Here is a 249777-nt window from a genome sequence, read left to right on the forward strand (position 1 = left end):
CTTTCCTCGCTGCCCCTCCTATTCACATTCTCGTCCAATCCTGTGCTTGATGGTACGGTAATACTAATAGTTAAGGTATCGGCGGCTCCCATGTAAACTTAACAGCGCGAGCAAAATAGACAAACCAAAAAGAAATATTCTTGGTAAGCCTCCAGATGGCAGCCAAAAATATATTCCCGTCTGAAACTGAGGAGGATGAATGAATTTTCATTGCTAATCAGATGAAGTCAATGGGGCTTGTGAGGGATGCCAATAGCGCCAGGACACGATGGGAGTGGCTCATTAGATGCTTCGACAGTGCTATCCAGAAGCCAAAGGGAGTGGTACTCAATCTCCTTCACACCCACCTTGATACGGCATCCTGTGGTTAGTTGTCCACGTCTAGTTATTTTGTCACTATATACTGTTTGTTAGTACGTCTGGTTAGTCATCCGCCTCCTAAATATAAGAGCTAATTAACTAATTTGAGTAAATTAACAAAATAAGTTAAGTTAGTTACTTGTAATAAATAGTTATTGTCTTTTATAAAATATCCTTACTAATCAAGTGTATTGGTTAAGACTATCATTATTAAAAAGATTATCTTGAAGAAAAAAAAAAGCATAAATATGAGAGACAAAGTGAATTAGGGTCTCATATTTAGAATCAAAATAAAAATTAAACGAGGTCTAAAGACCGAAAGTAGTATTTATTCTTTGATTATGTTAGATACCTCTGCATGTTAGTTTGTTGGTACTTTAATGTAAGCTTCATTTGCTTAGCTTGATTTTGCCAGTATTAAGCGTGACTAGTTTGTTATTTTACGATGCCTTTTGCTTTTTCCTAGTCTATTTTTTCCCAATGTCTTTTTTATTATTTTAAAGAAAAGTAATGTTAACAAACTAAAATATAATATTCCTCCAGCATTTAATATAATATCTATTTAACTAATTTGATTAGATTAAAAAAGTTAGGTAACTTAGCTAATTATAATAAATGTGATTTTTTTTCTAAAACGCCATAATCATCTTTATTAATACATTTTCTCGTTCTTCTACTTGATTATGGTCAGAAGAGTATCCATAAGAATAATTTTAAAAAAATTAATAAATATAAAAAATAGATCTTATATTTAAAACTACAATCAATTTAAAATTAGGTTTTATATTAAGATCCTATATTAACATTCGGCAGTGGAGCTGCCATGTTTGTTTTTCCATGAAAGCACATGCTCCTGCTGTCTCGTGTCTGTTTCTACTTCGCGCTTAGCACAACGTCGTTTTAGCCATTTTGGGTCAAACAAAACAATTGAAGAGTTTTACACTTTGGGCTCAGTTGAACAACTTATTTACTTGGGCTTTGTTTGGGTTCCGATTTGTAATTTGATCGATTTGGAAAGTTAGACTATGGAAGATGGATAACATTTTCGGTAAATATATTAATTAGACCATTAGCCTCTTTGTTAATCTTTTATTGGATAACTATTTTCAAGTGGACAATTTTGGAGAACAAATAGAAACAATCAACAAACTTTCGATTATGATACGCTTATCTTCATAATGATAAAGATACAAGCTCAGATCCTGTATATTTATTGAGAGGATTTTAACGTTAACGCTTCTGACTTGAAAGAGATTAATCTCAAATCTAAAATAACTTAAAAGACACTATGAGTTATGCCAAAAATAAATAAAATAAAGAAAACTTCCTCAAACGGGTCTATAAAGCAAACTCAACACTACAGACCATAAAGAAAAACTTCCCTCAAACGACTTATTACTATTTGGTTATTACAAAATTACAATACTGTGAAATTTTTCCTCTTTCCTGCCTCAGGAAAGACCAAAAAGGTCAAAATGAATAAAATTTGTAAAAACTGTTGGCCGTCTTTTGAACCTGCTGATTGGAAATCCGTGTTTTAGTTGTTGCAGATGTTGTTGGGTTAGTATTTATGTTACTCCTCCGGTTTTAAATATAATTATACTACAAAATATGTCTTATATTTAAAATCAGAGAGAGTAATTTATTGTAATGCGTTTCTACATTGTGCCCCCAATTTAGTATTGACTCAGGATTAATTGATGATTTTCGTTTTTGTGTTTTTTGCTAAATAAATTGACTTTTATTAAAAATTATTTTTTAAATATTGTTATCGATTAATATGATCATTTAGCGTGAGAAGAAAAACCCACTGCGGCTTAAAGGGAAAAGCACGTAGGAAGCTTATATATTACCCAATACGCACTTTAAGATCATTCCATCTTCATCTTTTTCCTTCTTATGGTTTTGTTTTGCTTTGTGGTCAGAAGTGAGAAGATCGTTATGACCTTGAAGGTGCCAAATGTGGATATTTTCAAACACTCCCACCATAGTGTGTTTGAACCGCCAAACAGCATAAGTGGAGATTCGGTCAATATATTTCCAAACCTAACCCCATTTCCGTTCCTCCCATTCACATTCTCGGCCAATCCTATGTGTTTGATGATACAATGATACTACCATAATGATTAAGGTACAGGCGCCTCCCGTGCAACCTTAAAAGCGACTCATTGGGCCAACCATTCCCGAGTTTCAACGCCCACGTAACCTCAAACCTCCCCCACCCCCCCAAAAAAAAAAAGAACCAAACATTTGTTTTTCAAATCAATTTCCTGGCTGTCATGTGTTTTTATTTCGAAAATGTCTTCTTAGTTCTTACTGCTAATGCTATGCTTTGTATTCTGTTGGATGAGGGAATATTCCTTTTCCCTCAAAAAAAAAAAAAAAAAAAACCTTGCACGTCTATAACAACGTCATCATGACCTCACTAGCTATGACTATGGGGGAGAATATTACGCCCCCACCATATATTACGCATTCTCACATGGTCATATCCGGAGCAAGTCTCGTGGGGTCACAGCGAATCACTCTAATATCATTCTCAGCACTATTAATTTAATTATTAATATTGATTTCATAGCTGGTCATTAATCCACGACGGGCTCCTATGTGTGTGTAAATATATATATATATATATATAATATTGACAATGTCTTCTCTAATTTGTCACTCACCGGCGCTACAGACCAATTACTCAGGTGCAGGAGGCACGTCATGGCCCCTCCACAACTTTTTAAAAACAAAAGCAGCCAATGATCGCTTCAACTGCAAGCGCACACTCAGCAGCACACTTCACTGGGATTCGTGTTACGTTATGTATCGTGATATCGTACTGCCTGCTTTTTATGTTCTTTTTTTTTTTTTAAACATAGGCAAATGTTCAACATGGCATCCTTTTTGTGAAAAAAAAAACTAACTTTTTTAAACCCCATGACTTGGTGGTTCTCCATATAAGACAGTTTAAATATATTTTATATAAATAAAAAAAATCTAAACTATGTTGACTTTTTTGTTAAAATATAATAACTTTTTAATTTTACTCCTATTTAATATATACACATTTTAAAAAATCTATTTACACTATAATAAATAATAAAATAATATATTCATCCTAAAAATTTAATAAAATGATTTATAAGTAAAATCAAGAAATTTTTCTTTCTGTCTTTTAAATAAGACTATAGGAGTAATTAATATATCAGAATAACACACGTCACTGAATTGGTTAGAAAAAGGGATCAATGAAGATATCATCCCTGAAAGAGTGAACGATTAGTGGGGGTATTATATGGGACGTGGGTGTGCGTAAGTAAAATAATTAAACAAGAAAACGGGATCTTGTCTCGTTGCCTCACTTGGCGAGGCCGAGGTGTCCTGCTTCCATGCACGCCTTTGATTTTGGTATCCTCATTTTCCCAGGCTTCATACCTCATCATAACCCTCCAATCCATAATCTGTGACTATATATAGATAGATATATATACATTTCAGCCATTCTTTTAAATATTTTCCAATTATATATCTTAATGTCCATTTATCACAAATATTACCACTAATGCATAGTATATGGGTGTTAAGCGTTGCTTCACTTTTACTTGTACACCGAGACTAAAGATGTGTTTGGTATGAGGGATTTGGAAGGAATGGGAGGGAGAAGAAAGGATTTTAATCATTTCCTCTTATTTGGCAATACACAAATTTTAGGAGGAAAGGAAAAATATAATATTTTGTCATGTTGTGACCATTATGCCCATATCTTGAATAAAATAAGGACAAAATTGTCCATGTTAAAATATTTTTTCCTCCCCTCCCCTTATGAACCAAACAAGGTAATATTAAAACTCCTCCCCTCCCTCCTTTTTTTATAAATCCAAACAAGGTAATATTAAAATCCTTCTACTCTCTTCTCATCCTCTCCCCTCCATTAAAATCCCTCATTCTCTATTCTCTCATTGAGCCAAACAGACCCTAAAAGTGAGTAGTTAATATCAACATTATAACAAACATAATTGAACAGCCTGAAACAATTTTTGAAGCATGGAAAAAAAAAAAGTTTGGCTACTTCTAATGTGAACTCAGACACGCTCAAAACGACCTTAATTAAATGCTTGTGGGTTAGCCCTCACGCGGGTCACATAATGTATTCAAAGATTAAGCTCCATATGCATTATAATTAAAAGGATTTGGTTTGGAAATTAAAGCAATGGCCTTACCTAGCCTTTGGAAAAAAAGAGGTACTATTTCTTCCGATGGATTGTGACTCGAATCCTAAGATTTAATTAGCGCTGTGATGTTAAAAAAAACAAATCAGGGAGTCTCACTGCTTCTGTGTGTTGACTTTAATGACCCTTTGGCTCTCCATTTGGGTTATAGCGACCTCCATTTTCAACATCGTCCACCCCCATCCCATTCTATTATTCAAAATTGACCAAATCCCATTTTATTATTCAAAGTTGACCAGAATAAATTTGGTGGGGACCCAAAACATGCACTGCCTCTTGGCTAGTGCTGCCTAAACGCCCACCCCCAAGTCCATATACTATCTCTTATTCTAACATCTCCCGTATTAACAGAGAAGAAATTAGATTTAGTTCTAAATATAACACCAATTTATTTTTTAAAATTAATTTATTTTACTTACAAACTGGTATATAATCTACGATTGTATGGGACACTTTAAAAACATCACATTACTTTTGTTACAATTACTTGATTTACTTAGTTTTCTTAATCTGTTCAAACTGGTGAAATACTAGTTCTGGTTCCTAGTATAAGAGATGCTTAACTAATTGGTGTAGATTAATGATATTAATTAAATTAATTATTTGTAAGAAATATGAGCTGATTTTTCTAAAACATCCTTTTCTTCATGACAAGAACTTTCTTTAATATGCATAATTAATAATCAATAGGGACATTTTAGAGCATGAATCATAAATCTGAGAGATAAAATGAATTGAAATCTAAATACTCCTCCGGTCCTTAATATAAGACCCATTTAACTAATTTGATTAGATTAAGGAAGTTAGGTAAGTTAGTTAATTATAAGAAAAGTGACACATTTTCCTAAAATACCATAATCATCTTTTTTTAATACTCTCTCTCCCTCTTCTACTTGATTATGATTAAGGGTATCCATAGGGGTAATTTAGAGAAAATTGATAAATATGATAAATGAGTCTTATATTTAGGATTAAAACTAACTCAAAAATTGGGTCCTATATTAAAAACCAGAGGAGTATACCAAATTTAATTCACAACTAGCTAAGTATGTAAGAATACTTTTTGCTCTCTTGCACACTGTAGTTCATATCCTAATTCCACCATGCTAATGTCTAATTTTTCTCTCTATTTTCTTTTCAAAATTTCCGGGCAGTTCATTAGCTTGATATCAGGTAATAGTAGTAAACACGGACGGAATAATTAGCTAAGAATGTTATTTAAAATATTAAAACATGTAATATCATCCACCGTCCAACATAATTCGTGTTTGCCAGACGAGCCTCCTAGTTTCCGGATGGACGTATTGTGTAAGGGCCTCTTCGGCGTCGTGGTGATCTACTTCTTCTTCTGGAAGCACGTGATCACTTATTTCTTAACAATCAGTACTAAACTACTAATAATAATCAACATATCAATAATCAATAATACTCTTCCGGTCCTTAATATAAGATCAATTCTTGAGTTGATTTTGGTCCTAAATATAAGACCCATTTCTCATATTTATCAATTTTCTCTAAATTACCCCTATGGATACTCCCTTAACCATAATCAAGTAGAAGAGGGAGAGAGGTATTAAGAAAGATGATTATGACGTTTTAGGAAAAACGTGTCACTTTTCTTATAATTAACTAACCTACCTAACTTTCTTAATATAATCAAATTAGTTAAATAGGTCTTATATTAAGGACCGGAGGAGTAGCAAAATAACAATTACCATCAATATTAAAAAAAAAGTGGCGAGGGAATACGGACGATGTCTTCACATTCGTCTCGTCCAGCTCTCTCCTGTGATATTTTAATGCACGCAAGTGGCCTCGCCTTCAACAATCAATGCCTTCTCTTCCTTCCCACCATCCCCCCACGCCACCTGTGCTATTTAATGTTCCCAGTTCCAACCCACACTATCCAAAATTCAAAACCGTCCTTCTTTTTCCCATTTTTATATTCTTATTTTATCATTATATAATAATAATAATAATTCACTCATTCACCCAACCAACACGCATTTATTTTCAATTGCTGTCATTAGTTTCATTTCATCAGTCTTTTCTGCAGCGTATTAAACCTTCCCATATTTTCTCCGTACCAAGTAGCATAGAATATTGCAAAAACAACCTTCGATCAAGTTAATTTTGTGCAGGAAAAAGTAGTTCTTGGATCCGTCAAAACCATCGTCAACCCACAAACCGAAAAATCGTCTCGCGTTTTACAGTTCCCCTATCCTCGAGAAAAAGGCAACCCCCGGATCTCTCATCGTCCATTATCCGTATGACAGAAGCACAAAAAGACTTCAGAGAAAAAGCCAGGGCCATACTCGTGTCCGCAAATCAACTTGTCTCTTTTCTTTCTTCACCCTTTTGTCAAACTTGTATAGGGGTGTGGTCAACCATTATCTATCTGCCCCTTTTTATGCTCTGTATTCTTCCTTCTCCTGCAATTCATTAACTGCTACGATTGGGACAACATTCTCAGTTTCCTTAATTATGCTTCTCTCACTCTCATTTCATTACTAAATGAAGAGTACTCACCTGCCTTATCTGGTCTTGCCTTCTTCAGTTTCAATCCAGTTGAGCACCCTTCGACTTTGGTTATCTGGGTCAATTCTTCGGGTGGCTGTGCTTCAATTTATGTCCACGGTTTTTGACGCTGTTCATTGGCTTTGAAATCTGAACAAAGAAGATTCCGGCGGGAGGTGAAGATTTTTGCGTCTGTAAATTTATCCTTTGCTCGTGTTCATATTTGCCCCTGGCACTTGTCAGCTGTCTCTCTCGCGGTCGGTGACGGACACGATTTCGTTTTCTTCAAGGCAAGCTTCAAGTTCCAATAGGCACTGAAAAGTAAGCGAAATTCGCCGTCAAAAGTTGTTCCCTTTCTTCCATAGTGCTCTGGTCGTAGAATTCACACCCTTAGTTTCAGTTCTTATTGGTTCAATTCCGAAAATCTGACTCGTGAATCATCTGTGGGACAGGTATCTCTTCTTCAAACCTTCGGATCTTCTTTTCTCTGCTCAGAATACGATTTCGACAGTTTTGTTCCCGGTTCGCGACTTTAAATTCCCCTAAATAGTAACAGCTTTTCGGAGACTTGTAATAGGAGCCATGAAAAGAACCTGGTCTTTCATCCATATCATCGGCGTTCTTGGCCTGTCTAGTCTACTCTTGTCTGAAATCTGTCTGGCTGGCATTCAGAGCATCGGCTCTATCACTCCAGGATTTCAAGGCACTCAAATGAATTGGATTGACAAAAACGGCATGTTTCTCGTGTCAAATAATGGAGAATTTATGTTTGGCTTCATCACTACCCCGAACGACAACTCATTATATCTTCTAGTAATCGCCCACGGTGACAACTCCAAAGTTGTTTGGACGGCAAACAGAGGCCTCCCTGTTAGTAATTCTGATAATTTTGTGTTCGACAAAACCGGTAATGTCTTTCTACAGAAAGGAAGCGATGTGGTTTGGTCTACAGATACGAAGGGCAAAGGGGTTTCTTCAATGGCATTACAGGACACAGGAAACTTGGTGTTGCTTGCTGACGATAATAGTACAATTTGGCAGAGTTTCGGCCATCCAACTGACACCTTATTGTCAATGCAGGAATTCAAAGAGGGCATGAAACTTATCAGTGAACCTGACCAATATAACTTAACCCACGTTCTGGAGATCAAATCTGGTGATTTTGTTCTCTCTGCTGGTTTTCAAAACCCACAGCCTTATTGGTCTATGCAGAACGAGGACCGCAGAATCATCGATAAAGATGGTAACGCGGTGGCTTCGGCCTCCATTAGCGCAAATTCGTGGAGGTTCTATGATAAAAATAAATCTTTGTTATGGCAGTTCATTTTGGCTGAAGATTCATCAGGCACAAATTCCACTTGGGCTGCTGTTCTGGGAAGTAATGGTTTCATCACTTTCTCTAATCTCGACAGTGGAAGTTCAAATAATCCCTCGCCAACAAAAATCCCAAAAGATTCTTGCAGCACACCTGAACCTTGTGGTCCTTATACCATATGCACGGATGATAACAAGTGTCGTTGCCCTTCGGCTCTGAGATCTCGCGCCAATTGCAAACCAGGGATTGTCTCTCCTTGCGATGGCTCAAATGGATCCGCGGAGCTTGCGGAAGGTGATGATGGGCTTGGTTACTTCGCTCTTGGATTCCTTTCACCATCCTCCAAAACTGATTTGGATGGCTGCAAATCTTCCTGCCTGGGAAATTGCTCATGCCTTGCTATGTTCTTCCACAACAATTCAGGGAACTGTTTCATGTTGGATAGTATAGGAAGCTTTGAGAGTTCTGACACAGATTCAGGTTTTGTTTCTTACATTAAGGTCTCGAGTAACGGAGGATCTGGCTCTTCAGGAGGTGGAAGCAGCAAGAAGCACACTGTGGTGGTTGTAGTTATTGTCATAACAACTTTGCTTGTCATTTTCGTTTTGTTCTATGTGGGACTTAGATACTACAGAAGAAAGCAAAAATCGCCTGAGTCTCCAAGGGGGAGTTCAGAAGAGGACAATTTCTTGGAGAATCTTACTGGTATGCCTGTCCGTTTCAGCTATAAAGAACTGCAAACAGCTACTAAGAACTTCTCTGAGAAGCTAGGGCATGGAGGTTTTGGCTCAGTTTATAAAGGAGTTCAACCAGATGGGACTCTATTAGCTGTGAAGAAGCTGGAAAGCATAGGCCAAGGGAAGAAAGAGTTCAGGGCTGAAGTTAGCATCATTGGCAGCATTCATCATCTTCATTTAGTTCGGCTTAAAGGATTCTGTGCTGAAGGAACTCATCGCCTTCTTGCTTATGAGTTTATGGCAAATGGCTCATTGGATAAATGGATATTCAAGAAAAACGGAGAATTATTGTTGGATTGGGATACGAGGTTTAATATAGCTTTGGGCACAGCAAAAGGGCTTGCGTACCTGCACGAGGATTGCGATTCAAAGATTGTTCACTGTGACATCAAACCAGAAAATGTTCTTCTTGATGAGCATTTCCTTGCGAAAGTTTCAGACTTTGGGTTGGCTAAACTCATGACTCGCGAACAAAGCCATGTTTTCACAACACTAAGGGGAACCAGGGGATATCTTGCACCAGAATGGATCACAAACTATGCCATATCGGAGAAAAGCGATGTGTATAGCTATGGGATGGTGTTGCTAGAGATAATTGGTGGTAGGAAAAATTATGACCCTAACGAGTCTTCAGAGAAATCCCACTTCCCAACCTTTGCTTACAAGATGATGGAAGAAGGGAAGTTAAAAGATCTTCTTGATTCAAAGTTGAAAATAGATGAGAATGATGAAAGGTTTCATATTGCCATCAAAGTTGCATTGTGGTGCATACAGGAAGATATGTCTCTAAGGCCTTCCATGACCAAAGTGGCTCAGATGCTTGAGGGTCTCTGTACTGTTCCTAAGCCACCATCGTCTTCTCCAATGGGTTCTCGCCTGTACTCGTCTTTCTTCAAATCTATGAGTGAAGGTGGCACCTCCTCAGGACCATCAGATTGCAATAGTGATGCATATCTTTCAGCAGTTAGGCTTTCGGGACCAAGATAAAATTGTACCTTTTTCTGGTTTTGTTGAGCCATTCTTGTATATGGTTCCACAGTATTTTTGTATACTTTGGTAGTTACTCGAATTTTGTAATGTGAATTCCCACTCATCTAACACATTATTGCTTTGTGCGCTGTGTTGAAAGTTGAAATTTGAGATACAAGCATTTACGTGCTGTTAAATGTGGCAATTTTGTGTTCCACAGAATTGCCAAAGATGGAGAAGAAATTAAAAGAGCCGACCCTTATTAAAAACACAGCTAATTAAGTGCTTAGTGCTGACTCAATTGAGGCAGAAGACAAGTCAATCTCAACAACCATTTATCATCCTGCTTGTCTGTTGAACTTATGCCTAATTACATTTTGGACTTTTCTAATCTGTCCCTTGTGTTATGGACACTGTGGAGACTGCACTATCTTTGATCATACTCAATTAAATCCTAATCAATCCTCTCCACTCAAACTTCTAAGGCTTCTGAAACGAGAAAGGAAATATATATATATAATCAAACATAAACATAAATGCCCTGTGAAGCGTCAGTGGGTTTGGACGCTTGCATATTCTCATTAGCTGTTTAAGGATTAGAAGCTTCGATCCTTTATGCGCCAAATGTTTAAAATCCTTGCGGCTAGTCCATTCCTAATGGCTCGTTTGTTTGCTGTCGTTAAATTCTTCATTTTCTAACAGACTATCTGATGCTATGCATTTTAGTTTTTATTTAATAAGCTTAGAATCCATTTTTTCCCCTGCCAACAAGCTTTGAATCCGATTAACCGCATCAACGATTTTGACATGTATCCACAAAAAATATGTACTCTCTTTAATTTTTAATATAAGATGTTGTTTTACTTTTATTTTGATCCTAAATATAAGACTCCAATCTGTTTTGTTTATCATATTTATTCATTTTTTCAAATATAATTCTTCTAATAATTATAGTTCTAATCAATATACTTGATTAGTAAGGTTATTTTAGAAAAGACAATACCTATTTATTACAAATAACTAACTGAACTTATTTCTTTTATCTTTTCAAATTAGTCAACTAGCTCTTATAATTGGACCGGAGGTAATATATAATTTATAAATGAGTTAATATAATTTTTGGTTTCTTAGATTAGTCTTCATTTTGATTTTAATCCCTCAAGTTTTAAATAATATGTTTTGATCCCTCAAGTTTTTCCTATTTTGATTTTGATTTCTCAATGTTCAAATGATCGGTTTTGATTCTTCAAATTTCAAATCATAAGTTTTTCATATAAAATATTAGTCCCTATAAGTTTTTCATATAAAATATTAGTCCCTATAAAAATCCTTTTTGAAAATCATATTCTTTTTGAAAAATCATACTAAATGTTTAATTTTGCACGCATATTTTTTGGATAAAAAGATAATATTCCAAACTTTAAATGACCTGAGCGGGGTTCCCTCGTGCTGGCGCGGATTAAAAACAAAGACATGCCGAGAAGGCGCTAAAGCGGTGCAAGGGGGCAATTCATTCTCTGCCGTCCATTGGTGATATGGATTCAATTTTCTCCATCTCTAGCCATTCTCTCCTTGGCTCTACTGTTACCTCTTCCTTCTCCCAAATCGATTTTCCCGCCAAATCACAACGGTCGTTTTCGGCGACGCCCAAGTTTCGCTCACACAGGGCCGACGAGTGTGCTGCTGGTGAAGTTATCTTTCTGAACCTTGCTTAATTTTTCAGGATTCGAATATCTCCTGTGTGTGTTGCGTTTGCAATTTACGTCCTCGTATCGCAGGTCATATCGCCTTATCTGCTTCAACTAGCGGAAGGAGAGGGCTACTATTTATGGCCACACTTCCATGTCTTCTTCCTTTAACTCAAATCATGGATTGTCATGGAGCAAGTGCGATCGAGTAAGCTGAGCTTTCTGTTTATGGTTTTTCTTTATCGGCTTTAATTTCTTGACTCTGGCTAGAAAATGCCTTCCGACCTTCCTCCCTTTCAACAAATGAATACGATTTGTAGTAAGTTCCATCCAGCTAAGTTTCCCTTTTGCATTATCATGCCGGATGGATGCTCATTGCTGTGCTACTCTTTTATTCTGATTTAAGGTCAGGTACAAAGGAATATCTGCTTATAAAAGAAGAAGTCCGCAAGGTATTGTCGAAGGGAAAGGCAGCAGGTGTGCTTCGTCTGGTTTTCCATGACGCTGGGACCTTTGAAATGGATGATAATGCAGGTTCGCATCTGAGGGACGTTTCTCCCCAAAAAAAAAAAAAAAGTTCTTGTCTCATGCTTATTCGTTTCCTGGTATAAATAATTTATATTTCGTGTCATTGCAGGTGGCATGAATGGTTCTATAGTCTATGAACTTGATAGACCTGAAAATTCTGGACTAAAAAAATCTATAAAGGCATGTTTCATCTGTCTATTGTTCCTTATGGCCCCTATTTTTTCCGTAATAACATGATTGTATCTTTTATAGATGAAGTTAATCGCTTGTGCATGAACAGTGAATGCAGATTAGTCTTCTATTTTATATGCTGGCTAATGCCATGGTGGATATATTGTGTAGGTTCTGCAAAAAGCGAAGACTCAGATAGATGCTATAAAAACAGGTCATTATTGTTTTCTCTGTTAACAGGTGCTAAAACATGTGCAGTAATTATTGATTTGATCCAGGCCAACAAATTTTATTTTTGGTTTTCTCTATCAGTGTCCTGGGCAGACATGATTGCTGTGGCTGGAGCTGAAGCAGTTTCTGTGTGTGGGGGACCAAAGATCCCAGTTTCAGTTGGCAGGCTAGATTCATTGTAAAGTGCCAAGTGCTTAGCTTGTATGCAAGATGTGACTACCAATTTGTTTTTACCGTTGTATCCCACAAATGATCAGTTACATGTGAACTTGATGAAATGGATTCAGATGCTTTCTAAAATTGATGTTCAAGCCTATTATATGGATCATCCTTTTTCAATTAAAAAAATATCGTCCTTCTTCACATGAGAAGAAAATGGTTTGATGGGATTTAATTCATGGATTGTTTACTTACAAATGAGAACCAGATTGTGTGCCTTCTGCTAGTAATATTCCATCTTTTTATGGATAGGGAGCCAGATCCGGAAGGGAAACTTCCTGAAGAATATCTTGATGCTTCTGGTTTGAAGAAATGCTTCCTGAGAAAAGGCTTTTCGTAAGTAGGAAGTCCCATTTATTTTGGCATTTGCCGTGTGTAGTGGTGATTGCCTGTAGTTTTCCATTTGATGTGACCTTGAAGGACAATAAAATGAGTTGATGCTAAGTTCTGATTTTTTTATTAGTTACATACTATGAAAGCAGTGTTTTGATTATCCATCATTTATTATGGATTCTTGGTATGGGTGAATCTGACATCTTGAAGTCTTGATCTTTACCAGAGTAACAAAGGAAATTTATTATTTTACTTTGCTTGTGTATTATTGATTGATGACGGGGCTTTTCTTGCCCAGAACACAGGAACTAGTAGCGTTGTCTGGAGCCCACACGCTTGGTAGTAAAGGTTTTGGAAGCCCAACTTCTTTTGACAACTCATATTACAAGGTTCTTCTGGAGAAGCCATGGACGTCTTCAGGTAAAGTAAGAAATTCATCAAATTAATTTGAAAGCTTGTTTTGGTATTTTGAGAGAAGTTGCTACCAGCTACTATTTTCCAAGTCCTGCAAATGAAGAAAAGCAAAAGGAAAACGAGGTATCAAGTAGACTTACTACAGCATCAATGGTTAGCCTGCTTTGGGTCATAGTGTACCAATCATCCTACAAAATGAAGATCATTCCATGTCATCACACACTCATTTTCTGTGTGGCCGGACATACTCATTACCTAAGTGCTATTGTCAATAATTTTTGTTGTTGTTTTGACGTTCTTCTGCTGTTCTCTTCTGTACAGGCGGTATGTCAGGTATGATTGGCCTTCCTTCAGATCACGCACTTGTTGAGGATGAGGAATGTTTAAGGTTCTCGTCTAAACACTGCCTTCTTTTTCTTTTTTTTTTTATCCCCGGGATTAGAACAGGGCTAAACTAGCCTTGTAAGATATTGAACCCCCAACCTCCCCCAAGCAAGGAGATTGCCCCTAGGGCAATGCGCTCATGTGCGTCTAAATACTGCTCTAAACCACCCATAATATGTGGTACTTACCTCAGATCACTCACTCCTAGTTGTTACAATTACATTATAATATATCAATACCAATATAAAATATAAAATCTATAATAAGTCATGCTATCCATAAGTTATAAATAGTTCAATTTATTTCACATGGTCCATACACTGCGTGGATAAATGTGTTTACATATAGTATAAAATGTTAGGGTTCTTTATGATAGTATTGAAGAATGATTTTATTTTGCTGCTTATATATATATTTTTTTGGCTCCTGGTTGAAGAATGAACTTTGAATGAAGTTTACTTTACACGCCGGTTATAAGTTAAAAATAATGAAAAATAAGAAATATTTCCCACTTTCCTTTCACTCCACTAAATAATCATATATGCAATTTTCCCATCAATCGAGCAAAGTATGAGTACAGGAACTTGAACTTGTTTTTGCCAATTCTTCATCTGTAATACTCTGTTTATATTCCTCCTCATTTATTTTCTAGTTCAAATTTAAAATATCAGTTTGTTGGGCCGCATGTTTCAAGTGCTTATAGAATGGTTGGCTGTTGGGTCAGGACTTTTGGGGCTTTACGCTTTTATTCATTAAAGCAGTATTAAGGTGCGGACAAGAATCTTCTTGTCTTCTTCTAAATGACTGAAAGTCAGTTGCACATGACACTCAGTTGCCCTTATGCACCTCATGCATTTGTCTCTGCTAATTATCCTAGTATTTTAACATGCATATCTCAAGAGACCCGCATTTCTTGCACAGGTGGATTAAAAAATACGCGGACAATGAGAATATGTTCTTTGAAGATTTCAAGAATGCGTATGTGAAGCTGGTGAATACTGGTGCGAGGTGGAAAAGCTTGTAAACTATGGAATTTGATGTTCCATGAAAACTGTTATGAGCCGGTGATTGTGCATGATGGCCATAATGATTTGGGTTATGTACTGATGTGGTTTGAAGTGGCGTGAATCGCTGAAGATCTTATTTGGGTTCAGGGACCACGGTCTTCTTTTCCCCCACACCTAAACTCGACGGCTCCTCAATACGTCCCATAATCTGTTCTCTTCTATGGATTGCAAACAATGAAAGAAACCAAAAAGTCATCTCTAACAAAAGCATTTTCTCATCACATCGCTTTCGTTTACAAAAGGTATGTCAGTTGTGCATCCGCTTTCACATCCACCAGTGAAAGCACTCTCTTCTTGGGGTTGATTCCTTTTTTTCCCAAGGCCATAAAGTTTGATACTTATATTTAGAAGAAGCCCCATTAACTGCAGAACCTAGCCCCTGAGTGCTATACTCATTTGAGGGTAGGCTTAGCGTAGCTTATTACTGATGTTTTTGTTTTGACTGTTACTTTCAAGAGTTGATCTTGCCATTTAAATTTAAAGAAAAAAAATAAGAAGAAGAAGCCCCATTAAGGAAAACCGCCATTTCTGCTGGTATGCGGCATAATTTGTCCGGAAACTTCTATGTTTCAATTTGTGGGATTGATCATTAGGTGGATTCAACAATGTGGACTCCAAAAGCACTGTCAAAAACCAAAATTGTACCACTAATAACGCTTTTTCAGGATATTTTATCACTATGGTCAAGCTCGATCGGGGAAGAAACATAGGCTGATCGACAGGTTAACAAATTGCAATAAATGGCATCACGATTTTGTCACTAGAAGTGGGAAGTTGCCGGCTTGTCTCAATGGAGTGAGTTACGCCGGAAGCGAGATACCCCACCTCTCGGGGGAATAGTGCTTCAAATGGACATTTTATTATATCTATAAGCATCTTCAAAACAGCTGTTTGATTGCTTCTCTCTCTACTTATGACATGACAGTGGTACTGGTAATTATCATGGGACATGAACCTTGTAAATGTGGCTTGGTAGCAATTCCATGTACAATGGTGCATGATTGAGGCCTTCCATTGTGACCCACCGAACGTCTATAATCAATTGCCCCGCTGGTGGGGGATGCCCAGATGTCACTGAGAGGGAGTTTGGAAGAAACAAGAAAAAAAAAAGTAAAAAAAAAAAACAGTTTTAAGAAGTGTTTTCATGCTCATAGGAGCAAAAATTTTCTCATATATTTGTTTCGTATATTGTAAAATTATTTTTAAAATCACTATTTAATTTCTAGTTAAACACCCTTGAAAGGAAAAATAATATGATATCTCAAATAAATTAGGGATGGGAATAGGACAAAATGTTAGTGTCACCAGTTATGAGTTAGTAGCAACCTTGCACTTGGCACGGTCTTCTGTCATTGCACCTTATGAATCTACCTTAGCGCTTGTTGTGAGGCTTATTCGGAAAACTCAACTCCTAAGCTGTTATTTTCGGCTTGGATCCGGCGAAGAGAAAGAATTTGCATGCTATTCGTAACATTCTTGTTCCATTGATAGGATAGGTCTCAGTTCTACAGTTCCATGGCATATAGATGAAACAGCTCAGGAATAATGTTGTCGTGGTAAAAAAAAAAAAAAAAAGGTGGACGAAGTTGATATTATTATCTACTCTCTTAAATATTGACTTTATTAGTTAGTGACTCGAAAACAATTATCATTTCAGCCAGCAAAAGAAGGAAAAAGGCGTACGCTGTGTGAATAAATTAGACTTGGGCGCATTATGGGAAAATCCATCACAATAGATCGTCGAGTGTTCAATAATTCGTACATCACATAGCTTTCATAACTTCGTCGCAGCGACAGCTTCCCAGGGAATGGTTCAAACGAATGAACTCAGAGTTGAAGGGACTGTCTGTCAATAATTAATGAATGATGCATTTGGCATCGATGTAAATATTTCCCCCGATAAAGACAACCAAACGATTGCGTAGGAAACTGATAAATTATTACATACTTATCCCTCCCACGTAAGCCAGTCTTTATCATTCCCCCACACATGCTTTGAAGATCCCAGTGATAAACACTTGAACGTTTGCATATGTGCGTCGATTCTTTTCTTTCCTTCGTTTTTTTCCCCCGCTTTTTTCCAATTTTCCCTTTTCCTTTTTACAGTGTTGGATATATCTCATAGTTGTGCCTTTCGCAGGATGTACAATATGGCGCAGAATATATGAAGCTCTGAGAGAAAAACAAGAGTGAAAATAGCCTTGGAAAGTTGAGAAGGTGGGGCCAAGCAAATGTGGGGCCATAAAATGTAAGACCCCAAGGAAAGAAGCACATCATAATTTAGTATCTAAACTTGGTTTCCTCATGGCTTTTATCATGAGAAAACTCACCAAAATAGTTGTACTTGGAGTTCCATAAATAATCCTAAACTTTTCTTAATTGTCAAATCTTTTCTATGAATTGAATAAATTGAGAATTTTGTATTTTTCACTCTTTTTTAAAAATTGTTTTCTTTTTGTTCAAATTATCTAGTTTTTTTCCTTCTCTCATCGTCTTTATTTACTCATCTTTTATCCTTCCTTTCTTTATTCATTGTACATAAAAAATATGAAACCAAGTTTATTCGCTCGCAGTATTTGTTAACAAATCATCTTTGCTGACAAATTCCCACGTATATTGCTTAATTAAACTGGTTATAGAATTTTAAGTGATATAAAAGTTAAATTAAAATATTTGTTGTTAGGGAGAATTATAAATATATCAAGTGTTATGCAGAAGATCTAAAATCTCTTAGTTTGGAAAGTTCAAGCAAATAAAAATTAATTAGGCGCATTATCTATGAGTATAACTAATATGTGTTGGCAAAAAAAAAAGGTATAACTAATATAATAATTTTTTTTGGCCAAAACTAATATAGTAATATAACTAACTCGGTGAAATGCATGAAAATGAAATCTTCGTCTAATTGATTTCAAATTCAGGTTAATTATTATGTGCAATATTTTAAGTTCATAGTTTTGAAATCTGTGCTTAGCATTTGACTACCCAATTCCCGCCCGTGCTTTTAAACTGAATCCTTTTCATCTTTGTATTTTTTTAAATAACGCGACATGTAAAAATGTGATTATGCATGCGATTTATATTTCTTTCTTTCTTTTTCTGGCGAGATTCATATTTCATTATTATACTTATTCATTTACTATTTTAAATTTTTAATACACTCGCTAATTAGGAAGAGTATTCTTTTTAATGCATCAAACAAAAAAATTTCGGACTAGATTGCCCCGGTAAAAGATGCGAATTTCAAAGTTTTATTTTAATTTCATACTCCAATTCCACGAAACCGTACTATTTCGATACTAGTATTTAAATATGAATATAAATAATTTCCATGCAAATCCCTAGAAATTTGTGCAATGCATGTGATGGTTACGTTAAGATTTTTCAAAAAGCGCTAAGGTGAAACTGGCACCGAAGAGAAAATAATAGAATTAAAGACAAATGCATGGAAAATGGAGAATACATTTTTAAAGGAAGACATTATTAAAAAATTGTTCCAATACAAATAATTAAAAATATTATTTTAAAAATTAAGATGTATTCTTAGTAAGCAACAAATTTATTTTGATTTTTATAAATTATTTACTGAGTCCTATATTAAATATATTCAGCGTTTCTCATTTTTATTTTTTAATTTTCCCGCTATACAGAGGCGAGGCCGTGGCTGTTTTAGAAAGCGCATTTTTCGTGAAAGCGCCGAAGCAGTAAAATTTTACTTAATACAAAATTCTATTTTTTTTAACCTCTCTCTCTCTCTCTCTCTCTCTGTGACTTGCCATTTACAGAGGGCGACTTTTGGAGGAATTGGATTTGAAAACCGCTGGTATATACAAGGCTCCTCTACCTTACACTCTTCCTTCACTCGGTTCAAATATTTTTTATACCAAAAAAACAAAAAAGGATAAATTTATCAGAAACATCTACAGTTCAATCTTTCGGATCTCCTCCCTCGGGCTCGGATCCTCCAATCGTCATTGCCGTCGTCGGTGCCTTCGCCTGTCAGATCTCTTCAGTGCTCCCCAAGTCTCTGCTCTATTCGAAGCTTTGCTCCCTTTTATGGCATTTTGACTGTCGTCAGCTTTGCAAGGTGAGGATGACAGTGTGGAGTCTGTACTTGTTAACTACTGGGCTTATGGTGTGACTGCTCGGAACTGAAAGATGAAATGAGATTTCAATTTCTTTCTTAATCTGGGCTCTGTGTCCTTGTGAGATTGGAGTAATCTATCGATTTACTTGTTCTATTTTTTCCCGCTATCCTTCTTTTATCTTGTGGCATTGTTTTCGTAAGTCGAGATCAATGCTTGTGGAAGAAATTTATCAATTTGGGAATGCAAGTTTGTTGACCGAAGCCTTATTGATACTGAAGTTTGCTGGTCTTGCTTATCTCCCATATTGTTAATCCTGATATGCTCAGCTTGCCTACTTATAGACCTCCTATTTTGAGGATATTAGTAAGTTCATACTAGTGATTAGGTACTTGGTAGCGCGTGCTTCGTTTTGTTGCTGAAAAAATGTGGTCGAAGCGGGCAATTTGGTGCTGTATGTTAGGTATCTGCAGAGCGAATCCTGTTGAAATTCCTGCCCATTCATTAAAATTTTTCCCCTTCCCAATTTGTACACGCGCTTAACAGCCTATTGTCTTATGATCCCAACTTTGTTCTTTGGCTAATAGAAGAAGAATAAGTTTGAGTCTTGTGACAATACAATGGAAATTGGAGAATGGGTCTTGACGCATTATGAAACTATCCTCGGAAAACATGAGAGAAGATTTTTTTATATAAACACCTGATGCATGGTAGGATATGTGTTGTGCGAATATAATTCATACTCCGTGCCTCTTCGTCTGTCTGAAAATTTATTCAAGCAACTAATTCGCTGCTGCAGGTAATTTGTAGTTGTGAATGATGGATCCAAGCAATCATTCACCTGTTGATGGCCTTCTAGTGGTTCATCAAAATGGTGTTCACGAGGAACCTTTTAACTCCGGAAAGGGCGTTCTCTCAAATGATATAGACCTCGATATTGCTGAAATTATAGACACGGATGCTTTAAATGGGAAATTTGAAAATGTGGTCCAGTTGGATAATACTGCTACCAATGACTTGTCTGTGGGAGAAATAAAAGAAGGACCAATTGACAATATGGACAGCAGCGACGAGACTATTTCCAAGGTGACATGCAATTCCCTTTTGGGCTAGACTTGGATGCAGTTTCTTATATCCTTTTCCCCCACCTAAAATGTAATGACTGCATGATTTTCCAATGGACATGTGATTAATATACAATTTCATTGAGAAACCATACACTGGTTTGTTAAAGCAATGCACTTGTGATTTTTTGATTGAAGGATCAATGGCTAAGATATAAACAGTTGCTACGAAAATTTTCCTCTAGCTGGCTTTGTCGAGTTCTCAATTTCATGTTATTTGAATCTCATTTATCTGTTTGGGTTCTAGGAAGAGAAAACCAATGATCAAATAAAACAATCAAGAGCATCAAAAGTTCCTGTTAAGCAAAAGAATGGAAATACCCCAAATCCTAAAGGCATTCATGCTAGTGGGCCAAGAAAAAGCAAAGATGGAAAAGATGAAGAGGCACTATCTGCTGTTTCAAATGGTAACCTAGCCTCAAAAACTCACTCAAGACAACCGATTAAAAGTAAACCATTCAATGAAAAACAGACTCAAGTGTCCAAGGTAAACTCAGTTCTTACTTTTAGGTTCATACCAAATTTATTGAAGCACTCAAAACATTTTGCTTCCCTTTGTTCCTTTTATCTTTATTTTTGGTGTTCTGAAAATTACATATTCACCAACCCTGATAGCTTTTACACTTTGTTTCTCCTAGCATTCTGGAAAGTCTGATGCAGCATCTTCCAAAGCACCCTTGTAAGTAATTCTAATAATTATTTGTGATTGTTTTCATGATTCATCGTTGTAGCTAGAGGAAGAAAATTCTATGATACAGAGAATTGATCATGATAAGTGTTATTTATTGAATTAGGGAGAAGAAAACGCCAAAACTATTGAATAAAGAACCCCTTGATGAAGTTAAAGGAGAAGCAGAATCCTCGTATCCTCTATCTCTTCGTTGATTTATGTGAGATGTGGGGAATTACTTGTAATTTCTGTATGGTTGTTTATTTTAGTTCATGTTTTTTGTGATTCTTTTGTATTATTTCTTCTCCTTAATCCACTTCCTAGGACTACCATTGCAGAAGATACCAAACCCCGTAGGGTGGGAACACTTCCTAATTATGGATTTAGTTTCAGGTGCGGTGAACGAGCTGAGAGAAGAAAAGAGGTGAATGTTTTGATACTTGATTTTCCACATAATCTGTTGCTGTGGAGGTTTCTTTTGCATTCAGTTTATAAGTTTAAAGGAAATGGTTTCTTTTCTGGACAGTTCTACTCTAAACTTGAGGAAAAAATTCAAGCAAAGGAATTGGAGGAAAGTAACTTGCAAGCAAAGACCAAGGTGATGATTTGAATACGTGAGCAAAAATTTAACTTGTAGATTTTGGCCTTTAATTGCATGAATCTTTCAATTATTTTATTTATAGGAGACTCAAGAAGCTGAGATTAAGATGCTTAGGAAGAGTCTAACATTTAAAGCAACCCCAATGCCAAGTTTTTACCAGGAGCCTCCTCCTCCAAAGGTGGAATTAAAGAAGGTCGGTCTCTACAATTTTGTGTACCCATGCCCCTGTTTGTACTTAGCATTAATTGGTTGCTTTTAAGCCATATTTCATATGTGTACCTATGCATTTATGTGTTTTTATACTGTGACATAAACACACGAGTCCTCATGCACGGACGCTGGCTTCAGAGAATCAGAGCATATAACTGGCCAAACTCAGTACTTGTTTTGTTTAATGGAAGTTTCATCTTACTGTTGGCTCTCCATCGATTATCTTCTGACTAATTTAATGCCTCATTTTTTACGGCCCTTGATCTTGAATGACCATGTCTCTTTTAGCTTGTTCTTAATACATTCATATTTGTTATAGTTACTAATCACCTCCCTATTTGTGGTCCTTTTTTCTGTGTGTACTGTGTATTGGTGCAACCAGACGTTAAGTTCTGCTGATTTTACTTGAGAGTTGGATAGCTTTTGGATAATGATGCTCATACCAATACATGTTTAAGTGGGGCTCCTCAATGCTTTTGACCTCATATCTCTTATGATAATGTGTGGGTTCAACATTGCTAATTTCAAAGTGATGCCAAAAGCTCTATTTTATATGGTTTTTTTTTTTGGTCATTGGTGAATGGGAATTATCCCTCTTGCTGTGCTATTTGAAGGCTTTCATTTTGCGCCAGCACTGGTCTTGTTCTGTTTGGATGCTTGTCTGTTATCCCAACCATTTGTCTTTTCATTGATCTTGGATTTTATTGATGTAGATACCAACTACGAGAGCAAAATCTCCCAAGCTTGGTCGAAAGAAGAATTCAGTCAATTCAGAGTCAGAAGGAAGCACTGGCAGCAGTGGTCGACAAGGCCGTTTAAGTCTAGATGAGAGCCACAGTAAAGATACGCCAGTCCAACAAAAGAAGCCACAGAGGAAATCTCTTCCGCCTCGACTGCATGCTGAAAGGACCAGTTCTTCCACCTCAAAAACTGCAAGCACTTCATCCAAGGCAATGCATCACGGCAAGACCTCCTCATCCAGTGTAAAAAACAAAGATAGCACCTCATCCAGTGTCAGCATGGAAGAGATAACTGAAATTGCTGCCGGAAATGAAGAGAACAGTACCTTTTCCAGTGAGATAGGCGAAGCTCCATCCTACATCGAAGAGCCATCTGCAATCCTCTCAGGCAAGCCCGGTGAAGCAGAGTCCCATGTGAACACTGACATAGTGGTTGAAGAGCAGCCTCAGCTATCCTTGGTGCTAGAACCCATTGTGGCAGAACATTAAGACAGGAACAAAACCGCATATCCACTGTCACAGCTCCTGTTTCAGCTCATTAATATTAGAAACGCATGGGTAAAGATTATTTGACATAAAGGGTTGATGATTTGCTTCATAATTATGTCATCTTGTTCATAGCAGCGTTGCTTCTTTGAATTCCTATGCTCAGGGCTGCGGTTTTGTTCTTATGGTTCTCTGGCTTGCTTGCAACAATGTATGTAACTTCTTCCCAGCTCACTCGTTTGTCATTCTAGCATGCACCAGTTGCCTGGTTAGCTAAAAGATTTGGGGGGATTTTTTTGATGAGTTCTGAATCACATTTTGGTAAATTGACATTGTCAAATGAAACAAGCTGTTTGTGTTGTGGAATCCCATTTGCCAGGTCATGTTTCGGTTTCCGTTGTAACCTTCATATTCTCTCTTTACATTTTATAGTACCCGCCTCCCTCCTTCCTCTAAGTTCCAAGGCTCTAAGTTAAACGCCCAAACAAAAAAGGGCGACCAACTAGATATATAATCTTGCTTCATTCTAAGTTCCAACTACTAAAAATAGGAGACTGTCCTGTGATCCTTTGCCTTTTTTCCCCTTCGCCATCACTGAATCAAAGTTTTAGATAAAAAAAAATACATAAATTTAAATGGTTAAATTTTGATCTGAACAGATTACCAACGCAGACTATTACTATAAAAGTTAATGAGTAAATTTACCTAGAAAGTAAATTTATTGAAAAGTTTTTACTTAGAAGTGTTTGACATCTTTTTTTTTTTGTGAACAAATTTGTCTAGAAAATTTAAAATCGTAGCAATATTGTTATTAATATTTTTAATGATAGAAGACAATATTATTATGATTTTAAATTTTCAGAACAAATTTGTCTCCAGAAAAACTTCTGAATATCCAACATTCTTTAGTAAAAACTTCTAGGATAAATTGACACATTAACTATTGTTATAAAATAGATTTTTTTTTTACTACAATTGTGTTTGAATCAAATTTTAACAGTTTAACTTTACATATTTTTTATGTAAAACTACATAACATTTTTGTATAAAATGTCAAATATCAATTATTGGAATTTTGATCCAATAACGACAATAATTACAAAAGGGAAAAGAGAAGGTAGAGAAGAGGAAGGGAGAGAAGATCCGTCACACTTGTTGGAGCGGGTGAATCGACATGCTTCATGCTTAAGAAATGCAATGCATTCATCCAAGTTTAGGATAAGAATAGGTAGCAGCCGCTGACCTGGAGAGACCAATTTCAGTTCGGAGCCATCCCGAGAAACTACCCCACTCCCTCATCATTACTTCATCCAATGTCACATCTCCCCTAAGTTTGCTTTGACGCCAGGATTTCGAGTCCTGATAAGCCTAATCTTGCCCATATCCATATCCAAAAGACATTGAGAGGACCGTAACTCCTACTTTCACTTGAAGAGTGTTTAGTAATTGTCAAAAATACTTCTTAATATTTTTTTGTAAAACAAACTTCATAAACTATAAAATATTTTTTAAACTATAGTTTGATTTCCATCCAAACATCTCTTTGGTTGAAAAATTGTTCTATTTGTAAGTAATATGCCCACGATTTAGTTTAAAAAGAGTGTTTAGTGAAAACAAAACAATAATTTAAAAATAATTTTTCAATATACAAAATTTATGAAAAAAATTTCATCTCAAAGTAAAAACACTTTCTAAAAGTGCTTTTGAAAGGATTTAAACACCCCCAAAATTGCTGCATATCCAAGCCATACAAGACTACATTCTCATGTATGGGTGATCCGTGTGGAAGAGTTATGCAGCAAACACGGAAACAATGGGTTGACGAGAGCCGTAGATTCTTTGAACTAGACAACTCATAACCCCTACAAAATTGTTCCCAAAGACTCGTCAACTCGTATCTGAGGATGATCAATCTCTGAATTACACAGCAGGTATGATAGCAAATATCCACCGAAAATAAATCATAATTGGATATGCTGATCTTGAGAGATTTCCTGGCAAATTACATGATGGATTGTGTCCGCCACTAGACTTACTGGGCAATCCTTTTTTGTGCCCTTGTTCAAAATCAAAGAGAAGCTCCGTGTGTACAGTCATGCGAACAAAAGATTAAGCAAATACTCCTCCAGTCCTAATTATAAGACCCAATTGACTTATTTGAGGAGATTAAGAAAGTAAGTTAAGTTGGTTATTTATAATAAATAAGTGTTGTTATTCCTAAAATATCCTTGCTAATTAAGTATATTGGCTAAAACTATCATTATTAGAAGGATTATCTTAGGAAAAAAATACATAAATATAAGAGAGAAAATGGATTGGGTTTTATAATTAGGACCAAATAAAAAGTCAAATTGAGTCTTATAATAAGGACCGGAGGAGTATTATTTTCTGGGACAACAAATAAAAAGCTCTCAAGTGCAGGCCGGGATTTAAAGAAACTCTAATTTATTCATAACTTCTCAGGGATAATAATACAATACAAAGGGCAGATGCTGGTATCTATAACATGTATGAAGTTGCAACTTGAGAGTTCACCAAAAAATGATGCCGAATTAAAAACAAGGGCTAGGTGAAAAAAACAACCCTTTCCTCTAAGAGGTGATGGTTGTGATGGCAGACTCGTATAACTAGCTGCCATGGCCATAGCCTTGAAGACAACAGCATCATAAACACCGAACTGACAAGCAGCAACCACAAGATCATTAGATAACCTGCCCTTCGAATAAAACTTAGGCCCAAATCATCAAGATTTGGTAAACAACACTGGACAGACCCTGGATACAGAAGCTGTAAAAACTTGCAAGTGGAAATTTGACAAAGACGGGGGCAAAACTGACGTAATGTCGGGCTAAAAACATCAGATGCCAACACCACTAAGAAACTCCTAACTCCAGAACCCCGTAACTATGTTCTCACAGAAATACAGCCACTTAGAAGATGACATCCCGTTAATGGGAGACAAAACTTCGAACAGGTTTCCTATAAAAGGATGGAAACCTGCAAAAAAGATGCCTGTATACCCTGGAAAAAGAGAACAGAGTACCTGGAAGACAAGACCCATACAATGGACCCAAAAACTACTATGAAACAATAACATCAAGACTGTCTAAAAAACCTCCTACTTGGTTCAATCCACAGCACTAGTTCCCTCGTCTGCGAAGAGAGAATCACTTTTTCGCTCAAGCAAGGATGTCACACCTCCAGAGCTGTTCCGAAAGCTTCCCAGTCGTACGGCTGTTAATTGCCTTGCAGTTACGGATATTTAACCCCAGAAGAGTCTCACCCAACTTTCGCAAAGCAGGCAGGCTCTTGTTTGAAACAAGAGAGCAATCAGACAAGGACAGGATCTGCAAATGGAACATACTACCACCTGCCAGGGCTGTGACACCAGCATCAGTAATTGCAGACCCTGACACATCCAGATCCCAGATCAATGGGCAGTTCTCAGCAATTGCCATCAAGCTAACATCACTGATCTTTTTACAGCCATCAAGATTAAAGACCTCAAGAGTCAAGCCATGCTTAGTTGCGATGGAGGAAACTGCTTTATCTGTCAAATTAACACACTGACTGAGATTAACTTTTACCAGACCAGCATCAGAATTCAAAAGCAATGCAAGGAACCCTGAATCAGTCACTCCCTCAAGTCTGCTCAATTCAACATACTGCAGCTGAGGGCAAAGCTTTCCCACTAAAGCCATTGCAGCATCACCAAAACCGGGACAGTTACAAATAGATAGAGACTGCAGTGATTGGCAAGGAGATACAGAAGGCAACACCAAATTCTGAGCCTTAATCCCAAAGCAGCTTATAAGTGCAAGGGCCTTCAATTTGACACAACAATTGAAAAGGACACCGAAAAACCCAACCTGGGTGATTCTATGGCACTCCTCCAATTTTAGGCTCTCAATTGATAAAGCAACTTTGGAAAACGAGGCCAGCCCATAGTCTGATAGGAACGCACTTTTACAGAGATACAGATGCTTCAGATTTGGGCAACCCCTTCCTAAAGCATCAAGCCCAATATCTGTTACTCCTTGACAGGATGCAACTGAGAGTGAATTTAACTTCTGCAACCCATGGCCGTTACCCATGAGCCAGAACCCTTTCTCACTAACATTGGGAAGGCATTTAAGGGCAAGATCTGTAACTGCCTTGCCATAATGTCCAATAACTGCTAAAGAGAGGTCAGAAATTGTCAGCGCCTCAAGCTTCACCTTTGTCAGAAGAAAAGAAGCTGAAGAAAAAAGGCTCGCAATTCCCTGATCACCAACATGAGTGCAATTTTTTACTGATAAGGATCTCAGGTTAGTGCTAAACTGCCCAATAGCTTGTAGACCATCATTACCAATTCTCGGACATGATTCAATTGATAACTCAGTCAGGTTAGGGCAGTTCTTTGCAACTGCAATCAAAGCCTTATCAGATATTGTGGGACAACAGCAAAGATCGAGCTTCTTTAGCTGAGGACATCCACTAGCAATCTCAATCAGGCCTTCATCATCTATCGTAGTGACATTCCAAAGAGAAAGAGCCTTTAAAGAAGGGCATCCATGCGCAACTGCCCTGAGACCAAGATTAGTCACTGCACAACCTGAATCGCCTCCACGGATTGACAGCTTTCCCAATCCGCCACGAGAAGCAGTCCCAACAGCAACAGCCGCAAGTCTGACATCGGTGGCCTTCTTTCCTTCCAAGTCTCGGGAGAGGCATCCGCCACCCCCAAATTCCTCAACATCAGCCTCCTCTCCACTAACATCATTCTCATAACTTGTCTTCTCATGGCTGCAAATTTCATCCTTGCTAATGTTACTTAGGAGCCAAAGCCAGCGCTTGGAAACACAGGCAGCTAAGCTTCTCTCTTGACCTGTGGGCAACCTTCGGAAGATCTCAAAGAGGCACTCATCTGGCAAATTTTCAATGGATGTTTGCTTCTTCTCGGCCTCAAACAATTCTCCACTGAGAGGAAATGGATCATTGATGTGTGATCTCTTCAATGAAGCACTGATACGTGATCTCTTCTGAGGTGGAAAGTATAGATCAACATGACGACCAAGAGACAACAACAGACTGGGCTCCTTGGGGTTGGCATATATTGACCCCCCGGGGAAAAAATCATCAATTCCTGAGAACGCAAGCCGTACACCAAGTCAGAGAAATAATCTAATGAATATAAAGCATAAGAAGAAGCGTAAATTAGGTTAGAGGCAGGGCCAAAGAAAAAAAGTGCCATGGATCACCCAAAAAAACACGATTTCATCAGACTAATCGACAGATGTGCTCAAAATTAGAACACTGAAACGACACACAACTCCAAAGATCAAGTCTTGCAGCTAATAACATTCACATCCCCCGCTGATAGATCTAAAGCAGCTAAAAGCCCTTATGCGAAAACAAACACTGGAAATGAAAGCCTCACCCACATGATCAACTACAGGTTTAGGAAAATTTAGCAGAGCCAGGCAATTGAAGAAAATTTTTACCCATCAGGACAACTAGGTTCAGGGATTATTAATAAATCTTGAGAAGAAAAAAGTCGAAGCAAACTCATCAAAATAACAACTAAACACACTATTCGGAGCTTAATGTGATGAAACCAAGACTCACCAGTAAATCCAAGGACTTTTGACATGGGTACAACCCAGAAAACCCCAGGAGGTCAAATCTGCGTTGCTCTGCACCAAAGAACCCTCGAAAGAGAGCGAAAAAGCTAAAGCAGAAGAAAATTGAGGCGTAGACGGCGATAAACAACTGCGGAGAACAGGAACGCATGAGAGAGCAGAGCTAGAAGGTCATGAGAACCCTAATAATAGGGCAAAAAAGGGAGGCGAGAGGGAAGAGGAGAGGGACACGAACTAATGAAGAAGATATGAATGCTGAAGGGAAGCTTTTATTGGAAGTGGAATTACGTAACGGGAGGCGACAATTCACTGAATGAGTTTTCCCATACATTGCATCTGCGCACTCAAGTGGGGCCGCTTTATTAGTTTATTATTATTTTTTTTTTTGGTTGACTAGTTTTTTAGTATTATTTTCATTACCACAGGTCCTGCTTAATATGAGAATAGCATGTATACAACTGTAATAAAAATTTTTTACATATTTATTTTTATTTTATATATTTCTGTAAGTTATAATTAAAAAATTATTTATAGGATCTATTTTTTTAATTATAATTTATGAAATATAAAATAAGTATATGAGAAAAATTTTATTTTAATCTACCTAAAATATGTTTATAGGTAATTTTCAACGTTATCTCAAATTAACTTATGAGTGTTATATAACTCTAGTTTTTTTTTTTCACCAAAAAGTTAAACTACTTATTATAGTAACCCAATTACAGCAAACGCATGTTAACTCTTATTTTCCCACTACATTTGCCATTTTCCCTGCTTTAATAAAAATATCATTAACGTGTGTTTTTTTTTAAAAAAAATAAGCGTTTAGTTTTTTGATATCTAAAATATGTGTGTAATTTCCTGCACGTAAAAAAAGTACTGCGTCGGATAATTATCAATTGAAAAGTTATGAACGATTATAATTATAATTTTTCATTTTTTAATATTTGAATATCATTAAATGGGTAAAATAAGGCAGCAAGGCAGAATTAGGAAGGCGGCGTTTTCTAGTCTTGCGTGTTGCTTATTACCTCTTTCTTTCTTAACTTTTATAATACAAATACTCATGTTTGGATTGAAGTGCGAAGGAAACCTTAGGGATGAATAATGTGGGAAAAATTTGTTTAAAAAATATTGTGCGTGATTGGATTTGGGATGGTGAATTAATAAAGTGAAGGAAGTCAAGTCATGACCTAGTTGATAAAATAATAATTAAAAAAGGGGGGCGTAATTTTCTTGATGAGGTTCCCAGGTTCATGAACCTTTCCTCGCCAACTTTGTCAGCTTTCGAATGCTTCAACGTCACTTCATAGCTTTCAACCTTTCACTTTTGCTCCGTGTCTTGTATTTTCCAGCATCTCATCTACATCCCTCTTTTTTACAAAAAAATCTAGTCGTATTGATTACAGCTGTTCCTCGTCTAAATTTTTTGACCAGGTCAGAGGAAAAATTACATACAGTCAATATCATTAAACAAGTTCAACATGTTTATTTATAAAATAATAATATGCACCATAGTTTACGGTATCAACTTATTTTATTTTGGTTATAACTCAAAGTATTTTCAAATTATTTTGGGTTTAAGAATAACCTTACGATCTAGCAGTATTAAACAGTTTTTCATATAAACAGAAGGTCGTAATTCCATTATAGTATCTATTGATATTTAAATTCACGGTTTTATATTTAAGAGAGTCTTATAAAGGAGTTGGCTAGCCTTAAGCGGGGTTAACTTTTAATTTTTTTTTCAGTTTTTAAAATTTAAAAAATTTATCAAAAAGAAATCTGCATAAAAGTGATGCTTTAAATTTTCCGCTAAAAAAAGAAAATTACTGCTGAGAACTAACGTCTGGGAAGAAGAAAAATGTTGGGATTCAATGAATGAAAGGGAGGCGTGGGACACGTCAAGTGGGGTTTGATGAAGGGGCAAAGTGTCCCTTCTCTTCCCGGGGAGCCAGCCTACTGGGCTTTCGGCTTGCTTCATCCAGCTTTTTAGCTTCTCGTATGTCTTTTCTTTTCCACTACAACAAAATACGGCTGTGAACAGATGTCCTTTTATGACGCATCATTTTTTTTGGATTCTAGTTTCCAACATTTCTGGCCAACTTTAGTATCCCCTAAGAATTTTCACCACACCATGCCCGTACAAATCCATACCCGTAAGCCCTCAATTAAAGTCATAATCGTGGTTAATTTTCATTGGCTGCAACTCTAGTAATAGTGATATACGTTAGGGCCCCAGTCTCCCGGCCAGCTAAACAGAGTTATTTTCCTCTGTTTTTATTGGATATGAGTAAGATTAAAACTGAGAGATACAAGTAATCTAACTGAACACTCTATTCTATCAATCTGTTTCTTGATGCGCCTCCACCGCTTCGTTCTCTGTCTACACTTTCCATGAACGCGTCTCCTTCATGCGCCCGCCTCTTAACAGGGTGCAGAGGAAGAAGCAGAGACCTGGATGAGTGGATTCACAATAACACGTTTCGCAATTAATTTTAAAATAGGGAAAACAGGGCACCAGAAAATACCGTACGGGACAACAGCCGAGGATGAGCATTGACCGGCGTCACCTTAACACAGTCAACTTTTGTTAATTGTTATCCAAACAAAGGCCAGAAGCATATCCCCTGTTCAACATATTTTGACTCTGAACCTAACGTTAAGCCACTGCTTTTCCTCGCTTTTAGAACCCCTTTCATTCATTGTATCTGATTCCATTTCTCTCCGCTTGTGGGGTCTTCTGTCTGTTTATTCATCAAACTCGTTTCCCTCGTTCCTCAAGCCACATCCCGTGACTTCCGTTTCACTAATCACTACTAGTTTATTCAAACTACTCTGACTATTGAAATTCTAGATGTGTCGCATTAAGAAACAAGCAAAATGTGGAGTTGAGATATTTGTGAGCCACAGGGGTTGGTCAGGCTTAGCCCATAAGAAATTAAAAGCATGTAATGGAACTGGGAATGGGAATGCATCGGTCGAGTGGACGAATCAATGGCAGTCATATGCCCACATCCACTATTCTTTGCCTAACCTTTCATTCACGGAAATAATAATATCATTGTCTGGATATTTTTTTTCAATCGCTTATTTTGGGTGATGATCATGAGGCCACCCCTTCCTTGTCATTTTTATTGGCGTCGGGCCCACCACCCACTTTTCTTCTCTAGGCTGGAAAATGACGCCCTTGTGTTGGATTCAATGGATCCACCCCCGGCCACGTTCACATCACCCAACAACATGCACTTTTTTCTTTTATTTATTTAGCCTTTTTTATCTTTTAAAAATGAAAGTACACATATGCGGTGTTTGGCATTTGGCCTCCTTATTTTGATCACGAGTCATAACAAATGTAAACGTGCACGACGCGCGTAATAGTAAACACAGTGCCTCATGCTTGGTCGTTTTGAATTGGGAACTCCGCGTTTAGGTCCAAGTTGGAGGCCACACATACCTCTCCAGTTGAAAGGGCTTATGTTTGTTTTTCCACCCTCGTTTTCTCTTTCTGTTTTTCATACTTGTCCACTTCCTCAAACTTGAGTTCACGCTTCCTGATGGCAGCGGAGGATTCTAAATTGACGAGAACAAACCAACAAAAATAGTAAAGGATTTAGACCAACCCACTCAATTGAAATTTCCACCCAGGCCCGTTCATATCATTCATAGATGCAAGCCAGTTTGGCGTGGTTTTCTTTCACTTTTCACTCGTGTTTGATTGAATTTGAACCTATAAGTTTTTACGTTTTCAGAATAACTATTGGCGGAGGAAAAACCGCATCTTGTTACATAAATCTTGCTCTTTCTTTTTTTAAAGTCAATCAGAGAGCCATGCTTCGGTTGTTCAGCCATACAGACCCTCTTCATCCCAAACATCGACAAGAAAGTCAACCATTTCCTGCGAATGTAAAATGTTAAAATCAATCAAGGATATTTGCTGCATCATACAACTAGAGCAGTAGAAACTGATAAACGGGAGGCAAGTTGAGAAGGATTTACTCCTAGGGGAATGGGTTGTGGGAAAAGCTCTTTGTTCCCAAGCAGACTCTCGTAGGTTTCATCCTCACTATGTAAGACATAAACTCAGAATTAGAGCTTTAACAAAACCTTAAAATTCGTAGTATGATACTACTTTTGCCTTTATAGCATGTTCATGCTGTAAGCTAACAATTGAAAAACTTTTCAAAGCAATTCGAGTCAGTACAGAAGACTTGTCTGTTAATTACCTTATTCTGGGTTGACTAACTTGTGGCCGACTCTCTGACCTTCTCCTTTGAAGCCATTGCTCCCTTGTCTGGTTCCAAAGAATTAGACCTGCATCCATCACAAACTTCTCTTATGTTTCGAAGAACTGATTATAGACAAGAATGCTATTGTAAAAGTTACCAAATCACAAGCAAATTTTGATTCAATGCAAGATATCGAACAAAAGAACCAACAGATTAGAGGAACAGGCGTATATATCAGCGAACTTGCCATGATTAACAAAGACAGGATGATCACTCTGAGGGTCAGCGCTAGTTTGAGGAGCAGATGGGGGTTGGTTTGGTGTGCCAGTTGATGGGATGGTCCCCAGAGACTGAGCTGCACTCTGATCCATTTCAAAAGCGCAGCTGCTCGACAAATCTTCTGATCGCTTATCTTCTTTCACTTTATGTTCTGGAGGTATTGTGGAGTATCCAATACAGCCTCTGCTCTGTTACAAAGTGGGTTCAATGCGCAAGATCAACAAGACTAGCCGTTAATTCTATATATCCTATGTACCTTGCTTAGGTTACAAACAGGAGGATTATGAAACAGTCTAGCAACGGAATTTCATTCTTTCTATAGTATCCTCTTAAATGATACATGCACCTGAATATAAAAAGCAAACGATCCAAGCAGGGATGTAATATGTTTCATATGGTAAGGACAGAGAATTGAAACAACCCCCCCCCCGGGGGGGTCAAGGACCTCGTCAATAAATTTATTAGAATCAAACTCAGTAAATAACAAAATCTCCCTTACACTGAAAATTCTTTTGAAAATAACCTCTAACGTTTCCATGATGCGAAGCACAAAAGCACGAAAAACATCACCGCTGAACATTAAAATGAACAGCAGAGTTTCTTCCCAAAGCTTCATCTAGTCTAGTCAATTGTATTAACAAGCAAAACCTGGAATGCCCTTCTCTTATATTTGAAATGCTATAGAGGAATGAAAGTTCTACCTATCTTATTGGCTGCTTCCCAACGATCAAAGAAAGAATGCAAAATCGTTGCACCAGATTTATGCTTGCTTAAAAAACAAGAAACAGCAAGAACCAGATTCCCGGCTAAAAATGAAAATGTGCTAAAATTTCGAAGGAATACCTTGACCACTTGGAAAACTAGAAGAAGGCCAAGGGATTAAGATTTTAAATTTCTAGTTTCTTGAGAATCTAGAAATAAAAAAAAGCATATATAAGCAATTTTTTTTTTTTGAGCAAAGCATATATAAGCAAGTTAAATCAATCCAAATCCTACTACGAAAGTTGAAACAAGGCGATTAGCTCTACATGACCTCGTTTAAGCCCTAGTGATTTTGTTTCATGCACTATCCAATATTTACCGGTCGCTTTCTTCCATTACCTGCTATATAAACAAAATCTCAGACCTCACTTCACTTCTCCGCCTCTTGCTTAGGAAGTTGATCAAATTAATTTTACACTGAAACTAGATATCTATAGAATCGATCTTTTTAGACAGATAAGTTACGGGCGATATTCATATTGAAGAATTCAATCTTCTCTTTCAATGGGACTGTTGGGCAAAAAAGAAGAAGAAAGAGCGAAATAAAGAGACCAAATAACTCACCCCACGCATGCCAGAATCTGACAGACCCAAGGTGGAGCGTGTCTACAGAACTGCATTTGTGATTTAACGAAGTCAAATTAGAGAGATCTGTGAAGTAAAATTTGAAGAGCGGCAAGGAGGCTCGTTCGGAACACTATATTCACGGTAGAAAGAAAGGGTAGGGAAACAGCTCAGAATCCAATAAAGAAAAAAAAAAAAAGGTGGCGGTGGGAGTAAAAACGAATAACAATACTCCAGCTGTTTGGTTACCGAGAAAAAAGCATAACAAAATCACAGTAAGCAAGCAATCCGCAGCTGCAAGTGGGCTGAAAAACAGATAAGCAAGAAGCCAACACTGTTATGGCTGCTGCCCGCTGAGAAACTAACCGCGAATATTTTCTGTTCAGGAACAAAAAAAGAAACTAACGTACAAAGATGCGGATAACTAGAATTTTTATATCACTGAACGATTTTTATAGTTTTATACACACACACATATATACGTGAGTGTGCAGCTTATAATTTTTCTATTCCCAACTTTGTCATGAAAAATATTACTTAAAGAAGTGAAGTGAATTGGATAATGGCCATAGGATCAATTACATAATCAAAGATTAATTAAACCAACAAGTCTAATAGAAGAGCTTCCCCGTAACGAAGTGAACCAAGATCCCAATTTTTATTGGGAGAAACACTCAAATTTAATATCCAACAGTATCTTAATACCTATATCTGTAAAAAAAAAAAAAAAAGGTTGATTAAATAAATGTCTTCTTTGAATTTTTTCCAAACATGAATTTATTAATTTAAATCTTATATAAAAAAAATATAACAGGTGCATGCCTTATAATTGGAAGGAAAAAAAAATCCCGTCGATGCCTGGAAAAGAGGGTGGTGCTAGTCAATTGGAGCATTTGGGAGGGCAGAAGTCGTCTTTTGGCCTTTCCATGGGGCAGTTATGGACTGACTTGAACTTCAAGAAGGCGTAGAGAAAGAAATATCCAAGTTGAATTGAAAATTGATAAAAACGGTGGAAATATATAAATTTATACTTTGTTCGGGAAATAAATACGATGGGCTTGGCCAAGCCCAAGGTCATAGTAATCTAGTCTGATTCATTGTAACCAAGAGTGGTCGGCTTTAGGCCCGTTGTTGATTTTTTTTTTTCCAAGGAAGAAGAGCAGAACGATCTGGAAATCAACTTCTTGCAAAACCCGCGAATTATTCATGAAAGGAACAAATTTCTTCCAGTTTCTCAGACAACTTACAGTACAGGCAGCAAAATAAAAACCCTAATACTAGAAGCCCTTAATAAATAATACAAAAATTAAAAAACAGAGCAATTAACTCGTACTAAACAGGAAATTAGCACCTCACGAAACAGATTAAATGGGTAAAAAATTAACAAACGGTGATAACCCAAAAAAACAGGAGCTAACTTAAGCAGCTAAAATCCACACGAGCAACGCGAGAGTAGAAATTCATGTACCATGATGCACAAACCTGACTTGCATTCGTTCATCACATGGACAATGCGTGGGTGTGCGATCCGCTGAGAACGGACATAGCCCACTGATAAATTGACAAACCAAAAGCTCCAGTGCACATGGCTCGCTCGCGATGGTTGATAAGAAGGTGATTTATAACTTAATATTACAAGATTATAAGTTTAAATCATTATTGATATAAGTAAGTAACAAAAATGAATGTCTCCAATTGGCATTCTTTTTATTTTCATCCAATAGATAGTAAGTGGAGGGAAGTGGAGAGGAAGCTTAGCGGAGACATTTCTCTTCCTATCTGTAAGCGCTCTTTAAAAAATTGAGTTAGTTGTTTGAAAAAATATATTGATTTATTTAAAATACCTCCCTGCTTGTCACCATGTCGATGGAAACTCTTTCACATATATACAACTGATATAGACGATTTGAGAAAAACTTGTAAATTTGAGAAATGTATTTAAAATTAAAGTAAATACCTGTGATATAATAACTTTTATTGGGAGGGAATGGATCAAACCATTAATTATATGAATCCCTTACGACATCATAGTATATTTTCACGCCATCTCTTTAAAGAAAAGATAACTAAGAAGGTGTTTGACAATACCAAAAATACTTTTAAAATTTTTTTTTTCATAAAACGAGATAAACTCCTCTATATATTTATTTCTTATAGTGTAAAAGTGCTTTTAAAATCATAGTTTGACTTTCCAAACACCCCAAATCACCGTTCTAAAAGCCGGCTTGTCTATAGCTTCATTAAATTGACCCCCAGGTAAATTTAATAATTTATACGGATCGCCCCCCCTTTTTTTCGTACATATATCACAGTAAACATGCAATTACTAGCACTCAATGGTTAATTACATTGACTTGTATGTATATGCGTATAGAAGCAATTATTTGTTCAGCAAAATGCGAGAAGGTCCCCCAAAGCTGGTTGCTCATTTATTTGAGTTGTTAAGAAAGCAAGGCAGAGAGAGTTTATGAGAGTGTGAAGCAGGTGAAACTTTTATTGCTCATTCATTCACTGTTTCGATCCCTCTCTTTCCAACCCATCCACCGACAATTTATACACACAGGCTCTTCATCTCAGCTCAGCACTCACCCACAGCCTAATCACTTTGCCATATTTGATGACATTGTTGATTGTACCCTCAACCCCCCCACTTATTCCCTTTCTGCTTCTCTGCTCCCTAGCTTCTTTCCCCCTCCTCTCTCTCTCTCTCTCTCTCTCTCTCCACAAAAGGATATGGCAAAAGCAAACAAGTTCAGAGGTGTGAGGCAGCGCCAGTGGGGCTCCTGGGTGTCAGAAATTCGCCATCCATTACTGTAATCACACCTCAACTAACACAAACCTACTTACATATCTTCTCACACACATGCATAAATTCTCTCATTCTTCTTCTTCTTCTTTTCTCTCTCTCTCTCGTATATATGAACCTGTGGTTGTTCTTGGGTGTGTGTTCAGGAAGAGACGTGTATGGCTGGGGACTTTTGAGACGGCGGAGGCGGCGGCTAAGGCATACGATCAGGCCGCCATCTTGATGAATGGCCAAAGTGCAAAGACGAATTTCCCCACTTCAATGTATCAGCCACAAGACAACCCTGCTTCTTTATCTCCCAAGGGTCTTTCAGATCTCCTCAGCACCAAGCTTAAGAAGTGCTGCAAAGCCCCGTCTCCTTCTCTCACTTGTCTGAGGCTTGACGCTGACAATTCTCACATCGGCGTGTGGCAGAGAGGAGCCGGACCACGTTCTGACTCTAACTGGGTCGTCAGGGTGGAGCTCGGCGGCAACAAGGATCAGGCCAAGGACGAGTCCGATCCGTCGGTGATCAGGTCGTCGGTGCCGGAGACCGGTGAACAAGCAGGTAACCCGGTGGTGGATGAAGAAGACAGGGTCGCAATGCAGATGATCGAAGAGCTGCTTAACTGGAACTCTCCTTGAAATTCGACTGCTTCTCATGAATGGCAAGCTAGCAGCCTTCCATATCACCAGAGTTCTTCCATATAGGATTTGTTTGTCCACTTTCTGCAGTGTCTCGTTTAAAATATAGTTCCGTTTAGCTATATTCTTTTATGCCCTAACTGGATTATTTAAGACTAAATTGAAAGGGAAGAAACAAAAATAAAGTACAAGGTACTCAATATAATAATAATTAAGCCGAGATGTTATTTAGTGCTTGGTTATAATGGCTGCAGTTTGACGACTGTATATCTGGAAGCATCTGTGCATATATGTAGAACAACTTAATGAATCTGCCATTGATACTGGTTTGATTTCCATCTTTTAGCTTATAGAAACCGGTAAAATGACAGTGATCGAGACGAGATGATGATCATTTCTTCAATTAAGTGCATGTACAGTGTTTGAATTATGTGAAGGCGCGTGCTGCTTGAACTGTTTTTGTAATTGGCATCCAAATTTCGATCAAATGGAGAAAAAAGTGCAGATTAATCGCTAGGGCTGATGTCCAAAGCATTTACAGCTCTCAAATTGAAGCATCTTATGTTCGAATGATTTAATGTTCAAGCTACTACTACTGCAAATATGGCCTCTTCATCCATAAATAACGCTGGCTACGTGCAAAAGCTGTGCACCGCTCTGTTCTTTTCTTTCTTAATCGAAATCAAATCACCATACGACACGCTTGAATGGGAAGAGATTACTATCCATATGTATTAGGTATACAACAGAAGATGAACCTTTCTATTTAAAGTAAACACGATCTATATCTTTCACGATCTTAGCTTCTCGACCAAGTCACGAGGGTAGCTGCGAAATTTGACATTGTAAAACGTAAGAGTTGGGTAAGTCAGCTTTTGACTTTAATTTGCAAAATTAAAGGAAGTTCAGACCCATTTTACGCATATAAAAAGCCGGATGCAGTATCACATGAGAGATATGGCTGTCCCATAATTTCAGAGAGAGAGAGAGAGAGGCTAAAGGGTAATGGCTGTGGAAGAAGCAAAATGAACGGAGGGCACTGGGGCCTCTGACTACTGCGCAGGGCTCTGTGGTGTACATTGATTAATACTTAGATGATGCGACGATATGGTACCTACCGTAAAGAAGAAGTTGACATAAAGCAGGATCTTACTTAGAGTCGTTGGGTTGATCAATAAATACTCCATTCATGGAGGAGCAGGAGTGGTACAAATTAATTATTGCCATCAAAAGGATAAGAAACGAGCACTATTTATTGTATGGGGCTATTGTTGGCATGTGCACTCCTATGCAAATATATGAAGGCGAAATGGAAATATGGTTTGGTCATTGGCGTTGATATCACTGCCACGGCATCTTTTAACCGATAAAAGGAGGGGAAAATGCATGGTACGGACGTTCCCATTTTGAAGTACTTTGCAGGTCAATTATTGACAAGTCTTCAATTGCCCGGAAAAGATTGAAGTCATTTCTACAGCTTCCTCTTTTTAAGTACACCTGTGGGGAAACCTGCTTACAAGGTGCCGTTATTATTATTATTATTATTATTATTTTCTTATATTCTTTTATTAAAAATAATTTTATTCGAGGTATTATTCTTTTAGTTCTTAATATAAAACTTATTTAATTAATTTAATTATATTAAAAAATTAGATAGGCTAGTTAATTATAAAAAATACGACATGTTTTTCCTAAAACACTATAATCATCTTTCTTAACATCTTTCTACTCTCTTCCACTTGATTATGATTAATGGAGTATCTATAAGAGTAATTTAAGAAACATAAATAAATATAAAAAAATAGATCTTATATTTAGGACCATAATCAACTTAATAATTAGGTTTTATATTAAAGACAGGAGAAGTATTAAATACTACCTCTGGTTCTAAATATAAGAGCCAGTTGACTGGTTTGAGTAAATTAAGAAAAGAAGTTAAGTTAATTATTTGTAATAAATAGGTGTTATTTTTTCTAAAATATCTCTGATAATCAAGTGATTGGCTAAAACTGTTATTATTAGAAGGACTGTCTTGAAAAAAATATATAAATACGAGAGACAAAGTAGATTAAAGTCTTATATTTAGAATTAAAATAATAAAAAAAGTTTTATATTAAAAAACAGAAGTAGTATTAAACGTAAACACAGTTTTCGGTGAGAATTCTAACCTACTTTTCTGCGTCGCAAAGGACCGGCATTTTTAACCAGAGCCACCCCTGATTGGTTACTATTACTAAGGTACAGCATCTGTGGCTTATATGATTATGTTCTGTTTTTGGGCCATGCGTCCTAAGTCTTATGGGCAGGACAATTTGGGCCTTACATTTACACATAAAACATATATCCTCTCGGTCTTTTCCGTTCCGGGGGAGAGACAATTTGGCCCAAAATTTTAATGACAATAAAATTCCGAAAACATTTGTTACCATGATTTACAAATAACGATTTATACAATTTCGAATATAAGTTTTTTTTCATTTGATCAATGCTTTTTTTTTTCGAGATTTAGAATGCAAACAGAGATAAAACTATTTACCACCTCAACCAATAACTTACTAACTTATTAGTGAATATAAAAGGTTTAATTGTAAATTACTCCTCCGGTCCTTAATATAAGACCCATTTAACTAATTTGATTAGATTAAGGAAGTTAGGTAAGTTAGTTAATTATAAGAAAAGTGACATATTTTTCCTAAAATACCATAATCATCTTTTTAATACCCCCTCTCCCTCTTCTATTTGATTATGGTTGAGAGGGTATCTATAGGGGTAATTTAGAGAAAATTGATAAATATGATAAATAGGTCTTATATTTAGGTCCAAAAACAACTCAAAAATTGAGTCTTATATTAAGGATCAGAGGAGTATAACACTTAATTGTTATTAACTCTCATGACTTTTTGTATGTATATATATCTGAATCATTACTTGTAGTTTACCTTTTATCACGTTTTTTTTTATAGACCAACTATCATTAAATAAAAATTACGGGACTTAGCCGTCAGTTTTCCTTATATTTATGTCGCAATGATTTTTTTTTGCCAAAATGTCGCGATGGGTTATGTGAAATGTGAATAGTTTTTCAGTCGTCAATGCTTAAATAACATAATTAAAAAAAATTATTTTGATTTGATGGTTTTATCTTTTATAGTTTAGGGGATTACTAATTTACTATTAGCGCAGAAGAAAGAGTAAAAACGAACGCAAGATCAGGGAAGAGAACCAATACAGATGCTCTGTGAGTCTGTGACTCCGTCAGATCACGGAATGAAGTATATTCCCTATTTCTTTCTTCTCCTCCCAAATATTCTGATTTCGAGATTTGAAAGCAGCACTCTCCGCTTTTTTCAAAGGACACACGATAGCAGTGTATCATCATTTTAATTTGTAACCTTTGTCGTTTCACCGGAATATTTGATCTCCCAGCCGGACGGACCATGAAGTTCTGGAAGATCCTCAGCAGCCTGATCGAGCAGACTTTGCCCGATTGGCAGGATAAGTTCTTGTCCTACAAAGACTTGAAGAAACAGCTGAAGCTTATATGCCCGAAAGATGGCGACGTTCCATCCACCAAACGCCCAAAATTGGACGGCGAGGCGGAGCTCACCAAGGAGGTCAATGATTTCCTCAAGCTTCTGGAGGTCGAGATAGACAAGTTTAACTCCTTTTTTGTTGAGAAGGAGGAAGAATATGTCATCAAATTGAAGGTAACAAATTTTTATTTCCTGTCTTGGATTTTTCGGACAACCCCGGTTCGAATTTGGTTACCAACATGCCGCTGTGATCTGGTTTGGGACTCTGAAGTTGAGGAATTGAATTTTGCATTTGTATTTTTCTGAGAATTTTATAGTTAGAGAGAACTTTGAAGTTGAAATTCTCTTCTGAGTTTGGCAAGGTGACAAAAAATTAGAAGTGAATAATATGGATCAACCTTGCTTCTCTTTCAAGGCGTGGCGCGCTTAGCAGCTAGAGAGAGTTATCGTGTCTCCATGTATAATTTCTTGAAAATTGGACCACAAGCAACATGAACGCACACATGCTCTTTTAAGAACAAGACATTTAAATCCCATCAGCTTGATTTTGTTGTTTAAGTATAAAATATCGTTAGTTTTCGACACCCTGATTTCATCTCTGTCTACGACATCATGCTCTGCTGCGCGTATAATTATTAGACCTAGTTTTCTATGATACATCGCGCATCTTAAGAAGGTACTAACTAATAACCTTTCACGGCTAATGATATTGAAAGTGTATTTAAGTGGCAACTGTAGCTTCAACTCGTATCAATTAACCCTTTATGGTGCCATATATGTGAATAGTTGCTTTGATAAAAAAGCAAACGGGTCTCGTTAGTTGTGTGGTGTCTTGTACATATATGTAGTAAGTATGCATAGTTGTACCTAGGATGTATCAAATTTCCTGTTGTTTTAGAAGCTGAACATTTGACAAACTTGAACGGAAAGCTGATGGTCGATACCTTAATTCCTTTCCCTTGAGGGCTGTTTTTTGTGGCTGTATGCCGCAGTTCTGAAGTGTTAATTTTGACTCACCTGCATTTGGAAGCAATTAAAACCCTGGCAATATTTTGCTTCTTTCAGTAGTCTTTTATTGTTCAGCGCTTCAGCGTACTGTGATTCTTGTAGATCGGGATTATTTTGTTCCTTTGCTATTTAGCATGAGTCTGTACGGGCATAAATTTTTTTTTTGGGGTTAAATCTAAAGGCCTAGATTTCATTGAGTTTATTTTAAGTTTCATGTGGAAACTCATGTATCATTTTGCACATAGGTTGAGTAAAAATTTTCTGAGCTTCTGTCCCCATTTGACCACGGGCTTGTGCTTGCAAATGATGCAGGAGTTGCAAGATAGAGTTTCTAGGGCCAAGCATTCAAATGAAGAATTGGTGACAGTAGGCAGGGAAATAGTAGATTTTCATGGAGAGATGGTTTTGTTAGAGAACTACAGTGCACTGAATTACACAGGTACTTCTAAGGTGCTGCCTATTAGCTTTAAGAGATGGATTCTTTTTTAATTACAGGGTGGCGAAATCTTGTGACAACATAAAATTATTAACAAGGATACCAAGCACAGTCAGGATGTCTAGCCACATGACTGATGAGGGAATATGGATTATACTTCCAAATTTTCATTTCTTAGAATATTCTATTGGAGAGTTGTGTATTACTGTTTTTGTAAGGTTACTGAGCATATCTGAGATTTATAATTTTTTTAAGTAAATGAATGATTTAATCCATATATTATCATGTTTGGATAACTAGGCGGCATCTTTTGTTAATTCTTTTAAGAAGACAGAGCATTGGATTGGGAGCAAGGGGTTGATATTGAATGTTTGGGAAAGATTTGTACATATGCCATCTAATCTCTTTGTTGTTTGAGCAGGTCTGGTGAAGATAATAAAGAAATATGATAAGCGGACTGGTGCATTAGTTCGCTTGCCTTTTATCCAAGAGGTCTTGAACCAGCCCTTCTTCAAAATCGATGTGCTTGACAAGCTTGTAAAGGAGTGTGAGGTGATGCTAAGTAATATTTTCCCCAAAAGTGAGGCTCCCGGCGAATCCTCTTCTTCCAGGGAGGAAGATGGGTGTGGTTCCATGACAGGGATTGGGAACGAAAATAAAGAGGCACTGAAGCAGGTACCTAAGGAACTTGCTGAAATTGAGCACATGGAGAATATGTATACCAAGCTAACTTTACAAGCCCTCCGGACTTTAGATGAGATTCGTGGTGGAAGCTCTACTGTGAGCATCTTCTCCTTGCCTCCACTGCACCAAAAGTTTTTGGAAGAGGATTGGAAGAAAATAATTGCACTAGAACAAGAAGCCAAGTAAATTTAACGAACATGGGATTGTTGTTGGCTCTTCAACTCCTATCTTTTCTGTTAATGCATTGGTCAACGAGTTTTCTATGTCAACAACCTGCTCAAAATGAAATTTGGATAAACAAGCATTGTTGCCGGTTGCCACAATCAAGACGTTAACATATATTCCTGTCGGAGGTTCCGTTTGAAATTGTTAGTTTGTAAGGATGTTAATGTATGCTTGGCACTTTTTGTAATGTTTTGTTTTTTGGGTGATTGACTTCTTGTAATGCTTGCTAATTTTGGGGGTATTGTCCTTAATTGGAGACAGCTGGTAAATATCCTTATTTATTAGAAAGTAAATAAGAATATGGATGCGCTCGTATCTCATTTTCATATTTGGCTGTGAATTTGTCGGAGGCATGGTAGCCTTGGCTGAATTCTTTCAAGGCCATGATTTTTGCAGCGGGTATGTTGTCCTATATGGTATTATTTTGAAGATTCTCCGTGGTGGTGGATACGATAAACATTAGTGTTACTGTTTAATACAATCGGTCTCAGACAGATCTCTATATAATTATTGTTTGGCAGCTCAGTGGACTGGGCATCTGGTTCCAGAGCAAAAAGCTGAAAGTTCCACTCCCTCTTTTGAGAGATTATTATTGCCGTGAAGCTTTATATAATAATAATCACAGCCCAACTTATACAGGTAAGTTTCGTTAAACTGAACTTCTGGTGTTAGCCTCTTCTTTTTGAAGTAAAAACTATTTCATAGGAGCACCACTCTACCTCTCAGTCTAACTTTCATGTATTACTCTATTTATTTTTGTCAAATGCAGAATCATCCAACAAATACTTGTCCTAAGACATTGATGGTTGATAGGGAACTGAGAATCACCTCCTTCGAAATGTATATATTGGTAAAAATATTTGTACCCCCTACGGGTGATGGGTTTAGTATCTGCGCAGTCACCAAACACCGAACTTTCTTATGGCTACAAAATATCTTATTTGTTTTTTTTTAAAATTTTTTTTAAGCAAGTGATATACAGGGTATAAGACATTTACTGAGGCAATCTGTGGATTTCTATTGATCGTAAGTGCTCAAGAAGCCACCAATAAAGCCAGCTCCATTGCAATTTCCACATAGCATCTCCTTTTTGCCCCTGGAATCGTGCGAATCAGATGAGGAAATACCATTAGTTTTGAATTAGAAAAATCATGCTTTGTTACAATCTAATCCAGTTCTCTAAACTTAAAATGCTATCAAAATGACGCAGGTTTTGGTGCGTCAGAGAGAAACGTCGACACAAGAAAAAATAGAATGGTCACCCGCAAAGCCAACACGATTCGCCGGCTTTGAACTTTCCATTGAAAAGATCAGCCGAGTTCACCCCAGTGCCTTTGCATTGAGAACAGAGAACAGCGCCTGTTCATCACCCACCAACTAGGGTCACGTTAGAATAATCACATGGTTTTAGACACAGTTATCTTTCTGTTTGCCATATGAATGGGGGTTTGTCACTTTCCTCTTACCATTTCCATCACAATCTCCACAAATCACACTATTGGGTTTTGTATTTCGGTTATTGTTGGCCGCCTGCATGAACAGAGTCTGATCAGCATCGAAACAGGACAGGTTCCCTTGGGAACTACAAATTCAATTTATTCAAACATCAATGGTTGCAGAAAGAACCTGTTTTTCTGAAACGAAACTGATCGTAAACAAACCTTCGCAATGAGAGAGAAAGTCTTAACAAGAGGGTTGCCTTGAAACACATAATTGGCTTGGATATGCTTTGGAATTGCAGGACTTTGCATGTCAATACCAATGCCTGAGCATCCAAAATTTGGGATTTGAACACACAAATTGTTGAGCATCTAATCAGGAGCAACAACGTAGAAGTAAAGAAGATAGAAATAGAGGGAGCAACCTGGTTGTGTTGTCGTTCGAAGAGGTGTCAGAGAAGTCAAACACAGGGGAGGAGCCATTGAGAAAATGGGTGAGATGATGAACAGCTTCTCAAGCAGCTGCGGATTGGATAGACATTTTAGAGGCGGGGGAAAATGATAGAAACAGGATTATAGATCCTCGGAGTAATAATCCTCCAAGTCACTGCCTCGCGAGGTCCCATTTGAAAGTTGAGTGAGCCCACTTGGCCCCTGAAGTAAATATCTTCTCTTATCCAATAATTTCTCTCCACCCATCAACGCACCTTTTAATGTGTGAGAGTCAACAAACATAGATGTCTCCTCCGTCCACTCGCAGCCTTCCCCTCTGTTTCTGTGATTAGGTTTGGTTTAATTATAACCATGCTTAATCTGCAGTAACTCTTCCCAAGTTTTCTCCTCTCATTTCTTTTTTTCTTTTTCCTTTTGGCATCTACGAAGCTCCATTAAACCAAAGCCAGATATGATAAAGGCCACAACTGATGAACCTTCTCCAATCAAATTTGCTTCTCCTGATGGCGACCACTGGCAAAGCGACAACAATCAACAGTGTAAATCAGCGGCCGGCAATTTTTAATCCTGAATTATACCATCCTTAATATCAGAGTTAATCATAAATATAATACTTCAATTTATTTTATCTTATATATTTATTTATTTATTAAGATAGTCTTTACAATAATTGCACATGTTAAAAGTTTTATCAATTAGTAAGAATATTTTAATAAAAATAATATCTATTTATTATTAATAACTAACTTAACTGATTTTGTTAATCTACTTAAATTAGTTAACTTGATCTTGTATTAAGAACATGAGGTAGTACTTTTTATAATGTGACATTGCAAACTAAGCTGAAACATTTTGAAATTTGCTCACTTTTTCTTATTGAAGTTAAATAAACTCCTTCATTTAAAAGGATGCATGACTTATTCAGTCTATCACGCGAAAATTTTGGATAATGAAATTTTGTTTAGTTTCGAGAGCCCTATAAATAAAGAAGTACTGTCCTAATCTAATATCGAGATTTAGGTTTAAAGGGGGATATAATCAATCGCGTAAGAAAGGCTGGATGTTGGCCTTAGAAGTGAAGATTGAAATTTATGAGAGGCGTTTAGGTTTAAATCCCAGGCCGAATTGCGCTAATGAATAGTTTGAGAGTAAACTTGCATGTTCAAAAAGCAAAACCCTACAATTAGTATTAATAGAAATGAGAGAAAAATATTTTAATATTAATAGAAATGATAGAAAAAAATAGAAATTACTAAAAAAACTGCAATAACAACAGAGCGGACAACTTCTAAGATAATAAATTACAATCATTTACTTGTTATTAAACTTATAAGTAATTATTTTTTTATTAGAATTTCATTATAATTCTCTCATCAAATATTTTAGGGACGCAGTTTTTTTTTTTTGTTGTGATTTTTTTTTTCGGTGTATTTAAAAAAAAAAGAAATGAAAGGGGAAAAAAACACTCTCGCGCTTGTGCTGGTTAAGGTGGGGACTGGGAGTGAGTCATCTGTAGCTGTTTATAAAAGGCGTCGAAAGCCCTTAACCCTATTCTTATTTCCCAGCATCACACACACTCTCTTCCGCTTCACCTGTGGCGGTCGGCGAGGTTTCCCTTTCTGCAGTTTCTTTTACCCCCCGATTGTTTTTCAGCTAACCAATTTCATTTGCAGACTTCACTAACCCTAACTTTACTACCTAATTTCTGTCGGAATCTTCTGTCGCAGGTATTGCCTCTTCCTCTTCTAAAACCCTACCCTCCTCCGGAGTTCTAGGTTTAAACCCTAGAAGTATATGCTTTGATTTATGCACGTATCTAGTTAGTTAGGATTCGAACTGTGCTTTTCTTGACTGTGTCTTCCCTGATTGGTTTTGCAGAACCAATGGGAGAAACTAAGGACGAAGGATACGAGGAAGAGCTTCTTGACTACGAAGAGGAAGAGGACAAAGCGCCCGATTCCGTTGGGGCTAAAGTCAACGGTGAAGCGGGCAAGAAGTAAGGAGCTTATTTATTACTGTTTTGTATTCCGTCCTTAGCTATAATAAGGTGTATTTTTCTTTTGATGTGGTAGTTTGATGACGTGGGGCGGTCGAGGGAGAGTGTGCTAATTTACTGCTTGAAAATGCAGAGAAAAGAAATGAGGTTTTGACTACGTTTGTGGTAACACTTATCGTGCACGGGTGGAAGTATAAAGCATAGTTATAAGTAGCCCGCACAATGCCTTCTTGTTGCAGTTAAGCTGCATGTGAGATGTATAACCTAGCAAATCTGATGCAGCGTGGATATAGGGTAGTCATACCGCTTGTAATTTTTCTATTTCTACTGCTTGGGCTGAATAGGGATGTATCCCCAATTTCGATCATTTTGAGAGGCCGACAGCTGTTAGATTTTTGGATCTATTCATTTAGGTGGGAATATGATAGTCAATCCGAGCCATTTAATCCATCCATTAAAGGTGAAGCAGCCACATCACTGCAAGTGGCATGTTTTTCCCGGATTAAACCAAGCCAAATCTTTTGTCTCTTTGGTTCCGTGAAAATGAAATTCCGCCATCAGCCCCTGACGCCAATGCTGCATTTTGTGAAGGATGCAAATACAGGAAAACCTTCCAGTTCCACCCACTGTAAACATTTTTATCATGAGTACCATTGTATCTGATGTCATGGAATGTAAGATACTTTGGTTTATGAGATGTTAGTGTGCCAAGCACTACCTTAGACTGAAAAGAGAGTCAAACATTGATTTATTTACAATTAAAGAAATCGATCTCGTGACTTATGGATGATTATAATGCTATCCGTTTTGATGTGAATTGTGTGTAAGCGTTCTTCATATTAAATTATTTTACCGAAGTATCCCCACTTTCTGTAACAAACAAAATAATCATAAGGTCATTTCAGTCATTTCATCATAAAGACATCGTTATGTGTCAAGTTGTTTTCTTGCGGCAAAATTGATGCAAAGTAATGAGGAAATCACTACAAGATCTTGGATTTATTTCTTCTTTTACTGAGAAAAGATTTTTCTAATGAATTCATTAGATGTAGAGATTGTACTATGACCCCCCCCCCCAAAAAAAAAAAACCGACTTGTGTGCTGAGAGTTTGCTTTGCCTTATTACTAGCTATGGTATAAATCTTTTACTCATTCTTGCTGGGAGTCTGATGCTGATTGTGAAACAATGCAAACATAATGTGAATGGAATAAACTGAATTATGCCGAGTTGTTTTATGTTCCTGAAATTGATATTACATGGATGAGGTTTGCTTGCAAGTTTCGACTCCTGCATATTTGATTTTTCCCCATTGGTAGCTCAAATGTGTTCCTTCGTTCTTTCTTTTGCAGGGGATATGTTGGTATACACAGTTCCGGATTCAGAGATTTCCTTTTGAAGCCAGAACTCCTCCGGGCTATTGTGGACTCAGGATTTGAGCATCCATCTGAAGGCAACTATCCAATCATTTCCATCCTTATTAAATATAATTTGCTGAGTTATTTTTTATTGGCTGTATTTTAAGGTTTTCTTGTAATTTTGAGCATGTATTGGAAGATTTTTTTTTTTAAAAAAAAATTTAGTATCGATTTAGTTAGATTTGTTTGTTTCATCCTTATTTATCGTCTTGCATCCTTCTTTTCAATTAAAAGGGTATTGGAAGTTCTGTAGAATGGTTGAATAAGCGATACTTTTTAAAGATTTCCTTACTTGTATGTAAAAGCTAAATTTGCTCCTTCAATGATCTCTGCTTGATAGTTTTTTTTTCCCCTTTACATAATGATAGTGCTTATGAATTTGTTCAATTTATGTATTACAGGTAATACTTCTACCATAATCTTGTTTAGGAGAACTAATATGGTTTGGTAAACCTATCGCATTTAAAGGGTCAAAGGTTTATTTACTTACTACCGGTTCCTTCGACCCCATTTTCTTTGGTTCACCATCAGTTCAACATGAGTGCATACCACAAGCAATCCTTGGGATGGATGTATTATGTCAAGCTAAATCCGGAATGGGGAAAACGGCTGTCTTTGTGCTCTCAACTTTGCAACAAATTGATCCTGTCGCAGGCCAAGTTTCTGCTCTTGTTTTGTGTCATACAAGGGAATTGGCTTACCAGGTATTTATGGAGACTCGGTAGATAAAAACTTTTGGGGATTTGATTCTCATTTAGTTTCTGGTTTAAGAGATGTGCATGATTTGGTTTTGTGTAGATATGTCATGAGTTTGAGAGGTTCAGCACCTACTTGCCTGATCTCAAGGTTGCTGTTTTCTATGGTGGTGTCAACATTAAAGTTCACAAGGATCTGTTGAAAAATGAGTGTCCTCATATTGTTGTTGGAACTCCTGGGAGAATACTAGCGTTGACCAGGGATAAGGACCTTTCTTTGAAGAATGTTAGGCATTTCATTTTGGATGAATGCGATAAGATGCTGGAATCACTCGGTATGCCAAATTGATGTTTTTTTTCTTCTTTGCGTTGTTTGATACTTTTAGACTTCCTGTGATTGTGATGTGGTTTTCACGTTTCACCTTTCATTACGCCCATTGTGCTTCTGCAGACATGAGGAGGGACGTGCAAGAAATTTTCAAAATGACTCCTCATGATAAGCAAGTCATGATGTTTTCTGCAACACTCAGCAAGGAAATTCGCCCAGTCTGCAAGAAATTTATGCAGGATGTAATATCTCATGGCCACTGCTACTTGAATTAGAAGTTGCTTTTTTCTAGTGTCGATTCCTGGGGATGCTTAAATGTTTAGAATGCCATGGTCCTTTCAGTATTTTCTTTTGGTAGTATTTCCAATTCCAATGGTATAGTGCTTTGTTTTTGTTACTCATTTTTGTGGAAATATATAGCCTATGGGGTGGAGTATGTGCGGTAGGTGGGGCTACATGATCGTGAGGGGCATGTATGAAGGAAATTTCATCTTTGGCTGCAGTGCCTGTTAGGTCTGCACATCTATCTGCGTTGGGTTTATTTTTTAGGCTTGCATTTCTAGTGGTCTATCCATGACCCAGTGTGTTCTTTCTGCCATCCATTCTGTTTCCTTGTTTGGAGTAATTTTGGTATATTCTGGGGTCTTTGCAATCGAGTGTTGAGTGTCAGTGGTGCTTTCGGGCATGTTGCAAAAATATTATCTGCGCGGAGACAAAGAGAGATGGACCAGTGCTGTGATTCGAGGGATCTGCATCCATCTTTCATTTTGTTCTGGATTTCTTTAGCTTTGAGGAGAGCATCTAATATGATTTACTGTCACGTTTGTTCCTTTCAGCCTATGGAAATTTATGTTGATGACGAGGCCAAGTTGACCCTTCATGGACTAGTTCAGGTTGGCCTTTTTTACAATTGGGGACTTCTCTATCCATCTATCTATTTATCTAGATGTGAATGAAACTATATCCCATACTTAAATGACTAAAATGACAGCACTACATCAAATTGAAAGAGGAGGAGAAGAACCGCAAGTTGAATGATCTTCTTGATGCACTTGACTTCAATCAAGTAGTCATCTTCGTAAAAAGTGTTAGTAGAGCCGCTGAGCTGGACAAACTGCTTGTGGAGTGCAACTTTCCGTCTATATGCATTCATTCTGGCATGTCCCAGGAGGAAAGGTTTGTATTATCTCTTATGAGGATTTCAGCTAGGGTTGCTCTTCATTCTTGTTTTAGCTTTTGATTTGACGATTTTCTATGATTTGTCCATTTACCTGGTTATACGTTGCCCTTGTCAGTTTGGCTTATTTTGTAATCTTGGAATTAGTTTGGTTGTCATGCCATGGCTGATTATGAATGCACTAGTAATGTTTCAATTTCATCTGCTTGCAAACGGTCATGGGCAATGCAAACATGTGATTTGTCTTGATTCTTGATCATATTATTAATAGGTTAAAGCGATATAAAGGATTCAAAGAGGGGCATACTCGGATTCTTGTAGCAACAGATCTGGTTGGAAGGGGCATTGACATTGAACGTGTTAACATAGTCATAAACTATGACATGCCTGATTCTGCAGACACCTACTTGCACAGGGTATGGTTATATGTGTAATGTATATTCATTTCGAATTGGCTTTTATGCTATTAAATTCGAGTTCACAGGCGTCTGATGGTCTGACCTTTTGTGTCTGGAACTCTGTAGGTTGGCAGAGCAGGAAGGTTTGGCACCAAGGGCCTTGCAATTACATTTGTTTCTTGTGCTGCTGATGTTGATGTTCTCAACAATGTATGAAACTCTTGTTGTTATTGATCTGGTAGTGGGATTTTATCAGTTCTAAGCTTCTTTTTGTATATTTCAGGTTCAATCAAGGTTTGAGGTGGATATAAAACAGCTTCCTGAGCAGATTGATACCTCTACATATAGTATGTTCTCATTCATAGAACTTGTGATCATCTGAGAGTATCCTATACCTTATCACCTTCTGTCCACTTGCTATCCTATGTTGTCTTCATGCCATATGTTGCAAAATGTTCTGGTGTTAATGCAGGTTTTTGGGCCTTATAATGCCTCTTATCTTTGCTTCTAGGATTTCTAAGTGAAAGCAGGCTGTTGTTTGTCTTCTATTTTTGAAGTTTACAAGTTGCTCTAATTCCAAAACGTGCGTTTTGGGGCATTTTGCCAAAAAATAAAAAATAAAAAATCAAAAGGAGTTAAAATAATCAGTCTTTTTTTTTTTTCCTTGGAAGATTTCCTTCTCATTTGTCTTTATTTTATGACCTTAAAAATTCTGTTGTTTCCTTAAATAGCGAAGAATGAACTTGCAAAAAAGTTTTTGGCCATCTTCATCCCACAAATATCAGCACCCACTGTATATTGCTCCCTTTTTTTTTTTTTGGGTGGAAGTGGGGGGCTTACAAGGACGGAATGAGATTTATTATCCCTCTTTGCTGATATTCGAGGAGTATTCAAGGAATGAACGTGTCAAGTAGGTTTTTTTTTTTTTTTTGGTTTGGGGTACAAATGTTGACATTGAAAATTGAATTCAACACTTCTGTAGACATTACCAGTAGACAACACCTAGTGGGTTAATTGAGAAATTTTCCAAGAGCATCGGCTGTGTTGAAATATTTTGTCTGCATTATGTTACATTTTGTGCTATAGTTTGTCTAGCTCGTGTTTTTGATGGAGTTGTGCGACTTAGTGTTAATTCCTGGCATTAAACCATTATACAGATTTTTATTTCTTATCTTTTTTTGGGAGTTCCTTTTATGCTAGTTCAAGCTGCTGATAGTGTGTTAACTGTCTGACCTTGTTTTCTTGTATTTTGATGCAGTGCCATCATAATAGAGGCGTATGAAGGTTGTGTGCTTAACCTGCTACCAACTGTAAGCGTAGCTTCGGCAGATTAATTGCTTTTGGATAAGTGACACGAGGCTTCAGATGCGGACTATCCACCATGCTGATGTCTCAAGTCCTTGTAGATCTACAGACTGAAAATGTTGACCTCCATAGGGGTTTATCAATATTAGTTGCTGGGTAGTACGGTAGCTTATAAATTTAAAGGATTTCATTCGCTGTATTATGTATTACGTAGATTTGCTCTTAGGAGCCGCATTTCTTGTTTATGTCGTGTTCGACTCATTTGGATTGGGAATGGGAAGTGGATGCTGGTGCGGAATCAGGTATATGGTCTTGACTAAATGTTTCGACGTGGGGGTTTAGTGTGGATCTGCGCCTCGGTTTAAGGATGCTGGTGACTGGAGCACGGATTTGGGCGTTCTGAGTCGAGATTCCAGATCATTCATTTTCTGTAAGCTATGGAAGCAAATTACCATTTTGGGAGTTGAGACTTATCCCAACATAAATCTTTTGATGCTTAGAAAGTTGTACTGATTTATATTATATTGAGCATATTAGCACTGCTATTTTGTTTGAATAGTTTTATTTTTGTGTAGCATACGAGGAAGATGGCTGTCCTGATTTAATTTTAACCCAAGTGCGTGAATACCCAAAAAATGCGGATTGGCATGAATTGTTTTATGTTGATTGATTATTGGTGTGGACTTTTTGGATAAACTCGATATGGATTGTCTGTACAGGCTCTAGCTGTGATTGCCAAGGAAGGGGTGAAATTTTAAGATGATGTGAGTGATTACCTCGACTTGTGATTTGAAACAAGTTTTGGGTCGCTCAAGGTATGAGATACTTCAAGGTTCAGGCCTAAAAAGAGAAACTCGAGGGATGAGGAGATAGTATGGGATTAGAACATTTGGTTCTGCCGTAAAGTAAGATTAGTTTGTTGATGATATGTGTGGGCCTTAATTTAAGCCCTATTAATCCTGAATGAAGAGTACCTTAATTTTTTATTTATGTTTCACGTCATATGAAATTTTATGTTATACGTGGAGGGGGTATAATTACTCTTTGGTGTTGGTTGCGTTTTAGTAGAAAATGAGCTCCATAACCTAAAACTAAAATATTAATGTTTTTTTAGCTATGATTTATGTCATATAACTGTTTGGATGTGTTTAACTGATACGAAAGTGCACACGGCTTGATTTCAAAATAAGTTAAATCTTGTATTAAAAGAAGAAATAAGTAAAATTCATATCATCACGCTGGTAAATGATTAAACACGCATTGCAAGGTGACGCTAACATCACCACGATCAGTCCAATTAAAATAAACTGTTTGCATTTCATTGGACCAACTTGTATTTATGATGTCCTATTACTTCGTAATCTGCAAAATGGGTTAGGAGTAAAATAGGCAGAGCAATCGTAATTTGGAAATTGTACGATAAACTAATATACAAGACAAGATCGCAATAAAAGTTATCAGAAGGAGCATTTTAGTCATACTTTTTACAGTGAGCGGCTCTTTTTCTTTTTTCTTTTTTTCCCCAGGAAGAGGGTGCCCAACTAGTGGCAATCTTATACTAAATCCAGTCTAAGATATAAAAACTAATTTATAGTGCAATTTACATTATAGATTAATATTTATATTTAGGACCAGAGATAGTAGTAATTAAAGAAAACGTGAATACTTGCTCGACACATTAAATATACCAAGCATACATATCAATACTATTAAATACACGATGAACACATTTATGTCGGCCGAATATTGCCGGAAACATCATTGAGGCTATTTAAGATACTTAATTCAGAAGCAAATGCTTCAGGTTATATACGCATAAAACGGTGGCAGAAGCTGGCATTTCTGATAGTTTTTGGCTTCCGATTCCTTTCAGTACATCGATCATATCACAATGGTTAGTTCTCTTTATTTTAATTTCTTTTTTCCCAGTTTCTGTCCGTGCGAATATATTTGTGTAGTACTCTTCCGATCCTATAAATATAAAACCCATTATGGAATGTAATTTGTACTACAAAATAAGTCTTATATTTAGAAGTGGAGGAGTAATTAATTTTGATAATGTAAAATGCACATTATTTAATGGACGCATCATGCAGGAGGGGTCTGAATTGAGAGTGTTTTTGATAGTTTGGATTGGATGGTGCAACGTATGGCTTGGCCATTCCCAAACAATCTTTAATGTCCTCCAATACGGTGCTATAGGAAATGCTCAAACTGATGATTCCCCTGTAACTCACTTCTCTCTCTTTGATTTCATCATCATCATCTTCTTCTTCATACACATTCAAATCTCTCTCACTCTCTCTCTAGATATATATATATATATCACGGGTATATGCTCTGTGGTTTCCCATTTTTAAGGCATTCGCAAAAGCATGGGAAGCTTTCTGTGGGGCGAAGGAAGAGGAACCGATCTTTGTGGTACCAGGTGGTCATTCATTTTTACTGCGTCCAACATATTTTAAGGGTCCCTGCTCTTCTAACAGACTTCATATTCAGGTATTATTATTACTATTATTATTATTAATTCGATTCATTCTAACTATATAGATTTTGTGGCCTTTGTGTGATTAATAAATTGTGGTGGATAATGATATATGCAGATTTTGGGGGCTGTGATAGCACCTCATAAAGATGCATGGGGAGGCTGTTCAAAAAGGTGGTTAAGTATCTCAGAGGTTAGCGGTTTGACTGTTGATGGCTCCGGCACCGTTGATGGTCATGGTCAAACTTGGTGGGCTGACCCCCATGTAATCATTATTTAAAGTCATCATTCATCAATCATTGCTAATTAATGTTATTTAATTCCTTAATTATGTTTTGGTCAAACATGTTCGCGTCATTAATGAAACCCAAGTCATTTTCAGGTGCTTGACCGTTGCGGCGACCTACCCGCGGTTAGCAGCTCTCCCCATTCATTTCACCTTTCCCTACTCTTCAATATGAATTGTACTGCTCATAAATCTTCATAATGTAACTGCGTGTGTGTATTACTCATTTGGTTTGGTTGCGATGGTTAGGCGGTGGAGTTTTTCCGTTGCGACGGGCTTCAAATAAGCGGGCTGACCCATGTTAATGGGCCCGGGTCACATGTGAAAGTGGATCAAAGCAACGACGTAAGAATTTCTCATCTAACGATAACCTCACCAAGAGACAGTCCCAATACTGATGGAATAGATGTGGCAAATGCAGCACGTGTTCGTATCCACAACTGTATCATCGGCACCGGTAATTAATTCACTCGCACTTGTCTGTATCAACCCATGAAGAGCCTTCATTGCTAGGAAAAAATATATATTTTCGATGCATATATACACACACGTATATATATTATATATAGGTGACGACTGCATCGCCATTAAAGGAGGCTCACATTTCATCAACATTACGGAGATTCACTGTGGACCTGGTCATGGAATTAGGTATTGAACCGACATATGTTATTATCGTTTCTAGTGTGTGATATAAACATATATAATGAAGGCCACAAAGTTGTTTACTTTCTCTCATGTATAATAAATATATATTATCCGTACAGTATTGGGAGTTTAGGGCAAAATGGGGTGGAAGAGCACGTAGAAGATATAAGAGTGTGGGGTTGCCACGTGGAAGGAGCAGAAGGCGGTGCTAGAATCAAGACATGTCCGGGAGGGAAGGGATCTGCCAAGAGAATCTCATTCGAACACATGACAGTAAGCCAAACCAGACAGCCAATTTTGATAGATCAACATTACGACCACAGAGGAGAAGAGGTAATTTGATAAATAATTACTACTTTTTGTTCTAATTATAAGACCTAGTTTATAGTTTATAAACGAGGTCTTATAATTAGGACCGGTAGTAGTATTATACGCTAGTATCTACATAGTACAGTATATGAAGTGGATGGTGTTTGTGTGTGTGTGTGTCTATATATATATATATATATATATATGAAATTAAAATGGATGGATATGCACGGCAGAATGAAGCAGTGATAGTGAGTGAGGTGGGGTTCAGAGACATAAGAGGAACGTGCCTGGACGAGAGGGCAATCGTACTGGACTGTGCAATGGTAGGGTGCAGGAACATACAGGCGGAGCAGATACACATAACTTCCATTGATCCTAACAAGACTGCCTCTGCTTTCTGCAATTACGCTTTTGGTTCTGCTCATGACACTTCCCCTCCTGTCTCTTGCCTCTCTTCCTAATTCCCGTATTCATCAATCACTTTGTCTAAATTATGATGTGTGCGTGTGTGTCTATATATATATATATATATATATCTTCTATATCTATTCCGATCCTTTCTTTCCCGTTATTATGTGCTTTTATATGCCACCGTCATTTTTTATCATTACCTACTGCGCTGCTAATTTGATGCTAACATAATGCACACATTTATTTGCTTAGATATTATATAATGTATATTAATTAAAATGCCTAAGGAAAGGATATATTAGTTAAATTTTTTGAGATTAACTTGAATGATAAGATATCTTTGAATAATAATATATTTGTGACAATCAAGTATTTATCACTTTCTTTTCTTGTTACCATTTGTTGTAACTTTTCCCTCCCCACACGCCGCCAATTAGAGAAAGATTAAGATGGGAAAACTATAATTTAATGAATCTTAAGGATATAACATCAAGAACTTGTTAAAATTTTAGGAAATTCAACCATATACCTAATTTTAACAAGTTGTTTTTAGTCGTGGAGTGCGTAGTCATTAAAAGCTCCTTGTAAGGTCGTATTAATTTCTATTATCCATGGTTGATAACTTTGGTCATCCAAGCAAGAGTAAAACTTAACATTGAAAGATCTTTTGTGTGTGTAGGCTTTTGGAAAGTATTTAAACAATAGATACAATTAAACAATAGAAAGATATTTTGTGTGTGTTGGCAATGGTAAGTTAATTTGAAACTAGCTTTTCTTTGACGGAATCTGAAGTTATCTTTTTAGATAATATCTTAATTAGATACAATTAAACAACAGAAAGGATGCAGGCCCCAAAAAAAAACAATAAAAAGGAAGAGCAAAATTTAAAATTCACAGGAGAAATGAGAAAGAGTGCTTGATTCTAGAAGAAGATGAGGAAGCGGATGCAAATTTTGAAGGGAAAAAAAAAAATTGAAGTTGCTCTTTCCAGTCTCGTATAAAGGGCAAGAGCAGATTGAGATCGCCCAAATTATAAACATTTATACAAATGACTGTGCTCTTAAATTTTCTTCTCTCCATTTGTATGTCTTTTTTCTTAATACACACACACATGCGTGTGTGTGTGAATCTTCTTCCGTAGACCATAGTTTTATGTATGAGAAAAGCTTCATTTCTTTTTGGTTGAAATTTAATGGGGTCGATCAATAATGATATCCATTATGTTTAAAATGATTATACTCCCTCCGGTCTTAAATATAAGTTTCATTTTGTAATATAAATTACATTACAAAATGGTTTTATATCTAGGATAGGAGGAATATGTTAAAACAAGATGCAGGATGAGATTGAGAAAGCAAAGCTATAATGAAATGTTTTAAATTTTCACAATATATAGTGATATTTAAGTGAATTCACCTAACCATTATAAGAAAAAGCTAGAGTTTTCCTTTTATACATATTAAGATATTACTCCTCAGGTCCTAAATATAAGACTAATTTTATATTGTAAATTAAACTGTAAAACAGGTATATTATAAAATGGGTCTTATATTTAGAACAAGAGGAAGTATTATTTTCGTGTTGGTATAGAGAGTCCGCATTTCCTTGTTTTGTTGGAATATTAATGAAGCTAATTAGAACATGTTGACTCGTCAGCTTGGAGAACAACAAACAAGAAACTCCCTTTCGTAAATTGGTCTCATCAGTTGGAGAAGCCAATCCCCTTTTCATTATCATATCTTAACTCTATTTTCGGCTGAAACTGAATTTCCGAGTTTCACACATACCCATTATTTCTTAATGCGGTTTCCTTTTAGACCTTTTAATTATGCTCCATCGCACAAAATTAAAAAGTTTGCAATCAGAACATGAACTAAAATAGCGATTCAAGTTTTGGTAAGCATAGCAGAAAGTAGATTAACGGGGGTATTATTAAAACCTGGGGTTGGTTTGGATATAGCCGAAACGGTTCTGGCAGTGGAAAGCATCCAAAGATTGGTGCAATAACTCAAAAGGAAAATCCGGAGCAATAAATATAATGCCAACACATCCAAAACTTAGATGCAACCTTTTACACGCTGCTTCTTATTATCACATCCTTTAATGTATAACTGCGGTTTTTGAGAATTAAAAAGCCCTTAACTGATAAAATCCATGGCAAAGTGTTAGGAAAAGGAGAGTGAAGTGGGAATCACGCGAAAGAGGAGAGGGTTTGTTTGTGGAACAGAAAGCTGGTCCACATCCGTCCCAGATCTCGTATCTGCTGACACATTTCACATATTAATTCCACGAAGAAACTGATAATTTCTGTGTGCTAATCTTTAATCTCTCTCACTTCATTAATCCCACTGATCTCACTTTCCCAAATCCCACCAGGCAAGTCACGTCTCTCTCTCTCTCTCTATATATATATATATACACACATGCAGATATATACCAGTGATTTCACTCCATTTCTCTCTCTGTCACTTTCAGAACATTCCCTGTGAGAGCAACAGTCAGCAATGGCGGTCATCACTACCCAGGAGCTCCACATGTTCCACACAAAGGAACGAAACCTTCTGGTTTATCTCATCTGCATTCTGGGTCGCGACCCGATCCAGTCCATCCTCGCCATTTCCCTCTGGCTCTGGCTCGAGCACGTTGCTCGCCCCAACCTCGTCCCTGAAATCACCCTTCTCAACCCCTCACTTATCAACGCCTTGTTCAACGAGGCCATTCTCTGTCTTCAGTGTCTGGAATACTCCGACGCCGACGAGCCTCTCTCTTACAGCTCCACCATCCCCCTCACCGCAACCATCACCCACATGAACCTCACTATGCTTGTCTTTAACCGTCGACGATTTACCATCATCGCCGGGATTAAAAGCATTATCAGCAACATCTGTTGCAAGATCTTTAACGATATCTTGTCGCATGTGTATGGCATCGCTGGCACCAGCTCGAGTGGTCCGCCGACCCCCGTGATGGTGCCGGGCTTTCCGCACTCCGTGTACGGACCTTTCATGCCGAAGAGGCCGGAGTGGGATTTTCGGGACGAGAGGTTATGGTGTGACCGGTGGTGGAGACCGTCCAGTGACGTTTGGGAAGAGGACAAGACCATGTTCCTGACGTTTTCTAAAGGCTTCCCGGTGACGCAGGAAGAGGTTTCGCATCTGTTCATGACCGTGTTTGGGGAGAAAAGCGTGATTTACATATTCATGGGAAATATGTCGGAGGAGGAGCGTGCGCCGCAAGAGGAGGCTCTGTACGCCACCATGCTGGTGGATAGCGTGGAGACGGTGGATCGGATTCTGGTGGGAAGGAGGCTGGCCAAGTATAAGATCAATGGGAAGGATATCTGGGCTCGTAAGTACGAGCGGCGTGGGTAGAGCGTCCTCCTCCGTCGACGACTGAAACTGACGCCACCTTCGACCATGGCGGCGCACCTAGAATGTTCTAAAATTAGCTATATGCCAAAAATCTGAGAAAAATCTATAAAGTTATATAAAAAGTGTCTAATTATCCTTTTTGTTTGTTTTCTTTATCGGTCTGATGAAGCACATGTTTTGTTATGCAGCGCGCAGGATACTATACGAGTCTTCATGGGGAGTCCAATTACATGCATATATAGCAACCGTCTCGTGTATGTGCTTGTGAATATATAAAATATAAAAAAAATTTATTTAAAATATCTAATTCTTGTATTTGAAAATGATGTTTCTTTGAGGGCCTTTCTCCATGGACTTGAGATTGCCTTTAAAAAAAAAGATCACTACAGGAAAAAAGGGGGGGGGGAGCTCAAGCGGGCGACAATGTCATGATTCGGGAACAGTTGGTGGGTGTACGTTATTTGCATATGTGTCAAGTACTATTTTCTATTTATTGGCTTATGTCCATTTTTTTAGGAGAGGTACTTGTTTAGTTGTCTCTACTATTTAAGAAAATATGCATATTCAGAGAGCGAACTGCAATATGAATGGTAAAGTCTAAGAAACAAGTCTAGGTTCTTTTGTTTTGTTTTACTTTTAAAAAAGAAGAAGTAATCGACATGTGTCTTTTTTGAAATGTATTACTTCCGATCCTAATTATAAGAGCTAGTTGATTAATTTGAAGAGATTGAAAAAAATTAAATTAGTTATTTGTAATAAATAAGTATTGTCTTTCCTAAAATATCTTTACTAATAAAGTGTATTGGCCATAATTAACATTGTTAGAAGGATTACCTTGGAAAAAAATATATAAATATGGGAAACAAAGTAGATTGAGGTCTTATATTTAGGATCAAAATAAAAGTCAAACAAGTCTTATATTAAAGACTAGAGGTAGTATTAAATTTAACACACTCATGCACTAATCCAAAAACACACCCATACTCATAAGAATACAGGTTAAAACTTGTAACCAAAAAAAAAAAGTATGCAGGTTAAAACTTGTAACCTTCCTTAAATGGAGAAAATGTTGTGCCGCTAAGCTCAAGATTTTTGACATCGATATGTGCTTTTGACATAAAAATTTTTGCAACAAAATTAAATTAATCTCCTTTTTTCCACGAAGGCGCCTGCATATAAATATTTTATTCGTAATTTGTTTAATTATTTAAATTAGAAAAGACAATATAAGAACAAGCTAATATCAATTAACAAAATGTGGATGGAATAAATGTTTCATAAAAACCCTCTTTTAAGTTACAAAATACAGAGAACGATGATTCGTAATTAAATAAATAACTGAGAATATTTAAGGACAGTAATTTAAATAAAAATATTTATAGATACGCTGTCATGATCATATTAATAAACTAATTAAGTACAGAAATATTAAAGATATATAGTGTAAAGAAGTTGTTAAAACTTTAGGCAAATAAATTTAACAGAACACCTAATTTTTTTAGTCCTGAAATTATTAAAAGGTGCTAGCAAGGTTATATTTATCCCCATTGTGAATGTAGTTGATATTTTTGTCTCATAAAAAAAAAGTTAAACTTAACAAAGAAAGATATTATATAACATATATATGCAATAAATAAGCTGAGTCAGTTGATTTTGTGAAAATACTTTAATTAAATTGATATACTCACTGGGCATTTTCCTTCTTAACACTTTCATCAATACTATACGTTTTCGCCCGCGGCGCGTCTTACTATAACTATATATGCCTCTCCTTTATATCAATCTCTTCAAACTTATATGCCTTCCACAGATATACCACCACAAAAGCAAAATGTTATTTATTGTATGATTGGGAATACGCGGTAAAAACTGGGGTGTAAATATATAAAACAAACATTAAGTTGTTTTGTACTTTTCTAGCTTAATCATTTTTTTTTGGCTAGCAACAATAATCTAATCTAAATCCAAAAGTACAGTCATAACATTGTCATCTCTTAGTCTCTCTCTTTCTCTCATGTTCTTTTCGGGTATGTTAAAAACACAAACAACTTTTTTCCTTATGTTTCATCACAGGGTATATTTATCACTTTGCCACACTTTTATACACATTAGAATAGAAATTGAGACAACCCAGTAGGATAGAATATTCTCTCCTAGCTTAATTCATATGAGAAAAATTTATTTCTTTTTAGTTGAAGTATTCGATAATGATATCCCAGTTTGTGTTTTTATGATTATATTATGTTAAAGCAAGAATCAGTATGAGACTAAGAAAAGCATAGCTATAACAAAATGTAAAATTTGCCTAATAAGTATTAGTAATATATACTCCTCCGGTCCTAAATATAAGACTCTTTTTGTAATGTATTTTTTTTGTAATATAATTTACACTACAGAAAGAGTTTTATATTGAAGACCGAAAGAGTATATTTTTAAGCAAATTCACCTGACCTAACCATATAAGAAGAAGAAGAGAGCGTTTTCCTTCTTATATAGACTAGCAATATTATTTGAGTGTTAGAGGCTCGCCGTTTCCTTGTTTTGTTTGAAATGAAGTTAATTAGATGTTGATTGACCAGCATGGGGAACAAACAAAACTACTCCCTTTTGTAAATTGGTACATATCATCAGTTGGGGAAGCCACACACACATACCCTATGTTATCCCCTTTCACTCTTTTTTCTCCTGAAACTGAATTTCTGAGTTCCACATGCACTTCCATCAACATAGCTAGCAAAGCTTCCACATTCATTTCTTCTTTAGTGACTGCGGCTTCCTTGTATACCTTTTAGAATCAGAACATGAACTAAAATAGCGAGTCAATTTTTGGTAAGCAGCAGAAAGTAGATTAACTGAGGCAATTTAAAAGCTGGATTAATTTGTATATATAGCCGAAACGGTTCTGAAAGCGGAAAGCATCCAAAGACTAAATGCAATAACAACTCAAAAGGAAAATCCCGAGCAATAAATGCCAACACAGTATACAAAACTCAGATGCAACCTTTTACACGCTTCTCAGTAGGATGATCACATCTTTTAATTTAAAGTACATATAACTACAGTTTTGAAGAAATAAATAAGGGATTAACCAATAAAATCCATGGAAAAGTAATATAAAAAAGAGGATAAAGTGGGAATCACGAGAGAGAGGAGAGGGTTTGTTTGTCCACATCTGTACCAGATCTCACATATTCCGCGATGCTCACATCAGTTCATTCTATAAGCTCCTAAATTTCTGCGTGCCAATCACTTTCCTAATCCCAACCAGGCAGGTCACGTCTCTGTATATATGCAAAACAGTGGTTTTACTGATCCATTTCTGCATGTCAATTTCACAAGCTTACCTGTTAGAGCATTAATGGCGGTCATCACTGTCCAGGAGCTCCACATGTTCCACTCAAGGGACGCAACCTTCTGGTTTATCTCATCTACAATCTCAGTCGTGAGCCGCTCCAGTCCATCCTCGCCATTGCCCTCTGGCTCTGGCTCGAGCATGTTGCTCGCCCCAACCTCGTCCCGGAAATCACCCTTCTCAACCCCTCACTTATCAACGCCTTGTTCAACGAGGCCATTCTCTGTCTTCAGTGTTTGGAATACTCCGACGCCGAAGACTCTCTCCCTCACCGCCTCGCCATCCCCCTCACCGCAACGCTCACCCACATGAACCTCACTCTCACCGCCTTTAACTGTGGACGCTTTACCATCATCGCCGGGATTAAAAGCACTCTCAACAATGTCTGTTGCAGGATCTTTAACGATATCATGTTGTATGTGTACGGTATCGCTGGCACCAGCTCGATTGGTCCGCCGACCCCCGTGATGGTGCCGGGATTTCCGCACGCCGTGTACGGACCTTTCATGTCGAACAGGCAGGAGTGGGATTTGCAGGACGAGAGGTTATGGTGTGACCGGTGGTGGAGGCCGTCCAGTGATGTTTGGGATGAGGACAAGACCATCTTCCTGACCTTTTCTAAAGGCTTCCCGGCGACGGAGGCAGAGTTGTCGTATCTGTTCATGACCGTGTTTGGAGAGCAAAGCGTGGTTGAGATATTAATGGGAAATCTGTTGGAAGAGGAGCGTGCGCCGCAGGAGGAGTCTCTGTACGCCACCATGCTGGTGGATAGGGTGGCGACGGTGGATCGGATTCTGAACGGAAGAAGGATCGCCAAGTATAAGATCAACGGCAAGGACATCTGGGCTCGCAAGTACGAGCAGCGACGAGCGTAAACCCTCCTTCGTCTACGACGACTGTAACTGAAGCCACCTGAGCTAAGCTTCGACAATGGCCAGCGCACCTAAAATGTCGTAAAATTAGCTTAATGACAAAAGGAGATAAAAAGCTAAAGACAAATATATATATATATATATATATATATATATAAGTCTGATTATGCTTTTTGTCTGTCGTCTTTCTGTGTCCGATGAAGCACATGTTTTCTAAGGCAGCATGCAGGACATTGGATGGATCTTCATGGGTAATCCCTATTACATGCATATGGCAACATTCTTGTGTATGCGCTCGTGAATGTATTAATCTATATCCTTTCTATATGGTAAAACCAGGAGTACAAGTTGCCAGTTCCTCACAATGGATTTTTTGCGTATTCTGACTTTTAAATCCCGTATTTGAAAGTGATTCTTCCATGGCCTTCAGTAACCAAACAACACTCACATGATTCGTGAATGTATAGTTGTGGGGCCGTACGTAAGTTCTTGTACATACATATGCTTTGAGTACCATTTTCTATTTATCGCCTTATGTCCTTTTTCCCTAAAAAGGAAACGTGCTTGTCTAGTCGCCTTTATTATTTAAATGACAGAGTAAAATATTCTGACCTCCCTTCTCTTTTGTCTTAATTACATGAACCTCCTCTCTATTTTGATAACATACATTTTAGTCTAAGGGTGTGTTTGGATGAAACCAAACCGTGGTTTGGAAAAGTGATTCTAGAGAATAGATTCTGGAGAAAATAGATTCTGTGAAGAATAGATTTTGTAAAAAAGTGATTCTGAGAAGTGAGAGTGTTTGGATAGTTGTTATCAGAAGCACTTTTTATATATACAAATTACTAAAAAAAAAGACATAAGTTAATATGATAATTACAGAAAAAATAGATTTTATGATATATTTTAATTTGAAGGAATAAAATTGTTAATAATATGTTTTTTACCAACATAATTAATAATGCATAAGATAATATAATCAATAAATAATTAATGTGTATATATATTTATAAAATATAAGATTAAATATATTTATAAAAAAATATGTTTATAAAAAAAATAACAAGATATATATCATATAGACCCTCACACTCTCCCTTTTTTCTCCAAAAGCAAAAAAATTTTACTTTTTCCAAAACCATGGTTTTGGTTTTTGGAGGGGGTGTTTGGGTAGATTATTCCCCAAACCATGGTTTGGGGTGTCACCCAAACACACCCGAAACCATTAACATTGTTAAGGAATATTCTGAAAAGATTCTTTACATATGTTTTTTAATTAAGAAATATTAGGATAAACCTTGTTTCCTTCTTTTACCTCTCGTTATTTTAAATATGTAGTTTATATTTTAATATTAATATTTATTAATAATCTATTTAATATTCTTCCTAAATTTTAATAAATTAAGACATAACTTTGTAATTTTATTGAAAATACATATATACAATTACAAAACATTTTTTACTAATATATATTTAAAAAATTACATCACAAGTAAGTTTAAATAAATAAACCACATTTATTGTAAAATAAAAATTTGTATTTGTAAAATTTATACTATGGTAATAATTCAATAGTATAACAAAAAATATTAAGATATTTATTAAAATTATTTTTTAATTTCAAATAAAGATGTATGAAATGTTATTAAATGATAACTATTAAGTAATATTTGTATTAAGAAGGGGCAATTTGGTCAAAATAATAGGTCAATCCTTTGATTTAAAGGTCAATTAACGGATGGGTGGATGGAAGTTGAATCTTAAAACTAAAAAGAATGTTTGTGCAATATATATTTTGATTTTAAAGGAAGTTCATATAAATTTCTAAAATAAAAGGGAGGTCTTTGTAATTTAGGTTAGATAGAATGGAGGGTGATGTATTTTACTCTAAAAAAATGCATATCGAGAGATCGAACTGTAATGATCATGAATGGTAAAAACTAAGAAGAAATATAATGCTATCTCCCATGCCTTCTAAGTTCTAATATTACATTTTCTCAGATAAAAAAAATTACTTTATACCTAAGAGTCAAGAAAAGTAGTCATTTATAATACATTGATGGGAAATATGTCGGAGGAGGAGCGTGCGCGGCAGGAGGAGGCTCTGTCCGCCACCATGCTGGTGGATAGGCGTGGAGACGGGGGATCGGATTCTGGTTGGAAGGAGGCTTGCCAGGTACAAGATCGATCGATGGGAAGGATATCTGGACTCGCAATATGAGTCGTGTGGGTAGTGCCCTCCACCGTCGACGACTGAGGCATCCTTTGACCATGGTGGCGCACCTAGATTGTTGTAAAACTAAGCTACTATTTTCAAATATCTCGTTCGTAAATTATAAGTAAAATTTTATAATTAGTACCCAAAGCAGTATATTCTAAAATCTGAGAAAAAGCTATAAACATGAGACATTCTTTGGTACTATGGGAGTACCACCTCACTTGAACACTGTCCAACTGGGCTTGTTTGGGTGCTCTCCAAAACCATGGTTTGATAAGCAAAACCATGGTTTGGGTGGGATGTCACCATAACAGCATTAATTTTGAAAAAGTAATCCAAAACCATGGTTTGGGCTAAAACCATGGTTTTGGAATCCAAAACTATGATTTCAAGAGAAGTGAATCCATTCTTCTTCAGGCTCAAATTGAAAAATATAATTGTACCTATCAAAGTAGATCTCAACAATAATATGACTATAACATCCCTCAATTTTTTTTATAAATATATTTAATCTTATATCTTATAAATACATATACACATATTAATTATATTATCTTATGCATTATTAATTATGTTGGTAAAAAATATATTACTACCTTCGATCCTAATTATAAGAATCAGTTGACTAATTTGAGAAGATTAAGGAAGTAAGTTGAGTTAGTTATTTGTCCTATATAAATAGGTGTTGTCTTTCCTAAAATATCCTTGTTAATCAAGTGTATTGACTAAAACTATCATTGTTAAAATGGCTACTTTGAAAAAAATATATATAAATATGGGAGACAAAGTGGATTGGGGTCTTATATTTATGATCAAAATAAAAGTCAAACAGAGTCTTATATTAAGGACCGGAGGTAATATTAGTAATTTTATTCCTTCAAATTAAAATACATATCATAAAATCTATTTTCATGTAATTATCATATTAACTTATATTTTTTTTAGTAATTTGTATATATAAAAAGTGCTTCTGATAACAATTATCCAAACACTTACACTTCTTAAAATCACCTTTTCACAAAATCTATTCTTTCAAAATCTATTCTCCAAAAGTTATTCTCCTAACCATGATTTGGTTTCATCTAAATACTCCCTAAATCATACCAAATCAGTGGATGGCAGGCCCACATGTCAGTCTACGTGGCACGTTTTCAATAGAAAAAATTTTATTAAAAAAATTCAACAAACTAAGTAGCAACAAAACAAAATGGAGCCAGATGGATTTTAAAAATTTTGAGAAAATGCAAGACGCCAGCACCCATTTTCTTATATTTCAGTAAAAATGTTACTTCTCACTTTACCCCCCATTATACTTCAGGACTTTGGTATGCTGTAATGCAATTCTTCATCTTTGGAAAAAATGGCCAGCGAAAGGACGAAGAGTAGAGAGAGAGAGAGAGAGAGAGAGAGAGGGAAACTGGTAAGGATAATGGGAAAGAAGAGGCAGAAAAAAGAAGAAGAGAAAAGACCGTCATGAAAGATGGGGAAAGGAAGACGCAGAAGAGAGAGAAAATTTGAGAGGGTGAGGAGAGAAAAACCGGCGAAGGATAACGAAAAAGAAGAGGAAAAAGAGAAGTAAAGAGAGTCCGGAAAAATGGGAAAGAGAAGGCGCATAAGAGAGAGAGAATTTAAGAGAGTTGTGTTGAAAAATGGGAGAAAGAAAACAATTTTAACAGAATTTTTTTAATAAAATTTTTTCTATTGAAAATGTGCCACGTAGACTGACATGTGGGCTTGCATCCACTGATTTGATGTGCTTTAATTGGACAGTGTGAAGTGGTACTCCCAGAGTACTTAAAGAATTTCTCCTATAAACATATATATATATATCTAATTATCCTTTTTGTTTGTTTTTTTTCTTGGTCTAATGAAGACCATGTTTTGTTACGCAGCGTTTTGGGATACTTTATGAGTGAAGTCCAATTAGGAAATCAATTTTAGTACTCATCATTTTAATAAGTATTTTAAATTCATCTGGACTATCTATATTTGCTTTGAACGGTTCGTATTTAAAATTTTTAATTAATTATTTTTAAATAAAAAATATTTTTTGAGAGAAAAACAATTAAAAAATTATCTCTATTTTAGATATTATATATATTAAAATAATTATTTTAAATAAAAAAATAAAAAAATCAAATATGGAGCATCCAAATGAAACATGAACGTTTCATGAGTATCAAAACTGGCTCCGTCCAATTACATGCATTTGATCCATGCATATAGCAACGTTCTTGTGTATGTGACTATACATGGAGTTCATCTATATATGAACAGCATCACAACATCATATAATATAATACACTACTATTCAATAAAGTTTATATTTTTTTAGTCATTTTATATCTAAATTTACTTTCTATTAATCATTCAAACAAATTTCAACATTTTTAATTGATTTTTTATAAACATCAATTCAAGCATGAATTACATTATGTTAACTTACTTTTATTTTAACTTAAATTTACAAAAGTCAGTTTTATCACTAATAATTAATTTAAACACACCCTTAATCTCACGAGATTTAGGGAGAAGATAAAGCGCTAAGGCTTGCCTCTTAGGTAATACGTGGCATCAACCAGTTCACTTGGTCTGTTTTATGCAATGAAAATTAAAAAAAAGAAGGATATATCAGGATAATTCGTAGAAAAGCACAGTACAGCGAGCAATATAAGCTGAGCTAGATTGACCCACCAACCTCAAAGGTTAGATGTAATCCTGAGGCCATAGGGTTTAAATATCCTTTAGGTGCTTCCTATTCACAAGTTAGCTTTGGATTCACTACTACAAAATACCTTTTTTGTAGAGCTTTTTTTTTTTTCTGTTTTGTAGTGCTTTGTAAGCGCTACATGTACCAGTGCTACAACATACTTTATGTAGCGCTTCCTAAAGTGCTAAAATTGAGGTACTTTTTATAGCGCTTAGTGGATAAAACGCTATGCAAATACACAAAAAAAATACTTTTTAGAAATTTCATATGTAGCGCTTCTACGTAAAAGCGCTACAAAACAAAATTTCAAGGAAGCGCTATAAAAATAATTCTTACCTATTCTTCATAAGTAACGTTTTTTTTGGAGAAGTACTACACGAATAACTTAATGTAGCGCTTCCTTAAGGAAGCATTACAAAAAGTATTTTTACTGTTGTATTATATGTAGCGTTTCTCCAAAAAAGCACTATATATAATACCTTAATGTAGCGCTTCCTTGAGGAAGCGCTACAAGAAGGTTTTTTTTCCCTATATGACAATCGTTTGAAACTTTTCACAATCCCATTCACAGTAATTTTTTTAATATTATAGTCACTAGTAAATATGTAACAGACAATCAACACCAAAATTGCATTAGAATTAGGTTTTAATAAGCTTTATAGAAAATTAAAAGTTTGCAATAAGCAACAACTAATTAACAAACTTTTGTATAATTTCATCTTAATAATATCAATATATTCCTATTCATTTAATTCTACAATAAACAATAGGTAATAGTCACAATTAAGCTTCTCGATAACCATATTTAACCTAGTAGTCTCTTGCTAACTTTTTTAAGTAAAACCAAAATAGAGAAAAGAGCTAAATAAAACAAACCTACTCCATTAATAGTGGTGTAGATTTGAAATACATATGTACACCATTTTTCAATGACTTCATTAACTTGTTCGTCAGTATACTTTGCGCAATATGCATCGTGATAATACTGCACAATTGTTAACATGTATAACACATTAGAAAATAAATATTAACAACTAGATACTGAATTATATTAAAAAAATATAAAATAATGAATACTTTAAATTGCATACATACATTTTGCATTTGTATGTGACTCCATAAAGTTATTCCCCCGTTCTTGAGTGATGATATCTTTATATATCTCTGGTGGTGTAGCAATGATATTGCCGTTGTCATCTCTTAAGTAATATTTTACTAGATCTGCACGATGTTTCCTGAGAAGAAGGGCAGCTTTCTTTAGCACATATTCCTTTCGTGACTCATCAATGATAAAACATAACTGCAAACAAAAAATGTTTAATTTGTTAGAGTGTGAATGTATGAAACAAATCAATCAAAACATTCAAATTTTACCTCGACTTCTTTCTAAATGAAATCCTTATCTCATGTCTCCAATCATCACATGTACTGAGGACTGTGTCACGAGTTTTTGTTCCAATAAAACTAGCAAATTTTTAAAAACTAGTGTAGCATTTATTCAGCTAAACACTATAAATGGTTACAATTTTTGCAGTTCAAATGTTGCGCTTTCTTCAAAAGCACTACATAAATGTTACCTTGCCATCCCATGTAGCATTTGTCCATATAAGCACTACAAAATGTGTGCCACAGAATAATTTTTTTGCAGTAGTGATTGGACCTAAAGACTTAATGTGGTATCAGAGCCTTAGTTGCAGGGGAAGGTGAAGAGCAGTGGGATGCATAAGTCCCACATCGCCTAAAGTCCTAACACCCATAGGGTTTAAATATCCTTTGGATACTTCCTACTCACAAGTTAGCTTTAAGTTGAACACGAGGACGCAATGTGGTATCAGAGCTTTGGTTGCGGGGTAGGACAAAGAGTGGGGGGATGAACAATTTCTATATTACCTAAGTTAAAATCCTACTAACAACATACTAAATACGTATAGAGACGGAGGACAGACGATTAAAAATAATAGCAAGTTTAAAAAATCAGATCTAAGTTACGCAATGTTTTATATATTAATTTTCAGACTTAACACATAAACATACCTATCAAAGATGTAGATGGCTCTTCCAGATAAGAGCATAGAAGATCCCACACTCTTCCTGATAGTTTCTGCAAGGCACGATTGTAGCGCCTAGCGAGACAGTCCGAGCATGCTTCACAGCTTTTGCCATCCTGATGATGGCCCTCTGAGCTAATCTCCATCACAACATCAGCCCATCATTTTTTGTCTTCTTCGAAGAAAAATTTTATTTATGTAGTTGACTGCATTATACGATTCAAGTTATACATTACTTATTTTCTCTAATCTTTTTCCTCCTTCTTCTGGTTCTTTCCTAATTTTCTCTCGTTTTTTCTCAATTTCTCAGTTTTCCTTCTTATTCCACATCAATTTTGGTATCAGAGCCAGGTCCTGTGCTTTCCAAGTGTCAAAATTTTTCTTTTTTGACTTACCACATATATTGTTAATATCAAACCTTCAAAATTATTCCACATTAATTTTGGTATCAGAGCCGAGTCCTATGCTTTTTAGGTGCCAAAATTCCCTTTTTTCCATCTAACAAACATGCCATTAATACCAGACGTTCAAATTATACAATTGAAGTTGTGAATCACTTATTCTCTCTTAGTTTTCTCCTTTTTCTTTCAATTCTGCCTTGATTTTTTCTCTTTTCTTTTTAATTTCTTGATTTTTCTTCTTGTTCGACATCAATTTTGGTATCAGAGCCAGCTCTTGTGCTTTACAGGTGACAAAAAATTTTTTTTTACCATACTTCTACTATAATCACCTTTGTTATTAAATTCTTGACCAGACCCCTCAAGTTTCATGTCTATTGGCTCTCACATGTATGAAACAATCATTTATGCACACCTCTTGTTACTCCATTTGTACGTATCATGTCTGTTCTTTTTTATAGTGAAACAATCACATGTATAAAACAATCATTTCATGTTCTTTGCTTTGGTATGATTTTTATCACTTACTTCCTATTTAGATGCAAATGACTCATATTAATAAATATTAATTGCAAACAAATTATTACTAACAGTCAATAAGGTGTACTATTATTAGTGTAGCATTTATTCAACTAAGCACTATAAATAGTTACAATTTTTGCAGTTTAAATATTGCGCCTTCTTCAAAAGTACTATATAATGTTACCTTACCATCTCATGTAGCATTTGTCTATATAAGCACTACAAAATTTGCGCTACAAAGTAACTTTTTTGCAATAGGGATATGATTCAGAGACCTAATATAGTATCAGAGCCTTGGTTGTAGGAAAAGGTGAAGAGTAATGAGATGCATAAGTCCCACGTCGCCTAAATTCCTAACACCCATAGGGTTTAAATATCCTTTAGATACTTCCTATTCACAAGTTAGTTTTAAGTTTTTTCTATCTAGTTCTTGCATCGCTGTCACTTTCAAATCCATTTATTGTCATTCAGATGTCCGACCAATGTAAAACTAGTTCCATTACGTGTGCTTTGGAAAACACTGTCTGTCTCTAAAATTTCCCCATCAAATAGCACCAGACGCGTTGCCACGTAGCAGCGAAATCCTCTGTCAGAAAATTCATGTGTTGCACGCAATACTGTGCATAATAATTTTCACAAAAATTGCTTATTTATACCTAGACTTTTGGGGAAAACAATAGTTATATACCTAGTTCTTTTATGATAGTCATATTTTTGACATAGATTGCTATTCTCCAATTTAAACTTTCCAAAAATTAAGGAGAATTAAAATTAAAATAAAAATAAAAAGTGCTAGATATCTGCATCAATTCACGTATTGTTATGAGCAATACTTCTTCTGCCTCTGTCCATAGTGCCCTTGCCTCTGCCTCATGCCAAGCTGCTTCTGCCAGAGCCATAGCTCCTCAACTTCCTCCAGTGCCTTCGCAGCCATGGCTATAGCATCTTCTGCCTTAGCCGCTGCCTTCTGTGCTAAATACTCCCCAGTATTTGCACTTTGAATACTAGTTCAAATGATTATTGCTACATTGACCAATTTGCTGTATATATAAGGAATATAAACATTGATAACATTAGTTTTTAATATTCATATAAGTGGTAGAGCTAGGAACAAAAATATGATCGTGAGTAACAACATCTTTCATGAATCCCATAATGTAATACCCACAATCATTGTGACTCCACAAAGTTATTCCCTCGTTCTTGAGTGATGATATCTTTATATATCTCTGGTGGTGTAGCAATGATATTGCCGTTGTCATCTCTTAAGTAATATTTTACTAGATCTGCACGATGTTTCCTAAGAAGAAGGGCAGCTTTCTTTAGCACATATTCCTTTCGTGACTCATCAATGATAAAACATAACTGCAAACAAAAAATGTTTAATTTGTTAGAGTGTGAATGTATGAAACAAATCAATCAAAACATTCAAATTTTACCTCGACTTCTTTCTAAATGAAATCCTTATCTCATGTCTCCAATCATCACATGTACAGAGGACTGTGTCATGAGTTTTTGTTCCAATGAAACTAGCAAATTTTTAAAAACTAGTGTAGCATTTATTCAGCTAAACACTATAAATGGTTACAATTTTTGCAGTTCAAATGTTGCGCTTTCTTCAAAAGCACTACATAAATGTTACCTTGCCATCCCATGTAGCATTTGTCCATATAAGCACTACAAAATGTGTGCCACAGAATAATTTTTTTGTAGTAGTGATTGGACCTAAAGACTTAATGTGGTATCAGAGCCTTAGTTGCAGGGGAAGGTGAAGAGCAGTGGGATGCATAAATCCCACATCGCCTAAAGTCCTAACACCCATAGGGTTTAAATATCCTTTGGATACTTCCTACTCACAAGTTAGCTTTAAGTTGAACACGAGGACGCAATGTGGTATCAGAGCTTTGGTTGCGGGGTAGGACAAAGAGTGGGGGGATGAACAATTTCTATATTACCTAAGTTAAAATCCTACTAACAACATACTAAATACGTATAGAGACGGAGGACAGACGATTAAAAATAATAGCAAGTTTAAAAAATCAGATCTAAGTTACGCAATGTTTTATATATTAATTTTCAGACTTAACACATAAACATACCTATCAAAGATGTAGATGGCTCTTCCAGATAAGAGCATAGAAGATCCCACACTCTTCCTGATAGTTTCTGCAAGGCACGATTGTAGCGCCTAGCGAGACAGTCCGAGCATGCTTCACAGCTTTTGCCATCCTAATAATGGCCCTCTGAGCTAGTCTCCATCCAAAAATTAAGGAGAATTAAAATTAAAATTAAAATAACAAAAAATGCTAGATATCTGTATTAATTCACGCATTATTATGAGCAATACTTCTTCTGCCTCTGTCTACAGTGCCCTTGCCTCTGCCTCATGCCAAGCTGCTTCTGCCAGAGCCATAGCTCCTCAACTTCCTCCAATGCCTTCGCAGCTATGGCTGTAGCATCTTCTGCCTCAGTCACTGCCTTCTGTGCTAAATACTCCCCGGTATTTGCACTTTGAATACTAGTTCAAATGATTATTGCTACATTGACCAATTTGCTGTATATATAAGGAATATAAACATTGATAACATTAGTTTTTAATATTCATATAAGTGGTAGAGCTAGGAACAAAAATATAATCGTGGGTAACAACATCCTTCATGAATCCCATAATGTAATACCCACAATTATTGTCATTAGGTTGGCAAGAGCACTGCAAAAATATAATCATAGTTATATTAATTTAGGAATGTAAATAATTTATTTGAATAAATTTATATAAATACCTTAATTTTCTTCCACTTGTAGCTATTTACAGGGTCAACAGTTTTAAAATAACTCAAAGATTTAGATTCTCGGTAGCCATTCAATCACTAATTAATGAAATGAAAATAGAAATAGGCTTTTCATTAGTTGTTAAATAACACATATAAATATAAATACACATGCATGTGAGCGCGCGCACGCGCACACACATCTATTAAATAGTCTCAACATGTCTAGAAGGTCTTTTGGTTAACCATGCCTTAGAGGACCCATATAACATATAAAGGGACCCGAAGGTGCCATAGGATTGATGACAATTAGAATGCATATGTGCCCTAAAATGTTTTGCAAAATTTTATTTAAACAAGTCATAAAAATAAAAAAAATCATAACATAAAAGACTACTACTAACTTACCCTGCATTGAATGGCGCTAGAAATAACATATCCGGTGTTGTCTTTACAGAAAAGTACTTTTTAACTTTATTAGATTGAAAATTAATATCCTTTCTCCCATGATGTTGGCCTATTAGATGGAGGTTGATAAATAAGAACCTTACCCTCCCAGTGCTCACAAGAATATTATGGTATAAATACCTTCTTATAAAACAAACAACTAGATCATAAGTAATAACATTAAGTAATAAAAATAATAACAATAATAAAGTATATACCTAATCTATATGTTGATAACTGTAACATCAACCAATCTACGATTAAGTATGTCATTCAATACATCCCACTCAAGATAATCAAAAAAATTATTTTTGTTGTAGATGTCTTTATCAAACTGTATTGTTATGACATCTCCTTCTTGGTATAAACGAGGTGCAATTGATTCCAATTCATGGTGATATGATGTTGGGCTTTTGCTTTTTGATACAGCTATCGACCCTTCAGAATTATTGCTAACAACTTTACTTTGTTTGCCCTTTTAAGTACAACCTATAAAAATTATAAAATTAAGTCAAGTAGTTTTAAACATAGATCAAAATTATAAGGAAGTATCAATTAACTACCTATTCAAATGGCTCAATAAGATCTATAGGCCATGCAGCATAAAGACCCACAACATCTCTAACCATTGTTTCATCATCAGGTGTAGGGTATGGTAACTTGGCGTCCACATTGGTGCAAACTTCAATTCTTTCCCATAGTGTGTTAGCGGGCAATGGGGAATTGTGCAAAATTTCATTAGCATTATTGTAAACAATACCCAATGCAACTGTATTTCTAAGAGATTGATCCAAATATAGCTTGCACTTTGATTCATCCTGTAGTGACAAAATGGAGTTAATAGATTATAATATAATAAATTATAATGTAACTGAAAGCTAACAAGAAAAGAAATTACCAGAGGGAGAGAGAACTTAGGCATAGGAGTATAACTATCCCTCACGTTTGGGTTATCACATGTTTGAGCACCTGATCCTACTCTATGTTGCAAAAGGCTTTCTACTTTTTCTAACAATTGTTTATTTTGTTCTTGATATAGTCGAGATTGTTCAGCCAATTATTCTTGCATATGTTGCTTTAAGCAATTCATCTCTTCTTTCAGCTGTGAAATTTCAATTCTGATATGACGCTTTTAGGGTCAAAAGTAAGATGTCTATGAAACTCCAAAACCTACACTCCGAACACGACAAGGAACCTCGGCATACTTAATGCTCTACTAAGTATATCATCACGACTAATATGTTGAGCTTCATCGAGTGATTGTTGTGTCATGGTTTCCTATTATAAGATGATTATAAAATTACTTATTATAAAATAAAATCATTTAAATAAGTATATCTCAATAGAAGATTTAATGCTTACACAATACTCAGCAATTCTTCTAACTTTTTCATTAACAATTTCACCCTTCTTGTTAGTATAGCCAGCCACTCAAACGACATGTCATGATAGCTGTGTAACATTTAAGTTTGATTTTTTTATCTGCATATGAAATAATTAACTAAAGTTAAAAACAAATAATACAAATTTCATATGTATGAAACAATCATTTATGCACACCTCTTGTTGCTCCATCCGTGCATATCCTATCTGTCCTTTTCTATAGTGATATTTCATGTTCTTTGCTCTGGTACAATTTCTATCACTTATTTCCTATTTAGATGCAAATGATTCATATTAATAAATATTAATTGCAAACAGATTATTACTAGTAGTCAATAAAGTGTACTATTACTTGAAATTTTGCATTTGTATGTGACTCCACAAAGTTATTCTCCCGTTCTTGAGTGATGATATCTTTATATATCTCTGGTGGTGTAGCAATGATATTGCCGTTGTCATCTCTTAAGTAATATTTTACTAGATCTGCACGATGTTTCCTAAGAAGAAGGGCAGCTTTCTTTAGCACATATTCCTTTCGTGACTCATCAATGATAAAACATAACTGCAAACAAAAAATGTTTAATTTGTTAGAGTGTGAATGTATGAAACAAATCAATCAAAACATTCAAATTTTACCTCGACTTCTTTCTAAATGAAATCCTTATCTCATGTCTCCAATCATCACATGTACAGAGGACTGTGTCACGAGTTTTTGTTCCAATGAAACTAGCAAATTTTTAAAAACTAGTGTAGCATTTATTCAGCTAAACACTATAAATGGTTACAATTTTTGCAGTTCAAATGTTGCGCTTTCTTCAAAAGCACTACATAAATGTTACCTTGCCATCCCATGTAGCATTTGTCCATATAAGCACTACAAAATGTGTGCCACAGAATAATTTTTTTGCAGTAGTGATTGGACCTAAAGACTTAATGTGGTATCAGAGCCTTAGTTGCAGGGGAAGGTGAAGAGCAGTGGGATGCATAAGTCCCACATCGCCTAAAGTCCTAACACCCATAGGGTTTAAATATCCTTTGGATACTTCCTACTCACAAGTTAGCTTTAAGTTGAACACGAGGACGCAATGTGGTATCAGAGCTTTGGTTGCGGGGTAGGACAAAGAGTGGGGGGATGAACAATTTCTATATTACCTAAGTTAAAATCCTACTAACAACATACTAAATACGTATAGAGACGGAGGACAGACGATTAAAAATAATAGCAAGTTTAAAAAATCAGATCTAAGTTACGCAATGTTTTATATATTAATTTTCAGACTTAACACATAAACATACCTATCAAAGATGTAGATGGCTCTTCCAGATAAGAGCATAGAAGATCCCACACTCTTCCTGATAGTTTCTGCAAGGCACGATTGTAGCGCCTAGCGAGACAGTCCGAGCATGCTTCATAGCCTTTGCCATCCTAATAATGGCCCTCTGAGCTAATCTCCATCACAACATCAGCCCATCATTTTTTGTCTTCTTCAGAGGAAAATTTTATTTACGCAGTTGACTGCATTATACGATTCAAGTTATAGATCACTTATTTTCTCTCATCTTTTTCCTCCTTCTTCTGGTTCTTCCCTAATTTTCTCTTGTTTTTCCTCAATTTCTCGATTTTTCTTCTTATTCCACATCAATTTTGGTATCAGAGCTAGATCCTGTGCTTTCCAAGTGTCAAAAATTTCCTTTTTTGACTTACCACGTATATTGTTAATATCAAACCTTTAAATTATACGATTGAAATTACGGATCTTGTTCTCTCTTAGTTTTCTCTCCTTTCTTCCTATTCTTCCCTGATTTTCTCTCTTTTCTTCTCAATTTCTCGATTTTCATTCTTGTTCCACATCAATTTTGGTATCAGAGCCAGCTCTTGTGCTTTATAGGTGTCAAATATTTTCATTTTTCACCATTATACTAAAATCACCTTTGTTATTAAATTCTTGATCGGACCCCTTAAGTTTCATGTCTATTGGCTCTCATATGTGCTACCATGCTTTGCTAATGTTTTTTCTATCTAGTTCTTGCATCGCTATCACTTTCAAGATCCATTTATTGTCATTCAGATGTCCGACCAATGTAAAACTAGGTCCATTACGTGTGCTTTGGAAAACACTGTCCGTCTCTAAAATTTCACCATCAAACAGCACCAGACGCGTTGTCACGTAGCAGCGAAAGCCTCTACCAGAAAAATTCATGTGCTGCACGCAATACTGTGCATAATGATTTTCACAAAAATTGCTTATTTATACCTAGACTTTTGGGGAAAACAATAGTTATATACCCAATTCTTTTATGATAGTCATATTTTTGACATAGATTCGTCATTCTCCAATTTAGGCTTTCCAAAAACTGAGGAGAATTAAAATTAAAATTAAAATAACAAAAAATACTAGATATCTGCATCAATTCACGCATTGTTATGAGCAATACTTCTTCTGCCTCTGTCCACAGTGCCCTTGCCTCTACCTCATGCCGAGCTGCTTCTGCCAGAGCCATAGCTACTTAACTTCCTCCAGTGCCTTCGCAGCTATGGCTGTAGCATCTTCTGCCTCAGCCGCTGCCTTCTGTGCTAAATAGTCCCCGGTATTTGCACTTTGAATGCTAGCTCAAATGATTATTGCTACATTGATCAATTTGCTGTATATAAGGAATATAAACATTGATAACATTAGTTTTTAATATTCATATAAGTGGTAGAGCTGGTAATAACTAGCCAGCCTACTAAAAATGACAGGTTACGGATTGCTAAAAGTCAATCCGCCAGTAAACAAAGCTTTCTAACCCGCACTGCCTAACCCATAAGCTGTCGTTGGCAGGCTAACCAGCGTTTTTTTTTTGTATTTTTTAAATTTTATTAATCATTATATGTATATTATTATATTTTATATTCTATCTAAAAAAAATTAAAAATGTGCATACCATTTATTTATTTGGTTTTTTTAATCAAGTATTTGAAGAAAAAAATAAAAAATTTCATCATATTTTTTATATTGTATAAGAAAAAATATTTTAAAAAATTTTAAAAAAATAGTTGGCAGGCCAACCTATCAACCCACCATGGAGGGTTAAGGTTAACTAAAAGTCAACCTGCTCTTATACGAGGTCTTTTTTTTTCTCGCATTGTCTAACCCTAACTCATCACGAGCCAACCTGCAAATCGCGAGTTGGCTCACATTACCCCCCAAATAGGTGGCTGACCCTGGGGTTGAAAAGGTTGAAGGCTTTAAGCTATTATCAAGTGTGTATTCTCTCTCATATATATATATATATATATATCTATTGGTAACTTCAACATTTTAATTCTAATGATGATATAATCAAGTGTGCAACATAAAATTATGCGAGATTTGTCTCTGGCTAGTTCATTCTTTCATAGTCTAATGTTGGGCCATTAGGGTTGGGGGCGAGAGAATAGAATTTTTAATAATAAAAGCATGCAGCATTGGCATTGTGATCGTGCCCATGCGTGGGAGGCTAGGTCTTCCATTTTAAATGCTCTCAATCAGTTCGAGCCCCACCCATGCCCTGTCCGTGCTTTTAATATCTCCTCTTTGTCTGTAAAAACTCTCTCCCCTCCCTCTCCCTCTCATGTCCCTGTCACCCTTTCATCTCTCTTTCAATTTATAATTCCCACCTACTCGTTTCAAGCAACAACAAAAAATCCCACATACTTGTCAATTTAATAATCATTCAAAACGGTTTCAATTAATTTCGCTGCTCTATTCTCTCAATGATGTTTTGGCTTCAGCAAATATACCACAGAACTAAAGTTTTATTTAATGTATAATTAGTATACATTAACCCGTGTTCAGATGATAGCCAGAAGCGAGTCACACGTAGTACTGAAAATACAGGCTGGTTCAGTTCTACAGGGACGGTCCTTCAGGGTCGTGGACTTAATTAATAAATCATATTTAATGAATTATTTTTAGTTGTTAAAGTGAAGTTATAAATGATCTTATAAAATTGAATATTTGCATGTATGTAAACCCATGCCTGCCTTACTGATTCGCATATGAAATCTACTTTTAAGTATATTACATATATATTTTTGCATATCGAATCTACTTCAAGCTCTGTGACAGACCTCACCGCTTTCTCTTTCTCACTGTTTATCCCAAAAAGTTGTAGCAATGGTGAATTGCTGTGTATGGGGTTAGTGACACCATGTTAGGGACATCTGATGCTGTCATGAGCCATGGATGAATTCGAGTACTACGTTATCTTTTACGTATTGTACCCTAAAAGGGTTGAGCGTGGTCAGCCTTAATCACCACTTCATTCACTGTGAGGATTACTCCCATAGATAATCTAAGGGCCTCTAGTGATGGTTTTACTTTTGTTTTTGCCAGTGATCATGACCCTTCACTACCTGCTAGCTACAGCTCATATCTTGGCTTATTTGATGAGTCTACTCAAGGCACATCAATATGCACTCGATTAGTTTCATGCTACGTGTTTGTAACTATGCTATTAACTTGGTGTTAACATAAGATGTTGAATGTTGTCTCATGTATGTAGTATATGCGTCATATATAGAGTAGTTATGCTGCTGATTAATTGGGATTTTGGTTCGGGATATAAATTAAACCTCAAATTTGAGATTTTAGAATTTGCTTAAAGGATTAGATTTCTTATAACACAACCGTCATGGACAAATATTGATTCATATTACCAAGGAGTCCTAGGAAGAATGACAATGTTTTTGTTTCCAACCTTGAACAAAATGGGTCAGAATCCATAAACTGACCCAATAGAGGATACTCCAAATCCAAACAAAAAAAAAAGTGTGTGTGCGTGTGTGCGTGTGTGTGCGTGTCTGTGTGTGTGTTTGTGTTTATACTTTTAGGATTCCTGATTTACAAGAGAAAAATATGCAAGACGAGCTAGCCATTGATGGCCTAATGACACTGGTTATGTTTTTGTATATCAATTAAAATAAGAAGAAGTTGGTTCTATTTAAACTTGTGCAACAAAATGAGATGTTTTCCCTTCCAACTTATGTCCAAGTAAATTTTTACAACAAATGGCTGTTGAGTCTGACATATTCAAGAACGAGTTTGATCAAGATAGAAACCATGTTGGGATAGTCACTGGAAGCATCATAAACCCAGTTACTACACAGAGTCTAAATTCCCTTGAAATTAAACTAAAGAGTGGACAAGCTATTCAGGTTAAAATAGAGCATGATGGCTTGATTAACATGCTTTATGTCTTTCTTGGATACTCTGAAAGCCAGTTGAAGATCGTTCTTAACCTCACAATTGATCTGCCAAATATTGTCCCAAGCACAACTTATGTTGGCTTCACAGATTCAAGGGGCAACAGTTTGCCTAAAAACCATGAAATCTTAGTCTCTGTTATATTGGACTGACACTCGTTTAAAATGTTCGTGCCTGAATGTATTTGATATCAAAAGGCAAGACAACTATATTTGATGATTTATGTTGAAGCCAGGTTATTTCACGTTATTTACCATATTCTCGACCCTTTCAAATTTATGCAACAGGTGAAAGAGAGTATTTTGCTAAAATCCACACCATAGGCAAACTTAGGCACAATAAAATACTGCAGCTGTTGGGTTTTGGCATAAAGGCAGATATCTTCTTGGTCTACAAGTACATGCAAAATGGAGGTTTAGATTGCTTCACAGGCAAGGACATCCTAAATTGGCAAACAGGGCACAAGATATTAGCTGGACTTGTATCCGCATTACTCTATCTTGATAAAAAGTGCAGAAACCCTGTTGTTCATAGATATGTTAAACCAAACAATATAATGCTAGACTCATATTTCAAAGCTCATCTAGGGGATTTCGGCCTGGTAGGATTGCTCTAGAATGAGGAATTAGTAATCACAAACCTTGCAGGATCTCCTGGATATTTGGCTCCAGAAGTAGGTTTCACATGGAAAGCCACCCCAGAATCAAATGTTTATAGTTTTGGAATGGTGGTGCTTGAAGTTATATGTGGAATAAGATCAAAGAGCAAAATAGGAGACAAGAGTTTGGCGGACTATGTTTGGAACATGCATAGTGTAAATGCATTGAACGAGTGTGTGGATGCACTATTAGGACGTGAGTTTGATGAGGAAGAAGCTAGAATGGTATTAATGGTTGGGTTGGTTTGTTTTCATTCGGATTTAGCGTTTAGACCTAAAATGAGGAAAAAGGTGCACATTTTACTAGACCCAAACAAGCCTTTGATGGAATTGCCAGAAGTAAGACCTCTTCGAGTTTATGCGTCAGTTTCTTCATCTACTTCAACTTCTAACTTCGAGTCCAGAGGAGTGTATTCATATTCACAGCTTCAATAGGGAACAATGTCTTCGTTAGGTGAGATTACAGTTGTACACGATAAACAATAATGTATTCACTATTAGGCATTAGTTAGCATAGTCACTAATAATTAGTAAATAGTACTACCTTCGGTCCTTAATATAAGACTTTGTTTGCCTTTTATTTTGATCCTAAATATAAAACTCCAATCAACTTTATTTTTCATATTTATGTATTTTTTCCCGATATAATCCTTATAACAATGGTAATTCTAACCAATATACTTGATTAGTAAAGATATTTTAGGAAAAAAAACATATATTTATTATAAATAATTAACTTAACTTCTTTCTTTAATCCCCTCAAATCAATTAACTAGTTCTTATAATTAGGACCAGAGGCAGTAGTTTATAATATTAATATTAAGCTGAGTTAATTCGCACCCATTATTACCTACTAATATATTAAGAAGACACGTATTCTTTGTACTAACTTTTCGTTGGGATGTTACCATATACCCAAGAACCTATTATTTATAGTAGATGTTTTATAATTATTAAATCTCGAATCAGATTTATTCACACTCATTATTCTACTGCCACAGCTTCGCCATCACACGCATGGGCTAGCAACTTGGCACTGTTTTTTAAAAAAAGAATAGAAAGCAGCAGTAAATAAATCACGACAGCGCATAAAAGTAAACTGCGTTTGCCGGGAGTCGAACCCGGGTCTATTGCTTGGAAGGCAATTATCCTAACCGTTGGACTACAAACGCTTTGCTTACGAAGTTACAATTACAATTTAAGTTATTAATATGAATTGTGCAAATGTATTTTGTCCAGAGTTGAGACGGTGGTCCTGTAAAGAAAGACGAATACATGGGAAAGGCCCATGCAGATTGCAGAGACGGCAATGGAGTCCTGTCCAAGCATGACCCAGACTTTATGTGATGTTAGGATGAGACGTAGGACAGGTGGCGATTTCCTAACAAGTGCGTCCCACACCTGTCTTGCCGTACATTCATGGTCAGGGGGTCGTGGTCACAGGTGGGCCCGCCCCCAGCTTATTAATTAAGAGCGTTGAGCGGCCGCAAACCGCAGTACTGCTATTTTCCACCGACGCCAACAGCCTACTGCTATTTTTGGTTTTGGGATCAAATTATTTTCCCTTTATAGCATTACTCTGCAAATCCCATTTGATTCTACGAGTGTTCCTGGGTAAACTCCATGATCATTGGTTGATTTACCCATCTTAGCATTTAACTAATTTCCTATCCAGCGTCTGCCGACACTTTTGAGCCCTCCGGTGGACACCCTCTAACGTGCAGTACACTCACACTCCCCTGTTGCATCATTGGTCTGAGGTCAAAGTTACTTTGTTGAAATAAAAGATGTGTTGATATTTACTACTCAGTAATATCTTGAACAAGCTTGTCACCTAATTAAAAAAAAGGTTGTTTTGTCTTTTATATTCTTTACTTTAAAAAAAGAAAAGTGGTGGGCACCTAATTTCTCCTGGATTATAAATTTTTTTCATTCTTTGTTATACCTCGCACTTCTATTATATCTTTTTTTTTTAAATGCTTAAATTTGCAGAGTCTTATATTTTTTTAAAAAAAATTAAGAAAGTTGTTCTGTGTCACTGAATGAATTATTAGACTCCCACCCTATTATCTGATTTTAAGTTTTATCGAGTATGTAAATATTAAAATTATGCTCCAATTTACTTTACAATATCTTATTTATGAAATCGGTGCTGAACAAATTTACTCATGAAAAGCTTAAAAATCTGTCACTATGAACGGCCCATGACCATTGGAATCGAGATCAAGTTACGTGTGAGGCAATTATTACTCGTGTTAACTTCGAAGTAATCCCACCCAGCAATCAAATTACTAATATTTACAGAGTCGTTTGCATGTCAATAAGGAGACCGTTGAGACATTAAACATGTACATCAATCAAATATCGGATCACGATGACTCTAGCTCTTCTGGATTGGTGGATTTTACAATTCGATCTGATACAAACATTTGTGGTCCTTGTCGTAAGGGATTATCTGGAAAAAAAATTTTAGTTCTTATTACAAGAGATCAACATGATCATTAGTAAATTTTTCCTGATTTATCCCTAATTACAAATTATTATTACTCATGTAACTAACTTTTCACTAATTTCTCAAAATTTGTTATAAAGATAGATTTGGAAAATTTTATACTTTTAAAACACATTTAATGACAAAAACGTTATAAATGCATTTTTGCCGATCACGCAAAGTTCCTTATGCCTCCGCAGTCCGCACCGCACTTCCAATTGTTATAATTTTAATTTTTAAAATTTGAAATCCACAGCATCAGTTGAATTCACATGCTCATAGAGTTTCTTTTTAACTCAATTTACCGATTCAAATAGAATGAATGAAAGTTGTTCTGTGTCACTGAATGAATTATTAGACTCCCACCCTATTATCTGATTTTAAGTTTTATCGAGTATGTAAATATTAAAATTATGCTCCAATTTACTTTACAATATCTTATTTATGAAATCGGTGCTGAACAAATTTACTCATGAAAAGCTTAAAAATCTGTCACTATGAACGGCCAATGACCATTGGAATCGAGATCAAGTTACGTGTGAGGCAATTATTACTCGTGTTAACTTCGAAGTAATCCCACCCAGCAATCAAATTACTAATATTTACAGAGTCGTTTGCATGTCAATAAGAGACCGTTGAGACATTAAACATGTACATCAATCAAATATCGGATCACGATGACTCTAGCTCTTCTGGATTGGTGGATTTTACAATTCGATCTGATACAAACATTTGTGGTCCTTGTCGTAAGGGATTATCTGGAAAAAAATTTTTAGTTCTTATTACAAGAGATCAACATGATCATTAGTAAATTTTTCCTGATTTATCCCTAATTAGAAATTATTATTACTCATGTAACTAACTTTTCACTAATTTCTCAAAATTTGTTTTATAAGATAGATTTGGAAAATTTATACTTTTAAAACACATTTAATGACAAAAACGTTATAAATGCATTTATTGCCGATGCCACGCAAAGTCAGGGAGATTCCTTATGCCTCCGCAGTCCGCACTCCCCAGGGACATTGAATAATAATGTTATAATTTTAATTTTAAAATTAAGCGTGAAAAGCTCCACAGCATCAGTTGAATTCACATGCTCATAGAGTTTCTTTTTAACTCAATTTACCGATTCAAATAGAATGAAATGAATAAAGGACATGTGACACATATTCACATTTTAAGTACACGACGCTGATCATTGATTGATAATTTAATCACGTAATTGTGAAATCACAGGCGATAACTTGTGTTTGTGGGATGAGGAATTTGGAAATGCAGGAATTAAGGTATTTCGTAGGAGTTTGTGGTGGGGATATAATAAATAATAAGGCATAAAATGATTTTCGTGGAGTATAAAAAACACTTACTTTGGCGTGACGGTATGTTAATATAGAGCAAATGGGTATCTTTTCAGCTGAAGACACATATGGACATTCAGTGACCCATTCTTGGCATCCGATATATGGCTTAGCTACCCACTTGGTTAACCTCACATCAAAGTCCAACTCTGTGCATTGTTAACTATTTATGATTTCATCTATTTTTCTTTAATTTATAATTCAACTAGATATTGGCTCGCATAGTTTATCCAAAAGTATGAAAATGAAAAATGAAAGTAAGTATTGGTCACGCTATTTATTATTTCTAATACTCCTTTTATCTTTAATATAAAATATATTTTATAATAAAAATTACACTATAAAATAGGTTTTATATTAAGAACTGATGTGAGTAGTATTTTTTACTTGATACATGTTATAAGTGGCCTTAATTGGAACATGAACATCATATTCTATATGAAATTTTCGAGATAGGTTTTATCATGCGTGACTTATGAATCATTTGAATTTTTAATGATTCATATGTATAGATATTTAGAGTATTACTTTAATAGGATGATATAGGAAATTTAATGTAAAGTTTTTTGTGCTTTTGAGTAAAAATAAAACTGAAAAAAAAAAAAGATTTTCAGGGCAGGATCCCAAGTCAACCGTATATCTCAGTTATACGGAAGGATTCCCACCCCATATTTGGTTATAGTGCTTGCCATTGAACCTCTCGACGGTAGTTTTTGTTTATATATGAGATTGGAAGAGTATTTATTAGTGAATGAGTCGTGGGTGAAGAAAAGCATTAATAATTTTCAGGGGAAGAAACATTACTCTCAGCGAGTCGTGAGAAAGAACCAATTCAATTGTTTTGAATTGATTGACCAGGCTCTAAGGTAGAAATGTCAAACTAATCTTGTTTGAAGAATGTCAACTTGATTAAACAGTTTTTAAATGAGTTCAATTACCTTTAGCGAACAAATTAAAAGAAAAAACAGAGTCAATAAAAATAAGAACCGATCCAATTATTAAGAAGTCGGTTCATAATTTATAAAGTAGTAAACTCCACTATTATAAACAATTCAAAAGCCCATATTTATTTTGCTATTGCGATTTATATGTCTTCTCACTTATTTTTTTTTTTTAAAAAAAGAAATAATAACAGTGGAAGTAACCATGGAACGATTGTGGATCGGAGTCGGGTTGAGGGTGGATTGGAGTGAGACCGACGACTATTATAAACAATTCAAAAGCCCATGTCTGTCCTGCTATTATGATTTATATCTCTCTCTTTTGTTCTCTATCCTTCTCTCTTTCTCTGTGCAGGCTCAGCACTCTGACTTGCCCTCACAGACACACAGCCGCACAGAGACCCGCTTCACCTTCGCCCTTTCTCCTCCTCCGACAATGGGAAAAGGCGGATCTCTCAGTGATGGCGTCCTCAAGAAGATCGTCCTCTCCTACGCCTACGTCGCCATATGGATCTTCCTCAGCTTCACCGTCATCGTCTACAACAAGTACATTCTCGACCGCAAGATGTACAATTGGCCTTTTCCCATTTCCCTCACCATGATTCACATGTCCTTCTGTGCCTCCCTCGCCTTCCTCCTCGTCCGGGTCTTCAAGGTCGTCGAGCCCGTCTCTATGTCCCGCGAGCTCTACATCTCCTCCGTCGTCCCCATCGGCGCCCTCTATTCCCTCTCCCTCTGGCTATCTAATTCCGCCTACATTTACCTCTCCGTCTCCTTCATCCAAATGCTCAAGGCCCTCATGCCGGTCGCCGTCTATTCCATCGGCGTTCTCTTCAAGAAGGAAAACTTCAAGTCCGATATCATGGCCAACATGATCTCGATCTCCCTCGGAGTCGCCATCGCTGCTTACGGCGAGGCCAAATTTGATACCTGGGGAGTCATCCTTCAGCTCGGTGCCGTCGCTTTCGAGGCCACCAGGTTGGTCATGATCCAAATCTTACTTACCTCTAAGGGGATCTCCTTGAATCCCATCACTTCCCTGTATTACGTTGCTCCTTGTTGTTTCGTCTTCTTGTCCTTGCCATGGATCTTTGTGGAGTACCCGGTGTTGAAGGAGACTTCTAGCTTCCATTTCGATTTTGCGATCTTTGGGACCAATTCTTTGTGTGCTTTCGCCTTGAACCTCGCCGTTTTCCTCCTTGTCGGAAAAACATCTGCTTTGACCATGAATGTGGCCGGTGTGGTGAAGGATTGGTTGTTGATCGCTTTTTCTTGGTCGGTCATCAAGGATACTGTGACCCCCATCAACTTGTTCGGCTATGGACTGGCTTTTTTGGGAGTGGCATACTACAACCATTCGAAATTGCAGGCTCTGAAGGCGAAGGAAGCTCAGAAGAAGGCTGCCCAGGCTGATGAGGAGGCAGGCAGGTTGTTGGAGGACCGGGAAGGAGATGGGACGGGAAAGAAGAACGAGCAGCAGAATTAAATTAGTTCGATACCTCATTTGGAAAAAATGAAAATGCAGAAGAAAGAAAATGACACGAGGAAGATTATTGCTGAATTTGTTTTTAAAGCAAAGGAAACTACGTGCTCTGTTCTTTTGGTATCTTTTTGGACAGATTTCCGATTTGGTATGTTGTTTATTAAAATCTTATTGTTATTATTGGTGACCGTGGCTAGTTCGTTGTTGTATCACAGATTTGAGATTAGTTTATGTTTCCCATAAAGACAAGCCAATGTTGGTGGAGTCTCAATTCCTTCTATTTTTGGTCTCTTGCCCCTTGGGTCGAATTAATGTTCTTGTAGTAACATTTTATATGGGATTTAAATGCTTCTGTATTCATAATTTATTTCCATTGACGAGCTTCTGCCTCAGGTATTATGAATTTGGGATTTAACGGACACATGATGTTCGGTTAGATAACAGTTTAGATCTGGTGTTATTATGTTGAATTGTGGTTATCAGGTTCAGTGAATTCACATTTTGGTTAGTGGAACTGAACTGAGCACACATTCTTTGGGGTCCCATCTGTAAGTACATTTACAGTAGGATTGAAATGTGAAACATTGTATTTGTAATGCATCAGGAAGTTACCAAATATGCATTGTGAAAATTCTATCTTCCCCGTTTAAGTCTACCCTGATGTCAAGATGCATTATCCTTTGAAAGGAAACTCTGGTTTGGTCAATCAAGTCCGTATTTTCTTGTTTGGGACCTTGTGGAGAAAAAGTGATAATGGGATTTCTGAGTCCATATCTTTTATGGTTTTCTCGTAGTTCAGCGGTTGCAGATTCTGTGTGAACTGAATCTGAAACATGGCAAGATGCCCAGGAATATTCTAATGCAATAATTGGTGCTAGGGTATCAAGCATCATTCCCAGCAAGCAAGAGGGCTTGAATTCATCAGCTTTGAATTTAAAGATGTGAGATATGATTAATAGAGAGCAGTAGTAGTACTCTTAAATCGGCAGAAAGTGCAATATATCTTTGTAAAGGTCCATATTTTATCATGTTGGCAGGAAAGCTAATAGTTCTACTTAGTGACTGAAGCGAATGTTGCAATATTGTCTGTTTTGTGCTCCAAGTTCAGAGTAGATTTTCCCAAACAATATCTGCAGAATTTATTTGGGAGATTAGCCGTACGAATCATTTTGACTTGTAGCAGTGATTTGTGGCCGTGTGTAATATGAGGAGGATAATACTTAGATTATCCCGTGAGCAATACATAGTAATATTGGCCTCCATCCACTCATTTTCATATGATGGGGTTGGGTTGGACTATGATGAGGATGTATCGTCACTAATGGCCAGCTGCCCTTCTCGAGTGTTTGCTTGCGGAACGACAGGACAGCAAATTGACATGTATTTTTCAGTTTTTAGTTTTAAAATGTGTTTTTCTTTTTGGATACAAATTAAAAGTATGTGAAACCCCAATCATTAGGGCTTGTCACACCGGGGCTCTCATTAGCTGAAGGGCTGGGCCTAGGAAAATTGTTCCGCCCCTGAGAATGCGTTGAACTCTGTTTTTTTTGTTTTTAATGAAGGGTTGAACGTCCTTAAATGCTGTTGTTTTCACATTGATGTTAATATTAATATATAATGCATAGAAATCCTAACCGAAAATGGATTACGGTTAAAGTATAAAACTTTATTCATATAACCAAAAAAAAAAAAAAAAAGAAAGTAGCATCCTTTATAAAATCAAAAGGGGGAAAAATCAAGAAAGAAGAAGCAAACAAGCGAGTGGACTTTCATTCATGCTCCCAGAAAGAGGGAGAACACAATAGCTAATGAGAAGGGAAGTTGGCAAGCGTCGCAATCGACTGAATTGCCGCACTACGAATATAAGAGCAGTCCTATAGAAGCGTGCGCATGTGGTCATAGTAACATGTATGACTTCGCATTTCGCTGTCATGGGTTCGTATCTTGTAGCCATAATTCGGGAACAGGGGCTCAATTAATTGGGTGCCTCATTTCAACCTCGGAAGGATAAAAAAAAAAAAAAAACTTGCAAGCCGCGGTTAATTACAGTGGAAAATGTGTGTGTGTGTGGAATCCAACATCTGACTCGAATCCACTTTGCACGAAAAAGAAAATTTACGTAGAGCTGCCGTCTCCTTACTCAAGTGCCAATCTGGGACTCTATGACGGCGAAGCTGCGATTTTGAGCTAACAACCCTAATTCCAATTTTGTTGGTGGCTGCTGCTGGGGCTTTCGTATACCTTGAATATTGGTCCTGTTTGGTACGAAACAAAGAAAATGAGAGGTAAGGATTGTGATTGGTATTTAGAAAATACGTTAAAAGAGAGTTGTCTGTGCAAAGCTAAAAACAGCCGCCATGGTGCGGCTTTCTGAAAGCTGAATCCTGCGTGAAGACGATGCGGAAATAAGGAAGAGTTAAGAAGAAAGGTGAGATCTGGGCCTTTCTGCCGGCTTCCTCAGTAATTGTCCATGCAATAATAATGGGCTGAACAAGGAAAAGCAGGTGAAGATGTGGACAACGACACCGTGTTAGGTTGAGGAAGGGACAACAAGAAGGGATAAATGTTGTTTGTTTTATTACGGGAGAAAAGGCCCAAAGACAGGAATCACGTGTTCTGGTTGCCGAATAGATACTTTTTAATAAGATAAGGCAAACTGTGGGGGTCCACCCGTTTCCCGTTTGACTTGAAAAAATTCCTCCTCACCAAACACCACAACACTTTACAATATCTTCCAGCCACCAGAAGAAAATAATAATAATAATACCGGACTTTCAAACGTTCTCCTCTTTTTTTTTTTTTTTTTGAACAAATCAAACTTCTCCTCTGCTCCGATACTAGTTACGGCACAGGCATCCTTGCTGGCCCAATTAAGTGAAAATTAGGAAAGAATACGTCTGACTCTTGCCGATCACACATTTTATTAATAAGATTAGATTAGATGAACTAATCCATCACAACACATGGTAGGTTAACATTTAAATTTTTATTGTTAAAAAAGCGTTAGATCATGTGTTAAATAAGATTATGTCTAATAAGAAGGTATGCAAGGGGGGAAAAAATCAAAGGCAGTAGTATTCCACATGGATGTGATGATTTTTCGTTCTCCGAGCCAAATCAACCGTGTTTTCTCGGGTGACCGCATCTTGGTTATGTTCATATCTTAGATAAGATCTGAAATATTTTACTGTGTTTTGGTTTAAACTCCCAAGTTCTATAAAATAAAAAGCCCCTTCCATGTCTAAGCCCTTCGATGATCATGTCCTACTATGTTTATATGGTTGCTTCTGATTGAACATGTTTCAAAAGGCTAATAATGAAGCATGAGAACAACGTGCGCGAGTCAAGACTCTGAACAAAAGATTTTTTTTTTTTGACCAGCCTCTAAACAAGAGATTGAGAAACACAAGGTATGATGACAATGGTAGGAGTATTGTTAATCTTGACATTTATTTAGAGAATGGCATGTTTTGGATGAGTTGGATAGGAGGTGCTTTTGAATTCAGGAGATGAGATACTCTGCTCACATGTGGTTTATTGATAAGGTAATGAAATCTGAATACACACACTCCTATAAAATGAGTCAAATCCTATATCCTTATTTATGACAAAACACGAGAACAGGTCAAAGAGTTTTTTTTTTTTTTTTTGGGGGTTAAATTTATAAATAATTGTTAAAATATAATGTTGCATACAACCATAATCCGACCTTTTCTCTCGGTAGCCATAATACGGCTCTTGGGATTTCCAGGAGCTGAATCTTGAAAAGCTTCCTGAAACGGGCAATGAATGGCTACAGACAAAAACAAGGGCCCTTTTGGCATCACTTATAAGTAGCTTTTCAATTGTGATTTACAGAATACGAGATAAATATGTTAGAGAAGTTTTGTCTCGGCTTACATAAAACGTATTGTAAGTGATTTCAATCGTAATGACAAATAAGGGCTAAACAGTTCCAAGTACTCTTTTGCAATACTTCAGTTTAGCATCAAATATTAAAGTGAGTGGTAGAGATCGCGATTTTAATTAAAAAATTATTAAAAAAGTATTTATTATAAATAATTACTTATTACATGGGATTAAACAAGTCATTATGACAGATCTTATTCCCTAGTCCTATCTCAATGGGTTTGTCTAATCTTATACAACAAGCAATTTTTCCTGCTAAACACTCCTTTAGTAGATTTTTTTAATTCCAATCCCGATCCCAATTTATATCCCTTATTTTTTAATGTTTCGTCCTAAATGGGATTTTTTTTCCTGATGCCAGGCAACTTGCGGTTTTCGGTCTTTTCCCCCAACTTTATTTTAACAAACAGATGGCACAAGGCATCCTAACGAGTAAGGTGTACTAAATTTATTTTGGATCCATTTAAAATGACTTGTAAATAGTGTTTTAATCGTAATTTATGAAATATGAAATAAATATGTAAAAAAAATTTTATCTCAACTTATATAAAACGTGCTTATAAATAATTTTTAAAATTATGCTAAAAAAGTTCAGATTGCCATTTAGTAACTCATGTATATCTATAAATTATTTCATTTTAAAGTATAGTGCTGGTATTAACATAATAGAAAATCATTGCCGTTAACAACACCTGGACTCAAAAGGAAAAAAAAATTTAGACCTCAAATTTGAACGATTCAACCCTCTTTTTCAAAAGATAATCACAATATGACGAGAGTGACAAGCTCAAACTTAATAATCATGCATTTATGCACAAATTAAAATTAGAGTTTAATTATAAAATATTGACAATGTTATGCCACTTGAAACTTAAAAAAAATAAGGGTTGAAATTAAATTTTCTGAGGAAATTTTTTTAACAAAAAACGGAAATCAAATTTATAATATATTTCTTTCAGCATAATAGAATAAATTTGTTTAGTTGTATTAAAAATTTTCAACAATTTTAAGAACGTGTTTCAAGGACGGAAGGACTATCCACAAAACGACATAGCATCGAAGTGAAAAAGAGCGCGGAGGAGTCAAACGACGTCAAAAGCGCCGTATTGCATGTGTCGCATACGAGGGTTTTGGTGATCCAATTTCGTAGGCGAGCCCGCACCTACCCATCCCCGAGTTCGCCGGGAGGCTGCGAAACAATGAATAGAATAGTGAGGAGGGACGAGGAAGGGGGATAGTGGAGACACCCTCCTGTTTTACCTACCCACTTCTCTCTCTCTTTCTCTCTCTGAGTTTGGTGTCTTCTCTGTAGGCGTCTTTCCCTCGGAGACCCAAGGTACCCCATCCTGATAAGTCTTCACCGCCGCTGCTGACCGCTTCTCCGCTAACGAAGCATTGCTTGGCGTCGCATTTTCGTACGGTTTTATTGATCACTCCCACGTCCAAAGGAATCCAGAATATCTTGTTTTTAACTTTTTCTGATTCGAGGGTAGAGTTATTCTTTTAAATTTTTTCTTGCCTGGAGACGAATCTACGTCTCCTATATATTCTTAACGCGCCTGAATCCACGAGAGCAGTGGATTTTGGCACACAGTCAACCCTAGCGGCAAATTTGTTACGAGGTTCTGATTGATGGGTGGGAAGGGGGTACAGGTATTTGATGATAAAAGAGATGTATTTTTCTCCGTCTGCAATTTGGGGTCTCAGTGGAACCTCCAAGACGGGTATGTGTATCCCGGAGGCTTATTTGCCAGCGTCAGTCAGGTGGGAATGGGATTGGGTATTCAGCCGCAGCCCCAGCCCAACCCTTCTGATTCCCGGGACGGTGGCGGCTTAAAACTCCCCTATGCTGAATTGTTCGTTAAGCATGTGGAATCACCGGGGAAAGTTCGGATTACTGAAGTTTCAGAGGAGGAAGGAATTCAGAAGAAGAAGGGTGGCCTTAAACTGAAAATTAAGATAAAGAATCCCTCTCTTAGGAGGTTGATTAGTGGCGGCATAGCTGGGGCAGTATCCCGCACGACGGTGGCACCCTTAGAGACAATAAGAACTCATTTAATGGTGGGGAGTAGCGGCCATTCTACTGTTGAGGTTTTCAACAATATTATGAAGACTGATGGTTGGAAGGGATTGTTTAGGGGTAATTTCGTGAACGTGATTCGGGTTGCACCTAGTAAGGCCATAGAGGTAATAAAGTTGGTGTATATTTCTAAATCTGTTCTTCTTACTTTCATTGGTTAATTTCAATTGATAGTTATTTTGATCGTTTTTGAGGGATCTTCTGCGTATTCTGCATTTAAAGACTTTTTGGCGATCTCATCAGGATCTTTGATGATATGTGCGGCCTTTTTATTTGATTTAGCCAATGAATACTTGGCTCTTGTAATTATTTTTCTCATGGAATTGGTTTTGGATTTTTGAGGAGCCATTTTAAATTCTTAATGTAAAGGAGGATCTTTTTAGGGATCATTGAGGATATAAAATCATAAAAAAATTGAATTTTCTTTTTCATCTGTCTGACGAGATATTTGAGTATCTTGTAATGCTTGGCAACTATCATTTTTAAGGCATGATAAGGTTCCCGCTTTCTAGCTGCATTTGATGCTAATTTTATGACCAACATGTTCTTGTTTTTGTCTTCCCATTAGGATTGCCAACTCCTGACCTGACCCAATGAAAACCGGCTCCTAATATAACATCATTCTTTAAATTGTCTACCTTCGCCTGTTTATGATTAGTGGTTATCTTCCAATGTAAGTTCCTCCTTCTGAATATTCGATCCATTCAATTTGGTTTGTGCATGGGTTGAGTGAATCCAGTGATCCACATCGAATAGGAATGCCTCTCTCAACCAACTAGCCTGTGTCTTTCTATCGGACCACTGATAGAAGTAGCTTGTCTTCATGTAGTGATTTATAGCTTGTCAATTTCCTTTGGGATGGCGGTGTGACAATTACCTGGATCTATCTATGTGAGAATTATTATTTGTATTAGACTTCAGTAGGAGCTGTTGTCTCCTTGACTTCCTCTGGTTTCACCGCACTTGGTTCAGGGCTTTGGCATTGTCTTTCCATCTATTGATACCTTTCATATGAATACGATAGTGGTTTTCTATTTTTGTGGGGCTTTGGCAGTTTTATAGATGCCAAGAAAATGGCTTTTGTGGTAGATAGTAGTTGTTTTGTCTTTTCAGAAGCTATGTACCCTAAGGCTAATCGTTTCCCCCCAACTCGACCTATTATGATGAGTTTTCTTAATTTGATTTAACAATAGTGCACCGAGTGCATGCTGAAGACAAGTGGGTATCCTTTGTCTGTTTATTCTCAGTACTTGGAGAAGCTTTGTAGCAAATTTGTGCTTGAAATTTCGGAAGCAACTTATTTGCCAGGCTTTGATGAAAGCTATACATGATTGGTTTTTTCGCATCTCAATGTATTTTTTTGTTTCTACAGCTATTTGCTTATGATACAGTGAACAAGAACCTATCCCCAAAACCTGGGGAACAGCCCAAGCTTCCTATTCCTGCATCATTAATCGCTGGTGCATGTGCTGGAGTTAGTTCGACTATTTGCACATATCCTCTTGAATTAGTCAAGACTCGACTAACTATCCAGGTAAGTACTTTAAACATGAAACGGATTATTCTTTCCTGTACTTCTGTAATGTGTCTTAGCATCCTTCCTAAACTTAAAAGTGGCAAAAAGAAATTAAGCTGAGGTAGTAATCTTGCAGAGAGGGGTTTATAAAAGTCTGCTTGATGCATTCTTGAAAATAGTTAAAGAAGAAGGCCCTGCAGAACTCTACAGAGGCCTTGCTCCCAGTCTGATAGGGGTAATTCCATATGCTGCCACCAATTACTTTGCATACGACACATTAAGGAAAGGATACCGAAAAGCATTTAAGAAAGAGAAGATCGGCAACATTGAAACCCTTTTGATTGGATCAGCTGCCGGGGCCATATCAAGTAGTGCCACATTTCCTCTCGAGGTAGCTCGCAAGCACATGCAAGTGGGAGCTCTTAGTGGAAGGCAGGTTTACAAGAATGTGATTCATGCACTTGCAAGCATACTTGAACAAGAAGGGATCCAGGGTTTATATAGGGGTTTGGGACCCAGCTGCATGAAGCTAGTGCCGGCCGCCGGAATATCTTTCATGTGCTATGAAGCTTGCAAGAGGATACTGGTGGAGGAAGAGGACGAGGAATAATTGGGTGAGTCACTCTTCTTTGGGGCTTTATTAATGGAGCTCAGGGTTGGAGGCGTAATTTTTTTCCCTTTGGCATATTCTGTTAATTTATTTACATTACTGGTATTTTTTTTTTTCCGGCAACACTTGAGAGAAGCAATCGAGGGTAGAATAATAATGGTTTTTCGGCAATTTTTCTCTTTGGGTAGTGAGTTTTTGGATCTACTGTGGCTTAGTTCTTTTTCTTGAAGGTCAACAAGTAGTGAAATTTTGCATCGCCTCCATGCCAAGTTATTTCACCTAGTAAAAGATCAGTGTCAATGGAGTTTTTAACACTGCGTATTAGCAAAGGATCATCGGGTGATGTCGGACTGCGGAGTTAAAAAGTGCAGTAGAACTTCACCTCATGGAGTTTCGTATTCTGATGCTACTCAATGAGCGCGACTTGAAGTCCAAGATGCGTGATTTTGCTTCTAGAGAAAATTCATGAAAATGACGGAATCCAAAGTCCAACCATATCAAGGGACGGTTTAAGATGGCCGATTTAACCAAAAAAGATCGAAAAGCAACCTCAACTCAAGCAAACAATCTTAGGAAACTAATATCAGTAATGAATAATATTATCACGTTTTTTACCCCTATGAGCTCGTGAATTTTATCTTATAAACCCGAGAAAAATTGTGAACCAAACCCTTGGCACCGGGTCAAGTTGCCATAGATGTCCACGATCATATTTCAAGCAATATGCAAAATTCCATAAAAGAGATGTCACCAAAAAAAAAAAAAAACCATATGGCGGAACCCATCATCAACCTTTCTTGCTCATCGTAATCACCGACGTCAACTCTCCAAACGTACCTGACTCCAATCCGTAGATTTAAGGTCACAATTCTAGTGCCTCTTGTTCCAATTGAAGGCTCGAATGCATGTTACAAACTAAGTCAACATTATAGTGTATGAAAGAATCTACCTCTGCTTTTGCTGGTCAAATAAAAAGAAAGAATCTACCTCTGCTTTCAAAACAATCATCTTAAATTCGCATTCATGACAAAAGCGGACGTCATGTACGTTGTCACCGGCTTTCGCAGCTCACATAGATTATGATACTTGATTGCGAGTATACAACAACTGCATTACTGGCATAAATAATTCGTGCAATGTGAACAAAAATTGTCACACGGTCGCAAACAATTAGTACAGCCCAACAAGGTCAGCTTTGTCAGACAACAAGTCTTTTTGTGGCCTTCATGCTACAGAATTCGTTTTAAGTTAAAATCCTCCGGGCAACTTCCGACAGACTTGGTTAATTCCTCCTATACATATAACAACTTTTAGTCTCCGCAATAGAATCTTCATCTTCAACATAACTTAGCAGTCGATGCCACATTGACCTTTGGAAGAAGCATTTGTGCTTTGTGAGATGAATGGATCGATCCTCACCCAGAGCAAAGAGAATATGGAAGCAAGAAGAATAGACCAAACAATGACAATTGTAGGGGTGCGATTTTGGCGACCCAAGAGACCCTTTAAGAACGGATACAGATGGGCAATGACCCATATTGCAAAAAACAGTTTTCCAAACAGTGGACCCCATGATTGATAGCCACTGTCAACTGCGTATGAGACGCCAGCCACAATCCCCACCAAGTTCACAATAAGGACGGTGGTGGGAGGGATAAGAAGTGACGTCCATTTGAACACATAAAGCTCTGCGAATTCCCCGTCATCATCCGAGGCCTTTGATGTGACAGTGAAGTTTGTATCAATCCCAGCAAGAACTTTAAGAAGCCCTTGGAATACAGCAAAAAGATGAGCAGATGTACCGCCAATAACCCAGAACTGTTCATTCCTCCACCAGTCTTCTACAGTGACCCCACTCCACCTAAGTTCCAGAATTGAAGTAGCAAAAATGGAGACAAACAGGAGAATGAACCACATGCTCGCAAAGTTGCTTATCTGCATTTAGTTAGCCAGAGTTTAACCAGATTTCCAAGACGATGAAGGTTTGGTATCATGCACAAAAGAAATGTGATGACGAAAAGAATTACTCACCTCGGGAATAATAAACTTATTGGTAAGAAGACAAAATGCAGGAAGAATACAGTAGGCAAGCAGAGGAATTGAGGTAAGGGGGTAGACGATAGTGTTAATATATGCCATCCTCTGAAGAAGTTTTAGTCTCCCATTGTAGCCATACCATAAGGGACAATGCCTGCTGAGAAAGATCTCAATGGATCCCAATGCCCACCGAAGCACCTGATTGAGGCGGTCAGACAGATTGATGGGGGCAGAACCTTTAAATGCTGGACGGAGAGGCATGCAGTAGATTGAAATCCAACCACGAGCATGCATCTTAAACCCAGTCAAGATATCTTCAGTCACAGAACCATAGATCCATCCAATCTAGTGGAGATAGAAGGTTTAGTTAAATGTGTCAAACACTTGATAGTTGCTACCCATTAATCTTACCAAATGCACTAAAGTACAGTGATTAACTGCTGAACTAACCTCTTTGCCCCATTCTGTCTTGTCTTCATAGCCACAGCTGATGACATGGATTGCTTCCTTTAGAAGAGTTGCAGGATTGGTTGAAGGGGGAAGGCCACCCTGCTCCATGAAGGTGGCTGCAATGAAAACTGGGGACTGACCAAATCGCTTCTCTAGGCTCTTTTGAGACATCAGAAGTGAACTCTCTTCATCATACCCTGCAAAAGAAGGAGAACTCATTTATATTTTGTAAAGGATGTAAACATTCTGTCATCTTATTCCTATCTTTATGAAAATTATGCATACAAATCTGGAATGCAGATTACAGCAACGGGAAAACAACGAAATTACAGGTTAGTCAACACAGGGTCGCACATAAAAGCAGTGGTAACTAGTAAGGGAAGAGATTTGCGTTATAGACTTATGGTAGACCTTCAATGCCCTCCTCGACGTCTTCGGTATTAAAGATGGGGATGGTGGATTCAGTTCTTTTTGCAGCCCTCTTCTTGTCAACATATTTCTTATTGCCATCTTTTCCCTTCTTCCGAGAACCCCAGCAACTCCTCACAATAATGTTCGGCTCCAAATCTTCCTCGGCTAAAACTGGATCATAACCATATAGAGCTTGCCTGTTGAAACAACAACCAGTTCCCACATAGACTGGGCCCTGGATACCATCCAGACCTTTCAAGTTGATCTGATAAATGACAAGAAGGGGGGGAAAAAAAAAAGGAAAACATTTAGCCAAAGAAACTGAGAAGAAAGCATGGGAAAAAAAATTTATTTCTTTTTCCAACAACACAAAAAATAAGGTGAGGCCTACATCAAAGAACACAATATTGCGATTGGCATATCGATCATGCAAGTCAATGCCATCAAATCGCTGTGGGAATTGTACGTAACAAGTCTTCTTTCCAAGAACAGGATCCATCATGAAGCACATGGCCTCTTTAAGAGCTTTACTATTATTAAAGTAGTGGTCACAGTCCACGTTCAGAAGATATGCACCATTGGTCAAGACAGCTGAAACTCTAATCTACATCACATGAGATAGTTCAAAGTTAGATATGGAAGCTTTATTTAATTTATCTTGTTAAATCAAGGACAAACAACCAGTCAGTCTTGCCAGACATGAATAAGTTCATTGTTGTAGTGAATAAAATATGACTATCCATGTAGTCAACTAACATGCCTTAAGCAGCTTCAGAAATTGCGACTCAGTCAATCAATGGGCAATGCTGAATTGTAGGTTATTTCCCACTCATGTGATTCTTAAACATATCACTGATTAAAACCCTATGGCTACAAAAGCAGATACACTTACTAAGCGCATCTAAAGTGTTGAAATACAGTTATTCAACAGATGGATGTATCAGGTAAAAGTATAATCCAAATTAACGTAAGAAGGCTTTGCATAACATACCAAAGCATTCATAGCTCCAGCTTTCTTGTGATGCTGGAAGCCAGGTCTCTTCTCACGAGAAACATAAACAAGTCTAGGTAGCTCATTTCCTTCTGCATCAAGCCCTCCACTATGACCTAAGAACACCTACGCAAAAATGAAAGAGCTATGAATTGAAAACATAAGAGAGAGGGCAAAGTCATGCGTGCAATTGATGATTCATAAATATAATAAAACCTGTATCATTCCAGGATGATCCCTAGGATTATTTCCAGGCCAAGGAGTTCCATCCTGCATAGTCCATCCTTCTTCTGGCATCTTCTGAGCTTTGGCTACAAGGGCATTAATACGTACTTTGAATTCTTCATACTTCTTCTCTGTCAACCAAAGTCAATAATTTAATTTTCTGTGCCAATTTATTTGAATTAATCCCCCATGAATGCAGCAAAGGGGTAAAGCACAGAATATTCTATATGCTGATCTATAAAGGACTATCCTTATTATCAGTCAACTATTTAACTTTTTTCTGCGTTAAAAATGTTTGATATTCAAACAATTAATATAGATTGCGACATTGAAGAATTGCATTTTGTATTATTAAGGATAACCTTCATTGCTCGGCGTTCCTTCACAAAAGAAGGCTGAATCTTGTCCTTAAGGTAATCTATCTTCTGGCAAAAATAAAATTCAGGGGCTCTTGGTTCAATGTTGTGCTTTTTGCAAAATGGAACCCACTTCTTTGCAACTCGGCTGTTTCTGATAGAGCCTCAAAGGTCAACATAGCTGAACCATCATCTGATACATAGCAGGAAACCTTGTCTACGGGATAATCCACAGAAAGTATTGACAAAACAGTGTTTGCAGTAATAAGTGGAGGCTCCTTGAGAGGATCCACTGTACTAACAAATATATCAACAGGAGCTAGCTGCGATGGTTCTCCTTCACGATCATATCTAAACAACAAAAGCATAGTAAGACCGTGAATCTCACCTTATAGTAGATCAAAATGCACAAAACACAATAGGCATATAATGATCCATCCTGACCTCAAAGCCAGCCTGTCAATGTAAGTCTCACGATTAATGGGAGACCATTTGGAAACTGATCCACCTTGTCTACGGGATAATCCACAGAAAGTATTGACAAAAAGTGTTTGCAGTAATAAGTGGAGGCTCCTTGAGAGGATCCACTGTACTAACCAATATATCAACAGGAGCTAGCTGCGAGCCAATTTATTTGAATTAATCCCCCATGAATGCAGCAAAGGGGTAAAGCACAGAATATTCTATATGCTGATCTATAAAGGACTATCCTTATTATCAGTCAACTATTTAACTTTTTTCTGCGTTAAAAATGTTTGATATTCAAACAATTAATATAGATTGCGACATTGAAGAATTGCATTTTGTATTATTAAGGATAACCTTCATTGCTCGGCGTTCCTTCACAAAAGAAGGCTGAATCTTGTCCTTAAGGTAATCTATCTTCTGGCAAAAATAAAATTCAGGGGCTCTTGGTTCAATGTTGTGCTTTTTGCAAAATGGAACCCACTTCTTTGCAAACTCGGCTGTTTCTGATAGAGCCTCAAAGGTCAACATAGCTGAACCATCATCTGATACATAGCAGGAAACCTTGTCTACGGGATAATCCACAGAAAGTATTGACAAAACAGTGTTTGCAGTAATAAGTGGAGGCTCCTTGAGAGGATCCACTGTACTAACAAATATATCAACAGGAGCTAGCTGCGATGGTTCTCCTTCACGATCATATCTAAACAACAAAAGCATAGTAAGACCGTGAATCTCACCTTATAGTAGATCAAAATGCACAAAACACAATAGGCATATAATGATCCATCCTGACCTCAAAGCCAGCCTGTCAATGTAAGTCTCACGATTAATGGGAGACCATTTTGGAAACTGATCCAGGAGCCAGGAAAAGGCAAACCAGATCTCACAGATGACTGATGTCAGCCACAGGGGATATGCATTTTTCACAGGGTGAGTTGTACGATATTGTAAGAAGAAGCCTAAAATAATGAGTCGGAGTATGATTACAACTCGATAAGGGGTCACATGAGAAGAAGGAATAGGAACCACCCGACTCAAAGGTTGCTGAGCATCATCAACCCTGTGCCTGTGGTGAAAGTAAGAAACAAAAACAATGTTACCAACTACAAAACATATGAAAGCTTCTTCACTTTTTCCGTGAGTTGTGAATTTGAAATAGAAGTATTTATGCACTTTCAGCAGGTAAGGGGGGTAAAATGATTAATATGACCATGAATAAGCAAAATCTGCAATACTAGGGAGAAGGAAGAATGATGTGTATGCAAATAACGATAACGAATTGGAATGCAATCCATAGAAAATAATTTTATCTATATATAAATAAATATGCAAAGATAGACACGATCTTTGCAAGTTTGATCACCTACTCATTAGACACCAATCCACATCAAACACATGGCTTACATTTGAAGTTCATCTCCATTGGAACCAGTCCCTTCCATGTCTCCCTTTCCTTCAGTGTATCTACCACTCGGTTGCGCCATATTTTTCTCCTGCTTGAGCTTCCATGCCTCAACCCTTTCTTTCCAGTCAACATTTCCCAGGCCATAAGAGTTCAGATCTTTGGATGGGTCTACAATTCTTACCGGAACTGATATAATAAACATCACTGTCAACTGTGAACACACTAAAAAAAAAAAAAAAAAACACTATACAGATGCAGATGCATAACTTCAAGTCAACCTCTTACCTGGCTGCCTTGGATCAATATAGGGTAGTGAGTGTGAAACTTTTCAGATGGCCCAAAGGACCTGATGCTGTTCGAACAGATTCAGTATCAGGTTAGCACATGGAATCTCACTAGACTCTGCCCATATCATGAAAAAGTTAGCGAATAGTATCGCAAGATGAAGAAAACACAGACCAGCAGCAGAACCTTATTGATAAACAGTCTGTAATTCTTCATGATAATAATAGGACGTTATCAATGAAGTTTACAGTGTCCGTTAGAGTTCAATTTTTATGCCCACAGATAAAGAACACATATCATAAAACATGCTTGAGTGAAATGCTTGTTATAGAGAGTAAAGAAGCACATCATGATATCTCTCGACTTTTGTTGCCATAGTCATAATATAAATTTTATGTTCGTCTTCATATCTACATTGCGGCCCAAAATTGAAGTAAGCTAGCAGGGATCCCATGCTCTCCACAAATTCTTAGAAAGGAGCAGCGTTGTTGATGGCTCAAAAATAATGTGACTTGTTAAATTTTTGTATTATACATAGATTGAATAGATTCTATGAGTATTGAGAACATGTGAAAGAGACTAATATTTCAGATAAAAAATTAAGTCTGGAAACCAAATGCACCAAAAGTACTCTTTCCTCCCCTTCATCATAGTCATCATCATCACCTGTCTCTCTCTCACACAGGTACACACACGATGCAGGCGAAATTCTAAAATAAGATCTGTGGATAGCATATACAGTGAGGAGATATGAGTCATTTTGATACACTACCGGCCGAACATGGGAGAGAAGAGGGATTGGTTGCTGGGAATCATGCCTCGAAGATGAAGAGAGTTCGGCATCTTCTTCCCACCGTTGGCCCACCTGGGTATCCCTATGGCTATACTTGAATTCATTCTCAAGATCGTCCACATCATCCTCATCATCATCGCCCTCCACTCGAGGACTCCCTGAAATCCAAATTCATGTTCATTCCAGATATAAGACACATGACTGGAGCAAAAGCATAAAGTAGGTTATATAGAAAAAGCTAACCTTTGTGCCTTTTGTATCTAGTTTTGCACTGGGGACAAGATTGGTTCCCATCTTTTCGCTCGTATTCATAACAAGGACGACAAACTGGGAAAGCACACTCGTTGCAGGCAACAAATGCATCACCTTCGGCTGTTGATCCGACAGTATCTCCACATATTTGACAGATATGACTATCCATAATCTTCAATGGTTTGGACTGCAGGGTAGAGAGACAGTTTACGCGTCAGATTTATTAAATTATGTAAGTAGATATTAATCCAGTTAATATCAATTCCTTACGAAAATGACATGCCACTCCCACAGGAATTTTTTTAATCCAAAAGAACAATCCGTGGCAGGACTAAAACTACTTTCATTCAGTTCTATTCCAAGGGGAGAGAAGTTCAACTGATGTCAAGTTTGCTCAGATAAATGCGGGCTCAGTGAGCGAACAGATCTCAACCCCGTGGAAAAAATCAAAGAAGGAAATGAATAATACAATTATATCCAGAACATCTTTATCTGATCACAACACAGTTCCAGTTACAGGGGAGGCAAAACCAACTCCCGAAACAAACAAGAATATTGGCTCCGACAGCACTGAGATGAGAAGTTTCAAAACAGGCAGTGGGAACACTAACCCCACTATCGGAACCATGCCGAATTCGAACAAGCTCGTTCCTGCTGTAGGAGCCAGCCACGATTCCAGCGGAAGCTTCCATCTTGGTCCGGTTTGTATGGTTGCCGCGGAGAAAGTGGAGATCAGCGGAGGGTAGGATGGAAAAGTGCGTGTGTAATGAAGACAGTGAGGGGATGCAGGGCGTTTTGAAGAGTAGCCCAGTCATTACGCCATCTACCTGTTGGACTCTCACTCGAAAGGCTTGAAGGGGAAGCTGCCAGTGCGTCCTGTGTCTGCTTTGCAATCCATTTGGCTTTATAACATCTCATTACGATGTCAGGTATAGTATATTTACCGGCTGCCCCGGTTCCTAGTTCGTGCATTCTCGGTTGCAACACTGCATGCCTCGGTGTGTCGTTTTATATTGAATAAAATAAGATAAGAATATTATTATTGAAATTCAATTAAAAATGAAAAACTCCATCAAGAAATTTTATCTCTTAGTATCTCCTATCTTTAATATAAAAACTAATTTAATTTTTAATTTGGTTTTAAATACAAGAATCCAATCTATTTTGTTTCTCATTTTTATTCATTTTTTCAAAAATAGATATTGTAATAGTTGCATATGTTAAATGTTCTATTAAATGGTAATTTTAGTTAATACACATAATAGGTAAAGGTATTTTAGAGAATGAAACATTTATTTATTATAAGTAACTAGCTTGACAAGCTTTTTTAATTTACTCAAATTAGTTAATTAGCTCTTATACTACCTCCAGTCCTATTTATAAGATATCGTTTGTAAATTACAAACAAGTTCTTATATTTAAGACTGGAGGTTGTATTAAAGACTAGATGTAGTATTTTGTAATAAGAAAAGCCAACTTAACCATGAATTTGTTTCTTATTAATTAAAAACGACATTTTGATTTTGTCAGGGAAAGAACGTTTTTTAACTTAATCATTTTATGAATAAAATTATTTGCAATAGTACTTGCACATCAATTTATTACATATAAAAACATGAAACAGGACTGAATAATAAAAAATACAATTTTATGAAAACTAAGCTTTGAAGTATTTTATCTCTAGGAAGTTAAATTAATAAAATAATTCATCTTTATTTGGAAGGAAAAAAAAAACACTTATGAGCAACCTGCAGCTGCCGGTGTGCTAGGATCCCAACCTCCATTTGGGCGGGTGTCTTGATCAAACCGTTCAAATGAGGATGTGCCCTCAAATCATCATATCTGCATTTCTGCATTACAAGTTTACCCTAATTTCCCAGCATTTCAAGGTTCGGTTGGTTCTAACTCAATTTATTTACGTTGCCGTTAATTCGTTCTCATTTCGCTCAACTATGATATTATCAAATATCTTAAATCTGTGAAGAAAGAGCTTATATATAATACTACCATCCGGTCCTAATATAAAAGCTAGTACTTTAGTTAAACTAATTCGAGAAAATTAAAGAAATAAGTTAAGTTAGTTATTTGTAATAAATAGGTATTTTTCTAAAATATCCTTACTAATCAAGTGTGTTGGCTAAAACTACAATTATTAGAAGAACTATCTCGGAAAAAATTATATAAATATGAGAGACAAAGTGAATTTAGATCTTATATTTAGTATCAAAATAAAAATCGAAATCTCATATTAAGTAGCGGAAGTAGTATTGGGAAAGGAAATAGAACTATTATATGACTTCACCAACTCACTTAACAGCTTACATCTTTTGATTAGTCCGACACTAAAAAATCTATGTTGTCATCAATGACGCTTGTATCTCACTCAACACTTTCTGAAACAGACACACCGCCAAACGCATCAGAATCATCACGCCAATGTTTATTCAGCTTCCTGTGATACCATGTTATGCACTATCATTATCAGTGCTGAAATTCTCCAATTGTGAACAGACATTGTTCATAGCCATTGAAGCCATTGGAGTGCTGGTTGGTGCATTATCGGCACTTTTGCCACATTTCATTTACGCAAAGCTGGAATACGATTTTAGTCCAACTGACTTCTATCATAATTTCAGTTTGCAACCACTTGGCAGCTCACGGTTTGCATTTTTCATAATTCCTTGCTTAATAGGCCTATATAATCTGAGACTTTTTCCAGAGGGAAACTGCTAATGAGCCTTCATTGATCAGAAGTTGTACATTCCTAAAGTCTATTTCAGAGCACAAAGCAATAACAGTTACTAGATGTTGGTGTGATACCACAGAGGGATTTTGTGCTTGATCTCAATCAAAAGCGAATGAAATAAATTAGACAAAGTTGACATACATGTCTTAGCATCTGATTCTCGTTCTGCAAAGTGGATAGTCTCTCTTCCAGCTCTGTATTCTTCTTCTCCACGTCTTTAACTCTTGTTTCCAAATCATTCAAGTATGCCTTCTTCCTCTCTCTTGCCTGCTGAGCCGAAACTCTGTTCCTCAGTAACCTTCTCCGTTTTCACACCACCGAATCAATGAGATTGCAAATTCAATTGAATTCACGGACAAGGCAGCACAATGAGATTACGTACCTTTTGATGCGCTTGGTTTCTTTGTCAGCAGCGCTTCTGCTGCCTCTTTCTCTGACTCTCTCCTCCCCTGAACCACTCCTCCAGAGGTGTCCCGCCGGGAAGCTGAAGTTCCAGATTCACCGCCCAGCTCCGGCACCCTTCTGATCTCCTCATCGCTCTCCGGTCCTGGGCCACCGGGGGGAACTTAAGTGAATAATCTGTGCCACTCAACACAACCATACTCTATTTGTGTAACAAATTAAGAATGATGTAACGGGAGGCTGGCGCTGGTTTGTGGAATTTATGTGAAAGATAGATTTCCTAGAGAACAGAGAAACCCACGGACAAAAAATGCGAAATAAAGCAAATCCCAGAAATAGAGAAGATTAGGTAGCTTTATCTTCTATGATTAGTTTCAACGGGATTCCGAACACTGCCCACCGCCTCTGTACCGTTACATTACACTTGACTAAAAATCTTGTGAAAAATGTGGAATTGATGAAAACATTATCCGCGATTAGAGTAAAAGACATTGGGAGAAGAATCTGACCTTCTTTCACTTCGAGGTGCAGAGCAGAGCTGGAAGATCTTTCACTGCTCGAAGGCAGAGAGCTTGCGGCGGCCTGGCCCGTCTCCTGCATTTTGGCCAACAAAATAAAACAACGGAAGAACAGAGGAGAGTTTCTACGTGTTTACGATGACCAATGCAGAAAATGAGCGGGATGAAAGGAGGTAGGAGAATAGATGAGAGAAGGGAGCGTGAAGTGTTTGAAGATCTGAGGGTAGGCAAAGGAGAAGCGTGGGTGAATGTGAGCCATGAGGGATAAACATAATCGAGGGCTGGCAATAAGGAATCGTGGGATAATGTGGAGAGTTGGATACATGGGTTCTAGATGGAAAGAATGGAAATTAAGATTGGGATAAGGGAACAATGAATCGGGACCAGCACATTGACAACGATGTCTGGGTAATATGTCTCTTCTCTTCCTCATGTGAAACATCGAGAAACTACCATAGTAGAACGGGGGAGTGGGAATGATGAACAGGCCTAATGCTTCCTCAATCATTCGACTATATAGGAAACTTGGGAAGGATTTGAAGAGCTGAACATGAAAGCTGGGGCTCTCAATTTTGCACTCGTTAGCTCAGCTTCCCTTGTCTGAGTTTAGTAAAGTAACTTCAGCATCTTTTGCTGAGAAATAATTGCAAATCATAATCTGCATGACCTGTTTGATTGCGTCTCTTGGGCCTCTCTGGCAAATGGCTTCCTTCTGTTCCTGATATCTTAAATAGCATGTGGACAACAAATTCTAGTCAAAATAAATTATATTTCCAAATGAAAAAAAAAAAAAAAAGGCACGGACAAACTATCCTAGTATTGTAGTACTTTGTAAACTAAGATATTAGTTGATAATTGAATGTGCAAGGTCCTTTTCTCTCTTCAGTTATGGAAGTCGACTTCTTGCTTTTATATCATACATTATTCAGATGGCAAGGAATCAATAGTATGGCCTAATAATACAGCACGCATGTTTTGTTTGCTTGCTTTATTTATTTTTTATTTTGGGGTGGAGGGTTGTTGTGGTAGGAGGAAATGCTTGACATGAGGGGAGGGGAGGGCCAAGAGGGCCCCTTTCTCATGAATATTCTGAATCGGTTTCTGGACGCAAGCCCAGACGGGGTTCATGCGAAGCAGCGTCTCTTTCTTAAAATTCCCCAAACATCTCTTATCTCCCCCTTCGATCCTTTCGTTTATCGGAGATGGGCCGTGATTTTTCCCTCCCCCACTTTTTCATTTATCTTTAACATATTTATGTTTAAAAGGCCTACCAATAGGATGAACCCCATAGCTTCTCAAAGGCAATTCGGGAGTTTCATGATTGCCACCCACTTTTCTTTTCTTTTTTTTTGTCTACCCAGTTCACCGAACTTTACTCCGATACATCTAGATCTGACCCGCGTCGCATACCTGGCTGTGGTGAGTGAGTCTCCTAACGGAGATTTCTGTATACGTTAAGGTTCGAACTCGATACCTCGCTTAAGGGTGTGTTTGGTTGGAAGGGAGGGGAGGGGAGGGGAAATGAACCCCTCCCCTCATTTGGTTAAAAATTTTGGAGGGGAGGGGAGCTAAAATGTCCCCTCCTCTCCCCTCCATCCCCCCATTTTGGCTCCCCTCCAAATTGGGGGTTTTTGGAGGGGAGCCAAAATTTTGGACCATTATGCCCTTATGGCTTTTTTAATATTCCACTTCTACCCATAAAATATATTATTAAATATTTATTTCAAATAAAAAATATTATCTTAAGTAAAAAAAATAAAAAAATATATACATATTATAATTAAAAATATATTATAAAAAATATTTAAAATAAAAAATATTTAAATAAAAATTATAATATTATAAAATTAATTGTTTTTTTAAATATATTATTTATTGAATATATTTTAAAGCTGGAAAAAAGATAGCCTAAAGAAAAAATTTCATTTTTCTTATAGCATATAAAATTTGTTAATTTGATTATTTTAAATATATTATTATATTAATTAGAATAAAATTACTATACCAATTTTTTAATACACATATTAACATGATTAGACTGAATTTTTATTAAATTATATAATTAATTTATTTAAATATTATTAATAATTTTCCCAACATATCCTTATCTCTTCTCTCTGTATAATGATTTTCCATCCCATCTCTCTAAATGGATTAAGCCAAGCAATTGGAAAGTTGTTAAAACTTTTCAACATTTAATTAATTTTAACTAATTTTTTTTACAAAAGTAGTTAGTAAGATTTTATGAAAGATGGATCCAATAAACTTCAAATCACGTTAGATAGAATATACCCACCTCACCACCTACATTCTAGAGTCGGGAACCTTTCCCCGGCATTAAATTGTACGTTAGGCCCATGCTACCTTCGGCCCAACCCATTCCTTCCGGCCCATATCATAAGCTCCTGAACCAGCCCATACCAGTTGCCATCATTCATGATCACCATGACCACCCCACCAAAACTAAAGAAATAGAAAAGAATAGACTCCCTTCTTGTACCAAAAGAAAAAGGGACTTCATTCCTCATCCATGTATCACCTTTCCACAACCCAATCTTCACTTCAAGAACCATCCATTCCCCTTCTAATTTCTCTTACGATTCTTTCATTACATAAAAACATATATTTCAACAGAACTTGAGCACTGTTCTATAGATTCTAAGGCAAATTAAGCCGTATATAACTAATTTAATAAATGCACCTTTCCAAAAATTTTATGAATTTTATATTAAAGATAAAAATGTAGATAACATAAACAACATGCTTCAGCGAGCTTCCGCACCAGAGCGCCGGTATGGAAAACGATCTTCGGGAACACCATCCTCTGCACGTTTATCTTCAAACCATTTAACAACTCTCCTCCGAGGAAGGTTGGTCACATGCACGATGCTACTGATCATTGCATTCTGCATGGTAATTCAATGCAGTCAGCACGCATGTGTTAGATGTTTCTGCTAATAACGTTCAAAAGAGAATTGATCTAAGAAGTGTCCAATGGAGTTCCAGCACCCCCCCCCCCAAAAGAAAAAAGAAGAAAGAAAAGAAGAGAATAAAGAGAGAGAGAGAGAGAGGGAAATAGAAGAGAAAAATGGAGCAAGTCATTAAGTAATACGTCAGTGGACAATTTAACAGTTATTATGCATGCTGTTTTATCAAGCAACTAGCGTTACAGATGCACGAGAAACTTTACTTACAGTGGGCCGCTTTGTTCTCCTGTAAATTCTTTCCAGAGTGTCAACATGTACCCTTTTCAATCTCTTCTGAGCAGACCATCTACGTTGCATAACATGAACAGGTACATTAGACTTTGCCTCGGGATCTTCATGATCTGTGCGTATTTCTTCAAGAACAGTCTCTGAGGGTTTAGCTTCAGATTCTACTGTTGGTGCTGTCGGCTCATCAGGTAATGACAGACTCATCATTAAAAGATTTGGAGGAGGGTCACGAAGTAACTCAAGAACAATAGCCCTATCAAGACAAAGCTCGGCAGCCAGACTTTTGATCTGTAAAATGAGATTAATTTTGAGAACAGAGCGCAGAAGGTTAAGATTAGTACCACCGTGTCATAAGGCATGCATGTAAAGTAAACATCTCAATAGAGAGGGTTTCCTTCTCGTTTCTGTATCATCTGAAACGATAACTAACACTTTCGAATTCACAACCCTATAAAGCAAAATATGCCTCAATTAATTAGATATCCTACTCAATCATTGTACGTGAATTACCTCTAATCGTGATTCAAGAGCAAGCTGAAGCCAGAAGCCTAACCAAGTGGCTACATTTATCTTTTTTCATCTAATCAATAAAATTTTATCAGTCTGGCCCCGGTTGTAAGAATACCTTTGTTTACAAGTTACAATGGAAAGGAACACTTAAAACGGAGAAAGTCCGGAAGATGATTCATAATATTTACTAATAATAATGTTGTTAATGGATGAATAAATGGCTCCCATATTTCCAGACAAATTTCAGTGTCACAAAATTTCAAAAAACAATGATTATAGGCACTTGAAGCTGAACAGATAACAGGACCACCCGACTATTAGAACAATGAGCGCAAGATGATCCCAGAATTCTTTCAATTATTCAACCAACGCAAGGCAAAATATAATTGGAACATTGAAAAGGACCACACAACTGAGACAATAAAATGTGCTACAGAACTCCAAAAGGCTGTAAAAATCATCAACTGGTTCATGCTAAGAACTCATAAATTAAATAAACAAGACACTTACACTAGTTTTGCGACGACCAGCTTTTAGTGCTTTAGCTAATTTCCTTAGTTGCCAGCTTCGAAGGTTCACTTGCCCCCCATCTCGTTCGAAATCATCATCATCTTCTTCTTCTTTTTCTTCATTAGTAGCATCACCGTCAGTTTCTGTATCGTTTAAGACAGAATTTAACATTTCTCTGCATCATCTGCCCCCAACGCATCCTCTAACTCTCGCGTTCTAACATGACAAGGTCTTCCTCGGTTATTTCATCATCATTATCATTGAAGGACATATCATCATTTTGAGATCTTCTTCCAGCTGCTTGAAAAGAAGCTCAAAAGCGTCCTCTCTTCCTCATCCTCCACTTTAACATGGTTTTGAGACAAATTCTGCTGAAAAACAGGATGCAATATATCAATAATGTAAATAAACTTATTTGTTCTTTTCTTTTCCGGTTCCAACTATCACTGTGAATGATAAATTCAGTTCACTAAGCAGTAGTAATGTTCAATGAACACCTACAGTCCAGCGAGATAGGCATATCATAAACCACTCAAAATATGAAATATTCACTAGGCATTAAGTTGCTCGCGAACTGATTGCCCAATTCCAAGACTACGATTTAATCATTCAACTAAATTCGTCCGTGCAAACAAGAACTATTAGCAGCCTGCAGGCTGCAAAGTTGAAGCTCAAACATTGATAAATCAGAAATTGAAGCATAACAGCGAAAGAGAAAAATAAATAAATCTCCTATTTTTAATTTTTGAACTCGACAGAAATAAAATACTGTTGAGGACTGATCAGAATCTAAAATTTTCAATATCTTAGGAGGAAAACCTAGAGGGAGCAGCTAAATATGTAAAACATAAAACTTTCTTTTAATGCTAGAACGCCCAGTCTCCTGTTCTTGCTTAAGATCTTTCTAGGCAAACAAAACCTATTCACCCATCCCAAAAATTACAGAGGCGAATGGTTTACCTTCTTTTTCTTTTTGCGAGAAGAAGATGCAGCCACAATAGCAGAGCTGAGGTCTCGACCGCGGGGGTACACGAGGACGGGGAAGGATAAAGGCCTATGTAACAAAGACAGACTACCTACAATGAAACGTTCACTTCGAGCGGATGGGAAACAATGAACGGCCATGGACTTTGTGCACACTGGCGAAGAAAACGCAAAAGCCATCGTTTCTTCGGGCTTACCTCCCAGAGAGGACCCCCTTCGAATCGTTTTCCAGTTCCAAGTTTGCCATACAGTTCTCTTCCTTTTAACTCTTTATGATTTATGATTCAGGAAGAACGACAAAAAAAAGAAACCGTAAATTTGTAAATTTCAAATAAAAAATATTAATAAAAATATATTACTCTTCCGGTATTAAATATAAAAAAATCATAAATAAAAACTCCCAAATCATCAAAATTACATAGAAGCCACCTAAATAAGTAAATATTATGAAGGATCCAATCTCATATTACAAATATAAAATCTTAGTAAAATATCTGACATGTCCCTTAGCCAAATGACAAGTTGACTATACTGGAATGATAAGTTCAATTTAACAAATGATAAATTCAGTAAACCAAATCACAACTTGGTTGAAAGTATGGGAAATAACAAATTTATTTTACTGAATAACAACTTCACTAGGCCAAATCACAACTTGGATGAAAGGGCATTTCAGATATTTCGTCAAGATTTCATATTTGTAATATGGGACTGGGTCCTTCATGGTAATTTTACTTATTCAGGTGATCTCTGTGTAATTTTGGTAATTTGGGGGTTTTTATTTATCATTTTCTCAATATAAAATTTATTTTGTAGTACAAATTATATTATAAAATAAAAATTAGAAGAATATCATTATAAATCAAACTTGATTTGAGATTTAGTAATTAAATTTTTTTTTTTGTCATTCTCCCTATGATTTATCCTTAATTTCTCTCCTATTATATATCTTCCCAGTCTTGACAGCTTCCCGTGATTTTATCCGGCCATGTTCCACTGTGATTTCCTCATAGTCATCATAATTCATATATTAACTCTTTTTCCCTTCTTTATCGAACCATTTTAAACATTGACTTCCTTAAAACACGAGGGGTGATACTTACTATTCAGCAGCACATTTTCCATCCTCTTCTAATCTCGTCAATTTAATTAATCATATTTGCAATTGTGATTATTTCTTTTCCCATTTTTAAAAATTCAGACATTTATTGGTTAAAAAAAATTCAGATATTTAGTTCTGATTATTCTGCCATAGATATTTCTCTTCTCCACTCCGACCACTGTTTATAATACAATATCTCCATTCATCGATCTTTTCCCCTCTTTTTTTCTTTCCTTTTTTGGTTCCAGACAACCAGTTCAAACTGTGATATCCTCGTAACATTGACACTATGACGGGATATTTTTGCACATTTTCCTTCTTATCTTGCACGTTTGATTCTGCACAATTTCAAATAGAGATCATGGGTCATGGAGTTAGGAAGTTGCAGATTTTAATAATCATGGCAAAGCGAATGAGACGACGTTGTAACTTGCGAATAGACCTGTATTGGTTATTCCATGTAACGGTCTGCTCTATCTGCTTTTCATCACTGAGTATCAGATTTCATTCTTGACTGTACTTTGGGGGGTTTTTCCCAAAGGCGAAAAAGAAACTGACCATAGGACCATGCGCAGAACTTGTAAAGAAAAATATCTTTCTCCACTTGGTGCAAGACAAGCTGGTCAAGCTAGCGTTTTATCTTGAGGTCCCGGGTCATATCAGTTGACCATCCCTTCAATAATCTTGAGATTCCTCATAACTCAACAGAGGAATCTGGCTACTGACGAGACATGCCACCTCAATAATGCTTACACGGTCACTTCTTGATTGATTGTCATCTAACGGAATAGCCCCAGAGATGTGAAATTACAGGTTCAGAATCAAAATCCTGAAAACAGATCTATCAGATAGCCAGAGGGTGACATACAGCTACAGAATTCTCTGTAAAATTATCTGTTATGCTCATCTTTGGGAGACTTTTCATCATTTTCATACAGTTGTCTCCCATACCAAGTTCAAAATCTGCTTCTAAATTTCGTGGGATCGTGGTTGGACTTGTTCAACATCACCATTCATTATGGATACCTTTGATGAATTACATATATGTTCATCAAGTAAAGTATTGGATGCATACCAGCTGACGTGTTTAGCTATTCATTAGGCCATCGTTTGATCCGTCCTTCGTTAATTCTGGGGCTGCAGGATCAAGATTTGCAAATGACACAAACCAAACGGAGGATCAAAGGACGTGGTAAAATGCATTATATTCATATACAGTTGGTGTTTTGTGATCTTCAAGTCTACCAGTGCAGTGCATGGAAGACTAGGCATCATGATCATTTTCGTTTTTTCTTAATTAATTTATTGTGCATACTCTTCTGATATCCAAGTGTTGCCCAGTATAAATATATAAAGGCCATTTCTTTCTGGATTTCTATCTGGGGCATATAACATATATATGCGCAAAAAGCGAGGGTCTGGCTAACAGCAACCCGAGAGGTCTAAATGACTGAGATTTTGCACAGCGGAGACGGAACTTTGGATTCCCTTTCCAAAATGACTCTGTGAAATCTCTTATCCTTGGCAATTCTGAGCGAAACATCAGGCCGTTACAATATCCGCAGCCATTGAAAAAAGCCTCCGTATAGGAGGATCACAGTGGGACAGATCATATCCTCTTAGGGACTGTGATATCAGAAAAGTTTGAACGGACATCTGTTATTTTATTTTGAACCATTTAGTCTTAATAGCGTGGTTATGTACGACTAAACAAATATTTAATGATGTGGCCCTGTGAGTCCTCATTCAGTGCTCATCAAAGCCAAGTATCATTACCATCTGCTAATTATTGTAATGCAATTTAAATCATCCAAAATCTAATATGAATAATTTAAATTTAAAATTTTTAATATACAATTTTTTCAATGGTAAAATTATTTTTTAACAAAGTGTTGGTTATAAGATTCTATTTATTTTAAATTTTGTATCTATTAAAACAAAAAATTAATTAAAATATATAAAAAAAATTTATATTCAATTTGAACCTTCCAAATCAATTTGGATGATCCAAATTGCAATAAACACTCTATGCTCATTATTTAATGAGCATGAAATGTGCTTTTGTGGCCTTGAGACGTACTGATCATGAATACTTTGCGCCCAAGATGCACCAGGAAGGGACATATATAAATTATATATGTAAAAAAAAAAAGAAGATCTTTTGACATTTGTGTGTGTGTGCTTGTTTGTTTTGCATTGTATTTGATTTTAATGCTATAATATTGTTGGAACCTTTGAGTAATCAGATTTTAATTTAAATCACAAATTAATGCTTATAATAGTCTTAAAGGGACTATATGTAAAATCTATGTATCGGTAAATAGAACATGCATGCATGTTCCCAGAACTAAAATTTCAAGTTATATTAAGTTTTATGTGATTAATTATTTTAATTATTACAGAATGGCCATGTGATAGCAAAATGGACTGTAAAGAGCAAAGGGCGTGGAATTAGACAATTTAGTTGTCAACAAACCAGAAGGAAAGGAAGGCAAGTTCCAGACAAAACAAGAAATGCATCTTTTCATAATGTAACTTTTGTGTGGGAGAGATATATAGTGTGTTTGACCTGTAAACCAAAGGGGGTTAATATCTATAAATGAATTGATTAATTGGTTCCAAGGAGAAAGAAAGGGGGAGGCTTTATAAAAGCTTTAAACATGCAATTGCTTGGGTTGAAAAGAAAAGAAAAAAGGGAAAGTTTTTGAAAGCAGAACTAATTTTTCGTGCATGGAATTGGATAAAAAGCTCTCTTGTTTTTGCTACCCTTGACTGTCACAGTGATAGATTTTCAAACTTCCTCCTTGCTTTTTTTTTTTTTTTTGAAATGCCGTTTGGGACCAAATGACATTTTAAATCCTCATGATTAAAGATGTTGTTGCTCTGCTTTCATCAACATGCCCCTTTCCGTTGGTCTTGTCTTTGTTACGCTCGCATGCAACCAACAAACTCAAAAGGAAAAGTATTTTTTTAAAAAAAATAAAAGTAATTAATCTCATGACAAGACAACACAACCAGTTCACTTACATAGTTTGCCACACACATTTGATCAATTTATCACTCATTGATTTAGCATAATCTTGATCTTGAATCAAGCAACAAAACGTATTAAAACAATGATAATAATAATATGATGCCAATAAACTCATGTAAAGGTGTGAAAAAAGCGGTTCATATATAATTTAAGAGACTTCAAGTATGTAGATACTTTAATTTGAATGGTATATATAGCCAGTTTAGAAATGATTTAAAGGAGGCAAAAAATACAAGCATGATGAGAAAGCAGTACTAATAATGGAGCTGGCTTGGGGGGAATATGAATAAAGCAAACTGGTGAAAGAAGAAGGAGAGGGATCGATATATGTGGATGCATTATAATTGCAAGTGCATGTGTGTGAGTGCAATGAGGAGGGTAGGGGACCCAAATTACGAAGGAGAGGAATCTTATGCAAAGCAGTGATATATAAATATATGTGTGTGTGTGTGTGAGTGATATATATATATATATAACAGAGTTCATAAGGCTAAAAATTAATCCTCTCCTTCACCACCAATAATAGTTACGTGACGTTGGACCCCCAAAACGACATGATTGAAGAGAGGGGGGGAGAGGTACTTGCAAAAGCGCATATACGAAGTAACATAAAGCTTAGACTAAAGTGAAAACAAACAAGGAATGGTGTTAAAAGCCATATCATGGAGTGTAGCAGCACAGCAGAAGAAGCAGTCACTAATAATTAGTAGTAGTGATGAGAGAGCTATATGTTGCGTAGCTACTTTTGACCCCATTATAACTATTATTGCCGTTTAACTCAGCTGGTCATTTTGCACGCAGCCACGAAAAGTGCTTAATTGTTCCATTTTTTCAAAAAAGTTTCAGAATCCTATGTGCCCCCAAATATTGCTCACCCAATTAACTCTCTGCCCTTCGTGGCCTCCTTGATTTGAAATCTCCGGATCTAGCTTGCTTAGGTTTTGCTGATTAACCCCAGTGACTACTTTGTTGTTCCAATATATATATATATATATATATATATATATATTCTGGGTGAAATCCACTTTGCCACGTGTATATGTTCAAGTCCGTTGATTTTCCCCCTTAATTTTTGTGAAGAACGATACTTTTTTTTTTTTGGGTTTGCCAAAGTAATGAATGATGCATATGTTGCTATATATCGAATAATCTTGCGCCTCTTTCAAATATGGTGGTTTTCAAGTATATGAACTATAACCTCTCGCCGGTTACCAGATAGAAGGGGGGGAACTTGTATTGATGCAAAGGAGCTTGAGTAATTATATTAGTTCCATCTTCCATGTTTACTTAACTCCTAAACGATCTAGGAAAGAAAAGGGCAAAAGAAAAAAAGAAAAAGTGATTCGGCATGCAAGCATGCACACACACGCACGCATCTAGTTCTCTCTTGAACTCAAGACCTGAAATTTCTTGAATGATGGAATATGGTAATTCATTCTTTTCTGTATTTTTATGATAATAATCATTATTTTTAGTTTTAAGATTAACTGAAAATTGATACCCATTATTTACATTTGTTTAGATGATTAACTTGGAAGACAGTGATGACCCACAGAGTGGTCCCTGTACAGATGGTTGGGAATATGGGCAAAGCATATTTACACGTAATTTTAGGTCATTACTTGTTATTATATTCGTTGGACCACTCCCGCTGATCAGAGAAATTAAAGAGGCTGAAAACTGAAGTACTCCTTCGGTCTTAATATAAGACCCATTTAACTAATTTGATTAGATTAAGGAAGTTAGGTAAGTTAGTTAATTATAAGAAATGTGACACGTTTTTCCTAAAATACCATAATCATCTTTTTTAATACCTCATTTTCCTCTTCTACTTGATTATGGTTGAAGGAGTATCCATAGGGGTAACTTAGAGAAAATTGATAAATATGAGAAATGGGTCTTATATTTAGGATCAAAATCAACTCACCAATTTAATAACAGGAGGAGTATCACACTTACCAGAAACATTAAAGACAACGACATGTTTGCTATGCGAGAAAGTGTTTTTTCCGAAAAGAAATAGAATATATAAATAAATGAAAGCTCACGCCCCCTTGAACTGACTTAATCACAATAGTGAGGAATATCGGAAAGCTCAGCACTTAACTTCAAAAGCATACATAAACACTGATATATTAGATTGATAACGTACGCTACCAGTACAAGGGCCATAGCTAGCTGCTGAGTCATACCAGAAATTCTCAGCGCCAACAAAACTCAAAATGAGAGATAGTTCTTCATCAAAAGCTTCCTAGCTAGAAAATAGAAATTTCAAAAGAGGGGAAAATTAAATAGATCGAGCCAAGTGACAACATATTGGGGGAGGGACCAAAAAAAAAAGTAACTATCGCTGACAGCAAGATAGCCTCTCTCATCATCATCATCATCAAATTCTCTTCCCCTCGGACAGCCAACCTAAAAATCATATATAAAACCACGTGTTAATTAAAGTACAGTGTACGAAGGAATGTTACTGAATTAATAAATGTCTCATATATATTAAAATTACCATATCAGATATTTCTATGACGAATATGGATTCCTGCTGCTGCTTGAGTCCCTTGGTGCATTGCACCGATAACACTCCATTCTATTGGCGAAGTTGTGCTCGTTGCATCCGGACCTATCCATTTTATCAAACGCTTCTCTAATTAAGAATCTCATAATAAATCCGATCTCTCTCTCTATATATATATTGAGTACTGTTATATTTGGGACTATTTATTTACTTTTCATATACAGTACAATACTTTTGAAAAATATCTGTTGGGATAATTCTTTTATGAGACGACTATTTTGTGTCTACTTGTATCAGCACTGGTGCTGCTATATATCATAACGTTAAGTACTGAATGAGCCTTGCCCGTTGGAAGATTTGCTTGGAATATGATTAAATATTGACAGATTATATAAAGTAAGGGAATCTGTCAATTATAAAGTAAGGACTCAGATTGAATTCATATCTAAGGATTCAAACATTGCTTTAAAGTAACTAATTAAAAACTTTTTGCTAGTGGAACATAACAGCATTATATATAAAGTCTCACCTGGTGCATATCCAGTCACCGGATTTCCAGCCAGGGCGGCTGGAGCTGCTGCCGAAGCCATAGCCTCTCATTCTGGGGATGTCGGCGTCGTAACCGCCGCCGGCGCCGGAGGAATCATCCTTGAGGGCACCGCACTTAAAGCAGCTAGAGCGGCTGGCGAAGTTGTGGGCTCCACAGTTGCCCAGGTTACAGTACCAGTCGCCTGGACGAACGTCTGGTCCAGTGGTGAAGCCTCTGCCACCAAAGCTTCCATATTCGCCTCCAACCCTTCCTTCTCCACATCGCTGGCAAGACTCTCTCCTCTGAAAGTTCAGGTGGTTGCATGACCTGCAGTTCCAATCTCCCGGTCTGCTCATTTTCAATCCCTCTGCTAGCTACCGCTCACTGCAACCCACGTACAGTTATATATCAATATCGTCGATGTAAATATATTTGTATGTGTATGTAATATACATGGATATATCATATATATTTATGAAAAATTATTAGTGCCAGCTAGAAAAAGCACGAATATATAACATGAAACAGATTAAGACTATAAGAACATAACTCACCCAGAACAGACTTTGATCAAGCTGAACAAAATGTATTGTGTTGTGATTGTTGGTGATGGGCTAGGTGCCTTATATACTGGCGTTAAGGCCTCGAAAAATGGGTGGGTATTGAAGTAAAGGCAAGTTTTTTTCCCCCCCTTTTCTTTTGCTTCCTTGAACCATGATATCGTCAAAAACTAAAATTAGAAAAGGGGTTAAAAAAAAAAATGAAATGCGACTTTATACACACACCAAAATATATTTATTAATAAATTAAAAAAAGCTATATTTGGTCACAGTATCTTTTAGGGTTTTTTGGGAGTGCCCTAGTGCAAAGTGCACGTACACATCATAGCCCTCTTTCATGGTTCAGAATAAAGCCATGGGTGAGTGTGTGGATTAACATAGTTGGCTTGTGAAGTTGTGACAAATCCCTCAACTAAGATCTATGGAGTCCAAAGAAAAGCGGCATACTTAAATCTCTCACCACCATGCACGTAAAAAAATTACTGGGAAAAATGGAGTTGAATTGTTCAACTTTGTCAAGCTGCACTTTTGTTTCCCACATATACATAAAGCAGATTATAGCATGCATCGTAATCTCTAAATAAATCTTTGATAGCCAAAAAAATAGGTCTTTGACTGTGCGTGGATGTTGTTTGACGGAGGAAAAAGAAGCACAAAACAAAATGGTCCTTACCATCTCACCGCATGGTCTAAGTGCTTCCTTTTTGGTTTTGATCAGTCCAAGATTGGATAAGGAGGAACACAATTCATTGTTTATCGCCAGACAAAATGAATATTCCTCACACTTCAAGGAAAAACCTCAAGAGAGGATCGACCCCACTGTCCCCCCCTTATATATATTCGCATTCAAATATTCAAATATATTTGTGTTACTGAGGAGGGGCCATGTCTCGCTTTCATTTAATACTTTCAGAACGGCCCGCATCAGTTATAAGGGCAGTCAGCTGAAAACTATAAACGATGAAAATGGGTGCTGCTTTTCAATTTTGAATATTCCTCTTTTGTACTTGGGACTCAATTATAAGTCAAAATCAAAATGGTCTAATTAATAACGCCCCATCGTATTAACTAACAGCGCTATTATCTTCTTCATGATGGAATCCGTTCAACAACAGGAATTAAGAGCTTCCTGCCAGTTCTATAGATGGTTTTCTGACATATAAATTCCAAGGTTTTTAACAAGTATTTGAATTAGCCGTGGAACATCAAGAATTGATAGAACTTATTTATACATTCATACATAGGATTACTCTTTCAAAATGTCCAATACATATGTAAGCAGAGATTTATACATATATATAGCTCATCATAGCAAATGACTGTGGAAGATCACGATTTAGTGAAAGAGATGGCCAAATACTGATTGGTATTGGGATGGTTCAAAACTCAAAGAAAGGAGCAAAAATTGGTAGAGTTTCGATAAAGAAAGTCGAAGTTGATGGTGATGGAAAAGAGAAGTGTTCGAGGTTCAATTTTTGACCATCTTTTCTTTTCTTTTTCTCCTTCATTACTGATATGGCTTTTTCGCTGTCATTTTCTTTTTCTCTCCCTCCTCATTAACGCTTCTTATCTTTCTCTTTCTTTCCCCCCTTTCCCTCCTATATATCCCAGTGTGATAAAGAGGGAAAGATGGAGAAGAAAGCGAGAAAACATATAAAGAAGAAACGCTAAAGAGGGGCAAAAAAAACTTAAAACTGAGAGATATCACTCCCCATTTTTCTCGGGGAATGGTAAAGAAAGGCTGTGGCAAGCTGTGAAAAAGCAAAAAGAAAGAGGAGGAAGAGTACTGATTCGATTCTCTCATTGGGAAATGCTTGCATGCATATGATCAAACCCATGTACGCCTAACGTTTACATATGCTTTCTCGTTTCATCTTTATCTTTTCATTATATTACTATTATATTAACCTAAACAGATAAACGCTTCTCATTTACGCTCTGTCACCCCCATTAAACAAGTTCGCCCAGTACTCCTTAAAATCTTCACCTACACATGTATTCGCTTTCTCTCGTTTCACTTTTACCTTCCCTTACGTCTACACGTGCATGCATGGACAGGTACTCCCAGTTTCATTATATTTAATTATTAATCACTTTAATTTAATAATTCCATATGCACCTAATAACACAACTCCATGTCATTCTTCATTATTATGCCCTTAATCCCAGTGATTTAATTTCACAAGCCTCGCACTGTTCGTCGAGGGAAAAAATATAAGTCGTACAATTATTGTTGTTTGGTTAAGAGTTTTTTGTCCCGTGGTGAATCATATATAACGATTTTTACATCTGCTCTAAAATGCATTTTACGTAATTCGTGTCCAGGTTGCATGCACGTGGGGGGTAAAATTATGGGAGTGACGCCATCACAATGATTAAAGTTTTCTCTTTTCATTTACCCCAAAAAAAAAAACAAAGTTTTTTCTTTTCTTTTACTTTTTAGACCTCCAATATCTTTTATAATATGCTCTGGGAATGTCCATCCATTTTGTTGATTTTACAGTGTTCCTTCCAAATCGTTTAATTATCTTCTGTGCACAAAGCTTGGGAGAGCCTCGCTCCTCAAGAGCCTGGGGCGTTCAATAATAGTAAAGGGGGAAATTAGGAATTTTAAGAGGTAATATTTATTATGAAAAATGCATGATTCGATTGAGATGTCACACTGTTGGCTACGAAAATCATATATTTAACGTGTTCTTGTCAACAAATCGTATACTTATAATATTTTGAGTTTGATTGAAAAACTTAAAAAAAAAAAAATCAGCTGATGTTTTTCCCCTTTTTTTTTTACATTTCACTTGATCATGGGCCATTTCTTACTAGCAATTCAGCCCAACTCCATTAGTGAGAATCTAATGGACACATATGATTATATTCTAAATCTAAATCTGGGCCTAGCCCTCTGAACCTCGCTTTCATATTCTAAATCTAACGGGCCCTTCATCGTACCCATTTGTTACTCCGAAACAATCACAGTAGTCTTTCGGTTGGCACGATGATGGCCCATTAGATTGAGAAAGCAAGAGCGAGGCGGGGAAGGTTCGGCCCAAACCAAAGAAGAAGGCCAGTAACGCTGCTTCCCGCTCGCAATTCAAACCCCGCCCTTAGAACTTTCGGCTCTCACGCTCTTTCCCGTAATGGTAAAACGGAAAAAGAACTGAAAAAAAATATATTGGCATTTTCCAGTCAGTTTCAATCGCTGGAAGGCACAAGAGCCAAAAGATGCAGAAAGCTGAGTCTAGGGTTGACAAGGGATCCTGATGATCATGGATTCTCCTGCTGCTACGAAGAAAACCCCCATTTCCGTCGCCACTGCCGATGCTGCTGCTTCTTCTGAATCTCCTCCTGTTCAAGTAAATTAACCTTCTTATTCTTCACTTGTCATATACCTCTTGCACTTGATTTCTCTGTTTTTGGACTATGTTTGTTTTCGTGCCATAGATCGGTTTTACGACTTTCTTTTTCCCCATTTAGATGTATTTATTTGTATTCTATCTATTAACTGTGTTAAATTGTCGGTTAAGTGGTATAGATTTAAGTGCTGAACACTAGTTTGTCATCCTAGTTAGGACTGAAACTGAATGCCGCACATATGCTTGCTAAACCGCAGACAGCAGACGCTAACATTTGGTAGCTGCACGGGTTAATCTATCTGTCTAGTGACGTCTAAAGCATCACTTAGTTAGCTGATTGCTTGTGAAAACCAGTCTTATTTGCAAATTGAAGGATAGCGGATGTCTCACTTGTTTAGTATTTTATATTCCAGGAGTCCCCTTTTTTCAGCTTTGTAAACAATTTATCTCCAATAAAGTCTGTCAAGGCTTCTCGTGTGGCTCAAGATTTCCTAGGACTAAATTCTCCCCCTGTTGTCTTCACGTCACCACGTATTAATCCCCATCGTGGATCCAAGTTCTTGGAGGAGAGGTATGCTGACTTAATTGTAGTACACTTTCTTTCCCTTTGTTTTTGCACTGGTTGTTAGTTGACAAAATTTGTCAATATCAGGCCTCAATGCTCTCAATCAGCCGCTGTAGAAATTTCTCAAAGTGTCAATGGGGGCAAGAGCCTTGCTGATAATCCTGTTGATTCTGACAAATCCACTTTTTTATCGCTGGGATTTATAACTGATAGCAAGAGAAATTATTCAAATACTCAACACTGCGGCTCTTCACTGTGTGTAGAATCTGTAGATGAATATTTAGCTGATCCTTCAGATATTGATCATACGCCTTCGGGGCATTCAGTCAACCCCGACGTGAAACAATCCAATGAGAATGTTGGATCATCACTAAATGACTTAACTCACTCAAAGAAAGCCCAATCAAAAGTTGATGACAAAAATGGTCCTGGTGACCAGATGAACGAACCTTTGATCTTGTTAGAGGAGTCTGAAGCCTCCTATCAAGAAAAGCCAGGACTAGTTGATGAAGCAAGGAAAGTAGAAGGGGAGAAAGCCGTTGAATGGCCTTCTCAAGAATGCGCAAAGTTAGAATCTATTTTGTCTTCTGACCATGTTTTTGAGAAGCAACGTTCTGATGATTCAATTGTCCAGGTAACGATCCTATGCTGCCATTTATATTGACGTAGTACTTACAGGACAGTCGTTAATATGTACGACTGTTATCCCTTTTTCTTTTTTCTGGCTAAATTTTGAGCTACAGTGAACGGAAATGAAATGCAGGATTGGGTGATTGTACAATCTCAGTCAAGAGCATTCCTTTGCTGGATTTCATCATGTTGTCATCAGTATGCATCTTGCAACGAATTAATTGCAGAATTTTTTTCATGTAAAATTGCAGAAATTAGAAGAAATTATATACAAATAGAAATTTTCAATTCACAGTCAATCATGAGAGGATTTCAAACTTTATTAGAGCAAATTAGGTATCAAACTATGGTTATGGGGATCTCTTCAGTTAAGGAAATTTGGCATTCATTTATGGAATCGTCTTGCATCACCGTTTAATCCATAGTTCTCTTGTTAAAGGTTTGAATTGGGCACGATGAAACAAATGTGGCATTATGCCCCTGTTGAATAACCAATATTTAATCGAATTTTTATGGGAAAATAGATAGCAGCATGGTTTTCAGGCATTTATATTGTTTGTTATTGAATTCATTAAGGTTATTCTTGTGCACTATACTAAACATTAGCTAAACATAACCAACGTAGGCCAGCCAAAAGCACCGAGGCCTGCGTAGACGGTGCCTTCAGTTTGAGGAGGTTGCGTCAAGTGTTTTTGGAAATTCGAACAGCTCCCCGCTTCAAGCCCATGTTCCCGAAGATTTAATACCATCAGCGAACTCCTCAGATTCAAAAGCTCTAGAAGCTTCTGATGTTGCACTAAATGACACTTCTGGTGAAACGAGAATGGCCAAGCAGCCCAAACCTATCACTGCTACCACATTTTCTGCGCGGCGTAGTGGAAGATTGCCTGTGAAAGGTTCCAAGCCATCAGGTATCGGGTTACACTTAAATAGCATTGTAAATGCTATGCCCCATGGCCGCGACGCGTTTACAGGTATGAGACTAGCAGAGGGTTGTACAGGTTTACAAGACGGGAAGTCTGTAAATTTACTTAGCTGTCGCGATGCTGAGGACTTTAAGAGGGGCTTACCTTCATCAAACATGGACGAGCAACCATCAGTTGGCAGTGAATGTGAGAGGTACGAAACGAATGCTTCAATAACTGCGGATTCTCTCCCCTCTGAGTTTCCGAGCTCTACAGAACCTGCAAATTTGTCAGCACACGTTGAGCATCCAGCAAGTGTCCAAGATGAGAGAAAATTAAGCTCTGTTGGTGATGGAAAATTTGAGGATTCCAATCAAACAAGCCCCAAAAAGAAAAAGTTAGTTTTATTTTACCTTTCATCTTTATGATATTTTGTTCTTTGTCTGTTTGGTGGGATCACCAAATGCCACATCATTCTCCAGGAAGAGAACATCAAACCCCACTGATGACGACGGTTGTAAAAGGTGCAACTGTAAGAAGAGTAAATGTTTAAAACTGTAAGTTAATTCATATATTGTCTGCTGTCACTTTCTCATGATATGTAGTATGTATTTTGATCTACTTGTTTGCAGTTACTGTGATTGTTTTGCAGCGGGATTATTTTGTGCTGAGTCTTGTGCTTGTCAAGACTGCTTTAATAGACCAGAACATGGAAGTTTGGTTCTTGAGACAAGGCAGCAAATAGAAACCCGTAACCCACTTGCATTTGCCCCCAAGATTGTGCAGCATGTTACTGATATCCCTTCAAATAATATGGTATAAAAGCCATTCAGTTCTCCCCCGCCCCCCCTTCTAATCTTTTGTTTTCAGAATTAATGATTTTATTTCATGTGTCCCTTACAGGATGATGCCAATATAACGACACCATCATCGGCAAGACATAAACGAGGCTGCAACTGCAAAAAGTCAATGTGTCTGAAAAAATATTGCGAATGTTATCAGGTTGTGTTTATCATGTGTTATTCGCTATTCTTCAAAATTTTCAGTTCCACCAATCTTCTCCTGTGCCCGCTAATCGCACTTTTTTGTTAAACTTGGAAAGGGCTAATATCTGCTATTTGCACCTTTTTTCATTTGAAAAAGGCTAATGTCGGATGCTCCAGTGGATGTCGATGCGAGGGATGTAAGAATGTCTACGGCAGGAAAGAAGGTAGGATTTTATATTACAAGTATTCGTTGTTAATTCATAGTGCTCCACAATATTTTATTCAATTGTCGTCTGATAATTTTATTCTCAGCTGAGCTAAAGCCTAGAATGCCTGCTGATGAATGTATAAATGCGTGGCTCCTTTTTATGGCTGCTATCATCTGCAATGCACCTTAGAAGGTTGTGAATTTATCGTGAAGAAAGTCCGAAATCTAACCGCCAAGTTAAATGAAATGCAAAAAAAAAAGAAAAAAAAGTGTCAATTTGTTTATTGCAAAACATGAGGGAGAAAGATCTTTTAAAAAAATGCAACTTAGAATGCTGGTTAAAATGGGTTTGTCTTTGTAATCTCAGATTACGTTGCCGTTGAACATGCTTTGAGTGAAGAAAGGAGAAACAGAGCAGAAGAAGGATTAAATAGCAATAGCACTGTTCACAGTAAGCTGGAAACGGAGGCAAAGAAGACGGATTTGTTACATGGAGAGTTATATGATCTGCACTGCCTTTCTCCTCTAACACCGTCTTTGCAACACTCAGAGTACGACCCCTTGCACTATTTATCCTTATGGAATGTAAAAATCGTAATCTTCAACACAAGTTTTCGGCATGTGCCCCACTTTTGGCTCACATTCTTGTCATTTTATTTGTATCCAGCCAAGGAAAGCAAGCTGCAAATTTAAGAGCTCCTTCTGGGGAATATCTTCCGGCCACAGAGATGATAAGAAATGCCTCTTATGATCGGCAACAAGATAGCAACAACATGGAAACAACGGATCAGTCATCGCCAAGATGTAATTCAGTTGCCAAAGGAGGCCAGCTCATTATTTCTAATTCTCAGTCAATATCTGGTGCTTCATTCTCAACTAAAACAAGGGATCAGACGCATATTCCCCTTGTTCTATCCGGCGGTTCCCTTCGGTGGCGTAGTTCACCAATCACCCCAATGACTAAATTAGGCGAAACTAAATCTCTGCAATGTCTTGAATCGGATAGCAGACTTTATGATATTCTAGAAGATGAAACTCCTGAGTTGTTGAAGGAAGCTTCTACTCCGATTAAGTCGGTGAAAACAAGTTCCCCTAAGCAGAAACGAGTTTCTCCTCCGCACAGTCATCTACGTGAACTTGGTTCAAGCTCTTCAGGAGGCTTAAGAACTGGCAGGAAATTTATATTGAAAGCTGTACCTTCTTTCCCACCGCTGACCCCATGCATTGCTTCGAAAGCCAATGATCATGAGAAGTCAGAGAACAGCAGGCAAGTGACCGACGATCCCAAAACCTGAAAGGATCTCTCAACATGTGTTGGTTTGGGGTTATCATCCGACCCAAAACAGAAAGGGATATAAAAAAAAAATTGTAAAAATAATGATTGATTCGAGAGTACTTTTCCTGAGAGCGGAAGTGCAGACCCTGGCTTATGTAATGTCGTAGATTGTCTTGCCACCGTCGGGTGGGGGCATGTTAGCAAGTTACTTGTGTAATTAGACAGACCTGTAAGCGTTGCATAAACTGCTATATGCATGTATTATTTGAATTGAAGTCGCTCCAACCAAAATTGAGTCGATGAGGATGAAGGGTCGGTCCAGAGCTTCCGATAAGGGCATGTAGTTAGTAATGAGCGTAAATATCACTTAATTGTCATTTTATTTCTAAATTTTGATGCTGAACAATTTATTGTGTAAATAGAACTTGACCAGATGAATGATTTATCGTCAAAATAGGTTCCTCTAGGTAACTTGTTTGGTGGAACCAGACCCAAATCAATGACCTGTTCTATATTGACAGGCGATAGGTTTCGCTTGGAATTTCTTCTTTTTATTCCTCCTTTTTGCTTACTTAAAACAGATGCTTCAATTCTTTCTTTTTGATTTTCGCTTTTTTGCCGTGAAAGCTCCTGTGTTTCCTCAACTCATTAATCATGGCTGAATCCTAAACCCTTATGGAAGACTCGGTGAGGCACGGGAAATTTGGCTGTTTTATCTAGGTTCAATTTCAGTTTCTGATCGCAATTTAATGTTCTGCCCTACGCATCACACAGCCTGCGATGAAGCACGTTTTTGTGATGAATTAAGATGTCTTACGCAATACACGAAATTCGAAATGAGCTGTAATACAATATCATAAACTAGTGAAAGTATGATTTCCTGCACTTTTTATATTTTATATTAATGTATAATTTGCACATATATACATATATATATTTGGTTATGATTAAGCACGTGGTTACAAGATAAGCCCAGAGACAAGTACTGTTTTAGAGCATCGGCAACATTATGAGCCGGCGCCATCAGCTACCCGTACGCTTAGAAATACGAAGAGATAACATCACCCAAAAATAAAAACGAAGAGGAGTTCATTAAGCAAAACCAAAAACATGGAAAGATGCCATTAGAGATCAATAGCAACTTCTTCGCTGTTTTAAATCTAATTTACTCCTCAAGAAGCCCAACTTAACTGTTTCCATCAGCCTAGGCCTTAACAAAGGAAATTTAATTTAGCCCAACCCAACTAGCTGTTTAACTTTTATTATCTTTTCGCCTAGTACAAATACAACTGATTCTGAACCCCCAAGAAAAAGTACCGCAAACTAATAATGAAATTTAACCAATATTTGACTTTATTTGGACCAAAACACAGAAACCTGCATATCCACTGCCATAGGACATCTTAAGCGAAATAAACAAAATTTGCAGGATGTGAAGGAATCATCCATGTCCTCCCCCTACCAGCAAGAAACCTAGCGATCCATGAAGTTTATTCAGAAAGTAACGTATACCCCACACCACTATCTATTTCTATAGTGCCTTTCCATTGCCTAAAAGGATGCTTCTATGTCAGTTTTCTTATCTAGCTTCTCTAGTTCAGCCGAAACCCCTCAAGCCCCAAATTTGTAGTCAGCCAATTGCAAACCTCATCAGTCTCTTCAGGGACAGTGTAGTGACCCAGTCTGCACAGAAAAAATATTTGAGTCCATTAGACTTCTTCCCTGGACAAGCATTATAAGCTTTGCAGAACATAGTAGGGTACCCATTATAGCTCCTGAATATAAGATTCCTGAATCCAGCTGAGCTCAAGGTTTGCGCAGAGTGCTCTCCCTGCCTAAATGCAACCACATCATCAGCTGCAAAAAGAAATCAACTTTCAAGACGAAACCTTTTCGGATAATATCGAGCAGGCAGGGATCATTATGGTTACAATTGTCAGCTCTTACTTTTGCTTCTCACCACAACATACCTTCATCAACACATTCAGACATTGTCATGCTAAGGGCGATATACCTTTCTATGTATTTTCTAAGGCCAATGTCAAGAATTCAGATATTTTTAGCACTTGTTCCACATAGAAGCTTATCAAAGAAGACAAGGGAACTGAAGCACTCACCAACAATGATTTGCTCATGACAAATCATGACCATGATCTGAGTTCTTGGTGAATGAACATAGCTATGAATTGAAAGGAACAAGTATCTGAAAAACTATGCTAACGTTGTCGACATGGTACTCAAAAAAATTCAATGAATGCAACATGCTGGTGAGATCTCTGCCTATATTAGCCTTAACCAGTTTTTTGAGCTCAAATATAGGAGAGCTCAAATATAGGACACAGCACACATCACATCTGCACACGCGGTCAAAGAAAGCATCAGGAAAGGCTGTCTATTCTTTTTTGGTTACATGAGAAGGATTTAAACCCTTGACGTCTATTTATATCGCACCCTACCCTTACCACCGAAGCTATAGAAAAAATTGAACTTCCCTCAACATGTGGAATTCGGTGAGAAAGACAGATAAGGAAACTATGCTTCCATGCTATTCAAGGAAAAACTCCCAATAAAGTTAAAATTGCCAAGTATAATGAAGATTGACCAAATCTATGAATACCTAAGCCATGGCCGAGAAATAAGGGCAATGCCTCTGCACGCCTTAAGGCTTCATGTGATCCTTCAATTTGATTTTTGAGGGTCCTGCATAAATAGTAGCTTCTGGGTTAATTAACCTTCCCAGACAAAAGGAATGCGTTGGGAGGTGTGCCTTAATGACAGTATTTCATTCATTGGCCTGTGGACATATAACAGAAATCAAACCTTGAACAAGGAAGCCAGCCACTTAAGGCAACAACTGCACTCAAGTTGATGGGATAAGCATTTCCATCTCTGTACCGCCCCAAAGCATGGCATGTGGCTGAATAAAGTGCAGTTGCAGCACCCATACTGAAGCCCCCAACACCAAGTTTAACTGTACGGTCAAAGCAGCAATAGCATTTAGGTTGAATTATATGCAACACGGAATTGTAAACAACAATCTCACGTATATTATCATATTGTGGATATTAGCTCTACATGTTTCCAGAAAGAGCATTTTTCCCCTTTATGATAAGCTAGCCAAAACTCCAAGGGCAGGATAAGAACCTTCAAAAAATTCTTGAATTACAATTTCAGTTACTCAATAAGTGTTCTCGGGTTAAATAAATATGCCTACTACAGAATATCATGAGAAAGTCCCAAGTTGGCACTCCTTTTTTCCCCATTTACTGCTATATACTGGGAGCTGAATGAGGGATAAAATGGAATAGTAAAATTATCTACTAATACTGAAGTGTGCAATAAAACAAGTTCATATAGAGCCAAAGGCTTACGGTCTGACCTGGTACAGTGGCATGGGTCAAAGATAATATAAGATGTCGTGCTAACTCAATAAGAGCTCTCTCTCTCTCTCACACACACATATACATATGCACTGGAGTCTGAAAGAAAACTTAAAGCAGCCTTATTATATGATGATTTTCCTCAATGAGATAACCAATATTAAACTTGTTTTTTTTGAGCAAACAAAGTCAACCAATATTAAACTATTAGAGAGGCAATACATCAAACAGATAGAGGCATAAAGTGGCTGGCTACTTCAATATTTTCAAAGATTTTGATCAATTCCTTTGGGTGATCCCCAAATGATGCCAAACCCATGGCTCTTACTTGCCATCATTAATATATATATATATATATATATTATTCTTTCAAATTCTAGGGAAACTTGTTCCCATAAATCGGTCAGTCCACATGACCAAAAGCAATAGATCCATCGGTCCAGTACCGTCAAAAAGTCTAAGGAATGTCCAGGATGCTTATTGGCATCATCTGTTTCCCTAAGGGGAGCTTTCTATATTGATTGCAATTAATTCAGTATATCACCTAATCTGAGCAAAAGAAATAGCATTAATCATCTTTTACAAAAACACATACAAATAATAGTTTCTCAAGTGATCATGGTAAAGGGAAAACCTACTATTTGGAGGCTCTGTTGACAGAAGATTGGCAACGTGTGCTGCAGAAGCATTTAAGCCCTCTATATCATCCGAAGCATTTTCAGAAATATCTCCTACATCAAACCCTGGGAGAGATCACTCCATCAAATTAGACTTTGGCAATCATGACAAAAGAGTAGACATTAAATTTCTATATTGAATGTCGAGTATGAACCAAAGAATAGGTAAATGGCATTACTAATTAGTAGCAAGTTCTGCAGTCAAAGAAAAGCAGGAAAAGACAGTGGTGCTGAGTCAATGACAATGGACTTTTCAGGGAGCATAACTTACAAGCAGTGCAGGGAAATCCACCAAATGTTGCTACAGGCCTTGTAGGTGCAGTTGGGCAAATCCATTTAATCTGTTGTACAAATTTGCAGAGAATGAATGATAAATGCATTTCAAGAAAACAACTACTTTCCCAGAAGTACAGTAGCAATGGAAAAATGTCAAAAGAACATGATTATTCTTACATTTGGAAGAGGAAGAGTTTCCAAGAGTTGGGACCAACTGCAAAACAAAGCGAATCACTTTCATTCATTGGTGGTTAATTTTGAATACTTCAACTAGGCGTACAAAATTGCAAAAATATGAAAATATTAGGAATATCCAAGAATCAAGGGTTGTGTCAGGAAAGGTGAAGATAGTTGTAACTATTATAAAGATTCTTTAAACAAATACCCATGAAAAGTAGGTCACCTCCTGCCTAGTTTTGGGACCACATATTACCAAATGGCATATATGATATTGCATGAATATAGGCACTAGCCAACCAAAATCACCAAGAATTAACTACTTAGCAATTGGACAATCCATGTCATTGTTTGGTAAATATTACATCCGATCCTTAATATAAGAGCTAATTGACTAATTTGAGTAGATTAAGAAAATTAGTTTCGTTAGTTAGTTGTAATAAATAGGTGTTGTCTTTCCTAAAATACCCCTGCTAATCAAGTGTCATTTGATGAAATATTTCACATGTACAACTACTATAAGGACTATCTTGAAAAAAAATGGATAAATACAAGAGACAAAGTGAATTGGGATCTTATATTTAAGACCAAATTAAAAATCAAACTAGCTATTATATTAAGGACTGGAGGCAATAGTATATTTATGTATAGTAAGTTTTGGTTATAGCACAGGTAGTGAAGTTGTGGTCCCATGTTCCATTATTTGGGATATGTATTAGTAAAAGCTTCAGTTTTCCTGAACTGAAAAAGTAAATTAATTGATAAGAATCTTCTGAAAAGGGGTATGGAACTCCAAAACTTAAACTAAAAACAAACTCCTTGGCCAGAAGCAGACCATATTGACATTCCTACTCCTCCCTTCATTTTACTTGGAGCAAACAAACCCACGATTCTCCCTAAGGCATATTCTCAAGCAAAAGTAGAAGGCATCCGCTCAAACTGAGTTTGCCAATAAAAAAGGAATAACTTGTTGACATAATAATAGTTAAAATGCCAAACATCACTAACTCCTCGCCGTTGAGAGCCATGCACATTGACAAGGACAGTAATTGAGCAAATCAGTGGTGGTTTGTTACTGCAAGTAAAGTGAATTTTCAACATTTGGTCGTTCACACCATGTGCCCACCAGCTCAAAAGGAAGAAAACTATTCCCTAACACACACACACACTCTGACGAGTAAAACCATTAAACGATACTTGCTACTGTTAAAAAAAAAAGATATACTCATGGCAGCCACATACCTTGAGCCGTTGTCACCAAGGCCATGTAGCCAAACTATAGTTGCCTGGTGGTTAGCTCTAGGCCTGACCACATGGGTCCTTCCAAACTCGAAAGTCCTTCTAGCAGTTCCGCTGCCTGAACATTGCAGCACAAAGTTAACATAACAAATGCCAGAAATCCTAGATAATTTAGCAGCTAGAAACCGAGATATTTTCTTCAACAATAAACCTATATATTCAGAGCACTGAAGATGCCATAAGATGGAAACTGACCTGAACTCAAAGAGGAGTTGTTGTAACTCATGCTTTTTCTATCAAAATAGTTTATCCTCTCAGACCACTGTCACAGCGCTTAGTATGAGTGGCTGCAATGAAGAATACGAACATTAGCACTCTCTATTTATACACAAATGGGAGGGTGAAAAGGAATAATAACAATGAATCTGCATCGGCTACCCTGCTTAAACTAGCTAATCCTAGTTGAAACCTCCTTGAAATTTGACAGAAAGCGAAAAGCACTAAAAAAAAGGAGATAGTTGCTAGGGGGGCCAGAAAATAAAAAAAAGTTATAGCCCTTTTTATAAGCAGAATCCCCAAGAAACTAAGCGCAAAATGTAGAAAACGAATGAACGGGAGTGTTTACTTTGTAATGTACGGAGAGTAGAAGAGCAAGGGTTGAAGAATCTAAAGCTTGCGGACATTGGGTAAAGACCAAGCAAAGCACTTCAACCAGGACAAGTAGAATATTGCCCAAATTTAAAAATATAGATTGCCGGTGGACTGCACGTTTTGCAAGATTGATCACTGAAAAACTATCAATGGGTAAAATAAGTTGAAAACGGTCATTCGGTGGCATGAACTTGCAAGTATTTATCTTTATGTGTTTTTGTGTGTAACACGAGAATCTGTAATAAAGAAAATAAGTTTATATTGAATGGTGAGAAAATAAAGTGGGTGGAGCTATCTTTACACCAACCTCATGGGGAAATAAACCCCAAAAAAGCATTTGGTCTTTTTCCTTTTCTTGTTGACGTCCCTTTGCTTGTTCCCACGACTTTCGCTCTTCGCTCAGTGTAGTGTAGTGTCAATTCTTTCTTCACTCAGAAACACCCCAGCAAGCACAGGGCAAAGCTCGTGGATTCCTCACGTCTTTTGGTGACCACAATGCCCCTTTTAACAGCTTTTATTCCTTTCTTCTATCCCAGTTTTTCTATTTCAAGAGTACTATTTACTTAATTCCTTTTCCAATTCTTACTCACCTCCTCAACACATCATATATTCACATTGTTAATTCCATAACTTCAAGAAAAAAGCAATTACAGTGTGTGATAATACTATCAACTCTTTTTATAAATATATAGTTTTTAATTGATGAGGATTCGTTATTTTATAATGGTGGAGGTAAAATACAGCTGGGGCAGAATAATATTAGAAAATAATTTCACCTGAAAGCGAATTCTGTGGAAAGACAACCTAAGATAAAAAAGCTTGATTTAGTTTTGTCTGTTTCTGCAATATAATAACAGCTCAGAATTTCAACCTCGAAAGCAAAGCAGTGTTCACACCTAATGCCCCCCAATTCCATCTTCGTATCAAGCCTTTTCTCTGTCATCTTTTCCAAAATGTCGTCCTCTTTTGCTTCTTTACAACTTATATATCATATGTTTTTGGTTTCTTTATGTCTTTTTGAATAATCTTTACAACTTTGCGTTGATTCTAAACAATCTGTCCTGATTTATTCTTCAGCATCAACCACAATTTAATAAACAGTTGAATGAGAATCCCAGTTGGTAGCATAATAAAGAAACCCTTCACTATTCCCATGGCTCTCAGCCTACAGATTACAGAAACCACAAAAAAGAACACAAAAGAAAAGATATTCGCGCCTTATGAACCGTATAGATGACAGCAGATCCATCTCTTTGACATATGTGTGTGTACACATGCGTAGAGAATGTTGAGAAACAGAGTAAGGCTTGTGTTGATAGACTGCAATGAGGAAATAGTCTAGATGTGGACATTATTTAGAGCAAATGAAATGACGTGCGTCGGGCATCTTCCAAAGAATAGAGATCTTATAGGAAGTAGCCTATACTCAATCTCACGTCTCTCACTTTACATGTATATTCCAATGACACCAAGCTCAGTTTCCGTGATTAATTAAATTATAAGATTGCTTTCAGATGACACAAAGTAATTGTGGTGGGAATGTCAAGTTATGGCTTTTTGTTGGTGGAATATTTGACTTTTGGAGAAAACATAGTAAAAACGGAACGGGCAAAAGAAGCCCTACCTAGAAAGCCAAGAGTGTAGGCTTGCACTTGGGAATGCGTGCAATTATTTGCCTTTTTCTGTGCTCGAGAAAATGACTATTTCTTACTTACTACTAACAAACACTTTTGAAGCACAAGAGTTTGCTAATATCATTGTGAAGAAGGAGGAGAAGGGTATCAATAATTCAGCATATAACCCCACCAATGACAAACGTCCTGTGTGGGGGCGAATCGAAGATCTTGCAGGACGTGCTGCTTTGAAACGTATGGCTATGATGGCACAATGGTGCTTTGCAGAGACCCACTATTACAAGTACTATGGGATGCAGGCGATGAAATTTTTCATATTAATGTGAGTAATTCTAAAGAGAAATGTTTGTTTAGACTTTTCATTTATCTTGATGTGACGAGGTGCCACCTCATGGACAATACAATTAAACAACAAGGGAAATTAGTCAATCAATATTATTCGAGTGGTATGTGGTTAGGTTTTGTCCGGGGTATTAATGGATGGGGAATGTCAACTATAGAAAACCAATGGCAATAAGGCTGAGCTTAGGTCAAGAAAGCGAATTGATTCCAGCAATTTAATTGACAACATTTGGAAGCAAAACAGAGGAGGAGGACCATGCCTACGTTGTACAGTACAAACACCCGCTCCCTACCGTTCATTGTTTCCTCTCAATCCTGATCTTCTCTGCGGTGCCAAGACATAGCCCCAAGATACGGTCCATCCTAACTCGGCCTTCCTTCCTATTTTTTTCCCCTTCATTTTATTATCTTCTGTTCTAAATATATAAGCTAAATAAGGAATTTGATATTATCCACATAATTATAATTAAAAGGATGTTTAAAACTATACTCATTTATTATAAATAATTATCTTAACTTTCTTAATATTCATATATATATAGTTGTTATACTTTAAGCAAGGAGGGAGTATTTTTTGTCCGGGCGTCCGTAGGGACATTGTTTCAGAGGCACACGTGACTCGCTTCAAAATCATCTTTTAATTCACCACCCACGTACACTTACATTTTGATTACTTATCTTTTATCTGTTTTTTTTTTTTTTTTTTGAACTTGCTAAAGTGTTATTGACCCCATCGGCGGAGTGTTTTAGTGTAGAGTTCTTTATACTTACTCTGCCACTATTCACAAGTGGCATCAACCCAGCAAAAAATGCCACGACGTTTAGTTTGGACGTCACATCACGCATGCAAATAATAAGAAAGGCTTGTAGACCAACAAAAAGTGAAAACACAACAAAAAAAAAGAAGATTATAACATAAACCTAACACACGTATGGGACTTTGACTAAAAACAGTTTAAACCAAAGCGTCATCCTGATAACTAGGGAGCTGTTGATTTTCTTATTGCACGTAGCCCCATTTCGTCTACTCCGATATTTATGTAGCAGCTCAATTAGCTCCTTTTAAACATCAATCTTCCTCCTAAACGTTATTCTTCATAAAATGGGTTCAAACAACTATGAAGCAGAATTCAAAGCAAGCACTACTTCTTGCCCTTAAATATACAGGGCGTTCCCTTCCACAGTAGAGGGTAAATTAACGTTGGCAATCTTTCTGAGGATCAAATCAGCTTTATCCCGAACTCTAACTGAACCCCTCACAGAAAGATCAGCCATCACTGCAGAGAACTCAGGCAGCATGAGAGCCTCTTTAACACACTCTTCACTATCATCAAACAGTCGGATAAGGATATCAGCTGCACCTTCCTTACTCAGCAAGGACCTTCCTTTCAGCACACGCAACATCCAAAGGACTATCTGGTCAGTGCTCTTCAAAGCACTAAGCCCTTCATCAAACCTAGCAAGGAGACTAAGAACGGCAAGGGCAGTTCCGGCTAAGTCCTCACTGCCAGTGCTCTGAACCACTTGAAGCAATACGGGGATTGCCCCTGTTCGCACAGCCAGAGTGCAATTCCCATGGAAGTGAACAAGCTCAGCCAGGCAACTTAAAAGGTGATGGGAATCATAATCAAGAGAGGTTGACACGGCCTTAACCAACAATTGAACCGTGCCTGCGACTCCGAATTTGGCCTTGTTCTTGTCAAGCATGGCCAGGCTGCAAATCAATGAGGAGGCTAATTTGGAGGAGTCAGAAGTTGGTGAGCTGATGCGGGAATTGAGGTGGTAAATAATTTCCATGTCAGCAAGAGATTGCTTCAAGTCAGCGTTCAAGGAAAGGTTGAAGAGGATCAATAAGGAGAGGGTTTGGACAATGGAGGAGGAAGCATTTGTTAGAGAAGCCAAAAGAGGAATAGCTCCATCTGTCTGAGCAAGCAAGGTTCTGTTTTGAGGACTGACCCTGGTGATGGAAGCCAGTGTTTGGAGGGCTTTTTCCAGGTCTTTGGGAGAAGAATCTACTGCTTTGGCCAGAAACACGCATTCACGGATAGTTTCAATGACCCGAGCTGAAGACATCTTTTTCTCTAGTGGTTTCAAAAGACCATGTCCGAATTTTTAACAAAGCATGGATACAGGTACGCAGGTGTCGGGAGATTGTTTCAATGTTATGGAAGAGGCATCAGCATTAGCTCCGCTCGATGATCCCAGTGCCCCTTCTTTAATCTTTCTTCTTGGCTGCGGGCGGGGCTGCATCGGTCCGGCTCCAAGGAAAATTATTAAATGCAATATTGAATAATGTCAACCGCTTTCGTCCATCAAACTGTGAAATTTTCCAAGTTTAACTTTGAACAAGTCCTTTTTGTCATTTTTTATGCCTTTTAGCCACCTGCTCACAGGTATTGCTAACTTTTTAGCCGACATGGCGGCAAGTACTTCGGATATTTTATTCACGCCAGCCACAATTTGGTTGTGAATTCCATTTTTAAGCCGAAATTTAAGAAATAGAATACGCACACGAGCAAACAAACAGGCAACGAATCTTACGCATCAGTCGCTAAATGTTGAGCAACTTAAATCAGCAACCCACCGATGTCATCCACATCTAACATCATTTCACTTGACGAGATATATTATATACTTCAAAACTAAGCCCACGACCTCAGCCATATAGGATCATTTACTTTTGCCAAATTCCAACTTAAAGAAATAAATGTGTATTTTATGGTTGGAAACTGCCAACCAGAACTAGTAATATCCAGCCAAAATTTGAAATCCAGTTCAAGCATTCAACTACTACAACATAATAACCTAGGTTCCCAAACTCTAGCTGCCTCCAGCAAATACTTCTAACTCAAACCGCACCCTAAAAGGGACAAGTACCTGGACTTATTCTAGGAGATATCGTTCAAACATGACATCGCATAAAAATCAAGCCAATCAGGCGCAGATTAGAAATTGAACCCCCCAGCTCATGAGGTGACAATTTAACAAGACCCTGACGCCCAGATAATCACCTTTGGTCTGAATATGGAGAGCCATCACCATACGAGACCAAGCCTTTCTTTCCATCTGGGCTTTGGGAAGATGACCTCGACCTGTCTTTACTTGCCTTTCTAGGAGACTCTGATTCACCAGAAGACCTAGATTGTGACAGACTGCGGCTTCGACTTCGAGATGACAACTTGCGCTTCGCCATGCGAGGTGAAGCACGAGATCTATATGGCTCAACAGGGGAACGACTGCGAACTGGGCTTCGGCTTATGCTCCGGCTGTAGCGGCGACCACGGTAGCGAGGACTGCGAGATACTGAGGGAGTCCTACTTCTTCTGCTTCGGTACCTACATATAAGAGCTCATTTAATCACATTTTTCAACCAAAAAAGATTGCTAGCATAACTACCAACAATGGGGAAAGTATTGGTTCCAAAAAGATCTCTGCAGTGAACCAACTCTAATATGATACGAAAATGTTGTGCCTCAGACAAATTTAGTAACAAATATCCCAAGAAATTCAATATATCATAGGAAAGGGATAAAAACCTGGGTGGCGTTCTTCCTCGAGGTGGGGGGCTTCTGTAGCGCCTAGGGGAATACCTTCTGTGACTAGAATATCTGTGAACAGTGCATTGTAAGTTTTTTTTTTTTGGGGGGGGGGGGGAATATTGTAAGATTATTTACATTCAACAATGCTTCCTACAACAACCACAAAAAATGTACTCAGTTTTACCTGTCCCGGTCACTTCTTCCATTGTACCGGTAAGACCTCACAGGAGATCGAGAAGGGGTTCGATACCTTCTTGCATAAGAGTATCTCTCACTAAAACCTCTTCCCCTTCTGATACGCTTTGGGGATATGTCAGGAGACACACTCCTTGACAACCCACGAGATGACCTTGGCCTACGAACAGGAGTAGGACTCCTAGAATAGCTGCGAAGATTTCCTCTACTAGGTGCCCTCACAGGACTTCGGCTGACACCTCTCCTTGATGGAACCCTGCCAGAGCTTCTGCTCAAGCTCCTTGCAGAAGATCTAACTGGACTCCTGCTTATACTCCTCCTTGAAACCCTTACAGGGCTTCTGCTGACAGATCTTCTTGATGACACTCTAGCTGAACTCCTGCTCCGGCGGCTATGAGATGGGGATCTCACTGGACTCTTGCTGATACTTCTACGTGAGCGGGTTCTCACAGGGCTCCTACTGACACTTCTCCCCTTCGCACCCCTCACCGGGCTTCTGCTGATGCTTCTGCTTGGGCTTCTGCTGATGCTTCTGGCAGGGCTTCTGCTGAAACTCCTCCTAGACGGAGATGGAGGGCTTCTACTACCACTAGGACTTCTGCTAATCTTCCTTTCTGGAATAGGACTTGGACTATTGCTCTCACTTCTCCTGGGACTAATACTCATACTCTTACTCATAGTCCTCTTGGGACTCATGCTTCGACTCCTGCTCATCAACTTTCAATATAATACCAGATCTGGAAGAAATGATAAGCATAAAGAATAACTGAGGTGTGACAAGGGTGGAAAGTAGACCTAGATTTGCCAGGATTATCATCCATCACATCAGGCTGCCTCTCCCCACTTCTATCAGATCTAGAGTCAGCTCCAATACCATTGCTATGCCGTTCTCCATTTTCTTTGGGGGATGCTTCCTCATTCTCTGGTGTGTCCACTCCCCTCCTTCTACGATGCATGGAATGTACTTCTCTATCCCCAGCTATAGGAGAGTGAACTTCAGCTGCAATAATATGAGAAAGTTGAGGTAAGTGATAAAATAAATTAGCCAAAAGAACTGATCAATAGGGCAAAGAGAAATAGAATACAAAGCAATTGAATGGTCCGCTCACATATGCTTCCAGTTTGTTGGAGCTTCATTTTTATGATTACTCGTTTAAAATTGATGGTTAGTATAATGAAAGTGAAAATCAAGGAAACCACAAATATAACGTTACTAGAGAAATAAAGTTAACAAGGAACGCAATACTGCATCAAGTAATCACAAGCTTAAGGAACCTTTTCCATAAATGAACAAGCACATATTTCAGGATTTGGTCCGTTAATATGCAAGAAAGGGTCAAAGACGAAGTGATCTATTTCAATTGTGAGATCTTCAGCCAAATGTACTCAACATATAAATAATACCATTTTTCAGAGAATAACCTCTGCGTCCTTGCTCCTTCCCTTGGGCATCAAGACTTTCACCATCAGAGCTGCTGTCACTTTTGCTTTCACTATCTGAATCAGTGACACTGTCCGAATCCCTAAAACAGCACAACTTTAGAACTTGACAAGCATGAGAAATAATGTTGAAGCAAGGTATAACTTATCACCACAGAAAAACACCAATAACATTGCTAAGTGCAGCAAACTAATTTAGAACTTGAAATCATGAGAAATAATGGTGAAACAAAGTAACAAATGGGAAAAGCCAGTTTCATCTGACCGAACAGCAAGAATGAGATATAAGTGACCCTTTCAAAATAGAGACACAGCACAAGACAAATTGAATCCAATCTTGTGAGGGCGCACAACCTAAACAGCTATTATTTGTTCACCACAGCAAATAAGCATACAATCATAACAAAGGTGTCCCAAATCTGAAATCCATGTGTCTGTTACCAAAGGTTCGTCAATCTTAAGTAGTCAATACCTTCTAGATCTGCGCTTTGATCTTTTATCTCGTCTCCGTCGCCTCTTGTCACGACGCCTGTCCCTTCTTTTTCGGCGTCTATGTTTGTCTTTCCTAGATCTTTTTCTCTTTCTCCGCCTGTCATCACTGGAAGAACTTATTGAAGATGATGATGACAGATCTGAATCAGAATCACTATCAGATTCTGATGATTCCATGTCTGAATCTGAGTAACTCTCTGATTCAGATGAGTAGTATCTTTTTCTCCTTTTCCTTCTGTCTCTTGAAGATTTTTTGTGCTTTCCCTTCCTCCGTGCTTCATGATTGTTGGTTTCAGAAGTCAATTTATTCATTTTCTTTCCATCTACAACCATGAAAAAAAATAAAGAATCAATGCAACACATAAAAGGCCAACCAAGCCAGAACCAAGATTTAAAGGAAGGGACGCATCATATGTTATGCTTTAGCATCTGGTATTGGGGATTGCAAACACATCTCTTGGATGATTGAAGGCTTAATTATTATCCTTTTTAATATGAAATGGCCGACATGAGTCTCACCTTCATTATATTCACCACAATTGATGATTTTAACAGTTACAGTTGGACGCCCATCTTCATCACCCACATCTTCAATTCTCTTCAATACATTAAGTCCTTGAACAAGCTTCCCAAAGACCACATGCTTCCTGCACAAAATTCCACACGACTCATACACTTAACCAAATGCAATGTTTGTACCCCCTCAAAATAAGGAGGAAAAAATGCAGACCATTTGAGGGTAATAAATAGTAAATACCACCGAGAGTTATCCATATAAACAAACCTGTCAAGATGGTGATCAGCTTTCAATGTGATCATAAAATGAGACCCAAGTGCATCACGATTAGCAATTGCCATCGACAAGAGACCCGGCACATCATGCTTAAGCCTAGGTGACTCATCTGAAATGAATTACAAGTAAAACGTGTAAAGACTCTGTTCATCAAAATGAGTAAAAAGGACCGCACACATTTTGAGCTATATCTGTAAGAAGAAATTATTGTGCTCTATGCAACAAGAAAAAAAGTATGACTCCATGATCCAGAATTCTCACCTGGGAATTTTGAGCCATATATGCTTTCTCCACCAGTCCCTGCAATGAGAAAGAAAATGTGATGCAGAAGTGCTACAGTAGAGATTACATCTCGGGATGAGAAAAATGATTGCCAGATTTGGAAATCGGACATGAATAGAAAACTGAGCATAAACTAAATGAAACTCATACTTGATATTCACATTGTGATTAGGAAGAACAACTTGGTTTACAGTGATTACTAAATATGATACAGTATGCAGCTAAATCTTCAAAGAAGAATCAAAATACGCATACAACAGTAATTGATCTAAACTGATGATCTACATTTACAATGATAGAAATGCATATCAATAGTAACAAACAGTTTAACTAATGATTTCCCAACAGATACACTATTTAACCACTCGGGAATCCATCCAGTGTGGTAACATTTTTAGTTTAAAAGAAAAATAATTGACCAGGTCAGAATCATCAATAAGCTGAGCCAATCCTATTATTCATCCACCCATATCATCATATGAAGACCAAAGGGTACAAAATTTATTTAGAATCAATATAACAAATACATAATATAAAATTTATAACAAGGCACACTATTCACAAGACATGAAGAATAGCTCATTCCTCAAACTCTGTATAATGCACAGGAAATCATGTCTAGTTCCAATCAATTGCTTCACGTGATGACAAGAAGAAAAATGATAACAGCCACATATGAAAATTTGAAAAAATAAAACGGGGCTCAAAAAACAGGTGAAAGCACACAAAAAGGCAAAACCCAGAAACCATAAAATATTTAAAAAGGAATTGCTTTCAGACCCTAAATAAAGGCCATTGTGCACTTGCATAGGAACTTAGTTGCTTGTGTTCCTAATCAATTTAGAAAAAGAAATTACCATTGTCACAGGAAACATGCAAATGGAACAAGGCTTGCAACTCGGACAACTGAATAACCAAATGATAAAAAACATAAAAGAAAGTGACTAAATATGTTGTATCAAATTACAAGCTTCAAAAACTAGAGAGATTTCTCAACCTAAGGACAAGCAATGATAGAATAGATACCGTTTCGATGGACAAAATCACCTCCCTGCAAAAGGAAAAAAGCAGCTATCAATACATGCCCACAATAACACAATGCACACTAAACAGGTTTGGACATGGCAAAGCTTATTAGCATTATAAGATGAACAACTTAGTAAGTACAACCTTAAAACTATATCACAAGAAAAGCAGTCGTGACCATCAGCCCTGTATCCTACAGCATAAACAAGGGTAATTGACTAAAGGAGGGGCATTCACTACTAAGCCATGTTCAACCACAACATGACGGGTAGATCTACAAAACTGAAGAACAGCCTTAGATGTCACAGGGGTAGGAGAAAAATAGCATACCTCCACAATGGAGCCTTTCAACACGCGATGAAAGAAGGAGCCCTTGTAGTGCAGTGGCTTCCCAGTACTTGGACTGACTCCCTTTTCTCCTGAACAAATAAGGTATTAAATAAGAAAAGGACAAGCCTCTATAATAAAATCAAACTAAATGAGCTTGACTGAGGGTATGTTCAATTAGTCAGACTGTAATTGTAGAATGGAAGAGTTTTACAAGTGGGGGAAGGCAGGTCAAACTATCACCTGTACATAGTGCGCGGAAATTTTCTGCTGTCTTGGGAGCAATGTCATAGAATAGCTGTGAGGGCAAAAGAATTCATTAGGTTGCATTTCTTCTCCCTCTATATCTCTCACTCTCAGTCAAAGAAGTTGTAAAAAAATTTTGAATGAAAATATTGTATCATGTATCATGAATATTACTATAAATCAAACATATTAAAAAGAAAAACTGTACCTCAAAAACCATCCTTTCAACTGGGTCCCCATCAATGGAGACATCCATAAAAACCAGGGTATTCTTCTTCTTTGCCATTGTCTTTCTTTTACAAATCAGAACTCAATCCAACATAGCCCCTAAATTAAAAAACGTCAGTAAAGAAACATTAATTAACTATTGCTGTTAAGTAATATTGCATCAGAAGCAAAAATTGATACTGGCACATATCATGTTAAAGAAGCAGCACTTCTAAGTTCAACAGACAAAAATTTCCCAATAAAATGTGTCTTCATAAGTTGTTCCTGCTGAGCAATGGTAAGAGGAAATTATGGGTATATATGCTCAAAAGCAGTTGAAGTGACCAAAAATTATGCTCTAGCACTCAATTTTCTTCTCCTGTCAAAAGCAAATCTGCGGCACACTAACAGTTCGATAACGCAAAGCCACGATGAAGTAGGGCTTCGACAAAAAATTTATGTATCTGCAGTGCTAATTATTCAGCACAGTGGCTTCAGTCTCCCGCACTACATCCAGCTCCCAGACCCAGCCCTTCTCAAGCGTTGCCAGCCATTGAAAACGGTGATATCCAAAAAGAATAGCACTAAAGTTCACTTAAAACTTTGATGGGTTAAAAAATCCGACGATCAGATCACCAGTGAATAATCATATTCCACACCAAGCCCACTGCCAATGAAGGCGCTTGCCATAAATCAACTTGGACGAAATTAACACGAAATATATTCCCATCAGATTGAGCTGGAAAACTTAAACCCTATCTACACATTTCGAGAAAAACCCAAAGTACGCAACATGTTGCATGATTAATCCGCCGAGATTGATATGAAGCACTAAGGAATACACTCTTTGATAGGTGCGACCAATATTACCTAAAACCTCATATCACGTATATAACGTTAAAAACTGAAGTGCGCCTGGATGGATGAACAGATAAATCAGTGTGAACTATGGGTTAGTGAGAATTGCTAGACTTTTCCGAGAACCAACGGACTAAGAGAGAGCCGATTGAGCCCGACTGTTCACCTGAGAAACGCAGAGCCACGAATCGCATTGAGCAGATGAGAAGCACGAACAAGGGTGCCGGAAACCTAGGTTTGCATATAAAGGAGTCTAGCTGCTTCCACTGGAGCTTTAAGTTACCGGATTGTCCCTGGGCATATGATGGAGAAAGACAACCATGTCCCCGAAGCCAGCCGCACTGGGGCAAGTCTATCTTCTTGTTTTATGGCCGTCGCATCTAATTTTCTCTAACCTTCTTGTGGGGCGACGTATGAAGTAAGCCATGATAGGGTCAAGTTTTCTAAGAGGTGTCTGGCTAACCCAAAACAAATCCACAAATTCTTTCGCGTATTTATTTCATATATTATAAGTTTAGTTTTGAATTGATTTTGATGTTGTTTTTTTTGGGCTAATGGACGACTTTGAATTTAAATTTCAAAATTTTTTACAATTTTCTAAAAAAGTTGACAACCTTCTCTTGAATGTTTTGACTACTTCTAGTTATCCCTAAAATTCTTTTATTAATTATATATATTAGAATAAAAGAAAATTTTACCTAGGAGCTGAGAAACCTACAAAAACTCACTAAAACAAACACTGACAAACAACCCTATAAGCTAAGGAGGGAAGCAGCAAAAACAAAAGAAACTTTCATCAAACCCCATCTCCCTGTAAATCATAAACTGGAGGCTGATCAAAGACTCTAGAATAAAAAAATTTTAACAAGTGCAACTAGACTACTTTAAATACACACACACAAGTCAGAGTGAATTCATATTTTATATTCAGTATCAAATTAAATCTTTAATTATGCTTTATATTAAGAATTTGATGTAATATTACATAAAAAGTATTGAACATTTAATCGCTGTCTAAATCTTTGGTTAAAAAAAAAAGTAAATCCCTATCTAAATCGCAACCCACCTCCCAAACCTCATCAAAAAAATTTATCAAGTGCATGTTTAATCACTACAAAATTCTATATAATCAATAAAAAAAATTCTTCTATCATCAAAATAATACTACCAGAAGTTTGTTCCGATACTCTAATTCTCACTTGTTGATGCTCGGAAAAATAATAATGAAAAATTTTCTTCTTTTTGATTGAGCTGTGTTTATGGAGATGATGTTGCATTTTTCAAATATGTATATTTTTTGTACATTTTAATTTTGAGAAGAATTCGCTCAAATACTAAGAGTGCATTTGATAATAAAAATGTTATCTAATTACGCAATGGATGGATGGGAACATGGACCAGTAACTTGCATTTTCCCCCTGCCCTTGTGGCGCATGGATCATGGGTGGCATAGACTTCTAAGGGCCTTTTTGGTTTGAGGGAAGGGGAGGGAGGTTTCATCCTCACCTTGTTTGGTTTGATTAAAAAGAAGAGGAAGGGAGGGTATTTAATGATCCCTTGTTTGGTTCAAGGAGGGGAGGGGAGGGATAGTAATAATCAATTTACCATTTTACCCTTACATATTAGTTTATGTTTTTTATTGATATATTATATAAATTAATTTACATCTTAATTTAAATCATATAATTTAATAAAAATTCAGTCTTATCATGTTAATATGTGTATTAAAAAATTGGTACAGTAATTTTTTATTCTAATTAATATAATAATATATTTAAAATAATCAAATTTACAAATTTTATAAGCTCTAAGAAAAATGAAATTTTATTTTCTTTAGGCTATCTTTTTTTCCAGCTTTAAAATATATTTAATAAATAATATATTTATAAAAAAATTAATTTTATAATATTATAATTTTTTATTTAAATAATTTTTATAATATATTTTAAATTATAATAATGTATATATTTTTTATTTTTTTACTTAGGATAATATATTTTTTATTTGAAATAAATATTATAATAATATATTTTATGGGTAGAAGTGGAATATTAAAAAAACTACAAGAGCATAATGGTCCAAAATTTTGACTCCCCTCCAAAAACTCCCAATTTGGAGGGGAGCCAAAATGGGGGAGAGGGGAGGGGAGGGGAGGGGAGGGGACATTTTAGCTCCCCTCCCCTCCAAAATTTTTAACCAAATGAGGGGAGGGGCTCCCCTCCCCTCCCCTCCAACCAAACACACCCTAAGAGAATATTTAAATGAAATCAAACCATAATTTGGAGAATAACTTCTGGAGAATGGATTTTGTGAAGAATAGATTTTGTAAAAAAGTGATTCTGATAAAATGAAAGTGTTTAGATAGTTGTTATCAGAAATACTTTTTATATACGCAAATTACTAAAAAAAATATAAGTTAATATGATAATTACATAAAATATAGATTTTATAATATATTTTAATTTGAAGGAATAAAATTGTTAATAATATATTTTTTACCAACATAATTAATAATACATAAGATAATGTAATTAATAAATAATTAACATGTATATATATATTTAGAAGATATAAGATTAAATATGTTTATAAAAGAATAATTGAGGGGTGTTAAAGTCATATTATTGTTGAGACCTACTTTGACAGGTACAATCATACTCTCCGATTTGAACCAGAAACAGAATGGATTCATTTTTTTTTAAACTATGGTTTTAGGTTCCAAAATCATGATTTTGGTCTAAACCATAGTTTCAGATTATTTTTGACTATTTGGCTCATTCTTTCCCCAAACCAATATTCAAACACCTCCTAAAATAGGATGCTTCAAGCTCGCATCCTCGCCTTATGCTGGTACAAACTCTGCAATTTCCCGTAAATGCCTTCCCAGCTGTGCTCATCATAACAATCAATATGACCGACCTAAGCCATAGCATTACCCCCTCGACGTCTTCCCTTTTAACCCTCATCCGATATGCCATTGCGTTATTATTCATACGGGTTCGTTAGGGCGTATCTGTCTTGTGAAACTGGGACCCTACAAACATTTTACCCCGTCGGACGCTTACAATTCCTGTTTCAAATTTTCATTCCAATTCCCCCCAAAAATCTTTCAAACATTCCAAGTTTCATGATTTCATCTGATTACATCCCATCAATTCATTTTATTTTTATGATTTAAAAAACACTTGGATAGTATCAAAACTATACTTTTAAAAATATTTTTACTGTATACGAAATAAATATATAAAAAAATTTATTTTAATTTGTAGAAAAATACTTTTCAAAAACACTTCTAATACTTCCCAAACACCACCTTAATCCAACTTAATTACAGAACCACGCATTTGACGTTCGTGTTTAGTTCATATGAAAGCATCTTTATATTGGATGTGCAATCCCATAGCTTCGTCCGATAACAGTTAGCTCCAAGCTACATGATTCCAAAAGGCAAATCTCAATTAGAGGGAAAAAGCAATTAACTACCGAGGTCAAGATCCAATTCGTCGGAGTACGAAATCAAATTGAAGAGCCAGAACGAGAAAACTACATCCCCGTCGAGAGATGACGGGCAATCCAAACAGCAATACTGCATAAAAGCTAATAACTCAATTGAAGCGGAAAAAACATCAAAAGATGAAATCTCACATCCTCAAAATCCCATATTTTAATCATACACCCCAAAACATATAATTTGGCATCCACAAATACCAGCCAGCTCAGACAATGGCCCACAGACGCACGCCTGACAATACGCCGTCATCCACCTCTCGAGCAATCAAAACATACAAGTTTACTCAAATGCGTCATCGTCGTCATCGGGGAGGGGCTGGGCAGCAGCTTGTGCAAGTTCCCGCTCATGCCTGCAAAAAAAATAAAATAATAAAGTCAAGAAATTAACGATTGTTTATTCGAATCAAGTAACAATTCGAACTCCAGAGCTACATTGTGACAACGACGGTGCGTGCGGACTACTTATTAATCCAGCACGAGAAAATACTAGGAACTATGGCACCTCCAGTTTCAATGTTCTTCAGGAAACTTCTTGCTTATTTAAAACAAGCGGAACTGCTTTGCCTAGCTCAGTACCATTTGCTCAAGTCTATCAGCACTGAGCATGATAGAACCATGAATATATACATCTGCCGATAAAGGAATTCAATTCTAAATGATGATACAAAACTTACTGTGCTTGTGCAGCCAAATCAATTTGAACTTCTGGTGGAGCCAAGGCAGGAGACTCTACGAAGTGCAAGTTGGGATCACTGCAAAATTGACACGTGAATTACGTAAGCCAAAATGCATCATGATCAATTGCCATGGAAATCAGAAAGGAGCAAAATTATTCACCCGGCAAGTTTCCTGGCGAGATACAGAAAAGGTTTCTCAAAGTTGTAGTTGCTCTTAGCAGATATCTCATAATACTGCAAATTCTTCTTCCTATGGAAAGTAACCTGCTTTGCCTTAACTTGTCTGTTCTTCACGTCAACCTTGTTGCCGCAAAGAACAATGGGAATGTTCTCACACACCCTAGAAATCAAATATCCAAAGAATGCACGTAAGAAACTGCAAACAGAGCAGTGCTAACTAACGAGAAAGAAAAACTAGTTCACTAACCGGCAAAGGTCTCGATGCCAGGTTGGGACATTTTTGTATGTCAGCCGGGCAGTGACATCAAACATTATGATCGCACATTGTCCATGAATACTGCAGTGCAGAAAATCAAAAGCCAATTATGAAAAGAAACACAATAGATAAACAGTGAACACAACCACGAAGGCAAGGTATTTCCTGTGAAATAAAAAACATGGCAAGAAATTTCCAAAGCAGTTGCATCATTTGTCAATGAAACATCGTTACAGTCAATATGATTGGGTTTCTCCAACTCCAAGAATTCGGCAGAAGCAAAATGCCTATCCCTCTCGGACCAACAGGTAACTTTAGCTTAAGAGCAATTACCACAAAAATGACCTAGGGACAATGACCCCACTACGCAGGCAGATAAATTCTCATCAACACATGAGAACAACTTGTAAGGATAAATTTTGCTTCAAAAATTATAACCAAAATAACCTGCCATGGCATTTAGCATTTCAACCATGAAACCCAAAACCTTTAGATGAAATGCAAATAATAAAATTTTTGCAGACACCAGTAACTAAATGCGTAAAAGCATTAATACGCAAACATGATTTCTACACCACAGTCAAGAGTGCTCTGCTGAAATGAAAACTCACTAATATCCATCGCGAAGGCCACCAAATTTCTCCTGACCGGCAGTATCCCAGCAGTAGAATCGAATCTTCCCACAGTTGGTAAAAAAATCCAGCGGGTGGACCTCCACACCGATTGTTGCTGTTCGCAGACATTTACCCAAATCAATTCATATTAGCATAATGTGAAAGATTCAGCCAGATGCTATCATAAATCTTACGTTCATATTTCTTCTCAAACTCTCCAGTAAGATGCCTTTTCACGAAAGTTGTCTTCCCTGCAATGGTTCGAAATAGCTCACTCAATATAACACGAACAGCGGAAAAAATGTGAAAACGACATGAATCGAGCCCCAATCTACATCGTACATACCAAAAACAGTTAAGAAAGCACAGGATTTCGGGAAGATATGAAATTTAATACAGGAGACATTTAGCGACTCAAAAAATCGTACCAATACTCAACGTCGACATCGAATGCCAAATACTCGTCTGGTGATTCCCAGTTCTACTATATTTAATTCAAACATTGGCTGCCTATCTAATCCCCAAAATTAGCAAAAACCAAACAGATCACGAAGTGAAGCAAACAATACGGAAACGAAAAGTACCTGTTCCACCATCCCCAACAATCACGAGCTTAAAGCTCGGGTAATCAACTGTTTGCTGATTCGGCAAGGCCTGCAGAGTGGAGGGAAAAAGAACCAGATGCCGGAAGCATTCCGCATCGGGTTGTAATCAAAATGCAAAATAAGAATCGAAAAAGGCAAAACGATCTTGACAGAAAGAAAGTGAAAGAACTGCATACCATTGTAGCGGAGCGAAGGAGGAGGCAAAGGATGACGGATGGAGAGAATCAAGAGGTGACAAGAAATTGAGATTCTAGGGCTCTGCAAGGGTTTATATGGAAGGGTTCCGAGCCTCGGAGAGCCCTAGTTCTGCGTTAAGCTGACGCAGCCACCTCCACCGTCTGATTATATCGCGCGTTTGTTGTTGTTTTTTTTTTTTTTTTAATGGACGCCCGTTTTTTCGAATTTTGAGTTGTGAATTCAAATTTGAAAGAATGAAAGGGGCCTTGATTTAAAAAAACAAAAACAAAAAGGGTGAACAGGAAGATAAAAGAAGTGGGCTCACCCAAGCAGCAAGCCCATAGCACGATTGAGCAATGGATGCATTCATTAACCATTTTTAACCCAAAACACTTGACAAGTAAAAACGAGACCAAAACACTTATGATTGGGCTAGTTTGTGACTTTTATGGCTTTTGATACAACCATGCTTAAACAATTTATTTAATTCGTTTGGTAGCAAAAAAAACCAACAGGTCTAATAAAAAGAACTATTTTCTTACAATATAATGAACTAAAATTTAAATTCTTACTAGGAGATATATTTATATTTAGTGTCCAACAGTGTCTCAAGTAGGATTGCTTCTAATAAGAAAATACATATACTTTAGTAAAAAAAATTATTTAATTTGTTTTTTAGCAAAAAACACACATAATTTATTGGGAAAATCCCAGAAAAAGCCCCTGGAATATACCAAATCCCAAATTGGGTCTTTAAATTTCAAAAATGACAGAATGGGTCATTGACCCAATCTGTCATTTGTGAAATTTAAGTGAATTGACATTTTTGCCCCTGAGCAAAAGTGAGTAGTTATTCTCTAAACAAATCTAGGTAACGCTTACACTGTTCTAGTGATTACAAGATTCGTTGTAGTTAATAATAAGGTACCTGACAATAATAAGATACCTGATTATGAAAAAATGAGTAGTTATTCTCTACACAAATCTAGGTAATGCTTATATTGTTCTAGTGATTACAGAATTAGTTGTAGTTAATAACAAGACACCTGACTATGAAAAAGTGAGTAGTTATTCGCTACACGAATCTAGGTAACACCTAAACTCTTATAGTGATTCCTTGAATCATTGTAGTGAATGAATAAATGAGGGCAAAATTGTCAATTCGCCTGAATTTTAGAAATGACAGATTGGGTCAATGACCCATTCTGTCATTTTCGAAATTTAAGGACCCAATCTGACATTTCCCATATTCCAATGACCTTTTTTGGGATTTTCCCTAATTTATTTACTTTCTTTTGACCATTCAGCGAAAATAATAATAATAATATCTGCTCCCTTAATTCCCCTCTACGCACTCCGGGTAGTTTTTGCTCCTATATCCAAAATAATTTTCTCATTGAGTTTAATGTCACAATTTAAAATAATCTCTATAAATTTGATCAGTATGTAGCTTGAATTTGGCCAACAAAAAAAACCTAGCTCGAATGAAATTCAATTTCTTTTTTTATTTTATTATATCCATTTTCGTATATTTTCGGCCGAGAATTTGCGAGAGCTGAACCATTAGTTAGAATTAATTAGCATTAGGGCTGAAGATATTAACTAATCGCAATGCCGTGTTGTTTAATTTGACGGCCGAGACCTTGTAATGCTGTTTGCGAGTCTTCACATAGCACATGGCTCGTTCTATAATACCCACTTAATTACAAGAACCAGCTATTGTACCATCCTCCCTTAATAAAAAATCTATTTAACTGATTTTATTATATTGAGAAAGTCAAATAATTTAATTAATTATAAAAAATATGACATATTTTTCATAAAATATTATAATTATTTTTCTTAATATTCTTTATCTCCTTCCCACCTGATTATAGTTGAGAGAGCATTAATATAAGTAATTTAGAAAAAAAACTGATAAATATGAGAATTAAGTAATGTATTAATGAACAATATCAACTCAATAATTAAGTCCTGTATAAGGAGCAGAGGAGTATATCTCAACTAAATATGAGTGAATTAGATCCAAATAGATATTAATCACTTTTGAGTGATTAATGTTACTTTTGATTTGGCTTATTATCATTTGAAATCGAACGTGACTATAATGTTATATGATCATTTTTTTCCGAATTGATTCCTAAAGCTCATCTGATTGATTGGTAATATCGGTCGATATTGATGCCGAGAAACATATTTAGCCGAGCGCGGATATGCATGCCCCTAGAGCCATTGAAATAATTAATTAATAAAATTAAAGTTAGTTAAGCGCAGATTAATAATTAATCACGGAGAGAAAATTTTCAAGACACTCATCAAAATTTGAAAAAAATCAATGTGCCTGCTTTGACTGGTAGCTAAGTAGAGTTATGATAAAACAATTCATTTTGTTTTTCTACGAAAGACTTTAATTTAATTCAAATAAAATGGAAGAAGTTATTGAAAATTGTCATGTTATTGTTTTTTTTAAAAAAAAAAAAAGAAATTAGGATTACCCATGATTTAAAAGTAGGGCAACTAACCCATAACCCCTCGTCTACCTAGTACTCTGACTTTACTGGGACAAAAAGAACTCCACGTGCGGTATCATCACATGTTACAAACTGAAACCTTAGCTTCGAAAATACCTCTCCTGATGTCGCTACATGCTTCATAATGAAACCCACTCCCTTAGTGAGGCTGTCTAACTCCTTTGCCTGTTGAACTCACATACCACGGGTGTCACGGTAGTATTATTTTAACAGAGGCGTACTCTACATCACTGCAGGGAACAAAGATGTCAATTGTAAATGACCTGGTGTTATTGAAACTTGTAAAACGGGGTAATAGATGAAAATTCGTCTTTAACGTTTGCATCCGAGACATGAAGGCAAGCCTGGTTTAGTTTCATCATATGAACACAAACGCAGGGGCATACATAACAATTACCTTACACCTGTACGTGCGTTAATCCTGTTAGAAAGTGTTGAGAGATCTAAGTGACATACACCAGAACCCGTTACATTACATTCTTAGGAATCAAGGGAAACACATAACATGTCATTTTGATACTTTCCTAGCACATATACACGAGACTTGATCAAAACTAAATCATAAATATAGCTGCTTATGGTTTACTTACGCAGACTGAGCAATTCGACATCATCAAGCACCGGTCCACACAAAGACAAGTCATCGCTTCTCATGCTGTAGAATGTGCTCAAGAACACGATTCGTGTTCTGGTGCTACTAGCCACAAACCGAAGAACCCCACGCTTATACCCACCTTTGCCTTTGGATTTGTAAGCAACTTTGATACAGTATTCGCCGGCAAATGCTTCGACGCACAAAGACCCTTCACAAGAATCGCCGGCATCGATCGCCTACCGCAAAAGACAGCACACGTACGTACGTCTTCCCAGTGACCGTCCTCATCACTTGTGCAATAGCACCTTCTTTACCTGCCACGAGTTCCACTGCTCTTCTTCCTCTTGGAACTGAGAAATGGTCTGAGTCTATATATTTCACTGCCATCAAGGACTCCACCATCCATGCCGGAAGTGGAGGATGGTCGTCTTCAATGTTTGGTGGAATAAGCACGTCCCGTGTGGTGTTGGGGAACACATATGGCCCTTCTTCAAAATCACCATTCTTTATGATATATCCTGCAGAACGTGAATTCGACACAGTTAATTAAGTAGGAAGTTAAACGAAAAGCAGAGTGAGACCCAAGCTGAGTTTAAGTGTGGGGACTACTCACTGTTAGCTAATTTTGGAGGGTTGAGAGCTGTGAGAGCAATGGAATCGATGATTGGTCCGCACGCAGGGTGGTCTTCTACTCTTATGGATGACCAAATCCACCTCAGGATACTCAGCTTGGAAAGCCCAAGCATAGGCGTCCCAACGACTGCTGCTATATAATGTTTGCATTGGAAGAACTCTTGAATCTGGAGATACTGACACGTTTAATCGTTCGTCTTGTGCGCATGTGCGTGCTACCACAAATGTGAAGGAACAGTACATTCCTTTCTCTCCTTTTTTTTTCCTCTTTTTTTTTTTGTGGACTGAAGAAACAGTACATTCCTTTCACCAAATTTAATCTTTGCTTGATGCTGACCGCATTACCCAGCATCACCAGCAGCATGTCGGCCGCCGACCACCGCCGTGCCTTTCAAATCTGATGCTCGTGGGCCAAGCTCAAAGTTTCCATTTGCCACCGATCCTGCGCTCGTGAAATCGATTTAGCTAGTTCAATCAAATTATACGTATTCGTCTCAATCACCATTGTAGTGACTCATTAAATCAAGTCCGATGGAGCTGGTAGCTAGGAAGCTAAAGAAATGAACGTGAGGCGAATAAATAACTTGAACAACATATACATGAAGAAAAAACAAAATGAGAGATATATAGTTTATGGTGCGCGTTGATGTAGGAGAAGGCAACATGGAAGGCGGTGCAAAGTAACACGGACAGAAATGCAAGGCCTTGCATGGGCTCAAAGAATCTGGAATTTCAGAAGAGAAATGAAAAGGAGAGCATGAAGGACCGAGCATATATATGCATCCCAAGATATAGAAGGAAGCACTTTGATTCTGAGCTCGATATACAGAAACTAAACATGACATTATTGTTTTTGTGTATACTCCCTCCGTTCCTTATTATAAGATCCTTTTAACTAAATTATATGGTTTAAGAAAACAATTAAACTTAGTTAAAAGTAATTAATATGTAACCAATACAGTTTTTTTTTAAAAATATATCCCTATATATAAATGGATAAATATGAAAGAGTAATAGTAAGATAAAGAGAATATATTAAATGCATTAAATTAAGAATAAAATAGATAATAATATATTAAATGTTCAGATAAACTCAAATAGAATCTTATAAAAAAGAATAGATCCATTTAAAAAATTGAATCTTATAATAAGAGACCGAGGGAGTATAGGATTAGTACGGTTTTCATTCTCTTGCTCATTAATCTTGAGTGTTTTCTGGTGTAGGTGGATGCCAAATGTTCATCCCGAGGTTCGCCCCAAGCTGAAGTTCCGGAAGTCGCCTTGGCATAAATTAAAGGGTGCTATGGTCATTTAGCGGAGCAATATTCATGTATTTTCCTTGGACAATAGGGAGGTGAGCAATTAATTGCATATTAAGAGGGTGGTAATGCTGGATTTTTGAGAAGACGAGAGGCGATATAGACCTTGTTTATGTTGCCTGTGAGAGCCCAGAGCACGTGGCTCATTTAATTATCAGAACAACGGAAGAGGAAGATGATCATGACGAACAGTTGACCGCCACCTGCAAAATCATTTCGTATACATTAAAGATAGGGGGGGAAAAAAGGAAAGCAGTTTCCATGGAATTATCATTTGCATCATTGTAGGAAAGGATTCATCAGGGCCTCGCCATGCACCTTCATGACCGGCCATATTCTAAATTGATGATTCTTAATAATCACAAACATGGTAATTCATGCGAGATGACGATATCCATATAAATTTTCTTGGAGGGTTAGTCTTAATGTTTGACCATAAGTAAGGAGAGCAAGCATGTGGGGGTGGCTAGGTGCTGAAGGGTCAACAAACGATGCACAAGAAATCACAACCCATGCGCACACATTACTTACTTGAGAGGATTGTGGAATTCAAGGAACGAGTTTCAGCTGCCTGGAGTTTCTACTCGCACTGATTCGCTGCATTGAAGCAGTTACCTTGTCTAACGAAGGTTGCCAGGAAAATCATAAGCCGCTGGCTCATACTGTTTAGGAAATCACGCAATGGATCAGATTCGGCTGGCATTGGATTGAGCATTGATTTTAATATGTTCTTTTAGTGAGTCTAAATATAGTGTCGCTGGTTGCTGCTCTCTCCTGTGGCATTCTGTTATGTTCTTATCCAAAATTGGTTCATCATGCCTGGGGGTCGACACTTGGTGTCTCGCATCTTCCTCTCTCCTCAAATAGCGCCCCTGGTTGGCCTGTTATGAAATCCATTGTATTTGTGAGCTTTCATGTGAACCTCTTGGGAATCCAAAACCTCAACAATGAAAGGCCTACACTCACTTTAAAATTTGCGAATGAACTAGGTTCAGCCCAAGACGTTGATCTATTTAATGTCTGTTTGTCGTAACATATAGTTCAAAAGGAGGAGAACGTATAGGGAATGAGCTGATTTCTCACACTACGAGGAATCAAGATTTAAATCTTTAAGAAAAATATTCACATTTAGTGCTCATGGCACTTAAGATGAGACGATGAGTAGAACCTCTTCCTTTTTTTGGCTCTTGGGAATGATCTCTATTTTGTTTTCCATTTATTTGGGCACACCAATTACACAGTCATGAAGCAACGGATTACATTATACATACTGCACACTTCTATTTTCCATAACATTGAAATCACACCAGAACATCTTCTTTTTCTCTTGGAAATTAACAATATGCAATCATTTTCCTAACATGAAGGGGTTTGGGAGATTATGGGGAACTGGCATATAATTTTAACTCATAATCAGCTTACACTGGCTTCACACCCCGGTTGATTCGCTATGGTTTACGAAGACTGAGCAACTTGACATCATCAACCACAGGTCCACACAGCGAAGAGAAGTCATCACTTCTCATGGTGTAGAACGTGCTCAGGAACATAATGCGTGTTCTCGTGCTTACAGCCACAAACTTGAGAACAGCACGCTTATACCCGCCTTTGCCTTTGGATTCATAAGGCACTTTAACAGTGTCTTTGCCTGCGTATGCTTCCACAATCATCGACCCTTCACAGGCATTATTGGCGTCTCCCACCGCAAATGACAGAACGTACGTCTTCCCTGGTATGGTCCTCACCACTTGCGCTATCGCACTCTCTTTCCCCGCCACAAGCTCCACCGCTCTCCTCCCTTGTGGGACTGAGAAATGCTCTAAATCTATGTACTTCACCGCCTTCAATGACTCCACCATCCACCCCGGCAGTGGGGAGTGGTCGTCTTCGATGTTTGGTGGGATCAACACGCCCGATGTTGAGTTCGGGAACACATATGGCCCTTCTTCAAAATCACCGTTCTTCAGTATGTTCTCTGCATAATAATGTCATATCCAAAACATATCACATCAAACACTGCGTATATTAATGCGCATAATGATGAAGAAGCCGTGAAGATGAGCTTACTATTGGTGGGTTTCGGTGGATAGAGAGATTTGAGAGCGACAGAATCAATGAGTGGTCCGCAAGCAGGGTCTTCTTCAACACCAGGGTTATGAATGACCAAGTCTACCTCAGAGTACTCAGCTTGAAAAGCCCAGGCATAGGCGTCAAAAGCATTGCTGCTATAAAGCGTTTGCATTGGTAAAACTCCAGAATCTGGAGACACCGACACGTTTAATCGTTCGTCTTGTGCGCATGTGCGAGCTGCCACAAATGTGATGGAATAGTACATTCCTTTCACCACCTTTATTCTTTGCTTTATGGAGGCTTCGTTGCCCAACCTAACAGCATAAGCTCCTTCTGGTACAACCAGCAACATGTCCCCTTGTTTTTGACCTGATCTTATGTATTCTACGTATCCTGAGATCTCCCACTCCGGTATGGCGTTCCTGCCGCCAATCACCACCGTGCCTTTCATGTCCGATGGCTTTGGGCCCAGCTCAAAATTCCCATTTGCCAATAATCCTGCATCAACAATGAAGTTGATTTAGTTGAACCGATGGAATGCATGTACTCAAAACTTTCAGTCTCTTTTAAGAGAAATCTTGAACATTTTTCTAATTGAGGGAAACCGACTTCCATATTTTTTGTGATGTCAGTTGGACAGGGGCGCCTCAGAGTTTGGCCTGGCTATTTAAAATATCAAATAAGCAATACAGGGCCATGTGGATTTACAGGGCACCCTGCACCACTCTGCATACTGCTAATGTGGTCCCAAGAAAATATTTTATGTCTGGGACATTGAGGTTGCCATCAGATAGGCATTCGAGCTGAGCTCAAATTATGATTGAACGTTTAGCAAGAACGGCTTGCTCAAAAGATGCATATCCCGGGAAGGAAATAACTGGAGTGAGCCTCGGAAATTAGAAAACGACGATAGAGACACATGTTGGTCACCCTATTCACGCTTTGAAAGGAAATCGATTCTATGAAAACTTTCCAGAAATATGGCTAAGTTGTCGAAATGAAAGCTGTCAAAAGAAAAGTCGTGAAGCCAGAAGGCAGGTGCAGAAACGATGAGAAAAAAAATAGTAACAAACAACAGTTGATCTGTGAAGGTAGAAAAGAAAAACGCCATGAGAGATCAAGCGAGAACAAAAGAGAAAACGCTGCCAGAGGTAGTGAAGAAAGATGAAAACTTGAGCCTATAATACAGTGCACTGAAAGAGTGGAGCTTTCTGGTTTAAAAAGAAAAAGAAAAAGAAAGGAGTGGAGCTCACCGTCGGTGATGGAGAAGGCGACATGGAAGGCGGCGAAGAATAGCACCGACAGAAATGCAGCAGCGGGCATGTTAGCTGAGACCAGAGGGAGCCTGCAATTTCAGAGTCAGAGAGGAGAAAGAGCTAGAAGGGACGTAGGAGGAGCAGCGGGCTGAACAGGGGTATATATGGATGGCACCTTAGGAGAAGGCACTGGGGTTTCAAGCGAAATAGCAAAATTGCCACTGCTGTGTTTGGGTGAAGATTTTAGAGCAGAGCAGGTGATGAGAGTAAAATGAGCAACGAGAACTTGCTTAGTTGCTTTTTTCGAGTGTGAGGGTCACCAAAGCACATGGTTCATTTAATTGAATGTTAGATGACTCGTACTTGACTACCCCACTTTACAATATTGTATATATATTCAAAAGAACGAAAAGTAGAATACTTGATGCGAAAAGAGATCCAGCACATTCACCCAGAAACACTAGAGAGAGAGAGTATTTTCACTTCACCTATTTACTCTGGTCTGGTGATAATAATTCTACATTTGATGTATATTTTATAATTTTGAAGCTGGGAACGACCCGACTTCAGCTCAATCACCAAAAGTAATCAAAAGAGATGAGCATGTGGCAGAGGAAAGAAGCCAGGCGGAACATGGCGCCGGTATTGTTTATGGAGTAAAATAGGGTATTCTGGTTATTAACATTGGAGATCCATCGTAATGACCAGAGAATGTGTGTTTCGGTCGCCGTCGTCGTCGTCGTTATTAGGCATTGAATTATTATATTTGTGGAACTAAAGAGGTCGTAAAAACATATCACGAGGAAGCTGGGCTCCAGTGGGACCCACCCCAATGGCTAGGGCGGCCCTTTCCGATTCAGATATGGATACACCACAGATCTGCTTTTATTCCGCACTACAGAGTAAAACTATGTCATTAAAAAAACAAAGTACTTAAATCAAAACGGATTAGAACGTTCCTTATTACATACTACCTCCATCCTAAATATAACAACTATTTAACTAATTTGAGTAAATTAAAAAATAAATTAAGTTAATTATTTATAATAAATAGATATTGTCTTTTTTAAAATATCCTCGCTAATCAAGTGTATTAATTAAAACTATTATTACTAGAAATATTATTTTGAGAAAAAATAAATAAATATAAAAGACAAAGTGGATTTGGGTCTTATATTTCGAACCAAAATAAAAATTAAACAATGTTTTATATTAAGGACCAGAGATAGTATTAAGGCATTGCGTAGTTTTTTTTTTTTTAAATACAGTCATTCAGAATAAGTTCTATACATTAATGTTAAACTAAATTATCATTTTAAGTGGATAAAAGAAATATAATTTGTGAGGTGAATAAGGATTGGCTGCATGGACAATCCACGTGTGGGCTCTTTTTAGGGCCTACACATGAGAGTGGGCCTTCTCTTCTGTTAGGCCTCATCCTCAACAGCCGCACGTCGCCTCGTCGCCCCACTCCCCGGAGTTTTGATTATTGTTTATCACACTTAACATTTAAAATGATACTAGTTAGAGTCCAATAAATCTATCTCGGCGATGTACTAAAAGAAAAGTTCAGTAAATGTAGACTTGGAAGTAGCATAACAGCAAGCGAGAGAGGAGTGGAAGGAGTCAACGGAAGAGAGGCTGGTTGACTGATTTATTGGAAGGTGAAATAAAAGGCACCACATGCGAAGGAGAAAGAATAGACACAGGCGAGTGCAGATTTTGGGAAGAAATTTATTGTAGGAATTGGATGACAGCACTAGGCTTCTCATCAAACCATGCTTATTAACCAAACAATCCGTAAATTTTTAATATAAAAACTAGATAATAAATTTAAAAATATTGAGATTTTTTATTACCAGCCAAGAAATTGAGGTTTACCTATTACTATATATTGTGTTGTTATAGCAGTAGGCGAACCCCAATTTTTAGATGTGTTTGGATAAAAATAAAATCATGGTTTCATATGTGTTTTTACGGTATACGAAGTAAATATGTGAAGGAGTTTGTCTCGATTTGTAAAAAAAGTACTTCTGAAAAATGATTTTGGGATTATCCAAACACCCTCTATATCAGCATATTAATCTATTATACTTTATCAGATAAAAAGCGATATTTAGGATGATCATTTTATACACACACATATATAATACATCTCAGTTTTTAGAGTTTAGTATAAATCGAGTATACAATGATTTGAATAATATTTATAGAAGTGATTCTATGCTACCCACCAGGCAGATTCTCGCATCAAAAATAAAATTTTAAATACTGTCAATTTTGTTAAATGCGAGTGAATTTTTTACCAATTATATCCATATTTATTTCACGACAAGAGACTCATATTCTAGTTAAAGTTCCATGAGAACAGAAGTAGCAGCGGCCATATATTTGGATGTAAATAAAGTGGAAAAGCAGAATCAGGAAATGAAGTGGAGGATGGGGTGCCAGGTTATGACAAAGACACACCAACGGATGCCAATTGCATAATTGGGGCAAAAATCATAATTCAACAGCTCCAAAATTTCCACGTAGGCATGCATTTAAGGAAGCTGTCTCCTCAGTGATGACAAGGATCATGCATCTTAATTCTTAAGTTCAGCTCATTTCCAGAAGGCCAAAAGCAAATAATAATAATAAATAAAAAGTGCTTTTGGAAACCTCTTCTCACTTCCCCATCGCCTCTGACCCAAATAATCAAAGTTCAAGGTAGGCTCTCCATTGTCCACTTGCCAAGCTTCTTCCTGATATGACGTCCAACCAGTTATGCTTATACCCTCTTCTTTGCTTCTTCTTTCATTTGTATTTGTACTTACCTTTCGTCCCTCATGATCTTCTTCAGTAATAATGAGGTTCTCACAAGCCAAGAACAGGCCTCTCGTGGGTTCACATGCAATGTTCAGTGGACAGAATTTCATGGCGATGTTCTCCAAACAAATAGCCAGAGATATCTATTTTATATTTTTACTGATCTAATTGACTCAAATCCACTGCGGTCACAAACATTTGAACAGTATAGTTATTTTGTCTCATTTTAGTTAAGAATTCAGAACTCCACACCCACGGTGGAGGAAAGGACAGCTGAATTATACAGACACCGACACAAAGATTCGGCAATTTTGATGAGGCCGATGAGGATCCTTATCATTATTCACTGAATCTCACGCATCATTGACTGGCCCGTCCATATCAAGCAGGAAAAAGGGTCATGTAATTTCAAGCTACATACACACAAATTGGTGGTTCTATTTATTTCTCCAGCTTAATGACATAGCCAGGTTACCCATCTCATGAATTTATAGCCCACCAGAGAGAAGGAAGGTGAAGGATGAAGGAATTATAAAGAAAAGCTGTCTCTTTCATTCTTCGCTCTAACTAACGACACTCCCACATGATTCCCTGGCTTCTTAAACCAAACATGGTCATAGATTCTTCTGGACCATGGCATTTTGCTAACACTAGCTCACTGAAGCAAACGAATTTGATTTTGGTTACCTATAAAATGATTGATTGGTTGATCCGAGTTTTAGTTTTACTGGTTTAAGACCCAGACAAAGTGAAATAGCTGATCCCCCGGTGTTTGGTCATGACTTGATTTGTGAAAGTAAAATTTGCTCTCACCACGGAGCCAAATCACAGCCTTACTAGCTAGTTTTATCAACCACTGGGCGTACAGACGACAGGTAATGATTTTCCAACAGCTTGAATGTTACCAAATGCACTTAAATTGGAGTTTAAAAGATTGTCCATGTTGGTGTTGGAGTGAGAAAACATGGTGCCTGGTGCTCTGCTCTCTGCAAAAACAGGGGACGCCAAATAAATAATCCATCCAGTCAACTTCAATCATAAATTCATATTGCTGTGCGAGCGGGAGAGACGAATAAACCATAAAAATAAAACTGTGGTAAGTACCTCTTTGAAATTGTTTCCAAGAGTACCTCCTGAGTCGCCTTATAATTAAAATGAGATGAGATGCCATGTCCCAAAAGTCAGCATCAGTAGGGTGGCAAGTATCCAGTCTTGGTCAAAAAAAAAAAAAAAAGGGTGGCAAGTATCCAGGATTTATTAAGAAATGCTCCCTCTGACCTATAACATAAAGACGTTGGTTTAAAAAAAAAAATTGTGGTATGAAATATAGCATGTTTTTAGGATAATTAATATGATTTTTCTACCTTCACCGCTAATAAATACTATATGTGTGTGAGAGAGAGAAAAATATGAGAGATGATAAAAATATAACATAAGAGACAACTTTATCATTTTTTAAAAATAAAATAAATTTTTCTATCTTTTTATGATAAATTTAGGCCCTGTTTGGCAGAACGGTGAAAATCCCCCATAAGTGCATTTTACGCAAGCCGAAACAAAACTTCTTACATTATTTCGTAAATTTATAAATCACTATTGAAAAGCTACTTATAAATTGTTCCAAACAAACCCATAATATCTTTTTTTTTTTGGCACGTGAGAAAAGTTAATCAATTTATATTGGACCGGGGGTAGCATCTTGTTCAGTCAAACGAGCTAATTGGAATTATCTCAATTTAAGCATTTGAAGAACTAGTTTCAAGTGAGTTTTGTCTCTTTTTTATCCTCAATCAAGGTGATTAATTAGTGAAATAATCAGTTAGGTTCCACTCTCTTATTACTATATTTAATCATTGCTCCCATTTATGAAAATTTCTTTGAGCATATGCATTTGGCAATTAATAGGCAAAGCAGTATACTTTATTGTAAATGTTATCATATAGTGTGTGTATTGATGTGCGGGAATCCCTGGATTTTCCCCTGGAACTTCTCTAATTCATGAGTGCTTATTTTCTATGCTGACGTGGAGGAGATGCGTTCGCCTGAAAACGGTACACGTGTGACAGAGTGCTTAGGAAAATCAAGAGATGAATGGAATAGGTAAAATGGAATGCGGAACAAAAACATTCCTAACGCATGTTTGTATTTAAAAGAAAAAGTAACACCTTTTCTCAGTCATTTAATTAAAATTAGAAACTCAATCTCGTGGAGATAGCTGGCCAGCATAAAGTAGCTCTTGAGTTGTTTACATGGAAATCAAACTATAATTTAAAAAGTGATTTTACAATATATAAAATAAGTATGTAAAAAAAAATTTGTGTTAACTTACATAAAAAGTACTTTTAATTGCTTTAGGAGTAACCAATCACCCCTTTATTTTAAACTGAGAAAAACTAAGTTTATAATTTTCAACCAAAATAAACACAGTATCAATTAAAAGATAGACTGTAAGAGTGTTTGGGTAACTAAAAATTACTTTTAAAAAGTATTTTTTTATCAATCAAAATAATTTTTTTTATATATTTAGTTTGTATATCATAAAGTTATTTTTAAAACATATAGAGATAAGATAGAAATATGAAATTAAATTAAAAAAAATATATATATATATATAAAAGAAAGGGCCCTTTTCGATTGGGGAGAAACGACTATGGTTTGGTACTCATCCAAACACCTATTATATTTAACACAGACCTTATATTTGACAAGCTTAGTTGTGCTAATATTATTTCAAAAAAATTAATTTTTTCCCAGCGAGAATAAAGAGAAAATAAAAGGAAAATAGACTACCTTTGAAATTGAGCATCTTGAAAATGGATTAGCCAAATAAGTGGTGGAGGTGGCGGAGGGGGGATTGTAAACCACAGACTAATTAAAAAAGGGTATTTGATGATTAAAAGAAGAACTGATTCTAAAGGGCAATTTCATCGATGTACAATTAGATTGGATTATAAATATAAATCATGTCGTCCTAATTTGCCTTTTCTTCTTCAAAGCGATTCTCCAATACGGATGCTCATCGAATCCATCCACATCCCGCACAGTTTTCACTACCCTATTCCATTTACCAACCCATTAGGGCTCTTACTATTACTAGCTTTCATTCAGTGAATTTAGAAAATGATTAATACATGAATATCAATATATTAGCCCTGACCCGACTAATTTGGAAAGATTAATTAAGTTTTGATTTACTTATAAATTAGTATATTATCTAATAATGCACATAAATATTTAAAGAGATCATGTCATATATATTATAATTGAGTAATTTAGTAATATTTTTAATCTTTTTAAATTAGTCAATTAATCTTATATTAAGTATCACAGTGTTAACTCAGTGTAAAAAATTCATAATGATGTATCTTCTTTTTTTTGGGCTACAAGAGAGCAGGATCGAACCCGCAACGCACACCCTCCACACACACACATACCACTCGGCCAAACGGCCAGTGGTAATGATATGTCCTTTTTATAAGTCATAATAATATGTATAGTATAATGTACTCCAGAAAAGAAACATGAATTCCACCTGCAGTGTATCATGAAGCTTCATATTACCTCCGGTCCTAATTATAAAAACTAGTTGATTAATTTGAGTAGATTAAAAAAAAATTAAGTTAGTTATTTATAGTAAATATGTATTGTCTTTCCTAAAATATTCTTACGAATTAAATATATCAACTAAAACTACCACTGTTAGAATGACTACTTTGGAAAAAAAATACATATATAAATAGGAGAGACAAAATAGATTAGAGTCTTATATTTAGAACTAAAATAGAAGCTAAACAAAATTTTATATTAAGAATCAGAGGTAGTATTTCATAATTTAAATCACCTTTTTTCATAATTTTTTATAGAAGCTAAACAAAATGGAGAATCCTTGCATAGACTAACATAAACATGATTAACCAAAACTTATCAAATTTCACCGAAAGAAAATATATTTCTCATTTCTTCTAAATATAATAGTTTGATGAATAATTCATAAGGATTAAAAAATTGGGTAATTAGTTTAGTAAGATACGTGTGTAAATTTTCTCCAAATATCCTTATAGAAAACTCCTATTTGAGAGATAAATTGTATTTTTTTTCCTAGAAAAAGAAATCTGAAGACTTATGTTTAAAATTAAAAAAATTATTAGACAACTCCTACATTTTTAGTGGTAATATCGACAGACGTATAATAAATTATATTATTTTCATTAGGTTACATAAAATAGCTTATTCTTATAAAGCATGTCTAACCTGGTCTTACTAAATAGAAAGGGCGTGGAGGCAGGGGAAAAAATATAAAATACGATAAAAATTATTTATGCAATTTAATTAAATAAGACCAGCAAATATAATAGATGTTATTAAATATAATATTGACAGGTTATATTATTCTTGATTCTTGACAGGGTTATAGCATCAGTCAAATCGATCATTGTGAAAACTGAAAAGCTAATTAAAGAGTGGATGCCGATGAAAGGGCGGATTATTAATATATAGTACTCCTCCGCTCCTTAATATAAGACCTATTTAACTAATTTGATTAGATTAAGAAAGTTAGGTAAGTTAGTTAATTATAAAAAAAGTGACACATTTTTCCTAAAATACCATAATCATCTTTCTTAATACTCCCTCTCCCTCTTTTACTTGATTATGGTTGAGGGAGTCTTCATAGGAGTAATTTAGAGAAAATTGATAAATATGAGAAAGGGGTCTTATATTTAGGACCAAAACCAACTCAAGAATTAGGTCATATATGAAGGACCGGAGTATTTAATATTGGAAAAATAATAACATGACAATGCTCTTATAAACTATTTCATCACTATTACATAAATTTTAATTTAATTAATTATGTTTATTGGCCAAAAGGATTAGATTAACAATATTTATATTCAATGAATTGAATATAAAAAATAAAAAATAAAAACGTAGACAAATAATATAGTGACGTATAGATTTTGTAGCTAGCCGAAAAAGGAGAAAATTTTGTTGAAGAAGAAAAACCTTCTGGCCGAGAAACGAGGAAATTTGAATTAATTAATATTTTCATCTCACAGAAAAGCTTTTCATTTGATTATAATCTTATTTTAACTCAGTTTCATGGGTCATTTCCAGATTTATTAATTGAAGCGTGCCATTAAAATTAAGGGGATAGCATTATTGTGAGAACTTTTTTATTGCAAACAATAGTTCACCACAGTTTCTTTTTTTGCCAGCAAATAGTTCACCACAGTTTTAATTCATAGACCTAATTACAAGCTCTCGTAATTTCTTTTTCTTTTTTTTTTTCCAAATAACTTCTCGTAATTTCTTTATTGATATATTTGCAATAAAAATAATACACGATTAATTTTCTAATATATAAACAAATAAGCATATTGAATAATAAACTAACTATGTGAAAGGATATTTGAAGACTTAAACTTCGCCATAATTAAGATAAAAGATTCTAGAAAAGGAATTATTTTCAAGGATAACAAACCACTATCATGATCATCAATATATCGATATCAACACTAATATGTCATTAATATAAGGAAAAACAAGTAACATTATTTATTAGTTATCATTAAAATCCAAGAAACCACTAAAAATTTTTGAAATTCAAGTTATTAATTTCGTTATAAGATATTAAAGCATAATAATTTTTTATTTACAGGATAGTTATAAATTCTAAAATTATTTGATATTTAGCACTATATAAGAGCTAACTATTTTACTGTTTGTTATTATTTGGTGAATTATTTTTTATTTTTTATTTTTATACTATCATTCTATATAAATAAATTAAAAAAATGATAACTAGCAGTATTTATTAATGCAAAATACAATTTTCAAGGTTTAAGGTCACACAAAAGGATCGATAATACTTGTAAATTTTAAATAGTGCTATTGTTTGTCCAATTTATTCTATATTTTTTAAACTTAAGTATTTGCTCATATGGAATGCTGGCTGGAAGCAATTTTGGATCATGATAATTATAAATTTTAAAACCCGTTCATTTATGGTTTTGTTATTTGGGTTTTTAGATGTAACTTTTCCCACTTGTACGTTGGGGCCGAATGATAACGGAAAGTTCGTTATTTATTCAAGAGCACGAGAGGGAGAAGAGACGCACGTATAAGTCTCGCAGGGAGCGTCACTCCCATATTGAGTCGCAGACGCAGTGATACCTAAACACAGAGAGAGATAGAGAGAATTTCGTGATTTGTTGTTGAAGTCCAAAACAGAGAGGGCAGGGTGAGTGACGGCGACGGTGGTTCCTTGCCGTTGCTTACAATGCCGGCGGTGAGTCAAAAAATGAAGTTTACCCACTCAATATTTTGCGGCAGAGGAGATGAGCAAGAGATAGAGCTTGAACACATGTCCAGGGACGAGGGCAGCCATTACAGCCTCGTCGGAGCCCCTCTTCCTTCTCTTGGCGCCAGTGCCGCTCGGACCTATCGCCGACCCAAGCTCCGATCCTGCATCATCTCTCCTTTCAACCCCCGTTACAGGTTTAAGCTTTATTCGCTCTCCTTTTCCTCTTACGGAATTTCCCAAAACCAATTCTTTCTGAATTTATTCACCTCGGTCCTGTTATTAAACCCACACACTAGAAGATTTTACAGTCTCAAAGTTTCTCCCCCTGCGTTAGTGCATGTTGCTTTTGCTTTATTTCTTTTGATTCGCACGTTCTAACTTGTTTAGTCAATGATGGAGATATGTTGCAGATGCTGGCAGACATTTCTGGTCCTTTTAGTTTTCTACACTGCATGGGTTTGCCCCTTTGAATTTGGATTCCTTAATGAATCCAAGGGTCCTCTTGCCATAACAGATAATGTTGTCAACGGCTTTTTTGCCATTGACATTGTTCTGACCTTCTTTGTTGCCTACCTCGACAAAAGTTCTTATCTGTTTATCGACAACCCGAAAATGATTGCACTGAGATACGCCAAAACCTGGCTGTTCTTTGATGTCATCTCTACCATCCCTTTTGAACTTGCTCGTAAAGTACTGCCCACACCTCTTCAGACATATGGCCTCTTCAACATGCTGCGTCTTTGGCGTCTCCGTAGAGTCAGTGCTTTGTTTGCAAGGTAATGTGAAAATTTTCCTTTACCAAATTCGATGTAACGTATTTTATTCAGGGACAATTGCTTTGGTTTTGCATATTGAACGAACAAGTTAAACTCAAGCTTGAGACGATACATGAGATTTGTTCTGCTCTGATTTTCATTTTTTTCTTGCCTTCTATAACTTGCATTGCGACTGATAAAGTATCCTTTCCCTTCTTTCTTCAACGTATCAGATTGGAAAAGGACAGGAATTTTAATTACATCTGGGTCCGCTGTTCAAAGCTGATATGTGTGAGTATTTGCTGTGCCATTTAATGTCAAATTCAGTTTCATACTTAAAATGCGAGTTAGTACGTAGACCAATCCATCTTATGATAATTTTGATTCATATGTAGGTTACAATGTTCTCAGTGCATTTTGCCGCCTGCTTTTTTTATTTTCTTGCTGCAAATCATGACATAAAAACCACATGGTTTAGCCTAGTTGCTAATGGCGACCAGATGCACCTGTGGGGACACTATGTAACATCAGTTTACTGGGCCTTGGTTACTTTGTCGACCGTTGGTTATGGTGATCTCCATCCTGTGAATACAAAGGAGATGACGTTTGACATTTTCTATATATTCTACATTCTTGGACTCAACTCATATCTTATAGGAAACATGACCAATATGGTTGTCCATCTCACAAGTCGAACGAGGACATATGTGAGTACATTATGTCATATCGTTTTATTCTTCACATACAACTATTGCTTCTGAATTCCTCAGCGCCGCACTCATTTTAAGAAGTTCGTTAATTATGGTTTTAAATGTATTCCTCTTTTCCTGGGATATCAGAGAGACACCGTTCAAGCTGCCACAGGTTTTGCACAACGGAACCAGTTACCCGTCCGCTTGCAAGAGCAGATGCTTGCTCATTTGTTTATGAAGTACAGAACAGATTTAGAAGGACTGCAGCATCAAGAGGTTATTGATGCTCTTCCAAAAGCGATTCGATCCAGCATATCACACCACCTCTTCTATTCACTTGTCGACAAAGTCTACCTGTTTCATGGCGTGTCCAATGACCTACTTTTTCAACTGGTAATATTTCTTTGCCCTTCAATGCGGCGGTGTTAATATGAAAACTGTTATAAACCTTTATCAGGGTGCAAAAGGATTTTAATCAGCTGCATTTAATACTATGCTTTTGGTGAAAAACCATTATAACCAATGTCGAAGAGCAACATTTGAGGAAGAAATGGACTCGAAGCATGATCATCGCTCCATAAACTCGCATTTCTAAACAAGAAGATATAGGGGTCCTCTCAAAAGACTTCTACACTTTCTTGATTGATAAATTTCTTACGTAAATTACAACTGGAAGCTCCTCGAACAATAATTTACATGTGCTTCTTGTTGTACTGGCTTTTGGATGCTACATAGATCATCTCACAATCACGTCTTGAACTTTTTAAAGGTCACAGAAATGAAAGCTGAGTACTTTCCTCCAAAGGAGGATGTCATTTTACAGAATGAAGCACCAACGGACTTCTATATACTCGTTACGGGTGCAGCTGTAAGATATTATTATATTCCCTTATTTTCCTTAGCAGTTTAATTAGCCTTTTATTATTCTATGTTTTTTTGAGTAGCACGTAGAAGACATTTTTAACATGGGGTTTTGACAAATCTGTACTGGGAGCAGAAAAGTACGTTGAGGGTTTTACATGGGTTTTAAGTATATATTCGTGAGCTAGCTGGCCATGCCAAGTAAATAAGGATACTCCTCGAATTATAATCCTGGATCAAATGATTCCAATTAATTGCTTGAAATGAAACCGATGGACATACACGGGTGTAATAAGAACATTGTTATATTACGATTTTGGGTAGATTTTTTTTCATTGAACTGGGAATATCACTCTGTTCAAGCAGGCGTCCTTCACTGAATAATATCTCTTCACTTTAAATAATATTTTGCCTCACTTCGACTCTTTCTATATGAAAACAAACTAAACTATCTCAATTTTTTTGTTGTGACCTGCAGGAACTTATCATCCAAAAGAATGGTATAGAACAGGCAAGTTTATTTGAAGTACAGTTTCTGTGAATTATTACTGCTTTGGTTTGTCTTACTGTCATACAGGAATGATAACGAGACTTATCACAATAATTGACAAATCATGTTGTCTGCAATTATTGCAGGTTGTTGGTGAGGCAAAGGTAGGAGATGTGGTTGGAGAGATAGGCGTGCTATGTTACAGGCCACAACTAATTACAGTTCGAACCAAACGATTGAGCCAGCTTTTACGTCTGAATCGCACTGCGTTTATAAATCTTGCTCATTCAAATGTTGGAGATGGGACAATAATCATGAGTAATTTTCTTCAGGTATATCATATTTGGACCAACTTATTCCTATATTAAGGCATGTTTTAATTTTGTTCACATGCTCTTCTACTCAACATTTTTTTCCCATTATTTAGTTTCTTTTATGTGACCACTCTTCTAATTACCTGTTATTCAGATTCCATGATTTGGTTTTTGAGTTTTTCCCTGTTCAAAAGTAATAGACTGCATAACATGGGATCTAAATAACAGGTAATTAGAAGAATGATAATGATAATCACTTTCATATTATAAAAATCAAGTCTCGAGGACGAAACAAACTGCTGGCTTCGCCTGGATGATATTTTGGTGTATGTTATAGTGATTTTCGCTATAACCTTTCACAGCATTTGAAGGAATCAAGTGATCCAATAATGGAGGGAGTTTTGGCGGAAACAGAGGCGATGCTTGCTCGGGGAAGAATGGATTTGCCTATCAGTCCTTGCTTTGCTGCAAACAGAGACGATGACCTATTGCTGCATCAGTTGCTGAAGAGAGGCTCAGATCCAAATGAAGTTGATAAAAATGGAAGGACATCACTGGTTAGCTGATTTGCGTCTTTCTTCTCTATGACTGCACAAGCCTCTATGCACCAAGTCTAACCTAGAAACTTACCACTTGCCTTCTTTAACAGCATATTGCCGCATCTAGAGGCAACGAACATTGTGTGGTTCTACTTCTTGAATATGGGGCTGATCCTAACAGAAAAGGTATTCTTAGAATCAGTAGTAATTAATGATTTCTTTTCTTTATCATCTCTTTAACATTGTGGAAGATGATCCGGGTAATGGAGCATTGCAGGCTGCTCACCACCTCCAATTGCTCGTTTATGCAGATTTGAATGGAAATATCCCACTATGGGAAGCAATGTTGGGAGGGCATGAATCAGTCGTAAAACTTCTCATAGACAATGGCGGGGACCTATCCTGTGCGGACGTAGGGCAGATGGCATGCTCTGCTGTGGAGCAAAACAACCTGGAATTGCTCAAAGAAATCATAAGATATGGTGGCGATGTGACGCAGCCCAGAAGCAACGGCACAACAGCACTTCACACGGCTGTATGCGATGGAAACACTGAGATAGTAAAGTTGCTTCTGCAGCAAGGAGCAGATATTGATAAGCCAGATGTTCATGGATGGACCCCCAGGACTTTGGCAGATCATCAAGGGCATGAAGATATCGTAGAGATGTTCCACAACATCCGAGAGGGCAAAAGACCACTTGTTATTCCCACGACAAAGAATGATGCCAAAACCCTCAGGAAGTTCCCAAGTGAACCAGCGACGTGTGCCCGTCAAGAAGTGACTTGGTTGGAGAATCATCCAAGGCCAAGAGCCAACCATTTTCACAATTCTTTCTTTGGCATCATGTCCGCTGCTGCTAACCGTGGTAAGCATTCATCGGCTTAACGACCATCGTTTTGTTCTTCCCATAACGATTTTGTTACTGATATTCAAAATTATGCAGATCAAGCCCATGCATCATCACAAGGCAATAATGATGTTGCAGAGAACCTGAATGGATTCGCAGCCAGGATAGTTCTGAGTTGTCCAGAGAAAGGGGAACACGGTGGGAAGCTCGTGTTTCTGCCCAAGTCCCTTGAAGAACTGATAGACATGGGTGTGAAAAAGTTCGACTTTTTGGCCAACAAGATTTTGACCAGAGAAGGAGCTGAGATTGAGGATATAAGGCTTATTAGAGATGGGGATCATCTCGTTCTTGCACGTGATGGAGCTCTTGAGTCAATGGCAATACCCCATGAAGAAGGCAGGTAGAGATGTACAGAAACCGAAATAGTTGGTAGAATTAGATACTGTTTAAAAAAAATAAACAAAATGTTTTTGGAAAAAAAGGATTCATCTACCTTTTCCATAATTATATTCTATGAGTAATAGCTGTAAGTAGGCTAAACTGGATCCAAACAGAGTGTGATTTGCTGGGCCAGTTTTTGATCGGTCGCTGCTCATGATGCGTGCAATACATTAAACAAGTTCGCCTTCAGTTAGGATGCGATTTTACATGTTTATGCCACATATGCGTTCACTTAACGCCGCCTGTCCAGGTCATCAGAGTTATTAATGGAATAACGGTGTTAAGCTTTTGCCAAGGAGAAATTGCGCATGATGAGTGGCGACGAGTTTTAACTTTCAACGAAAGGGAATCATCTTTTTGTTCAAGCATTCGTATTTCTCAGGTTTGAATAAAAGATGAAACACATAATACTGGAGTAAAAATGAGAGGAGGAAACAAAGAAATAAGGGTTAATTAATCTGTAAGTCTTTATAGTTTCAATCAATTTTGAATTAAGTCCCTATAGTTTTTTTTCTTTTTATAAAATCCTTATACTTTCAGCTGTTTTTAATTAGGTCCTTGTATTTATTTTTCTTTTTATCAAATTCTTATAATTTTACTAAATTTAATTAGGTCCATGTAATTTTAATTTTCATTTATTAATTAAATATAAACTTAATTAAATAGATTAATATTGAAATATAAAATATTGATAATGGAATTAAATTACTAATTATATAATAAAAATAAGTAATATAATTAATTAATTCAGGAAATTTTTTTAGAACAATTAATATTTTCTTGCTGGCAAAAAATAAAATTATTATAATAATTCATTATTTTTAGAATATTATAGTTTATAAACTAATATTAAATAATATATACTATTTTATGGTAATAGAATAGTAATATTAGAATTTATAAAATAAAGAATAAAAAAATTCAGGGACTTAATTAAAAATAAGGTAAACTTATAAGAATTTGATAAAAAGAAAAATAAATATAAGGACTTAATTAAAAACAAGTGAAGGTATAAGGACCTGATAAAAGAAAAAAACTATAGAGACCTAATTCAAAATTAGTTGAAACTATAAGGATTTACAGATTAATTATTCCAAGAAATAATAGAATGAAGGAGGATAAATAACTAATATAATACAATATGCAAAGAATAAAAAAAATTCGATGTTATCAGTCGAACTCAATCGCTGCCATGTTCAATGAACTCATTCAAATGCTTCGGCCTCAACGTGAGGGGACTAAGGCCTAGGCCTAATGCCTAATATCGCAGATAGGCCTAACTCGCCAAAAGCCGAAATCTCTACCGAACCCCCTTTCTCAATTTTGCGGCCAGCTAGCAAAGCAATAACATCTTGATCTCAAAAGTTCATCCGAGACTTCGAATTTTTTCACCCTTTCTGCGTTTCCTCTCTCTTTCGATGTAGCTCCTTTGTTTGCTTTCTCCTTTCATTTTCCAGAGAAGACTCTCTTCAACTTTGGTTGGCTACACAAGAATCTTGAGTATTGCTCTCCCTAGCAGCATCATGCTATTCTTATATCAAAACCCCGACGAACTTCCTGCAGAACTTTATACCTGTTCAAAACCAGACCGTAATTTAAATACACCTTGACATCTTGATTCCTGACATGCTTTTTTTTTTTTTTTAAACTAGAAACTAGAAATATAGAAGTCACAGTAAGCTGCCAATTTCATTACCTAATAATGTCTGTCCTCGTTGAGGCTCTGGCTTCTACCATTGAAGCTGAGGTTTTTACCGGTGAAGCTCTGGTTTCTGCCGTTGAAGCTAAGGTTTCTGTCGTTGAAGCTTTGATTTCTACTGTTGAAGCTGAGGTTTCTATCGTTGAAGCTGTGGTTTCTATCGTTGAAGCTGTGGTTTCTACCATTGAAGCTTACAGTTCTGAGTTTCACCTCTCCCCTGCTGGTTGTCATCTCATCCAACATCTCAGCGTCATAGAAATCTTCGGAATCTTTATCACCATTAGCATCAGCCGAAACCTTGTCCTAAATTATCGTTTTTAACTCAAATGTTAAAAGCATGCATTGAAACGTGTGCGCACACAAAACAGAAGACGTCTAAACATGCAAAAAATACAGAAAAATTACTCTTAAATTCAAAACATAATTAACTTCAATGCGTAGCATATCTTGTAACTCCAGAGGGAGAGTGTTAATGAAAGAAGGACTTACCACAAGTGATAAATTCCGGGAAACAAGTGGATCACCAGCAATTTCTTCGTACTCAGAAGCATCTAGCTCCTGAAGATGGCTGGGATCGAATAACCTGGGAAGCAGATGCTCTCTTATGCATATGAGAAGGAAGAAAGGTAGTGGAAACAATATTCCACCTATAGGGATCCATGTCGCTCCCCAGCACACCACCAAATAAACAAGCTGCAGAACGGTGAATGCAGCTATGCTCTTGAAGGGAACTGACTCCACGAATGAAGCATGAGAACCTGCCAAGATTCTGCTCAACATACAGAAATCACAACATGAGAACAATGACAGAAACTGAATATACAAAAGATCTGCTTTTTAAACTTGTAAATCAACTAACTTGTATCTCCTGCTTGGAGTGATGAAGAGAAGCAGAATCCTTTCCCAGAATTGATTCCCTGGAAGACTATCAATGGCCATGTAAGCAAAATATCCCCAAAGAACAGAGGTCGGAATCCTTTTGATGACGGGGATGCCAAAAATTGATGCTCCCACAAGGAATGACTGCAAGGTATTGCTCATTCTTTGCTCGTTTACTCTAACTGGCAAATAGGCATCTATGTGTACCTCAGGGTCAAATTTGTCTTTTTCATCATCCATGTCCTCATGTTTCGTCACAGCCTCCTTTAAAGTCTCTAACTCCTTATCCTATACCATGTTCAAAAATCAAAACCCTGTTTACATCAATAACAATTCAACTTCGAAGTATCCTTGTAGTTTCTAGGTCTTCGGCACTTACTGTAGGGGCTGTGTCCATTTCTATGAACACTGCCTGCATCTTTCCAACCAACTCAGAGTTGCTCCTTTGGTACTTAATGCATTCTTTGGCGCTCTGTACCACTTTCTTTCGGATCAACTGCACATTGGGTTATTTTTTATGAGAAAAATCATATAATTGATTGCACGTTGAGAAGCTAGAGAAGCATTCATCCAAAAAGGATTCTTGCCTGCCTCTTAAGAACCGCCAGACTTTTTGTATGCATTGGCGACTGAGGAAGGACTCCATTTGATGGAGGAAGCCCAAGAAGACCACACATAAGAGTCTAGACAGCATAAAATAATCATATCACTATCAGTCAAGCTCGTGAATTCACAGAGCAGAAAAGCAAGCATTTTAGGACAAAATAACATACCAAAATTCCAAGCAAGAACATATCGTAGTGGTAGGCTGATGGCTTTTGAAGGTTGAACTCCTTCTGTTGAGACATCTGGGAGGCTACACTATGATCAAAGAAGTATAATCCTGCTATCATCACAGCTGGAACAATTGCAGCAAAAATATAAACCACAGGCACCTTCACCATATCCTGCATTTTGTAGCTAACTGTCAAATCGTTTCTAGGACTTTCGTATTCAAATCACAACTTAATACAAGTTATACAACACACGCGTGCGCGTATACAATAATACCTTCACCACTGTCCAGTGGTATAGAGACATAGAATCCCAAGGAAGGGGACAATACAGCCTTCTAGGAACTCCATCTGGCAATTTGTTTGGTACAAGATAAGATAACAGAGTCCACAGCACAACCATCAATGGAACTCCATAATCTGCGACGAGACCTCGTAGCCATCCTACATTTAACGCAACAATAATGATATAACAGCAATCAAAACTAAATTATGACTAATAAAGAAAAGCCTTTTGTCTGTGGTCTCTATTTGTATATCATTTATGTACCCGTTCCATATCGCCATGACCTTGCCCTTCTACTTTTTATGGCAGTGAAAAGTAACCCAAAAGCAAAAATGATGGCAAGCAATCCATTTGTATACAGCCATTGGAATTGAAATTCCTGCGCAGACGGATCTACATCCTTGGGAACACCAAACTCTCCTATTAGTCCCTGAGGTTAAATTTCAAACGATTAGAGAGGTTGATTTCTGAGATGCCAAAGTCTAAATTCTTGCTGTAAAGAAAAAGCAATACCCTTATAGCTTGTTGAAAGAATAGGACAGTAATTAACATGCCAAATAATTCCCCGGCGATTCTAGTAAACCTAGTGATAACCGCGCAAGCATTGAAAATTGCAAGCAGAATCAACATGAGTCCAGTCCAGACACAGACCCTGAAAGCATAGGAACATATTTAGGAGCAAAATATACGAAGTCAAAGCAAAGTATTTGGGAGGAAGAGGAAGACAGAGGCAAAATTATGTTTTGTATCATACCAACCAGCCCAACCCAGAAACAAATTAGCACCCAGCTCTGGCCTCTTCTTGCAAAACTGGTACAGATAACCATACATTATAATAGTGGGTTCAGCAACCCCCAAGATCAACAAAGGCTGCCCACCAAATATGGAGTGGATAATTCCGCAAATGGCAGTTGATGCTAATGTTTCCACTGTGCTCAAGCTTCCGTCTAGTGGGAAAAAAAAAACACAGGTGATTCAATTTTGAAACTCAATTTTTGGTACTTTTTAACATAGTATCAACCAAGAGATTAGACGCCATAAACTAAAGAGGCTGTTTACCTGTATCCTTATTAAGTTGTTCTCCAAAGGCAATGACAGGGAGAGCAGAAGCGAAGAACATGTAGAAAGTTGGAGCCAATATCCTGGCACAGAGGACCACAGAAAATCAGAACTATTCAGACTCAAAGAGGAAGAAGAGAGATGTGTGACGTCATAAACGAAGATTACTTGACGCCAGAACAGAATGCGCCAGTCCAATCTTGTTTATAGCATGCAGCTCTTCCTTTGACATCATGGACAATGCCGCGGAATGGCCTATTCTTGATTGCCATAACTGATGCGAAAGAAAAAAATAATCAGAGATAAGACAATAAACAGGATTACCTAAATGCAGAGCACAAGATATGAACATCAATCCAAGTGCTCAGTGACCTTATATTTTAGGGCACGGGGTTAAGTTTGAAATTACCGCGAGTTACTCACCAGAAATCTTTCTGGAAGTGCAGAAAGACAGTGATTTCAAGAAAAAGCTTTTTGTGGAACAGAAGGGCTTTGTTCTTCGGAACCCGAGACTTTTATAGTGTTGGAGTTACCATACATGAACTTATATTTTAGGAGAAGAAACCAGACAAAGGAAGCTTCATGGAATGCTGATATATGAAGATTGAGTAGAAGGGCTAACGATGCAGATTGAGCGCAGAGACAGAGGAGAAGAGGCAATAGAAGAGAATGAAGGAAGAAGAAGCCAGGGAGATAGTAGAGAGGCGGCGAAGGGGCCTCCGGCAAGAACACCGAAATGCAGAATGAAAAAGGGAACGGGGATGCGAGACAGTCGGAAGGGAGAGATTATTATATCATGTGATAATAATGTTCATGAGAGTTTCATGAGGGACTTTTGTCGTGTGTAAAATGTAAAGCGCGTGGGGCCCAATTGAATCACAGGGGGATCTCGCTCTGTTCCCATTTGGTTTGGAGTAACTTTTACCGTGGACGTTGGCTTTGTGCGTAGTATCTCCAAAAAATCTGACGATTACAGCTAGCAGATGCGACATTTTATGGGACCCATTTGACTAACACGAGCACACTACTGACCTCGTACGCCCAGCTTGCCGGGAGAAGGCGACAACTTGGTTTGACCAGTTTGACTGGCGTGCCGTGTTTTTGTGTTGTAGTAATACTGAAAAAGAGTTAGACCAAAAAAAACTGAAGGGGTGTTTGGATAAAAACCAAATCATGGTTTCAGAAGTACTTTTACGGATTACGAAATAAATATGTGGAGGAAATTATTTCGTTTTAAGAAAAAGTACTTCTGAAACTATGGTTTTAGGTTTCTCAAACACCCCCTGAGCAAGAGGGCCACAAAACACAAATCCGTTTGTTGGAGCGATGATACATTGAGTGATTGAATGAATAGAGCCTGCTCTGTTCTGCCAACTTTACAGCTATTGGCCAGCCAATTTGAGAACCTTTCCTCTGCCCCCCATTCTCTGCTCAATTGCCCTTTCCTTTCTCCTTCTCCCATGATCATGTTCATGTTTTCACACCATACTTTTTCTGCCTTTGAATAAATTAAAAAAAAAATTTAATTAGTTATGTGTAGAAAATAGTTAAGACTACCATTTGATATAACATTTACTATATACAACTAAGATAAGAATTCTTTGAAAAAAATAAATAAATATTAGAGACAAAATGAATTGAAGTCTTATATTTATTACTAAATTGAATGTTAAACAAACTCTTATATTAAAAGCCAAGAATAATATTCTACAAGTTATTCAGATATATCCTCTAATTTCATACCGTTACCAATATATATACACATAGTATAACGACCATGACTTTGAAAATTTCATGCAACGACAACAACAACAAGCCTTATCTCACTAGATGGGGTTGGTTATATGAATCACACGACGCTATCATGCTTTGTCAACAACCCAGTCCTTAGATGTGTTGTTGACTATGAGGTCTCGTTCAATGACCTCATTAGGCATTCTTCTCGGTCTTCCTCTGTCCCTTTTTATGGGACTCCATCATGTCTGATCCACTCCCCTCATCGGGGCCTCCAATGTCCTTCTCTGCACATGTTCAAACCATCTTAAGTGATTTTCAATCATTTTCTCTTGGATAGGTGCCACACTGACTCTTGCCCTAATATTTTCATTTCGAATCCTATTTTTTCTTGTATGACCACACATCCATCTCAACATCCTCATTTCTGCTACCTCGACTTTATGCTCATGTTTTCCCTTTATTGCCCAACATTCACTACCGTACAACATAGCTAGTCTTATAACAGTCCAATAAAATTTTCCTTTAAGCTTCTCAAGTACCTTCTTATCGCAAATAACTCCGGTAGCTTTCCTCCACTTTAACCAGCCAGCTTGTATTCTATGAGAAACGTCTCCCTCAATTTCCCCATCCTCCTGTATAATGGATCCTGGATATTTAAACTTTGATACTTGAGGAATAATTTGATCCCCCTATCTTCACCTCTAAATCCCCATTGTCTTGCCTCCCCCCAAAATCACAATGCATATATTCTTTTTTGTTCCTGCTCAAGTAGAAACCTTTCGACTCCAAAGTCCTTCTCCATAACTCCAATCTAGTGTTAATCTCTTCTTTTGATTCAGCCATGAGAACTATGTCATCCGCGAAAAGCATGGACTTAGGGATTCTTTCTTGAATAGGTTTAGTTAGAACATCTAGAACGATGTTGAACAAGTACGGACTCAAAGAGGATCCCTGATGTAAGCCAATCTTAATAGGAAAGTCCTTTGTCTCACCTCCAGGCGTCCTTACACTAGTAGTTACCCCCTCATACATATCTTGTATGGCTTTGATATAAGCAACCCATACACTTTTCTTTTCTAAAGCCTTCCACATTACTTCTCTTGGCACACGATCATAAGCCTTTTCCAAGTCAATAAAAACCATATGTAAATCTTTTCTTTTACTCCTATATCTTTCCATTAACCCCCTTAGTAAATATATTGCTTTCGATGTGGATCTCCTTGGTATAAATCCAAATTGGTTTTCCAAAATAGAAGTCTCTAACCTCAACCTATATTCCATCACTTTTTCACATAACTTCATTGTATGACTCATAAGTTTTATCTCTCTGTAGCTTGCACAGTTTTGAATGTCTCCTTTATTCTTATAAATAGAAACTAAAATGCTTCTCCTCCAATCATCTGGCATATTCTTAGAGCGTAAAATTTCATTAAAAAGCTTGGTTAACCACACCTCACCCTTATCGCCCAAATATTTCCAAATTTCAATAGGGATACCATCAAGCCTAACGGCTTTACCATTGTCCATTTTCTTGATAGCTGCCTTAATCTATTCGATACAGATCCTGCAGTAAAAAGCCAAATTCTGATCATCTTCGTTAATTAGCAAGTCTTGTAAGTCCTGAGTTGCATAATTGCTTCTCTCATTAAACAACTTGTAAAAGTAATCCTCCCATCTGTCCTTAATATCACCATCAGTAACTAGTGCTTTACCATCTTCATCCTTTATACACTTTACTTGATCCAGATCTCTCTTTTTCCTCTCCATTTGCTTCACAATCTTGTAAATGTTTCTTTCTCCCGTCTTTGTTCCTAACTCCTGATAAAACTTCTCATAAGCTTTAGTACGTGCTTCGCTCACTACTCTCTTCGTCTCTTTTTTAGCCAACTGATACTTTTCCTGGTTTTCTACACTATTGCACAGATGTATGGCCTTAAAACAATCTCTTTTCTGTTTGACTTTCTCTTACACACTCTTATCCCATTACTAAGTCTCCTTATCTCTCTGACCAGGATCTTTGGATTCTCCCAAAATTGTTTTAACTACCAAACGAACCCTTGTAGCTATCTCTTCCCACATCATGTTTGTATTTTCCTGCGACTCCCAAATCCCTTCTTCCAAAAGGTTCCTTTTGAATAACTCCTGCTTTTCACCCTTTAACTGCCACCACTTAACCCTGGGTTTTACCACTTGATGGTACTTTTGCCTGGTACTCTTAAAACGTACATCAAGGATAAGTACTCTATATTGGGCAGTCACCCCATCTCCCGGAATCACTTTGCAATTAGTACACGGTCTTCTGTCTGAATTCTTAACCAAAAAGAAATCAATATGTGATTTTGAGGCACCACTCTTGTACGTGATTAAATGCTCACCTCGCTTCTTAAAACAAGTGTTGACAATCTTGAGATTGTATGTAAGAGAAAAGTCAAGAATAGATTGTCCTCCACTATTAAGCTCCCCAAAACCAAAACCACCATGGGCCCGCTGAATTGTCCTGCTTTCTCACTGACATGTCTATTAAGATCCCCACCGATAAAATTTTTTTCTTCGAGTGGTCTGCTTTGAACCAACCTCTCCATATCTTCCAAGAACTTATCTTTAAGATGTACCTCTGCCCCAACCTGAGGTGCATAGGCACTAATGATATTGATAGTATCCTTTCTAACAATTACTCTTAAAGATATTATTCTGTCCTCAAACCTTTTAACCTCTACCACGTTTTTTTCCATGTTCCATCAACGATGATACCAACCCCATTCCTTGCACTCACCTTTCCTGTGTATCAAAGTTTATACTCTCCAAGTTCCTTGGCAACTTCTCTAGTCCATTTTGTTTCTTGGAGGCACAAGATATTAATCTTTCTGTCCCTCATAATTCTTGCTACTTCCATAGATTTCTCATTCAGCGTTCCAATATTTCACGTGCCAAATCTAATCTTAGTCTCATGAACTAACTTCTTTAGCCGCTTTCGTCCAAGAGAGTGCGGTAGCCCTCGCTTATTTAACACTACATCCGGGCAACGATGCAGCGGTTCTAGCTCATTTCTCACTGTACTCGAGCCATATAGTGCGTCACTTCTGGGCAACGACCTAGCATTAGCATAATTACTTCATTGATCCATGTTCATGAGATTCGAAGGGTTTTTACATTGGCTGTCGAGGGCCTAACACAACCCTCCTCCTTTATTCGGGCTTGGGATCGGCTATACAATATGAAAATTTCATGCAATGCATAAGATTTGCATTAATGTATATGTATAGATGAATGCGTCGGGAAAAATTAACAACTATACTTAAATTTGATAAGGAAAGAATTAAAAATTGAAATCATGTGGAATCATGTGCATATATTGACAAGTATTCTTTACGTATTATTTCTTGCCTACTTCGTAAGTACCAAGGGTCATATAAAGTTGATTTCGTAAAATTTTCTATGCCCTAAAATTTGTAATACCCTCTTACGTGATGGGAAAAACAGTCTGTATCCACTAATGTTTTCACATATACAGAGTATGGTGTACGTCTGTAACTTTTATACGATTGTTTATGACTTTTCTTGATTCAGAAGCCATGCATGATAAGCCTTATTAGATAAAGTTAAATTCAGAGTGTGCTGTGTTAAAATATCAAGTGATCTTATTTTCCTTTTCACAATGACGAACAAGAATGAATAAGACTCTAGTAAGATAATATTAAAAATTACTTAAATTTTATGTTTAGCGTCACATCTCAAGGACGATTTCTTCTAGAGTTTTCATTTTCGGAATCGTGGGTACGTGGCATGGAATCTGGAATTAGACGTAACTTAAGCATGCATGACGAGATTCTCCAAAACTCGCAACACAACAAACAAAACGGCTTGGCACATGATCTGTACCTAATACGTCCCTATAATACAGACCTCATTGATTTAGAGTGCCTCTCTTGGCTCAATTAATGGACCCCGTCAAAAAGCGCGTCGAGAACCTTTCCTGCTGCTCGCATCGGCTCAACCTAATTGGCTGGCTCATTATAACTATCATGTTCGGTAAGGTTTACTTGAAAAGCTAAACAATGGAATGGAGGGACCATTCATATCAGAACCTACCAGTTCTGCATTTTTTTCTGCTGATCAACATCCATCGTCGGCCACCTAAATGTTTGGCATGCAACGTGTTACAATTGGTATGTGAACTCTATTAATAATCTATACGAACGTACTAGCTTATCGCCATCTTTGAATTCATAATTAATGTGGATCTGAAAATATGCTCCCCTTGTATTGTATGTCAGTAATGCTGAATGTGAGCGAAGGACAGATGATTTGCCTGAAACAACGGTGGCCAGGAATCAAAAAATCAGGTCACGTACGTGAGCTGGTTCCTTTTACAAATTGGATCAACAAGTTGTTCTGCAAAATGGCTTCCACTTTCAAACCAGCGGAAGCAAACGTGATTGACTTCATGTTGCTGAACCATATGTTCACAGATCAAACAGCCTCTCTGAGGGGAAATTTTCCTTATGTGAAATAGATCAGAGCTAAATTACTGGAACCTGAAAAGGGTCGAGATAGGCGACTCGATGACAGCATGAGGCGTGATCAAACTTCATTCACGTGTTGTAAGCGTAGGTACAGTCAGTGGTTCTGAGTTGTCCAGAAAAAGGGAAGAACATGGTGCAGAGCTGGCGTTTCTGAGTTGTCCAGCGTGGTTTTGAGCGGCAGCAGCCTGGGTTTTATACATTTGTGATTTGTCACGAGTATTAAAAAAAAAAAGGGACCAGTTTTAGTGTTCATTATAGGATTAATTAACCACTATGGTGCTCTTGACTGTAATGAAATCTACATTGTCTAAATACAATTTTAACATTTTAAAATTGCAATTTCCAATTTTTATATTAAAAAGGTTATTTTCTTAAATCTACTCACATTTTTTGTTGGCAACTGTAGAAGACCAAACAAACACACTCACAACTTGATACAAGAAATGGCCGATCCTAATACTGACCAGAGTCTAAAGAGAGATTTACAATGAGATTTTAAGAAAAAAATAATTATTAATAAGTAGATATGAAAATAGGTCAAGTCTTAAACCTGTGACAAGAGTTTAAAACTTGAGTTCAAGTCTGAACCTTCGTAAACCAATTGGGCCTAAAGCATTTTTAAAAACCTACTTATAATATAGGCATTTAAAAAGACCTCATGTTTTAAGCTTTGAAGGCCTAAATAGGTTTTGAGCCTGTTAAAACCTATACAAATATAGGCTTTTAAAACACTTAGAAGCTTATATATTTTAATATATATTAATAAAATAAATTTTAAAAAATTAATCAGTATTGACTTTAAATTTAAAAACTTAGCTTGTTTATTTAATTTAAAAGGCCTCTAAATAAGTTTTAAGCATATATTTACTAAACAGGCCATGTCATACCAAGTCCTAACTAGGCTAAGCTGTAGGCTTCTGATAGGAGCCTAATCTATTTTCATCTCTGTTATTGAGTCTTAATAACAAGTTTTTAACATTATTAGAACTTGTTATTGTGAGTTGTTCTATTGTCTTAAGATTTTTTTAGTAATTATTTTTTTTAGCTAACTAACCAAGCGGCGCTAAGAAAAAGCATCTACAAATTTCACAAAAAGCAGTGTGTTAGATCCATCCAGGAGATGGGAATCGCGGGATGCGTAATCTCCTTCTCTGCTTTCACGTGATTTCCTCAACCTTTTCAATGTCTTCCGGTCTTCCTCTGCTTTTTCTGTTTCAATGCGCGAACCCCTACAAAAAATAAATAAATCAAATCCACAGCCCGAGATTATCATTCATGTTAAGGTTCTTAGAACTTCCAATAGATATTTCTTTTTGGCGTACCACTCCTAATTTTTAATATAACAACTAATGAACTAATTTAAATATTAATTAAAAAATTAACTTAAATAGATTAAAAAATTATTTCAGTTAATTATTTATAATAAACAAATTTTATTTTTTAAAATACCTTTGCTGATTATTTGTCTTAACTAGAATAATCATTTCATAAAATATTTAACATATATAACTACTATAAATACTATTTAAAAAAAAGATAAATATAAAAGGTATAGTGAATTGAAATCCTATATTTATAATCAAATTAAATATCAAATTAGTTTTTATATTAAAAACTGAAAGTAGTATATAAAATTAGATATTTGTTAATTAGTAGCTATATAAACACAATGGCGTTGCGTGCCCGTCAGTAAGACTCCGCCAAGCAGTACTCCCTCCCCCATCGCCTAATTGATTAAATCCATGGTTAATGAACATACTTGGATATACTTATTAATTATTTTATTCAACAAAATCACGATGCAATTTAGTGGGGTTATAATTTAGTTTAGTAGTGATCAAAATTTCATATCCATAGCTTTCACTTCATAGAATGTTTTGAGCATAAAATGTTTTATAATAAAGGGGGGAAAGGTGGAGCATGGACCCGGGTCTGTCTTTGGCCCGATAAGAGAAAATACCGACCAATGGATTGGCAGGGAAAGCCGGCAAGGGAAGCATCAACCGGATTTTATCAATAATGCCCATTTAACATTATCATGAATATACTACTTCCGATCTTAATTATAAGATCTTAGTTATAAATTTAAATGAGATTTTATAATTAAAATTGGAGGTAATATAATACAGTGATCAAGAGAATCAAATTAATACAATAACATGAACATAATCCGCTTCCATCCAATATACAAGTCAACTTAGGTAAATTTAAAACTAGGGTTAAGGTGCATCCAGTACCATTAAATATTTTCTGAGGTATATCCAATACCTTGAAGTATTTTGTAGTGTATCAAGTACTCCGAAATATGTTTTAAGTGTGTCCAGCTCTAACACCCTAAAATATATTTTTTTTGCCTTAATGTTGGATGCACTAAAAAATATTTTTGGGTACTGAACACACCTAAAAACAATACTTTAGAGTGCTGGATACACTAAACAATACTTTAGAGTGCTAGATACACGAAACAATACTTGATAGTATTGAATAAACTGAAAAAAAAAAATTTCATACTGCTGGATATACCATAAAATACTTTAAAATGTTAGATGCACATGAAGAAGTACTTTGGGGTGTTGAATGTAGTTTAACCCTTAAAACTAAGTTAAAATTAATTAAAAGTATAATAAATACATAAAAACATATTGATTTTTTCAAATATATGTTATTTATGAAAATGGCCAGCAAAAAAAATATAAGAAAGGATTTGTGAGGGGAAAAAAAAGAGGGTCTTATAATTAAGACCCAAGGTAATATAATTCCTAGTCAATATATGCACGATAACTAATAAAGAGACATTTAATCAATGAGATAAAAATGAAAAAAATAAATAAATCTAACATACATACATAGTGCAACTTATAAAAAGATTAATTGTGTATCAAATATCATAATTTTACATGTAGGAGCCGAGGAGTGCACACAAACACCAGATTTGAAGGTCCACAACAATTATTTTCGAATCCCTTTCTTTAATAATACAATAAACGTGAAAGATCTGATTTGATTAGAAAGGAATATACTCGTATATCAGGTTCATACCAGAATTTATTAACGGAGGAGTTGAATGTTGTTAAAATAATCGGGAACCTAGACGAGGGAAGTAAACGGAGAAAGCATGCATGTGAGGGGCGGAGAGATTCAAAGTTTGAAAATTTTCTGGTGGACGTTAGTTAGCGGAGCCGATCATTTTGACTTTCTGCGAACAGAAATATATCCCTCCCTCCTATTCTCAAATCTCAGCCTTACGTCCCCATCAATATCATCATGTGGAAACCTTCCGTCTCCCTCTTCTTTTACTTCATCCTTCTCTTCACCCACTCCTCCGACGCCGATGTCGGCACAGCCGCCCAGTACGGCCCTCCGTTTCTACGTAAGTCCCTATTCATCATGTGTGCGCGCGTGTTAATTGTCTGCCAAAGCGTATGTGTGATGTTTAGTTCGATATGTATGTTTATGGATATATAACAGCGACGGCGTGCTTCGGAGGAGATGCGTCGGAGTTTCCGTCGAGCAACATGTTCGGATCGGCGGGGGAGGGAATATGGGACAATGGGGCGGCGTGCGGCAGACAGTATCAGGTGAGGTGTATAAGTGCTGCGGCGCCGAGGACCTGCATTGCGGGTCAGACCATTCAGATTAAGATCGTGGACAGAGCGCAGTCCTCTCGCTCTCGTGCTTCCTCCGACGCCACTTCCATGGTCCTCTCCGCCACCGCCTTCCGCGCCATCGCCAACTCCTCCGCTTCCTTCATCAACATCGAATTCCAACAGTACCCTCTCTTTCTCCTTAATTCCCTCGCTATAGCCCTGTTTTAATATGTCTTCATCAGGATTAATCATTCATGTGGCCTTCTTTAATTTGTGCCATTTGCAGGGTTTGAATTGAATTTGATCATAACGGCAATTGAGGAAGAGTCTATGTTTGTATTTTTAGCCCAATCAGGGCCTTATATGCAGGGTATCTCTCTCTCTTCCCAACCATTCGAGGCTTTTTCCAAGTTTTATTTACTTGTACGCAGCCCGTAAGCATAACTGTTAAACTTATTTTATTAATATCATCCTGGCGACTTGTGCGTTTCTTACTTTATTACATAGTATGATATCATTGGCAGAGGGCACGTCAACTCATCATCTCTGGCGGCGAATATTTATCACCATTCACATGTACTATCAGCGAAAAGAATATTACTGTGATACTCAGTTCTGACTGAAAAATTAACGAATTGTTTTATATGCGGATTAATTTTGGTGTCTAGGTTTCTTGTTTTAAGAGCATGGATATGTGCTCCTCTGACGGGAAGAGAATTTTTTGTTATTTATAAATATGAATGTGTTATTTTACTTTTTGTTTAGCAGATAAAAATAAAGTTAAAAAAAATAGAGTTAATCAATTATCAATAAACTAGACGTGGGATGTTTGATATTTATAGATGGGGATTTAGTTGCGTAGCTAAAGTGAGAAGCGTAGAAGCATAATTGTATACATAAAAAAATTGTGGAACATTGCAAAAATGAAAATGGGAGGAGTTAAGGCGGTTGAATAAAGGAGGCGTTGACAATAAGTACAACGAGAGGTCAAACAGCATTATCTTATATCCCACGGGTCAAACTTTGACTGGCATCCTCAAGAAAAAATGAGATCTCAATCCGATACTGATCCAAGCTTTTGGATCTTCACTCTTCGGTATCTTTTCACCCGCTTATTCTCGCCACCTGTGAAAACTATTTTTCTTACCGTGTGGATCTCAACTATTTTACTCGGTCAATTTAGAGTAAAATATAAAATTCCTAAGAATTCACCTTTTTTATTAATAATATTTAAATTAAATAGAGAAATTAATCAAGCCTTATTTTTTATATATATAACTTGTAATTAGAAGCGAATTCCACGCCTGGTCCATAGTTTAAGAAACGGGGTGTAAATTTCATATTGTATGTAATTTAATATATTATTTTCCTGGTTCCAAAAGTGGCAATAATCACGTTCATGCATGAATAGTTGACCAAATTCCCGCTATGACCCAACCGTTTCATGCACTCTCCCTTGGGAACGCGGGTGACGGCCAAACTCAGCCGCAACTCGCTTTCACGCGTGCAGACTTGACGCTTCCAAATGTTTGATATGGGCTTTGGGTTAACAAAATAGATTATGAGTCAAAGGCGAGGCAAGGAGCACGGAAATCAGCACCAGACATTCTGAAGGTTGATTGCTCATTAGCCGAATATAACAATTTAGACCCTGAATATTTAGTATAAAAGCTAATTAATTAATTTGAGTAAATTAAAAAAGTTATTAAGTTAGTTATCTGTAATAATTATATGCTGTCTTTCTTAAAATACCCTTGCTAATCATGTATTAGTAAAAATTATCAGTGTAACTATTATAAGGATTATTTTAAAAACAATAAATAAATATTAGAGACAAAATATATTGAAGTCTTATATTTAATATCAAATTAAAAGTTAAACTAGTTCTTATATTAAGAAGCAGAGACAGTATATTATTGTCAAGATTAGAACCACTTTCCATGCATAATGACTGTTGAGGTCCATCGCTGCCCTATTTCATCAATCAATCAATTATTTTCATAAATAGTATTATTGCACATTGGTTGAATCCGTATCTGTAAAGGAAGGAATCTTTAGTTTGGGGTGAATTTTAATTGATATCTTGATTTGAGGATCGCTGGTCCGTGTCTGGGTTTGATGAAAGTAGATGAAATTATTTGCCCAAGTCGCATTTTGGATTATAATTCAGAATCTCCTCAGCGCTATCCTGTGTGTTGTCTTACTGAAAAACTGAATTCAGCAACCAAGAGTGAAAGATACAAAAGCACGGAGACTACATAAAGAACACAGGATCTAAATCAAAGTAACACACCAACAACTAAAACAGCACAACACTTTTAAAAGCATTAGAAATCTTGTTCTACTCCAAGCTCGTCAAGTAGGCAAAGCTACTGCCTTATCCCTAACATCCTTCTCTCGTGGAAATAGGGTCTAAACTAAAGAGGCGTGGCCCAAATCTCCAATACAGAGCTGCAAAACATGCTGCTGCACAGAGTCTAGATGGCTGCGAACCTAGGAACATCAACTGGGAACTGATGAACCTCATCCATCCAAGGGTTCTTCTCCTTCGCTGGTTTTACTTTCCTCAAAGCCTTCCAAACTGCACTGTTGCACTTGAATCCAGATCCAAATGCAATCTGCCATATTCTATGCCCTCTCTTAATCCTTCCCTTGGCTTCACTATAAGCCAATTCGTACCAGAGTGAGCTGCTCGAAGTATTGCCAAACCTGTAAAGCGTCATCCTTGAAGGCTCCATGTGCCAGTCCGTTAGTTGCAGGTTCTTCTCTAACTCATCCAGCACGGCTCGTCCTCCTGCATGAATGCAGAAATGCTCGAAAGCCAGCTTAAAATCGGGGATATATGGCTTCACCTTCATCTTGAGAACTTTCTTGGCCACCAGAGAGGCGAAGAAGAGCAATTGTTCAGACATTGGCAACACAAGAGGGCCCAAAGTGGTAATGTTGGTCTTCAAAGCATCCCCTGCAACTGCCATTAGATCCTTTGACAGAGAAACACCGATCCTCCCAGTGGAATCCTCTCTCTGAGTAACACAAGTGAAGCACTTGTCATCAGCACCTTTGTGGGTTCGAACTGTATGCACCAACTGATACTTTGATCGATGCCTGTCAGGCCACCTGTTAGAAAGCAATATTGCAGCTCCCCCCATTCTGAACAAGCAATTTGAAACGAGCATGGACCTATCGTTTCCAAAATACCAATTCAAGGTGATGTTTTCCATGCTGATGACCAGAGCATAGGAACTTGGATGGGCCTGAAGAAGATCTTTAGCAAGATCGATGGAAATCAAACCAGCACTACAACCCATGCCACCAAGATTGTAACTCAGAATGTTCCCACGAAGCTTGTAATGATTAATAATCATAGCAGAGAGAGAAGGTGTGGGGTTGAACAAACTACAATTCACAATCAAGATTCCAATGTCTTTGGGTTTCACCCGGGTTTTTTCAAAGAGCTCGTCGATGGCTCCAAACATGACCATCCGAGCTTCCTTTCTGGCTTCTTCCATGTTAGGATTTGGAGGAACCCTCAGAACAGCTTCAGGAAGGTACGTAGATTCACCGAGTCCAGATCTTTCCAATATTTTCCTCTGGAACTGGAGGTTTTCCTCAGTGAAGGTCCCAGTCGAACCTGACCTATCCATGAAAATTTGCCTCGTGCATTTGCGTGCATCCTCAGGCTTGTAACAAGCGAAATCCACGAGGTAAATAGAGCGAGGTCGGGTTAGGAAGTAAAGGGTGAACAAGAAGACGAGCAGAGCAGAGAAGATGATAACAGAGATAAGATTGTATCGGAGGTGATTCCAAAGGTCAAGGAGATCCTGCAGTGAAAATGTAGAGACTTGGGCTGCTATTAAAAACATTAAAGGCAATAAAACCAGCAACATTCCATGGGTTATGAGGTAGTGGTATCCCAATTTCACGTATTTAAGTTTCACAGATCGTTTGAAATCCGGGAGCTCTCGTGAAGAAGATTCCACCAAGAGAGATTTTGGATTTGATTCCGACATCTTGAGAGCTAGAGGGTTTCCGAGAAACAGGTCGGAATGGAACGAATCAAATGTGACAGGGATTAAAATTTCCAGCCGATATCAATCATGCATGGAAGAGAAACAAGTATGAGCCAGTTTCCGTCAAATGAAGACTTGACGACCCGGGTTGATTCTCCAGAAAAAATTTGCTTGCTTGGGACTTTCAGGGCGCGACAAATGAAATGGGGGAAAAGAAGAGTCAAAGAAATAGCGACGAGAAGACGGGATAACCACCCGGACGAAACCAAGTGAAGAAATGCCAGAGGAATCAAAGCAACCCTGCAAACATGAACGAAAGTTCTCAAGAAAGAGAAATGGGGCCGACTATAGATCAAGAAAAGAAAGCATCATGACTCTTTCTTCATCGTCGAAAAAATGGAATCTTACTGCGAGGCTCTTTAAACAATGACCAAGATAATGATGAAACATTAAGAAACACCATACTCAGTCACCACAAAAAGGAAAACGCCATACTTATCAGGGGAGATCGATTTGAAAAGAGAAGAGGAAGCCGACCTCAAGATGGAGAATCTCAGAGGGGTCACCCTCCTCTGGCCGCTGGGCCTCAGAAAACAACGGAGAGAACAGAGTAGGGAGCGAAACCCGAGGCCCGCACAGTGGTTCTGGCGAAATGCAACTGACAAAGACGGCACAGGATTTAAGGAAATTGAAGAGAGCGGTTGGAAATATTTACGATGAAAAATTCCGTATTCCACAATAAATTTTTTTACTCAGAACAAACACCCGATTTCCTCTTTCAGAATTGTATGTTGCAGATGCTCTGTTGAATTTACTGACACCGTATTTAACATGTTGATGAGAAATATTAAAATTCGCAGTTACTGGGTCCTTGAACGAGTCTCACAATGCAAACTATACAATATACAGTAGAAAGCATTCATTTTTCAAATTCAAGAAGTAATACGCATTCCATTCCAGTTCCAGACAGAAAAGGAGAAAGAAAAAAATGAGAGGACGCAAATTTCGAGGTGACACCTTCATTTAGAAATAGGAATAGCTTTTTGGTGCATGCAGCACGTGGAGCGTCTCTCACTGGGGAGCCGATTCTCCTATTTCCTTCTTTTTCAATTTAAAAAAAATGATAGCAATGAAAAGCTTCCAAAACAGTGAGGGGAGAAGGCATTTACTGTTATTATGAGATTTGAATTTTGAGCGGTGGAAATCCAAGGAGAATAGTTCAAAATTAATTTATGAACTAATGCCTGGGAAGGCAATGTTTTCAAATAAAAATGGAGGAGGAGGGCGGGGCAGTGAGTGGGATGATAACAACATTACAGCTCTACAAAGAACGAGTCCAGGTCACGATCATATGCGCCACGACTAGTTTACGGTGAGTGTGGGAAAATGGGATCCAAAATATGAGGACCAATATTAATTAATTAATATTGAATCCCATGATCATGAATCCACGTGCGCCTCTCTCTTCTTCTTCTTTGTTTTGTCAATTAAATCTGGATAACACGCTGGGCAATTGCAAGTGAACATGGTTGTAATAATATAACGTGAAGCAATCAGCATGTGGGGATGTAGTTTTCATCCGTCCTCTCGCGTCAGTCCTCCTCCTACATGCACACCTAACCCGCAACTAATAACAGATATGAAGAATTCATCTTAATTGGAGGATGTGCATGCGCATTAGTAACAAAGTTCTCTGTCTTAATTAGGTTTGCCACCTCACATACTAATGATCTTTTTAAAATACTACCTCCAGTCCTTAATATAAGACTCCGTTTGACTTTTATATTGGTCTTAAATATAAGATCTCAATCCACTTTGTCTCTCATATTTACTCAATTTTTTCTAAGATAGTCATTCTAATAATTATAATTTTGACCAATATATTTGATTAGTAAGGATATTTTAGAAAAAATAACACCTATTTATTACAAATAACTAACTTAACTTCCTTTCTTAATTTTCTCAAATTAGTCAACTGGCTCTTATAATTAGGACCGGAGGTAGTAACTTATAAACAGTTTTTCAATCGTGATTTACGAAATACGATATGAGAAGAGTTTTATCTTAACTTATATAAAATGTGCGTATAAATGATTTCAAATATAACTGCAAACGGGGCCTAAAACTGCATCTATCTAACATGCCAATCTGGATTTGATACCCGTGAATCCTATTTAGGCATTTGCCAGATGCTGCTGAGGGCAACTAATCACGCAAGCACATCCCCTCCCCAACCACCAAGACCAAAACCAGAATATTCTGCCAGGCCCATTAGCCCAAAACAGTGAATGGCCCAAATCACATTAATCGGGCCAGCCCGTTTCTTGGATTTGACAATAGCCGGGGGGTGCTGACTGACCGTCTGTCGTCTTATTCGTCAAATGTATGTTGTTGACTAATGATGGGGAAATGCTAGATTTTCTTATTTTCATGTGATAATATAATGAATACAGGCCTCTGGTCTTATAACACTTGTCTTTCAAATACAGATCGAACGCATGATGGCAGATAGGAACATGTATAACAATGGGCAAGCGCAGAAGTGAACTCGTACTTATAATCACACTCGTTGCTTTAGGATGTCATTATTAAACGGGACAATAACTGCACTCAATAATCAGTGAACCAGTACGTAGTGGAATATGTTAACATTTGGAGACCAATCATGTGATGTCCAACCAGAAAAATAATAATAATAAGAAGCAGATCATCTATCAAGACAAAACACAGCTTTTTGGATGATGACAGGTGCTAACAAAAAACAATTTTACATGGTTGGCTTAAACATCTAACTGCGTCACTAATAACGATATGTGCGTGTGTAAGGTGTTTCTGAACAGAATTGAACACATAGATGGATTCCCTCCCCACCCTTGTTTTGGTTGATGCTCTGAATTCTATTTGTCTTTTACCTATGTCTCTGCCATTCACTGAACATGTCCACATCTATATCTGTAAACAATTAGACGGCTGGTCCCGAGGTGAGTCACCCTGCATATTTCAAATGCACATCATGACACGATCACTCAGTTTCGTCCGTTAATGACATACTTGCATTTTTAATTTCTCTCTTTTACCAGCAATAAATACTCATCAACCACAATGTCTCATTTGGGAAAAAATAATAATAATAATGAAACAAACATTTACTATTATATGATTATTTACTGATTCCATGGAAGACAATGAAGCGACACAGTGCATCACTCTGGGTGCGGGTGCAACAATAAGCAATCCTCCACATGGATGCATTTCCTCTGTGGCTTGCGAATTGTCTTTTCTTTTTTTGGGTCGCCAACGGCTTGCAAATACTCCTCCGGTCCTTAGTATAAGACCCATTTAACTAATTTGATTAGATTAAAGAAGTTAGGTAAGTTGGTTATTTATAAAAAATGTGACATATTTTTCCTAAAATACCATAATCATCTTTCTTAATATTCCTCTTCTTCTTCTATTTGATTATGGTTGAGGGAGTATCCATGGGGGTAATTTAGAGAAAATTGATAAATATGAGAAATGAGTCTTATATTTAGGATCAAAACCAACTCAACAATGAGGTCTTATATTAAGGACCGGAGGAGTATTATAGTATATTGATACTAATTAATAATCGCAATAATAAAGGAGGAATACACACACGTATATGTATACGTGTTTATAATAATGTAAATATATATACTACGATGATCGATGAAACATAATAAAAGGGCAAACAGGGGCCGACGCCGCCGACAGATCTTCTGGTCCGGATGCATGGGGATATGGGTGCTCACGACCACACAGGAGCTCTGACCCAAGATCCGCACAACTCAGATGTCGGGTTTTCGGGTCACAGTTATGATCACCCCTTTTATATATAACTATATATATCGAAATAAAAAAAGAAAAATTGGTGCCAAGTGCCAACAGTCTCAGGCAATTCACAAGCCCCCATTCTCTACTATATATGTTGTTTTATTTCGCTGATGAGGGAACCTTATGACTTTCTTTTTCGTCCTTTCTTTAGGATGTGTTTGGTATGAGGGATTTGGGAGGGAGGGAGGGGAGGGAAGGGGAGGGATTTTAATTTTTTTTTTTTGTTTGACAACACACAAATTTTAAGAGAGGAGGGAAAATTTTAAAAAAAATTTTCTCCCTTCCCCTCCTCAACCTCCCCTCCAAAATTGGGAGGATTTGGAAGGGAAGAGCAGTATTTTGTCATGTTGTGACTATTATGCCCATATTTTGTCATGTTGTGACTATTATGCCCATATCTTAAATAAAATAAGAACAAAATTGTCCATATTAAAATATTTTTCCCTCCCCTCCCCTCTTTTTTTATAAATCCAAACAAGATAATATTAAAATCCTTCCACTCTCCTCCCCTCCCCTTCCTCTCATTGAGCCAAACATACCCGGTGGAGACTTCGGTATTATTTCACGTATCAGCATGCGAAATAATACAGGTTCTCAATAATAATAACAATAATAAATAATCAATTTTTGGGGTCAATTTGAATGATTGACGATGAAGTCAGCCCTGATGCTAGCTTAACACATGTATTTTAAATCGAAATAAAATGTGTTAATAGTTAGTTATAAGATTGAGAATATATAATATCCTTGCCGCCCAAGAGATTTCCCATTATTATACTTACCATTACTTGATGGAAACTTCGCTTTTGTAATCTGACTTAATTACCTAAACTCTCAACCACATTTACTTAATTAAAAATCAAGTGTTTTTACTACCAACAAGGATATTATATTTGAATATGAGTACAAAATGCTTATATCTATATTTTACTTTTATATAAGATACTACTATATATTATTTTTAAATTGGAGAATTGATGATAAAAACAAATGGGAGGCACATGGGATGTTGAGGATCGTGAACATGCATGAAGTGTAGAAGACAAAACAAAGATTGGGTATCTAAATGGCTGGGAATTTGTGGATCATCTTCATCTATCTGTTCCTGCATGGGGGCATTATGTGACTGCCAAGTTAACCCGAAAAGTCAACCATATTGTTGTTTAAAGAAAGACGCCAGCTTCAGTAATTCTCAAGTTTTCCCCTTTCAATTTCTAATCTATCCAAATCCTTCTACGTACGTTGATCCCAAAAATATTGTATGCACGCCCCTCACGAGCTTAATTAATTATTCTATTCTGCACTCTGGTTTTGATGATCCTATATTCATTGTAACATAGAAAACAGGTTGACTTGTATATGATAACGTTAAAAGAAATGAAGGCATGCACGTAACGGTTAAGTTCATTCTTTTCCACTCAATTTTTCTTTCTCTCCAGACTTTTAAAGCTACAAGTTCCAAAAGATCCAAACTTTATTAGATGCACGAAGGAACATGTGTGTAAAAAGAGTGAACGTGCTCAAACCTCTAAATTGTAATTTTCAACAGATAATTATATGATTATGATTAAAAAAAGTTAATTTATTTCAGATTCGGTGCCATGACATATTATTCTGTGTTCAGCTTGCGGGGTGGGGAAGAAGTGATTCTTTTATTTGTATGATGGCTTACGCATAACTTGGAATATAAATTTAATAAAGTCGGCAGCTAGTTGGCCGCTGAGGATGGAAGGAGGAATTTACCAGAGATGCAAATTTTAATTTCAGGATACACGTTTATATATTCACAACATAAAAATTCCTACGCTACGTCAAAGTTACTGTCCTACGTTAACTACTCTATACTTAATTAAAAGCACGATCATCTTATTAAATGCTAATCATGGCAAATCAAATCAACTCCCTCTCGCTAAACTCCAAATCTCTCGGCCTCTCTGCTTTCTAATTTTAAATATTTAATTCACCCATTATTTAATGTTTCTGCCATTTCAGAACGATGCACCTGTGATGTGTCTACTCAACTATCAACGTACTTATTAATCCTCACGAATCACATCATCTTCTTCATATACAATTAATTTATTACTACAAAATATCTAAATATAATTTACCTTGACCGTATCCATTTTTCTAATGAACAATATCGCTTTACAGTTTACACTGTGCTTCGTGTCAGATATTCTTTTTAACTTGAAAGGAACTATTTCTATCATGTTTGCATTACAAGTCAGTTTTGTGAGGTATATTCTGATTTTTGAACAGAAGATTGATTTCAGGATATAGACTTCAACTTCAGTTCACCAGTCCCACTTGAGCTAGAAAGAGACGAGGCTTGTGATGTTGAAGTTTTTGTTGACGTATTAGCCTGCAGTTTTTAAATTTGAAGGAGAATGGCAATACCAACGAGAAGAAACGGCCGGGATTTCTTTTAATTTCCGTGATTTTCTAATGATTTTGGGGGACGCTGCTTTCGTAGCTTGGCATATTCAAGATCGAAACTAGTTTATATGTTTGTTCGCTACGTGTTGGTGGTGGCGGAATAAAGAAATGTGGCGCTGCCAAATCAGAAAATTTACATGGAACAACTAAGTTGAATATTCGAGAACATGAAGCAATATAAATAACATATCCTCATCCCTTGAAGTACCATGAACCATTAATCAGAAAAACGCCATTTCCGTTCTTCTGTCTCATTCTTGAACAGTCCAGTGCGAGGATGAGGCCATTTCAGGAGTCTGTGTTGTTAAAGATCCAAGCTTGATGAGTTTCTTCACATGAAAACCAGATAAAATCTCGGTGGGTTTTGCCTAGTTCATTGAAACCACACTGCAGAACAGATCACAGAAAATGGAAGGTGGTGACATGAGAGTGGCCAGTGCACGTATAGGCAGCTCAAGCATCTGGAGAAGCAATCCCGCAGATGTATTTTCTGGGTCTTCACGCAGGGATGATGATGAAGAAGACCTTAAATGGGCTGCAATTGAGAAGCTTCCAACGTATCTGCGCATGACAAGGGGCATTCTCGCTGAATCCGAAGGTCAACCTCAAGAGATTGATATAAACAAACTCGGCCCATTGCAGAGGAAGAAGCTGGTGGAGAGACTAGTCAAGATTGCTGAGGAAGATAATGAAAGGTTCTTGCTGAAGCTCAGAGACCGCATTGACCGGTAAGTGATATGTTTCTTCTCAGGTCTTCTATACTCTTGGTATCATGTCTGCCTATATGACTTCTTATTCCGGAAAGTGCAGAGTTGGGCTTGATTTTCCTACAATTGAGGTTCATTTCGATCATCTGAACGTGGAAGCAGAAGCTCATGTAGGAAGCAGAGCGTTGCCCACAATCTTCAACTTCTGTGTTAACATGTTAGAGGTAATCACACATCACAATGTTCTTAAAAGTTCTCTATAAAAAGGCAGATTATGCTTACCAGTTACCATGTGAACATTTGCTGTGTTTTTCCAAAGGGTTTCTTCAACTCTTTGCATCTTCTTCCCAGTAGAAAGAAGTCATTCACAATTCTTCATGATGTTAGTGGGATCATCAAGCCTAGAAGGTAAGAGGGTAGCCTCTGAAATTTCCATACATGATTCGTCAGAAACTTGGTAATTTTCAAAATAACCTGGTCTGGTTTCTGTAGAATGACATTGCTCTTGGGGCCTCCAAGCTCTGGAAAGACCACATTACTTCTTGCACTGGCTGGAAGACTGGCTAAAGATCTCAAAGTAAGACAAATAGAAACTGAAAATTTCCCTGCTTGTTTCAGAATCCACTTCACCCTCACAATCCAATTTTTGTTGCTGTGAACACAGTTTTCTGGGCGAGTTACGTACAACGGGTATGGCATGGATGAGTTCGTACCTCAGAGAACATCAGCGTACATAAGTCAACATGATCTCCATATAGGAGAAATGACAGTGAGAGAAACATTGGCTTTCTCAGCAAGGTGTCAAGGGATAGGAAGTCGTTATGGTAAGTGAGAAACCTCATTGTCAACCTTGTCTGAACATCGACTGATGATGTTTTTTGAACATTGATTGAATTGTTTTGTTCTTGAGGGACTTGCAGAGATGCTGGCGGAATTATCAAGAAGAGAGAAGGCAGCGAATATTAAGCCAGATCCTGATCTTGATATTTATATGAAGGTGACAACCTTAAAGTAGATTTCTCTTTCTTCCCCCCGCCTCCCCCCCTGCAAATTCAGTCCCCAAGAATATCTGATTTGTGTATGCATCTGAACTCAATTAATTTTCAGGCGGCAGCACTAGAAGGCCAAGAAACCAATGTGGTTACAGATTATATTATGAAGGTACCAGATGAAATTAAATTCAAATTTGTGAGATGATTGTAACTTTCCTTGGGCACAAACTTAGTTCTTCCTGTTTTCAACATGCGGAAGATTTTGGGGCTAGAACTATGCGCTGATACGCTAGTAGGAGATGACATGATTCGGGGAATTTCAGGTGGGCAAAAAAAGAGAGTCACAACAGGTAAGGCACAAATTCCACTTGTCTTGTTAAACCATTTAGCAATCTGATTCATTGAGATTGATGATGAGTAAATCACAGGTGAGATGCTGGTTGGACCGGCAAGAGCACTTTTTATGGATGAGATATCAACTGGTTTGGATAGTTCGACCACATTCCAAATGGTGAATTCTCTGAGACAATCAATCCACATCTTGAATGGAACCGCCGTCGTCTCTCTTCTTCAGCCAGCACCAGAAACCTATGAACAATTTGATGATATAATTCTCCTCTCTGATGGACACATCGTCTATCAAGGTCCACGGGAAAATGTGCTCGAGTTCTTTGCATGCATGGGCTTCAAATGCCCGGAGAGGAAAGGAGTAGCAGACTTTTTACAAGAAGTAATTCCCAGTTTCACTCAATTGTTCTCTTCTTGTTCATCTTAAAGACATCGTATCAAACTCCTGTCCGTTCATGTTTGTGATAGGTGACTTCAAGGAAAGATCAAGAACAGTACTGGGCAAATAAAGATGAGCCATATGCCTTTGTCACCGTTAAAGAATTTGTTGATGCATTTCAGTCGTTTCACATTGGTCGAAAGCTTGGTGACGAACTTGCTACTCCGTTTGACAAGTCCAAGGGCCACCCTGCTGCTTTAAGCAAGAAGAAGTACGGCGTTAGCAAGAAGGAACTACTAAAAGCCTGCATATCCAGAGAATTTTTGCTCATGAAGAGGAATTCCTTTGTCTATATTTTCAAAACACAGCAAGTAAGTCCTGTAGTTGAAACTTAAGAATTAGTCAATAGTGTTATTTCAACTTGATCAATGATTGATTCGTATGTTTCAGCTGATTGTGATGGCTCTCATAACAATGACACTATTTCTACGAACTACGATGCATCGGGACACAATAGCAGATGGCGGCATCTACATGGGAGCTCTGTTCTTCGTACTCATTATGATTATGTTTAATGGATTTTCGGAGCTATCCATGACCATTGCAAAACTCCCTGTCTTCTATAAGCAAAGAGACCTTCTGTTCTATCCATCTTGGGCATACGCATTGCCTACATGGATCCTTAAGATTCCTATCACCTTAGTAGAAGTTGCCGTTTGGGTGGTGTTGACTTATTATGTTATAGGCTTTGATCCAAACATCGAAAGGTGAGTAAAATGTAACAATTGAAATGCCTAAGCCTTCTGATATTGCACCTAGATTTCTGCTCAAAGAATTATCATTGCAGGTTCTTCAAACAGTTCTTTTTGCTCCTGTGTATCAACCAAATGGCATCTGGGCTTTTTCGATTCATGGGAGCAGTTGGGAGGAACTTAATCGTCGCAAACACTTTTGGGTCATTCTCTTTGCTTGCGATTATGGTGATGGGTGGATTTATCCTTGCAAGAGGTGAACTGATACTGCAATTTAATCTCAAAGAGGCATGCTTAATCGTTCTCATTTTCTCCCCTTCTCTCAAAATATGACAAAGATGCGTTTATTTCCTTCAGATGACGTGAAGAAGTGGTGGTTATGGGGTTACTGGTTCTCACCCATGATGTATGGTCAGAATGCTCTAGCTGTGAATGAATTCCTCGGAAACAGCTGGGCACATGTAAGCAACAAAATCTGACTCAATGACGTAAACGAAAGAATAAGAGGTTATGGTCAACGTCTGATGATAGATGAATACTGTCTTTTTTTTTGGCTGTTATAGGTTCCTCCTAATTCAACAGAGCCATTAGGAGTACAGGTGCTCAAGTCACGTGGACTCTTCCCTCAAGCATACTGGTATTGGATTGGAGTAGGAGCTTCCATTGGTTACATGTTCCTATTCAATTTCCTTTTCGCTTTGGCCTTGCACTATCTTGACCGTAAGGATCCTCTACAAATACATTTTAATAGTTAATACTGATTCAATGAGCTAATGGTTGAATCAATTTTCTGCAGCATTTGAAAAACCTCAAGCAGTAATATCAAAAGAGGACTTGACTGAGAAAAATGCTAGCAGAAACGGACAGGTCATTGAACTGTCATCAACACAACAAAGGTCATCTGGTAGGGTCACAAAGTTCAATATTCACCAACTTCTCCATTTTATTTATTATTTTCATTATGTTTAAGATGATACATATGATCACAAAATGCAGAAAAAGGGAATGAAAGTCGAAGAAGTATGTCATCCAGAACGCTATCTGCAAGAGTAGGTAATGTTAGCGAAGCAGATCACAAGAGGAAACGTGGGATGGTTCTTCCTTTTACTCCTCTTTGTATGACTTTTGACGAAATTAGATATGCCGTGGACATGCCAGAGGTACCACATTTTACTTCAAAAAGACCCTTTTACGATAAAGAGTACAACTGCATTAAAAAAAAAAAAAACTGCCATGCATGTTTTTGCAGGAGATGAAAGCACAAGGCATTACTGAGGATAGACTTGAAATATTGAAGGGTGTTACTGGAGCATTTAGGCCAGGAGTTCTTACAGCACTCATGGGCATAAGTGGAGCTGGAAAAACAACTTTAATGGATGTGTTGGCAGGACGAAAAACAACTGGACATATTGAGGGGTCTATTTCCATTTCAGGTTACCCCAAAAAGCAGGAGACTTTTGCTCGCATATCAGGATATTGCGAGCAAAATGATATTCACTCTCCTCATGTCACAGTTTATGAGTCTTTGGTTTACTCCGCATGGCTTCGCTTACCCCCTGAGGTTGATGCTGCCACCAAAATGGTAATTAAAAGCCTCTTTGGTTTTCCAAGGGTTTCTTTCTCTTTCGAAATTAAACTCAATTCTTAGAAATCCTATTGATTGATTGCAGATGTTTGTTGAAGAAGTAATGGAATTGGTGGAGTTAAAGTCACTGAGAGAAGCACTTGTTGGATTACCTGGAGTAAATGGTCTGTCTACAGAACAACGCAAGAGACTAACAATTGCAGTTGAACTTGTAGCCAACCCATCTATTATATTCATGGATGAACCGACCTCTGGCCTTGATGCTCGAGCGGCAGCTATAGTAATGAGGACAGTCAGAAGTACTGTAGACACAGGACGAACTGTAGTTTGTACAATCCACCAACCTAGCATAGATATATTTGATGCTTTTGACGAGGTAAAGGTCTCTTCTTTTTTGCCTCCCTTTCTTCCCCAATTCTTACCAAAAAAAATTCTAGTATTAATTCATGTTGTTGCGTCAATATAGCTACTTCTGTTGAAAAGGGGAGGCGAGGAAATTTACGCAGGACCTCTAGGCCAGCATTGTTCTCATCTTATCAATTACCTTGAGGTCAGTACTCAGTACCAACTTAAACGAATAATAAACATGCAAACTTGTGGAAGTCACAGTCAGTTTAACGATACTGTAAGGTGTGCCTGATTTGATGTAGGGAATTAACGGGGTTCCCAAAATAAAGAATGGCTATAATCCTGCCACGTGGATGTTGGAGATCACCTCAGATGCACAAGAAACTTCACTTCAAGTAAACTTCGCTGAAGTATACAAGAACTCTGACCTGTATAGGTACGTACTTATCAAATTTAAGAGCAAAACGCATATCGTCATACAGTATGAGAACTTTTGTGGTTGACTAACACAACTACTTGCATTCAGGAGAAACAAGGACATGATCAGAGAACTAAGCATAGCTCCACCAGGTTCTTCTGACTTGTACTTCCCAACAAAGTACTCACAATCATTCTTTAGTCAGTGTAAGGCTTGCCTTTGGAAACAACATCTGTCATATTGGCGAAATCCGCCATATACTGCAGTGAGAATTTTCTTCACAACAGTCATTGCTTTACTTTTCGGAACCATATTCTGGGACATTGGCTCCAAAAGGTACTTACTACAATACCTGACAATCTAGTACAACCACATTTGCCATTCACTATAGTTATCACTTTAACTTTTCAACTAATTCAGGCAAAAGCAACAAGATCTTTTCAATGCAATGGGATCAATGTACGCTGCAATTCTGTTTATTGGGGTGCAGAATGCTTCATCAGTACAACCAGTGGTGGCCATTGAGAGGACAGTGTTTTACAGAGAGAAAGCAGCAGGAATGTACTCTGCTTTGCCATATGCATTTGGACAAGTTGCCATCGAGATCCCATACATTTTCATACAAGCTGCCATATATGGGGTCATAGTATACGCCATGATTGGATTTGAATGGACTGTCGCCAAGTTCTTCTGGTACCTCTTCTTCATGTTCTTCACCTTCCTATACTTCACCTTCTATGGAATGATGGCTGTGGCCATGACACCCGATCACAACATTGCTGCTATACTTTCCTTTGGCTTCTACTTAATGTGGAACCTTTTCTCAGGGTTCGTCATTCCCCGAACTGTAAGTACCTTCATTGCTGCCCCTTTTGCTTCGTTTTAACAGAGACCATGTGACTTACAAAGGTTAAATTTTGTGGTGAAACAGAGGATTCCGGTATGGTGGAGATGGTACTACTGGATTTGTCCAGTTTCTTGGACCCTGTATGGATTGTTTGCCTCACAGTTTGGAGATGTGAAGGACAAAATGGAATCTGGAGAGACAGTGGAAGAGTTTTTGAGGAATTATTTTGGGTACAGGCATGATTTTCTAGGCATAGTTGCCATAGTGGTTGCCGGCATTTCAGTGTTGTTTGGACTTATCTTTGCCTTCTCAATCAAGGCATTTAATTTCCAAAAGAGATAGAGATTCGTAGCTCGTGAAACTTAATGATTCTGTACACATACACATACATTAAAAAAAAAATACAAAAAAGTAGTGAACTTTGGTTGTAATTTCTGGAAATGGTCTCCTTCAACAACTGTCTTTCCAAAAGCTTCTGCGTTGCTGTCAACTACGGTGGTAGGATGATTACACAAGGTTTGAAAAGCGAGGCATTGGATGGCAAAAGGAGAGAAAAAGAAAGAAAGCTTTAAGAAAATGCAGAGGCATCCTATGAAAGTAATGGAAACGTGGAACACACGTCGGCGAGGTTGTCGTTTGTCCCTCCACATTTTCTTCTTTGTATGGTACACCTACCATTTGCCATGTTTTCTAATGATTACTGGATCCCCGCTCCTCCTATTTATTTTTATAAAAAGGTCCACCATGTATCTACTGAGGATCCCACCAATGAATTAAAAATACATATTTAATTTTCATTTTTTTAATATTTGTTTTCTTATATCATTTTCATACTGTCGTATGTGATGCTTTTATTGATTTTGTAGTATCAAAACGATTCAACAAGTGATGCTGACACTCCACAACCTACTTAAAATTTTCAACTCATTTGAAAAAGGGGTAAGGCTGAAGCGCAGCCCTAGGAGTCAATTCGGGAGCTGGGAAGAGATATTAATCATTTATATTTTCATCTCTATCTATCCAACTAAAATTGAATGGCCAAGAAGGAAAAACTGCGTATTTGTCGAAATATATGTTAATTGAATTATTGAATTGGAAAAAAAAATTACAAACAGTACACGTAACTCAACAGGTCATGCTGACGTATTTAAAGGTCATTTCCAGCATAATTTACTTATAAGTCTCATTAATTTCGTCTTCGAATTTAATAATTTTCTCATTAAACACTCAATCAGTTCACAATCAGCCACCAACTCTTTTTTTTTTTTTTTTTTTGGCTATGACTTCAACCACCAAACCAACAGACCCCTATATCAAACTCATCCGATTAAAATGATAGTGTCGTGTTAGCCCGCGGTGGGTATCATGGGGCTAAAATATGTGTAATTCGTTTGCTGTGCTGACTTGACTTTGTTGAATACAGTTTCTATTAAAAAAGAAAAAGGAAGAGGAATATGTGTAATTGAATTGTAGTACATTTTGTTGCCGGCCATCCTTTGTTCAACTATTATTAGTCCAATTTGGTATTTTGTAATGGGCATTACAATTATAATTATAAATATCTTAACAGCTATGACTCAACAATCTCTATTCTTGTTATTTATTTTAAAAACTAAAAAAAAATATTTCTTTTTTCAGCAGTCATTCAGAAAGAGATGTCCCATTTTTATGCCGTTTAACATTAGTGGATTCCCCACTAAGTTTTTGACAGAACATGCTCGACATGCTAAAGGTTCTTCATGCACATGTCTGAATCTCGCTCCACAAGGAAATAAGAATAGCTGTGTATCTGTCTGTGATTGAAGACACCAAGCATGGTTATTGTTTGATGCAGGAGAAGGCCAGAAGCTATTCCACCTCCTTTTGACATGAAAACGAGTAGAAACATTATCCCCTGAAACTTTTGGATCGTTGAAATCTTTAGTTCGAGTTTGAACCAAATCAATGGAGAAGAACGAAGTGTCCAGAGTTAATAGTTTACGTGAAATAACTAGAGCTGAGAGCCTACGCACCAATGGTTCTAAAGTCTGGAGGAGTAATAGCATGGAACTGTTCTCAACCTCTGCTCGTGAAGATGATGAAGAAGCTCTTAAGTGGGCAGCAATAGAGAGACTTCCTACGTACCTGCGCATAAGGAGAAGCATACTCACTAATGATGAAGGTAACGCTAAAGAAATCGATATCAAGAAGCTGGGATTAACGGAGAGAAAGATTCTGTTGGATAGACTCTTGAAATTAGCGGAAGAAGATAATGAACAGTTTTTGTTGAAACTTAAGAAGCGCATGGACCGGTGAGTGTAGTGATTTGCCGGTTTTATTCTTGTGTCTTAAAGTCATAGTCAAAGATGAGTTTAAATTTCACATGGTGTTTGTTCATTTGCTCAGAGTTGGACTTGAGATTCCAACAATTGAAGTTCGATTTGAGCATATAAATGTGGAGGCAGACGTCTACGTTGGAAGCAGAGCGTTGCCCACAATGTTCAACTTCTTTGTGAATGTCTTAGAGGTATTTCAGTACGATCCATACTATGTTTCTGACTTGTTGATGTTTTTTGTCTGAGTACAAACTCAATGCCCTATTTCTTTATCAAGGAATTCCTAAATTATCTCCACATCATTCCGAGTCCAAAGAAACCACTGCGTATTCTTCAGAATGTTAGCGGAATCATCAAGCCTCAAAGGTGAGTTCAAGTTCCATTTCTTCTTTTTGTAAACGAAAGAGCAGGCATTCATTGCACACCCTCCATTCAGATTATTCCTTCTTTACTGGGTATGATATTTTTGCAGAATGACATTGCTTTTAGGGCCCCCCGGCTCTGGAAAGACTACTTTGCTATTGGCCCTGGCTGGAAAACTCAGTAAGGATTTAAAAGTAAGGAAACCAACTTTAGCTGTCATAATTAAAAGGGCTGCCTGTTAAGGAATTGTTCAGTTGAACATCTAATTTGATTAGTGATGAAACCTCAGTATTCTGGGAGAGTGACATATAACGGTCACGGGCTGGAGGAGTTTGTACCACAGAGGACATCAGCTTATATCAGCCAAGATGATATCCATATTGGAGAAATGACTGTGAGAGAAACACTTTCTTTCTCTGCCAGATGTCAAGGGGTTGGACAGAACTATGGTTAGTTGAATCACTTGGAACATGACAAACGTTGAACTAGATTAAAACAGACCTAAACAGCTCTTAATCATAGTTTTCTTAATCACAACCCTACAGAGATGCTAGCAGAGCTCCTTAGAAGAGAGAAGGAAGCAAAGATCAAACCTGACCCTGATATCGATGCCTACATGAAGGTGAGAAAAAGATTTTTTGAGAGAGAGAGAGAGATTTCGTGCTGATTTCCTTCATATTTGGTGCCTCTAAACTCTGCAGGCGGCAGCATTAGAAGGGCAGGAAACAAGTGTGGTCACTGATTACATTCTGAAGGTACTCATCAAGTCCACAAGTCATAGCAGATAAAGGAAAGTTCTGAAAATAAAGGTTTTTATGTTTTGCCCTCTAAAATAATGCAGATTTTGGGACTTGAATTATGTGCTGATATTATGGTAGGAGATGGAATGATAAGAGGTATCTCAGGTGGACAGAAAAAGCGAGTTACAACAGGTAGATCGATGACTATTTTAAAATCTGAATTAGGGTTTTTCCACCAGGTTGATTCATGAAAAAAATTGTGGTGAATGATGCTTAGGGGAGATGCTGGTAGGACCTGTAAGAGTGTTATTCATGGATGAGATATCAACTGGTTTGGACAGCTCAACAACTTTTCAAATTATCAACTCAATCCGGCAATCAATCCACATTCTCAATGGAACCGCACTTGTTTCTCTCCTACAGCCAGCACCAGAGACTTATGAGCTATTTGACGATATAATACTTCTCACGGATGGGCAAATTGTGTACCATGGTCCCAGAGAGAAAGTACTTGACTTCTTTGAATCTATGGGTTTCAAATGTCCTGAAAGAAAAGGAGTTGCTGATTTCTTACAAGAAGTATGACTGTGAATCGCATAGTCTTCCTTCTTGACATTTACAACCTTTACACTTCTTGTTTTTCTTTTTTATTTTTTTAATAATTTAAAGCGTTTCATTATTGTGGGGTGAACCAGGTGACATCAAGGAAAGATCAGTGGCAGTACTGGGCACGTAAAGATGAACCTTACAGTTTCGTTACTGTCAAGGATTTTGTTGAAGCCTTCCAGTCATTTCACGTAGGCCATGCACTTGGAGAAGAACTAGCCAATCCTTTTGACAAGACCAAATGCCACCCGGCTTCCTTGAGCACAAAAAAATATGGTGTTGGCAAGAAGGAGCTGTTGAGAGCTTGTCTTAGCAGAGAATTTTTGCTCATGAAGAGAAATTCATTTGTCTACATATTCAAACTGACCTTAGTGAGTAAAACTAGAGCATTAATTACATCCTTACAATCCAATTAATTGAAACCTATAAAATAATTTAAACCTATAAACGCTATCATGCCCAGGACCCAAACATGTTAAGGGAAAAAGTACTTATATATGTGCTCTTCCTTCATTTCAGCTTAGCTACCTAGCGATCACGACATCAACGTTGTTTCTTCGAACTAAGATGCGTAAACAAACTGTTGCGGATGGAGGCACTTATATGGGTGCTCTGTTCTTCGCAATCATTGTAGCTATGTTCAATGGAATATCAGAGCTAAACATGACGATCATGAAACTTCCCGTCTTCTACAAGCAAAGAAACCTTCATTTCTATCCTTCGTGGGCCTACTCTCTACCACCATGGATCCTCAAAATACCATTCAGCCTGGTAGAAGTTGCCATTTGGGAAGCAATCAGTTATTATGTCATCGGCTTTGATCCAAATATTATAAGGTAAGAAGAAGATTTAAAAATATATATATATCCGAAACTGAATTTTTTATCATTGGTTTCTGAATCTAAAGAGAACTTTCACTGCCAGGTTTTTGAAACAGTTCCTGCTACTCTTGTGCCTTAACCAGATGGCATCTGCACTATTTCGATTGATAGCGGCATTAGGAAGGGATATAGTAGTTGCAAACACTGCTGGGTCGTTCGCTTTACTTGTCATCATGGTTTTGGGAGGATTTGTGATTTCACGAGGTAATACAATGGCAATGCAACTATAAAAAAATTTTATGACACCACGATTCATAAACCTATTCCTTTTGCATCAGAGGATGTGCACAAATGGTTCCTGTGGGGCTACTGGTCCTCGCCACTCATGTACGCGCAGAATGCTATTGCCGTCAATGAATTTCTCGGGCATAGTTGGAGAAAGGTTTTTTCTTTTTCCTGTTTAATTTTAATATACGTATACGTCTGTGTTTGTGTTTTTCCGTAGGTATATGTATACATGTACGCAAGTAGATATTTATAATACATGAATTCTTGGAAGAGGCATTAAGGATATAATTTGGTGAATGTATTTCTGTCGCAGGTTATAGATGATAGGAATGAAACATTGGGAGTTATGGTGCTGAAAGCTCGAGGTTTTTTCCCACAAGCTTACTGGTATTGGATTGGAACAGGAGCTTTGATTGGTTATGCCTTCCTATTCAACTTCCTCTACACGTTGGCTTTGCAATATCTCAGCCGTAAGTATCATCTTCAAGTTCTTTTGGAATGTGAACTTTGACTTTTATTCTAACAATTGCTTGTGTTGCTAATATAGCATTCAGAAAGGCTCAAGCAGGGCTATCCCAAGACAAATTGATGGAGAGAAATTCTTCCGGATATTCAGAACTAATTGAACAATCATCAAAAGGAAAGAGCTCTACTGGTGAGTCCTTGAGCTTTAGGTTAGGGCCTCTGTTTGTAGCCTGAAGTCTGATATGTGAAAGTCATAACGTGATGACTCATTAAATTCAGAACCAAATATTGAAGAAGCAAGCCGATCGAGAAGGTCATTTTCTAGTAGCATTAATGATAAAAGAGCTAGTAGAAGTGGAAAGCGGGGTATGGTTCTCCCCTTTCAACCTCTATCCCTCACTTTTGATGAGATCAGATATTCTGTGGACATGCCCCAGGTACCTTACTTACTTTCCGTCAATATTGTAACCCTGTTATTTACTGTATCTGAAGGCTTTTTTTTTTTTGGTGTGTTTTATTTCACGCTTTTTCCCAGCTTCATTTTTCCTTTAACTGCACTACACCTACTACTGGCAAGCTGAAGGCTTCCTTTTTCATGATCCTAATCATTAAAATATTCCTGACTTCGAAACAAAGATTAAATTAGAGTAAAAAATCAAGAAATTATAAACTCTCCAATCTTTTGACTCTAGTTATTCTGATCACAGGAAATGAAGAATCAAGGAGTTTTTGAGACTCGTCTTGAACTCCTGAAAGGTGTTAGTGGAGCTTTTCGGCCTGGAGTATTAACAGCTTTGATGGGTGTAAGTGGTGCTGGGAAGACTACTCTAATGGATGTTCTAGCCGGAAGAAAAACTGGTGGATATATTGAAGGAAACATCACAATATCTGGGTACCCAAAAAGACAAGAAACATTTGCTAGAATATCAGGATATTGTGAACAATTTGATATTCACTCACCTTATGTCACCGTGTATGAATCTTTACTATATTCTGCGTGGCTTCGATTAGCCCCTGATGTTGATTCTTCAACTAGAAAGGTAATTTGGGTGATTTAATGGTTTGAAGTGCAGTGTAAATATTCTCAAATTAGGTTCTAAATCAAAAGCGTTGAAATCTCATACCTATAACTCCTCCTTTTGAGATGCAGATGTTCATTGAGGAAGTTATGGAGCTTGTGGAGCTTACTTCATTAAGAGAAGCACTTGTTGGGTTGCCAGGCGAGACTGGACTTTCGACTGAACAGCGCAAGAGGCTTACAATTGCAGTTGAACTTGTAGCCAACCCTTCAATAATATTCATGGATGAGCCAACCTCTGGACTTGATGCCAGAGCGGCTGCAATTGTGATGAGAACTGTGAGGAACACTGTGGACACAGGACGTACAGTAGTTTGCACCATCCACCAACCAAGTATTGATATATTCGATGCCTTTGACGAGGTGAAAAATCCTTATCATTAACAAACAATTATGTTTTGGATACTCTATTACAAAACAATTTATATCTCCGTCTAACTTTTCAGCTACTACTTTTAAAAGTGGGAGGAGAGCAGATATATGCTGGTCCGTTAGGTCGCCATTGTTCCCAACTAATCCAATACTTTGAGGTGAGTCTTCTACAAGTAACATTAAACATATTAACTGCTAAAGGTTATTCAAGGCTATTATTATACTTTAGCATATTTATTTTAGTTTATGATTTCTGAAGGCCATTCACGGAATACCCACGATCAAAGATGGTTATAATCCTGCAACCTGGATGTTGGAGGTTACGTCAGCAGGAACAGAGGCAAATCTTCGGGTCAACTTCACAAATGTGTACAGAAACTCAGAACTGTACCGGTTAAACTCTCACCTGACACTATAATGATGTCTTAAATAATTTGAATATGTTACTAATACTTTCAAGTGCAGGAGAAACAAACAATTGATCCAAGAGCTTAGTAGACCTCGCCAAGATTCAAAAGACTTGTACTTTGCTAATAAGTATGCACAACCTTTTTCCCCGCAATTTATGGCTTGCCTGTGGAAACAGCATTTATCATATTGGCGAAACACATCATATACAGCAGTGAGACTCATGTTTACAACAATCATTGCTGTATTGTTTGGGATAATTTTCTGGGGCATTGGCTTGCAAAGGTATGTGAAAATGCAATAGAAGTACTAAAGCGCGAAAATAAAATGCAAAACTTGCAATCGAATACTTCAAACTAAATGAAAAATTACAGGAGAAAAGATCAAGACCTTTTCAATGCAATGGGGTCAATGTATGCTGCAGTTACCTTCATTGGAGTACAGAATGCTGCTTCAGTGCAACCTCTAATAGCTGTTGAGAGAACAGTCTTCTACAGAGAAAGAGCGGCTGGAATGTACTCCGCTTTGCCTTATGCTCTTGCACAGGTAAATTACTGTCTTCACCACTCACCAAGTAATAAATCTGAAACACGCAGCCATTTTGAGTTCAGCAATCATAATCCAAGGTAGATTTGCCACAGAAACTGCATTAATGACTTAACTATAGTTTCCTTCTTTTCTAACTTGACTAATACGTGCATGATGTGTGGTGACTGGTGAACCCAAATTCAGCTTTTCGCTTTTGCAGGTTATCATCGAGCTTCCCCACATCTTGATTCAGACTATGATATATGGGGTTATAGTATATGCCATGATGGGATTTGAGTGGAAAACATCCAAGTTCTTGTGGAACCTCTTCTTCATGTACTTCACCTTCTTATACTTTACATTCTATGGCATGATGACCATGGCCATCACTCCCAACCCCCACGTTGCGGGCGTACTGGCAAGCGCCTTCTATGCAATATGGAACCTATTCTCAGGCTTCGTCATTCCCCTATCAGTAAGTTCCCCTCGTATTCTATGCATTTCACAGAATGAGACTAACTTCTAAATGTTGTGTTGTTGTGTGGAACAGAGAATCCCCATATGGTGGAAGTGGTACTATTGGATTTGCCCAGTTGCGTGGACCTTATATGGATTGATTACTTCCCAATACGGAGATGAAAAGGATAAACTAGAGAGCGGCCAAACAGTAGAAGAATTTGTGAGGAGTTACTTCGGGTTTAAACATGAATTCTTGGGAGTCGTTGCAGTTGTGGTGGCTGGTTTCTCAGTCTTCTTCGCACTCACTTTCGTCTTCGGCATCAAAGCATTGAACTTCCAAAGAAGGTGATAAAAATAGTCAAACTATGGTTCACATTTGTCCCTCGAAGCTGATATGGTCCAAAACGCCAATCAATGCCCGTGAAGGTAGTCATTTCGCATCGGAAATCCCTCCCTTATTCAAGTCTAAATCGCTATTGAGCATGGAAGATTTAATTTAACGGCGTTTGCACTTCCGCGAGTGGATAAGATCCTGATCTCAACATCTGAAAGGAATCATTTGATTTTTAATTCATCGCTAAAGTGCATGTTCGACAGAAGCTTGAATTGACAAATAGAATCATCCAAAATTCCTGAGCTTTAGTATCCATATTTTCAGTTTCAAAAGAAACAGAATCATTTATCTGACGCAGTAATCGGCTTTGGAAAGACTGAAAGATTCCGTTTTAAAAAGAAAATTGACGATGGATCATTGTTACTGCCTCCGTCTTTAATATCTTTAATATTTTTCATTTTTTATTTTAGTTTTAAATATAAAACTCTAATTTATTTTATTTTTTATATTTAATTATTTTTTTAAAAAAATTTGTAATAATAGTAGTTCTAGTCACTACATTTGATTAGTAAGGATATTTTAGAAAAGATAACACCTATTTATTATAAATAACTAACTTAACTAATTTTTTTAATTATACTAAAAACTGGAGGTAGTATTTTGTAGTGATCATCAATATAAAAATTAGCTAGGGAAGTTAAATTTAGGGGGTGTTTGGATAGAAACCAGACCATGGTTTCAAAAGTGATTTTACGATATACATTGCAAATATAAAATTTTGGTGAAATATCTGAAATGCCTTCAGTCAAATTATGATTTGGTTTACTGAAGTTATCATTTGCTAAAATGAACTTGTCATTTTCCATTGTCAGTTGGCACACCCTCAACCAAATTGTAATTTGGTTTATTGAAGTTATCATTCGCTAAAGTGAATTTGTCATTTCTCATAGTCAACTTGTCATTTGGCTAGGGGACATTTCAAACATTTCACCAAGATTTTATATCTGCAATATGAGACAGGACCTTTATTTGCTATTTTTCAAATTAAGAATCCCAAATCGTAATTTCACATATTTGGGGTTTTTATTTAAAATTTTCACATATTTTTATTAATTATAAAAAAAATTTAACCAAAAGATATTCTCATGCATGATTAAATAATATAGTTTAGGAAGGCTAGCTGTAATTATGGTAAATAACCAACTTAATTAATTTTCTTAATATAAAGACTAAAGTTAATATTCTATAAATTAATTATTTAATTTTTATATTAAGGAATAGAGTTAATATTCTATAAGAATGTATTTTAATTCTTTCAACAAATTTGTTTCGAGATATTATTCATGATCGGTAAAAATATGTCCCCTGTGCCTTACCAAAATATTTAATTACTACTCCTCCAGTTTTTAATATAGGACCTAATTCTTAAGTTGGTTTTGATCCTAAATATAAGACTCATTTCTTATATTTTTTAATTTTCTCTAAATTACTCCTATGGATACTCCCCCAACCATAATCAAGTAGAATAGGAAGAGAGGGTATTAAGAAAGATGATTATGGTGTTTTAGGAAAAATGTGTCACTTTTCGCATAATTAACTAATTTACCTAACTTCTTTAATCTAATCAAATTAGTTAAATGGGTCTTATATTAAGGACCGGAGGAGTATTGTTTTTGCAAAAATGTTCAATTATTGTACAAAATGATAAAACAGTTTTTATATAATTACTAAATGAATATTTTAAATAATTTTTAAGTATCTGAAAAATATTTAAAATTACATGTTACCTTCTAAATAACATGATATATATTAAAAATATATAAAAATTTTGAAATGACAAAAGTCATTTACGTTTGACGGTAATTTTAATTACAGAAAATTTGAAAACTTATTCAAAATAGTTCAGGGAATTTTACATATTTTAGCTTAGATAAGAATAACTTTCCCGATACAATATTTTAGCTTTCTCAAAAAGACTCGATGAAGTCCTCTCTGTTTTTAATTTCTAAATGAAGCAAACATTGCATCCATTGTTTTTCAACCCCAACGTTAAACGGCTACTATAAATAATTATAAGCGCCAGTCAAAGCGGACAACAAATCCCATAACGAAAGCACATACATGCATTGCCCATATTCAAATCAGTAAGGAATCATAGCACTAGGGATTTTGTTGGCACATGTTATTCTCGACAGGCCTTTGGAGACGAGGCAAAAAAAAAAAAGTACCCAATGCCAAAAATTTCACTGTCAAACACCAAAATAACAAGACTAAATAAATGTGGACTGGATGCCGCCTATGTTACAGTTAAGGTTCTCTCGGTCTAATCCTACAGATGAATCTTATGAGGTACAAAGGAAATCCAAGGAAGAAGAAAGGACTTGCACCAAATCAGTTACCAAAACTATCCAGGAGGCTTTGCAACTCTCTCAAGCCTTCAGCAGAGAAGCTCCTCTGCACTCTGGAGCGCGGTGCCACCAAGTTAGCTGGAGGCTGCTGCTGAAAGCAAACCACAACCACTGCTAGATTGTCCCCACTCTTTCTCTTCAAAGCCTCATCAACCAAATCCTTACTACACCTGGCTGGATCATTATGCTCCTGAAGCCTTCGCCTGGCAAAATCCACAGCATTTTGGCTCCTGAAAACATCCCAAATCCCATCACAGCCCATGATGAGAAATTCATCCTCTTCAGTCAGATTTGTGGTCATTAGTTCAGGCTCTGCACTGAGAGGTCCGCCATCACTGACTTTCATTCCTTTTATGTGCCAATCACCCAGAGCGCGTGCCACATTGAGCTGTCCGTTGAGATACCCATCATACACATAACCCCCCGATGCCTTGATGCGCTTCAACTCTTTGCTATGTGTCGGTTTGTGATCCCTTGACATTTCAATAGCTTTTCCACGGCGACACAGCACTGCTCGACAATCTCCCGCATTTGCCACCAACAGCAACCTGCAATCAGAAACTACAATCAACATGCGACATATCAAAGGCATGAGGCTGGCGATGAGTCATACTGTCACTTCATTTTTATTTGGGGAAGTGTAGAAAATTTACAATACCCAACCAATTGAGTGGTAGATCAAAATGTCCCTGAACCCCCACATTAGTCGAGAGTCCAAAGGAATTTAGACTCGTGATAAAGAGAATACTAGTAAATTTGTTTGAGATATTTAATACTTCAAACAACGAAGACTAAACCCATAAAAAGATTAGAAGTTCAGTCATTCAGCCTTCATAATAAAATTGTCTGATTCCGTATGAGGGACTAATATGGTTGCATTTACAAAATAACTTCCAAGCTGGACTTGCCTTTTCTTTCTTAAAATCAAGCTTCACAAACATCAAGAGAAGGTGAAATAGATTGCAATTGCTTTTCCAGAAGCCATATGGTTTGACCCAATTTACTTTTAAAAGAAAAACACTTAGAATCTGTGCATCATGCTACTCATCTCATGTCCAATCAGATAACTAGCTCAAAGGAAACGAAATAAAATATTGTTAGCAATGTTTCAAAAACGATAATGAACATCAAAACCTTAACCTTCCAATGACAAGAGCAGCCAGAGCAGTGGTGCCAGAGGCAAGGTCAGCATCAAGAGAGCAGGCCTCAGCAAAGGCATTGTCTGTCTGCAAAAATGCTGACGCAACAATCCTTTCAATATCACTTGGAAAGCTTTCATCCTCACCAATGAACTTCGGCAAATGATGACAAGCAAAGTCAGCAGCATGCTTGCCACCATGTCCATCGAATACCTGATCAACCCATATAGAATATTTGATTATTTTTTGCTAACAAATGCCAGGACAAACGTGACTTTTAATACTTGTCAAAAGTTAAATTGTAGAGACCAGCGATAGTGTGTATAAATGTGTAGTCATAAACTGTTCCATATGAAAAGCAAATAATAACCCTGGTGAAGACGACTTAAACTACAATTTCCCAAGAAATTCCGAAAGTAACTCAGAATGAGTGGGATACGAGTAGAAAAGAAACTAACAGGGATATTAGGATGACAGGAAAAACATGCAAGTCAAATTATTAAGCTACAAAGATTGGAATGTGACACACAGGAAAAAACATTGCAATTCATAAAAACCACAGGCAATATAATCACTGCCATGAGCTAGTTATTTAATGTGCCAATAATAGAAAAATACCCCATAAAATGCACTGGGTCCATCTATGCGGTTATTGGGTCCATAATTCGGCAAAAAGTTGTCCACGCACAAATACACGTCTTCCATGCTTGAACGGAACCCAATATCACCACATCCTCCAGAACGAAGGTTTGGTAGGAACTCAGACTTGCAATCTTCAATAACAGGTTCTGGCTCAGCAGATACTTCAGACACCTTTGTCTTCATCTGCTCAATTTCCCATAAAATTTCAGGAACAACAAAGGACACGCATCCAATTATTGGAAAAGTGAAAGAGAGACGGCCACCAGAAATAATGTTAGTAGTATCACTCATTTTATCAATGATATTGTTAAGAAGCCCAGGCAACAAAGTAAATTTTCAGTTGGCCACCAAAATTCCCGTCCCACTCAACAAATGTTAAGCAAGCAATTAGATCCCGAAACCATTGAGGGAGGGGGGATGAGATTACGCTCAGCTTTATTTTACTTCTTCCGCATTACGCTATTCTCTATCCCACCATCATTCTTTACAGATTCCATTAAATTTATTTTAGTCCAACACTTCGAAATTCGAATCAAATGATGAGCTGAGAAATAATTAGAGAAGACCAACTTATTCCCCCCCCCCCCCCCAAAAAAAACACGCTACTACATCATCAACACCATTGGCACAGTAAACGTGGGTAGGACCCATTTCTCAGGAGCAATGAAGACAAGTTTGTTGCTGAAACTTACAAGAGAAGGATGCCGAACAAGGGACCTCCTACTTGGTGCCGCCCCACGGTCGGTATTGGGGCATTGTCGGTATTCAGCAGCGAACGGATTCGGAGGACGACTCTCGCCGGAACTCCTGAGTTCACTACTTTTATGCTGTTCATTCTCCTCCATTGTTGTCAACCATAAGATCCCCGCACCACAAACCACCAAATCTCACCTTTCAATGCTAGGAACAGAGATTCCAACAATTCATCGATCCAATGACTGACTTTCTAGGTTGACTCAGTTGCGAATCGAACGCAGGTATGCCCACTTAAAGGCGAACTACGGAGCAGTTGCACAGCCAAAAACCGACGTGCAAAAAGCGAAAATTTAGGGTTTTTTATATGAAAATGGGGTAGCGGGATAAGAAGCCGAAACTATATGTTGGCAGCGGAGATTTCCGGGAGAGAAGTGGCCCAACAAAGTTGCTTTCAGAATGCGGCGAGGTAGCAAGAATCAGGGCTTGGATACGACAGGCGAAGAAATCGTTGCGACTGGGCGGTGAGCTACCACCGAGAGGTGGAAAGAATATAGGCGATTCGCAAGGAGAGTCGGTAGGGTTACACGTGACGGAAAATTCATAACGACGTCGTGGTCAGTGCAACGGAACACCTTTCGCCAGCTCTTTTCTGCTATAAAAGCTAAGGTTAGATATTGCAACACGTTGGCCAAAAGAACACAACAAAAAATGTTGCAGTACTAAAAAAAACTTGCCTTATATTTTCAGATATCATTATTATATTATATCAAGTAAAGAAACAGTACAAATAAAGTCAAAACTCATCCTCACGTGTTCTATTCTTTTTAGTTATCCTCACATGTTTTATTTTATTTTGTTAACTACTACTTATTCTAAATATAAGAGCTAATTAGAATCTTAAATATAAGATTTCAGTCAATTTCATCTCCTCAATTTATAATGCGTCTTAAAAATATCCTATTAATTGTGAAGTATCTTCACCTCAATATAATTTCAATGTATATAATTAAATATGAGTAATTGAGAAAAATCAACACACATGTATGATTTGTTACAAATAATTAGCTTAATAATTATTCAAATTAGTTATCTAATTTTTACATTAAATAACTTTTATCTTTTTATTAAGGACATACAGTGGCACTCCAATCAAGACCTGAAACTTTGTCAACACACCTTGCCCGATTTTCGTCCCATCAGATTTTAATAATTGAGTGTTGATGTGTTTTATGTTACTTTCCCTTGGATTCACCGGCCAGTTTTGTGATGTTTCCTGTCTAATTATGTTTTCTAATCGTACTTATAAATTAATTTTATATTTGTTCCGTATGTCAGTTATTGGATTCAGTGATTTTGGAATTCATTTTGCGAACTTCGGAAAAGGTTTGTCATACATATTGATTTCTTTCTTTCTTTTTTTTGGCCGGCATGTTGATTTCTCATATTGGTTCAACTTATCATCTGATTAATGTTATTTAAGGGAAAGATTATTAAATGAGCTGGATCAGGCTGTGAGGTTCAAATCACACTTACTCAGGAAATTTATGAGCTTGCAATTAATTCACAAAAGCAGCCCGATTCATTACCAGCTGGGAAGGTTGGTTAAGTTTTCCATTTGTGGCGGTGAGTGGGTGTCGACGAGGGACAGTACGCTCCACGAATCCTGGAGTAAACAGTGCCAGTTAATTACATAACCTCGCGACGAAAAGGTGAAGGACAACTTATCTTTTTTTTTTTGGGGGGTACAAAAAGGACAACTAATCTAAGTTGCCACTAGGCTTTACTATTCCACTCATGACGGGCCCGTTTATTTTTTATTGAATACTACTCCTGTAATTGAACCCAAAAAAAAGCCCAATAGGACACGTCCCATACGTCATAACGATGAGTAGAGGCACAACACACATGGACATAATTTAATGTAATTTATTCTAATGATATTACTAGCTTCTGGTTTAAAGAAAACTAGTTGGCTAATTTGAATAGATTAAAAAAAATAGTTAAGTTAGTTGTTTGTAATAAATAGACATTGTCTTTTCTAAAATTTTATTACTAATCAAATGTATTGGTTAGAACTATTATTACTATAAGGACTGTCTTGAAAAAATATATATAAATACGAGAGACAATATAAATTAAAGTCTTGTATTTAGGACTAAAATAAAAGTCAAAGAAACTCTTATACCAAGAAGAGCGGAGTAGTATATCATAATTAATAAAATAAAATAAAAAAACCAATCAAATCGATCCGCAGTCCGAATTTTCTTCGTCCTCCCTGAAGAAAAGGAGGAAAAGAAGAAGAAGAAGAAGTAGAGATATTTTGTGGTGGAAATATGGAACTTTTCTGGTGGCGTTTGGACGGAGGCGGTAGATGGAGACTGGATTCGCGACCTGTTCTAATAATGTGAATTAATGTTTAAAGGGTACACGTCTCATTGCCCTAATTGCTGCATAGACGGCAAGCAAACTTCAATCCTCCCTAACTTCTACATATATTTCTCTCTCCCTTTTTGCTTATTCCATTTTCTTCCCCTGTCACTTTATTGCATTTTACATTACACAACCTGAATTAAGAATCTTTCTTTGAGTCTTGCATCATGAGAACCACTTGCTGCCTTAATCTCCCTCCTCCTCCAACTTCAAACCCATCTCTCAACACTTGTATCCCCGTTAAGCCACCCCCTCAGCTTCCTCTGTATGTCTTCCCTTTTTTTTCCTCCTTCTCTTTGCAATTCCTACTTGTCTTTTATTTATGTTTCTTAACGACTACGTCTTGGAAATGAAGGGTCAAAGATGAAGGGAGCTGGAGAAGCCAATGCATTATGATGAAAATGGCTTGCACTCTCATCGGACTTCAACTCGGAAATTCGGTGACTGCCCCTGAAACGGAGTTTGCCCTTGCTCTGCATCTGCCAGTTCCCGCCGCCGCCGCCGCCAAGTGGAGCGAGAAGAGGGCCTGCCCCTCCTGGCGTCACAACTCCTGGGAAACCGTCGTGCCGGAGAATCTCCCAAGGCCTGCCGCTCGCCGGAGGTATGAGTCTGTCCGATCCACCAGCTCCAAGATTGCTCCGCCCCTTTCTGCCTCCGCTCAGATCAAGACCGGATGCTTCTCCCTGTAACAATCAACGCGCTATGTAAATGCAGAGGTCATGTTCACTTGTACATACCATATCATCAATCAAAAATATTCTTACCATTATGGATACAGACTTCATGATCAAATAAGATATTATTCTTATTCAAATTTCCCAATCTCTTCTTCTTCTTCTTCTTTTTTTAATAATAAAATCCCGACATTTTCGGGGTAAAATGATCGCACGCACCACTGCAGTACTGAATTGGAATTACGTTAGTTGGTGATGGTAGTAGTACATTGTAGTACAAACTGATATTTTAGACGCCGCGTTTTATGATCACACAGCTCTTTCTAACTGTCTTATGGGCTCTGTGGTTATGATTGGAGAGAGGACTGCGGCCCCAATATATTTCAAATGGGCTTACTGAAGACAGGCCCAATTACCCGTCGCCTCCCAGATTAAACTAATGAAGCCCAAAATTTAAGCGCAGGAGTCCTACTCTCCAACCGAACAGTACGCTGGATTTGGGTCGCATATTTTTGGGTGTGATATTATTATAACATTTAAGTGGCTGATTTAAATATGTTTAATAGATGTTAGCAAGTAATTTGTAAATATTTTCGAGACAAAAAATATGCTTCGTCAGCCTCAGAGAGTAATTTTTTTCGTGCGGTACGTATGGCAGTGGGTGGATAATTTCCACCAAAGTTTGCTCCATACACAGTAATTGAAAGCTAAATTTCTGGTCACTTACCTAAGAATGGGAGACAAGAGGCTGTAATATTGTTTCTAATATGAACCTTGAACTCCAACATGTTCCTCTAAATCATTCATTTAGGAAAGGAAATCCTATGATGCTGTACAAAAGCGGTTTATTAATGTTGTGGCTGTTGTTAGTGGGAGATGCAGTTAGCGTTGAAAAAAATCATGAGAAGGTGGCACAGGTGACTGTTATAAATTGCAGGGGGGAGGCAGAGTGTTAGTTGGAGGGGCGTCCCTAGTGTAGCCTTGCAGGTAGGGACGTGGCTTGTTTATAGAGATTAACCAGCAGCAGGCAATCATCTTTTCTTTTCATTTAGGTTTCCCAGGGACAACAACTGGTAGAGAATTAGACATGAATCTAGGAATAGCTCCCAGCTTTCGCTGGTTTCTTCTTGTGGTGGAGAGGAAGTTTGAAGCAGAGATTATGAGTGGAACAATGGATGTTGGGGTTGAAGCTTGAAGCCATAATGCCAGACACACACAGAAACTAAATCTTAGTACGTATGCATGTATGAAGCGAGATTGGCAAAAATGTGGTACGCTCCTTAACCGTAGAAACACTGGGCTTTGCTACTCAATTGAAGATCTTGTGCCAGCAGGCGAGCCAGCCCTACTGCCCCATGGATTCCACCCAAGCAGCACCCCAACACCAAGCGCCACTACCGAATATCTAAGCCGTGATTCTATTATCTCTCATTTTTAATATAAAACTAGTTGATTAATTTTAATAAATTAAAAAGATTAGTTAAAATTAATTAATTGTAATAAATAAGTATTATCTTTTTCAAATATCCTTGTTGATGAAGTATATTAATTAAAACTACTATTATTATAAGGATTACTTTAAAAATAATAATAAATATAAAAAAATTAAAATTTTATATTTAGAATTAAAATAAAAATCAAATAAATTCTTATATTAATAATAATAGCCGGTATTATTAACGGAAATCTGGATGTGGGGAAATTAAACGGCACTCTCTCCCGCTGTCAAGTTCCTTTTGGTCTTTCTCCCTGGGACCCACCCCACTGCTTTTTCCACGCGCCCACAGATCCCTCCCCTGTTGCTGAGTCCGTGCCACGTGACTTGCAGGTGTGACGCTCAGCTGACATCATCCCATCACCTCCGCACCCCAGTCCCATCCCACCTTCCTTTGAACCATTTACGTTTGACATTTAATAAAACTGACTTCACCGACACGACCAAAAGGACTCGTTTCTCGCAACATCTCTTCTTCCCCCTCTTTTTCCATGCACTGCATGGGCCATGGAGGATCTATGCAACACAAAGACGGCAATGTGTTGTTCCTTCAAACCAACGGATGGCTTGTTGATGGCTGAGACAGTAAAACTTGACAGGAAAAGGTTGTATATGTTGTGTCACCGTCGTATTCTCCCTGGTAAAAATCATATTTCCTTCTGTTTTTAAATACAATACTCATTTTATAATGTAAAATAAGTTTTACATTGGAAGAATGACAAAAAAAAACTGAAAATTACAAATCCCAAATCAGACTTGGTAATTCAACTTTATTTAGTATCGAACAAGTTTAAATTTGCAAATAATAACAATTTTTTATTAACAATTTTTTATTTTATATTTACAAAATTTTAGTTTTTTTTTTTGTTATTGTCCTTTTTGCATTTAATATTGGAGGATGAGTAGTATTACATGGTACTTCTTTTTTTTTTTGGACTCAGTATTACATGGTACTTCATTAACCAGAAAAAAGCAGACACAGGCAATTAGGTGTTCAAATGTACCCAGGAGGCGTACGTGTATAGTACGTCCGCCTCAGAGGTCTCACTAGTTTCCCATTGAATCTTAATTTATAAATTTGATATTATGTGTGGATATATATAAATGTCTTGTATGTTCTAATGCTTAATATAAATATATATATTTACATATATATATATCATTGCAAGGTTCGAATAACATATCAACCAGGGATCCATTATATCACATCACCAGGTTGTGTGTATGGGTAAGAAAAGTGAGCACGCGTGTTTGGAACAGGTGTTCATATTTAATATTTAGCAGCGCTTCGTGCCCCTGTAAGAGAATATTTGTGTTCTTCACCAAGAGAGAGAGAGAGAGAGAGAGTATTTGTGTTTATAAAAAAAAAAAAATGCTTTCTTTTCCTCTCCATTTATGTTAATTAGATTTTAATGGCGAAAGTGAATCCAATGCCCTGTTGCTGTGGATCCTAGCATCCATTCACTGTCATATTAATATTTGCTGAAATTAAAAAAAAAAAGACAAATTAGTTTATTATAATAAATAAATACGATATAATCCTTCTAAAACAACCATATACATATTACATTAGATTACATATTATTTTATAAGTTAAGTAAATTAAGTTGAAAACAAAATGATAAATATATGAGAGGCAAAATGTGAACTGACATTTTATATTTAATATCAAAACTAATCACTCATCTAGGATTCAATAAACACATTGTATGTATAGATTGGCTGTTCTATTTTATTAACACCCCCTCCCCACATCAATATATTTTCTAATAAATAATCTACGTGTCTCTTTGTTCTTCTATTTTCAATTCTCAACTAAATTTCATATAAAGATTCATATCATTATTTAAAATCTGAAAACAAATAGAACAAGTGAGCGGCTTGGAATTAGATTGGTATTCTCTAATATCAAGACATGGAGGTTGGCCCCAAAAAAAAAAAAATATGGAGGCATCCTGCCGATAATGCGAGGACTCTCTAGAGTTGTATTTTTCCGGTAATTATTAAATTAATATTACACTCTAGACACATATGTATGATGCATCTCTTAATTATATATATAATAAGTGGACGCCAGTGAACATTACAAATCAAAAGGACCTCCTCCTAGAAAGAAGCACGTGTGCCCAATGGTTTCAGAATGCTAAGGGATCGTTTGAAGCTTTGTACCCTTCCCAATTATGTAAATACGGGCGAATCGAATCCTGGGTTTGAAAAGCAATAATGGACGGATAATGACGTGTTCCTATTATTCTTCGTTTTGTCATTTCTTGCCAACTCCGATGGTATTATTCTTCGTTAATTAACAATGCAATCCCCAAAACCGACATATATGTGTATAGGATGCCACGTGCTATCGAATTAGCGTAATAAACAAACGTTGTTCCCGTCTTTCTAACCCTGATGATCCGCGTCACCGAGGCAGTTCCAATTCTGTGTTTTACAATACAACAAAACTCGCAACCTCATCATCCAAATATATTGTTTATTTAATAACCTATTTGTGCATGGGGTTCTGGTGGTTTTTACGGGGGGAAAAAATTAAACTAACGAACTAAAACAAATGATTGAAAGTCACGTTGAAACTGATCTAGTTCGTCGTGTCGCGCTGGAATGAATTGTTGCCATTTTTCCTCTTTGATTTAGGCCGTGGTTTGGATTAATTCCGAGCACGTCCGTAATCTAATATATATATATATATATATAAATATAATTTCAGTCCTCGTGTTTTCTGGCAAAGAAACACATTATTTATCACGTTATTTGTTTATATTTCCGTGTGTTTTATGGATCTTATTAGATGGATAAACTGTAAAGTTTGAAATAAACCTTATTATTATTATTATTATTATTATTATTCATGTAATCACTATATATTTTTTTAAAAAAATTGATATTATATATAAAATATTATATCATTTTTTGTTACACTAAAATATAATATAGATAGAGGACACATTACATTCGTACATTCTCGACCATGGCCAATAATATGGTTAGAAACAATAAGAGAGAAGTCGTATATGGATGAAAAAGCCAACGCAACAGACGTTTGATCGTCACATGCAGCATAATGTCACTCCTCGTCAATGAGATATATGTTATATTCTTGTATGTTATTGGGTAAATATTAACTCATCTCCGCTGGCATACGCCAATTCGCGTCCTTAAAGTGCTAGTATAATATAACAAACAACAAACTGGGGAGAATGGATTATTCTCAAATGCTACATCCGATTCTTGATATAAAAACTTATTTGATATTTAATTTGGTCTCAAATATAAGACTTTAATCCACCTTGTTTCTTATATTTATCAGTTTTCTTAAAGTAGTGTTGGTAGTAGTTGTACATATTAAATGTTTCATCAAATATTAATTCTAACTAATAAATATAATTTTTAATGGTATTTTAAGAAAGCCAACAATTATTTACTGCAAATAACTAATTTAACTAATCTTTTTAATCTGCTCAAATTATTCAACTAATTCTTATATACCAGAGTTAGTACTATAAGAATATATCACAAAAATCTTGAATATTTAATGTGGTATTTATAAAGTGCCTATCATAAAACCATGAGCAAGATTTTCCATAACAATATTTCTTGGCACGTTCATTAGCTTATTTGAACAGGTAAATTCATTATGCTTATCGTCCAGTCTCACAAAGAGGAACATTGTGATGTTATACCGTCAATATAGTAGTTTTTCCTAATGGCACTGTGTTTTGTCTCGTCAGATGTTAATTCCCTGGATAATTGAGGAATTAAGTGGTTATCTTCAGGTACTTTCTCTCGAGTTTTCTCTGGGTGACGCGTTGAAAGTACCAAAAACTACCTTTTCCCTACTTAGCCTTATATCATGTAACATATTTTTCTTTTGAGACGTTAGCTTGAAAACTATACTTCACGTCCTTTTAACGTGGAAAAAGATGAAACACATAGGGGGGGGGGGGAAACCACCTCAGAGACTCACTCCAACCCACAACATGCAACAACTTTGAGATTAAATATTTGATCTATAATATAAGTCAGTTATAATTAGCATTTTCTAATTTTACCTCTATACCAAGAAAAATGAGAGAGAGAGAGGACAGATTTGTATGGGTTAAAGTTAAACAGTATTTTTAGAGTAATACAGATTCAATGAGCTGACTTTTTGTTGTTGATAAAGATGGTTGAGAGTGACTTTTATACGTGTGTGTATTGAACTGGACAGAGTACATACAAGGGACACTAATATTATCTCACAAAAACTAATAGAGTTACCAGGGCCAATTGAATTTGTAGCAAAGCATTATTTTCTTAAAATTTGCTATCGGCTAATAGTTGACATTTCTTGTTTTGAACTCAAACCTTTATTCTTATACCTGATTTATTAAGGGGCATTTGGAAAAAAAATTAATATTCAGGAAGTGTCTTGTATTTTGAACCACACAGATATTTCATATTTGCACAGCTATATTATGTTAAAAGTAGTATGTAGGACTTGTCGCCCCCTCCCAAAAGAAAAAAAAACCTTAAACATTGAACCGTAAAAAATACTACTTCGATCCTGTTAATCACTTTCAAAATTCAAAATTTACCCAAACCAAGGAAAATTTAAAACACATGGATCCTATTTAAAAATTTAATATTTTTTAATTTTACTCATGAAGTATAGGTATTTTAAAAATTAAATGAAATATATACTTCAGCATTTAATGAGGGGTAAACAGAAAACTAAAGGTGGGGAATCAATGACAACGCCACATAATAAGGATGGAGTTTCTCTTCCCATTTTAATTTTATCTTATCCTTCTCCTTTATAAATAGAACCAAAGCGGGATTATAATATTAGAATCAGTTTCAGCATTTTATCACTGCAATAAATGTCGCTATGTTCATCACTATGATAAGATATGCACTGTTTAAATATAATTTTAACAGTTTAAATTGAAACTTTTCAAATGATGATTTTTAAATAAAAATTATTTTTGAGAAGTCGATAGTATGAGATTATTTTATTTCTAATTATTTATATATTAAAATAATTAATTTTTAAGAATAAAAAAAAACCCAATCAACTTTCCAAACTTGACATATAGTAAGAGGAGCTTCCAACCATCTCATGTTTTTTCATGGGGTAACATTCTGAAATGATGATGTAATTAACTTCATAGGTGAACATTATTCCCAAAAACTAAGGTCGAAATGTGCAAATGTTTGAGGAGCATGAAAACTGGAAGTGGGAGGGAGAGTTGTTGCCAAAAAGTGAAAATAAATGAGAGAGAGAGGGCATGCCATGCATACATGTATTTATAGCAGGCCCCTCCCACTTGCCCCTCCAAGTTCTGCCCGCACTGCGAGAGCGAGGTTCAGAAGAAATAGCCTTGAGAAACATAACCAAATCCTTTGCTTTACCTTCACGCCTCTCTTACCTCTCTCTCTTGCTCTCTTTGGTCCTTCCACTTCCCTCCCTCCCTCTCCTCTCCTCTCTCTTCTTCCTCTGCATTTAAAACCCCACTCCTTCGCTTCTCAATTCTCCGTTTCCCATGATGTCAATAATGTCTTCTTGAGCGAAGCAGAAACAGGGCAAGCAGCGAAGGGAAATAGAAAAGAAAAACAGACCTCTCTGTATTATTGCTGCTGCTTTTGATAAATTCTTGTACTTTCTTTCTTGCTTTCTCGGGAATTCTCTCACATGGGTTCTCTCAAAGATCAAGAACAAGAACAAGCTAAATGTGCTTGGGTTCAGGGGCCTATCATTGTAGGCGCCGGCCCCTCCGGTTTGGCAGTCGCGGCTTGCCTCTCTCAACATGGCGTGCCTTCTGTTATTCTTGAGAAGAGTGACTGTATAGCTTCTCTTTGGAAACACAGAACCTATGACTGTCTCAAACTTCATCTTCCCAAACACTTTTGTGAGCTTCCCTTGATGGGTTTCCCTCCCAATTTCCCCAAGTACCCCACGAAATACCAGTTTGTATCGTACCTCGAGTCGTATGCTTCGCACTTCTCAATTCAACCCCGGTTCAATCAAACCGTCACGAGCGCAGAGTTCGACCAAAGTTGCGGCTTTTGGACGGTTCGAACCCAAGATTTTGAATACATTTCCCGGTGGCTGGTAGTGGCCACCGGAGAAAATGCGGAGCCCGTGATTCCTAAAATTTCTGGAATGGAGTCGTTTCATGGACCCATTGTTCATGCCAGTCTCTTCAAGTCTGGTTCTGATTACAAGAACCAGAGAGTTTTGATCATTGGGTGTGGCAATTCGGGCATGGAAGCAAGCTTGGATCTTTGCAGGCACAATGCATTCCCTTTTATGGTCGCTAGGAACACTGTGAGTATTGGTTATTGAAGTCGGTGGTATTTCCCTTGCAAGTAAGCGAATGCCAAATTTAGAATTGTGTCCTGTTTGGCTCACTTTTGCACTATTTTATGATATACAGATACATGTTCTGCCTAGGGAGATGTTAGGCTTCTCAACATTTGGAATAGCCACGACCCTCCTCAAATGGTTTCCTTTAAGATTAGTAGACAAGTTCCTCCTGGCGCTGACCAGTTTCATCTTGGGAAACACCGATCGCTATGGCCTCCGGCGACCCAAAACAGGACCCATTGAGCTCAAAAATGCCACCGGAAAAACCCCTGTTCTAGATGTCGGAGCACTATCACAGATAAAATCCGGGAAAATTAAGGTAAATTCAATCGAGCAATGGTCGCATGCTCACACAAGCAGATGGACCTTAAACATATGTCCAGGATTCCTCTAAAATCCTTAATCATTCACTTTCAGGTGATGCAAGGAGTGAAGGAGATAACGAGAAATAGTGTCAAGTTCGTGGATGGTCAGGAGAGAGAGTTCGATGCTATAATCTTAGCAACGGGCTACAAAAGCAACGTGCCTACTTGGCTCAAGGTAAAACCACGAATCCATCTATTTTGTTTGCCTTGTTATTTACCTCTGTTTTTTTATGAAATGCCCAAAGACCTGTCGCTTTCCAGAGTTGGACACATGCAGCATACAGAGTGCAGAATTTTACAAATTTCTTCTTTCTCAGCATGCAAAAAAGAATATAATCAGTTCGGGCTTATGCACACTCCGATTTTCCAAATACAGATTTTGAAATTTCTGTTCTTTTTGTGTGACGTTTCACCAACGAAGGGTAACAATCATTAAAATATGAGACATGGCGATTTGCTGCTTGCAAAAGCTAGCCCAACGTGTGTCCTTTTTTCCCTCTTTCGCAGCCTCAAGAAGTTGTAGTCTTCTCTGCGGAAAGATCAGTCTTTTTTATCAAAAACTAATATCAGTGTCTTGAATTTCTTTTTTAATGATCGGTTTAAGCTCCATGGCAGGGCGTGGAGCTATTATGCTCTGAGAAATCTTTTCTGATTCTGCATGCTGTCAGTAAAAAACTAAAATCCAAAGTTGCGAACGTAAGCATCAACTGTATTGTACTGCATATATCATGTGTTCTATGTATACGTAACTCTCGTGTCTTCAGATTGAAAGAAGAATAATATCTTACGCAAAATCTCACGTTATTGTGAAATCGGTGAATGTTTGCTGCAGGGCTGTGATTTTTTCACCGAAGATGGAATGCCAAAAACGCCCTTTCCAGAGGGTTGGAAGGGAGAGAATGGATTGTATACGGTGGGGTTCACCAGAAGAGGTTTGCTCGGAACCGCTTCTGATTCCACCAAGATCGCCCAGGACATAGCTCATCGGTGGAGGACCGTCAAAGACAGCAAGAACTACCGTAATTCCCACATCGTCCTGCTCAGGAGCTCCTTATGCCCTTCCCGTCCCAATCAGCTTGTAAAATGCAAGAAAGATAATTAGTTTGAGAGATCAATACTGGGTCAGGGTCAGATTGGTAATTGTATTTCTCCCTTTAACCACCCCGACCCAGGTTTGTCACAGGCCCTCCGGTGTATGTACAATTTTGTAACATTGCGGTATACAGCTGCTAACCTCCCTCCCAAGTTTTACCGTCTCATCTATGTACAAAACATTTTTATAAATACAAGGAAGAATTATAATCAAATCTCGTATAAAAAAATAATTATTAAAAAGTCTAATAACAACTTGAACAGTTTATAATAATAAGTTTTAGAATATAGAATATCGATTTTTAAAACTTGTTTTATAATTTTTTTCTTTTCTTAAGGTCTTATTATAATTCGCCCATTGTTTATTTTATTAGCTATCTCTATATCATTCTCAATGTCTTTTGATCATATTCGCTTCTATTTGATTTGCTTTTCAAACGAAAAATCATGAACTCGCATTAAAGTTCTGCAGAAAACGTACATACCGGTTTCTTAAAAACAAGCCATGAAAGAAGGCTTTTTCATGCAGTGAGATCAACCCAACGATAAGTGTCAATATGAAACGTCTTGGAGATCTTGTTAGCCTTGTGTTATCTCTTTCTCTCTCTCACGCTGATAATTGAGACAATGATGGCACTCTGATCCGACCCCATTTGACAGCCCTGGTTCTAATACACGAGTCTCTGCGAGTTGTTAGAATATTATAGGATATACATACATATATCTTGCGTATCTCTATATATATATATCTCCCTCTCTCTGTATGTGTGTGGTTAATGCAAATCTTCTTGGCTTGTTCGAGGAGGATGCCTGTGCCGCCATATGTAGAGGCAATGTCAAGGACTACATGCTTGCACATGAAAGGTATAAGTGAAAGGGAGAAAAGTCCAACGAGAGAGTCAAGTAGTACTGGGAATTACTACTACACTCCACATTCAATTTCTAAACCCCATCACACGCTTCCATGCACGCCCTTCATTGTTTCTTACGTCAAGTCAAACAGTACCCCAACCCCTCTGCCACCTCATTAGTACACAACTCAGTAATCCTGACATAGATAGAGAGAGAACTTGACGCCACCCTATTTGCCCTCATGTGTATACTACTATTCAATTTCCAACCTCTTCGAATTGTTTCCAACCCTCCGCCCTCTCCTTCAATTAAAAAACCAAGATAATCATGACGAGTCTTGATAACTAGCAGTGAGCAATAAGGATAACATTGTAGTATACTGTTTAGGTATCGTGCTTTTTATTGTGGCCATCATGGCCCACCAGAGCTTCTCCCTGATGTCACTGGCTTTTTCCAACTCTTCCGCTTACGCCATCAGGAACGCATTAAATCACTGGCCTTTGCTCTGAGCGTGTTCTACAGTCAGAAATTGAAGGGAAGGGGAGAGTTATTAAATGGGGCGGAGGGTGGGTGAGTGACACGCGCCGGAGAAGGGGGTGTTGGGGGTAGTGAGTCAAAATGGTTGCAGAGACCGATGCAGGAGGAGAGGGAAGGGAAGGGATTGGCATGACACGGCAGGCATACGTAGTGATCAAAGGAACCCAATAGTAACACTGAGTGAGGAATCAGAATAACGCACGCCCCATGCAAGCCTCTCCTTCGTCCCCTTCAGGACCATCTATACGACAACGCGCTTCATACCCTGTTTTGATTTATCTCTCGTTTCTTTCTGATTGTAACAGGGAAAGCGTTTTTGGCATTTTTGTTTGGGAGCGGGTGATGAGGTGATGACGATGAATATGCATTTATGGAGAATATATATGTATAGGTGGGTCCTGCACAGAGAATTTCATGGTTGGGCCCCACTTGATCCCAGTGGCAAGTTGCTTTTGCAGCAGCTGGGCTTAAGCTGACACCATCAGAAGGAAAGGCCTCGGGATATTCATTTTTGGAGTCCTTTTGTACTTGTTCGTTTCCGGCCCAGCCCATTTTCTCACATGGTCCAGCCTCCTTACAAAAATTCTAATTCAAAATTCACAAATGTCCACTGAACCAATCAACCAATGCCTTTGCTGACACGGTCAAAAATTTTGAATGGGTCAACTGAATTTGATTTTTTTTTTTTAAATGCGTTGGGTTTGAATTACACATGATTTGTGCGCGTGTGCGTGTATATATACACATATATGAATATTTTATTTAGCCGTGAATGTTTTATATTTAAATATCAAGGTATAATTTTGACCCAGATTTTATTTATGAAGTATAATTTTGTCTCTGATCTTTTTTTTGGGTATAATTTCGTCCCTCATAATCAAAATTACACCCAAAGATCAAAGGCAAAATTACACTTAAGAAAAAAAGATAAAAAAATTACACCTAAGAAATGAGGCCAGGGGCAAGATTACGCTACTAAAAAATTAGGAGTAAAATTATACTAGAAAAATAAGATCAGTGTCAAAATTGCATCTTAACCGTTTAAATATTACTCTTCAAGACTATATATGAATATTTTTTTATATTTTACCTAAGTTATATTACTTTTTGCCTTAGATATAACATCCATTTTGTAGTATAATTTGTGTTACAAAATAGATCTTATTAATTATGTTACTCCTCCGTGAAGACCCAATTTGAATTTGGTCCTAATTATAAGTCCATTTTCTCTCTTATATTATACATTTTTTCAAAGATAATTCTTTTAATAATGATAGTTTTAGCAATGCTAAGGAATAACTACTTAATTATAAATAACCAACTTAACTTACTTCCTTAATCTCCTCACATAAGTCAATTTCTTATAATTAGGATCGGAGGAGTATTATTTTAAAGAGAATCATGCTAAGGTCTCAAGAAAAAAATTTACCAATAAGTTTTAATGACAAGTGAGTAGTTGTTATTTACCGTTTTGAAACTTATCATTATAAACTGTTTTGTTGTTATGAAAACTTTTTAATAATTGTGTTTGAGATTTTTTAACAAGTTATCTCTTATTTTAATTATGATCAAATTGATTTCAGTTTCATCACCTATTTTCTCAATCGGTTTTATATTTGGTTGCATTTTTTACACTTTGCTATCGAAAATCGTTCCCAATAATCTATAATCTATTTTGATGGCGATGTTTTCTCCAAACGATGGTTAATTGTGATTCTAGCACACCTCGTGGGATGTTTTCTCTCCCCGACCGACCATGGGATTTGAAGCAACATTTATTCACTATAAAAATTTATCAATACTAAAATGAAAGCATTACAGTGGGCTGATCATAATCTATTTTGATTTATATCTATTCAGGGGTGTTTAAGTAATTTCAAAATCACTTTTTAAAAATACCTTTTCATAAATTAAAATAAGCTCCTTCACTTTATTTTGGATATTATAAAAATATTTTTAAAATTATACTCTTATTTCTATCCATCGGTAAACGACAAGGTACAAGAGCGGTCTTCAGCGTTTCAAGAGTTCAAGACATTCCCCAACTGTTTTCTACGGTTGATGAGGCATGAAGGACACGGACACGGATCCTAAGCTCCACGTGATGCCTTGCTAAAACAGATTTAGTTTACGCGTTAGTTAAGCTTCCGTTTCACTCCATAAATTTTTACAGTTTTTTCAAACCAGTCTCAAAACATGCTCTCCTCACATGTTCAATGTGAGAAATATCTTTATTGATTTTTAAGTCAAGAAGAGTCAATTTTTGAGAGCAGGGAGTGGGTGTCTACTTGCGTTTATAATCCGAAATCAGTGAGCTAATCCTTCATGCTAGATTCGGTTCCCTCGAGGATCCATGATTCGTTATCCATCCGAGGGGAATGTTTTACCAAATTCCAGGAAATGTCACGGCGTGGTAGCGAGGGGGGTTTATTCATAATTCATAATTTCATAAATAGATCGACCTGGGTGGGGGAGTGAAATTACTAAATTCCCCGTACAAGCTGTCCGTGTGTCTGACATGCTGAATTCCTGTGAACAGGGGAATAGCAGGTCATTGGTCAGGGATTTTCAATTCAAGTCTAATGAGGTCATTTTAGTCATTCAGGTAGAGAGTAGTCCCTGAGCTCAAATCCATCAGCTGAAAATTTGACAAGAACTGAGGGGCGAATTGGTAATTAATTCATCTGTTTCATTGCGGTATCTGCAACAGCAGCACTTTCCCCCGCGAAGCCGTCAAAAGAAGGTTTCAGCTTGCTTGCAAAAGCGAAGGTTAAATAGACAAAAAATAAGTTTGACAAAACAAAAGATTCATTTTTTTTGGCATATAAAAAGGTATTCCCACATATCTTTCCCCGTCATTTTCCCCGTTTTATAATATTTGATCAAGATTAATGATTAACGATCAATGATTATCAATGATATAGTTGGAAAGAATCAGAAATCTTTATTTTCCGTTTCTGCTAAAACCTGAGGAGTAGCCCCTGTTCATCCCTTGGATTTTGCCCCCACCACCGCACCACTTCTCCCACTCTCTTCTCTTCTGCCTCCCTTGGCATCTAAAGTGTCTTCATTTTTGTCGTGTTCTTCTCTTCGTTGTCGCATAAACAATTGAAGCTTTTCAGTACTGGGTTCAATATTGCTCATAGCAGAGCAAGTTCTTTCCTGCCTGGGTATTTCTGAAGTTTGTCCTCTGCTGGACCAGATCGTGGTTTGGTCTCAACAAGATGTCTCAGACTAACTGGGAAGCTGACAAGATGTAAGCGTTCCTTTTTCTTGTTCAATTTCATCCATCTTTGTTGGGATTGTATGGCATATCATCCTGTTTGTTCACCTTCAATGAGCGTTTCCTCTTTGTTCTCTTTATTTATCTATTTCTTCTCTGGATTTTCGGGCTCTGATGTTTCTGGGCATCTTATTCAAGCTTTATTCTCTACACACGCTTGTTTTTAATGTATGTATCTTATTAATGCGTGAAGATATTATGCTGTGTATCTTAGGGTTCACAGTTTGCCAGTTTAAGGGGTTTACGTTCAAATGAATTATCAATGGGTTCGTTGGAGTCAATTTATGACACTGGAAAGATTCAATCTTTCTCTTTTCAAATACAGATACGACTTGTTACTGTGCTTTGAAATTTCAGGTTAGACGTTTACATACATGATTACTTAGTAAAGAGGGATTTGAAGGCTTCTGCTCAGGCTTTTCAAGCTGAAGGAAAAGTATCATCCGATCCTGTCGGTGAGTTACATGGAAATAGAACTCTAGTCAGAAAAGGCTGGGTTTAGATGTGGTCTTTTCTCTTACTTTCTAGTTTTTGCGTAGTAGCATTTCATCTACTTGATTTAATTTCTTTTCCTTTAATATCAATATGGTTTGGCAGCAATTGATGCTCCAGGAGGTTTTCTCTTCGAGTGGTGGTCTGTTTTTTGGGATATATTTATCGCTCGGACTAATGAGAAGCACTCAGAGGTTGCTGCATCTTATATCGAGGTTGGTTTGGAAATATTTTATTATGTTCTTATTAGTATCTTTCCTCAGGTTAGATTTCTTTGGCATGACGGTGCTTGAATGCTGACAGAGAAAATATGGTATTTTGATTGTTTCATTTCATATTTTGTAGTTAAATGCAAGGATTCCTTTTCCTGTATTCCGTAAGGATAAGGAACTTTATTTTCCACATGGATTACAGTTCTTCAGTTTCCCTAAACTGATGGCTGATTTTTATCGCTGTTTCTTTCTATGTATAATTTAGCTGCTATGAACATCAGGGTCATTTTAGTACATCTTTTTAATCAACTAATTCGTGGAAATCTGAGATTTACTTTCTCTCGCTTCCTGATTACTGACAAAATGACTAGCTCTGGCTGAATGATTTAATACTGCTATTATGCCTGAGGTCTTCATGGCTGTTCATTCACCCTGACAAATATTAACGCGCCAGACTGTTATTTTCTTTCCCTGCTGGTGCTGGAATACAATTTGAAACCCATCCCTAAAACAACTGTTATTAATGAGACTTGATGCCTACAAGGCATTTCAACCCATTATTACTTCGCTTTCATGGTTTATATTTCTTTAGGCGTGGAATTGAACATGGACGTCACATGCTACCACAGAATTTATATTATCTAGATGCAATTAGAAGTGTCGCACCTTGTTGAAGTGTTCGTGTTTCATAGGTGATAGGAGGTTACTTTTTCTCTTCATCGTTATACTCATTATTGATATATCTGTTTGTTTTGCTTGGAGAGACTCGGGTGTTAGCTGTGTTGTCAAACTGGTGAATTGGTTTGACTGGAATTGCATTCAACATTTTTGTTACTCTAATGAAGTTGATGGCATTCTGGACCTAAAATTCTCCGATAATTTCCCAAGGAAAAAACTTGAGGCAGTGCTTGAAGCTTATGGCATGTAAAACTGCATTTGCAGACACAGTTACTTAAGGGAAGGGAGCAGCAGCAACAGCAGCCACAGCAGCCACAACCCCAGCAGTCACAGCAGCAGCAGCAGCACATGCAGATCCAACAGCTTCTGATGCAGAGGCATGCGCAGCAGCAGCAGCAGCAACAGCAGCAGCAGCAGCAACATCAACAGCAGCAGCATCAACAGCAGCAACCACCCCAGCAACAGCAGCCACCACCACAACAGCAGAGAAGAGATGGATCTCATCTCTTAAATGGAAGTACAAATGGGATAGTTGAGAATCCGCTGATGCGGCAAAACCCTGGTACTGCAAATGCACTGGCCACAAAAATGTACGAGGAAAGGTTAAAACCGCCTCTTCAGAGGGATTCTTTGGACGATGCAGCAATGAAGGTATGGGGCATTCAGGTCTTCGAATAATCAAAATATAAACTGCTATTATGATTTTGATTCATAGCTATGGTTTGGTTTGTCATACAGCAAAGATTTGGTGAGAACATGGGCCAACTCCTGGACCCAAGTCATGCCTCCATATTGAAGTCAGGTGCAGTTTCTGGCCAACCTTCGGGGTAATTTTCTCTAAACTTGGTGTAAATTCCTCTCAGTCTTTAAATCATTATGCTTGTCATATGCCTTGGACAGAGTGCAGATATGCTTGATTATTGTGAGTTTGATGGCAACGGGTGCTGAAGCTTGCTTCAAATTTTTTGCAGGGAAAATTAATGAATAAAACTTTTTGCTCCAATCTCATCCCTCTTTTTCGATTTTTTGTTTCTTTTTTTCTTTAGGCAAATGGATGTACAATATTTATTGGAAAATGGGTCAGCTATTTGATGCCCTTGATAAGAAGAAATAATAACAAAAGATAGAAAAGTTATTAGCTAGATTTTCGGGTTTTTATGGGAGATGTTAGGTTGAAGCTTTTGTAGAACTGTTGAAGGTTGTTAAGAGGCTACCTACCCAATGGTAAGAATCTGACTTCTGCTATGGATCTAAATATGGGATAGAGGAGTGTGATGGTGATTTTTGAGCTAATAAGAATTCTTTTAGTACTGAGTACGAGTTTTCCTTTGAAACAGAGAGGATGCACGAGTGATTTCTGAGTTCTGATAAAAATTGAAAGAACTATTGTTGGGCAGAGTCGGCTGAAGAGCATGTTATTTGTTACTTCTTTGGAGAGTTCAAACTGGAAATAGAGGCTTTGTTGGAATTTTTTATCCCATTATGCCTTCCAATACTATGTATCTTGCAAAATTACAATATGCCTCTGTCCATGTTCCCCCAGGCCAGAACTCGGTATTCTTGAAACCCCAGCCATTCTACAACTGCTTTTACCATATACCACTCTATTGAAGTCAAAATCATATAATAATCCCATCTCACCTGCATACTGAAATTCATCCACCTACTCTCTAGAACAATGACTTGTGATAGGAAATGACTGATGTTTGTAATTAGTGGAATTAATGATGAAAGATTGGAGATTGCTAATTTAAACTATAAAGAACCATTGAAGGGAGATAAGAGGCTAATTACCTAACTGTAATAGTTTAAGTTCTGTCTTTAAAAAGGTAACATGAAATAGAGAAAGTGGAGACTTGGTTAGTTCGAATAAGTTATATTATAAATGTAGAAGGAAGAAAAGCGGGAAATTTAGATTTGACAGTTGAATCATATTCACTTTTCTTCGTATCTCTCTCCATTGTCCTTTCCTCCTCCTCCTCTTCTTTTGCCATAAAACTTGGCTTATGTGATGCAAAATAGAGATACTCAGAGGATTCTTTGGGTTTTTTTTTGAGTTAATTAGAATTCCTCTGGTATTGACAATATCATTTTTCTTCCAAGTCTACCACTATTTCATTGACTTGAATGAATGGCAATCTGCTATGTAATCTCGTCTTAGATTTGTGGTCTGACGTTTTCTTAAAGCTATGGGTGTTGAAATTGTTGGCACGAAAAAATTTGATTTCAGGCAATTGTTGCATGGTGTTGGTGGTGGGATGTCTCAACAAGTTCAAGCTCGTAGTCCACAATTACCAGGGTCTACTCCGGTATGGTATTGTTATGACTTATGAGAGTGACGGCATAACTTCTTCCTTTCTTATCAGTGTTTCCCTGACTTCCCATTATGAATCAACCAGGATATAAAGAGCGAGATAAATCCTGTTTTAAATCCTAGAGCTGCGGGTCCTGAAGGATCATTGATAGGAATTCCTGGTAATCTTTTGTTGCATTATTCCTTTATTCCAGTCGACTTGGATTAATTGATCTGAACTAGTTACCATGTGATGCTATTTGATCTGAACATAATTTGCTTTTTGCATTACTCTTGTGGTTTAGAATGTTTTGGAATTTAACACGTACATTTTCCCATTGTCATGCGGTCATCTTTACACAAAGATTTAGTTGACAGGAGATTTCTTTGTGTTAGGATCGAATCAAGGTAGCAACAATTTGACTCTCAAGGGATGGCCACTTAAAGTAAGTATTTTGTTTCGTCCTTTTTATTATTTAAATTGGATTTATTAGTTTTGGTGGAGCATCTGGTCCTCCACATTGTACGATCACTTGCAAGCATAAATGATATAATCCTTTTTTGGAGCTTAAGTCTGTATGGGAGGTTGCTCCCCTCTTCTTGTATCTGTATCCTAGAGAATTTTTATCTGATAGAACATGTGACCTATTATCTAAAGCCTCAAGCACCGTGCTTAGTTATCTACTGTCACAGCATCACGCATGCTCAGTAATTGAGTAACTGCGTTTCACTATTTACTAGATTTTTCTATCCCTTACTAGGGGTTGGATCAACTACGCTCTGGTCTTCTCCAACCGCAAAAGGCTTTTATGCAGGGTCCTCAGCCCTTTCATCAACTTCAAATGTTGTCGCCCCAACATCTTATGCTTGCTCAACAAAATCTTGCATCACCATCTGGCAGTGATGAAAATAGACGACTTAGAATGCTTTTGAATAATAGGAATATTGGCCTAAGTAAGGATGGTCTTTCAAACCCCATTGGTGATGTGGTATCAAATGTTGGGTCACCACTTCAAGCTGGCAGTCCTCTTTTGCCTCGTGGAGATACAGATATGCTAATGAAGGTGCTAATTCTCTTTAATTATCAGTCCATATTCACTTATCAATTTTACATCATTTGTTCACCTGTTCTTTACACCGAGTTACACCAAGTTTCTTGGTTTACACTGAGCAAAAATTTTCACTTGTGTAGTTAAAATTGGCTCAGTTTCATCAGCAGCATCAACAACAGAATACCAATCCACAGCAGCAGCTTCAACAGCATGCTCTTTCAAATCAGCAATCTCAGACTTCAAATCTTAACATGCATCAGCAAGACAAAGTGGGGGCTATTGGTAGTGTCACAGCAGATGGGAGCATGTCAAACTCTTTCAGAGGAAATGATCAGGTCAGCGAACCTTTGGTTGCTTCTATCACCTTATTCAGAGGCAATATTCAATTTCTTGGTTCATTATGCGCGGTGGAATTCTTATGCAACATGTTTCTAGTGATTAATATTTTGTAACAGAAAGGCATAAATGTTATGAGTAGCTTGGAAATTTTCTAATGCTCACATTTGATTTTATTTGTTAAACAGTTATATAGACACACATCTTTGATATATCATGGCACCAAAATACTAGTCATATAAGGCTTTTTTCTCTCATCTTTGGGATTCCATTATTTTTTATGACGGAATAATTTGTATTACAAGTCAAGCAGTAATTGATTAGTGAATTTGTTTGCATGCCAATTATTAGACTGGTTTTTAAGTTCAATTATTGCAAAATCAATTTCCTCAACCTGAAATTTTGTAAACGTAGGTAACCTGTTTTATGGAGAAATCTACATGATGATCCAGTAAATCAATACTGAAAGGGATATATTTTTATTATAATTGTGGAAAACTTGGCTTTTGCTGGTTCGTTCCTTTGAAGCTTAATCCCCGCCGCACCTTTATGTTTCAAAGATGAATTACTAGTTTCTAATTAATGGCATATAAATGTCTGTGCTTGAATTCACGAAGCTTCTGATATAAGTACCCTATTGGGCCCCCTCTTCCTTAATATGTTCCTTACAAGGTGTTTCACACTGCTTTAAGGCTTCCAAAAACCAGACTGGGAGAAAGAGAAAGCAGCCCGTATCTTCTTCTGGTCCTGCCAATAGCTCAGGAACAGCAAATACGACAGGCCCTTCTCCAAGTTCAGCTCCCTCAACCCCTTCAACTCATACTCCTGGTGATGTGATATCGATGCCTGCTGTGCCTCATAATGGTAGTTCTTCAAAGCCTCTTGTGATGTTTGGCACTGACGGCACTGGAACTCTCACATCACCTTCAAATCAGTTGGTAGGTGGATTATTCTTGAACATTTCCATTGATGGAAGGAATAATAAATTCCTTGCATGTAGACTCATGGCCATTCCATTTTGGCAGTGGGATGATAAGGATCTTGAATTGCAGGCTGACATGGATCGATTTGTTGATGATGGATGTCTTGATGACAATGTTGAGTCTTTTTTATCCCATGATGATACGGACCCTAGAGATGCTGTTGGTCGTTGCATGGATATAAGCAAAGGTGCAGCAATTTTTTTTTTTTTTGTAATTGATCATAACATTTTCTGGCTTCGTCCTAGCTGTATTGTTTCTTGACTAGCATTAAGAGATGCCAACTCAGAAAAGTCAAATCTCTTTAGTCTGAGGCCAGTGACTTGCTTTGGTTTTAGGTTTCTCATTTGCCGAAGTCAATTCTGTACGAGCTAGTACAAGCAAAGTTGTCTGTTGCCACTTCTCATCTGATGGGAAATTGCTTGCAAGTGGTGGCCATGACAAAAAGGTTAGTTGATTAGCCTGGAATCATGTCTGATCCAGTACATAAAATGGTCAACCAAATTCTTGACAATATCTGTGACTTTATGTCTTTGACTTTAGAAACCAGAAGAAATTGGTTTCTGCATATTTGTTATATATAGAATATCTTACCTTTTTCTTCTGATGGTTTGCCATGCAGGCTGTCTTATGGTTCGCAGATTCTCTAAAGGCAAAAGCTACTCTTGAAGAACACTCATCTTTGATAACTGATGTCCGTTTTAGTACAAGCATGCCCCGTCTTGCAACATCTTCATTTGACAAAACTGTCAGGGTTTGGGATGTTGACAATGTTAGTATATTCATTTTCTAGTTTACTCTAATAGTGTACTCCTTTTGAGAAGTACGTTCTGTGGATTCTAATTCTATTTTGATTGGTTACGTCAAAGGTATAGTTCATGCTGTCTTTGAAGCGTGTGACGCACTCACTGTTAGCAGAAAATTTGTACATGAGATAATAAAATTGATGCATGTGATTGTTCCGTGGGTTTGTAGATACAGTGTGCAAAAGGAGTGTAATCTCTTAAATAAATCTACCCTAGCAACCTAAGCTTTGAATATGTTGTACATCAAGATAGACTATCCTACAATAGCGTTCCCTGGCAGTGGATTTTCCAGATTCAATTTACTATTCTTTAGTATAATGCTACGACACCAACTCAGGTTGGCGTGGTAGGGGCTCTCATCCTCTAAGCAAATGGCTGGAGGTTCGATTCTAAGTCTTGCGTGTGGAGCAAACCTAATTGGGAGCAGTCTACCTTTTGCTCTCAGTATCCCAAGGAGATTAATTTTTGCTTCCAGTGAAAAATACTTGTTATACATATGAAAATAATAATGCTATGATAGTTTACGATGAAGTTGTTCCTCAAGACTGTTGATGCAGGATTCTACTCCTGAAAAATTAAATTTCAGTTCCTTGGTAGTTATCAGAGAAACGGGCATTACATGCTTCGCATGCTTTGCTGTTTTTCACCTCAGCTTTCGCAGGAAGCTTGTCTTTATTCTTTTCCGATAGGGAATGATTATTCAGGTGTGATCTAAGATCTACACAAGCTTGGGAATTTCTGTTGATTGTAGTTTGATAGGTGAAAGAAGAACAGAAGATAAAAAGAATAGTAAAAAGAGAGAGAGAATCAGAATTCAGAATTCATCAACTGGCATGACAATTCCTTCAATCTGTTATACAACTATACAAGGACTAGTTAGTATAACTTCTTAATAACTTCTTTCGCACTTATTCTGTCATGAGTGACTCCTAACAGCTAAAACCACTTCCTTCTGTTCTATTATCCCAGGAGTTATGCTGAGTAAGTTTCAATCATTTGTTGAGTGTGTATTGCATCCAAAATGGATTTATATCGCAACATAATTTTAATGTTATGGAATAAATAATTCATGTTACAGATCATATGTTCTTAGCTCAATTTTCAGATTGTTAGCGTGATAGTTTTCATGGGGTTTAATTTATGCATACACTATCTGCATAGAGATTTTCCTCATTTTTGAATGTATACTTGAATGTCAGCTGTATCTTTGGGTTGGCGTTTTATACAATCGTGTGCTTGCAGAGTTTGCTTTCTAAGTCTGTATCTTATGCGATTGTTTTTCTATTTTCTGTTTTGCTCAAGCTTATTAGATATTTTGCCTATGCAGCCTGGATATACACTTCGCACCTTCACAGGACATTCCGCATCTGTTATGTCACTAGATTTTCATCCAAATAAAGAGGATCTTATCTGCTCTTGTGATGGTGATGGTGAAATACGATATTGGAGCATAAATAATGGCAGCTGTGCTAGAGTCTCTAAGGTAGAATCTTAGTTTTCTTTGCATTTCATAATGTATCTGTTTTATTTGGGAGTGCCTTAGAGTGATTGTACTTCCGTTTTAGTTTGGTGTTGTTAGGAACTAATTCATCCCACAAGCTTAAGCTGTGTGGAGAAGGCCTTGATTATTTCACTGATATCTCTAACGCACCCATTTATGCAAAATCCCTTTAGGCTTGAAGCATGAATAAAGCACAGATGAGGCTCTTGTGCTCTGTTATGAACGATTTCATCCTAAAACTAAAAGCTCAAGTTATTAATAGAGAGCTCATGATTGAATTTTTTTATTTTCGGTGAAAATGATTGATTTTATTGATATCTCTATCTTCCATACTTACAATTTTGTGCTGATTAGGGTGGCACTGCCCAGATGAGGTTTCAACCTCGCATAGGGAGGTATCTTGCTGCTGCTGCAGAGAACGTTGTCTCTATACTTGATGTGGAAACACAAACATGCCAGTACTCATTACAGGTTGGTTTACACCATCATACATTTGGGGATAAACTAATTTTTGTGATCCTTCCAAGGTTGTGTTTTAGTTTTCCTCCCGTTTTTGGCTAACAAGTTTGGATTAATGATTAACCTGGCTCAATAATCATTCGATTCTAGATAGTCATTCCCGAATGTGAAAACTGCTGTTTACAGAGCTATGGCTCAATTGATCTGAGACTGGGAAAATTTTATCCTCATTGTAAATGATCTATAATGATGCTCTAATAATGGGTGAACCCCTCTTAGGAAACTGCCTTTTTGAGTATGTTTTACTTGCTAACTTCCCAAGAAGACTTTAAAACACCCTTTGGTTGTGGCTCTATGATTGTAGGGACATACGAAGTCAATACATTCTGTCTGCTGGGACCCTTCTGGGGAGTTGCTTGCATCTGTCAGTGAGGACTCGGTCAGGGTTTGGACTCTTGGATCGGGGAGTGAAGGGGAATGTGTCCATGAGCTGAGCTGTAATGGGAAAAAATTTCATTCTTGTGTTTTCCATCCAACATATTTTTCATTGCTGATCGTTGGATGTTACCAGGCAAGTCAATTACACCGTTTATTTTCTTTATATTTCTTTATAGTCCATCTTCTTCTGGATATCCATGGATTTGTAAAATTGTGTTTATCTTCATCTGTTGGCCTTATTAATTCTGATCTATTTATAAATAAATAGGATACAAGTAATGTGCTTGTAACAGTTTTATAGCTCTGATGAAATGATATTTAAATCCATAATGTATGGTGCAGTCGTTGGAGCTTTGGGATATGGCCGAGAACAAGACAATGACTTTGTCGGCTCACGAAGGGCTAATTGCTTCCTTGGCAGTCTCAAACGTAACTGGTTTGGTTGCCTCCGCCAGTCATGACAAGTTTGTAAAGCTTTGGAAGTAAGCTGAATGATTCTGTGCCCATCTCCAACTAGCACCACTTCCAACACAGGACTAGGCTTTTACCAATTTGTCCCTCTTTTCTTGCTTCATCAAGCCCACCTTCTTCTTCTCCCTCTTCAGATACAAACCTGTTTTATTGCCATTCCTTGTTATATGCCTGTTTAGCTCTTGCATTGATATTAACATCTGGAAATTCCCTTCCTGCATCAACTGTTCATTAAACTCTCTTTTGGCAGTTAGTTGTTGGTAAATCAATCGGTTTGATAGAATTTTCTGTCCATTCAGCCAAGTTGCTACTGTACGTTCTATACTTCCATGAATATGCTCGTGGGATGTCACTTCATTTTCTCGCGGAAGCCAAAATCACAAACTGGTCACAAAATTAAAAGTGGAGGGAAGGGGGTTTTGAACTGAGGCCTATGTGGCCATTTCAGGAGTCTTTATTGGATAACACCTTTCTGGTTCACACACGTTAATGTCGTTGACAATGAACCTAGTTTGTTTTTTGTCTGTCTCCCAGAAACTTGTACAATTGGCGCAAGTGAAATTTAGACGACAAAACAGTGCCTGTCGTCCTGTCGATTTCATACACAAGTCACCCAATAAACTTATCATTATCAGTACTTCAACCAACAACGGCCCACTACTTATTATAAACACTAATAGGGTCTCCACGGAAAATGGACGTAGATGACTTATTAAACATGTATATGATGTTCACCCACCCCGCCCTCCTCTGGCCCTGCTACATGCCTATGAGCTTAAAATGACACAGACAGCGACAAGAACCATATGCCATTACTAAATGAGTGGCCTGTTAAGACTTCTTTCTAGTACAACCATATTCCTCTGAAGCCAGATATGATACCTTTTTCTTAAATTACTGTCACCTAATGCTATTCTAAAATAGTATTGTTCTATATTTAACTACAACTAGCAGCAGCAGTATGGGTGTGATAAATTATCCAATCTTCATCCCCAAGCTAGCTGGGCAGGGTTTGCTATTATGAAGTTATGTGAGGTCATATGTCAGTTTTGGTCCCCGTGATGCAGATCAGGGCCCTTTAGTTCGCTGGAAGTCTCTGGTGTGCTTATCATATATATATGCTGATGCATGTGAAAGAGATAGAGTCTCACAATAAAACAACGCATGGTTCTGTGTTCATCTGGACCCCTCGAATGAAAAAAACAGAAAATAATAATACTTTGAATGAGTTACTACTATTCTCTACCCTTTTTTCCTGTGTTTCGCTGAAAAGTACCATCTACCCTTTATCCTTTTGCATCCAGACAGCCATTGTGCCACTGTCTGATGTTCTGTCCCCTTTTTTCTAATTCAGCAGCAGTCTGGTTGGAAAAATTGGAAAGAGAAAGATGACAGGGGACAGCAAAAAAACAATAAAACAAACGCGTTGATGCTTCTAAATCCATAACAGTACAAAGATTCGCTGAATCTTGTTCTGAACTAAAAAATAAACAGAAGGTGATACCTCTGATGCCATTTGTAATATCGTAGTCTGTGAGCAAGTCAGTAGTGTTGAAGGAGGGAGGAAGAATTGTTTTGTTGAGTCAGATTAATAGTGTATGGAGGCTGTGAAACGGCATGTGGGATTCTGGGTGATAAAAATCTGAAGGAATTAACGGATATTTATGGAGATATTGATTGATTAAGACCTATGAACAACTGAACTGAATGTAGTGATGTACAGAAGAACAGAACAGCAACACATGGTAGTTGGAAGGAATTGGAAGCTAAATTAAACTGGGGCAATGACCCTAAAAGGGGATAGACATCCAAGAATAAAAGAACTACGTTGGTGGCATGTGACTTTGCCGACTTGTTGAATCTAGCAAAATAAATTGTCTTGTCCCCAAATGTCACTGTCCCTTTATTCTCTGTTTCTTTTTTTGAATTTCTCCCATCTTCCTTCACGTTCATTTCCTGGACTTGCCCTTCACTCCCTTTTTTGTAGTCAAAAACTGTATCATATTGTATATTATATACGTTTCATATTTTGTTGGCAAATAATCTTGTA

At 37.1% G+C, this 249777-nt stretch overlaps 33 protein-coding genes, 1 non-coding gene and 3 pseudogenes across 58 annotated transcripts; 20 read left to right on the forward strand and 17 right to left on the reverse strand.

Annotated features, from left to right (window-relative positions):
• Positions 1–7310: 7310 nt before the first annotated feature.
• On the forward strand, positions 7311–10269 carry LOC114735709 (G-type lectin S-receptor-like serine/threonine-protein kinase SD2-5). The gene is made up of 2 exons (XM_028923428.1): positions 7311–7418; positions 7550–10269. The coding sequence occupies exon 2, from the start codon at positions 7680–7682 to the stop codon at positions 10134–10136; it is 2457 nt and encodes an 818-aa protein (XP_028779261.1). The 5' UTR covers positions 7311–7418; positions 7550–7679; the 3' UTR covers positions 10137–10269.
• A 1359-nt stretch (positions 10270–11628) lies between these two features.
• LOC114735712 (putative L-ascorbate peroxidase 6) lies at positions 11629–16361 on the forward strand. 3 transcript variants are annotated; one of them, XR_003739288.1, is made up of 11 exons: positions 11629–11804; positions 11897–12014; positions 12213–12340; positions 12444–12514; positions 12677–12719; positions 12818–12914; positions 13208–13291; positions 13587–13708; positions 14024–14090; positions 15008–15395; positions 15819–16151. XR_003739288.1 is itself a non-coding variant. In XM_028923431.1 (10 exons), exons 1-10 carry the CDS (start codon positions 11654–11656, stop codon positions 15108–15110), a joined length of 984 nt encoding a protein of 327 aa, XP_028779264.1. In that variant the 5' UTR covers positions 11629–11653; the 3' UTR covers positions 15111–16361. The 3 variants fall into 3 exon arrangements, 2 of the variants coding, with proteins under 2 accessions (XP_028779264.1, XP_028779265.1); XM_028923431.1 differs by having other exon boundaries at positions 15008–16361; XM_028923432.1 differs by having other exon boundaries at positions 11697–11804; positions 12218–12340; positions 15008–16361.
• A 2671-nt stretch (positions 16362–19032) lies between these two features.
• LOC114735710 (protein WVD2-like 5) lies at positions 19033–23472 on the forward strand. 2 transcript variants are annotated; one of them, XM_028923429.1, is made up of 9 exons: positions 19033–19240; positions 20038–20324; positions 20610–20849; positions 21001–21041; positions 21157–21225; positions 21357–21456; positions 21559–21630; positions 21716–21826; positions 22557–23472. In XM_028923429.1, the coding sequence occupies exons 2-9, from the start codon at positions 20055–20057 to the stop codon at positions 23070–23072; spliced, it is 1419 nt and encodes a 472-aa protein (XP_028779262.1). In that variant the 5' UTR covers positions 19033–19240; positions 20038–20054; the 3' UTR covers positions 23073–23472. The 2 variants fall into 2 exon arrangements, with proteins under 2 accessions (XP_028779262.1, XP_028779263.1); XM_028923430.1 differs by having other exon boundaries at positions 20049–20324.
• Positions 23473–25497: 2025 nt separating this feature from the next.
• On the reverse strand, positions 25498–28939 carry LOC114735717 (EIN3-binding F-box protein 1). The gene is made up of 2 exons (XM_028923440.1): positions 28677–28939; positions 25498–28194 (listed from the first exon to the last, which is right to left on the reverse strand). The coding sequence occupies exons 1-2, from the start codon at positions 28699–28701 to the stop codon at positions 26249–26251; spliced, it is 1971 nt and encodes a 656-aa protein (XP_028779273.1). The 5' UTR covers positions 28702–28939; the 3' UTR covers positions 25498–26248.
• A 3349-nt stretch (positions 28940–32288) lies between these two features.
• On the reverse strand, positions 32289–34879 carry LOC114735736 (uncharacterized). 9 transcript variants are annotated; one of them, XM_028923465.1, is made up of 5 exons: positions 34774–34879; positions 34525–34657; positions 33167–33381; positions 32917–33004; positions 32289–32588 (listed from the first exon to the last, which is right to left on the reverse strand). In XM_028923465.1, the coding sequence occupies exons 2-5, from the start codon at positions 34578–34580 to the stop codon at positions 32354–32356; spliced, it is 594 nt and encodes a 197-aa protein (XP_028779298.1). In that variant the 5' UTR covers positions 34581–34657; positions 34774–34879; the 3' UTR covers positions 32289–32353. The 9 variants fall into 9 exon arrangements, with proteins under 9 accessions (XP_028779298.1, XP_028779300.1, XP_028779301.1 ...); XM_028923467.1 differs by having other exon boundaries at positions 33167–33386; positions 34525–34574; positions 34774–34875; XM_028923468.1 differs by lacking the exons at positions 34525–34657; positions 34774–34879 and adding exons at positions 34042–34049; positions 34195–34210 and having other exon boundaries at positions 33167–33386.
• Positions 34880–36896: 2017 nt separating this feature from the next.
• Positions 36897–38278, forward strand: LOC114735740 (ethylene-responsive transcription factor SHINE 2). Its single transcript, XM_028923479.1, has 2 exons — positions 36897–37337; positions 37477–38278. Exons 1-2 carry the CDS (start codon positions 37258–37260, stop codon positions 37952–37954), a joined length of 558 nt encoding a protein of 185 aa, XP_028779312.1. The 5' UTR covers positions 36897–37257; the 3' UTR covers positions 37955–38278.
• Positions 38279–41134: 2856 nt separating this feature from the next.
• LOC114735737 (SPX domain-containing protein 1) lies at positions 41135–44168 on the forward strand. Of its 2 annotated transcripts, XM_028923474.1 has the most exons (4): positions 41135–41226; positions 41381–41661; positions 42808–42934; positions 43353–44168. In XM_028923474.1, the coding sequence occupies exons 2-4, from the start codon at positions 41392–41394 to the stop codon at positions 43799–43801; spliced, it is 846 nt and encodes a 281-aa protein (XP_028779307.1). In that variant the 5' UTR covers positions 41135–41226; positions 41381–41391; the 3' UTR covers positions 43802–44168. The 2 variants fall into 2 exon arrangements, with proteins under 2 accessions (XP_028779307.1, XP_028779306.1); XM_028923473.1 differs by lacking the exon at positions 41135–41226 and having other exon boundaries at positions 41234–41661.
• Positions 44169–44562: 394 nt separating this feature from the next.
• Positions 44563–45914, reverse strand: LOC114735738 (protein SPA, chloroplastic). Of its 3 annotated transcripts, none has more exons than XM_028923475.1 (5): positions 45705–45914; positions 45502–45605; positions 45307–45370; positions 45103–45199; positions 44563–44936 (listed from the first exon to the last, which is right to left on the reverse strand). In XM_028923475.1, exons 1-5 carry the CDS (start codon positions 45760–45762, stop codon positions 44858–44860), a joined length of 402 nt encoding a protein of 133 aa, XP_028779308.1. In that variant the 5' UTR covers positions 45763–45914; the 3' UTR covers positions 44563–44857. The 3 variants fall into 3 exon arrangements, with proteins under 3 accessions (XP_028779308.1, XP_028779309.1, XP_028779310.1); XM_028923476.1 differs by having other exon boundaries at positions 45307–45422; positions 45705–45788; XM_028923477.1 differs by lacking the exon at positions 45705–45914 and having other exon boundaries at positions 45307–45422; positions 45502–45622.
• A 1386-nt stretch (positions 45915–47300) lies between these two features.
• On the forward strand, positions 47301–53707 carry LOC114735731 (DEAD-box ATP-dependent RNA helicase 56). Its single transcript, XM_028923454.1, has 12 exons — positions 47301–47459; positions 47611–47728; positions 49079–49179; positions 49676–49848; positions 49943–50174; positions 50291–50409; positions 51004–51060; positions 51159–51343; positions 51616–51760; positions 51869–51952; positions 52026–52089; positions 53001–53707. The coding sequence occupies exons 2-12, from the start codon at positions 47616–47618 to the stop codon at positions 53009–53011; spliced, it is 1284 nt and encodes a 427-aa protein (XP_028779287.1). The 5' UTR covers positions 47301–47459; positions 47611–47615; the 3' UTR covers positions 53012–53707.
• Positions 53708–55137: 1430 nt separating this feature from the next.
• Positions 55138–56808, forward strand: LOC114735722 (probable polygalacturonase At3g15720). Its single transcript, XM_028923444.1, has 6 exons — positions 55138–55275; positions 55409–55546; positions 55651–55797; positions 56068–56275; positions 56388–56469; positions 56586–56808. The coding sequence occupies exons 1-6, from the start codon at positions 55138–55140 to the stop codon at positions 56806–56808; spliced, it is 936 nt and encodes a 311-aa protein (XP_028779277.1).
• Positions 56809–59693: 2885 nt separating this feature from the next.
• Positions 59694–60560, forward strand: LOC114735723 (uncharacterized). Its single transcript, XM_028923445.1, has one exon. It carries the CDS (start codon positions 59694–59696, stop codon positions 60558–60560), a length of 867 nt encoding a protein of 288 aa, XP_028779278.1.
• A 3358-nt stretch (positions 60561–63918) lies between these two features.
• LOC114735724 (uncharacterized) lies at positions 63919–64787 on the forward strand (annotated as a pseudogene).
• Positions 64788–82313: 17526 nt separating this feature from the next.
• Positions 82314–83602, forward strand: LOC114735725 (cysteine-rich receptor-like protein kinase 42). The gene is made up of 3 exons (XM_028923447.1): positions 82314–82614; positions 82797–82940; positions 83157–83602. Exons 1-3 carry the CDS (start codon positions 82314–82316, stop codon positions 83600–83602), a joined length of 891 nt encoding a protein of 296 aa, XP_028779280.1.
• A 665-nt stretch (positions 83603–84267) lies between these two features.
• Positions 84268–84339, reverse strand: TRNAG-UCC (transfer RNA glycine (anticodon UCC)). The gene has a single exon. It is a non-coding gene; the product is annotated as a tRNA-Gly (tRNA).
• A 3952-nt stretch (positions 84340–88291) lies between these two features.
• LOC114735719 (probable sugar phosphate/phosphate translocator At5g25400) lies at positions 88292–89820 on the forward strand. Its single transcript, XM_028923442.1, has one exon. The coding sequence runs from the start codon at positions 88397–88399 to the stop codon at positions 89444–89446; it is 1050 nt and encodes a 349-aa protein (XP_028779275.1). The 5' UTR covers positions 88292–88396; the 3' UTR covers positions 89447–89820.
• A 4734-nt stretch (positions 89821–94554) lies between these two features.
• Positions 94555–97812, forward strand: LOC114735718 (adenine nucleotide transporter BT1, chloroplastic/mitochondrial-like). Its single transcript, XM_028923441.1, has 3 exons — positions 94555–95539; positions 96805–96966; positions 97085–97812. The coding sequence occupies exons 1-3, from the start codon at positions 94985–94987 to the stop codon at positions 97556–97558; spliced, it is 1191 nt and encodes a 396-aa protein (XP_028779274.1). The 5' UTR covers positions 94555–94984; the 3' UTR covers positions 97559–97812.
• A 755-nt stretch (positions 97813–98567) lies between these two features.
• LOC114735730 (cellulose synthase A catalytic subunit 1 [UDP-forming]-like) lies at positions 98568–106060 on the reverse strand. Its single transcript, XM_028923452.1, is given in 16 exon segments — positions 98568–99493; positions 99590–99940; positions 100046–100242; positions 100457–100721; positions 100848–101060; positions 101448–101573; positions 101664–101801; positions 102851–103196; positions 103290–103562; positions 103901–104087; positions 104187–104230; positions 104232–104277; positions 104280–104301; positions 104956–105137; positions 105223–105418; positions 105843–106060. Coding segments are annotated over 16 exon segments (3378 nt in total). The 5' UTR covers positions 106047–106060; the 3' UTR covers positions 98568–98905.
• A 1774-nt stretch (positions 106061–107834) lies between these two features.
• LOC114735700 (transcription factor HY5-like) lies at positions 107835–109338 on the reverse strand (annotated as a pseudogene).
• Positions 109339–111453: 2115 nt separating this feature from the next.
• LOC114735701 (protein OVEREXPRESSOR OF CATIONIC PEROXIDASE 3) lies at positions 111454–114359 on the reverse strand. The gene is made up of 4 exons (XM_028923415.1): positions 114093–114359; positions 113133–113503; positions 112092–112400; positions 111454–111803 (listed from the first exon to the last, which is right to left on the reverse strand). Exons 2-4 carry the CDS (start codon positions 113301–113303, stop codon positions 111663–111665), a joined length of 621 nt encoding a protein of 206 aa, XP_028779248.1. The 5' UTR covers positions 113304–113503; positions 114093–114359; the 3' UTR covers positions 111454–111662.
• A 5995-nt stretch (positions 114360–120354) lies between these two features.
• Positions 120355–133250, reverse strand: LOC114735703 (zinc finger Ran-binding domain-containing protein 2-like). Of its 3 annotated transcripts, none has more exons than XM_028923420.1 (4): positions 133238–133250; positions 121300–121683; positions 120762–120875; positions 120355–120667 (listed from the first exon to the last, which is right to left on the reverse strand). In XM_028923420.1, the coding sequence occupies exons 2-3, from the start codon at positions 121653–121655 to the stop codon at positions 120776–120778; spliced, it is 456 nt and encodes a 151-aa protein (XP_028779253.1). In that variant the 5' UTR covers positions 121656–121683; positions 133238–133250; the 3' UTR covers positions 120355–120667; positions 120762–120775. The 3 variants fall into 3 exon arrangements, with proteins under 3 accessions (XP_028779253.1, XP_028779252.1, XP_028779251.1); XM_028923419.1 differs by lacking the exon at positions 133238–133250 and adding an exon at positions 121854–121932; XM_028923418.1 differs by lacking the exon at positions 133238–133250 and having other exon boundaries at positions 121300–121750.
• On the forward strand, positions 125013–130762 carry LOC114735726 (CRC domain-containing protein TSO1). Its single transcript, XM_028923448.1, has 11 exons — positions 125013–125212; positions 125626–125783; positions 125865–126411; positions 126541–126605; positions 127038–127709; positions 127795–127869; positions 127945–128128; positions 128216–128314; positions 128456–128522; positions 128874–129057; positions 129174–130762. Exons 1-11 carry the CDS (start codon positions 125120–125122, stop codon positions 129799–129801), a joined length of 2772 nt encoding a protein of 923 aa, XP_028779281.1. The 5' UTR covers positions 125013–125119; the 3' UTR covers positions 129802–130762.
• Positions 130875–136333, reverse strand: LOC114735702 (acyl-protein thioesterase 1). Of its 2 annotated transcripts, none has more exons than XM_028923417.1 (10): positions 136157–136333; positions 135787–135878; positions 135535–135649; positions 134293–134329; positions 134111–134180; positions 133801–133905; positions 132603–132753; positions 132400–132482; positions 131546–131639; positions 130875–131465 (listed from the first exon to the last, which is right to left on the reverse strand). In XM_028923417.1, the coding sequence occupies exons 2-10, from the start codon at positions 135815–135817 to the stop codon at positions 131375–131377; spliced, it is 777 nt and encodes a 258-aa protein (XP_028779250.1). In that variant the 5' UTR covers positions 135818–135878; positions 136157–136333; the 3' UTR covers positions 130875–131374. The 2 variants fall into 2 exon arrangements, with proteins under 2 accessions (XP_028779250.1, XP_028779249.1); XM_028923416.1 differs by lacking the exon at positions 136157–136333 and adding an exon at positions 135949–135997.
• Positions 136334–139313: 2980 nt separating this feature from the next.
• Positions 139314–140231, reverse strand: LOC114735727 (U-box domain-containing protein 14-like). Its single transcript, XM_028923449.1, has one exon. The coding sequence runs from the start codon at positions 140229–140231 to the stop codon at positions 139314–139316; it is 918 nt and encodes a 305-aa protein (XP_028779282.1).
• A 583-nt stretch (positions 140232–140814) lies between these two features.
• LOC114735715 (peptidyl-prolyl cis-trans isomerase CYP95) lies at positions 140815–147820 on the reverse strand. Of its 4 annotated transcripts, none has more exons than XM_028923437.1 (14): positions 147730–147820; positions 146707–146825; positions 146496–146550; positions 146256–146344; positions 145926–145950; positions 144879–144917; positions 144609–144726; positions 144344–144471; positions 143805–144147; positions 143297–143415; positions 142688–142892; positions 141882–142598; positions 141695–141766; positions 140815–141493 (listed from the first exon to the last, which is right to left on the reverse strand). In XM_028923437.1, exons 2-14 carry the CDS (start codon positions 146782–146784, stop codon positions 141166–141168), a joined length of 2316 nt encoding a protein of 771 aa, XP_028779270.1. In that variant the 5' UTR covers positions 146785–146825; positions 147730–147820; the 3' UTR covers positions 140815–141165. The 4 variants fall into 4 exon arrangements, with proteins under 4 accessions (XP_028779270.1, XP_028779271.1, XP_028779269.1 ...); XM_028923438.1 differs by lacking the exon at positions 147730–147820 and adding an exon at positions 147576–147662 and having other exon boundaries at positions 143315–143415; XM_028923436.1 differs by lacking the exon at positions 147730–147820 and adding an exon at positions 147576–147660.
• A 3178-nt stretch (positions 147821–150998) lies between these two features.
• LOC114735735 (GTP-binding nuclear protein Ran1A) lies at positions 150999–153705 on the reverse strand. The gene is made up of 8 exons (XM_028923461.1): positions 153582–153705; positions 153385–153454; positions 152995–153051; positions 152798–152915; positions 152178–152267; positions 151911–152090; positions 151748–151825; positions 150999–151423 (listed from the first exon to the last, which is right to left on the reverse strand). Exons 1-8 carry the CDS (start codon positions 153582–153584, stop codon positions 151354–151356), a joined length of 666 nt encoding a protein of 221 aa, XP_028779294.1. The 5' UTR covers positions 153585–153705; the 3' UTR covers positions 150999–151353.
• A 2990-nt stretch (positions 153706–156695) lies between these two features.
• On the reverse strand, positions 156696–158052 carry LOC114735693 (uncharacterized; annotated as a pseudogene).
• A 1802-nt stretch (positions 158053–159854) lies between these two features.
• Positions 159855–162117, reverse strand: LOC114735734 (uncharacterized). Its single transcript, XM_028923460.1, has 3 exons — positions 161984–162117; positions 160728–161228; positions 159855–160635 (listed from the first exon to the last, which is right to left on the reverse strand). The coding sequence occupies exons 1-3, from the start codon at positions 162051–162053 to the stop codon at positions 160109–160111; spliced, it is 1098 nt and encodes a 365-aa protein (XP_028779293.1). The 5' UTR covers positions 162054–162117; the 3' UTR covers positions 159855–160108.
• Positions 162118–171074: 8957 nt separating this feature from the next.
• Positions 171075–176186, forward strand: LOC114735728 (potassium channel AKT1). Its single transcript, XM_028923450.1, has 12 exons — positions 171075–171292; positions 171509–171874; positions 172087–172144; positions 172249–172560; positions 172693–172938; positions 173315–173413; positions 173885–173917; positions 174043–174228; positions 174573–174767; positions 174860–174935; positions 175061–175615; positions 175694–176186. The coding sequence occupies exons 1-12, from the start codon at positions 171075–171077 to the stop codon at positions 175999–176001; spliced, it is 2652 nt and encodes an 883-aa protein (XP_028779283.1). The 3' UTR covers positions 176002–176186.
• Positions 176187–177139: 953 nt separating this feature from the next.
• Positions 177140–181449, reverse strand: LOC114735695 (probable boron transporter 7). Its single transcript, XM_028923408.1, has 14 exons — positions 181158–181449; positions 180903–181008; positions 180735–180817; positions 180430–180622; positions 180189–180327; positions 179940–180105; positions 179667–179833; positions 179390–179563; positions 179204–179299; positions 178996–179112; positions 178597–178904; positions 178227–178506; positions 177735–178040; positions 177140–177611 (listed from the first exon to the last, which is right to left on the reverse strand). The coding sequence occupies exons 2-13, from the start codon at positions 181004–181006 to the stop codon at positions 177735–177737; spliced, it is 2133 nt and encodes a 710-aa protein (XP_028779241.1). The 5' UTR covers positions 181007–181008; positions 181158–181449; the 3' UTR covers positions 177140–177611.
• Positions 181450–190157: 8708 nt separating this feature from the next.
• On the forward strand, positions 190158–191057 carry LOC114735692 (EG45-like domain containing protein 2). Its single transcript, XM_028923407.1, has 3 exons — positions 190158–190364; positions 190463–190763; positions 190868–191057. Exons 1-3 carry the CDS (start codon positions 190259–190261, stop codon positions 190872–190874), a joined length of 414 nt encoding a protein of 137 aa, XP_028779240.1. The 5' UTR covers positions 190158–190258; the 3' UTR covers positions 190875–191057.
• Positions 191058–192774: 1717 nt separating this feature from the next.
• Positions 192775–195197, reverse strand: LOC114735691 (3-ketoacyl-CoA synthase 11). Its single transcript, XM_028923406.1, has 2 exons — positions 195129–195197; positions 192775–194891 (listed from the first exon to the last, which is right to left on the reverse strand). Exon 2 carries the CDS (start codon positions 194589–194591, stop codon positions 193059–193061), a length of 1533 nt encoding a protein of 510 aa, XP_028779239.1. The 5' UTR covers positions 194592–194891; positions 195129–195197; the 3' UTR covers positions 192775–193058.
• A 5512-nt stretch (positions 195198–200709) lies between these two features.
• Positions 200710–207653, forward strand: LOC114735690 (pleiotropic drug resistance protein 1-like). Of its 2 annotated transcripts, none has more exons than XM_028923404.1 (23): positions 200710–201613; positions 201696–201816; positions 201912–202000; positions 202085–202169; positions 202257–202416; positions 202513–202589; positions 202700–202753; positions 202844–202934; positions 203013–203314; positions 203401–203682; positions 203762–204078; positions 204159–204319; positions 204421–204524; positions 204627–204783; positions 204860–204967; positions 205060–205223; positions 205313–205645; positions 205734–206024; positions 206115–206198; positions 206299–206432; positions 206523–206750; positions 206835–207261; positions 207346–207653. In XM_028923404.1, exons 1-23 carry the CDS (start codon positions 201294–201296, stop codon positions 207601–207603), a joined length of 4347 nt encoding a protein of 1448 aa, XP_028779237.1. In that variant the 5' UTR covers positions 200710–201293; the 3' UTR covers positions 207604–207653. The 2 variants fall into 2 exon arrangements, with proteins under 2 accessions (XP_028779237.1, XP_028779238.1); XM_028923405.1 differs by having other exon boundaries at positions 201552–201613; positions 201691–201816.
• Positions 207654–209205: 1552 nt separating this feature from the next.
• On the forward strand, positions 209206–216466 carry LOC114735689 (pleiotropic drug resistance protein 1). The gene is made up of 24 exons (XM_028923403.1): positions 209206–209552; positions 209647–209767; positions 209854–209942; positions 210049–210133; positions 210229–210388; positions 210485–210561; positions 210641–210694; positions 210781–210871; positions 210957–211258; positions 211375–211656; positions 211805–212121; positions 212210–212370; positions 212445–212548; positions 212708–212864; positions 212942–213049; positions 213139–213296; positions 213567–213899; positions 214010–214300; positions 214384–214467; positions 214569–214702; positions 214775–215002; positions 215092–215263; positions 215466–215720; positions 215796–216466. Exons 1-24 carry the CDS (start codon positions 209206–209208, stop codon positions 216051–216053), a joined length of 4368 nt encoding a protein of 1455 aa, XP_028779236.1. The 3' UTR covers positions 216054–216466.
• Positions 216467–218143: 1677 nt separating this feature from the next.
• On the reverse strand, positions 218144–221522 carry LOC114735743 (probable protein phosphatase 2C 22). Its single transcript, XM_028923485.1, has 4 exons — positions 220920–221522; positions 220204–220410; positions 219587–219798; positions 218144–218994 (listed from the first exon to the last, which is right to left on the reverse strand). Exons 1-4 carry the CDS (start codon positions 221070–221072, stop codon positions 218430–218432), a joined length of 1137 nt encoding a protein of 378 aa, XP_028779318.1. The 5' UTR covers positions 221073–221522; the 3' UTR covers positions 218144–218429.
• A 1614-nt stretch (positions 221523–223136) lies between these two features.
• Positions 223137–224902, forward strand: LOC114735699 (uncharacterized). Of its 2 annotated transcripts, XM_028923414.1 has the most exons (3): positions 223137–223618; positions 223709–223954; positions 224689–224902. In XM_028923414.1, exons 1-3 carry the CDS (start codon positions 223521–223523, stop codon positions 224729–224731), a joined length of 387 nt encoding a protein of 128 aa, XP_028779247.1. In that variant the 5' UTR covers positions 223137–223520; the 3' UTR covers positions 224732–224902. The 2 variants fall into 2 exon arrangements, with proteins under 2 accessions (XP_028779247.1, XP_028779246.1); XM_028923413.1 differs by lacking the exon at positions 224689–224902 and having other exon boundaries at positions 223148–223618; positions 223709–224161.
• Positions 224903–231205: 6303 nt separating this feature from the next.
• Positions 231206–233347, forward strand: LOC114735729 (probable indole-3-pyruvate monooxygenase YUCCA4). The gene is made up of 4 exons (XM_028923451.1): positions 231206–231841; positions 231951–232199; positions 232298–232420; positions 233078–233347. The coding sequence occupies exons 1-4, from the start codon at positions 231206–231208 to the stop codon at positions 233345–233347; spliced, it is 1278 nt and encodes a 425-aa protein (XP_028779284.1).
• Positions 233348–237566: 4219 nt separating this feature from the next.
• On the forward strand, positions 237567–248019 carry LOC114735732 (transcriptional corepressor LEUNIG-like). 3 transcript variants are annotated; one of them, XM_028923456.1, is made up of 18 exons: positions 237567–237982; positions 238367–238464; positions 238607–238716; positions 239656–240042; positions 240130–240218; positions 241622–241700; positions 241791–241866; positions 242081–242130; positions 242446–242748; positions 242877–243071; positions 243780–244010; positions 244098–244242; positions 244391–244500; positions 244675–244824; positions 246186–246341; positions 246714–246830; positions 247183–247389; positions 247599–248019. In XM_028923456.1, the coding sequence occupies exons 1-18, from the start codon at positions 237951–237953 to the stop codon at positions 247740–247742; spliced, it is 2679 nt and encodes an 892-aa protein (XP_028779289.1). In that variant the 5' UTR covers positions 237567–237950; the 3' UTR covers positions 247743–248019. The 3 variants fall into 3 exon arrangements, with proteins under 3 accessions (XP_028779289.1, XP_028779288.1, XP_028779290.1); XM_028923455.1 differs by having other exon boundaries at positions 237571–237982; positions 243765–244010; XM_028923457.1 differs by having other exon boundaries at positions 237572–237982; positions 243765–244010; positions 244125–244242.
• Positions 248020–249777: the final 1758 nt, after the last annotated feature.

Source organism: Neltuma alba, unplaced genomic scaffold (assembly GCF_004799145.2).
Source record: "Neltuma alba isolate B1F8T4 unplaced genomic scaffold, ASM479914v2 tig00013249_pilon, whole genome shotgun sequence".
In the NCBI taxonomy this organism is placed as follows: Eukaryota; Viridiplantae; Streptophyta; class Magnoliopsida; order Fabales; family Fabaceae; genus Neltuma; species Neltuma alba.

Bases quoted from the DNA above. Each gene is read 5' to 3' on its own strand.
- LOC114735709 (XM_028923428.1), top strand. From the start codon at position 7,680: ATGAAAAGAACCTGGTCTTTCATCCATATCATCGGCGTTCTTGGCCTG.
- LOC114735712 (XM_028923431.1), top strand. From the start codon at position 11,654: ATGGATTCAATTTTCTCCATCTCTAGCCATTCTCTCCTTGGCTCTACT. The intron at 13,709-14,023 runs GTAAAGTAAGAA...TCTTCTGTACAG, and splicing joins GAAGCCATGGACGTCTTCAG to GCGGTATGTCAGGTATGATT. The intron at 14,091-15,007 runs GTTCTCGTCTAA...TTTCTTGCACAG, and splicing joins GAGGATGAGGAATGTTTAAG to GTGGATTAAAAAATACGCGG.
- LOC114735710 (XM_028923429.1), top strand. From the start codon at position 20,055: ATGATGGATCCAAGCAATCATTCACCTGTTGATGGCCTTCTAGTGGTT. The intron at 21,457-21,558 runs GTGAATGTTTTG...TTTTCTGGACAG, and splicing joins GAGCTGAGAGAAGAAAAGAG to TTCTACTCTAAACTTGAGGA. The intron at 21,631-21,715 runs GTGATGATTTGA...TTTTATTTATAG, and splicing joins ACTTGCAAGCAAAGACCAAG to GAGACTCAAGAAGCTGAGAT.
- LOC114735717 (XM_028923440.1), bottom strand. From the start codon at position 28,701: ATGTCAAAAGTCCTTGGATTTACTG. The intron at 28,195-28,676 runs GTGAGTCTTGGT...TTGCGTTCTCAG, and splicing joins AAAAGTCCTTGGATTTACTG to GAATTGATGATTTTTTCCCC.
- LOC114735736 (XM_028923463.1), bottom strand. From the start codon at position 33,814: ATGAAGCTTTGGGAAGAAACTCTGCTGTTCATTTTAATGTTCAGCGGT. The intron at 33,387-33,697 runs GTAAGGGAGATT...ACTTTGTAACAG, and splicing joins TTTTCAAAAGAATTTTCAGT to AGCAGAGGCTGTATTGGATA. The intron at 32,589-32,916 runs GTAATTAACAGA...TTACATTCGCAG, and splicing joins GTTAGTCAACCCAGAATAAG to GAAATGGTTGACTTTCTTGT.
- LOC114735740 (XM_028923479.1), top strand. From the start codon at position 37,258: ATGGCAAAAGCAAACAAGTTCAGAGGTGTGAGGCAGCGCCAGTGGGGC. The intron at 37,338-37,476 runs GTAATCACACCT...GTGTGTGTTCAG, and splicing joins GAAATTCGCCATCCATTACT to GAAGAGACGTGTATGGCTGG.
- LOC114735737 (XM_028923474.1), top strand. From the start codon at position 41,392: ATGAAGTTCTGGAAGATCCTCAGCAGCCTGATCGAGCAGACTTTGCCC. The intron at 41,662-42,807 runs GTAACAAATTTT...CAAATGATGCAG, and splicing joins AATATGTCATCAAATTGAAG to GAGTTGCAAGATAGAGTTTC. The intron at 42,935-43,352 runs GTACTTCTAAGG...TTGTTTGAGCAG, and splicing joins CAGTGCACTGAATTACACAG to GTCTGGTGAAGATAATAAAG.
- LOC114735738 (XM_028923475.1), bottom strand. From the start codon at position 45,762: ATGGCTCCTCCCCTGTGTTTGACTTCTCTGACACCTCTTCGAACGACA. The intron at 45,200-45,306 runs GTAAGAGGAAAG...GGTGATGAACAG, and splicing joins TGGAGATTGTGATGGAAATG to GCGCTGTTCTCTGTTCTCAA. The intron at 44,937-45,102 runs GTGACCATTCTA...GCACGATTCCAG, and splicing joins GAATCGTGTTGGCTTTGCGG to GGGCAAAAAGGAGATGCTAT.
- LOC114735731 (XM_028923454.1), top strand. From the start codon at position 47,616: ATGGGAGAAACTAAGGACGAAGGATACGAGGAAGAGCTTCTTGACTAC. The intron at 51,061-51,158 runs GTTGGCCTTTTT...CTAAAATGACAG, and splicing joins CCCTTCATGGACTAGTTCAG to CACTACATCAAATTGAAAGA. The intron at 51,953-52,025 runs GTATGAAACTCT...TGTATATTTCAG, and splicing joins ATGTTGATGTTCTCAACAAT to GTTCAATCAAGGTTTGAGGT.
- LOC114735722 (XM_028923444.1), top strand. From the start codon at position 55,138: ATGCAGGAGGGGTCTGAATTGAGAGTGTTTTTGATAGTTTGGATTGGA. The intron at 55,276-55,408 runs GTAACTCACTTC...CCCATTTTTAAG, and splicing joins CTCAAACTGATGATTCCCCT to GCATTCGCAAAAGCATGGGA. The intron at 55,798-56,067 runs GTAATCATTATT...TGCGATGGTTAG, and splicing joins CTTGGTGGGCTGACCCCCAT to GCGGTGGAGTTTTTCCGTTG.
- LOC114735723 (XM_028923445.1), top strand. From the start codon at position 59,694: ATGGCGGTCATCACTACCCAGGAGCTCCACATGTTCCACACAAAGGAA.
- LOC114735725 (XM_028923447.1), top strand. From the start codon at position 82,314: ATGGCTGTTGAGTCTGACATATTCAAGAACGAGTTTGATCAAGATAGA. The intron at 82,615-82,796 runs GTTTGCCTAAAA...TTTATGCAACAG, and splicing joins CACAGATTCAAGGGGCAACA to GTGAAAGAGAGTATTTTGCT. The intron at 82,941-83,156 runs GCAAGGACATCC...CAAACCTTGCAG, and splicing joins AGGTTTAGATTGCTTCACAG to GATCTCCTGGATATTTGGCT.
- LOC114735719 (XM_028923442.1), top strand. From the start codon at position 88,397: ATGGGAAAAGGCGGATCTCTCAGTGATGGCGTCCTCAAGAAGATCGTC.
- LOC114735718 (XM_028923441.1), top strand. From the start codon at position 94,985: ATGGGTGGGAAGGGGGTACAGGTATTTGATGATAAAAGAGATGTATTT. The intron at 95,540-96,804 runs GTAATAAAGTTG...TTGTTTCTACAG, and splicing joins CACCTAGTAAGGCCATAGAG to CTATTTGCTTATGATACAGT. The intron at 96,967-97,084 runs GTAAGTACTTTA...GTAATCTTGCAG, and splicing joins AGACTCGACTAACTATCCAG to AGAGGGGTTTATAAAAGTCT.
- LOC114735701 (XM_028923415.1), bottom strand. From the start codon at position 113,303: ATGTTAAATTCTGTCTTAAACGATACAGAAACTGACGGTGATGCTACT. The intron at 112,401-113,132 runs GTAAGTGTCTTG...CTCATTTTACAG, and splicing joins CTGGTCGTCGCAAAACTAGT to ATCAAAAGTCTGGCTGCCGA. The intron at 111,804-112,091 runs GTAAGTAAAGTT...ATTACCATGCAG, and splicing joins GGAGAACAAAGCGGCCCACT to AATGCAATGATCAGTAGCAT.
- LOC114735703 (XM_028923420.1), bottom strand. From the start codon at position 121,655: ATGAGCAGACCGGGAGATTGGAACTGCAGGTCATGCAACCACCTGAAC. The intron at 120,876-121,299 runs GTGAGACTTTAT...TAAAATGGATAG, and splicing joins GGTGACTGGATATGCACCAG to GTCCGGATGCAACGAGCACA.
- LOC114735726 (XM_028923448.1), top strand. From the start codon at position 125,120: ATGATCATGGATTCTCCTGCTGCTACGAAGAAAACCCCCATTTCCGTC. The intron at 125,213-125,625 runs GTAAATTAACCT...TTTATATTCCAG, and splicing joins CTGAATCTCCTCCTGTTCAA to GAGTCCCCTTTTTTCAGCTT. The intron at 129,058-129,173 runs GTACGACCCCTT...ATTTGTATCCAG, and splicing joins CCGTCTTTGCAACACTCAGA to CCAAGGAAAGCAAGCTGCAA.
- LOC114735702 (XM_028923417.1), bottom strand. From the start codon at position 135,817: ATGAGTTACAACAACTCCTCTTTGAGTTCAG. The intron at 134,330-135,534 runs GTATGTGGCTGC...TTTGTTTTGCAG, and splicing joins CTTGGTGACAACGGCTCAAG to TTGGTCCCAACTCTTGGAAA. The intron at 133,906-134,110 runs GTAAGTTATGCT...GATCTCTCCCAG, and splicing joins TGGATTTCCCTGCACTGCTT to GGTTTGATGTAGGAGATATT.
- LOC114735727 (XM_028923449.1), bottom strand. From the start codon at position 140,231: ATGTCTTCAGCTCGGGTCATTGAAACTATCCGTGAATGCGTGTTTCTG.
- LOC114735715 (XM_028923437.1), bottom strand. From the start codon at position 146,784: ATGGCAAAGAAGAAGAATACCCTGGTTTTTATGGATGTCTCCATTGAT. The intron at 146,345-146,495 runs GTGATAGTTTGA...TTATTTGTTCAG, and splicing joins TTTCCGCGCACTATGTACAG to GAGAAAAGGGAGTCAGTCCA. The intron at 145,951-146,255 runs GTATGCTATTTT...TTCCTTTTGCAG, and splicing joins TGAAAGGCTCCATTGTGGAG to GGAGGTGATTTTGTCCATCG.
- LOC114735735 (XM_028923461.1), bottom strand. The intron at 152,091-152,177 runs GTTAGTGAACTA...TTTGATTTCTAG, and splicing joins TGGCATCGAGACCTTTGCCG to GGTGTGTGAGAACATTCCCA. The intron at 151,424-151,747 runs GTAAGTTTTGTA...TTTTTTTTGCAG, and splicing joins GATTTGGCTGCACAAGCACA to GCATGAGCGGGAACTTGCAC.
- LOC114735734 (XM_028923460.1), bottom strand. From the start codon at position 162,053: ATGCCCGCTGCTGCATTTCTGTCGGTGCTATTCTTCGCCGCCTTCCAT. The intron at 161,229-161,983 runs GTGAGCTCCACT...TTGTTGATGCAG, and splicing joins CGCCTTCTCCATCACCGACG to GATTATTGGCAAATGGGAAT. The intron at 160,636-160,727 runs GTAAGCTCATCT...ATTATTATGCAG, and splicing joins TCCACCGAAACCCACCAATA to AGAACATACTGAAGAACGGT.
- LOC114735728 (XM_028923450.1), top strand. From the start codon at position 171,075: ATGCCGGCGGTGAGTCAAAAAATGAAGTTTACCCACTCAATATTTTGC. The intron at 173,918-174,042 runs GCAAGTTTATTT...CAATTATTGCAG, and splicing joins AAAAGAATGGTATAGAACAG to GTTGTTGGTGAGGCAAAGGT. The intron at 174,229-174,572 runs GTATATCATATT...AACCTTTCACAG, and splicing joins TCATGAGTAATTTTCTTCAG to CATTTGAAGGAATCAAGTGA.
- LOC114735695 (XM_028923408.1), bottom strand. From the start codon at position 181,006: ATGGCAATCAAGAATAGGCCATTCCGCGGCATTGTCCATGATGTCAAA. The intron at 180,818-180,902 runs GTAATCTTCGTT...CCTCTGTGCCAG, and splicing joins GCATTCTGTTCTGGCGTCAA to GATATTGGCTCCAACTTTCT. The intron at 179,113-179,203 runs GCAAGAATCCTT...CCCAATGTGCAG, and splicing joins TGGCGGTTCTTAAGAGGCAG to TTGATCCGAAAGAAAGTGGT.
- LOC114735692 (XM_028923407.1), top strand. From the start codon at position 190,259: ATGTGGAAACCTTCCGTCTCCCTCTTCTTTTACTTCATCCTTCTCTTC. The intron at 190,365-190,462 runs GTAAGTCCCTAT...GATATATAACAG, and splicing joins GTACGGCCCTCCGTTTCTAC to CGACGGCGTGCTTCGGAGGA.
- LOC114735691 (XM_028923406.1), bottom strand. From the start codon at position 194,591: ATGTCGGAATCAAATCCAAAATCTCTCTTGGTGGAATCTTCTTCACGA.
- LOC114735690 (XM_028923404.1), top strand. From the start codon at position 201,294: ATGGAAGGTGGTGACATGAGAGTGGCCAGTGCACGTATAGGCAGCTCA. The intron at 202,590-202,699 runs GTGACAACCTTA...ATTAATTTTCAG, and splicing joins ATCTTGATATTTATATGAAG to GCGGCAGCACTAGAAGGCCA. The intron at 204,320-204,420 runs GTGAACTGATAC...TATTTCCTTCAG, and splicing joins TGGATTTATCCTTGCAAGAG to ATGACGTGAAGAAGTGGTGG.
- LOC114735689 (XM_028923403.1), top strand. From the start codon at position 209,206: ATGGAGAAGAACGAAGTGTCCAGAGTTAATAGTTTACGTGAAATAACT. The intron at 212,865-212,941 runs GTAAGTATCATC...TTGCTAATATAG, and splicing joins GGCTTTGCAATATCTCAGCC to CATTCAGAAAGGCTCAAGCA. The intron at 214,468-214,568 runs GTGAGTCTTCTA...TGATTTCTGAAG, and splicing joins AACTAATCCAATACTTTGAG to GCCATTCACGGAATACCCAC.
- LOC114735743 (XM_028923485.1), bottom strand. From the start codon at position 221,072: ATGGAGGAGAATGAACAGCATAAAAGTAGTGAACTCAGGAGTTCCGGC. The intron at 220,411-220,919 runs GTAAGTTTCAGC...GAAATTGAGCAG, and splicing joins TTGTTCGGCATCCTTCTCTT to ATGAAGACAAAGGTGTCTGA. The intron at 219,799-220,203 runs GTATTTTTCTAT...TGGGTTGATCAG, and splicing joins GACCCAGTGCATTTTATGGG to GTATTCGATGGACATGGTGG.
- LOC114735699 (XM_028923413.1), top strand. From the start codon at position 223,521: ATGAGAACCACTTGCTGCCTTAATCTCCCTCCTCCTCCAACTTCAAAC. The intron at 223,619-223,708 runs GTATGTCTTCCC...TTGGAAATGAAG, and splicing joins CCACCCCCTCAGCTTCCTCT to GGTCAAAGATGAAGGGAGCT.
- LOC114735729 (XM_028923451.1), top strand. From the start codon at position 231,206: ATGGGTTCTCTCAAAGATCAAGAACAAGAACAAGCTAAATGTGCTTGG. The intron at 231,842-231,950 runs GTGAGTATTGGT...TATGATATACAG, and splicing joins TTATGGTCGCTAGGAACACT to ATACATGTTCTGCCTAGGGA. The intron at 232,200-232,297 runs GTAAATTCAATC...ATTCACTTTCAG, and splicing joins TAAAATCCGGGAAAATTAAG to GTGATGCAAGGAGTGAAGGA.
- LOC114735732 (XM_028923455.1), top strand. From the start codon at position 237,951: ATGTCTCAGACTAACTGGGAAGCTGACAAGAT. The intron at 244,011-244,097 runs GTAGGTGGATTA...CCATTTTGGCAG, and splicing joins CATCACCTTCAAATCAGTTG to TGGGATGATAAGGATCTTGA. The intron at 247,390-247,598 runs GCAAGTCAATTA...TGTATGGTGCAG, and splicing joins TGATCGTTGGATGTTACCAG to TCGTTGGAGCTTTGGGATAT.